The sequence below is a fragment of the Bacillus rossius genome, chromosome 1 (genome assembly GCF_032445375.1).
Source record: "Bacillus rossius redtenbacheri isolate Brsri chromosome 1, Brsri_v3, whole genome shotgun sequence".
Taxonomy (NCBI): Eukaryota; Metazoa; Arthropoda; class Insecta; order Phasmatodea; family Bacillidae; genus Bacillus; species Bacillus rossius.
Window position 1 is genome coordinate 69,781,326 of NC_086330.1, and position 261,973 is coordinate 70,043,298.

At 40.3% G+C, this 261,973-nt stretch overlaps 4 protein-coding genes across 8 annotated transcripts; 1 reads left to right on the forward strand and 3 right to left on the reverse strand.

Annotated features, from left to right (window-relative positions):
• The first annotated feature begins 13,849 nt into the window (after positions 1–13,849).
• LOC134529128 (mucin-2-like) lies at positions 13,850–25,503 on the forward strand. 2 transcript variants are annotated; one of them, XM_063362902.1, is made up of 4 exons: positions 13,872–13,941; positions 18,511–18,626; positions 23,339–23,775; positions 23,881–25,503. In XM_063362902.1, exons 1-4 carry the CDS (start codon positions 13,885–13,887, stop codon positions 25,383–25,385), a joined length of 2,115 nt encoding a protein of 704 aa, XP_063218972.1. In that variant the 5' UTR covers positions 13,872–13,884; the 3' UTR covers positions 25,386–25,503. The 2 variants fall into 2 exon arrangements, with proteins under 2 accessions (XP_063218964.1, XP_063218972.1); XM_063362894.1 differs by having other exon boundaries at positions 13,850–13,941; positions 23,339–25,503.
• Positions 25,504–27,333: 1,830 nt separating this feature from the next.
• LOC134529138 (eclosion hormone) lies at positions 27,334–27,570 on the reverse strand. The gene has a single exon (XM_063362913.1). The coding sequence runs from the start codon at positions 27,568–27,570 to the stop codon at positions 27,334–27,336; it is 237 nt and encodes a 78-aa protein (XP_063218983.1).
• Positions 27,571–50,240: 22,670 nt separating this feature from the next.
• Positions 50,241–176,979, reverse strand: LOC134529148 (uncharacterized). The gene is made up of 8 exons (XM_063362923.1): positions 176,903–176,979; positions 158,831–158,925; positions 83,584–83,646; positions 78,934–79,107; positions 75,988–76,141; positions 71,301–71,385; positions 55,932–56,046; positions 50,241–52,510 (listed from the first exon to the last, which is right to left on the reverse strand). The coding sequence occupies exons 2-8, from the start codon at positions 158,918–158,920 to the stop codon at positions 52,400–52,402; spliced, it is 792 nt and encodes a 263-aa protein (XP_063218993.1). The 5' UTR covers positions 158,921–158,925; positions 176,903–176,979; the 3' UTR covers positions 50,241–52,399.
• A 25,761-nt stretch (positions 176,980–202,740) lies between these two features.
• Positions 202,741–216,608, reverse strand: LOC134537428 (ell-associated factor Eaf). Of its 4 annotated transcripts, none has more exons than XM_063377856.1 (3): positions 216,559–216,608; positions 215,855–215,986; positions 202,741–203,775 (listed from the first exon to the last, which is right to left on the reverse strand). In XM_063377856.1, exon 3 carries the CDS (start codon positions 203,738–203,740, stop codon positions 202,838–202,840), a length of 903 nt encoding a protein of 300 aa, XP_063233926.1. In that variant the 5' UTR covers positions 203,741–203,775; positions 215,855–215,986; positions 216,559–216,608; the 3' UTR covers positions 202,741–202,837. The 4 variants fall into 4 exon arrangements, with proteins under 4 accessions (XP_063233926.1, XP_063233934.1, XP_063233916.1 ...); XM_063377864.1 differs by having other exon boundaries at positions 216,290–216,583; XM_063377846.1 differs by having other exon boundaries at positions 216,163–216,575.
• Positions 216,609–261,973: the final 45,365 nt, after the last annotated feature.

Consider the following 261,973-nt stretch of genomic DNA (forward strand, 5'->3'; position numbering starts at 1 on the left):
GCGCATTCCTCGCTGCGCTGCTGCATACCTGTGCCCTTCCCGGGACGGCTTCCCCCTTCCCCCCACAACCCATCGCTCGCCGGGAGCGCTACCTGCGCATCGCAGCTAACTGCTGCACCCGTGCACTGAGTACGCGCAGTGCGGCCGAAGGCCAAATTATGCGGCCAAAAGTCGAAAAGTTAAGGGAACGATCTGAAATGTTGTATTAGGGGGATTTTCGTGTCACTGATAACGAATCCGTAATCAGAATTAAAAAATTTAAATGGCAGAATATAATATGGCGATACAAAAAAATATATATTAAAATTAAACACAGTAATATACATATTAAGAGTTTTCAATATGCATAAATACCTAGACTACATAAGATACACTGAAATTCTACGTTTACATAATATATTTACCATGTAAAAAAATAAGGCTGTGAAAAAAAATTTAATTACAAGAAAAAGTTTTTATTGTCATCGTAAGAGTCGTAAGCCTCTACATCAGTACCTGACTCATCGGCCGAGCTACTTTCCACAATTTTTTGTTCTAAATCTTTGCTTTTTTTCTTTAGTTCAACAGATTTCTGTAGCCAATCTTTTTTTTTCTGGAAATATCCTCTGTTCTGCTACTTGCTTTCCATCTTGTTTTCATCTTGAACACCAAATCTGATATCGTCCCTTTCTCGTCATCTGATAAAAGTTATTCTGAATCTTGTTCTTCAAACAAAAAATTTTCAGTTCTAGCATAAATATTTTTCATGTCATCTTTTAAAATATTTTTTATTACATTAAAAAAGTGCAGTCTCGTAAAGCCACATTGAGTCGAAGTACTAAAACCTAAAAAACAAATAGTGTTATAGAATAGTCATGGAAGATATGTGAATAACTTACCTCAGATGAAATTTGTAACTTAAAAATGTTATACAACAAATCATAATTCAATATTTGAAGTTAATTGATATTTAGTTACATTCACTTTGTAGAGGCGATTATTTTGCTGTGTCAGTAAACTCCTGTTCACTGCATATTTCCCCTCCCCCTCTTTCTTTCTCTCTGTCTACCTATTCTTTTTGCTTTCTATATTATATTATCTATACTAATACATAAAGCTATAGACATGTTTACCTTTGTTAGGTTATAACTTATTAACAATACAACTATACTTGAATTATAAGCTAATTTTAAGTTTAATTTGCCATTTTAATATCGAGATATATGTAAAATAATAATTAGTAAATAAAATATAATTAATAAGAGTATAAAAATCAACAACTCTCAATTGTATGCTTGATTAGTTGTTTTTTACCTTAAAGATTTGTTCGTTTTTTTTTCCTTCTAAAATTTAACCCAAAAAAATGTTGTTTGTCAAAAGTGTAACTTGATTGGTATAAAAATTTTATTGAAAATATGCCGATAAAGTAAAAAAAAAAATCCATAGCGAAGCCGTGGGCTCTAAGCTAGTACATGTATATTTCTGTCTTTCTTTTTTCTCTAAATGTTTTTATTTGTATGCTTTATTTCTTTCATTTATTATTATAACACTTGAACCGAATGTCCTACTTCATTTATGAAAAAATGCATACAAATTCAATAGGCAGGTAAAGGCAGCTGAATTTTGTTTTATTCGGTAGATAATACTATTATGTATAACCTCAAAAACAATTAAAACAGCATTTTACGGCAATCTATTACTTTTTTATCTAACAATTCAAATTTTCTTAACAAAGAAAAAAAATAAACCTGTGATTATATTTCTATTTCTAATAATTTTCTATTTAACAGTTGAATACTAGAAATTTTTCCACATATTTGACTAACCTTCAGATGTTGACTCCACTTTGTTCCGCTTGATTTTCTTTATCTCAAAAACTTTCACACACGCATAACGAAAGCGTCACTGTCCCCTCTGTATCCACCACAATGTAGCGCTCGGACGAAGGCCACATTCTGACTGACATTGTGGAGGGGATTTTGGGAAAAGGTCGTTGCTGGGAACGGTTTTCGTTTCTTAGGGGATCCTTTTAGCCAACACAATGATGAAAAAAAAACCTAACTAGAAACTTTTTTTTCTACTTTTGGCCGCAAATTGGGCCTTCGGCCGCACTGTGAGGCGGGATAGGACTACTAAACATGTCGTAAGGTTTTGAAATGCCAACTCCAAAAATTAAGTATTAAATATAAATAAAAAATAGAAATTTCTTAAACATAATATTAATAAAAAAAGTAATTTTACAGAATTATTAGTTCAGAATTTATGGAATGTGTTATTCTTTTAACAAAGATTGCAAACTATTATACTTAGGAAAATTTTTCGACAATGTTATATTATATTGGTAGCAATGAAATAAGAATGGCTGCCAAGTTCCCATGTGCAAGCGTGCGCTCGTGTGTATTTTATTTATTTTTTTTTTTGCAAATGAAAATTAATTTATGATTTTCAACACTTAACTTTGAAGCTATGCAGTTTTTAAGGTTGTTTCCGTATTGGAAAATAGATAATATGAAACATTTGTGGGGAATATTCCCAGCAATGAACAATCAAAATAATCAGATAGCCAACATTTTCTTTCAAAAAGTTAGCGACTTTTACGTTGTTAGGTTGTCTTTAAATACCCCGCAATTCACGGATTTACAAAGAAAATAAGAGAGTTAGTTATAGCATTTAGTTTCAACTATTTATCTTCCTTGCTGTGTGGGCCAACATCAACACATTGTGCCTCAAACATCGAACTTTATACTTCCCAATAGGATATTTTCGAAGACAGTAACCCGTGGTCCTATTTTGTTTTTGGATGGAATTCGTAATTTCGTTTCTCGTGTTTTGCAACTATCGGAACTCATAAAACAATAAAACAAATTCACTTTACTGGTGTAAACCTGTACAATAGAAACTAGTGTGTTATTTAATTATTTTCAACCTATGTGTAACGTGGTGATCGAAAATTAATATTAAAATAGGTTTCTGATAGCCTTCAAACTTTCTGAAATATTTTTTTCCCCTAAACTTTCACGAAAAAAAAATATGTGGCGAAATTACTCCCCTCGTAAGTTAAGCTACATATTGAGTATTTGAGTGACGTCTTTATTGAAATAGCACGAGATTTTGAGTCCAAAAATTACTGAGCGTATACAATACTTTTTTTTCCAACCCACATCAAAGTTTTGTTATAATTTTGAACCAAATAATAATAATAATTGCGTCCGAATTGAAATGTATGAATTCACAAATTACCAAATTACGAATTAACCAATTTTCAAACGGGAAAACTCTTTCTTTATTAAGGATGTGACCGTAATTATTTATTTATCCGAGTTACAATACAGTTAGTGTGTAATATTTAGTGACATGCATAGGGGCAGGCATTTTTCGCGAAAAAAAAATATTTAACGCCTTTTAGACTGCAACAAGGTATACTCTCACCAGCGGTTATTCCCTTGTGAGAGAAGTTGCTACCCCATTTGACCGAGTCACTCAGGACGCGTTCTCTTCCGCACTGAATTACTGTGATTGGTGTTGTAACAATTGACATCAGAAACTCACCCAATCAAGAAACACGGACAATACTAAAGTGTTTTAACTTTCACCTACTCTCGGAATCTTTTCTCGAAATATGCATGTCACTGCTAGGCATTAAAATATTTACCGCGTCAAAATGCCAACTCACAAATTAATAAATTTAATAATTTTAACAAAATGCAACGATGTGTAACTAAAAAAAAACACGGCCTTGTTTTCATCAGTAGATTTTGAGTTGACAACTTGGTTGATAACTGATAATTCACCAAAATCGGTCTATATCATCATTAGTCAATAGGTAGGAACATTTAGTTTCCGAGAAAATATTTTGAAAATAACTTAGTGTTAAAGCATTATAGTATTGTCTGTGATTCGAGATTGGTTCGGTTTATTTCAGGTTCATGTTACCTGTCGACACACCAATCACATCTAGTTAGGGCGGAAGCAAACGTGTCATGAATGGCTTGTCCAAATAAGGCATTGGTTTCTCGTGCAGATGACCGCCAATCAATCGTAAGGAAGAAACCATTAGCGCGGGCATTCCTTATTGCAGTCTAGTGATCGTTATTATTTTTTCAAAAATATTATTTCTAGTTATTTGGCTCAGAGAACAGCCAATAACGCTTTAGGCATTACAAACGTCTTCTTTGGTGTTCCAAACGAAGTTTTTTGGGTTTCATTATTTGCGTCTTTCTGCCTTTCTCTACATCTCATCACGGTTCACGCATCCCACGCTATTTATTATTTGGTTCCAGTAGCGCAATCGTGGATTAATCACATAAATTTCAGAAATTTATTTTTTGATGGATTTTATTTTACAATTTTTTAGATATTAGATGTAGACAGTAATTTTAGTCTTTTAAAAATTAAAATTTGTGCTATAAGAGATGGAAAAAAAAGGTGTAGTGATTTTTTTAAAACTCATGTGGTTAGTGATTCACCGTGTTTTTCTAAATCGGTTTTACGTAGTAACTATGGTCATGTGTGCGAAATTTTATCAAGAGCTACAAATATTGTTGGAAAAGGGTGATCTCGCAAGCACAGTTATTTTCCTCTTCACCAAAAGGTACAAAAATTCCTTTTTAAGGGGTGGGAAAGGGAAATGGGGTGGTTTCTGTAAAATTGATTCTGACAATGACATTCCGTCAGGTGTGAAAAATTTCATTAGGCTCGAAATAAAATATAGATTAAAAAAGAGAAACAAGAATGCATGCAAAATTATAAACTCTTTCTTTAACGCATGTTTATACATATTCCTACATATTACCAGTAAAAAACTTCAATTATGTTTAGAATACTTATTTTTATTATAAGAAAAAATGAATTTTTATGCCTTCCTAATATAAAATTACCAAACCAGTGAACTGAGCTTTGTAATCAGTAACAACTAGTTAAACAAATAACTAGCTATAATTTTTTTTTTAACTGTGTTCTGATGTAATAATAACTTTAGTTAGAAAAGGTAAAAAAAATAGTATCCCCCAGTGACGGGAAACGAAAATGGAGTATTTATGTCCGAAACCACGCATTTAACCAGCGAGCTAAAAAGAAATACTTTTTATAGTGGAATATCTTTTATATCCGTAGGATTATTATTCCATATCCAAAATCCTTAAAATCCAGTACTTATAACATATTTTTAAATTTTTGAGATGATTTTTTTTTGTGAAAATAAGTTTATAAAAAGAATTCCAGAATAGTTTGGCTATCACAAAGATTTATTTGACACACCGATATGCTTGATACATCCCCCGTGGGTATAACAGAAACGCGCATGTGCTTAAAATTGTATCATGTTAACTGTCGTCCATATTGTGGACGCACTTAATTGAATTTATTGTTTTTTAGTAAAATCTCATCCTCAACCCGCCTAAAGAAGTCTCGGAACTTTACCGGACCCTCGCCTCAACTGCAATCTTCTTTCCTCGTAGCAAATCCTACCCCCCACCCCTCACAAGCGTAGACAGGCTTTTTGAAGAAAATGGTTCAGCATAACCATTAAAACATTTTTTATGAATAGGTTTTTTTTAAATTGATAAAAATTGTCACACTAAAATCTCAGGGAACAGTAGACTTTTAGACGTCCAATGCTTACACATAGAAATTTAAGTAATGATTTTGCCTGAGAAAAGAAAACTGAACATTTTATATTCGTTTTTTTATTTAATTGTTATTAATACTTTTTTTCTTAAATCAATTGTTTGATATGTTCGTTAAAACAAGTCATCAGCACATGTGTATTAATGTTATTCAATACATGAAACACAACATGTCAATTTTGTATGAAAGACACTCTTACAACTATCACGTGTGCAAACCGGCAATAAATATAGACTTCTTGCAAAAAAAATCCTGCCGCTTCCTTATATTGTAGCCCACTGTAAGGGTTACAAATGAAGCTCTATGTGACTCCATGTAGGCAAGTTGCTGTAATTTACTTATTCCGTCTTCACAATTTTTTTTTCATTATTTGAATCCTTGAAGAAAGGGCCCGGCCCCGCGGACCTCCCCCCCCCCCCCCCCCCCTCGACAAGGACTGAACTGTGTGGTTGGGGAGCGGGGGAAGGATGGGAGCGAGCATCGTCAGCGGCGACCACCTCGGCTGTGCGCGCGGCTTATCTGCGGGCCGACACCCGACACAGGCCCCGCCACAGCCTGCGTCCCACGCCCAGCGGGCCGAGTGCGGCCACTAACATGTCTGTGCCGTTGAGAAACACAATCAACAAAAATTAAGTTTCAAATATAATGAAAACATAGAAATTTATTTTTAAAAAATGACTTAAATAAAACAATTAACCTCTGACAAGGAAAAAAAAATGTGTGCGTGGAGTCCACGCGCGACAGGAGCGAAACTTATTGCTTATTATATGATTAGGCATAGATAACATAATTCTCTTTTACTGAATTCACAGATCTAAAATAAAATAAAAATATGTATATGCTAGTATCAGAGCGCTAAATTACACTATTGCGCAAGTATGAAAGTGTGAAAGTATGGAAGTATGCAAGTTTAAAGTGAGAAAGTGTAAAGTGTGCAAGTGTGCAAGCATACAAGTGTGCAAGTAGGTACGTATATTGCGTCATTTCTACCTTTCTCCTACGATCTCCTAACTCCAGGTTCCCCCACCACTCATCTAACTATTCCCCTCGTGTAATCGGAATTTTAGTAACGCTAGAAAATTCTAGTTCCCTCATCAAAGAAATTTCACTTCGAAAGTAATTTTACAAATATTCTTGGTTTAGAATTTATGGAATGGTGTATTAACAGTGTGGCGTATTAAGTATAATGGCAATATATTTTACTTTGACATACTATTTGAGTGTCGAATCATCTTGGTAGCAATGAAAAAATAATCATGACTGTCGTGCAGATAATCATACGTAAGCACGTGCGTATATTTTTTTTTTCATTGCAATTGAAACTGAGGATACGGTTTTCAACACTCATACTTTTCGGCTATGCAATTTTTTAGTTTTTGAAACAAAAGTTAAAGAATTTTAACATCTTTTTTGGTTGTTCTATGTATAAAAAAAAGATAATCATGACTATTTACGGTGAATATTCCAAGTAACGACCACAAAAAATTTAGGTTCCCAACATTTACTTTCGAAACATTAACTACTTTTGACGTCGTACCTGCTATGATAGTAAAGCCCGGTCTACACCCCGCCAGTACCATCCCCGCTAGCAGAGCGCACCCTTGCATCACGTCCGCACGAGTCAAGTTAGTGATTGTGTCCGCAACTAAGTAAGTGCTATGTGCCGTGTGTTAGGCACCTGTATGGGGACCAGTGTATTTAATTCCCGTAAGAATTTGTCTAAATTCATAATGTTCACAGAAGAAAGTTGCGTCGTTAAGTATGCGTGTAACCCCTTAAGAGTACCTGGTTTGACGAACGCCTTAATATGTTTTGCGGCCCCAACCCGATTTAATACGTAGTGCTCACCGAGTGTACCTACTTAATAATATATAAATAGTTTGGCTCCAGGTAACGGAGTAACATACAAGCGATGAACAGTCTCTGGTTTGACTGGTGTTTTTCAAGTAAAAAATTACCATATAGATAATACGCACATATTTAGACCTTCTGTCAGTCGTTTCCCAAGTTGGAAAATTAACTAAGTAAATTGTAAGTTGTTTGGATGTTAAGTTTTACGTAAAGCATTTATTAGTGCTTTATGAATGTGGCGCGCAGGGCAATGTCCCTCCCCTCTCCCGCCGCTCCTATCGGGCAGCGGTCTTCAGGAGCTCGCGGTACAAGGCGGACATGACCATCACGTGTGGAAGCTGCAACGCTTACCTCACCGAGTTCTCCGTGCCGGTAAATCTTATTAATCAACCGAAAACTTCGGTACTTAATTCACCAGGAATCCCTGGACCAGTTTGCGGTTCAGGGCGTGAGCCTCCCGCCGTAACTTCTCCTCCGCTGCGCGACCGCGCCTTGGAGTTTCCATAGCGGGTCGGCCACCAGAGGGCGTAGACGAGTAACGTGAAGTACATGTGTGAACAGTGTTTCCAGTGTAATTTGTAGCATACCGACTCAGGCTTAGTACCTGCCCCTCGGGTCATGTGAATAAAACCACGCCAGCAAAAATGTTTGTTTTATTCAGTAGTTCGCCACCCGACCTACTTAGGAATCAACTACCTATACGGAGAAGGGAGGGCTCAAGGATGGCGTCAGCTAGTAGAGTCTTCACCAACATGTGCAGCCACCGAGCTTAGCGAGACACAATGAAACTGGTGACCCGCAACCCACACCAACCTTGAGTTAGACGTCCGGGCTAACCTGGCGCCCTCCTGGACCAATCTCATAGTTAAATTATTGTAAATTACTTCTGCGTCACTAAGTTCAACCATGTTCTGTCACGGGACCGCCGGGCGGTGGCACTGTTAGGTTGTTAGGTTGTTTATAAATACCGCACAGTTAGCTGATTTCCAAACGAAACATGAGCGTTAGTTATAGCACTGAGTTGCGACTCTTCATCTTCCTTGCTTTGTGATCACACCAACTGTAACTTTCAGAGCGTCGAGTCATGTTTGTTTGCCAACACTCACAGCCACATCAAGTTGTGTGCGATCACTGTTAGAGCAACGATTACAGGACGATGGGTAGACCATAGATAATACTTTTGAGAACCTTCATATTTGGGATACGTTACGTGACACATAATATAGGTGGCGCTTTCACGGGATGCACGCTGTTAAGTTTACGGCGAATTACGAACAGCTCTTCAACAGTGTTGAACCTGGTGGGAGATCGCTACAAACACAGGATAAAATTAGTGTTTACTTGGAAAAATTGAGATGAGAGCATTAATTATGGTCACGTAACCCTCTTAACGAGATTATAGATCCACCATTGATATGTATGGTCAGTATCGCAACTACAGCTTGGCAGCACCACTGCAAAATAATTAACTAAACTCAAACTGCAGAATCGCAATGATAATATTCATTACTGTTTTCTCAGGTGTCACAACAGTGACTGGTTGAAAAATGTGAAATGTTCTCACATACTATACACACCAGTAACAGACCTGTCTCAAGGTCAAAAACAAATCATTCATCGCAATCAATTTGGATGTTGGCCAATGAAAGTTGAAAACTTAGTTAGCTATACGAGATCACAGGGTTGCTCCAACTAGTCTTCAAAAATAAAAATAAAATAAAAAAAATTTATTGTGAGAGGAGTGCTCATAATATAACAAATGATTGGTGAAGTTGATACATGATCAAAAAATAAAATATTTTCACTGGTGTAGCACTAAATTCTACATAAGTCATGTAATAGGTATATATCTACTTGGAAGGAATCGTGAAACATAAAATGTCTATTGCACTTTGATTTAAGACACTGGAAATAGTTTCCTTGATTTTTTATAAGACACCGACCCAAAAATATCTTCTCTGGCTAAGGAGCCTTTTAATAATGTATTAAATGAATTTAAAAGAATTATTTGTTTCACAGAATATGAAAATGGGATGTGGAGTTTGTGCAGAACCAGAAAAAGTTACACATTTTAAATATAAGTGGTAGCCCTTAATCCATGTAGGGGAGGCTGCTTACGTTATTTACTACAAAAGCAAGGAAGCACCGAGAGAATCAAAGCAGCATACACCTTGAGTTCCGTATTCCTCTACATGTGAGATATTGAATTGGTGTGCTTTCCATAGAGTTGCATACAACAAAAACTTCACGTGGTGACTATCATTTCATGACACACACACACAATGATGAAATGGTGCTTCTTTGGTAATTAAGATATTCATTGAAAAGCAATTTACATTACAAACAATTTTTAAAGCAAATGGTTCAACTACTTAAGTAGTAAAAAATTATGCTTCAAGATTTTATGGAATTTTACATGGTGGGGTCATGGTGGTGGAGCAATCAGATTACTTGCTGTTCAAAGCGAAGTAGGAACCAGGCTGGACATTATCATGTCTCCTCCATCTATTCTTTAAATCAGTCATCTCCTCTCGTCACACGTTTTTACCTCTAACAAAGACCTAGTAGTTAAAACTTTTTAATGATGTAAAATTTCCTTCCTGAAGAATAGAGTTATGTTGTCATTTATTCTGTGGAAGGTAAAGGTAAGCCATTGCAGTATTAATCTTCCATCAGGACATCGTGTGGTCTGTGGCTTTCTCAACACGTCACTAAAAGTTGTCACCATGCATGAAATTGAGCTGTAAGGGCTGATCGTCAATGTGACAACATGTTTGCTCAGTAGAAGTCTGTCATAATAATTAAAATATTTTCTATTAAAATTGGATTTTATATTTAAGACTCGCCCAATCTCTTTCCAAAATTGTAAACGATAAAGATCTACTGGATGCATCATTAGACAAAAAGAAAGTAAATTTTTTCTAAGCAAATCAATTCTTTATTGAGCTTACTGAGCTTAAGAAATTATTTATTAATTACTTATATTTTCTGTTAACTTGTCTCATCATTGCTGTGATTACATAGTCTTTTCTTTCAAAAATTATGTTCTTAATTTGGAAGTGGCAATGCTACAACTGAGACAGAGCCCAGCTGTGCTCATCAAGATGAAACAAATGATTGTAATACATTTGTCTACATTTTAGCTTATACTTATTATGTTATTAAGTAAGTTTCGATGTACCAATTCATCTACTGAAGCACGTAACAGATAAAAGTATGAGCTTACTTGATTTTTGAAGAGTGAAAATAAAAACTTTAAAGGTAAATGTGGGTTCTGAACCACCAAGTCACCAACTGAGTTTCCAGAATTTGAGTTATGTTGGTTTTTTTTTATCAAACATGTTATTGCCCAATTAATGTGATGCATTAGTGGGCACTGCAACTAAGGATCCCTTTTGGAGCATATAAATCTATAAATAAACATAGGTACATCGAGTCGTGAATCCATAATTTTGGTTTAGGAGTGGCTTGACCCAGCTGAGACCCTATTTATAGAAATTTTAAATTTGAAAATATACTTTAACTAATTAAAATGGATTAAGTAATTATAAGTTATGAAAATTGTACTGCTATAGTGTAGTACTAAGAAAGTAGGATAATATTAAATGTAATTTGAGATTTGTCAGGGGAGGACCCAGATGCTTTGCCCCCCCCCCCCCCCCTCTTTTTTTTGTGCTCATTGCCCCGTGGCCTCACCCCCACCCTCTGGATTCACTACTGGGTACATCACCATCCTTAAAAATGTACGAGGGATCTTTCAGTGTGATTGCTGTCTACATACTTTTGCATTAAGTCATCATTTAGCTTGTTGCAAATTTTTGTTTAGAGAGTCATTTTGGAAGCAGGGCTCTATTTATTATTAGCGACAAACTAAGATGCTAAACATATTTAGCAGAAATTGGTTTCTAAAAGTGTCGTATTATTTAACCCACTAAAGTTTGCTTATTACTTGACTGTTATCTGAAATGAAATACCTGAGATGTGTAAATAAGAGTTTTTTATCCACTTCATACCAACATATCAATGCAGGCATCTTTAATATTTTTAATTTTTTTCTATCTTTAGAATATTGCAATTAGTGAAACAAATTATTGTGGGTTAATACACGTTTATAGCCTAAAATGTGCAGCATGATTGTAAATATGCTAGGATAATGCTTAAAATTATACAAGTAAACATAACATACATAATACAGCTAGCTATATAAAAAGCTATGTTCGTAAAGTAATACGTTGCAAACATCAATAATAATAATAATAACAATAATAATGATTGGTTAGGCATATAAAATTCAAATCTTAACTAACGGTAAACTAATTAAAACTACTTAAAAATAAAACCTAAGTATATCTAAAATCTTTATCTTTAATAGAAATGTATGTGCCATGTTCGGTTCATACGTATTGGCAGTTTGAAACGATATGCGAAAAATGTACATGTAAAGTATGTGAGCCTACTGTGGAACTACATGCAAACATTTCAACTCCTCAGTTTAGGTTGGGAACTCGTATGTGTACAACCACACAGATATTCAGCAACCGATTGCGATGACGTCTGGAGATGTATTTAAACTCAAGACTGTGCTCGGTGCATTACAGGTAAATTATAATGGGTTCCACTTTGCAAAACCTGCATTTCGTGGAATGTTGAAAAACATATATTATCTAAATACATTTAATGACTCTAAAGACATTTGTACTTGTCTTGAAGAAATATATTAGAACGAAATCAATCATCTTACTGATGGAGTAGCAACGCACGGATATTTAAAATATAACTTTTGGTGGAACTGCTTCATTGGTAAACCTTATCCGTTTGAGGACCAAGTAAAGAAGTGCGCTTTAAAGGCTATAAATACTCCCTACAATACAATTCCGACGTTGTGAAGTAGCCTGTTAAACACAGTATCGAGAATCTCTGTCGGAAGGAGGAAACTATGTCAGTAAGTGATCAGGTTGGACCTTGTCTTCAATTAACAGAGTGGAGCTGCGAATTAGTCAGTAGCCAATGCCGAATTAAATGCTTGATAGATTGATAACTTTCGCAAGTTTTTTTATAGTAGAATAGAATTTATACAATAAATATTATTTGTAAAAAATGTGTTGTTTAATTTCTTGCTTTTATAATAATTACCTTTTTTGCGTCGTTCAAGAATTGCACATAGGAAGGGAATCGATCGAATCAATAATTATTTTAATATGTGCTAATTATGATGATATATTTTTCATTTTTTCCTAATTTCTATTTTAATAAATACCTAATATGAAGATGGCGATAATATGGCCCGTAAAATGGTGGATGCCATGACGGTCTGGTAATAAATACTACTGTACTCAAGCGGTTAAACAATTACTAATATGGAGGCAGCGCACTTTAGCCGACAAAAACAAGATGGCAGATCCAAGATGGCAGCCATGATGCCATACTGGTTGACTTAATTCCTGCATTGTCATTAGTTATCTGAGGTCAGTTGCCTGATACTCTGTGGAAGAAGAAGCTATCGCCATGCTTTGTGCCTTCACCAGGTTTGAAGCGAAGACCCCATGAAGTAAGTGCGTTTTTTTAATTATATCTAATTTTATCAAAATGGTTATTTAATACTTTTTATCATTTTTATTTTTTTGTAATCATACACATTAATAATTGCGAATTATCAGGATGACGGACTTCACGTCATAATTAAAAATGGCAGCCATGACATTACCCTAATAGTCAATGTCATATCAACAGTTTAGGGCGGCTTCTCGATAAAAATTTAAACTGCTATTATAAATTTTCAAGTCACAATGATTTTTGAGGACTAAAACCTTAAATTTTCTCTCGAAGAGGAAGTTTTTCCTTTGAAATAGGGAAATTTTTATTTTTCCAATATTTTGGATATTTATTGCGGATTTTTTGTTTCTTAAATACTTTAAATTTTATGTTTATTTTTAATATCGGGTAATTTTGAATAATTTTGAATAATCTTTTGCAAATTTGGACGGTCAGGTCAATAGTCAAGTTCAAAGTCATATAAGATGGCCGCCGTGACGTCCCAATATAAGAAGGCGGTCGGCTCCACTGAACCCTGGACAAATGCCTACCAATATATAGGCCTACTACTGTCCGGTAACAAAGACAAAGAGGTCACTAGACACGGACAGACACGGAGCAGTAGGAGAAGGCACCAGCAATGGCCTACTGCAAGGAACCACCTGGAGACCACGGAAGCCAGGAATCAGGGCGGCCGGACCAGGCCCTAGTGCGAGTCCCGGGTTTGAGCGCGTCGTCACGGCAAGTCGGCGAGTGTTGACATTGTGATGCGAGGTGGTAGTCGTCGGAGCCGGGAGAAAGTTCCTCCCTCGGCCGCGGGAGGGCGTATAAAAGAGCGCGCGGTAGGGCGTATAAGAGCGCGCGGGGCCGCCGCGCGCACGAGACACGCTGACCAAGATGGCGCCGGCCTGGGTCCTCACGTGCGCGCTGTTGGCCGCGGCGACCTGCAGCCAGGTACATCGCTCCGAGGGGCTGTTCACACACACACACACACACACACACATACACACACACAAATTCATATATATATATATATATACATACATGAATGTGTGTGTGTGACTTGAAAATTTCTAATAGCAGTTTAAATTTTTATCGAGAAGCCGCCCTAAACTGCTGATATGACATTGACCATTAGGGTAATGTCATGGCCGCCATTTTTTATTATGACGTGAAGTCTGACATTCTGATAATTCGCAATTATTAATGTGCATAATTCCAAAAAAAAATTATAAAAAGTGTTAAATAACCATTTTGATAAAATTAGATATTATTAAACAAACGCACTTACTACTGGCTCGCTGTAGGAAAGGTTTTGATGGAGATTAAAAACTGACGAAAACTAGCTTCTACTGCACAGCTTAGGTTCCCCCCTTCCGTCTTTGCGACAGAGAATTTCCGTCACTCCCCTCTCTGTCGCAAAGACGGAAGGGGGAACCTAAGCTGTGCAGTAGAAGATAGTTTTCGTCAGTTTTTAATCTCCATCGAAACCTTTCCTACAGCGAGCTAGTAGTACGTCATGGGGACTTCGCCTCAAACCTGGTGAAGGCACAAAACATGTATATACATGAATGTTTGTTTCTTTGTTTGTTCCGTATGCCTTCCTATATCATTTATCCAATTGCAATGAAACTTTGGTAAGTCGTTGTACGCACGCCTGTGAAGGGTTCCGAATTTGTATAACAATTTTACAATAGGTGCCACGCGAATCGTTTGAACAAGTATGTACTTCGTATAGTTTAGCGGCAAATCGTGTGTTTTCGGTTAATGAGTGCGCACGCATGACAGAATTTAATTAAATATAGAAGTGAGGTAGAGTGCGATAGAGATATAGACAGAGTGATAGAGAGATAAAGGGGGAATAGAGATATAAAGATAGTTAAGAGAGTTAGCGGTGCAGAGTGAGAGTCGAACAAGTAATATAAATTATCAGTTTTCCAGATTGTCACTGATATGCCATTACATGTAACAATAGCTCCCTGATCAGCACCAGAATCTGTAGAGAACTTCAATACGCCATTATTTAGATATGGAAATCCAGCATCTTGGCCGCAAATTGAAGAATAAGCATTGAGAACTTGTATTAAACATGAATGATTTAATACTTCAGTATTAACTTGTTACTCTTGAACACGTAAGTATTCTACATTAGCCTCGGCCAAATCCGAAGCCCTTCTAGATTTTATACTTTATGAATTCAAACGATCACCTAAAATTAAAATTGAATCTATTATATCTAAAGACCTTGTATCCGTTTGTTTATTTGTGTAACTGCTAAAGCTACAGCGGCGTTGCAGTACACTGCTTACCTCAAGAAAAATCACAAAAGTACTATGACTTTGATGGAATGAGCCTCTCAGTATTCATCGATTAGTACCCATATTTTGGAAACAATTGATAGTGTATTTTGTATTATCCTGTAGTATTATGTCGCTTTGTAGAACATGGCAAATTTCGATATCATTGTGGTTATCATTAGCAAAGTTTATTGTAACATTTCTGTACAAGGACTATTAACAATAAGCTAATATAATTCAGCTCTCAGCTTTTGAATATTTACAGAACAACGGCGTAATCATTGGACTGACTCCAATTGTTCACAAACAATCACCAGAGCAGCAATACTCATTTGTAGTGGAAGTTGCTCAGCTATTTCTTCAACATCCTGGCCAAAATGTACAGCCAGCTTTACCATGAAATCATGTATCCAAAGCGATCACTGAGTTCAACCAATTTTACATATGGAATTATCCTATTTAATAAACGTAATTCCACATCGGATAGTGTCTTTATTTTGTGGGGGAATTTCATCTAATGACATGCCATTCCTTGTTTACATGATTTTTACTTAAACTTTATGTAACTAATTTTATGTAATTGGCCTAACTTAATGAAACCATACTACTTTATTTTTGACCCTGATGTGCGTAAAATTCTACCCTTCCAAAAAGTAAAGAATGAATTTTTCAAGAATATTTTATTTAAAGAACAGACCCTAGCCTACCAATCTTTTACTTTTATAAATACAAAAAAGAAGATAAAAATGCACAAACGCGGATTATTCAAGTGCCTGACTCGGCTGTTTATCAGCGGTCAGTGGAGAGAAGGGTGTCCTGACCTCTCCAGCTCTCAGTCACTCAGTGTAGGGATGCTTTTTAACTGAGCGGCTTTAAGTCTCAGGGACTAAAAATGTAGGAATTTTTTAACAATGGTTATATTTTCATAATGTATAAAAAAATTGACTCTTTCGTCATCTCTTCGACGTATCATAAGATGTGTGAATAAATTTACTTGAAAAAAATCACTGTAATTTGGACCAGAAATTTAGACGAATTGTTAATTTTTTTAGAGTACTTATTCGCTCTTCCGCAAAAAAATAATTCGAAAATTTTATTTTTGAATACTAATTCTTCCTGAATTGCGCAGTTAAATAATTTTAACGTGGGCAACATTAACTAAATTAGACTGTGGGCGAGGGATATCTAAAAGAAAATCATCTCCCCTCCCCCCCTCGACATTTGCGGCTGCCATGTAAATGGCAAATATTAAATTTAACGCTAATTTAATATGTGTAACTAACTGTAAAGAGGTGTTACTTTAAAATATTCAATTAATAAATTTAACGATAAACTAAAAAAATAATAAAAATGGAGGTTAAAAACTGTAACGAAAATAGCGACAAAAAACGCTGCGTTGCCGGCTGTGAAGAGGATGTCTTTGAACATATGCAATAATTCACCTGAAGGACAAAATTTATCAATAAAGCACCCAATGAACGTTCACAACTGTCACAAACATGACATTGAAAAACCTTCGGAGTTTGCATTCGACGCAGGCACACCATCTACTGTATCCGTAGTTCACTTCCCCTCGCCACATTTCCGACGAATTTGTTTCAAACCATTGAGCCACCAAGCAATACCTGTTACACTCACTTCCGTTGCCTTGAAATGACGCCGTCGCTCAATGTAGCAGTGGCGTATTCAGAGGGGGGGGGGGGGGGGGGGGGGGCGGGCACTGGGGCAAACGACTTGCGAAGTAATAGATGTTGGTCCGGACTACCGATGGCTCACCCAGACGTCAGTCCTGGGTCCGCCCCTGTGAAGAAGTTTCGCTCGAGAAGACCGCTGACGCAGCTCGCCGCACGGGCGTGTCCCGCGCTGCGCTCCGCGATTGGGCGCGCGTGTCGCCCGCCCGACACGGCAGATGCGAGGCCGCCGTCACAACACGTCCGTCACGTGTTCTCTCGGGAGGCCCTGCCCCTCACGCGCATTCGCAAACCCATCCTTATAATCCGGCGACACGCGGTACCCACACGTGCCTCGAACATTGCGAGACTGCTTTCGTGAGAAGCGGCCTTTCACAAAGGTCTTCCTTTTGATGAGAACAGCTCTTAAAAACACTATCGCTGCTGAAAGACCACCGAAAGAAGAAAACCCATTTGTAGTATATAATAGCCGAGTCTGGGACAGGAGTGGAGGGTGGGGCGCAGGGCGCGGGTTAATGACCGGTTGCCATCTTGGATTTTGGCTTCAAGATTTACCAGTTTTCTTTGAAATAGACTGAAAAAACCCTCAAAAATTAAACAAGAATATTCTATTTCAAGAGAAAAATTCCCATTTTGGGCTAAAAATTACCTTTTTCCCCCCTCAAAAAACTCAAAGGGGCTAATTATCCTCAGACAGATGCAATTTTCTGTAAAGCGATATAATACTACCCGAAAAATTTTTTTTAATAATTCTGATGGAGTCTTTCACCCATTACGACTGAAGTACGATACCTCGAAAGAAAATTTGATACCTCGATAACGGTTGCTAAGCTAAAAACTAAAAAAATATACCGTGTTAAAATAGAAAAATTTAAATATGAATTATTTCGTATGTCATACAATAAGAGGTCCCCGGTTCGATGCCCGATAAAAGCACTCGTTAAAATTTTGTCACAATTTCCACCCCCTACAACATTAAACAAGCGACTGAACTCCCATGACTAACACCATGACATGTAGGTATTATCCCCACCATTATGATGTCATGGCAGCCATAGCAGCCGCCGCGATAAGACACTGGACTCGTTTAGTGGACCCGGGTTCATACACCTGGTCCGGCCGTCCTATGTCGGTTTAACCATAGTACAACCCAGGTTCATGCTAGGACAGTTCCTTACTGTTGGCAGAGGCCGATTTCTTTCCCAGTTATACTATGTGTTAGCGTCTCCAATTAACTCTCTGTAGAGGAGACAAAAAAAAACTTTTAAATAATTATATTATTTTAAGTATGCTGGGACAGTTCCTTACTTTTGGGAGAGGCCGATTTCTTTCCCAGTTATCCTGTGTGTTAGCGTCTCCAATTAACTCTCTGTAGAGGAGACAAAGAAAAAATTTAAAATAATTATATTATTTTAAGTATTTCATGGTGTTTTATTTTTTTTTTCCCCAACTTGATTTGAGTCGTTGTTAACAGTTCTCGTGGTCTGGATAGTCTATGTGTAAACAGTTGGCCCCCCTGCCGCGGCATGTTGCAGGCGGAGCGGACCGGCCACGGGAGACTGTCATGGCGACCGCTGCTGCAGGACGCGTGCCTTTGGCTCTGCGGCGAGGGACGCGAGTTGTGTCTTTGGTGCGCCGCGCTGCCTGCCAGGTAGAGACCTCCCCGACCCCACCCCCGGTGTTAGCGCCTTTCATCGCACCATGACAGTGGCGTCTAGTGACCAACCGCGATATATTATATATTGTGTTTAATAAAACTATTTCAAAAGGGCTTTAAATTCAGAGTCATTCAATATATTTCCATTGGTCATTTTCCAGCCCACTTAGTATTCGATGACACGGACACTGTCACTAATCCGCCGAGTGAAGTTAAGGACTATAAAATAGTTGACTGGTGAGGTTTCCAGACGTACCTTACCGATAACCTGCATGCACCCATGCTAAAAACTTAAAAAAGATAGCATAGAATCTGCAGTTACAGAAATTGAAGTAAAAACTTAAACACAATAAATTAACCTTGTAATCCCAGAAAAAGAGGTTAGGTTTAATAATGCTTATAAGTATTAGATCATATATCCTCATTAGTCTAAGTGATGCTTTTGTAGCTACCACTGCGATCTACGCGATCATCGGCACCGCTGCAAACTATATCTCTAATAAAGATAGTACACCTTCCCTCGGGATCTCTGCGGTCGTCGGTGATGCCGTCATCTATGTATCAGCTGAAAGTGGTACATCTTCCATCGAGCTCGACTTTAAAAACGCACAAACACAAACCACATCCCAGGGTACTTAGCGAAGACAACTGATCCGCACTCTTCCATAGCGACAGATGAACTGGATTCGCGCCGCCTGTTCCCCACTTATATATTCGGAATGACTTTTAAAATATGTGATTACAAACAACCATCTATTTCATTATTTTGTATTAAACTTTTTACTAGTACTTTTTATATTAAGTAAATAAGATAGACGAATTATTTTCGAACAATGAGTCCTAAAGTGATGATACGCCATATTATTTTCGTTTACTAAGGAACCAAGACAGTCTGATCTGTGAAAACTTTAGTCCTGACTTCACTCTTACACACAGAATGATTCCGATTGCTTTGTTGGATCGTGTATAATAATTCTTGTGACATAGTAATAGCATGGTTTACAAAGAAACAGCCCCAGTGTAGTGAGAGGAAGAAGAAACTAATTGCAACAAAAGTAATATCCTTGTCTCACGAACAAATATTCTGGTAAGAAACGTTTTCTGACTCTAGAGAAATAAAGGCTATGTGTGTGGCTGGTATGGGGAATATTTACCAGGTTTGAAGAGATTTAAACACCAAAAATTTGCGAAGTTAAAAGTAAAATTTTCCCTCACAAGGGGATTATGTTCATATGAAAATGGGAAATTTTGAGGAAATTTGTGGTTGGTACCTAGCTTTCCTATGATTATTATTTGTGTCCAATAGCTTATCTTATTATTGATTAGATTCTGATATATTTTTATTTATCTTAAAACCATATTTAGGCCTACCCCTGAAAATTACGGTTGGTTGTTTTTGTATGTATTTTATTGGTACTCAATATATTTTCTTATACTTTACCAGCTACCGATGCATAATTATTTATCTTTTAACTATTTTTACACCATTTTTCCCTCTTAGGGTTTGAGTATAGGTACCAAAATGGTAAAATTGTGGTTGGTTGCTTTGGTATGTTTATTTTTAGTAAACAGTATTTTTTTCCTAAAGCTTTGTTAGCTTTGGAGATATAAATAGTTATATTAAAACCATATTTACCCCTCTTTCACTAAACTTTGCAAAATGGTAAATATGTTAAATTTTTTTTGTTTAGTTGATTATTGGTACCCATTATCTTTTAAATGGTCTATTAACTTCATGTACATAAATAATTATCATAAAACCATATTTAATCCTTTTTCACCCCCTTAGAGATAGAATCCTTAAATAGTATATTGCCTGGTTTTTAATATAGCGAAAAACCTTACTAATAAAAAAGGTTTCATAAAAATTCGTCCAGTAGTTTATGTTGATGTCGGAACAGACAGGCAAATAAGCAAACAACTAAACAAACAGACAAAAAATTTAACTTTTTTTTTAGTTTCAAATAATGTTAGTAGATAGTACAAATAGATTTTTTTGTTTAAATTTCATACAATGTACAAAAGTTTTACCTCGAACAGTTTATTATTAGTATAGATTATTTCATTCATTTTCTGGTTTATGTCTCAGTGGCCGTGGTGTCAAAGACGTAAGCTTTCCATACCAGAGGTCTGAACTGTCATTGTTCGAATAACTTTGCTTCCAATGCATTTTGTATAAAATATTTATATGTCCATAAGGAGCATAACAATACTGGTAGGTAATGAAACATCAACCTTATATTCATGAGGTATAACGACACTAATGCACTCTAGAAACAAACAGCTCACTGGCAAGCAAGATAGCCAGCGTTGTTTACACACTTACATGTCACTTTCATTTCCAGTTTAGTTACGCCCGGCCAGCAGGACGGGCGTGTGTCGACCGCTCCGACAGAAATGGAAGGTGGGGGAGACTAGCTTTTCGAAGCCCACTGGTGACATCTTAAGATGGCAGACAGCTGTGATGTCACTTCCCTCTCCTCAACAGTCCTTTCGATACTACACTTACCTCCACCCTATATGACTACAGCATAAGAGGAATGAAAGGGTAGGGTAAGCTTATAATCCAAGATGGCGGTAATGACCGTAACGGAAAGTGCAACGATCAGGAGTGGGGTGCTTGAACGTGTTGGCTGCGAGAGGTCAAGGTAGTCTACGATGATTGCCGATGTTAAAGTCATCCAAGAGGGCGGCCGCGGATCGCTCGATCCACAGCCTGCAACCGGTGTCCACATGTGAACTATATAAATGTAGTGGCAGAAAAACTGCGCAGTTTCGCAGTCCTGTGAAAAGGTGGGACACGGAGACGAAAGACTGATAAGAACTGCTGAAACCTAAGATTACTGCACGTACAAGTCGAAACGTTGCACAGATTAAGTTGGTGCGAGTGAACAATTGCTCCATTATCTATTTCGTTTTAACTAAAGTTTTTGTTCAAAGGTGACGCAGATAAACACAATTATTAAATATTTAAATTTAGTGAAGATATCTGATCTACGTCAGTGTTCTAAGGGTTCTTGGTTAGTTTACTGAACTTTGTAAAGATATCTTTGTTTGAAAGTTAAAAGTATATAGTACAGTGATAGTGATAAGAAAGGACAGGCGTACGAAGTATTGGCAAAGAAATACAAGGAGGTACCTATATCGCGTGGCAAACACCTTTAAGTAATCCTTGTGCAGAACCTTGTAGTCAGCTGCACAAGTCACAAGTTTTATTGTACTCGGAGATTGTTTAGACATATTTGCCGTAAATTCCAAGTCCTTGTAGCTCCTGCCATTTTGGAAGAAACCTTAACGTTGCAATCGGCCTCTTATAGGCAGAAATTTACTCTCTCATAACGGGATTTCCATTCGATGTGTGGAGTCACTAATTTTAGTAAATGAATATTAGTATCGACGTGCATACATAAGTATTCGCTCAAATATTCAGACTCGCCCTGCAATTCAAGAAATAACCTCACATGCAAAATTGGTTTCTCTTCAGCATCCAATGTCTGCACCCCCTTAAATGTCGTTTTCTGACATTTCTCGACCATTTAGTTTTAATGAAACAGATTTCAAGCATTACTAAAATAACAATTCATCCATGACTTTCTCGTATTAATTGCTGAATAAAGTGTGTGTGTATGGATGCTCGGAACTAGTACATTTTTGTCTGCAAAGTTTTAACTACGCAGGTAGATCGTTATTAAAAACGTTACATGGGGACATAACTTTATGTAAAATTGACAGATGTGACATCATCTAAGATGAAGAAGACTTGTTCCTTGGTCCTTACTTTGATTCCATTTTTAGGAGGAACCAAAATATGCTACTTTGAATGCATAACACTTTTGACCATTTCATTATTTTATATCAATGTCATTTATAAAAACCAATAAACTCATTTTCATGTATAATTAAATTAATTGTATTACTATACGGGGGATATTGTGAGGTTGATACTAAATACGAGGCAACGAGCCGGCCAGCGAGGGATCCACCTCACGAACATAGTTGCCGCCCAGCCCTCTGCGGTAATCCGATTAAGAGCTGCGCCTCTCTCCGTGTCTCTCGAGTGTTCGGCAAGTTCCCAGAGCCCCGTATGCATAACGTGGCGTAAATAGGACGCCCTTGTTCTCGTAGCTTCGAGTGATAGTTCGGGGATTGTGATGACATGACACTTCGAAGGTATCTTTCAATGTCGGGACTAGGCAGGTATTTTAAGACGGATTCCAGCCTGCGGCGAGTAGTGTGATAGTGACCGAGACTGGTGGTGACACCGGCGAATCCTCGGAGCGACCTGTGGGAGCAGTGAAGTGAAGAGGGCGAGTGATCCCTTGCGAGAGATAACCGGCCGTCGAGTGGGCTTCCAGCGCGATGGTTAGTGCATCGGGACCGTGTCGCGGCGCAACGAGTGAGTAGTGCGAAGCAGTGTGTTGCGACCGAGGTGCGTGGTAAGAGATGAGCAGTAGAGAGAGCCACTGTCGAACAGAGCTTCCGTGGGGAGAGTGAACAGCGGGTTATTAGAGTGTGATTACATTGTAGACATGCAGTTAAAAAATTGTAATTTTATTAAAACAGTATATATAAGCTAAAAATAAAATCAAGTTTTTTAAATTGTTTTAGGCCTATAAGAACATTTAGGCTTGAATCGTTCTGTGCCACTCCTATAACCGAACCAGTTAGAAAAAGGTCTATGAAACATCGCTTTATTTTGTCCACAGTGGCGCGAACCACACACCAAGACATCCTCACCGGCCAAGCGAGGACGCCTCGTCCAACGCGTCATCTAATTCCTCGCCTTCGCAGTCAACTGTATGTGTGAAGACCACCACAACTCGCCCAGGTTCCACCCAACTTTGGGACACCACCGCACCAGCATTTACTTCCTCATTGGGCGCAGCACCGATCACTTCCACCACTACTCCTCGTAGCACCTCAACCCTCCCAGGTGCCACCCAGCCTCAGGGAACCACCGCTCCAGCATTTATTTCCTCTTTGGACACAGCAAAGACTACTTCCACCACTACTCCTCCTAGCACCTCGACCCTCCCAGGTGCCACCCAGCCTCAGGGAACCACCGCTACAGCATTTACTTTCTCTTTGGGCACAGCATCGACTACTTCCACCACTACTCCTCCTAGCACCTCGACGCTCCCAGGTGCCACCCAGCCTCAGGGCACCACCGCTCCAGCATTTATTTCCTCTTTGGGCACAGCATCCACTACTTCCACCACTACTCCTCCTAGCACCTCGAAGCTCCCAGGTGCCACCCAGCCTCAGGGAACCACCGCTCCAGCGTTTATTTCCTCTTTGGGCACAGCATCGACTACTTCCACCACTACTCCTCCTAGCACCTCGACGCTCCCAGGTGCCACCCAGCCTCAGGGAACCACCGCTCCAGCGTTTATTTTCTCTTTGGGCACAGCATCGACTACTTCCACCACTACTCCTCCTAGCACCTCGACGCTCCCAGGTGCCACCCAGCCTCAGGGCACCACCGCTCCAGCATTTATTTCCTCTTTGGGCACAGCATCGACTACTTCCGCCACTACTTCTCCTAGCACCTCGACGCTCCCAGGTGCCACCCAGCCTCAGGGCACCACCGCTCCAGCATTTACTTCCTCTTTGGGCACAGCATCCACTACTTCCGCCACTACTCCTCCTAGCACCTCGACCCTCCCAGGTGCCACCCAGCCTCAGGGCACCACCGCTCCAGCATTTACTTCCTCTTTGGGCACAGCATTGACTACTTCCACCACTACTCCTCCTAGCACCTCGACCCTCCCAGGTGCCACCCAGCCTCAGGGCACCACCGCTCCAGCATTTACTTCCTCTTTGGGCACAGCATCCACTACTTCCACCACTACTCCTCCTAGCACCTCGACCCTCCCAGGTGCCACCCAGCCTCAGGGCACCACCGCTCCAGCATTTACTTCCTCTTTGGGCACAGCATCCACTACTTCCGCCACTACTCCTCCTAGCACCTCGACTCTCCCTGGTGCCACCCAGCCTCAGGGCACCACCGCTCCAGCATTTACTTCCTCTTTGGGCACAGCATCCACTACTTCCGCTACTACTCCTCCTAGCACCTCGACCCTCCCAGGTGCCACCCAGCCTCAGGGCACCACCGCTCCAGCATTTACTTCCTCTTTGGGCACAGCATCCACTACTTCCACCACTACTCCTCCTAGCACCTCGACCCTCCCAGGTGCCACCCATCCTCAGGGCACCACCGCTCAAGCATTTATTTCCTCTTTGGGCACAGCATCCACTACTTCCACCACTACTCCTACTAGCACCTCGACCCTCCCAGGTGCCACCCAGCCTCAGGGAACCACCGCTCCAGCATTTACTTCCTCTTTGGGCACAGCATCCACTACTTCCGCTACTACTCCTCCTAGCACCTCGACCCTCCCAGGTGCCACCCAGCCTCAGGGCACCACCGCTCCAGCATTTACTTCCTCTTTGGGCACAGCATCCACTACTTCCGCCACTACTCCTCCTAGCACCTCGACTCTCCCTGGTGCCACCCAGCCTCAGGGCACCACCGCTCCAGCATTTACTTCCTCTTTGGGCACAGCATCCACTACTACCGCCACTACTCCTCCTAGCACCTCGACCCTCCCAGGTGCCACCCAGCCTCAGGGCACCACCGCTCCCGCATTTACTTCCTCTTTGGGCACAGCATCTACTACTTCTACCACTACTCCTTCTACCACCTCGACTATGACCACCACCGTCCAGTTTCCCACCATGCCTGGACCCTGAATGGTATACTCGGAGACATTAGTTAACTTAGTTTCAGTGTGTTGATAACCTTCTTTGAAATATGTACAATGGCAGCTCATCATGTAACAGTCACAAATAAAACATTAATATAATTTCATGGGCTCGATAAACTTTTAGTATCTCATGAATGTATCTTTCCAAATGTACACATTACTTCAATCAACTTCGCACAGTTAAAACTGATTCAGCCATACTTACACACAGTTAAGCCTGATTCAGACATGCGGAAACTACAAAAAGTATCACAGTATAACAACATGGTGTAGTTCTGTATACATTTATCTTATGATATACTCTAGAGCTACAGAGAAGGGAAGCGGTAAGATTTGTATTTTTAGTATATATTTTTATCTTACAATATTAAGAATTTAAAAGAATATGTATCTATAATTTTACTTACTTGAAGATGAAATTTTTGAATTTCTGGCGCATAATTGTCATATAGTGTTAAAATATATTTATTACAGTTTATATAACATAATTTTTATCAATAATTAATTTCTCCTGTCATCAAAATGCTGGCGAATGAATGGTTAGCCAGCACCTGAAGCTAAGTTGAAGAAAGAAAAAAAATAATACTGATTTTTCAATTATTTTTATATTGTTAACCCTTTTTTTACTTGGTATGGAACGAGTTGGCGCACTTGTAAAGCAGTGAACTCGTCTTTGAGAAAACCTGATTTGTAATTCTGACCCGGCATTCCTGATTTCTCCAGGCCAATTCTAAGATGAACCTTACAATATACCGCTGCCGATCTCTTGTCACTCTTGTACCAATGATTATTTTGTAATAATTCATGATTGTAAGCATTAACGTTTACAAGAACATAAGCTACTTTTGTTGGTGTTTAGTATGATCCATTTAAATAATAAGACATTTCTCGTTAACCCTTCTATTTAATTTAATTGGTTTTGTAGCACGGGAGATGGTTACGTATGATCAGTTATGGTTAAAAGACATAACACTATAAGATCAGGACTTCATTTGTAAACGCACATTTCAAAATTCAAGACCATCTTGCTACAGTTCGTTCAAAAATTAAGGATGTCAGGTTAAAAACCGAATCCTTATATTTCCTTCCTTTGTATCATATTTAAAGAATGATGCTAGTGTTAGTGAGAACTTAAGAAGAATAAAAGCAAAAAAGACAACTGACGGGTTTTCTCATTTTCTTCAAATTGGAACCATGTGTATTATTATTTTGGTATAAATTGGTGGCAGTTCTCAACAAAAAAAAAATGGAGTAGGTTTTTATCTTTTCAAATACTTTAAAAGCACTTGTAAAAATATGCTGCATTCATTGATTTTTTTTTTGCAACTGTCTTGAATGACAAGATTTTGACCGTCAAAGTACTGAAATATGAATTTTTAATAAAATGTTAAGAAATACGAAACACTTCCATTGTATTTTAAAAAACTACATGGACTGAAATGAAAAAAAATACACATTCTCTTAAATTTGCATTATTTATCTTTATTGACTTATATACACGTACAACACGCAGACCAGGTCTGCAAAAAAATATCACAGACGTACTATCGTAGGAACATAATGTAAGTATTCGTTGTTATCAAACATCATCAGTCAATTTTTTGCATAATAATATGGGCTACAATATTTTATTTTATTACTTTCAAGCATTTATAAATAAAATTTATTTGACACCTACTACAAAAAAATTAATCTTACACGGTGCAGTTTTCCGAAATCATTTTCTTTACTCTAAGAAATTACGTTTTTAAAGAGCGTTTTAACTGACGGTATAGTGACAGAACTGAATAATTGTAAGCCAGTTAGGAACAGAAGCGCGCAGTAAGGTAAGTGCTATGTTTGCACGCGGCTGAGTGCTGGAGCGACGGCAGCGAGCTCCAAGTGTAGCAGTCGCAAGGCACGCAGACGGTCGCGCGAGCAGCAGGAGCGGCCGGCTACTCGACGCGGTTCAGGAAGGGCGCAATGGAGCCGATGTCCTCGCAGTCGGGGATCACCTTGCCCTTGTACTTGATGCACGTGTCGGCGCACAGCTCGCCCTCGAAGTACTCGCCGAACATGCGCTTGCACTGCGCGCAGTTGCGCACGCACAGCGCCACGTTGCTGGCGCGCGCCGCGGGCAGCGCCGCGCACAGCAGCAGGGCGACCAACATGGCGGCGGCGCGGGCGTCCATCTCTGCGGAAACAAGATGGCGCCACGCCGTGATCAACTACTGCCCTCCGCTCCGATCTGAAAACGTGTTTTGTCTGGAATAATCAGTTCCTCTATTTTCATAAACCATTCGGCGAGTTTTAAACCGCGGTATGTGATGAGTTTGTCACTGCAGTGCGAATACATTAAAAGTAATATTATATCTTCACATATAATTTTAATGGCATGAATAAAGCTTAGAGTATAAATAAGAGTTTAAAAGTACCTCAATGTTAAAAAAATTTCGATATAGAGTCTATGGTAAAATAAAAACCTTTAACTGCCTTGACACCACGTTTCTACCTTGCATAAGCGTCTCTAAACATTTTTGATGAACTCATAACTTAATATTTGGCAAAAGTAGCATTTTTTAGTATTGTTAGTAAAAAAACAAATTAAAGTTTTAGGCAGCTCTGTAAAAATGTTTGGCAAATTGTTAATATTTTCCTATTTGTCTCTGTGGTTTATTCGTAGATTCATATACTGTACTTTTATGAAACTGAGTGGCAAATACATTATTTATTTTTTACTTACATTTATTTGCATTGTTTGGTATGTGATACTTTCAGTTACTTTTCATAAATGTTGGCTAAACCTAATGTTTACTTAAGCATTTACAGAAATATTACATTGCAGAGATCAGTTTGTACTAATCTAGCGAGAGAGTGAAATTAAAGTGCATTCGGATACAAGACGTGTCACTTAAATAACCCTCTCGTTTACCATACCACCCCTCCTCGTCAATGGAGCCGTTTACACCGGCCATCGCTCTTCGCGAAGCCACGGATCTGACTTCATATAGGCTTTGCTTCCACGAGACAAGTCTACGTAAAACCTGCATGAGTTTAGGAGAAGGGTTAGTCCGGATGCCATTAGAACGACTCTTAGGAGACAGTTAAAATAGTTAATTTTTAATATATAAAAAGTGCTAGTTGTACAAATTTACTGCCATCGTCATTAACTATGATAATAGAATTTGTTTATTTTGAACTTATACCTACGCGAATCGTCATTATATCAACAAAATATCTCAAAACGCTGGCCAAGTCCACAGCAGAAACTCTCTTCTTTCTTAACCGTGCATTTTTGTTCTTCGAACACCGGAGCACATGGCTCGTAAGTAAGAATACGGCATTGTTTCTGTGAAGATCCAGTTATTTCAAAGTACGTAAAACTCTCAGCTTATTTGACGCGTGTTCTACGTTGAATAGTTCTCCCGTAAATTTGCAGTAAATTCTAACAGTGTTGCTATGTGCTGCGTCAGAATTCATTTGGGGAATACCAGAATGTGTGTACTAGATTTTTCTTAGTATGCAAATATATCTACCACGTCAATAAATTTTAAAAACAAAACATACTATGGGTTGTTTCTCTTTACAGATAATTAATTTCACTCTGATGAACGCTTGAAAACATGTCCACTCATGTTAACTTAAAAAGCTTTTCCCTCGTGAAGCGATAACTCTTTCAAGTATTTTTTAAGATAAATTATTGAGGTTGGTGGTAAAATACACCGATAATAATGTGTATTTTTTTACCAGAAAAATGTTTTGTGTTTGTGAAACGTACGTACATAGTTTCGTCTTATGTAATGAACAGTGCTCAGTATAATATATGAGACAATATCCGTTCGAGTAAGTTGCTGGAATCACTGCTATCAATTTCTTTAAATGCCCAATGTTTCTCAATCTTGTAATTGTCTTATTCTGAAATAACAGTATACATGTTGAATTTGTATATTACTAATAAACTTCAGATGCAGGTTCGTTCGTCAAGAAAAAATTGAGTTGAGTCATGCACATAACATTTGGTCTAAAGTTATTCTCAAGGCTGGTATACGCATTTAAATGTATTGTTGTGCGATTATTTTATCGCAAATAAAAAATAAAGTATTTAATATGAAACATTATTTTTCTGGATAAAGTAAAATTGAACAAAGTTCCACAACCGCCATAAAACTTGTTGGGCCTGTCATTACATGATTTTATTGAAATAATTACGGAAAGCAGAGGGGGGTTTTAACACCATTATTTCCCATCAATATTTCTGAACACTTAAGCATCACCCTCCTCTCTTTATCGCCCACAAAATCCCCCCCTTAAAGAAAACTCAGGTTACTAGATAGTTGACTGAAGTCCATAGCCCTGTGACTTTAATTCTATTGGTGCCTACTCTGGTATTTCCCTTCCCCCTTGATTATTCGGCCCCCCAGATAATTCATTATCTGGTTCAGGTTTATCCAACCTCTCCTAGCTGTCTAAGCTAGTGCCGGAGCTGTATCGCCGGTCTTTGTGTTTGCTCTTTCCTAGGATAGGGATCTCTCCAAGTGTACTCCAAGCGACGGGAGCACCACTGCCAATTGCGTGTTCCAAGTAAATCTCATTCTGTGTTAACAAAGAAAACCTCAGCGGGGATCCATTCACTTCTAGGATCAGCCCGCACTATTGTCTACTTTCCATGGCACTTGGCCGGATTCAGACTGTTCGGTACAGCTTGTATTGCCGCCGGTAACTTCCGGCACAGCTAGTCACCTCGGTGAACCTCGTATCTAACCCGACACTTAGCGCGCGAATGTTTTGGGGGTTACATCCATTTAGGCCTGGGTTGTACGCCTGTATCACCGGTGGCATTACCAATCTTCTCCTTTGCTCTTTAGCTATTGGCTCTTCACAGAGAGACAAATAATTGAGACCTGACGGCTCAATGTCTCAAATATTTAACCCTGCTTCCCCAAGGAATGGTTTTAGTTGTATATGTTGTTGCCTACAAATTCAGCGCATCCACTACTTTCGATACTTTTCAGACAAATGTGGATGCCTGAGGCAGGGATAAACTCGCAGAGCCCTCTTTGATAATCACTACTGGTTCCCACAGGGAGGCAGAATGTTAACGTGGGTATCGATAGGTTATATTTTAGCATCATACATCCTTTCAGTGGACCTGTTTTCTGTCTCGGATATTATGGTTGGCTAAATCTCCAACATCTCAAGCGACAGGCATCTTCTCCTGCAAGAGTAACGCCCATTCCCAGGCTGGAAACATAACCAGTATTCAGTAACAACGTCATTAAGTTCCCACATACCTGGTACTAATGAGAGTTCACTGTGGGTGGCATACCACGAGGCATTGAAACAGGTATGGCTAACCCAACAACAGGGGTAACAGGCTAAAACTACAGTTGGACTTTACCGAGGCCCTGTCAGTCACTCTTATGAACCTCATCCCTCTACAAGCAGTACCTTTATCACTTTGTCAATAGTGCCATTGGAGAATTTTACCCAGCATGGTGATTCCTTTTGGTGAGGGTACCGTTCCCTGGTACTTCTTCAAACTTGTGGGGTCATTACTGCAAACCACGAAACCAACCACTATTCCGATAAAGGTTAACCAAAAACACTTCAGCTGTAATCCCAGCATCTTTACAGAACGGCCCGTGATACTCCTGACTTTTAATGGCAATAAGTATACTCTCCCAGGCCTAATGGGTAAAGCTGCCACCATTTTTACACCCGATCGTGCCACAGGGGTGCCTTTGACTTTACAGGATCTCAGTATCCTAACAAACTTTATGCACGAATGCAAATTGTTGAAATATAATTATACCCCAATTTGGACACCAATTTTTCAACACTCAAAACTACTATTCAAAAGGACTCTTTGATATCTCTCAGCATCCTTCCCTATCCCAGAACAATTCCTAGGATCTTAAGCTTTCCAAGTCTTGGGCGTTGTAAGGGCACCAATCCCACATCACCCCCATGTCAGCCTCAATGTATAGTCATGCTCAGTACTTTATAGTTATTGGCCCGGCTGGATTTGCAAGTAAAGTGCACACCACCTATAGTCCGAAATTCGCAAAATCATAAGTGGTTTGAGAAGCCATTGGGTTGCCATTTGTTGAGAGAGGTTATGAGGTGCGAACAGCGCCACTTAATCACTCTTTCCGGGAGGACATTGCGGATTGCAGCGGGCGCGGCCCAAAGTAAACATCTAGTAGGCAGGAAATCCCTCTCAGTGCCAACATTAGTACAGAATCATACAACACTCCCTCTCTTAGGAACCTTATCTAGGCACCTTGCAACTTAATTTTACCATCCTTCATATTTTTAAGGGATTACTAAATCCCACCAAATAAATGCTAAGAAGCTTCCCTAATATATAGGTCAGGCCTAATCCTTCACCAATATCTACGATCAATATATTAATATTTATGATCGGCCTAAATGTGGGTCCTTCTTCAATGCCACGTCTTTGCTCTGTGCAACACTTGGAGTTGTACGCCCTGGAGAAGTCCCGTGCCGACCACGAGCAGCCAGGCAGGTCCACACACTCACCTTGCAGCTAGGGAGAGTGCTGTAGTGCCTAGGATGTACCTCGGGGTGGACTGTGCTGGCCCAAGGCGCAAACAGCTTGCTTATAAGGGCGAGTCTCGCTCGTGCTTTAACTCAGTTACCATCGACCTGCGAGCGTTACTTGGCCCTCCAGACCTCTCCGCGGGAGGGCGTCGCTCGGCGCCTCTAGGAGAGTGGCTCTAGCTTCCGGCGAGGCACCTTCCGTCGCTTTCCGCCTCGTTTGACGAGGCGGGACTAATTTATTTCCCAGCTCGCATCCGAGTGCACTCCCCACTTTATTTACCCGAAATGTGGCGCCCAGTGTGGGGGCAACTTTACAAATTTTCGCAGACGATAGTTACCTTTACGGATCATTGTTCTACTAAATTACTGTTCCAGAGGGAACGTTTTTATACATTAATATTAATAATTGGGGGAGGGGAATTTATGTTGTATAAAATTGAAAAAGCTATATTAAAGAGAAATTTAATTATTTTGAAATTAATAATTAATATATTAATTTTTTTCGTTTGATTCGGAACCATGAAAATTTTACTGGACAGATTTTAATGAAACGTTTTTTGTTTGTAAAGTCTTTTAAAGTTTAAATTTATAAAACTCCGCGTCAAAGTGGGTGAAATATGGAAGTATTATTAGACGATCAAAAATCATGTCTCAGAAGTTAATTATGCCTAATTTTATATATTGAGTAGATATGAAAAAATTACCTTTTTCCGAAATTCTACCCAACATGGGTGTAAAAGGGGCAAGTTTGCTATTATGAATAAAATCCTATATTCTAAAAAAAAACTAGAATGAAAGATAAAACAGTCTTCCTACACTGGTACCAACCTTGTAAATCTACACTACAACACGTACATTAAGAGATAAGTTTTCTTGTTTTTCCATAATATAAAAACACTAAACTATTAAGGCTGAAAAGGGGTGAGTTAAATTTGATAATAGAAAATATTATCTTCCAAGCTTATCAAGCAGTTGGTAACTTATTGGCAGCTACTTACTATGTTGCGCAATTTTAGGCCATTTTTCACCTTTAATGATGAAAGAGAGGTCCAAATTATTTAGTAAAAATTGTCTTCCCAAAATCTAGGTAAGTGGATTTGAAATTTTTTTATCCTTACTAATATTATAAATGCGAAAGAAACTCTGTCTGTCTGACTGTCAGTCGCGCTTTCATGCCAAAAATACTAAACCGATTTAAATGAATTTTGGTACACAGATAGTCTATAGCCTGAGAAAGTACATATGCTAATTTTTAATGCTGAAAAAGGGTTGTACGGGGTTGAAGGGGGGGGGGGATGAAAAGTTGTATGGACGTATCGTCATTTTTAGAGCTAGAAGCTTGAAAGTTATTTTTTAGGCTGTTGATTCGATATAAATAAATATGACATTCAAAGTTTGTAAAAGTTTTACCCTCAAGGGTGTTAAATAACAGTAGGGAATAGGGGATGAAAGTTTGTATGGAAATATGAAAGGTTTATGTGAATGTTTTAAGTTTGCGACAAGAGACAAAATATTATAGCTATTCTGATGTAACATTTACGTAGTCATTACAAAATGTGAAACTGAAGTTAACGCGAGTAAGAAACTTGCCAAGCACCGCGCCGTACACAATGAGCGCTGTGCAGCTGTATTTGGGGGGGGGGGGAGGGGGGCGGAGCACGGCGTGGTACGGCGCGGTGTAGGTGGGGAAATGCGTAAGTGTGCTTACCCGAACGGTCAGACACGTGAGGGCACACGACTGTGCCACACGCATGCGAATACTGTTTTTCTGCTGCAAATTCATTATTATTCACTGCAAATTTATTATACAATTCGATTTGCTTACACGATTTTTTGTTTATTTAATTAATGTGCTTCGTGAAATACAAATAACTTTAAGTTTTTGGGTATAAATGCAATTATAACTTAATTTGGAAGTATTTATTTATATATATTTAGAGCATTATTTGTGATATTCTCATATTTTAAATTTAAATTTTTGTTAAATTTATATTTTGGTTTATGTTATTGGACTATGATGGGCTATGTGTCTTATTTGTAAAATAATTAGCCTAAATAATTAAAAATGCTACCCAAATACCCTATTCCACGCGGACGAAGTCGCGGGCACAGCTAGTACTACAATAAATATACATAAACTATACCAAATCTAGATGATGCTGTCCTCAAATTATAATGTAAGGATGTTTTTTCAGTATTTTTTCCGAAGGAATTAAATTCAATGTTCTGATAATATGTATGAATAATAATCATACATAAATACTTCCAACACCTAGTTTAAAAGATTTTTTTATATGTCGAGACTAATGGGAAAAAGGAACGAAAACTTTGCTTGTATATTAAAAAAAGTATATATATATATATATTAATTAAAATAGAAATTATAATTAAAAGGTAAAAAAACTATAAATTAAACAAATATTATTATTATTACTATTTATGTATACTGCTTTTCTTCTGTTTACTAGCTCATTTCTCTAAATGTTCTTACTTTAATGAAATGTAAGAAAAATACTTGATTAACACTCAGAACGGTTGTGAGGTTTTTGTTTTCCAAGTTAAGACGTTCAATCACTAATGAGGTGATAAAAGAGTAAATTTTGTTTTAAAACCAATATATTATATGTTTGTAGTTTTTTTATATTATTTTCTTAACTCCCTGGCTGGAGTGTAAAAATATGGTAAACAATTTGAAAAGAAAAATTATTTAATCGATGAAATTTGTGTAGAAAAGAAGAAAACTGGGCATAAATCTATAGTTTAACCACTTTTAAAATGTCACTACGAAAGAGGGTAAAACTGTTTTAAAGATAGTTTTGTAGAGAAAATTTTTAAGTTTTTCAGATTAATTGATAGGAAGGAAACACGTAAAAAAAATGGGTGCGAGTACTTATTTACGCGCGCTAGAAGTTATACTTACTTGGCATAATAGAAAACTAACTTCAATTTTGCATGTAAATAATTAATACATATCTATACTAATATTATAAAGCTGACGAGTTTGTTTGTACGCGCTAATCTCAGGAACCACTGGTCCGATTTGAAAAATTATTTCAGTGTTGGATAGTACATTTATCGAGGAAGGCTATAGGCTATATTATATTATCAATAACATTAGGGATCTTTACTAAAAGTCCAATTTAGAATCAAATGCGTTGGAGGGGGTTAGATACAACATGCAGTACACGTACGAAGTGTGTGTTGACAATGCCGCAGGCGCTAGAAGTTTATTTCCTATTGCCTATTAACATTGTTGCCACGCAATAGATGCCTTATCATTCTTAATTTTCCCATACAAGTAAAAAACACCCGTGTGATATTAACAACGAAGCAATCAGTACCCTCATAAGAGTTCAATTAGTATTTAAATACTTTTTATCACTTTAAATCGCAAACCTAAACTATTGTTTTTTTCCTCTCTCTGTGTTTAATTTGTTTTTTTATTGCCCTTTTTCCAAGTATATATATTTTACAGATATGAAACTTCACAGTAATGTTCCTTATGTTACGCAGGATGACATTTTCCGAAAATTAGATCCCATGGGTGGTTAAAACCAGGCAACAGTGGGTACTTTGTCTGCATGAGAACAGGATTTTGCATTGTTCATGCCTTCTGCGTCTCCATGGCAACGGGTATCGCGCGGCAGTGGCGTACCCACAAGGAGGGGCATGTACTATAATGAGCGGCGCAAGAGTGATCTGCCTGTAGACTGCCGTAGCGAAGTACGGGTATATCAGTTGTACGTTGCGTGCACGAGTCGGGAAACCATCGGTGCTATTCATTTTCTCTCCGGTACATTATACAGCATTGTAATAAATTTTCACTGAATTTTTTTTTTTATTTACCATTACTGTAAATGGGAGATATGGCTTAATTTTTTTTTCCATTAGTATAGCCGTGCGAAGCCGGGTCGGGCAGCTATATTATAATAAAATTACTGGTCTAATATAATTAAAAGTTTCGTAAAATATAAATTCAATCAAATATTTTTTTAAATACTCAGTATTCAATATTAATATAAATATATTTGAAAATAATGATTTAATTTAGTAAAATTTCAAGACAAATATCTATATATATTGAAAACCTATAAATATGATCATTTTTGATATTTATTTAGTAATTTTTAATTTTTAATTATATAAATATGTAGTATATTTTAAAGCAAATATATTATACATAAGATAACATAACCTCAATTATATAAATAAACTTGAAAATACATTTGCTGTTTGTTTGTTTGTCCCGTATGCGTTACTATACTGTTCATCCGATTACGATGAAACTTTTGTGAGTTTTTATGCGCATGCCCGCGAAGGTTTCTGTATTAGTACAACTATATTACAATAAGTGGCGCGCGATTCGTTTCAACAAATGTGTGAATTTCATATAGTTAAGCAGCAGCTGGTGTGTTTTCGTTGCTGAGTGCGCACGCATGGCAGAATTGAATAGAATTAAAATAAATTAGGGATAGACATATATAGAGTGATAGAAAAATGTATAAATAGAAAGGTATAAGAATAGATAGAGAAAAAGCGAGATATAAAGGGAGATAGAGAGAGTTATAGAGAATAATATAGGGACATAGACATATATAGAGATAGATACAGCGAAATATAGAAATATATATGTGTATAGACGATATATATAGTGAGATATTAGGAGGCATAGATGGAAAAATAGATAAGTATATTTAGACATAATGAGATAAAGATAGAAATAAAAATAGAGAGGTAGAGATATTTATAGATAGCCTATATAGATGTAGTAAGAGATTCAGAGAGAGATATAGATATGTATAGAGATTTTGAGTGATATATAAAGAGATATATCGAGAAATAAAGAATATAGCGAGTAGTGAGATGGACTAGTAGTATGTTTTTGTCTATCCGGCGCCAGGGTTAGCCTGAAGCCGGAGGAGCCGACCGCCATCTTGGATTATAATGTCACAGCGGCCCTCTTGGTAACTAATTTCCTGAAAATTCCTCAAAAATGACAATAAAATTCTCTAAATTCCTATAAATTTCCTTATTTCGAGGGGAACATTCCCGTTTTAAGGGAAAATGTCCAATTTTTTCCCCTAAAAAAATCCAGTAAGGCCGAATTGCCTTCAAATGGGGCAATTTTCCTCAAAAGCCCCAGCAGAGGCCGTAACCTTGACCTTGACCTTGACTTTGACCGGTACTCTTTAAATTTTTTAATTTCTAACCATAAATTATCAAAATATATATAAAAAAATTGCTTACTTTACATTTTTAGTTATTAATCCATTTCAGTCCATGTTTTGATCCTGGCGAGAGAAAGCAGGTAATTTATTAATAAAAAATTTAAAGAAATTGTTAATTATATTTAAATAAAATTTATAATAAATCTTGCTTGTATCACACACACCATCTTGGATTCTAGAAACGTTGAAATTTTCATTATGGCCGCCATCTTTAAAATCCGTAATTATTATCACCATACAGTCAACTGTCACAATATCCGCCATCTTGTCAGTCGTCTTGACTGCCATCTTGGAAATTCGCAATAATTAAACTAGAAATTCGGAAAAATTTCTAAAAATCATCAAAAAATCATATATTAATGTGATAAATTGATTCGATTCATCTTAATACTTAGTTAGATTCTTGCTCGATGCAAAAAAAAAGAACAAGTTAATTTAATTAAAATTACCATAAAACTTACAGGTTTAAGAAAAAACAAAATTACATACAAAAATTTATTAAGTAAATTATTATCTACTATTAATACACAGATAAGAGAAATTAATAAATGTTATTCCCTCAGTGAGCAGAGTCTGCCTGTTCTTAGCTACAATCGATAAACGTGGCGAAGTGTCCGTCCGCTTCCTTTTAATTTGTATGCTTCTTCACGACAGATTTTTTCAATTATATAATTTACAGATTCTCTAACTATCGCATTGGTATGTCGAAGTTTAAGTATTGTTACTTGGGTGATAGAAATGATATAAATAAAACGGAGAATATGCGGCTCTTAGCCATATTTCTGAGGAAAGTTAATTTGGTGATAGTATATTTCCTGCAGAAGTTCGACTTAGAATAATTTTGAAAGAATCCACTTTCGTGATAGAATATTTTCTAGTTTGTGAGACTGAGTATTTTCGCAAGGCCAGAGAACTTCCTAATTTTCGGCGGCATTTAGGACTTAGTTTTTGAAGAGATCACCCAAGGATTTATGAGTTTCAATTTTTTACTGACTTCTACATGGGCACAACACTGTTGAGCTGGCTGGGGCGGCCATCTTGTGCTTTGTTAACTACCACTCGGTCGACGTTTTAACATAATATGTATGATCAGATACCAACGTAACATACGTATGAGTTTACGCTACGTAAACGTAAGGATAAGTGCTGTGCGTCAATGTGATCAGTTGGCTATGCTACATAACATTCTTACGTTTTAGCGCGATTGGTGAACTGTTACTTTTCTATTCACAATGCATTACGTAATCTCAGTATCGGACTTGGAGAAGTTTGCGGACAGTACGAGCAATTCTTGTGGATTTTGTGCGTGTTTGTTGGGAGAGAAGTCTTAGTGTAACCCACTTTGGTCCTGGTCGTTGAAGTTAAGAAGACTTCTTTAGAGTTGTTTCTAAGATGTGTACGAGCGGGAACGAGGCGAAAAGTTGTCAGTCAGCCTCGAGAGGCAACCAACATACGAAGAGCCTTATCAGCCCTGGCGATCAGCTGGTCGCATTCTTCTATGCGGCCTCCGAGGACTCAGTCGCCGAGCATTTTGAGGACTCGTATGGTGACTGTTACCTTATTCATAGAGCACCGAATTGCGGATACGGAAACTTTCGTATCGTCAATTATATCTCTGTCCATGGTGTCTGGACAGTATGTTATGGACCGGGACAGTTTGTCCACACAGTAGAGGATTTTGTAATTAATTTGTTTTTATTTACTGTGTTTAACTTGAAAGCTTTCCACCTTGTAACTTAAAATCGAGTTATTGTTTCATAATGACTGTTTCATTTACATTTAGTTTTAATTAGTTACTATCATTGGTGCTAATATATCGTAATTCAAGTATTTTAATATTTCTCACTTGGATTCTTCATGTGTATTAATGTACATGGTATTTAAATGCAACTATTTTTAATGCAGTGGTTTTTTAAAGATATTGTTTTCTGGTCATAAATTTGGTCTGAAATGTGTTTTGATAGGAAAAGTCATCGGTGTTAATGAATGATTGTATTCTGTTCCAGTGAGTATCAATTTTCCTGCACACAGTGTGGAAGCAGAGAAATTGATGCACCTCGGTGGGTTTTTTTTATTGTTTATTAATCTGGTGCAATAAACGTAATGTTAGCATGACTCACCTCGCTTTATGATTGTAACCCAGTAAATATGCTTCCGAACAAACACGCACCACTCTGCTTTTAGGGCGAGTGTGCGCCATGCTTTAAGCGCAATTGGTTCCCTGTCCTTCAGGACAAGATTTAGGTTAACTGTTAAGAGTTTGAAATTGTATGTAAGCTTCATTGCCTGGGTGCTCTTGTGTTGGATTATGACGCTTTCAGGTAGCAGTTAGGTGCAGGAGCTTCCCAAGTCAGCATTGTTACAATGTCTAGTAGACCTTGAAGAGGGGAATATCGACCTCGACGACGTCACCCTGGAGGTGTTGAGACGCCTGGCTCGTGAGTCAATCGAACTTCCTAATAGTGACAGTGTGTTCTCGGCGAATGAGACTTTAAAATTGCTTGATGAAGATCGTTTGAATAAACATCTAATAAAGCCCTTGATAGATGCCTTGCCCCAGTTGCAAGATAGTCATACTGAAAATTTGGTAATATTTTGGGGGGAAGTTGAGCAAACTATGGGGTTAGACCTTTTTTGCCTCGAAAAAGGATTTATAGTGTTCTTGTGATGCAAGTCCCTGATGGTCTATGGCCAGTTTTTGTTAAAGCTAAAATGCTGAATCAAACACGAGATGAAGTACAGGATAAGTTATTAAATTTGAAAGGTAAAGGCAGGCAGTTGCATTTATTAACTCATTGTTGTAGAAAAATATATTAAAATTTATAAGTTTGTCGTTTCTTCCTGTTTTTCCTACAGTTGACATTACCAGAGCGGGCCGAACTCGTGTTGGCGTCGCAGACAACACCGAGGCCCTCGTAGCAGTTCCTCCGTCACGCGGTGGTGTGGACGACCACCGGGTTCAGCCGAGGTAATGAGGTGTTTAACAGTTTTGTCTCGCGCGGTAACGGGAAGGCGAACTGTAAGCGATGCCCGACGGCAAAACCGGTCGTTCCTCTCTCGCCCCTGGATAATGCATGCGATTGATGAAGCGAGGCGGCCGCCTGTGTCCTGCTGGAGACCGCGCATGGACGGCGAAGGACCAGCTGACGCAGGCTTGTGCTGCGGTCGGTTCGCCGCTGATGCTGCGTGGTCGACATTCAGGCAGTCGACAGTCGACCGTCTGCTGTCAGAGATTAATAAATTGACTCAGCACGAACATTGAAAAAGAGCATTCCGCATTCAGGTAGTCGGCAACCGGAAATAAATAAATGTCTCTATTCGTGTATTAACTTTTCAAAGCAAAGCCCGAACCAACGCCCAACCTACATACCAGCCGAGTGTGAATCCTGCCGCAAGACCAGCTCGACTTTCTTTACCCCTGTACACCCCTGGAAACAGGAGACGGGCATCGAGCCCAAGAGGGCTCGGTGCAAGAAGAATTTTTGGCGCCCAACGTGGGGCCCGTTGATTGTTCTACAATACCCGTGAAGACCCATTGCAAGCCCTACCAGACGGACTAGCCAACAACCACTGGAATGGACCCCTGCCACCACTTGCAGCTCATAGAAGACTTAACCAACAACAGCAGACACACCATTGCAGTTGTTAGTGTTAGTGGGAGATAAATGACTCTATTCACGTATAAACAATCACACGCATGTGTGCACTTGTTATTAAATTTTGATTTGATGAAAAGTATTTTTTTATTATTGCACCTAGAGCTTGATGGTTAAATGTTACATTGAAGTGAGTTTTAATAAGTATTTTTAATCTAAAATTATATTTTTTACATCAGTCTAAATTCGAACCAAGGAGAGGAATAGATTGATTCATTCAAGAAATTTGTAGATAATTTTTTTATTATTTTGGATTTTTCTGAATTTCTACTTTAGTGATTACAGATTTTCAAGACGGCACCCAAGATAACCAGCAATATGGCTGACGTGACAGTATTTAACTATCTGGGAACTAAGATTACTGCACTCTAGCGGGTAAACACATAAACTAATATGGTGGCAGTGAACTCTAAAAAATCGAAAACAAAATGGTGGATCCAATATGATCACCATGACGGCATACTGTTTGGCGTAATGTCTGCCTTCATGGTGGCATCCGTGAAGAAAGGACCCATCGCCAATTTATTTGGCCCTCACTGGATTGTAATCGAGGATATCAAGCTCCAAGACGTACGTGCTCTTTATATTAAAATTTTATTAAAAATGTAAATAAATACCTTTTTTATAATTTAAATTTTGCTTCGAATTTTTTTCTGGTGGAAAAATATGGAATTTCAATATGGCGGATGGGACGTAATAATTCAAAATGACGTATTTTAAAGTGGCGGAGAGTTCTAAAATTTAAAATGGTGGACGTGACGTTAAAATCAAATATGGCGGGGAAAGTTCTATAAATTATGATTACGGATACTAAATGACCACCAGGTTCAAGGTCAAAGTTGATGGTCCTTTAGATGAAAATTGCACCTCTTTGAGGAATAATTGCCCTTCTCCGAGGAACTTTGGCCTCTCCAGATTTTTTGAGGAGGAAAAATTGGAAATTTTCTCTAAAAACTGAAATTTTTCCTTGAAATAGGAACAATTTTAAGAATTTTTAGGTTTTTTTTTTTTTTGAGAAATTTTCAGGAAATTTTGACACCAATTGGCCACTGAAGTAACATACCAAGATGGATTACCGGCACCACAGCAATACAACTGTGAACCAGGGCCAGCTCCGCTTTTTGTATACTACTTGCATACTCTATACATAAATACATTTATATATCGTGGGCTTAGTGGAAAAAGTCGCCTAGTCCAATTTCTGGAAAAAGACTGTTAGTTCACTTACCAAGTTTTGCTTGCCTAGAATAGCGTTATAATGGACTTGCCGAAATAAAACTAGAAGAAAACGACCAAAATCATTTATTATTTGGACTTCCAAACGTTTTCTTGGCGAAGATATTGCCCTTACAACTTCATCTGTGAAGTTAACTCATTTTCACAAAAAAGTGGACTTACCAACTTTTTCCACTAAGCCCACGATATATCGTCTTCATGTAACATTCACTGAGTTGAATTTTGTGAGACTTTCATTGGCTTCCTCCGTGTGCTCCTGTTTATTCCTGGTAACACTTCTTATAGTGTTCTCCATGTGCTGCTCCTCGTTATTCCTTGAAAAACATTCGCTGCATGCATTTTTTTGAGATGAGACTTGGAATTATATTCAGCGTTTTGTTTGATTAGTGAATTCCTGTTAGCAAATTAAAACTAATATTATTTAAATCTGGTGGTATTAAAAAACACACACACACACATATATATTACTTAGTCGAATACTTTGCCGTAAAACAACTGAGAAACACTATCATGCAAGTCCCTTCCCCTTGAGGTGTTGCGAAGCCCTCCCTCTCTCGCAACCGTCAGAGAGCATCCCGCGTCCCACATAAAAGATAAATAATATTTACCTCGACACAACATGTGTGACATGTGTTGGCAAGAATAGTAACTACTTGCAGTAAGTTTCGTGTATGAGATAAATTAACTCTCCCTGACCAAATATTTAAATGTACAAATATTAGAACAATAATATTTGCGAAAATGTATCGAAATTTAGAGTGTTGAACCTGGTTGGATAATATTCTGTTTGAATAATAGAAAAATATGTTGAAGAGATATCAAGAGCAGTCAGTGTGGTGCCAAAAGTAGTAGTATCATCCCCACCATTTTAAATTATGTGAAACTTATGCTGTAACACAAATATTACTTTCTTACTCCATTTTGATGTTTAAATCAAAATTAAAATTTAATATAATTAAAAAATAAGGCTTTAAACCTTCATGGTTTTGAACTGAGGTTGTTTTGGTCAAAACAAATTCGTCAGAATAAACAAAAATGAATGTAATATTTTTATTGATTAATTATTTATACAAGGAAAACAGTTGAAAACCAGAAAGTAAACTATGTAAACGTAAAATAAAATGTTTAACAACACTATAGTATAGCATTCACAAAAATAAAAAATAAATATTTATATTTAGAACAATGTCTATATTTTAAGGTAGAATATTCCATTTAAGTGTTTTTATTCTTTCTTATAACTTTACCTAACTTTTAAATAATATGTTACTAATGTTCACTTGTTGGTTTCGAACCGAAGATCCTGACCACGATGACATAAAGGCTTTTTTTAATAATTTTATAAAATTTTTAATATAATTAATATTTTTGTATTAGTAGTAGTATAGCAATGTAGTCTGGCGCCAGGGTGCAGGGTGAGGTGCCGAAGCTGCCTACCGCCATCTTGGATTCTAACGTCATGGCTGCCATCTTGGTGTCAATTTTCATCAAAATTCCTCAAAATTCGTAAAAAATTTCCAAATTTCGAAGGAAATATTTCCGTTTTACAGAAATTTTTTGGAGAGGCAAAAATTTCTCGGAGAGAGGCAATTGTCCTTAGAGAGGGGCAATATTCCTTAGAGAGGGGTAATTGTCCTCAGAAACTCCATCAGAGGTCATGACGTTGACGTTGACGTTGACCATAAACTAGAAAGTCTTTAAGTTTTTTCCCAAAAATTCTGAAAAATTCCAAACCTTATCCAAAAAAAATTACTTCCAATATTTAATTTGGTTTTACTGCAAGGGTAAACATGCAATTTATGTATAAAAATTAAAAAAAAAATTACATTACTACAATTTTTATAAAATTTTAATAAAAAAGGTGCTTACGTCACATTCGTCATCTTAGATTCTAGAATCTTCTGTCTTGTTTTTAATTATGACATCACGTCCGCCATCTTTAAATTCCGTAAATATTAAGCTATAAAAACGGGAAAAGAACTTTCAAATTGATAAAAAAAAATCGTTAATTTTTTTAATTAAAAACTCATTTATGTAATGGAGTCTTCGGTTGGAACAAGGTGGAGGCAAAAATAAAAAATGGTGATGGATCCTTTCTCTGTGGTGATAGCTGGCATACTGACTCCCCACCACTAATTTCAAGGCAGATATTACACCAAACAGTATGACGTAACGACGGTCATTTTGAATCTGCCATCTCGTTTTCGTCTGCTAGAGTGCACTACTGACATATTAGTTTTGATTTTACTCGCTAGAGTGCAGTATCAGTATAGTCATATGTCGTGTCACCCGCCATCTTGTCGGTCTACTTGACGCCATATTGTAAATTCGTAATAATTAACTTAGAAATTCAGGAAAAATTCTAAAAATCATCAAAAAATCATCTATCAATGTAATGATTCATTCGATTTATTTCACTAACTTGGTTCGATCCTTGTTCGATTTAAAATGATAATATCAGAAAAAAATATGTATTTAATTAGATTACAATTCAAGTTAAAGGTTGAAGTTCTATGTCATGCGATATTTGGAGATCAGTATTCATAATCTTAAATGCTCTTTTGGGTCTTGAAATGGCTAAAGTTTACCATAAGTACATTCCAGCCACAAGTTATACTTCACAGAATGATTTACAATACTTCTTCAAGTTGATTAACAATATCCTTCTTGGCATCAGTTATACAGGTACAAACATCTCTTGGCGCAAAAGAGTCGTTCAGGTAATAAAAATCTTTCAACATTCCACGGAAAGAATATTTCGCCAGGTAGAATCAATTTTTATTCCGCACCGCACCGCACCGCACCGCACCGCACCGAGAACATTCGTAGGTTGTGTTGAATGATGGGTTGATATCGAATCTTCTTGTTGCAGATCCGTTTTACTGCCAGAGACATTGCGCGTACGAGTCTCAGTCTTAACTTGGGATGAACGCAACACTAGCTGGTCCGCAAGAGGCGAATGGACTCCACCTTTGCAGTTTTTCGCGTGTTGTCTAAAATTGTCAATACGAGTTCACCTGCATGACACTCATCACAGCAAAACACCAAGCGTAATGGGTTTTTAGTACATTCTCTTTTCTCATGTCTTCGTGCACCTCGAGTGAAAGCAAATGTATTTTCACAGAAGTTACAGGGATATATATTGTCTGTATTCCTCGATGCATCCTTACTCGCACAACGATGTTCACTTTCAATATTGTGGAACTAACATTTTATAAATTAAGGAAATGTAGGCCTACACTATTAAAACCTTCAAAAAATTTGTTGCACTCTCTATTTCCACGCGTAAATTGTAAATTATTTATTTTTCATTAGCTGATTTTGGTTTTATTTACGTGTTTTTATTGTAAACCTTGAAATTATATTGGCATGTGCCATAAGCAAATATCCGAAAAAGTAGTATGTGATTTTATAAAATATTGTATTAAAATTTTTCTCTCCAATATTTACCATTAATGTTTCGTCATTGGCTGCCTTAATTTGAACATTTATAAATGTGCTTTTAAACGGAATGATAAAACAGATAGGTATTATCAGAAGCCTCAAATAGTAAAAAATTTTAACAGGACTAATATTTGATCTTTTTTTTTACCTCTGCATTGAATTTGTATCTCGTTCAACCAGTTTGTTTTTGCCATATTGCCAAACCTTGAACAGAAAATGGTCAGTAACTAATTTAAACATGTTGCTGACCTTGTTTTTGTACCAAATGTAATGTGGCTGAAAAAAGTTGGTGTCCTTTATAAAGTATGTGTTACATATTTTTAACTATGTAAGGTAATTTACATACTTGCGAGTTAAAAGAAGTAAATGTGTTTACTTGTGAATGTCATATCTTTATAAAATATTTTCCCACAATCAGAAACTGCACTGTCGTGTACTGCCAAAAATAAAATACCCTGCTGGGACACAGCTAAACGGAGAAAAAAAGTGGAACCTGTTTCGGAGATTTCAGAGCCCCGGATGAGAATATTTAACCAAACTGCCTAGCATTCATCTTGCATGTTAATGGGAATATGAACTGGTTTTAAAGTACTGTCCTAGAAGCTGTGAAAAATCATTTTTTGTGATAAAATAGTAGACAATTTATGAAATAATCGTTAACTGTTGTGGTATTACCAACTATACCGCTCGCTGTGACACGACGCTAGCTAGATCTCAGTAATTTTCTCACGTTCTAAAGTCTGGTGAAGAAATCAACCGACAGCAACACAACAATAAGATAGCCACTGGGATTGGTGAGGAACAAGAAACAAAAGAACAATTTATATATATAATATTATTTGTTGACAGATCGAGTATTGCTTTTTTTTTTTTGTTTGTTTTAGCTGTAGAAAGTAGAAACTGTCGAAGGCCATTTACAATTAAACAATGTAAATCCTTCTAGTACTACTACTATAGTAAGGAATTTATAATTAAACAGAGGCACCTATGGTAGTTTTATTCAACTGCATAAGAGACGTTAGCGTTTTGATGTATGTGATCTGTTACAAAATCAAAATAATTTTCAATAATGTTTCCATTCTCTAAATAGTGTTAAAAGCTTTCTCTAGAAAATATAAATTTTAAATTGTTAACTAAAACACAAATTTATGTTTAGTTTCTTACTGTTATTTAAATCCTAATCCAAGAGATTTGTGTTTCTTGAATATTTTTTTTATTTACATTATTTTTTCTTACACTAATATCAGTGTTAAACTCCAATAATAATGGTAAAATGCACGATATACTTACTTATATCCGTAAATAAACCAAACATATTTGAAAAGATATATATATTTATATATATATTTAAGAAATATAGCTAATTTGATTCACAAAACCACTTCGAAAACATTAGTTCAGTGTAACTGGTGTTTATAGAAGCCGAACGAACAAATATTTATATCCACAAATGCGAACATATGGAACACGCTCGTGCCTGGCACCACGTGTTGCCTGCCACGAGGCATGGGTGCAGGAGACGGCCCACCAACCACGAGTCTGATCCCAAGACACACACAACAGTTGGACCGCGCCAAGGCACTCTGATGCCCCGGTGCCCCTACCGGCCTCAGACCCTCGCTCGCACAGTACCTGGTCTGGATGCAGAGCTATCCACACCCCTGCTCCTGCGGGTAGAAGCATCGAGGCTAGTATCCCCTCCTTCATCGGGACGGTAACCTCCCTCGAGGCCTCTCCTCCCCCCGGGGTGTGACCAGTGCTACCACGAGTCCCACTCCAATCTGATCAAGGATCGGCCTAGAGGAAACCTCAGCGGTTACCCATAACTGCACTGGATCAGCCTATCACGAACAGTCAGCTGGAGAATTTATAGCCGACAACGCTTATTTTGGAATTCACCCTCTATAAATTTACAACACACGCAACCGAATTAAAGTAAGGCAATGTTTAATTTTTTTTTAACACTTTGAGGATCAAATTTAAACTGTTTTTGTAGTAATCAATCAATATCGATGAAGATTTCATGTTATATTCCTTTTCCTAACGTGGTCCCATTTCTTCACATGTCGGGTTGGTACTAATGCGTCTGAATCTAGTGATCAATTGTACAAAGTTCATTACACACTCAGCCATTAAATATAAATGTGTTTACTTAACAACACTGTTAAGCACGTCCCGATCAGGTAGGAGTGAAATATTTTCTTCTACATCGAAACTCAATCCTTGTTATTTAAAACGGTCACAGTCGATTGGTGGGATCGGTTTCAGAACGAGCTATTGATATTTATTTAAGTTACAGTAAATAAATAAAGTTATTTTTTGTCATTTAATCTTATTGAAAACTGATTTTACCTTCACCTCCTAAATTATGTTCTTATTTTCTTATTTTATATTGGAGAGGGTTGGTGCACTCACATTGCTGGGGAACCGGGTTTGAACCCGCACCCGGCCATGCTCGTTTTGGTCTCATTAACTCCCAGGTGAAAGCTGGGAGGATGCCTCGCAGCAGGCGTGGTCGATCCTGTCCCCAGTATCCTCGTCTGTGTAGTTGTGCCACGTCCTGGTGACCTGGCTGTCGACCACACGTTAAGCCAAAATTAAAAGAAAAAAGCTGAAACTTTCATTCTTCCTCCTTTTTGGGCTGTCCTCGTGGGCCTATCTGTTAGCTTCCGCGTGTGCTTCCTAGTTCCCAGACCCATCTTGTTGCTTGAACCTTGCAATGGTTTTATCGATATTCGTATAACACTGATACATGCCCGGAGGGAAACAGGGAGGACCGGAAATGTCCGTGTAAATATCTGCAGTATTTTAAACTTCTAATCTAAATCACCGTTCGCTCCAGTTGTACTTGGCACTATTTAAGATAATTGCGTTTATAATAAATTCATATCACATGTCTGGTATAATACACAGCGCCGGTTATGCAGGATTGTGTTATCTGCACCAGCATTCCTTTTGAGGCTGAGTAACGATTTTTTGTTTTGGTTTTATTTCCACCTGATTAAAATATTGTAAGTAACTAACCAAACAAAACTCTGAATAAAATTGCTTGTTTTATTAAATAAAAAAATTTCCATGCAAGGATTGTATTCTCAGGAATAACCAGAAGCACTCGGAGGATATCAGCAGAAGTTTGGCTAGGAATAACCGAAACCATACGGAGAAAACCAACAAATTATTGACATGAATAATCAGGAGCACTCGGAGGAAACCAACAAAACAAACTTGGAGAAAACGAAAAAAAAAATATTGATGAAAATAATCAGGAGCACACGGAAAAAAAACCAACTTATATTTTGATAAATCAAGCTCAGTGAACAAGAAAAAATATATTTTAAACAAATTACAAATAAATTCTAGCGTGTCCTAGAACTCTATTCTTCCTGAACAAAGGAGAAGGTCACAAGCTTACAGAAGTTAATTTTCTTCACTGTTAGCGAGTCGGTCGGGTAACGGGAAGCCACGTCCTGCGTGCCTCGAGCGAGCAGCCAGCTGGGCTCCTGGCGTGTCTGCACCGGCAGGCAGGTCCTCGCTGCTCTTCGTCCAGCCTCTGCCTCAAGCCTTAAAAATAGTTTAAAAACTGTATGGTCAATGTGCTTGAACGTAGGTACTTTGACCATTCGTGTGTGAATACTTATAACTTCACGTGTATTGGAAGTTATTTTCTACGCAAGGCCAAAATAAAATTTTAAAAAAACATGGCCCTTACCACATGAATGACTAGCACTTTGGTGTGCGCTATCTCCTTTCTCCTTTTTTTTTCCTGTTTCATGTGATATCGATTTTTTGTTTTGTTTTAATATCCCGGACCTTAGCCTGTTTAATACATAATAATCACTTTAGTCAACTCTGTACTGACTGGTATCAAAGCGGACAGGAATCAATCGAATCAATCAGTACATTAAATGCTGATTTTTTTAAATGAATGAATAGGTTAATAATTACGTTTTTCCAAGATGACGACCATTATGTCATAAGCGTCTTACTGGAGGCTAGCAGATTAGAAATTTAAGCTGCTTCTATTATTTTTCGCTATTTTTATTGAATAAGTATTTTTTACATACAGTAAACTTTTTTTAATCGAGGAAGGATTGAACCGAGGACAGGAATCGATTGAATCACTCTGTCGATTTATGAGTGATTTTTTGATGATTTTTGGAATTTGGCCGAATTTTTAGCTAAAATATTACATATTTTCAATATGGCGGCCCAGGCGGCCGACTAAATAGCAGGCGCCAAGGTAAATATGTAGATGCTACTGCACTCTAGCAGGTAAAAAATTAAATTATAATGATGGCAGCGCCCTCTAGCAGACGAAAGGAAAGTGGCAAATTCAAGATGTGTTGACGTCAAGTTACATTCGAAAATAATTTCACTTGATATCTTTGTTTATAGGTCTTACACGGACAGTACATATAAACTTTATTTCACGTTAACTCTGATGCCAAATTAAGAGCTGATTACCGAGATCAAATCCATTAAAAAATGAACATTGTTATGAATTAATTTAGGAGTAGCAAAAATGACTCCCTTTTCTTGACTTATATTCTATTTTATTAAGTCCTCATATATTAAGGACTAGTAGGGGAAAGTTTATACCATGCCTTTAATTTCACATTTTTAACATGTAATAAAATAAAACAGAAGATTAACAATAACATTGTAATGGGTTAAATAAATACAACCAGTATATTTTTTGTAACTTTAATGAAAACAGTTAAAGTAGTCTCACAATTGGTGACATGATAAACAACACTTAATATACACAATTCAAGAGGAACGTACTAAAATCTCATTCACTTCTTCTTCTTCTTTTTTTTTTTTTGTCGTTTGATGTTAGAACATTCTATATGTATCCCAAAATAACTGAAACGTAGAAAAGCATTTGAGTGACGGCCGTCCATGGTTTACTCACTGCAGTCCCGGTCAACGCCGTGAGGCTCTCACTGTAAGCTATTGTCAGTTCCCTGGCCTACACTTGTGACGTGTCGCTTCGCACTGCGACTCGGATGGCCTCGCTGTCAACGATACGTGGATCTCAATCCTAAATATGTTTCTCGGTAACCGCAGCTAGAAAATTTCAAATGAGAATAAGTGTATGAAGGGAAATGTTTATTAATATGATCGGTTCTGTACAAATATTTACATTTATTGAGAACTGAATGCTAGACCCTGAAGAGCAAATGTATTGCGTTTCAGGTTATATGTTCCAGGTGTTTTCTTTAAGTAAAGGAGACGGTGAAAAAAAGACGTCTTAATTTTTTTTGTAAGATATGAGAGGTGTAAGACAGGATGTACATACATAGGCTGAACTTCCTGCAGTTGGAAAAAATGGTTCTCAGAAGTCGATCCCGACAGTAAATCAACGACTGCGATAAGTGAAGTTATATACTAAGATCTGTAGGTTTTCTGACTGGTAAATGAGTGTAATTCACTGGTTTTCTAGACTGATAATCTGGACTGCGGAATTATTGGAAAAATCATCCCATTCTGTGGATTGTAGACAAGGGCTTTTCAAGTTAGCCAGTTAGCAAGGGCGGTTGAGGAGGGGGAGATAACTACCCCTCCATCCAGAATGGAAATAAAGAGCAAGGAGATCTAGTTAGAATTTTTTTAACTAATCTTCACCAAAAATTTAATGTTTTAAAATGTTTTAAAATAATTAAATTATATTCTTCCCGTTTTTGTTTATTATTGTATGGCAACATGAAACCTCCTTCCCCATGACAGAGGCTAAATCCAAAATATCCCCTCCTCCCTTCGGTTTGCAAATGGTTATACCCTTGCTTGAGGAAGTGGACTAGATTATAGAAATTAACATTTTTGACTGGAACATATTTTACCAATTTTTCAACTTATTTTCACTTATTTAAAGCGTTTGCACATTGTCAAAAGTTACAGTCAATGTGATGGGTGTACTCAGGGGCCTGATTGGTGAAGGATCCCCGGAAAGCTAAGAAATCATAAAAAAAAATATCTCATTCTCACCAACAAAAATAAATAATATCGAAAGCAAGTAGCAGGCACAAAGCTTTTATTCTCCCCTCCCCAAAATGAAATTCTTTTTTACGCTCTTGGTCAATTAACGTTCTTTCCAGCGAAGAGTACATCTCGTAAAAGCCAAGATTTTTTCATACCTCAATTTACTACACTATCGTATAAATTACAATGTGTAGTGACTTCAAAAGACAAGTGTTTTTAGAGTATACTAAAGAATGTTTTGTATAAAGTAAGTAAACTTGTCAGGCGACCGTCTAGAGTTAAGCGACTAGCAGGGCCTCACGATGGGCCTTTACACTTTCACTTTCCTTGTGTCTAGTTTTCTGTGAAAAATACAGTCATTAATGAGAAAAAACTGAGTATTTAATAGTTAACAGCACAGAATTCAAAGTGCTGACCAAAACCTTTACGATTTCAATTGAGATTTCATGATTTCTTACTATAAAAATTTTTAACAATTTTACTGTCGCACGTAATGGCGCGAATCCACCGGAATTCGATTATTAGCATTTAAAAAAATAACTCTAGCATAATTTAATAAGAAAGAATATCAGAATTTCTAAAGAAAAATTACCAAAACTTTAGCCAAAATTTAAGTTCAAGGTCCGATTATAAACGTTGTTTAAAATTGTTTATTCTTCCTATTTTCCGAAGGATGGATATCCTATACCTCCCAGGCCTCCCGATAAGGCCTCTCCCCAAATTATTTTAGGGCCCCGCGAAAATAAATCGCTCGGGTCCCGCCAAGTACCCACTGCCTTTTAATTTACGCAGATCTCCGTGAATTAGCAAACATCATGGATGGTTTGTAACCAGCGTTGTTTGTAAATTTCAGATGACAATACTAAACGGTGCTGCAATACGCCTGGCGCGCGGTGCGGTGGCAGGCCTGACTAGCACGTCCCCTCGGGCAGGTTGGCAGCCTTGTCGGGGCAGCAGGACTGCAGCTCCTCCTGCAGGCAGGGCGCCGCCGTGTCCTCGCCGGCCAGACTCGAGTCCTTCGCCTGCAACCAAGGACGCAACACAGGGACTCGTTACTGGTTACAAAAGATTTAATGCAATTACAGTGTTAAATCGTTTACTTTTTGGAAACCGGTCCATGTTAAGACAGAAATCACACAGTAAGTGATTTACAAAAACAATATTGAAGTATCTACTGACAGTTTTATTACACTTGTAAACATTCCCAATATTAATTCAATACCAAACACCAATGACATTTCAGAGAAAACCATTTTCAGGCAGTCACTACTAACTTCAGGCATTTCATTAAATTATACTATGCTATGCTTAAACGAAATCAAGTTTCGTATTTCAAACGAAAGAAAATTGTAAGAGTCAAATATTTTTTGACACCTATGTGGTGTTTTAGGTTTTATTTCTGTTCCTCTTAAGACTTGATACACTACATGCCATGTTGGTAAATTAGTTTTCTGGTCATTATTACAAGTTAAGGGCGCTTACTGTAAATTCACCATTAAAGCTTGTAAGGCTCCGCTTCTACATCGTCGCAAGTCGAGCAGATAAATAGACTAAATAAAGAAAACATTATGTTGTGTGTTGCACCACGGGAACGTAGATAACGCATGGCTGTTACAGGAGTTTTTGGAATAGGTGAATTATAAATGTGATGGTTCTGTCCGCAAACGTCTTTAGTAATTTAATTTCAACTTGGGGTCTCAAATGATTGTCTCTTATTGGCCGTTCTGTGTAGTTCTGCGGCGTGCACGGTAGAGAGCAGTCTGCTCCGTGGCCAGCCACTGCCTGGACGCATGTGAACGGCTAAGCCCACGCTGACACAAATCCTGAGAAGATGTCATGATCGAACATCTTCACGAGGTGACGCCTCGGACCTGCCGTTGCGGCTCCTTGGCGGACGAACACATCAGGCTGATTCCACAAATCACTCGCTCGGCTGACAAGTGACCGGCATCCAGCTGGCCGCAGCACGTCCACAAGAAAATACAAAAATAATTAAATACAAGGCGAGACTGCAGTTGACAGTCGACACGTGACGGATAGATGTGCTCTCTTCCAATACCTCACAGCCCCTTTGTGCCTTCGCCAGCTTGTTTCCGCAGCCACGTCGGCTTCCCTCACTAACAGCACGACGGTCGGGTGACGTCTACCCGACCATAACATTCACCGGGCAAGTACGTTCGTCTTCACCACAACTGAGTTTACCGCGTCGCTGAACCGGCTGCTGGGTAGGCCAAGTGCCTTCCTGTAGCCCGCGCCGGACCGGAGACCTGGTTCTCCAAGGGCTCGCCCCTCTCCCTGTCTGCTGGCCGATCACCATTCTCCTTATCTGTTGGCTAGTCACCACTCTCCCTGTCTACTGGGATATTACCACTCTCCGCTAATTGTCTCTTCCCCTGGAACCAGTAGAGCGTATGTGTTATTTATATTTCACATAAATTTGACATACCTTTAATAAATACGTTTTAAATTGATTATTTCACAAAATTTAATAATTGAATAGGCTCAGATAAAATTTATATTCATTAAAATACTATCCTCATTCTTAAAATATTAACGTTTAATAACATATAGAGTTAATAGGCACTTAATGTATACCCTCGCATTGTCAACGTCGCGATAGAAGGTCGTGACGTTTACATAACCAGCCGCTGTATGAAATATTATTACGGGTACAATTTTTTAACTTTTTCATTTTTCTGCAACATTATTATGCTACAACTGTTCGTACGTTATAATTATAGTCAATTAATTATTAACTCGCTTCAGAATTTACTACCAAATGATTTATTAACCCATTTTTGGTTGAAAAAATTAACATTTTTATTACTACTTATTGTAGATTAATGTAAATTTTGCAGTCTCTTTCCTAACATCTTTATTAATAAACGGCAGTTGTTAGTAACAATTTCATATTTAATGAAAACAAATTTAATTATCCTTATATGTTCTCTTAAGACCCTTAAACAAATAATAAAATCTAATTAGAAATCTACTGCACTAACAGCAACTAAAAAACATGTTCTTTAGAAAATAGTAAAATATTATTTGATGTTGCTGCATTTACGGAGGACAGTAGGTCGCCCAATATGCTTCGCTTGCCAAGAGCTGGGGAATATTCACTGAGCTTGCCCAGAAGAGCAGCAGGGAAACGAGCTCCTCGGGAAGTGGTAGTTCCCAGGGTGCTTCCTTGATCCTTAGAGACGACAGTCTGTTAGCTAATGGATGGGCCAACAGTAGCCAGTGTCCTCTTACTGTCGACACTGGAGCATCAGCATATATAGTTCGCACAGACTACGCAAGAAGGGAACAGCTGAGAATAACGAAACTCTCATGCAGTTTGAAGACAGCTACTGGAGACACATCGCCTGTGTATGGATGTATTTGGAGGTATGGATCGGAAATAGGACATTTTTATAGAGATTTCTGGAACCGATATTACCGATGAAGTGATATTTGGGAATGTAAATCATGAACAAAGTTGAATTTTTTGTTGATCTGGAAGGGCATGCATTGTTTATCAGTAGGAAAAGGTAGTACTATTTAATCCCAACCAGTTAAAAGTGCCTAAAATTACGGTTGTAATTAATGAAACTGTATCTGGTATTGAAACAGTGTGGGTACCTTAGAGGCAGCATGAGTTATAGCCAGATGTGACTATAGGTCTAAAAAAAACTTCAAATTTCTTGAATCATTTCTAAGGTTGGTGAGGTTGTGCCAGTAAGAGTGACGAACCTCTATTCGGAAACAAAGGTTTTAAATCAGGGAGAACCAACAGCCAACAGCAAGCCAGTTCTTTGTGTATCCCAGTGTGAAACTAATTCACCCAATGGGAATACTGGCCAGTCACTAAACTCTGAATTAGAGCAATATTTTAATGTATCTCAAGGGAACCTGTTGCCTGAAGTAGTAAAAGAAGTTATTGTTTTTATGTGGTGTCACGAGGATGTATTCTTCTTGAAGTATACTGACCTTGGCAGAACAAATCTCGTCCTATCACTGCATCAACACAGGAAATGCAGATCCAATCAGGCATGAAAAAAAGCCATATATTTAGCCAAGCAAGAGGAGGACAAATTATTATGGATATAGGTAAGAGTAATGTAATAGAGCCATTGGCAAGTTCTTGGGCGTCCCCTGTTATGGTAACTAAAATAAATGGCAAACACTGACAACTGCATGGAATACCTTACAAATAAGTGTTTCGAGAACACCATTGACAGGAGGATGTGCACACCATTGTTACTAATTTTTAGGATTGTCAAATTTGACACAAGTTTCTTGACACAGATTTTAACCTCCTCTCTATCGACGAGTAGACATAAAACCAAAGTAAATAAATAATGTATAAAGAAACAAATATATAAGTGTTTGTAATAAAACCTCCGCAAACTGCTGGGTCCCCACTGCTCTCAGTGCTCACAGCATAGAAGTGCTTCAAATTACCCGTTCGAAGCCGTCAGCCCTGGACCCTCTCTTGTGGAAGTCTTCGTCGTACTCGTAGTCGAGGCACGCCACGTCATCCGCGACGCCTGCGCAGTGGAGGCAGGGCTGCGTGTCGCTGCAACAGTCCAGTGTGCGACCCTGTGGTAGCGGTGTCTCACAAGTTAAATATTCTGCTTTTATTTCTTGTGTGTTTCATCTTCATTTGAACTAAACTAATTATATAACCATGTTTGATGGTCTATAATTACGTAATAATAAAATAAGATTTTTTTATTTATATGTTTTCAGACAATTAAAGGCCAGTTTGTGTTTCAGTACTAGCATGAACTGAGAGGACGCAAACAAATTATTTACAGTTTTGAATTCACCTTTAGTAGATGGTATTTGTTGTTTAACTGTTCTGTTTTTAAATATATTTTATAGCTCTTAAAATATAAAAAAAAATTCCTAACATTATTGAAACAATTTTTCAAAGATTTGGGGAAAACCAAAATTTTTGAAATTTAGTTATGAAAAACTGAAATTAAATGAATTGACGTCAAATGCTAAAAATGAACTGTTAATTAAAAACTATAAATAAATGTATGCCATATTCTCAGCTCATGCTAGGATTGTATTCAAATTTACCTTTACCATTCTTGACAACATTAAATTAATACTTATTGAATATACAAAACAAGTTAATTAAACAAAGATAAATCATGAAATCACTAAAATTATGCCAAGAACATGAAATTATACAATAAAGTTAAATTAACCTTGAAGTCTCCAAACCCATTACATTATGAATTTTTTTTAAATATCCCGTTCCACAGTAGGAGAAAAGCCCAAAAACCTGGCCAAAACCTCAAATGACCTTTGACGGGAATGAAAATTGGCTTACAGGGGTTTTCAAGGTCGCTGATTACGAATCTGAAAGCCAAATTATCGTAAACAAAATGGCCGATCCAATATGGCTGACATGAATGTTAAAAAGTTGCCAGATGTCGACAAAAATTGGTATTTACGGATTTTCAAGGTCGCTGATTACGAATCCGCAAGCCAAATTATCGTAAAAAAAATGGCCGATCCAATATGGCCGACATGAACGTTAAAAAGTTACCAGATGTTGACAAAAATTGGTATATACGGGTTTTCAAGGTCGCTGATTACCAATCCGATATCTATTGTTTATAACTTGCAACAAAGAGCTTACAGCAAATTGTTATAAACAAAATGGCCGAGTATCCTGCTAAATAGATACATTAATATATTGAAAAAAATCATCATAATAAAATAAACGTGAACAGTGTATTCTACGCAATTATTATTTTTATTTCCAAAATACATACGGAACGTTTCAAAAATAGAATATTTTATTCTTAATCAAAATCGTAATCGGAGTCGGAGTCGGAGTCAGAATCATTATCCGAGTTTGTATCTATTACAACTCCCGGCACGGCTTCAATCTCTGCGCAAAATGCGTCTGCTGCAGCAGTCACTTTAGGAGCGATCAACATCGCTACAGCTTCCGGCGACAAACTCTTCAGCTTCTTCTGTGGTAGTCTTCTGACACTTGAAATGTACGGATCAGAAGTAACTAAGAGCCGATGAAAAACATCTTCCATAGTTTTAACCCTGGAACTTTTTCGCGCAAAATCTTCTCGATATCGTTTGATGTCTTTGTTTCGAGCTTCCTGAGCATCTTCGGATAATTGGCCGATTGGTAAAAGAGCATGAGTTATTATCACTGGACCATGAATTAATAGTTTGTGCACCGAAGTAGGCATGGAGTACCAAGGGTATAATGCAACGGTCTTTCTTGCCGTTTCAATAGCATACTGTTCAAATCTTTCACAGTTTATCTCGTGGCCACACGATATAACTTGTAGGATTACGTACAAGCGTTTAATAACTTCTTCGTTGACCCCCGTTATCGCAGCGGAAACCGTCGAATTTTCAAAGAATCGCCGAGCTGTGTTGCCATCATTGCTGCTGCCGTATCCAGGCTTTGGGCGATCGATATTTAGACCCAATTGCTTCTTGAATCCTTCTTGAATGGCCCTCTTGCGTTCCAGGGTAATTTTATTTTCTTCGGCACTTCGAGCTTGCCATTTTTTAATGCCGAGTTTGTAAGACACGTGTAAGCAATACTCGAAGCACCGTATCCACGCGTGCAGCGTCGACAATCCGAACTTCAAATTTGTTTCATTGATTTCCCTTTGCAATACAGTGTCGATGGCATTAAAATCTTTGCTGGTTGCTCCACACAAATAGCACCGTTGAGCAGATTTCGTCAATGATACAGCGTTGCAAACTTTACCATCTATCATGGTGAACAACAACTTGTACATTACGGAGATTTCTTTTCCATCTATTACACTTTCGAATGGACGAAGTGACTGTATTTGTTCTTCAACAATTTGGACTTCATTAAGTGTTGACTCTGTGTCTTCGCGTAGAAACAGTAGTCTAAGCGGTCTACAAAATCGTGGAGACGAGGGTCTGGGGTTCTTCCAAACAACTATTTCTTCCTTCGATTGTTGATCATAACACACGAGTTGTAATGGCACGACTGAAGTAAAGAATACATGCGCATCAGATTTGCTGTCATCACTGAACGTCTGCTTATATTCACTTTGCCCAGAACTTCCATCGCAACCCCACTTGCAAATCAAGTCCATTTTACGAACATTATCTGGAGTCAATCTTTGAATGAGTACATTTTGGACGAGTAAAATACGTTCAACTGTATGATCTAATAGTGCCTGTAGTTGGACTTCTGCACTACTCTCTGTAATCCTGATTGCATCACGTGGTGGATAACAACGCTTTTTTGCTTTCATCACTTTTTCGTAAGACGGATATAGCTTACAGTTATTTTCCTTCCCTAATCTTCTCATTCCCTGGTAAGTACTCTTGGAGAATTTATATTCAATCATAGCGGAAAGTGCAGCCTCTTCGGATAAAGTAGTTTCATCCGTTGCTGAGTAAGCTTTACGATACTTGGAAGCTCTTAAAGGACTCGTCATTGTTACGTCCTTAATAACTTTTGCGGCGTCGGATTGTCCTGAAGAGCGAAGGCTCATCTGAGTAGCGTATGCTAACTCGACCGAGTTGAACGATGTACGAATATCTTGGGTCTTCCTTCGTTTAGATCTTTCACTGGACATTGTAAACTCAAGGGACGGGCGGCCGCCCGTATTACCCGGGCTTGTTACTACAGTGTCTGTAGGTGCGGCAAAACATACCTGCTTGCTAAGCCATTCACCGTTATTCTTGAAAAATACACAGGATTTTCTGTGAGCTTGTTGCCACCTCGTTCTCATTTGATTGAAGAGTATCGAAAAAGTCTGTTTCGAGTCCTCAGGCACTACAACTGTACGTCCGGTGTCCTTGGAAATTTTTTCTACCATAAATTCTATCAAGGAAGCGAATTTATCGGATAAATGCTCGCTGATTATCAGAAATACTTCTTTCCTTGTCAGCACCAATTCTTTGTAACCGGATCCTGTAATAAAGACATAAAATTGTAGAAAATTGGTGTTAAAGGAAAAGATAAAATTTTCAATTAATACAAAAACTTGAACAATGTACATTATTTTACCAAATAAATAACCGCAATAATTGAAATAATTTTAAAAAAATTAGACAGAAAATATTGACATGGATTTGGTTAAAAGAAAGCTTTGCTTACTATATAATATATGTATATTCAAATATTTTATTTGAATGTTATAACATTTCATTCATATTTAAGACATTTTTATGTGGTTGATTTTAATATGTATATATATATATGCATACGTATATATCACAATTAAATCACAGAAAATTTATATATATATATACACATACATATATATTAAAATAATTTATTTCAAGCGTATAACAGCCGTCTTGTCCGTTATGATGCTACTTCACCCATTCTCAGGTAGAGGCGCAGAGGCTGCTCAATAGTGCCGCGTGCACGCTCGGCTACCGCACGATGCGAAAAAAATCATAACGGACAAGACGCACGTTTTCCGCAGGTAACTCTTGTAAATTTCGAAAGCTTATACATTAAACTAAAGGCCGAGGCTAGGAGCTTTGCAAAATGTGACAAAATATATAACTTTTCGGACCGTTGAAAATATAAGTTTTCAAAATTATTCAATTTTATTTATGCCGAAGGCTATACTACATTTCAATCATTTATACATAAACTTTAGATTCAACCGATGTAAAAACATGTTCTACATACCTCCAGAAGTCATATCCATGTTGCAGAATTGAAATTAAACCCGTCACTTTAAAGTTATGGGTTTTTGAAGTCAGCGTTATTTTCGTCTGTTCAGCGCGTGACACGTACACTCTTCACGAACACTAGCTGCCAACTGACGCTGCGGCGCAGGTATACACTTAAAGGGCTTCCCCTTCCACAATAGAATTCAGTTACTAGTCCTCTACCTGAATGACTACTCAACTGACCCTATTTCGAAAATTTATTTTTTGGGGTTTTGGCCAGGTTTTTGGGCTTTTCTCCTACTGTGCGTTCGTGTGTAAGACGCAACGCCTGACAGTGCTGTGATACCGCCCGCAACGCCTGGAGCGCGGGACTTCTCTCTTTCCCGCGGCGAGACCCTCGGCACCCGTCGGTGAGCTTCGGTCGACTTCGGGTGGGCGGGGTTGTGGCCGAAAGTCCGCCATGTTGTAAGGGGTACTGGTGACGTCTGGATAATTCTCTATTGATACATAAACCCGCTTGAAGGAGTACAAACACCCCCTCGCTGCGAGGCACCAGAGGGGGAAGGCGACGACTCCCCGCCGCTGCTGCCACCACGCCACACCGTGAAGCCGCCCGCTGCCACCGCCGTGTCCGTCACCTCGAGAAGTTGGAGTTGGAATTCGGCAAGCACGTTCTTCGTATTCTTAAACGCTGAAGCAGTAGAAGTAACTTGCCGTCAGGCTGGAAGACGACTCTTAAGAATTTCAGTGGAGGACTATTAGTAGACTTTGGGTGGTAATTTAGACTCACAGAGCGAGTAAATGTTTTTTGGTCGTATAAGACAATAAAAACTGGGGGGGAAACACGTGCGGTGGCGGCAAGAAGGGTAAGATGGCAACATCGTCAATGAATTTGGACTTCGACTTTTAAAACAGTTAGTTACCAGTAGAGCACCAGCTTGTGTCTGCTCTTCCACGTGGCGTGCGTACGACGTTAAAAGTTACGTTAAGTAACTGGGAGAATAAAACCTGGTTAATTCTGCGTTCGGCTAACTAAGTTGTTGTTCGCGAGACAGTAATCTGGCGAATCATAGAGCACCGATAGTCCTAGAGTGAAATCGCTAGTTAACGAGGCACGAACTTCCAGTTACAGCTCTCGGTGGTCGAAGTGTGACGCCTGATACGAGTTACAGTAGTAACTGCCGATCTGTCACCAGGGTTCCAGCGACTAAACCATATGGCGAGTACGTACAACTAATGGGCCCCTCAGCCTCTCAGCCTCTCAGCCTCTCAGCCCCACAGCCCCTCAGCTCTCAGCCCCTCAACCCCTTTGCCTCTCAGCCTCAGCCCCTCAACCCCTCAGCCTCAGCCCCTCAGCTTCCCAGCCCCTCAGCTCTCAGCTCCTCAGCCCTTTATACACTTAGCCTCTCAGCTTCCCAGCCCCTCAGCTCTCAGCCCCTCAGCTCTCAGCCCCCCAAACCCCTTTGCTACTCATCCGCTCAGCCACCAACCCCTCAGCCCCTCAGCTTCCCAGCCCCTAAGCTCTCAGCCCCTCAGCCCCTCATCCTCTCAGCTTTTCTGCTTCTATTGGGACTTTGCTTTGATTGAGAAAAGCTGGAAAGTCTTAAAGTGTCATGTGTTTCAGCTGTTAAATTAGTAGTAACCAGTGTGAGACCTACAAAACCTTTCAATGTGTTGAAGATGAAAGGCCTTTATTTTTTGCTTAGACGAAGATGCATCACGCACCATCAAAACTAACTAACAAATTTCGAACATACTGTGGTTATGATTAGATGGTGACCATCCTGGTGTTGTGAACTTCAAGAGAAGTTACAATGAACTTGAGAACTTTTCAACCCGCAATGTGTTAAACAAAGATGTTACTATTAATAATGTGGTAGGTGCTTAGATGAAACTGTTAACTGATCCACATGAGCTTACTTCTGCTAAAAATAAATATTAACTTTCTATGGTTGATCTCACTGATAAAAAAAAAAAGAAATTCTGCTTTGATCTTTGCAGTATTTGAATATTTTTCTACCTTTTCTCTGGAAAATATGACTTCAAATATTAATTACATGTTTTTATTAAGGGTAAACGGTTGTCATTATGTAGCTTGCTTTTTTTCTCTCTGTAGTGTTTTATTTTATTTGTTGTATGTTCATAACGCATGACGGATTACACCTTTTTGAATTTTATATGATATTCATGCTTTATTTAAAATGAATTTAAACTAAACATATTAAAAATATTTTTATGCTAATTTTTTTTTCTAATAAAAATAATGAAACATACTCTTGTTTGCAGGAAAAAATAAAATATGTTACTGTATGCATTATATTGTCATTTGATGTTTACCTCCTTTACACTTATGCGAGTGGAGAGGTAGAAAATAGTTTGCTTGCAGTACGAAAGTATCATGAAGATTTTCCCTCATCTGTTAAGGGATGCATCGTGAGGGTCCTTGCGAGGGTGTGACACTGTGCCTAAGGTTTCCGCAGCGCAAGGTTATGAGTGTTTTGTCGCTTGCGGAACCAGGGGCAAGTAACTTAATGTAACCCCTCAGCATAGGATAAAAGCGTCTCGTTTGGCTGTGTCTGAGGTCAAGCACTAGTCCGGGACATCTAATGCACCCACCTTCTCAAGGTCGCGCACAAGGTGTGCAGTTTCGGGCACATGATTGCTGAATGTTTGCAGTCCCAGATAAATTTAATGCAATGTCTGTGCTTCCACTGAAAACATGCTGTGCACTATAGGGACTCTTGTCCGGGAAATGACCAATGAGTACACAGACTGGTAGCCAAAACAGTCGGAAGTTTCTCAGACCAGCTACTCGAAATTTTTACAATTTTTATTTTCATTTTTTTTTGTATGAAAATATTTTCTCCGCCTTGGTGGGATACTGACGCTATGCGCTTGCTCTTCAATAATCGCATTAAGGCTACCAGACGTACCGCCAACCCAAACAAAATTTCCCTGGCAAAGATCATGTGATATATTTAGGCTTCATCATTTCTCAAGGCAAGCTTCTGATAGATCACGATAAGGATGCACCAATTATAACCTTTTCACCCCATAAGCATCTTAAGGGTGTTCAATGCTTTCTTTGTTTTCTAGGGTGCTATGCACAGTTCCGACCTAACTACGCGTCGATTTTTGCCCCTTTGAGTCATATTCAGAAAAATAATGCTGACTTTATTTGCAGTGATGATCAGGAAAATGCCTTAGTCATTCTGAAAGGGCTAGTGTCTGTAATGCATGTTTTAATGCTTCTGGATTTCGAGAAGTGATTTGCCCTCTAAGTGGATGCGTCTTCTATGGCATTAGGGGCGGTTCTTAGTCACCTTGAAGATAGTGTTCTCGGGTCCGTCGCTTTCGCGAGTTGTACCCTGACTGACGCTGAGCAACTCTCAGGTTCAAACGAAAAGGAGGCCTTTTCATGTTTATTTGACCGAAAATTTGAGTCGATCCTGACTGCAACGACTTTAACCAAGCATTAAGCTATCTTTATAACCACCTCCACCAGCTTTGTAAGTTCGGCAGATAGATTTCGGGGTTGCCCTGCTTTCGTTTCAAGATCCACCACATTTACAGTAGTGAGAACATAGTTGTGGACTCCATATCCCGGATGTTCAACCCCGACGAATTTGTGGTTAACGAGGTGCTGTCATACTCCGCTCAGGTTGCAGTAGTGAAAATTTTCCCAGCATCTTATTTTAATCTACGTGAGTGGTAGCTGGATGACTCATTGTGTATGGATGTAAGAAAGGATCTGAAGGATGGTAAAAATATTCCTATGTGGTAGAGTAAGGGTTCGTGTACTTTACAGGGGAAAATGTTAGCCACGGAAGGCGGTCTTTTTAGCCGTTTATGTCCAATGGTTCTTTGATATTTTTACTCTTCCTTTATAGACAGTCATTTAAGGGTTGAAAAAACCTTCCATAGAATTGCTTCCCACTTTATGTGTGCGTCCTTGAGGGAGTACATATGCAAAATGGTGCATACCTGTCCTGGCTGTCAGTTGGCGAAAGCTCCACAGTGTACCAAAAGGCAAATGCAGTGCCGATTCGCATGCGTTGCACATCGAAATATCCAAGACTCTGGCTCATTTGAAAAGGGTAAACGAATGCATTTTGGTGTTGCTAGACATCTGCGCCGAATTTGCTATTTTACTTAATCTTTGTCATATAAGAGCTCTCACTATCATGTGTGCTTTAAGAGATTGGGTCTATCAAATAATTGGTTCTCCGGCGATGATCGTATCAGACAGCGTCAAGTATTTCAGTCTGTTTTGTATCGCAACAAGTGTTTTGAATGTGCAATAAAACTTATTTTCAATAGTGCATATTTCCCTTAGAGTAACCAGCCAGAGCATGTTAATAAAGTACTCAAGAATATCCTGAATTATTTCTACATTACTGACCAAACCCTCTGGGATAGTGAACTTGAATAAAATAATTTTGGGTTAAACTACACACTTTACTCTGCTACCAGCTTTCCTCCCTCAATACCCTTCCTGATGCATGAGCTTATTCACCCTTCCTGGACATGTGCGGTGTGCTCCCCTTAGTCTCAGCCCTGGATGATGACTCTTTCGAATCTGTATTACAGCAACTGAATTGTAACCTTTAAAAGGCCCGGAAGATCATAACCGTACACTACGATTCCTCCAAGAGAAGCCAACCTTATTGTTGGCAACATGGTCTTAAGTCGTAAATTTTGTTACCATATTTAGTGGACAATGTAAATAAACTGATAGCGCCTTTCTGTGGCACATATAAAATTAGTAAATTTTTGGGAAGCAACGCTGTGTTGCTAATTAATGTAAAATCACCACACAAGTTTATAAAATGCATGTGTTTCAGTTAAAGTTGTCGAACGAGTGAGCCGGTTTGTATTATGGCTTAGGACTTGTTTGCTGCTTGTTTTGTGTTGTGTCCTTGCAGCAGTTTGTATTTTCGTTTCCTTTCTCTCCCTCCTTCGATCTGGTGCGCCAGAGGAAAGAAGAGATCTCGCCATCATTGAGCTTAGCTGTTGCTTGAAAAAAGACGCGCCTGACAGATGATCGGCCCTTTCATCTCGTGGGCCATGGAAATTCTATCATATTGCTGCTTGCAGTTCCCCTGTAGGACGAGCGATGCCCGTCCGCCACAGGGGTAGCTTGGTTTCGTAAAGAAGGGGCTGATTGCTGCCAGCATCTGTTTGATGTAAGTTCCTTCCTTAGCCCGAGCCAGTCTCGTCTTCGCGTGTTTGGCTGTTCTGCCAGGCCAGCTTGAGCCAACTGCTTGTCGCCATCTCGCTATTCCCGAGATGCTATCGAGCCTTTACCTGCCATTAGCTACCAGGAAGGGAGCTACATGACAGACACCAATATAGTGTATCCTACTCACCATGCCTCCTGGGGTGATCAGCGTGTAGCCATGCCTGTCAGATATGTGACTCGCAAAGATACCATATCTGGCTTAATGTTCTGTGACTTGGATGCCACAATGTCCCTGTGTGCGAGCTCTCCGCTTCACTCTTCTACACCGCCCCACTTTAACTTGGGCATGATTCGCCTTCTCACCAAATCGATATGAGAGACTGGCCATTGTTAGGGGAGAGTCTTACAGTACCGACCGTCTTACAATACCGACCATTCCTAGTTCTCACTTCTGACACTAGATAGCAGCACTTTGCAGGCGTTCGTGAATAACTTTTATCTTCATTGATTATATTCTTTGGCGACTACCGTCTTTGTTCATAGTTTTGGGAACCGTGAGCCAGAGAAGGTGTTCGTTTACATTTCGTGCGCGATAAGTTGATTTGACGAAGGCGTATCTCCTTTCTGGGGTAAGTTATTGTTTCTTTTTTAGCATCCACTTAATCTCTTGAGTATAAGGTCAAATTACATGGTATTAAATTCGTGATATTTCACGAGATAAATGTGCAGCTTGCATTATTGTTACCATCTTGCTGTCGTACAGTACCGACCACCCAACTGTCGTCCAGTACCGACCAAGAAATATATCAACAAAATAAAATCATTTAAGTTTTTTTTTCTTTTTCAGAGAAAATTGGCTGCAAATGAAAGAAGAAAGAAAGGAAAATGGAAAGAAGACGATATAAGATCGGCAATACTAGGAGTTGTTTCGCACAATATGACACGTCAAGCAGCTGAGATGTTTTCTGTTCCCAAAACCACATAAGGAGATAGACTGAGAGTTATTTAAACTGGCAAAACCGTAAATTTAACCCCTCAGATGGGCATATTTCAAATAACTTTTGATGGAGAAATGGAAAAACAACTTGTTTTTTATATGCAAGATGACAGATTCATGCCTTTCAGCAGGAGAGAATTTATGAAATTAGCATTCGATTTGGCTGAGTATCTAAAGTTGCCTCACCAGTTTAATAATGAACACAAAATATCTGGGAAGAAGTTTTATTATGACTTTATGGCTCGTCATTCCGAGCTTTCTTTGAGAACTCCAGAGTTCACAAGCCTTCAGAGAGCTTTAGGATTTACCAAACATCAAGTAAATCGCTTCTTTAATAAGTATTCCGAGCTACTTTCTAAACACAATTTCCCAGCCAATAGAATTCACAACTGTGATGAAACTGGGGTCTCAATTGTTCATGACAATGATGTCAAGGTGATCTCACAAAAAGGGAAAAGGCAAGTAAGCAAGATTACATCAGGAGAAAGAGGGAAAAATGTTACAGTTTTACTGTGCATAAATGCTGCTGGGGACATTTTTGTTCCCCCCACCCCTTCTTTGTTTTCCTTAATAAACAACGAGTAGATGCTGTTCTGAAAAAAAGATGCTCCTTCAGGAAGTATTTTTGCAGCTGAGGAAAGTGGCTGGATCACTGCTAAAGCATTCTTGAAATGGTTGGAATTATTTGTTGAGAGGACTCATCCCACTAAGGAAGAACCAGTACTCCTCATTCTTGATGGGCACAGCAGCCATAAAGATCTCGATGTTATCATGTTTGCTAAGAAAAATAATGTTTACATGATAAGCCTACCTCCACACACCACACATCAGTTGCAACCATTGGATCGGGCGGTTATGCGGCCTTTCAAAGGAGCATTCAATCAAGCTTGTAGTGCCTGGATGAGGAATATCGACCTTTCAAAATTGCTCAGAAAGATGTTGCTGGTCTGGTTAACACTGTCTACACTGCAATCTGTAGAACGAATTTGGCACAGTCAGCTTTTGCATGTACAGGACTTTGGCCTTTGAACCCAGGTGTGTTCTCAGATTTAGATTTCATTCCTTCTGAGCACTTTCGAGGGTCAAAGATTACTGATGATGAAGATACTCCAGGAACTTCGGAGGATCAATGCCAGTCTGCAACATCGATGCCAACTACAAATTTGAATGTTTTCAACTGCATAGTTTCCAAATCGGGACCTGCATTACCTCTTCCTCCAGCTGATCTTACTGAACTGCAGCCAGGTCCTTCTTTGCTCTCTCCAAACAATTGATCAGACCAGGGAATTTTATAGGCTCTCACACCGACCATTCGAACTGAACCACAACCAAAATATTCTACAGTTCTCACTCCAACTAATCTCATTTAACACCAACCAGAGACTTCATCATCAGCTCCCGATTCAATCTCAAATATAAATAGTTTACTACCTTGTTCTTCGTCTTCTTCAGCAACTGTTGATTTCAACAAAATAATTGAAAAAATATCTCCTTCCAACAAACTTTCAGAGGCAAAAGTGAATAAAAGAGTCCAACGAACACAACAATCAGAGACCTCAACACCTTATAAAGATCTACTTGTGGAGAAAAGAAAAATTACTGAAGAGAAAAGAATAAAAGCAGAGAAGAGAAGGGCTGAAAGAAATGAAAAGAGAGATGAAAAAATCAAGACTATAAAGTTCGGCGCCACTGGAGAAATGGAAAGGAAGAAATGCGAGAAGATCACTAGAAAATATATGAAGAAACTAGACTTTTGTGAAAATTATGATTGGAAAAAGCACACAGAAGACAAAATAGAGTGTATCATTTGTCGTGAATCATTTGAAGAAGACTGGGTGCAGTGTGTCCAATGTAAAGGTTGGACACATGTTGAATGTACAGCTCAAGAAGGCATATTATATTTTAAATGTGACCTTTGCAGAAAGTGAACTCATCCTTAAGCAAGTGTAGTGAATTTTTTTCATTTATTTGTTGGATTAAAATATTATTATTATTAAAATATTAGTATATAAGACCTTAAACTTTTAAAATAATTGTTGGTCGGTACTGGACGACAATTTTTTGCACTCTACAAAAATAAGCTTTTTTTATATTTGGAAATAAAAAGATTTTTAATATAAGTCAAGAAACATTATAAACGTGTTTTTATAAAGTACTAGTTAAGGTAACAGAATAATGTTTTTAAATGCAATATTTAATTACACAACCTAAATTAGCGTTAAAAAAACTTAAGGTGGTCGGTACTGTAAGACTCTCCCCTATAGCAATTTGCTAAACTGCATTTTGAAGATATTTCCATTGTCACTGTAAGGGTTCAAGAGAATATGAACCATTTGGCGTAATGCTGTGCTAAATATTCGACGCTGAAAGTATAGTTTTGGTGTTTTGAACCATCGTAGTTTTCTTCGTCAGCCACGTATTACTGCACTGGCTATTCGAAAAAGTTTGAATGTCTGGTTGAAGACACCACAAAGAGTTGGGGGTTGCACCGGGTCATCACAGAAGATCGCAAGACTTTTCTTCGTCACATTTGTGTCCTACATGTATTTTCCATTCTAACCCCCCCCCCCTCCTCGGTCATTTCCTTGCCTTCTGCCTCCCCTCTCTTGTTTTTTTTTTTAGTAGTTTGCGCCTGCATGCTTATTATGCCGTAAGGGCATTAATAATCTGGGGTCACTGGCCTCTGCCTCATTATAGTCTCATTGGTGGTATAAAAATATTTCGGTGCGCCGATAAGCATGAGTTGAGATGAGTCAAGGTAAGTTTCTTTTTAATTTTTTGGGTTCAAAGCATTATGCAGTGGTCATAACCAGTAATGTAAACGTAATTGGTTTGACTTGACTATCGTCAAAATGTGCATTTCGGCCACCACCCACTAATTTATGTTTTGTTTAATTTTTATATTGTTTGTTTATTTGTTCAGTGTAATGATTTATTATTTTACATGATAATCCTCTGCGCTGTGCTTAGAGGCACAAATTTCCAATTTAGGAATTAATTTCCATGGAGAAACTCTATAATTGGTTCATGTCTCTGGTCTCTTTGAGACATATTACAGTCGAGGGTTCCTGTTGTGATATCACTCTCAGTAGCATTTAAATTGTGTACGAACAAGTTAACTAATTTCTGGGTAGCTAACTGTTGTAAATATTTTTTTGTGTCAGCTCATTTGAGTATATTAATCCTGTAATCTGATTCATACGAAATTTAGTTTTCACGCCCTTTGCTTTGTGTATGTCTTCAATACAGGGCTTAATAGATATCGTCGAATTAAGTGTGAAATTTGAAAATTATGCTATTGCTATTTTTTTTCGTAATGCTTGTACATTAAGGCAAAAACTTTGTTTCGGTGTATTTGAATGTAGCAACGAAAATAAAGTTAAATGTTAAATGTTAAAATTGTTCTTTTTGCTGTTTAGTATGCGCATAACTTAAAATTAATTTCTTTTACCTGATTTTTCCAGAGAATTATATAACATTTAGTGTTCATTGTATTCATGGATATTATTACAGCTCTGGTGATTAAAACTCTTGTGTGATATGAGACAGGAACGGAAAATTAAAATAACATTCCTGAATGAGGACATGTTTATTAGTGACAACACCAGTTTAGTTCCTTGTTTTCCTATTACATAATAGGGCATCTTAATTAGTTTTTTTCTTGGCCTCTGTTTAACCTTGTAACGTAATGTGATCGGGGTTCGAACTCAGTACGGTGCAGGGTATGAATATTCCCTTGAACCACCCTGTGGGGAAGGGTATTAAAATGTGTTTTTTTTACATTTATTTTTTTACAAATACAAACTTAAGATAGTGCTGAGATTCGAAGCACTGTATTGAGTATAATCGAGAACAGCTTGGAGCGCAAAGAATATACGAAATAACCATGGATATGGTAATGGCCTATCTATTACCAGCCTATTATTTCGCGTCACACTTGACTGGTGAATCAGAAAGTTAAATAATCCTGTATTTCTTTCTTGTGTGTGAAACACCATTGATAGTTTAAGACACCTTACTGACCTGCCAGATTCCACGTGGCCGATGTAAACTGGAGTGTGTCTTACAATGAGAAAGTCACGATGGACAGATGTTAAGTAATTATTCGAAAGTGTATGGAATGATGGTAACTAGACTTCTGGTAAATCCCGGCTGTTTCAGAAAACCTCCTTAAAGGACCATTTAGTCTATAGGATTCTTCATAAATGAATCTTAAATATATTAGCCATTATATTTGACCTTATGAATAGCTGCAAGTATCCTTATAGAGAATCTCCGATGCAACATTTCATGAAAGGACGAGTTGAGGGGTTTACATTGCTAATTTTAATTTAAAAAATGGAATTATAGTCTATTTCTTAGCCAGCCAACTGATAACCACGTCCTGTTATGGCTGAAATTAGTGTGTGAAGATTTGTTAACACAAAAAATTTAACTGCAAAAAAGTATATATTTTTGTTCATACACCCGGTGGTGTTAAGTGTTCAAGGAAATCGTTTATGCTTTCACAGCTATTTTCTCACTGCATGCAGCCTTGAAAATTAAGGATCCTTTTGTTAAAGCACCATCGTTAAGAATACATACTTTCTATTCGGGAACAACATATATCTCAAAACAGTAAGCTCTCAACCCCTAGAGAAGCAATGTTTTCGTGTATTCACTTGGTAGCATATAAGGCTTAACGTAAAGGGCTTCTTTATTTCATGTTTGGTCCACAGTTCACTTGACGCGTCTTGAGAAATTCTGAGCGAGTAATAAACCAGGAGAATAAGTGCTAACCCAAACATGACGGGAAGTCTCCGACCTAGGTACCGGCCAAAGAGAACACTTGAGTGGCTTTCTTGTGTGTAGAATTGTGAAGATAAGTCACGAGTGAAAAGGAATCCCTGCGATGGTCGTCGCTCTAGGCATTGCCAGGCAATTGAGTGGAGTCACCCCCAGTGCAGGTCACACTCTTGTCTGTCTATATGTAGTGGGTACGCACAAGTACCCAACCTCCGCGGGTTGGCCTTCGTCTGCCTCGAGCGTCGCTGAAATGGACTGCAGTAGCTGCAGTTGTCTCATCAAGCCTGCAACAAGAACAACCACCACAGTGCATTTTGCTGCAATCCCTTGTCATACAACTTTGTAAGAACTGACAATATTTCATGAAGTCCCTTTCTGAAATGTGAAAAAATAGGAACCGAAAAAAAATTCATCGTGGTTTCAACAATTTTCAAAGATCACAACAATTTTCTTACTCTCTATTTATTTTTAAATTTCGGTTCCTTGTAGCATATATCATAATTTAGTGGATTGACTGAAGTTAATAATTAGTCCTTGTTCAGAAGAATCCTTGTTCTTTAGGCACGTAATGAAAAAATGATGACAGTGAATTTTTACTTTGCGTGCGCACCATGCAACAACATTTTCTAAGGATGAACAAAAGGCAACAGACAAAAGAAGGCTAAATACAAATAAAAATTATATATCTGCTTTTAAATCACATACTTTAGTGATTGACTGGTTCATATAATTAAAAAAAAATATTGTTTTTATAAACTTTTTTAAGTACATTTTCAAATACATGTACATAAAATTAGGTTAATTCCCGTATGTATATTTTATTTGCATATTAAATTATAAACTATTACATATTTATTTAATAAATAATTAAAATTAATTATTTAGATTAAACATTCAGCATATTAATTAATTTTCATTATTTATTAAAATTTTGCTCTATTTCTTTACTAAATTAAGTAATTAATTTTATACGAGTGTTTATATTAATATTAAATACTGAGTATTCATTTATTTTTAATTTGATTGAATTTATACTTTACATGACATCCCTTTTATTATTTATTACTACTAATTATTTTCATGCAAAATTTAAGTTAGTTTTTTTATCACGCGAAGTAAGTATAACTTCTAACGCGCGTACATAAATACACACAACCATTTTTTATTTAATTCAAGTTATGGTATAAGTAACACATTTTCAATTTTTTTTTTCCCTTCAGATAATCGCTTACACCGTGTTGGTTGGACCCCCGAAACACTGGCTGAAGTGGAAACCGTTTTAAATGAATTTTTTATGGAATAAATTGTGTTTAGCGACGAAAATTCTAATTCATACTTGCTAATCACTGTGATGTCATGATCCAAAATGGCGGAATACAAAAAGGCAGTCGGGGTTAAGATCAAGGTCATCCAAGATGGCGGACACACAATCCTTATCTTCGAACCGGCACCAGGGTTCGGTGCCCCCAACATGTCGTTGCTTAATAAACAACACCGCCTAAGTGAATTTTTCATTTGTTTTGTTTTTCTCCATTGAAACGTATGCATTTAGCGTTTTCTAGCGACGCGTTACAGCCGTGTTTCTAAAACAGCCAGCATAATGCGCTGCTGTCATTTTTCTAGCAATGGTTCTCTCTTCAATGAAAAGAACACCTATATCCCTCAGTTTCAGCATGGCGCTAATGGAGTGACGTCAACTTGTTCTGGCTGAGTTGAAAACATACTGTAGTTTGATTGATTAAAGTTTTTTGTAGTAACTGAGTTTTTATACTTTAAAATAGTCATAGCCTCAGTTTTATGTTAAAAACAAATCTTATATGTATGGTACATTTAGCTGTTTAAAATGTACACTGGATATAGGTGGAGTTGTATCTTCATTTATGGACTCTCCTAATTGCATAGGTGGTGTTTCTATATTTTGTTAGAACTGATGTAAGTAGGTCTTTTTTTTTCGTTTTTTACATTCTAGAAGGATGTTGCTGATTGTGTTAGTTATTTGCATTGCTGTTGTTGTGTGAAGGTTGTAAAAATGTTCTAGATTATCTACAAAACTAAAAGCAGTGCTTTGTTGCAAGTTTAATGATGTCTGAACTATCCAGCATTGATGAAGAATGTAACTCAGACCCTGGGTTACTTTCTAATTAAGAAATCCTTAAGCAAATGGAGTTCAAAGATAGTTTGATAAATAAACATAAAGGGAATAAAATACCAAGTAAGATTATTAATTTAAGTTATTAATACTTTAAATCCCATGAAGCAACATAATATTTAATTTAAATTTTATTACTAACTTAATATCTCATGTAAAACAATATAGATTAAGAACCTGTTATTTGATAAAAATATATATATAGTTTATAACATTGTAAATAATGGAGTGATATTATGAGTTTTTTTAAGTAATACAATAAGGTAAACTACATCAAATATAATTTTTAATTATTTTATAAATGTTCAAGCAAGCACACAAATATATGCACACACGTACACACACCAAAATACACAAGCTGAAACACAACACCCTCAACAATAACATATTAAACAGTAATAGAGTTTGTTTGTTTTATGGATTCAACCCTTACAAAATCCATTATTGACTCTGTTTCTACTAAAATTAGTACTATAGCGGTATTTGACTATGGTATTGATGTATTTAATAGTACACTTTTGGATTGCACCAGTGATGCCCTTCGATCAAATGATATTTCACTTTTGATTGATCAAAATGTCTTTGGAAATAGTTTATAAAATATGGGTAACGAAGTTACCACAGCAGCGTGTTACGAGTGGCCATATCTATTCAGTTAACAAAAATCCACCATTAGAAATTTTTCTCCTGAGAACATTGATAACAATTTAAAATCATCAAGTTCGTTGAAAAAGTATAAGCGAAAGCTGTTGGACTCTAGTTAAAGAAATGATACCTACCCTTATGATCCCTGATGAGTAAATACACAATATAAGTGACCAACATTCAGATAATGAGGTACAAAACATTGAACCTGTTAATCGAACAGTTAGAGGTAGTGAAAAATGTGGGATACCGTTAACTGAGCCAACAGGAAACAGTGTAAATCAAGAGAATGATTTAATCCATCAAGTCTTTCAGAAAGAAAACCTAGGAATATTTCAACCGAAGAAAGATAAATGCAATCTTTATCATTGTCATGAAGTAGGCAGTAAAACAATAACAGAGGTTGAGTACAATGAGCACATCTTGGAAAATAATAGAACTTAAGAGGAGAATAAAAAGGATACAAAAATATCTTAAAGTAACCTTGACGTAACGTGTTTTCACAAGACACGCAAGCCGTAAAACTCGCCCCATGTTTTAATGCATCAGCTATATATTACAAAACTAAGTTATTTGTACATAACTTCTCTATGTACAATCATAAAACCCATGATGCTATGACATACTGGTGGGATGAGACCGAGAATGACCTAAACGCATAATCATTTGCATCTTGTGTTGTGGAAAACCTTCGACGAACTCTTGATGAGGATTTCAAACACATAATTTTAAAGTCGGAATACTGCGGCTACCAAAACAGAAGTACAATTATGTAAAATACTCTTTCTCATCCAGCAAGGAAAATATGTATTATTGAGGAAAAAATGTTTGTCCAAGGACATACAATTATTTAATTTGATAGAGTGCATCAATGCATCACGAGTGCCATACCTATTCAGCTAGTCACAATATAAAATCCAAAAAGCACATAAAATAAAACAAAAAATAGAAGTGAAATGTATTTACCCAGTCAATTTGCTGAACTGAATAAAAAGCTAGAAAAAAACTCTTTCCTTATCGATCAATCTACCTGGGTCGCACTTCTTTTTCAGACTTTTGGCAGAAAGACACCATTGCTTATGAGTCAATTAAGCCAGGTAAAAAGACAGGAGATTCAATGGTTCACGATTTAAGGGCATTAAGATGGACTGGAACATCAAATTTGATTATATGAGATACACCACTCCCAAGAAGACGTAAGCAAGTGTCAGCAAATTTTCCGCCATTGAATAAGTCATGGTTGAAGATTAAGAAATATATTAGTAAAACCTGCATCATTAAAAGCCCATATTAATACTATGACAATATAACCTACGAAGCCGAATAAAAATGTTACTACATAGGATATGCAAGTAGTTATTTTGGGTTCGAGTCGTGTCAATTAGTTGTCCTTTTTTCAAACTTCAAGTATTTTCGAGCGAGTATTTTATTAAGTTTTTTTGGAGAAAAATCTGGTCTCTTGAAAAACCACTTTCGACAATATTTCATAGTCCAGGTGCAGCTTATGGCTAATATTATGAGTAGCAATAAATATTTTCTGTCTGTATAGACTGATTTGTAAAAGCAATAACTGTAAAAAAAATGACTTGTGAAAGTAAACAAGTAGCTGACTTTTTATTTTATTTTACTAGTTACCTATTATTGTGAGTTGAATAAATTTCAGTTTTAAGTAATAGTAATTTTATTTAAACACACTCCTATATCCTTTTGGTACAATCATAACACTTTGTTAATTATAAGTGAAAGATAACACCAAATATGTCCAATAGAAATAAAGACAACCCCGCCTATCTGCTAATAATTTAAAATACCGAAACTTTAAGCATTTTCACTGATTACGTGTGCAAATATAACTCAAAACCTACATATAGTTTGTTATTATTGCAATTGCCAAGGTATTTTAGCTCTATAGAATTTTTTTTTTGTCACATTGGCGGTGTTTCTTGAGCGACGATATGCTACATACTTCCCGTGCATGTTATTTCGAAGGGTCGACACGCCGACTCGGATACGAGACGGTGAACTCGAGTCACGCGTGTTTGTGAGTGAGGAATGGTCGCTCCGCCACGCGCGGGAGGGATGCGCGCGGTACCTTGCTGCTCCGTGAGGAGGGAGCGCGCGAGCTGGAAGCCGGCCGACACGCAGCGCCGGCGCTCCCACGCAGCCTCCGCGCGGTCCAGCTCCGCGCAGCGCCGCAGCCGCGCAGCCTCGTCGCAGCTGCCGCGCAGCTCGCGCTCCAGCTGCAGCTGCACACCAGGCTCCCGTCCAGCAAACCATTCCATCCTTCTCTGAAGTGAAGCTGCTTTGCCGAAGCTTCTTTCCCGTCTTGCTACAGTCTACTAGACGTTCAGAGTTTTTCCCGGAAAATGCTGGCCCCTACGTATAGACTTAAAAGGTTAACTTTATAAGTGTAGTTAGTTTTTGGTATGTCAACAGGACCATACACTTTTGAGATTAACTTTATAAGTGTAATTCATGTTCGATTGGAGTGTTTTTTTTTTATTCAGCTGGAGAACGTGATTTAACATCGTGCCTAAATATAACAAAAAGGCAGAAGCTGATAAGGGGTATTTTTAAAGATAACGTGAGAATAAACCGCCAGAAGAGGTGCCAAAAATTGCTTGTGAACGGATGCGAGAGTACAGAAAGCGGAAAGGATTCAAAAGAAAAATAAGTTTTCCAGCACTTCGCCTTTCAAATACGGCAATAATGAAACGATTTTTTTTCCTAACCTAAGTTTAAAACTAAGATTGTTTGGGAGAGGTCCGGGTTAGGTAGGGAAGACACCAAGTGCGTCTCAGGCCGAAGCCTATACGCTTGATTTATGACAAACTACAGAAAATCACCGCCAGAAGTGCTATCTGTAGCCTTTTTAAGTTAACCTAAGAAACAGCTAGGAGGTTAACAGTGCTACGTAGCGGAGTACTACTTCGATAGCAAAGCAGTTGTACTCATTCCTTGGAGTGTGTTAATAAATATGGCAGAATTCCGTCTGGTTCTGGAATTTTTTCGTTGTGGTACTTTTCCGTCTTTTTCGAAGAGGCCAGGCGGAATTCTGTCATTATGGTAGTTTTCCATTATGGCAGTCTTCCGTCGCCCCTGTTTTCTAGTGCTTCAGGGTGAGTCAAATGACTCGAGATTCAATGACAAGGTTCACTCGAGTATTCAGACACTTTCATTCTGGATTTTCGCCAAACATAATAGTATGAATTTTTTGACGTGACAACGTCTAATAAATCTATGAACGCCTGCTGCACGCACGAAAAAGTGTCCCGTAACGCACATTGACCCACATGTGTCCTGTTATGCTCATTGTACGCATGCGTGGCATCTCTCTTCCACTCGATTGGAACAACCATTGATTTGAATTTTCAATCATTTTTCGTCGTTTGAATTATTAATATTATGTAATTTAACGATCGTCCACCGATTTTCAGCACAATCGGTACGGTTATTTAAAAGTAATGTTGAATTTTCAAAAAAATTTCTTTGTACGAACAATGGTGTTTTACAGTTACACATAATAATTCAAATTACACCCGGGATCTTTTGCACAATGTTTTAAAAAATATTGTAATGCATTATAAATAAGTTTAGTGTATTTGGGATGCGTATTTGTTATAAAATCGTGTTATAAAAAAGAAATAATATTATTCCCCTACCGTGCTGTAATCTACGGTGACGGACGCGAACCGAATGAATCGCGATATCTATCCGCTATCGCGGGAACCAGGCACTCCTTAATACACATTTTCCTTTGTTTATCGCGATGGGCGTTATTATTAATGAATTATAAATAAAATTTCGTGGCCGGGGCCACAATTGCATATCATTTTGAGCACTGAAAGACATAAAAACAAAAATATTCTCGACGGATTTTAATCTCTGGTTTTCATTGCTTATTACAACAACAATTTCGGCAATAAAGGTAAATTACTTTTATATTGCTCTTTGCTAACCTGAACCTCCTAGCATTGCGACCGAGTCCGTGGCGTAATTCTGTTTTCATGCATTTCAATGTAACATTTTCATTGCTCTTTGCTAACCCGTTCCTCCTAGCATTGCTGCAGAGTCCATGGCGCAAATATATTATTTTTGACTGCATCTTGGTGTTGGGTAAGCCATTTTCCTTCACATCATCCTTGAAAAACTCCCATTCGTTTCCTACTTTTCCTATCATCGTCCTATCCTTAACAGAATAACACAGATTGGAAGAAGTTAAATAGTAAACATGTATAAAAATTATAGTTAAAATAATCTCTTCGTTAAAGTAATAAACATATTTGAATTAATGAGTGCAAATAAAAGTAAATTTATCAATTAAATTGTAGATTTCATTTCACTCCTTCTTTATATCCATACAAAATAGTGATAATTCAATAAAACTGATAAAATTTTATTCATAAAAGTATGCATTTGTTATGACGTCACTTTAAACTATCGTCCGTAAACCGACTTTACAGACAACCTATTTTTTTAATTTTGCCAGTAACTTGTAAATATCAGCTTTGATAGTTTACAAATTGTTTCATAAACTCAATAAGTGTTAATTAATAGTTTGGAAAACCTTAAAGGCCAAGTTTTCAATTTAATACTAGTATAAATGTAGAGCCTAAAAGCATTTTTTGTGCAATTTTGAATCCACAGTTGTATGTTGTCTTTGTCGTGTTACATTTTTTTAAGGATTTAATTAATACATAAAAAATTCTTATTTATCAAAACCCAACAAATCATAGGTTTCTAAGCTTTTTGGAAAACCAAACTTTTCCTAGTTTACGAATGATACCTTTGAAAAAAGAGTTTTACGAAAAATGCAATACACAAACATGTCATTAGAAATTATATACCCTACAGCTCCACACTTTTACATAGTACATACCTATTCATTGTTTATGTTAGAATAAAATAAAAAATTGTCCTTTAGGTAAACAACACTTACAAAAATTGAAGAAGCCTATTTTTTAATAATAACCCACAGTTATAGACGCATTATGATTTGGGATACTACCCTCATAAAAGTAGAAAGCCTGCTCCTGACCTTGGTCGCCGCCAGCTGCGCGTTTTCCAGCTTCAAGGCCGCCACGGCAGCGCTGAGCTCGTGGATGCGTGCTGCCATCTGTCGGTGGTCGTCCTGAAGCTCCAGCAGCAGTTTGTCGCGCCTCTGCAGCTCCTGAGACATCCTGCGGCAGGCGTCCGTCGTCCTCTCCTCGCCCTGCACACCAATCATTGCACTTTCCTTGGCATCGGCCGCGACGTGCATACTGTGTTCCGTTGTAAATTGTTTAGCCAGATATAACGCAATATGTTATTTTCTATCTGTAGAAAATCGGGCACATAACATGTAACCAAAACATTTTGTTGAAAAATTGTGTTATATTAATGTATTAGAAGTCAATTATTTTGAGTGTTTCCAAGACTGGGTAATGAATATAAATTATTTGTTTATTCCCAGGTTAAGGATTTGTTTCATAATTAAAAACTTAAACTCAGCAAAAATAACAAAATAATAGTTCGAGATGGGTGATAGGAAAAGAGAGTATCGCCAACTTGACACTAACTGACTTTTTGTGACAAACTCCTGGGCGAGGGTGCTGGTGCGCCAGTTTACTTGTGTGCGCAGCTGGATCAAAATACATTTCAATCTGTACATATTCTTACACGTGATCTGTGGGTCAACTGGCTTCTTCAGGACTGTTGTCCTCCGTTATATACATTCACGTCACATTCCAAATCGGCTGCTGGTCCTGCAACGTTAGCCGAAATTCGTATAACATTTACCGGAAATATGTTTTCAGGTTCGGTTGATTCATGTACACGACCTGCTTCGAAAAGCTTGGCATAGAACCCCAGCATGGAACCTAAGGCGTCCTTGGCTGTGAAATTTACATTAACACTACTCGCCAACATACATTGTAATGTGTTGGAATTACCTTGTAGTATGAAGGTAATATCTGCTGGCAGTTCCGTTTGATATAGGCTTCTAGGTTCGAGACTTAGTATGTTCATGTGTCTGTTTCTCGTTTTTATTGCTATAACGAAATTTTTCATTGCTGGCATCGACATTCGGTATTGCGTGATAGGTTTGGAAATCAACTAAAGCCATGGACCATGTTCGATCGGTTAGTTCGAGAGGAGGAAAGTTAACGGATTGCAACTCGGAGCTACGTCCAGTCATTATTAGGGTGCTTGACATACTTTATACACAAAATAGCTTTCACAATATTGCAACGTACTTCTAGAATGTGCGATTGCCCCTTATAGTTGTAAGATATTCTATAACCTCTTAAATACGGTCTAAATTCTGTTAGGGCTCCTAGGTCTCCAAAACTATTATAATACTGAGTTGTTCGACCCAACTTGGCGTATGCTACCCAGTGCATTACAGGACCATTATATGTGTCTCAACTAATATTACCACTCTCATTACGATATGTTTTTCTAAGTAAATCGACCTTCATGAACAAATTTATAAAATTTGGTACTTGTAATACTTTTACAGCTTTGATTATATCCATGGTTGTAAGGGCGTGATTAGGTAGGTTTTTCATGTTTCCTGTTGCTTCTTCCACTCTTCTTTAGTCTTCGGCTGCCTCCCCCTACCCCTGTGGGCGGTATGGTCGAAAGAAGAGCCCCTACCGATATTTTTTTTTATCTCTTGTGCTAGTCGCTCCATTTCGGCATTTGGCGACTGTTCTCAACCAAGATTTTGGCTTGTGCTTATCTGTGTTTACAGATTTAGACACACCTGCTGCTTCACCTAATCAATATATGAAGGAAAGCAAGGAAAAATAGGCGTAGAACACCGCCTTTCTTTTCCCTCTCGGTGGTTTTCTTCTTCGTGGCTCTGTTCTGTACGCCGGCACCGACCTTATGCTTTACTCTAATTATTTTATTTGCACTACATTTTGCGACCTTTCCCCCGAATTTCGTTCCTGGATCCTTTGCTGTTTGTGCAGCTTTGTGCGCTAATATACCATCGGATACGTTCCCGTCACTTGTTTTATTGCTTTGAGAACAGCTAATGTGCTGCTTGCGCGCTCTGTCAAGAGAATTCATGCCCTCGTCGCCACGTGCTAGTCTTTTGTCCAGTTTCGTTCCCGGACCTCAGTATTGATATCCTGGATGTTGCAACTCTAGCGGCAGCTTGTAATAACAGAACTAATTATTTCTCTGCTTTTTTGTATCTTCCTTCTCGCTCGAGACATAACAACGAACTGGCTGATTCCTTTATAAGTACGCGTGTTTTTATGTAAGTGTCATGGAGCTCGTGCCGTACAATGACTCGCTGCCTTACTGCGTTACGTCCGATGACGAAGCTAGTGCACACGATCGCAGCATGCAGTTTTGTTACCATCTACCGTACGATGCATCATTGCTGGTCCCAGTCCTGACTACAGACATGACTCCACACTATCAACAAAAATGTATATTATTTAAAATCACATTTGACAAAAAAGGATACACATTCACACAAAAACACACACATCTAACCAAAGAAAAGGAAGCCCATTCGACGAACATGACACATAAGTAATAGGATGCACATTTACGAAAACGGACGCACTTTCAAAAAAAGGATTCACATTTGGACACACGTTTGAGAAAAATAAAAGACGCATATTTGAATGCACATTCGAAAAAATGATGCACTGTCAATGAAAAAGATGCACATACAATGTGGTGCCAAATTACACTCAAGGTATCGTTTTTCAGTCGTCATGAGGGCCCTAGATTAGCTGTTTTTATAATTATTTTTTAAGGAGTCTTATGTAGCTTTTAAGACATGTTAGGCCACCGGCCTTTTTGTGTAATAAAACAGGAAATGTTTCTTAAAAGTGGGAATTTTTCCTTCAAAATAGTGAAATTTTTAGTTAGTTTAAGTATTTTTGAGTCTTTTTTGGAGGAATTTTGAATGATATCCCCCTAAAAATCCAAATGGCGACAGGTTTTTTACCCGCTCCTCGACCTTATTCCTGTCTCTGTCTCGGCCTAACCATTCTACTCGTGAAAAACAATTTGCGTTGCACTTCCTATCAACGCCGTGGGCAGATGTTTTGTTTCGTGCATTTAAAAACATGCCATTCTGACAGTAAGTATATAGTTTTGATATAAACTTTAATAACATCCTTAGAACCACGCAACTATGAAATACATAATAATTTTTTGGATGGCATTAAGCATCACAGAAAATAAATATTTCCATTTTGAATACAGTACGAATCATTTATTTATAATCACCAATGAAGAACAGAATGATCTAGTCGAGTGTAAATGCAGTAAGGCATCTAGCTGAAAATATATATCATGCAACAAACAAGTAGTACTTAAATAACGAATAGGAATGAACCTGGTGATATTTAATAATCTCTAATCGATTAATAATTGTGGTGCTATTCACAAGAGAATATTAAAGTTTGCAATCATGGGCCATAAATAGTAACTTCTTTCAGCATCAATGTGAACTTGAGCTTTAATGAAGGAAAATTTGTTAGAGGCGCAGCAATAGATGCAAAAAAGTTTCCAAAGTAACTTCTGTGTTAGTTCTTCATATGTTTCGCAACTGGTCTGCGAGAGTGTTCAATAAGGACTGCAGCTGGAAAATGCAACCTCACAACCTTACTGTTTTCATTCTTGCAGTTCTCGTTGATTGTTAAAATAGAGGGATGCAGATTTTCTCTACCCATCGTCATTTTGCATCGATACCATTTTTTTCTCTCTCGGTCTGCAGCAGGGTTGCGTTGGTTCTTGAACTTCAGAACATGTAGAAGCAAAGTAATTTGAAAATTATCACGGCTCAAATTGTGTACCCTAGCTCTACAAAAGAGCAGATAGTTTTATCATGATATGGGAGTACCTCGGAGAAATTGCTATCGTCTGAATTGCCTCACGAGCACTACAAGTTATATGAGGAACTAATATGTCACATTCTCCATACCAGTTATTTTCCTTTATGAGCTTACTGCACATTATTCCATTAGGAATGTCCTAATATTTGTTAGGCTCACAGACACCCAGGTTTTTGTTAAGAAGACTAATAGGGGGAATAAATGATTAGCTTTCATTCAAAAAGTCACACATGTACAGATCTTTCACAGGGTTCCAACCCAATACACTTCGCTCTGAATTATGTTTGTTTTTCAACCAACTGCATTCAAGTAGGATGAGGATGACTGATTCGCAAATAGCATATCCACGCAAAATTCCAATAACGTATAAAAGTTTTTAGTTCCATTTTTCTCGTAACTAAAGTGTTGCGTGTCCAAGTTATTAAACAATCAATAATTGTGAATATTTTTGTGTGATTTACAATTAAGTTTTAGCTTTTTTAATTTTTATATTATAATCCACCGTGTTGTTTACAGTTAACAAAGTTAAAAACAATATAATGATCATTTATTTATTTTTCAAAAAGAACATCAGAGACGTTAGTATATCAATTAAAATACTAACTCTCCCACGAATTTCGTAAAATTAACATTAATGAGTCATACATTACAGATTCAATTTTAATTGACGTTAACCTTTTTAAGGTTCCGTTTTTTTCACCAAACTACATATAAGAACAATGAAAATAAATCACAATATTGGCCTGGCAGCAAATTAAAAATCCACGTGTCAAATATTTAAATTGTTACTGCCTGAAGGTAATCAGATAAATTTAATATAATGACATTGTTTTTTGATTTACCTTACTTGACAGTTTTTCCTTCTCTTTCATTTGGTTCTCTAGGTCTTCGCACATCTTCATCATCTGAAACAAAAAGAAACATAGAAAATATCTATATCCAATTAAACGTTCTCAAACTTCTTAAACATGTTGTCAATTCTTGATTACTAATCAGCAGTTGAACAAGCCTTTTTCAGATCAAAACACATGACTAAATGAAAAAAAAATATTCAAAATTTATTTCCGTGTTTAAATAAATGCTATTTTGAGAATAGTTGTGTTACTAATAAGAGATTATACCATTAAAATATTTTAATAAATTGATACCTTTTTATTTTAACTACTTACTACTTAATATTTAAAATATTATTTTGTTATTTCTTTTTAGCTTATACACTAGAGAGATCAAATTAACTTATTAAACTATATTTTGATACAGATTGATAAACCTCCTGTTAAAAATCATAAGTACTATTCGTTCAAGGTATCTCAATATAATAATTAATAAAGTGTTCCGGTTCCGAAAACCTTGCGTGTATGTAACAGAGGATGCAAGACCGACCTTTCCTAACGATTTCTTGCTAACACTTATCAGTATCATTTAATTTTTCACATTTGCCCGAGTGGCCCGCCACTCTTTCATCATAGATGGCAAAATGGTAGCCTACCCGTTAGGATTAGCTCCGTCTCTCTATAAATTACAAATTTTTGAGGGGAAGGGGGGGGGGGGGGAAATCCAGCTGCATGGGATATTTCTGCTGACTTATAGGTTTTAAAGATTGCATATTTTAAAAATGATTTCCATAACATCCCATCACGTATAGGTTTTTGCAACAATACAATTTATTAGAAACACTTATTTATTACATTTAACTAAACATATTATATTTTCTTACAACTATTCAAAAAATATTGTGATATTTATACACAATTTTAGGTTTACTCTTTTTTTCTTGTGAAAACTTTTCTTCTTCACTTTGATGCTTTTTTCTAACTCATTCCGATATCCTTCTCTGGTTTCTCGATTGAGCATCCAATAGGAGTCAGCTAACATATTGACATCCCATCTTCCTTAGTAACATCTCTAGATATCACGTACATCCTGGTGAAATATTATACCATGTTTTTCACTGTAGGCACACAAATTTTCAGGAAAATAGTTAATATAGGAGTGTAATAAATGAACTTTTAAGTTCATCATGCCTGCTAGAGTTTCGTACGCTGCTAACATGCGTTATACAATGGATTTGAATTCAGGTTCCTTAGCATTCCCCAAAAACGTGTGCATTACATTCTTGAAAGAGTTCCACGCTTTCTCCACCACCCCTTTTCCCATTGTTTTCCAAATAGGGGATTACATGAAAGTTATATTATGTCAGGGTCACTGAAACTCCCTCTTTTAAATTGGCTTCAGACAGTTTCGGGAACACATGTATCTTAAACAATCTTCATCTGTTGGCAGTAATTTGGCAATCTGATTTTAAAGCCCCAATTTAATTTTTGGTGGCAATAAAACTTTTTCTGGAGGAAATAAGGTCGTATTTATGTCGTTTTTCTTGCCGGAGATTAATAAAATGTCTCGTGTCGGCCAGTCACTATTCGTCCAGTGCAGCTGTCTGGCTCTTCTGTTCCATAAACAAAGAAAGCAAAGATATTTTGTATGATCTCCTTGCTGACCCAACAGCATGGTTAGTATTTTTAAATCTCTACAAACCATCCATTGGTTCACTTAATATTTTATTTTCACAAGAACATTGACATTGACACAAGACATTACAGTTTTCTTCCGTATGAACCGAGCGTCCCATGGGAAGAAATAAAAATGCACTTCCATTGTGCAGCAAGTCTACTTTGAGGCTAGTTTTCAAAAAATCAATGAATATACGCCATTCGGCTGAATTATTTTCTATTTCAAATCATTTCATGAACCCATGAACATCATTACAATAAACCAGATTTCCCTCTTTGGAGAAAAACTGAGTAAATTCTCTCTCTCTCGATGCCTGTACCACGAACATGAGGTCCCAGATATAGCAGGTTTTTTTTAGCCTTGATCCTAGCAATTTGGCTGCATCTTTTGGAAGACCCACTCTGAGAAAAACGTTAAGGTCCCTCGCCAACAGGAAAATTTGGACTAGATTCGTCCTGGGAAGCTAGTGTGTCTGAGTCCTCTGACTCACTCCGGATGTCCTCTATATTAGAAGATGGCTGTGGAACTGGTATTCCAGAGCCATGGGACCCTCGACGAATAGCTGAGTCAAGGTTAGGGTAAGATATTTCCGTTTTCTTTTGTGTATAATATCTTTCCACACCTACCGGACAGAAGTAGCAGTAGGTTGATGATTTTTCTGTTCACGCCATATCATGGGATTGCCAAAAAATAAATTAGTTTTTCTTACCCTTAAACCACAAACAAAGATCTTCCTCGCATCTTCTGCTCACCTTAAGTGGAGCCCACGCTTTGTCTTGAACCCCATGCTTCAATTTGAAATACGCAAAATAAACTTTCTTCACAAACTCACGTAAGTTTCTTTGATGAGTTTTCACTGTGCATCCACTACAAAAATAACAGAAGCTGTCGGGAAAAATTACACAACCTCTGCGAGCCATATTCCAGAAATAACACAACCACAGTAGCATTCAAATGATAAATATAAAATGAGTGTGGCATTATATGGTCAGCGAGATACTGGACTTATTTAGTTTGTTGAAACATGATCTAATCCAACAGCATGTTTTTTATGTTTGTTCCTAGTAACCCAGATAACATGTCGAAACATGCTCACCCTCACCAGTAATACTACTCACTTTAATCTAATTTAACCTGTTTCAACACGATCATGCTACCTTCCTTCTAACGCAAAAACTACTTCACAAACCTCCCCCTACCTCTACTCTCTTCAACCATTAACAGTTTTTTTTATTCCAATTCCTGCTATAATTGATAGAATTAATGTGATAAGTCTGATGTTTAAAGCCATTTTAAATAACAATAATATTAATTTGAAGTTAGTTAGGAATTTTATCATAAATACAAAAAAAACTTTGTGTAAGAAAGAAAATTGACGAGATGGAATTTTTTGGTATTTTTTTCATTTTGAACAGGTTTAAATCTAGAAAAAAATTATACAAATCTTATGCATTTTTTTATTTGCCGACTTGTGTTTTGACCGATGAGTGTTATATTTAAAATCATTTTCTTTTAAAATTCCTGTTATTTGTATGAAGACTACAAATAAATGTTCAAGTCCAGCATTTAAAAAATTGTTATTGCCCATGAATAGGCGCAAAGTGATTTAACATATTATATGGCCTTTGATGGAAAACAGTTTAAACATCCTGAACAACAAACACTTCTAGTGACGAAGTGTCTCTTATTCGATCCCAGCCAATGAAAAATAAATATTTTTCCATTCCCGATACATCTTATCAATAACAAAAAGGGACGTTTTTTTTATTTCACAGTTAGTTTAAGCGTTTAATATTATTGTATTTCCAGCATATAACAATTACAAGATCAAATTATTTCTGTCGTTAAAGCTTTGAATATTTATGCTCACTTCAGCCTCATAGCTTTTTTTAATACGGGACATGTGATAAACTTAACCTCCAAAGTGTATTTCGCCGTTGGCAGAAAATGATAGTCAATTGCGCTCGTTTCAATTGCCAGATATAATTTTCAAAACTTACTGGAGAATAAATATTAAATTTCCATCAACAATTTTTGTGTCCTGTTATTCTGTATACTAAGCAACAAATACACTGTGTAGCATGTAATGTAGATTATAAAAATTGTTCTCTTAAAAATATGTTAAAAATTTATATAATAAAACTAAAAAGACTTTCCATGAACAATATATATATTACAAAAATTTAAAAAAAAAATAGTTTAGATATTTTTGTGAGAATAAGAGAGTATGCTGACAACTCATTCTACATATGGGAACCAAGACGGTTAGTGAAATGATTCTTTAAGCGTGCCATAACGTTAGCTAGCCGATCTATCACTGCCAAGATAAACTTTAAAATAAGTGCTTTTATAAGGTATTAATCAGTAAACTAACGAAAATCATCTAAGTAGTTTGAACATAGATGTTAAACCACACTGAGAAAAACTTTCTATGAAATATGGAGCAATACTATAAGATTTTATCTCTATTACGAATCAGCAAATATGGTGAAATATGAGAAATTACACAACCTCATCATCATCAACCATCGGCTAATGATTACATGGACTGATAATTATCTTCTATTCACGCGCCCAATTTTGGCAGACGATCTTATAACACAACCATAGGATTTATCCCTTAGGGTCCCGCCTACCTGGGCACAAATACGGTGTCCAGAGCTTCAGGAAAAACCACGCCATTTGAAAACTACTGAAGATATCCTTGTGGTATCTGTTTACGAAAACTATTCAAGAACTCGCTAAGGGCCGATAAATAGTTTGGTTTCCGGATAAAGTTATATAGCCTAACTGTATTTTTAAAAGAGTTAAAATGGCTAAAACGAGTGTTTTCAGAGTAATTTTTAGGCATAAAACAATCGGTAAAAATTATTGAAAGCACTTAAGGGACTTGCATTACAACTTTTACATAACATCTTTTATGAAGAAAAATATTACGGTCACCGCTCAAATTTCACAGTTATCCTAAGGACGACGAGATAACTGCGCAAGCTCACAGTCTTGTGCTTTAGAGGCGACACAGCACTAGAAACAACAGCGAGCGTCGTGTTTATCATCCCGCTTCACTAACATAGACACGCCCTGACTTGGCACTCGGTATATCTTTAGTCCAACCAAATTGCCTTTTTTTATAGTTGATGTATGTAAATATTGTTACTTGATGCAGTACGTGTTTTAATGAAACGTCACGAAATCGTTTTATATTCAGACCACGGTCATATAGATAGGTATGCCAACTTCCTATCGTTTGCCTTGGCGTGTCTCGTCCGCTTAGTAAAGCTTCCGGTGGTCTGCGAACTAACGGCGCTTGTAGTAGTTGAGGCCATTATTAACATTGTGTTAAATGGGTGTTTCGAATATAATGTAATTTAATTGTTAGTTCCATATTAATTTTTGAACATTGTTTTCCAGCTTAGCATTTTTTATTCGTATGAGTGCTTGGATGTCCCTAATTTATACCGATACCTTAAAATTTCTCCTCATTTGTCAGTTCAGTTTTAGTGGTGAGAGATTATGCCTCGCTCTTGTATTGCGCTGGTTGTAACGAAGGTTACAGCTCAAAAACGTCATTCTCTGCTAAACCTTTAGTTATTTTATTGATAAATATGTAACGGATCTGACAAAACTCCGTCTGTAAAGTAATTCACCACGTGTTAGCTTTCCTTACAAGTATTAAATAGGTAAACATTTTGCAGCAACCGTGAAAATGAAAAATATTTTATGTTTTAAAATTGGTTTTTAAAATCCAACATTACCAATATTAATGTCTCAAAATGAATTTTAATTTGAAAATCACATGCAGGGCACAAAAAGCAACTTGAAAATGATATAATATAATAAAACTTAAAAATATTTTACAATACCCTTGAACTTTGCTTACTACACCATCCATACCATAATGCATCAAATCAAGGAGACCATGTTCTTGCAATATCATTGAAGTAACAGGATACCAAATTTCGAATAGATCAGACCTGTGAAAGTTGCTCACATCCCTTCATAAACTATAAAAGATCTGATTAATTTCATTCGGCTAAACAATTTTCTTGAATCATAACTAAGAACATTCTCGATCAAGTCACCTTTCAAACCAAAGAAACTAAATCAAAATCGGTTCGTTCATTAGGGAGCTACGATGTCACAGACATATTCACAAATACACAGATACAAACGTTAAACTTGTAACATTTCTGTGTTTGAGTCGTAGTTTAAAAATAGTATCCATTCAAAGAAAGATAATAAGTAGTATGTGAATGGGGTTCCGGGCACAGGGTCCAGGGTGTTGCGCCTGTGGTGCCGACCACCATTTTGGATTATGACGTCACGGCGGCCATCTTGGATGACCGTGACCTTGACCTTTGACTTTGACCTTGACCTTTGCTTTTGACCCCGTCGGCCATTTTGGATCCGCCATCTTTAAATCGAGTGCCCCACTCACTCATGATGAAATTTTCGTCATGGTCACCATATATTTTTTTTTTCTGTTCTGCTGGAGGCCGCCATCTTGGATGCCGTCGACTTTGTTTCTGTTGTTGCATAACAATTATAATTATATATAAACAAAGCTTTTGAATTATAAAATTAATCGGATTATCCGTTGGCATTTTGGTTATAACTAAACAAAACGAACATCTTCTAACTTACATTAAAAATAATTACTGGAACTCAACTATCACATTTGAAACAAATATTTTTCTTGAAGATTAAAATGTACAGCAAACGAATATTCTTGTTTTAAATTCTCAATTAAAATTTAAAACATGCTTTCTTATAGACGATACCAGTTTGTTTGGTCTTCGCATTCTCAACACTCCAACTTTAAACTGACGATTGCGGCAAACGTACAAGTTATTTCTATGCATTTAACCCCTACAAAGCTTCCAAATAAATTAAAAACCTTGATCTGTAACTGATGTTTCAAACGAAACAGAATTTTAAAAATATGCTCACTTTTATAGGAACTTACGTTTAACACACTTTTAATAATGGACTTAACTACTAGCGCCGTTAGTTTGCAGGCCACCGCGAGCTTCACTAAGCGGAAGGAGAATGAAGGTAAGTTTCCAGACCTATGTATACGACCGAGATTCAGATACACAGAGTGATTTTATAATTGATAGCCTCAACACCACATGTAACAATGTAAACAGAAGTACAAGTGTAAAATGAGCAATCGTTATCCGAAGACAGAACGATGCGTTGTCTATGTAATCGTTACTCTATAGTCTGTGTTGGCGAATCTCCTACCTCGATGGCGTGCAGTTCCTCTTTGGCGCGGCAGGCTTGTTCGAAGGCGCGCGTCTCAGCCCGCTGAATCGCCAGCTCACGCCGCAGATGCTGCAGGAACACGACCAGCAGTTGCAGCGCCTGCCCGCTGCCCTCCAGCTGCACATGCCGACACAGCTGCTGCAGCCTGCGCATAGAGTGGTGACCATGTAGACCGACTCTTGTCTTCTGCGCACAGAGAACAGCGAGGTATTTACTTATAAAGAACAATGTGTCTCATGCCGTTATTGTTTGTATTTTAAATTTTCCTTAACAATATGGAAACGACAGTTCGACGTCGTATGATTATTATTTAACGGAAATAGTGGTTATTAATCGGGCTGCCAGTTTGAAAATTGGAATGTAGTGAAAATATATATATATATTTTTAAATGTTATAAAATATACAGTAGCCCGGGGCAAAACGGACCCCTTAAGGACTCTTATGCTGCTAAAATTACATAATTGGAAATATTATTCTCAATAATATTTATTATAATTACTACACATGTAAGTAATGATGCAGGGTGGTTATTTAACACATAAAATGAATAGGATGTAGCATTTTAAAGTTTTAAGGTAATAATGTGTAATGGCCATTTTACCCCATAGGTGGGGCAAAACGGCCACCTTTTAATTAAAACTAAAAACACATGTTTTATCACTTTAACTGCACACTCATCACAAATGAAATCATATTTAGCCTTGCCATAAACTCCAGCACAAATTTCGTGGAACCAAATGTCACAACCACTGCACTGAATCCGTGGTTCACCTTCTTCATCATCGTAAAAGTCTCCTTCACATTTGCCACATCTATTATGTTCCTGCAGTGTCTTTTTTGGTTGAATTATTCTATTATTTCCACTTGTAGAAGGTCCAAGGCATATGGCCCAATGCTGGGGCTTTTTTTACCTTCACTTGCTTTGGCAGCATAACTTTGAGAGAGCATTTTTCTTTTTTTGCATAGCACATAATTTTACCAGTTTCAATTGTTTCTTCCTCTGTGCTGGCCTTTCAGCTTGCTTAACTATTTTAATGTTTTCTGGGCTAGTTAGGCGACGCGCAACTGTGGTTTTTGGTTTCCGTTTTGGAGTCAAGTTTACCTTTCTTGGTAATGGTATCAAATCATGAAAAATTTTCAATGATTTACAGTCGTTTGTTTTTCGTTTACAGATTTCTTTGTCCAATGAATCATCTGTGTTTATAACTTGTTCATGGGATTGTTCAACAGATACCACTCAACAAAGTTCCATGTTTTCTTCAGATTGTTCACAGTTAATTTCAGTGGCCACAGTATCTCGTATCTCATTATAATCGCCACTTGTATCCTTTTCTTCATACTCTGGAGGCACCAGAGTATTTTTTGGGTGATCTGGATATTCTTGGTCTTCCATGTCTTCACATTGGTGTCACCAGACTTATCCAAGTGTGCATTTGCTGTAGGCCCACTAGTCACCTCACATGGAGCAAAGCTTTCTTCTTGGAACACATTATCATCAAATGGACAGATGCCTGTGATTCTGAATCCTGTGATGGCAGTGTGCATTGTGGCTGCTTGCAGATATGCATGAGTGAACATTGCTGAGAAATCATCTCTGGTAAGAGCTCTACCAGGATGATTTCTCATAAACCTCCTGCAGTTTCCTCTGTAAAAACTCTTGAGTGGGTTGAAGAATGTTCGGTCTAATGGCTGTGTCCAATGGGTAGTATGTGGAGGAAGGCACACCATTTCAATTTTGTCTTTGACTGCATACTCAAGAGTTTTGATAGACTTGCAGTGGGATCCATGATCATCTAGCACTAGAAGTGCAGGCTCTTCATTGCTTGGGCGATGTTTCTGGAAATGTTTCATCCACATAAGGAATGTAACCTTATCCATGTATCCACTTTTTGTAATAGTTACAAAAGTACCATGAGGAAACCCGGTCTTGAGTTTTTCAGGAAGTCTCTTCCCCTTGAAAATTATAAAAGGTGGGATATAATGTCCACTAGCAGAGAAACATGGCACAACAGGTGTTAAGACTCCCCTTTCTGAACTTTGTATTTGGTATAAAACACGTCTCCCAGTTTTTCCGATGATTAGTTTTGCACCGGGCACCATAGACAAACCAGACTCGTCACAATTGTAAACTCGAGACACATCTCTGTCATCCCCTGTGATATTTAGTGCACTTTTAAGACGTTTAAAATAACTTTTAATTGCTCTTCTGTTCATGGAGCTAGCTCTTGCCAAAGAAAGTCCAGTTGGTTTCCTTTATGTTATATCTGGGTGTCTATTACGAAATTCAGAGAACCAATCTTCACCAGCTAATTTATTCTCACTATCGAAATTGTCTGGCATCCCATTTTCTTTACAAAAATCAAAAACTATCTCCCTCACTTCTCTTGGAGTCATTCGAAACCCCATTTTCTCTAAATTGTGCAGATGCTCGACTAAAGCAGCTTCGTGCTTTCCTAGAACTGTATTCCTTCCTAAAAACATGAATCCTGGTCATTTAATAATGGTTTTTCTGAGGATTTTCCAGCATTCCTTAAAAAAGCATACCATTACTGCTCCATCTACATCTCACTCCACCCCCACTAACACTAAAGACATCAGTTGTTACTCATCATCAAAATTTTTCACAATCACAATACCAATGTGTAATTTATGTGTTTATTGAGTAAACTGGTACTGTTTTATAAATTTATACTGAATACCGATATGAAGTGAGGCCAAAATACAATTGTCAGTAATATTTTAATGGCCATAAAGAGTCAGAATTAAATTGCAGACTGAAATTTTCATTCCGGGGTAAAATGGCCACTCCGGGGTAACATGGCCACTTATGTACACTGATTCAAAATCACTTAGTTAAAAAATACTAGGATACATTACGGACACAATATTGTTTTTTACTCTTAAACTAGACATGACAAACAACACGTAACAATGATTAGACAAACTTCATGTTCTGCCAAAAATATACTAGAGATTTTTAAATACACTCCTCTCTGTTAGCTCTTCATTAAAATAAATACGTAAAAAAGTAGTGTTGTGCCACACACGTGCGCACCATCTAACGAAACATTAGAGCCTGGCTGCTCGCTTAAGATAAAGTTTCGCCTAACCTTGCGCAACGCGCTGAAGGTCAGACAGGCACTCGGGGTTGCGGTGCCAACTTTACAAAATAAAAAACAGTTCAGGAGGCCGTTTTCCCCCAGTGGCCACATTACCCCGGTCTACTGTATACCAGGCTTAGGTAGTATGTACGAGTTGTGCAATTACATATGTAGGAAAAGGGTTTATGCATGCGCCATGTTAAAAAGTCTTCTGATATTTGCAGGATTATCGAACGTTAGATTCCGGGTGACTCATCTACTTTAAGAGCAAACACACACATTAACCAATTTTAATCAAATAATTATTATTTTTTTGCATAAAATAAAAAATTTAAAAATGAAACGATATTATTGTGAGAAAAAATACGAAGATTAGTGCGAAAAAAATACAATGTAGAGTCTTTTGACGTATTTATACACTCGGAATTGCCAGAAACGACAATAAGAAGAAAGAACAGCTTGTGACCATGCCTACAAGTTGCCCCTCACCGGTGCGGAACGGACCAGACTTTGCAGGGAGAGGAAGACAAACTAAGATGGCGGACGTCGCCTATCTAGTACGAGTGCAGGCATTACCGATAGTGTACATATCATGTGTGATGTATGTGGTTAAAACCCTGTTGAAGAGCAACAACATTGCAGCACGTACGATTAGGTCAGGAAATTACACTTTTGCTAACACTACCCAAAAGGGGATGTATAATGGTTGTGAGGAATGATGATGGACGGCAACCATCGACATCTGCAGCGCCTAATATTATAGAAACTTCAGGGGCCAAAACGTTTAATGTAAGGTATGAGTGCAACTATGTTAGAATGGCACCATTCGATGAAGGCAAAATGCCTAAAGTTAAATTGTACAATGTTGATGGTGTTTCCGAGGCTGTAAGGACATAGAACTTAAGACATAAAAATCTCAAAATATGTCTTTCAACAGTCGGCGTAACTTGTCACCATCAGTATGGTTTCAATTTACATGTGACGAGTAGTTAGATTCGCATCTGCCCTCCAACATTTTTTGTATACTAACATTACCATATTCAAGAAAATATCTATAGTGAAAATTACTCTGTTAATTTAGCGTCCCCCCCCCCCCCAAATGCGGCGTCCGAGGCACTAGCCCCGTCTGCCCCCCCCCCCCCTTTTCTGGTTTCGTCCGTGCGCTGTCATAAGTCTCACTGTGTGATAAAGTGAGTGAAGTGTCTACTGTCAGGCGCTACTAAAACACATTCCCTAGTGTGAGGCAACGTATCATTGAGTCATGAAACTGCTTTTTATACAAATAATTACATTTTCATTCCATTCTACTCCCAATTTTGCTTTTTATTTCTGCTAACACATCCCATACGTGAAAAGTGACGTGTTATAAAATCACAGACAAAATATACTACTGAGAGGTCCCAGGAAAAATGGTTTTATGCAGCATTCCATTATTTTTCTGTTTTGTGCTACTGTGCGAGGCACTATATTAAATGGGCCTATCACCCTAGCAGATGTGCCTGCTACGACCTGTCAGTGGAGTGAGGAGTGAGCCGAACCTGTTGAGACAGGATGTGTATGGCAGTAGAAGAGGAGAAAAGGGCCGACAGAGAGGTAGGCTTAACCTGTTGTCACCTGTTAATTGTTATTCCCTACTTGAAAGTAAATATCGTACATGCCCAAAAAAATGTTATGTGCCACTTACACTAATATTAGGAACAGAGAGTTTGAGTTTGTTTATGAAACATAACTAGAAACATACTGAACCAATTACAAAAATTATTTACGTGTAATAAAACTACATTATTCCAGCTGGAAAAATGCTGTGTCTTCTAAACAAAATACTTTTCTATAACGTAGAGCAATATGTGTAATTAAAACCGAAGAAAAACATACAAATTGAATGCAATCTTAGTTTAAGCTGATTAAATCATTACAGACATAAGCATATCACTTTGGCACTGCAGTGAAAGCTGGTGTGTTAATGTACACGTGCGTTTTAAATAAACATTCATACATATATACATATAGCAAGTGAACATAATGTTTGGCTCTTAGCTGGGGGCACAGCTAGAATAATATATCCCAGGTGCTCGGGAAAGGTCCGACAGTCCTGATCAAAGGCTTTTTTTCACGTCTACTGATACTGCGCAGAGTAAAATAAACCAAAGCGTGCCTAGAAGACACTTACTTTGAAACGACGAGTGATTAATATTCTTTCATGTCGAGCGCGTGTCCACGGACACAATATACTTGATCGTGTGGTTTGGTTCGGCAGCACTCAATACGTGATACTTTTCAAATAACTACCAATTAGGGGAATACCATTGGTAAAATGTTAAAACTGCTAGCAACTGATTCAAAAGGGAAAATATTTAACAATATTTCAGTTGAGTGTAACTGATTTACTGTAGTTTTCATGTTTGTGTAAGTAAAGAGTGGTATACTTAGGAATTCCTAGGCTGGCGTCAGAAATAACCAGTTCCTTTTCAACAGACATTCGTTTCGTTAAACTCGTATAATATTCTGTGATTATGTAAGCTTTATTGTATGATAAAATAATTTGGTCTCACGTCTACCTCTGAATTACTATTGACTATATTAGGAGCGTATGAAGGTCACAATTATTCAGCTCGTTAAAGGGAAAACTTGAAGATTGTACTTTTAATAAAGGTACATCAGTTATTCAAATCGTAACTTCAACGTCGTAATCAAGGTGTCCGATATGGTGATTTCAATCAATAAAGTGATTTTCTTTGAAAATCCAGTGAATAATCTGCCACTGAATGGCGATAGTGGAATGCAATAGGAACCAGGAACTGGTGAACTGAATTCTTACATACCTACACTGTAACAGTGAACTTTTTTATCTAGGCCCTTATCATCATCTATATCAAGCAAGTAATTTTAATATAGATGGTATCAGTGGGATGTTGTTATGTTTACGGTTTTATTGTCACCTTTATAATCATGTTTGCTATCATTTTCAACTTGATTTCTGACTTTTTTGATTTCTGTCATCTTTGAATGGTTGCCTGACATTTTTAACTGGTTTTACATCATATTTTTCCAGTAGCTGGTATGACTGTAGTTGTCAAGCTGACATGTTTAAGGCACAGCCTCTTCAGCCTGTTGTATTTTCATCTTCTGCTAATTACAGTTTTTTGTAAATAAAATGTTAGTAATGTAGTCAAACAAAAGGGTATTAATTAAAATATATTTCTTGCATTTTAGGAATAGAAAACATCTTAAATCATATGTTGGAAAAATATTTTTACTAAAACATAGAATTCAATGCTAATTGCTCCAAAAACGTTTTAACTCAATATGGAGCATAAAAAAGCCGAGCCTTAAATGGTTGATAGTAATATTCTGTCAATACGAAGAAAATTTAACTGTACAAACTTATGAGAGTATGTTCATGCACATTTGCCGAAGAACGCAGACACAAGAAAAATCAGGAATTACTACTTCACCAGCGAGCTTGTGTCTTCCGAGCAGTCTAGCAGTGATTCAATTCTTACACCCAGAGCCCCACCCTTAAAAATCTGAGCTGTGAAACCGTCGTAACAGTTTTTTTGTCTAAACAATTTTGGTATCAACCTTCGAAGAAAAATCACTGCTTGAAAATGCAAATGTAATAGGTTTTGCAGCCAGGTTTGGAGCCCGTCAGATTGGCAGCAAATCAAGAAACGTAGTTCTATGACTTAACGTCGTCTTGAAACGGCTGTGGAAAAAAATGGCTGTTAAAATAGTAGGTGTGTTTCTTTACATTTTCAAATATAGTAAGATTTCGTTCATAACGAACTCATTTATATTTGTGACCATAAGACACTTCTATGAGTTCAATGCATTCATGCATACATGTCGCTGGGCCCTTGGCTATGCTGAAAGCAGTGGAATGTAGCTTCTAAGTGGGGCTTCCAAAAATGTTCGATCTAATGTGAACTAGTTATGCGATAATATATTAATTTGGACTTAAATCCTCGTTGGTAAGTGTTCATCAGTGATTATGAAACGCAGAGACATAAGCCGAGGATCTCGGAAAGTGATCTGCCGTGGCCTGTACGGCATGGCCGGACAGGGACTAAACTCGTGTCCTCGGTGAAGCTAGTCCAGTGCTTTTTTTTATTTGCTTACAAATATTTTGGCTCGGTTATAGTTTATCAATTATGTTATTGAACCTACTTTGGCTTGTTTCTGAACAAATTTAAAAGATTCAAATGTACACTCTTGCCTTGATCGGGATTCGAACCCAGAATCTCTCTCATCGAAGGCCAGCGTGCATCTGACTGCGCTACGGAATAGGGAGGTAGGTTTGCGCTGTCTCGGGCCACCTCGGTACGGGGCTCGAAGGGAGGTACTCGCCCAGGCAGGGCGCCGAGCCCCTCCAGTTGGTCGACGACCTCAGCCAACTGTTGGCAGCCCTGCGCCGCGCCGTCCCGCGGGTCGTCGAGGACGCCGTCTGAAGAGTACACCCTGTCCTCCGCCAGCCCCGGCGAGGCGCTGGCGTCGGCCCCCGCGTGCAGGGACAGGAACTCGCCTGCACACCACACACACCTTAATGCTCCTTGCTCCTCGCCTCATTACGAGCATCACAGCTGCTATTATCATCGGCATTTATTTTCTAAACACGAGGGACATTACTAGTCAAATTAATAACACTTTCAGAGATAAGTACAGTGGTGTATTATCAGACCGCATTGCTTAGAGTTCACCATCTCACAAAAGACGTTCAAAAGTATGTCCTTCTACTTTCATGCACTTGGTGGCACCTGTTGTTCTACGTGACTGAACACGACTGTGTTTGATAACTGTAGCGCGCGCATGTTTGTACAGTCTTTTGGTGAACGAAATCCTTCGTCCTGAGCTCACTCGGCTCCCGCAGGTCTCGCCTCTGCACCATTTCCCTCTACCTCTCTTCACACCTATAGTCCGCTCCCTTCCTGCCCTGCCCCTTCCCTCCTCTACCCCTCCCCGGAAACTTCACATCCTTAAGAAGAAGCCCCTTTAAAGGTAACTTTGTATTTTTCCCAAGAGCCAGTTGTGTTTGCTACACCTGTAGGGAAATAGAATTACCTCCTGTACGAGCTGAATTAAAAACTGTAGTGAATAGCGAACGAGGGCACCTTGGTGACAGAAATATTTGCAGTGTTTTTGTCCAGGGTATTTCGGCAAGTTTCCGCGTTCGCTAACCACAAGTCAACACCTTGGCTGCGCCCAGGAGCGCAACAACTAAATTTCCAAAGGGGGGCAGTATACCTTTTTATAAAGAATCATCGATCCCCCCTATTGAAGCGGGCCCCGGGAATATTTGTATTTCAAGGTGGAAAGTGGTGCTATTTAAGCAGTTTTATTATCTAAAAATTGATTACACAGCACTTTCTTTGCCCCCATTTGCCCCCACTGCAAGGTTTCAGAGGGGGGGCCAAATACACTTGCCCCCCCCCCCCTGTTGTTGCGCCCCTGGCTGCGCCCCTTCATCAGTGGCGTGGGTCGAGCGGGCGACGGGCTGTACTCGCTTCCTGCGAAGTGCCGCAGAGCGAGTGTGTCCCTGGTTCGCCACGGCGACTCGGCGAGCTAACGTGACTACCAGCCGAGTCCCGGAGTGACGCGCTTCCACTAGCAGTGTTACAGGCGAGGGCGAACCGCTACAGTAACCGCATAGTGCGGCGGTGCATAAGTTTTAGAACTCATAGAACATATTTTTGAAGTATGCCTTTGAGACGTAAATTAATAATCGTAATTAAAGCGATTTTTATTACTTAGCGCTTTGGTGCCAGTTTGATATTTTTGGTAACTTTTATTAGTATTTTTTTTTCAATCTAATAAATATATTATTGTTGTTTTGCCTCATAAATGGTTAACTCTATTTTCCAGGGAGACTTGATTGTTGCGAATCACCGATATAAATGAACCGACTTATATTTTCGCTTTAGAGTATGTACATTTTTAATCCTGACATTTTTTTAAATAATATTTTATTATTAAGCCAAACGTAACATAAGGAGTAAGTTTTTTATAGTTTTGCTTGTGACATAAATTTGGAATTAAGTCTTGTGCCACAAAATTGCGATTGTTTTCTGCACTATCTCATGTTATTATTTATTCCTATTTTGACAAGTGGTCAGGGATTCACATTAATTTTTTTTTAATCCAAGAGGGTCCTTATTATTTAAGCTTAAGGCAGTCGGTCCGCCCGTGGCTAGTGCTACTGCGCTAGCGACGGGAAGTGCATACCATCCCACGCTGTGTTAGCAGAGGGTGAGATTTTTCCCGACGGGCCGCACATACCGCCCCTAGTCACCAGTGCCCCGAGCGAAGCCAGCCTACGCCAGCAGCACGCTAAGACTTTCCCCCTCCTCTCCCCCCTTTTCCATCTTGCTGTGTTTCTGAGAACTCCAGGCTGAGCAAAAGCCGACCCCTCTCCACCAGTTTCTCCCACCGTAGGCATCAACCCCGCCCCCACGCTGGCTCCTGACGCGCTGCCCGCATGCGCGATCTCTCGGCCACCAATAAAACTATGTTCAAGTCCTTATTAACTCAGACCTAACACCACCACCACCCCCAGGTAAGGGCGGGGTTAGTGCCACATCCCAGGCGCGCTTCTTTCAGCCTTGTGTCTTACCACGGCGACTCTGCGCGCTACCTGCCGGCTCTGTCGGCGCTGCTACAAGTAACTAAATTGGCCACAGAGTACTATTTTCCAGACCCTGACCACCTCTTCCCCTACATTCTAGCGGCTCCTTTAACGGCGACGGGATTATACCACAGCGGCGGGTACCTTCTGGTACGCTGACCTGTCGGATATCTCTCTCTCTCTCTCTCACGCAACCGCGTCTGCATCCTTCCTCGTCGAGAGCGATTGAAAGCTATCATTTCGGGATGTAATGACATAATGGAGGAATGTTATTCCTTTCTTCCTTTACTTTTTTTTTACTTAGTATCTTTCTACTTAGTCATGTTTTACCTGTTTTGGTTTCGGGCGTGCCTTCCCCGCCGCCCCGTAATTACATAGATTCAGAGCTACCCACCGCAAATAGTAACATAGATCTTTTTTTACGGTCTTTCCTTTTCTTCTTTGGCCTTTTGAGCTTTAAATTTTCATTTTGACTCACTACGCATTGATTAATTTTTTAATATGTTTTTTGCGTAGGTTGGGTCCAACTTCACCCCTGGTTCATCCTTTTTGTGTGGCCTGGCAAACAAAATTCTACGTCCTGACTCTGACACCGGTGGACCCGTGGTCACCTGGCCCTGTCCTTTTGGGCTCTTTCTCCAACTTTCGCCACTACACGACGCCAATGGTATCTCTGGAGCTGGCATGGAAATAAGTCCCTACAAACGTGTAAATTTGAAGTAAACATTAAAAAAAAACTTTTGATTGTCTCTCACTCGCGCTCTAAAGTGAGCGGACATAGTGCGTCGTTTAGGCCTAGTGTTTAGATATATTTATTGGTTACTAATCCTGCTATGCAGTTTGTTAAGCGGAATCTTTTAAAATAAAAATGTTATTGTGTAAGGCTGGCCGTATTTTTTTAACTCTATTCTTTTGGGATTGTAATTTTGAAACGTTATTTTGTAACAATTTATTTTAAACGTTCTTGTTATGTCCTTTTGTAACACGTATTCATAACTTTTGTTTCTAAATTAATATAGTTCTGTATTGTAACGCTTAAGACACGTAAAAACTGTCTAGTGAATGTTTTCCATTACTTCAACAACCTTTACTTACATTAAACCACAGGCAAAACTGAAAAAAACAGTTTTAATTATTCTCTGTTGGATAACTATCCTATAAAGCCTATCTAAAAGGTATAAACTGATTTTATGATAATCGTAATGAATATTTATTAAGTGACCTAGAGGCGGTCCACAATGACTCGGCAACACTACTTGCAGAGTTTACACTAAACTTCTAATTGACACGACCTTGGCTAGTTCAAATATATAAATCCTCTATTTATGTTACTTAGTGAGGCCAGCTCACCCTTCCAAATATATTTATGTAGTTGTATAAATATATAAACTAAGATGAGTCAAGGCGCATATGTCAGCCTATCAATTGCTAATTCGTAACTCTTGTAAGGATTGGCTTTATCAATTGGATGTCTCGAATAGTTATTTCTGAAAGATAATATGTTTTGACATGGTGAAATTATTTTTTACGACATGGTTTGTTGCTTCGTGTAAAGGTAATGATTTGGCAGCCAGCAGGTTTGTAACTGTAGAGTCAATTCCCGCAGTTGAATAAGGTTATTGCATAAAATCGTGTTAAGGCTTGTCTAATCTAGTTTAATCGTAAGTTTACAGAATTGGCCTGAGAGGCGAAAAGTCCCTGTAGTGAAGCCGTTCATTTTGCGGAAGTCTGTTGTAATTGAGGGAAATGTATTTTGGTATAGTAATAAACTTGTGTGCCCTAGTACCTTTGTGTTCACTGGTGCTTGTATATTAAATCACCTTGTATCCCACTCCTATCTATTTTTGTAAGAATTTTACACTACATAAGCATTAGTTTGCGTGCGCTAGCATCGCTGGTTTTTTAGTTAGAAGAAAAAGACGTGCCGTGTCACGATGCCGGGAGTGTACCTATCGATATAAATTACCGATAGTAAAAAGTCACAAACTGCTAAAAAAAAAAAATTAAATTCGATAAAATTAGAGAAGAGTTGTATATCAAAATGACCAAGGCGAGGAAGGTAGTTGAATTATAATGCTGTATATTATGGGGCGCCATCTTGGAAGGTTTTAGGAGGGTTGTGGAGGGGGCGCGATGTGTTAAGTAGGGTATCAAACGAACTAGGGTGAATGGAGGTGGTAAAATGGTATAGCAGTCTGCTAGCAGCAGCCATCTTGTACCAAATCATGGATAAATGATGCTGCGGGAGGGGGTGTAGAGGCGAAAAGTGGCATCCAGGATACCAAAATAAGAGGTCTGACGAGATGGGTAGAATAGAAAAGTCATCGTATGCGAGGAACTGCCATTTTGTATGCCGTCAGTGTTAGGGGGTGGAGCTCTGTCAGTGATCATGTCTCAACAAGCACCGAGTCAAAGCCCAGATGGTCGCAGATGTCGTCGTCCCTGTCTTACCGAAGTTGGCGTCTGGCGTCGCCGAAGATGACCAGTCGGATACCTGTGCTTCTGAGTCCAAGACCTTCCAATCGGTTGGAACCGGAATCGAAGAGGCTGTACCTAGAATCGACGAGGAAGTCCATGCAGGATTAAAGACTTTGCTTACGAAAATGCTTAATGCCTTAACGTAATATGTATTAGTGTATTTTATTAAATAAATTTGTGAAACTTTAACTTTGTGTGTTTTTATTCCTAGAGTTTAAGGGTACCTGCATTAACCTAGTCACAAAAAAATATATTATTGTTTTGACACACGTATTGTACTAGCAACCACGAGTCCTCTGACCGCGGTGCAATGTTGAACGGCTCTCGTCAATAAGTTTCGTAAGACGCTGCCAGCCGCAATATCCCAACGTCATCGTTGCCGCCAACTGCAGAGGTCCCGGTGGCATCTGTACCTGCTGTCTCACCACTGCCAGAGACATGTGTGCTACCAACTGCAGTGGAAAAATCAGCAATTGCTGTTCCATCAGTTGGAGATTCGCCAGCAACCTCGAAGACTTCAATGAACGATAGACTTTCATCGCGTCAGTTCAAAAACTGTGGTACAGCATTCACCAAACCATCAAACGATCGCAGACCTGAAAGAAGCGGATGTCCAAATAATGTACTTCAAAGTAAATTATTTCAGTGCAATAAATGTAATAAACAATTTAGCCATCAAGATAACCTAAATCTACATTATGAAATCTGCACTGGGTCAGTTAAGCATAAGGAAGGACCTGTTTGCAAATACTGTGGCAGAACCTTTATGCTAGCACGGCATGCTAGACGTCACGAAGACGTCACGAAGACTTAAATAGTTCGTCACAATGCAAATGGTGTGGCATATACAGATGTCGTGACTCTTTGGCCCTACTTTTCAAATAGTATAAATACACTAAATGAAATTTAACTGGTTATAAACTGTCAAACGACTGTTGTGTATAAATATATAACTATCTTGCTAGGGTGAGACTTTCAGTTCGTCTTTGTTTGTGGAAGAGTGATGACAATTACTCAACAGTGATAAACCTTACTCGAACTTGAAAACTGAAACGAAAAACACCTCGATGGCATATTTACCATCTTAAGCGCAGAGCTCGATGACATCTGTACCATCAATTGATCAATTGGTGGTTCTTCAGCCCAGTCTGACCTATCACCTACAACAGCAATGTCAACTCCTTCAACATGGGGGACCCTGACTGCAGCAAAGACGATGGTGACGCAGATCCCGAACACAACATCACTTACAGCACTAAAGGAGACTTTAACGTGTGCAGTGTCTACAGCAGCATTTAAATCGATATTCAAGGAAGCACTTACGGGGTTCCATTACCCGACTGAACGTTCTGTGGCATCAAAACCTTGAAAATTCGCGAGTATGTAATGCACTATTGTTATAATAACTCTGAACGCATCAAAAATTCAGTGCAATAGGTGTTGTAGATAATTTATACACTACGGAAGGTTAAAAAGACACACCAGGACTTGTGATGGACTGGTTGCGCATTCAACGGGGCCAAAATATATATTCTACGACAAGAAATTCGTATGCATACAAAATGCAAGGCATCAATAAATATATCATTGTCCTTTCAATGAAACTAAGAACTCTATAATGTTTGAAAAATGTAGTAATCGACTGTCATGTAGAGATGCCCTGAAATTACATGCCAAGACATGTAAAGGACACCGTAAAGCCTTAAATAATGCTAGAGATTTGTTTGTTTTTGTTCTTGTAGAAATTATGTAATAAACTTTTAGTTAGTAATTTGGTGGTTTTTTTTTCTTGTACCTGTCACTTTTATGGTATTTTTAATTAAATTGCATTTTTGAATTGTTCAGGGATCGAACCAAACACTGTTATCGATCGAGTCAATCAGTAAATTAAAAGTGGAATTGTTTGATGATTTTTGGAAGTTTTCCCGAATTTCTATACGAAAAGATTACAGATTTTCAATATGGTGGCCGAGATGGTTCCCAAGAAGGCAGGCGGCCTGGCTACAAATAATTACTGCGGGTAAAAATTAAACTAACGTGATGGCAGCACCTTCTAGCAGCTGAAAAGAAAATGGTGGATCCAACATGGCTGACATGACATCACACTGGCTGATGTAATATATTCCTTAGCATTAGTGGTAGGAGGTCAGTCTGCCGGTGGCTTGTGTGGAGGAAGTATCCATCGCCATTTTTTTTCCTCAATGGGTTCAAACCGAGGACTCTAAGTTGAAAGTGCGTTTTTTTATTAACATGTTATCAAAATTGTATTTGAGATTTTTTTTATAAATGCGCAAACACTCACCGAAGCCGGAGAGGAACTGCTGTATGGTGAGGAACCTGTTGCCCTCCGCGTCCAGCGAGTCGAACACGGCTTCCAGCTGGTCCGGACTCATGGGCACCTCGCTCCGCATGTGCTGCGCATGCGCACACACGCACACTCGCGTCAGAATCCTCGGGCTGGGCGTGCTTTCCAGCAGTCCCACAACCTGCGTGCGCTGCCGTTCAAATATTTAGGAAAATTCGTGTTGGGTATTGGCGTGATGAAACGCGACCACGGGCAGACAGACACAAGTCGCCGCGCCAACGTATGCTCCGAAACCCAACCGGCGTAGCACTGGAAGGCGCTTTCCAGAAAACTATGTAAATGCGCGCAGATCGCAGCGACCCTCTCAGTTTGTGCTGCGGATCTGCAACGAGACGAATGCCCGCGGAAGTCAAGTGAAGGCCGACAGACGGGCTTGCGGGCGGCAATGTAAAACTAGCTCAGAGATTGTACGGAAAACGTTTCCTGTCCAGGCGTAGGCGGAGCCCGTGTGTCTGCTGGCAGCCACAGTTCTGTTCAGGTTTCGAGGTGCAGAAATTTTTGTAGTCAGAAGTAATTTAATAAAATATTTTCCTCCTATTTTTTCCCTGTTTTTTTCATTACTTTCCGTCATTTCATAACACAGTGTGTACAGCCCTCTAGCGCTTCACTGGTTGATTTACGAGCATAAGTATATGCTTGCTAGTTGTGTTCTATCACCTAATAACTTATGTTTCTCGAATTTGGAAATATTCTGTATTTCATCGTATGTGCGGAACGAAGAACTCAAAAAATATAAATGCACTACAAAGATATTTGTTCAACCACACACACAAATGTTATAAAACTATTGAAACTACGTGTTCACGCAACAATAATAAAAATAGTCGAATAAATTGTGCCTGTGAACACATAAAAAAAAGAAAGAATGCAAATATTGTAAGTGAAGTCTCTTTTACCTAGCAGCGCAGAGTAAAGGTCCAGCAAGTAATTTCAGCCTTAAATTTTAGCCATGGATTCCCACACCTTGACCATCAAAAACCATGTATCGAGTCGATTTTGAAATAAAACCTGAAATGATAACTTTTAAAATTTTTAGTTTTAATAAACTTGCGTTTAATATTTTAAATTTAATCGTTCACCACGTTTATTTAATCATATATTTTCTAACCAACAAAATAAAACACAAAAATTATGAATTTTTTTACAAAATGTTGACAAACATTTAAAACTATTTTTAATAACGGAATTCAGATATTATTTAATACTCGAATAAAATGCATCACCCACGTTATTTTTTAATTTATGGTTTAAGGACTGTCATACCCAGCCACCTTGGATTTCTAAAATGTTGGCTATTACTTGCAGTACAGATACATTGTATGCTTTAATGGCTAGACAAACTACAGGCTCTAGTTTTGAACCCTTGCTGAAGACAACATTCGTGGTCAATAAAGCTTCTGACATAAAATAATCAAATGTTTTGTGCCAGCTGTTGCTGGTTGCTAGCCGAAGACTGTTCATTTATACCAGAATATACCAGAAGATACCAGCGAAGGAAAGTTTGCAAATATATTTTTTGTGTTTGTTATTAAGATATTTATTTAAAAATAGGATTGAGAAAACAAAATCGTTTCCAAATCAAGGATGGTAAGGTACATCAACCCGTTGTGTTTAAATTTTTTATCACTTTATTTTTGCTGTAATTTCAACTATAAATTATTATTTGGAAAACGACGGAACGACGGAACATAAAAATTATTTATTAAAAACATTATACTATTGTACAAGCTGACACGTATCCGTCTGTGAATTTTAGAGGGAAAAAATATTATTTAATGTGGGCAGTTTCAACTATCAAAATAATAGCAAAAAGCAAATAATATCAAAATTTAGCAAAAAGTACTCTAAGCAAGTATATCAAGCTACTATTTTTAAATCTAGGTTTTGTTACAAATCGTTGCCTATTTAAAGGGGTGAGAGAGATATAGGAACACAAGAGGCCTTATTAGTTTCAACAGTTTTTATGCCAAAACTTTTTTTAACTTGTTATAGTGAAAATTTGAATTCGTTAAGGAAAAGAATTAATTAAGAGCTTTCAAAAGATCATAACTGTTTATTTACAGTACTGCTACAGTTGTATATATTCCCAAAAATTTAATCCAATTGTAAACACAGTGGGTTCCACAAGGGAAACTATATGTAGCAGCCACTCACTTTAAACGTGGTCATTCCATAAAATTATATATCATTTAATTAAGACCAATTCTGAAAGTTTAAATGACAGAAAACTATTTTGACCTAAATTAAAATCAAGACGGCATCTTTTGGTTACTGTATTTCCCCTTTAAAACGGCAAGCTCCGAGGTTACAGTGGGTTCTGGAAACACTGGGTAACATGTGCCCATGCGTTCACATTATGTCAGATTTTTTGATCGAACCTGTGCCCCTAGCTCCATGAACATGACTAGTCAGCAATAACGGCATCCAAGGACCCTGGGAAGGAGAAGCAGAACAGCTTGTGATTGGCCGGCTTTATGTTCTTATCGTGATGTTCAATGACATATTTCGCTCTGAATGGTGACATGTAATGTGAAATAGCATTTGCTGTCTGATTCCTTATTGATAACTCAAGGTGTATTTTATATTATTTTTATTCAGAATGTAGTTAAACTTTGGTTTGGTTTTTATATATTGTGCATGTTTGCTTATTTTATCTACATTTGTTTACTGGCATGGCTGCCCCGTTCCATTGCACCAGACCCTGCCATTGGCGGGGAACTAGGTCCATGTCGCATGTTCGTAATGAGAAACCTACTAACCACCGACCACAAACTAGACGCACGAATAATCCAAGTATGTGCATCTTCGGAATTTTATTTTCTGTTGTAAAAATGGGTTATTTTTTAGTTACATTATTAAAACTCCTCCCGAACATCCGTTATTTTTGTTTCGGGAGGGTAAGTTTTCGATCACTGAGGTGATCGTAACTTAAAATTGAAGGTTTGTCAGGTTGGGTCAGCTACATTTCTACTACTTTAAAAAACTACTCTTTGAAATGAATACATCTCGGAAATGTTTTTTTTTTTTAATTCCGACAGAGACAGTTGGTTATGCACGCGCGATCAGTGAACCTGCTTATCGCGCGGGCGGGCGTTGCTCGAGGCTCGCCGACAGCGCTGGTAATCTCGCCACTCCGCGGGGAGATTAGCGGCTTGTCCTTGCGCGGCGCGCCACCTGACCCGCCGATAGCGCGCCACTCGGGCGTGTTGTTGCCAGCTCGGCGAGCATCGATCACAACAGGGCGAGCGAGTGCTTCGAGCCCCACTCCACGGGCGTCATTTCGTTCTGCATTGTAATTGCTATTGTAAATCACTATCATTCTCTTGTATTTTGTGATCAGTATCGAACTTATTCATCAGATATGTACGTTACTAAATGTTATTCAAACAAGGAGATAACGTGACGACTCACCATTCAACAGTCAAATAAAAACATTAAATAAATGATCATGTGATAGTATTTGAGACCAAATAAAATATGCAACACAGCTATTGCTTGATTATTGGTAATGACACGAAAACGAATCAACCGACTAGGCGTGTGCGCCCGAGACGTAACTGGCATGTCAACAACAGGTCTTCATAGTCGACGACGGGTGCTGTGATGAAGGTGCAACAATGACAGGACTAACGAGTGGGACGAATGGGAACACGCCGAGAAAAACCAGCGGCCACGTTCACCACGTGTCTTTTTTTTTTTTAAGTTACACTTCTTTAGGCGCGTAATGAAGAAAATTATGAGAGTGAATTTTTACGATGCGCGCACCATACAACGAAATTTTCTCAGGTGGAAAAAAAAAAGAGCTACAAAGTATATACGTGCTTTCAAATCCTATACTTAGTTATTGATATTAAATACTGGTACATATCGTTAAAATCATTTATTTATTGTAAATATTAGTGATATAAATTGTGTTTATACATTTTTGAAGTGTATTTATGCAAGTGAGGTTATGTTCCTGTATGTATAACGATGTCGGGTGTGTTGTAAGCTTCCATTGTAGCTGGCAGGGAGTGTCTATGAAATATTAAGTAGTCTCAAGGCCGTATTCATGGGTGTGTTGGTGAGGTTAAGTTCCCGTATATATGATTTATTTGCATTTTAATTATTAAACTATATCTAATGTATATATTTAACATTAAAAAAAATAGAATGAACGTTCAGCATATTTATTTAATTTTTACTATTAAATAAAATATATTTCCATTATTTTCCTAAATTAAATAATAATTTTATACATGTTTTAATATTAAAATTGAATAATGAGTATTTATTTAAATTTTTTAATTTTATTGATTTTATATTTCTCCAACTGTTCTACTTATAATGTCACTCCAGTCCTTTTATTATTTTATTTCTAATAAATATTTGCAAGCAAATTTTAAGTTATTTTTTTATCACACCAAGATAACTTTAACTTCTAACGCGCGTACATAAGTACACGCGCTCTTTTTTTTTTTAGGTCTAACGTCTCGTCGACTCCAAGGTCACAACATGTGTTAACACAACACACAGGATTTGGATAATAAGAAAGGTTTGGGCCACAACGTTACCTTGAGTGAATTAGGGTAATCCGTGGAAAACCCGAAATCAGGATGTACGGGCCAGTATTAGAACCTGGGTCCTTTGGTATGTGAGTGCGTTGTCTCTTGAAACTGCGCCACCTCGCTCCATAATTCCCGCTTCCGAGCTGGATTCACCTTCCCCCCCCCCCTCCCTCAACAAAAAACAAACCCGGAGTGCGAGGCGACAGACCTGACTACTCTTCAGCGGGACCCTCGGGGGATAGAGCTTTGTTCACTCACTCGCTATACCTCTTCTGTCCGGGAACAGCATGTGTGTTCTTCAGTCACTTTGCTGTCTAGATGGTTTGCTGGCTTAAAATATTTATTTTTTTCTTTAAATGAAATGAAACATTACCAATATTAATAATTTTAAAAAAAAACTTCGCACTACAACTGTTCATCATGACTTCAACAACCGACTGAAACACCGTGATGCCATGCTAAAAGTGATAAATGCATACCATGCTTCAACACTCACTGCACTGGAGCAAAGCAAGTGTTGAGTTGGCGTGTATGTGTGATTACACTTGAGCTAGTTGGTTAGCAACGAGTGAGTTTCCCGACGAGTTGCTGGTAAACTCGCCTAATGTGATTAGACGCTAAAGCACGTGAATTGGTGCCACTTGCCGTATACTGCGCGCGCTAGGTAAACACTACCCTGCGTACAGCGTTGCCAAACTTCCCGCTGGTTCAGTGTAAACTATGGTAGAGCTAGACCCCGCGGGCCAGCTGCGCAGTTAGAGACAAACGCACATTAAAACTGCCTGAAGAATCGGCAACACGCACTACAAGTGATACGCTATGGCAGCGGTGCGCCAAGGGGCTTCGTCACATAACAATGACGCAAGGATGACTGCCTTCATGGCGTTAGAAACACAAAATGGTATCTGCATTAGTGCCTCTCTTCCCCAAGGTTAGTTTACAAAATTTTTTACAAATTTTCTCGCCTCTTTTTACGCATTGAGACATTTATAGTGTTCACGTCAAGAACGAAAAATGCACGTACCACCCACATTTCAGCGATGGAATTTCGTATATATATATATATATATATATATATATATATATATATATATATATATATATATATATATATATATAGATTGATGTGTAAGATAACCCAAAACACATCTGAATAACGTAAAGAGTTTCATCAAACTCCGTTTAATAGTTTTCAAATGATGTATGAAAAAATTAGCAAACAAAATATTTAAAAAAAACTATATATTTGAGTTATAAAAAAATGTAATAAGTAATTTCTTTCTTTTATGATAGTATGATTAATTATATCAACGACTCCAAACAAATTATAGAGTATCAATGTAAAAAAAAATCATAAAACTAAAACTACAACTCAGATAATTTAAAGTAACTAATATATACTATTTGGAGGTTAAGCATGTATCCCGTATCCCAGTCGGTTTTTACTGGACTTTTAATCTGCGCCAGTGGCGTATCAGAAAGGAGGGTGGGGTGTCTGACTGGGTTATACGCTCACAACACCCCCCACCCCCCAGCCCCCTTTTTTTCCTTTCCAAGGGTTTCCTAAGATAACATCTTTTAGGCTAGCAATAACTTTGAAATTTTAATAAATATATTTTGATTTATCATCAACACAGTTTATTATTGAATGAGTGTTTACTCGCTAAATTCCTTAGTTATTTACAACATTTTTTTAAGCATATCAGTTTTCAAGCCCTTAATATTGTCCACCAGTGCTAAGCATATTTACACGCGCCGGAATATGTTTGTGTCAATATCATTACCGTATATGTCCCCTTTTACTTGCATGTCAAATAATAATTCTTGCTGCACCACTCGAAAGAATTCCATACATCCCTGCTCTGCGCCATTCAGTAAATTACTTAAAAACTTAAGTGAAAATATCTTTAATGAGGTAAAATAAACCTTTACATAAAACTTAATTCGAATGTTGAAGAATGTACATCTTTTTATGATATTAACATAACCTCTTTTTAAAATATAACAATAGTTTGACCTTTCAACACTGGTTACTCTTGCCTATGCTTTTATTGTATATTAGACCTATTTCTTATTAGTGACTAGTGTACATTACGTAAGCACGCAGCAGTGTCGCTGTCGTGTGGTGATTCATACAACTGTGTTCCGGTAGGCAGGGTAGAGTTCAACAACATATGGGTATATTTATCATATTCCCGGCATGGTCATATGAGTATTTGCTCGTACGATTCACTTCCGAGTATTAATTAAGTGCGTTTTTATTAATTAAAATTTTATAATATTGTATTAAATATATTTTTTATTAAATTTAAAATTTTCTGCAAAAATTTTAATTACGGATTTTTAAGATGGTGGCCGTAACGATAATATCAACGGTGACACCACAATTTAAAACGGTGGCCCCAGCAGACGACAAGGTGGCGGACATGACGTGGGAATTGAAAAACGTTTCTGTGACATCAGATCTAAGATGGCGGACGTGACATCTGAATTAAATATGGCGTACGTGATGTCATAATTCAATATGGTGGACATGACATCCTAATGGTTGAAGTCAAATGTGCTCAAATGTTTATTGGAGGCTTGTAGACGAGGAATTAAGCATCTTTGAGGACATTTCCAACTTCTGACATTTTTTGAGGACTTAAAAGGAAAATTTATCCCAAAGCGGAAATGTTTCCTCGAAATTGGGAAATTTTTTTCACGATTTTTAAAATTTTTGGCGGATTTTTTCCTAAAAACTGAAAATTTTGGGAAATTTTAAAGTCAAGGCCGAAGTTCAAGGTCAAGGTCATCCAAGATGGCCACCGGAACGTAACAATACAAGATTGTGGACACCGGCTCCAGCTCCTCGCACCGGAACCAGCCACCCAACTACATTTATATACCTACTATTATTTTCCAAAAATGTTTTTAGAATTTCATTCGATGTACAGACTTTAATCTAGTATAGTTTTATTATTGGTATGGATATCCAAGCATTCTCATGAATTTATTCACAGAACATGGTTTTGCAAGACTTCCTTTGGTTTTCTCCGAGTCCTACTAGTTTTTTCTGGAAATATTTAGTGGATTTTCTCCATGTGCTGGTTAGTCCTGGCAAGACTTGTGTTGGTGTTCTCCGGGTTCTCCTAGTTATTCCTGAGCAAAAATTTACTTCGTATAATTTTTTTTCGATATGAGACTTGAATTTGTATTCATAGTTTCATTTAGTTAAATTCATGTTGCAAAATAAAAACTATAAATATTTTGATCAGGTGGCAATCACGTATCGAAATTGGTTTACTTTACGAGCCAGATGGATCAATTGGCTACATTTTAGCCACGCTACATTTTTAGCCAGATGGAGTAATTTGTTACATTTGTAGCCAGTTGAAGCATGTTGTTGCTTTTGTAGGCAGGTCACACTTGTAGACAGATTGAGCCACTGGATATATTTGTAGCCAGGCTACAAAGCTACATTTTTAGAATATTTGCCATAATTTTAGGTTAATAGTTAGGTACAGATTTGCAATATCGCAGACAATATGACATCGGCAGGGGACTGGAATCGATATAATCAATCAATTTATGTAAATAGGTGATTTCTTCCATGAGTTTGGGATTTTTTCAAACATTTAGAGTATAAGGATTACATATTTTTAATTCAACGTACAATATTACATCGGTGGCTTACTCAATTTGATAGATTCATTCAGTATATTAATTGGTGTTTATTCATGATTTTTCCATTTTTTTATATTTAGGTTAATAAATACAGATTTTCAATATACGGACAATATGACATCAGAAATTTACTAGAATCGTTAGAACCAATAAATTTATATAGGTGGTTTATAGGTGGTTTATTCCATGATTTTTGGAATGTTTTCCAAATGTTTAATATAATAATTACATATTTTCAATATGATGGACAATATGACATCGGCGGCTTACTGGAATTGATAGGATCATTCAGTATATTAATTTGTAATTTTTTTCATTATTTTTAAATGTTTTGGAATATTCAAGTTAAAGCTTATAGATTTTTAATACGGTGGCCAAAATGACTGACATGATGACGGATACTATGACGGTATAGTGACTGACACTACTGCACTCTAGCGAGTAAACATCAAACTAAGATGGCTGCAGTGAACTCTAGCAGAAGAAAACACGATGGCTGAGTTCAATATTACGGCCGGGGTCAACGTCAAAGTCAATAATCAGGTTCAGAGGCTTGAATTTATTTTTTAAGGATTATTACTCTACTTTGACTTTTAGTTCTTTTAAAGGCAAAAGAAATCAGAGAAGTTTATCATTTACAATTGTTTTAAATTTTGATGGAAAATGTTTCCTCTTAAATGGAAATTTTCGAATTTCCAGATTTATTAAATTTTTGATAATTGTTTTTCTAAAAACGGGAAAATTAAGTCATTTTGGAAAATTTTGTATCAATTTTAGCTAATGTAATCCAATAACGGCCAATATTGGCAAATTATTAATTCCGAGGTCAAAACCACCTAATATGGCCGCTATGACATGACAATCATAAGTGGCGGGCACCGGTACCAGCAATTCGGGCCGTCACCAACCGCAACACCGACATTTATATATCACTAGTACTCTACATTTGAGGTGCATTATGCACTGAAGGTCCGTTAATTTACTGTAATAATTCTAACACTGTAATTACCTTGCTGCCGACGGGTTATAACACCAGAAAAAAAGGGAAACCAGTTTCGCGCACAGACGTCGCGTAGCCTGCAGGCTGATTAATACCTTGAACACGCAGGTGTAATTTACGACACGGCGACGGAGTCACTGCGCAACAAAAAAAGAACGTAATAGCAGGCCACTTACCGACCTCAAAATCGGCATATCCACGAACAAAGAAAAGAAAAAGTTACAGAATAACGCATGCAGTCCACTCCTTTCCCGACCGACACATTGATGATTGTATTCAACTTCCTTGGGTTGAATATCACCGACGGATACCAACGCGATGCACGTTGTACTGACTTGTTATGAATTTTTCCTGTTTTAATAAAAAAATAATTTAGAATAATATAATCGTCTGAGCGATGTGAGGTGTCTAAAAAAAGTTTAGCAAATCGGTGAATGAGCTACGTATGTATGTGTATGACTTCGTCAGACGATAAATTTCGAACCTTTGATTGGAACTTTATAAAGTTTGATAGGTAGGCATGGAGGGACAATATAATTTTCAGGTTGGTATATGAGATAAATCGGTAGAGGAGTTGTTGATATACAGGGGTCAAAGTAAAGGGGGATAAAAATTTAAAATTTAGTTAATCAAATTAAGTGGGTATCCTATAAATGGTTTTGTTCATTTCAATACTTTTATTTCTTTACCTAAAGCTTTATTTTTATCGTCATAATAACCTAAAATAAAGTAACTATTTTATTTAGCTCACTGACGTATTCATATCTTGTTGACGTGACGTGCTATTACTCCCAGAGGAACATAACAGAACACGTCTTCAGGCGGATTACAGGCATGCTATTCGCTGTCTCCGTTCCACGGTTCATCGGCGTCTCGGCGTCTTCGTCCTCTCAAGAATTAGTTGTTCAATGGAAAAATAAAATAAAATCTATTTTTACTAATGTACGTGTTTTGTATGTACCCAAACATTATCCATCTATATGTGGCTTCATCACAAGTTTATAATATACTTCTCAACTAAAACCATTCCCAAACAAATTTTTCAAAGATGGTGCGTTATTGTTTAAGTGATCCATTGAGTAAAAAAATGTGTTTACTATTTATTAATTTTCTTCTGTATTTTTGTGACAATATACACACATGCGTGCACCTATATACACACCCACACACACACACAGACAGACAGAGATAGAGAGAAAAAGGGATAAGTCATGATGAGGTCCGTTAATTTTGTAAGGTTATGCCTCAAAAGACGAAATAACAAAACTATAGAACACCGTTTTGATTAATTTTTAGGGTGAAAATTATTTAAACAAGAGGCCCACACACACCATCGTGCCCATGGACACACACACACACCAACACACATACACACACACACGATGTGTTCAACACTGACCAAATTAGGAACATTATTCTTTACAAAATATTGTGATACATTTTAAAATTCACATTTTTCCAGTCTTTTTTAATTAATCTCTTTCTTCAGTCCAAGTAGGTAGTTAACAAATATAAAACAATTAAAACCTTGATCGCTACGTTTTTCTAATATACTTCCCCGCGTTTACACAGCAGCTGCATGTATCGCCAATCTTAATATTTACTAATTAGCAATTAATTTGTTTCACATTTTCTTCCATCTGGTCTACGCGTTTCTTACTTACGAAGAAATGGCTTGATTTTATGTTAAACATGTTGTCTTGCTGTGCTTTAGCAGCCTTGAAAGCTAGTATTTTTTTATATCACAAATATATTATTCGATTAATTTCGTATAGTGAGTAATGTTACAGTGAACGATTCTCATAGGCATTTATGCCATCCCGTGTAGCATTTGAGGCTTAGTAATGGGTTGCATTATTCAAGAATCTGCGGTTACAACGTAAAAATAAACTTTTCAGTAAGTGGCAGCTGTTCATATACATATTAAATATGTTCACGTGCGTTAATTGTAAAGAATGTGTTTTGATTATCAGCGATATTCATGTTTGAGGACTGAAGTATAATTTACTTCTTAACTGCTGGAGGGAATAAATGCCGAAACAAATTACCAAAATATTTGAGGTAGATATATTTTTAACTTCTCATAAATTATCGAACGTAAATTACAAAAATGTACACTAATACATAAATCACTATGAAGAGCTCCCAGTTTTTCCTATACGACCTATACGCCTGACATTATACTTGACCTGTTTGAAAGGGATGTCAAGAGTGAAAAAAGCTCTTCATGGTAGGTATAGTGATATAAAATAACATATTTATTTTTTCTTCGACAGCTGTTTTTTGGAAAGTCATTTTTTATAGTGAGCATGATTAATACCCACAATGAAATATAATGGGAATTAAAGAATTTAAGTAATGATTTCAAGCTTTAATTTATCACTCTTAGCACTGACCAAGAATAGAACCAAGAACTGAAATAGATCGAATCAGTCATTGCATTTTAGGTGATTGTTTTCCTGAACTTCTAGGTTAACAATTACATATATTCAAGAAGGTAGCCAGTACGGCATCAGCGTCTTACTGGAGGCTGTTACATTAGGAATTTATTCCTCTTTTAGGATTTTTCATCAGATTTAATTAAATAAGTATTTCAAACCCAAAATAAACTTTTTTGCATCAACTAAGAATCAAATTCAGGACTGAAACTGTTCGAATTAGTCATTACATTAATCTATGTAATATTATAAAGCTGAAGAGTTTGTTTGTTTGTTTGTTTGTTTGTTTGTTTGAACGCGCTAATCTCAGGAACCACTGGTCCGATTTGAAAAATTCTTTCAGTGTTGGATAATACATTTATCGAGGAAGGCTATATATTATATTATCAATAACATTAGGGATCCTTACTAAAAGTCCAATTTAGAATCAAATGCGTTGGAGGGGGTTAGAAACAACATGCAGTACACGTACGAAGTGTGTGTTGACAATGCCGCAGGCGCTAGAAGTTTATTTCCTATTGCCTATTAACATTGTTGCCACGCACTAGATGCCTTATCATTCTTAATTTTCCCATAAAAGTAAAAAACACCCGTGTGATATTAACAACGAAGCAATCAGTACCCTCATAAGAGTTCAATTAGTATTTAAATACTTTTTATCACTTTAAATCGCAAACCTAAACTATTGTTTTTTTTTCCTTCTCTATGTGTTTGATTTGTTTTTTTTACTAGAATTATTTTTATTATTTTTAATTAATTTTCATTTTTCGGAGCATCAATAATTTTCCTCTCCCGTTACAATTCTGAGAAGTATATATATATATATATATATATATATATATATATATAAAGCGAAATACCACTCACTGACTCACTCATCACGAGATCTCTAAAATTATACACCCGATTGACTTGAAATTTAGCACAGTTACTCATTTTGTGATGTAGACGCTCACTAAGAACGGATTCTGCGGAAATCCGATCCCAAGCGGAGTTTCGGGGGCGTAATATATCAAAATTTCCGGTTTTTAGTAGGAAATCACCATGGCAACGGCTGTTGCTTTGTTGATGCTTCATTCGTCTCTATGGTAACGACTATTTCATTGTTAGTGCAGTCCTCATCACCGGTGAAATTTTGGTGGGTACTTTAAATATCAAAAATTGCCCTTTTTTTCAAGTATATATATTTTACAGACTTGAAACTTCACAGTAATGTTCCTTATGTTGCGCAGGATGACATTTTCCGAAAATTAGATCCCATGGGTGGTTAAAACCAGGCAACAGTGGGTACTTTGTCTGCATGAGAACAGGATTTTGCATTGTTCATGCCTTCTGCGTCTCCATGGCAACGGGCATCGCGCGGCAGTGGCGTACCCACAAGGAGGGGCATGTATAATGAGAGGCGCAAGAGTGATCTGCCTGTAGACTGCCGTAGCGAAGTACGGGTACATCAGTTGTACGTTGCGTGCACGAGTCGGGAAACCATCAGTGCTATTCATTTTCTCTCCGGTACATTATACAGCATTGTAATAAAATTTCACTGAATTTTTTTTTTATTTACCGTTACTGTAAATGGGAGATGTGGCTTAATTATTTTCCATTAGTATAGCCGTGTGAAGCCGGGACGGGCAGCTAGTTCCTAATAAGAAGTTAAACAAAGGCCAAAGTCACAATTTTTAAATTTTGTTAACGTTTGTCTGTTAAATTGCAACACATTACGAAAATACTATCAAAATTTTAACAATAAAATTCAGCACGATATTAATGTATCTCGTAAAGCAACATGTAGAAAAATTTTGATCCTTATTAATTACATTGTTCCCGCAGTAAGCACGACTGTTTTGCACGCAAACGAAGTCGCGAGTACGGCTATTTAAAACAAAATGTTATTACAAGTAGTAAGGAATTGAACTCTTACGCCATGCAACAGAAGTAAAACGCTCTAAAAGCTCAAAAATAATTTTAGTAAATATCTGGTGAAAAATATGGTGACCTAACAGTAGTGTATATTAATATGTCATGCGCCAAGGTTCAGTGAGTAGTTTGTGGTGGTGGTATCCACCATATTGGATTGTGAAGTCACAACCACCATCTTGGATGAACTTGACCTTTGACCTTGGTATTAAAAATTTGACACAAATTTGTCAAAATTGACTCAAAATTCACTAAATTGACCAAAATTATCCAGTTTTAAGGGGGGAAACAAAGATTCTCAAAAAAATGGACAATAGAAAATTTTCTTTTTGAAAGAAATCTCCCCGTTTCGAGGGAAAGTTTCCCGTTTTATTCCCCAATAAATGCCAGAGGCTTGAAAAATCCTAAAAGAGGCTAAAATTACTCTAGCCTTTTTAGGTAACGACTTTTACCATTTATATAATACCATGACCGCCATATTTAATTATGACGTCACATCCAATAGTTCGTTTTCCAGAAAATTCAGCCATCTTTGTTTTCTAGAAAGTTTCACCACATTGTATTCCGCCATATTGTATTATGTTCATTCGCCATTATGAAATTTCGTAATTATTAACGAAAAAAATTTAAATTTATTTAAAAATTATTTTAATAATATTTTTATAAAATTTTACTTAAAAACGCACTTACGTCGTGTAGCTCGGGTGTTCCGTTCGAACCTGGTGAGGGCAAAAAAAATAGCTACGAGTCCTTCCACCATGGAGGCTACCAGCAGACTGACCTTCCACCACTATTACCAATGTAAATATTACAAAAGCTTGTATGACGTCATGGTGGCGATCTTGGATCCGCCATTTTGTTTTCGTATGCTAGGTATCACCCCCATCAAACTAGTTTATTGTTTACCCGCTAGAATGCAGTCGTATTTATTGCCAGAACATCGTAGCATCCGCCATCTTGTCAGCTATATTGGCCATATATTTAAATTCTGTAATTATTAACCTAAAAATTCGGGAATAATTTCAATAATTGTCTAAAATATAATCTGTTAATGTAATGATTATTAATATTAAAAATCCTGCTCATTGAATACATTTATGCGCATGCTTAGCATATTCATTTGTGTTTTATGCATATTTGTATTGTTATATATGCTATGCATATTATCAAATGAATTATACTTATGTATACCATATCAAATGAATTATACATATGTATACCATGTATAGTAAAATAGCTCCCAGTAGCTATCTACCCTGTAAAGGACAATATCCAACTCTCAATTTTTCTCGAGAAATAGCCTATCGATAAACGAGGCAAACGTTATATAATTGTAACGTTGCAACCAAAATCGTTAGGGCAATGGGGCTGTAGTAATTGTTAGAGTTTCTGACTACCACGCTGGCGACTCGGATTCGATCTCACTTTTTCTTCTTTTTTTTAGCATTTTTCATCGATAACGTGAAAATTTGTTTTATTTTATCTCTATAGTAGTATTTGAAAACAAATATTTTCCCTTATGTTTAATTACATAAATACATAATATTCTGGCTTGTACTAGAACTCTATCTTTGTTACACAATGAGAAGTTCACAAGCTAGCAGAATCTATTTATGTATTTATGTAAATTTTTTCATTTTAATTTTTTAATTTTTTTTTATTAAATATTTTTTTCCCTGTAATTTTATGATATCAAAGAAAACGTGTGGTGGTTTTCTCCGAGTGCATCTGATTATCCATGTCAATATTATGATGGCTTTCTCCGTGTGCTCCTGATTATTCCTAGCTTGCAAATTAAATTTTTTCAATTTAAATGTTTTTATTAATTTATTTTTATATTAAATATTTTTTCTGTATTTATATGATATCAAATAAACGTGAGATGGTTTTCTCCGTGTGCTCCCTATTATTTTTGACAATATTATGATGGATTTCTCCGTGTACTCCCGATTATTCCTGTGGTTTCTTCAAGTGCTTCTGTCTATTATGAGAAACCGCTCTCTGCATGACGGATTTTTTACCTAATGAGCCATGACGTATTATTTAAAGTTACATTTAATTTAAGAATATCTGTTACTAAATCAGCACTTGCAAAATTTTTTTACCAGGTGGAAATAAAAATTAAGCATCCATTACTCAGTCAAATAATATGTCATGAGACATCCGTGGAGCACTAACATGTAAGACGAACTTCCTTCTCCTTGATGTCTAGCGAAGCCATCCTTATTTTGCGATCGTTAGTGAGCTTCCCGCATACCACATAAAACAACTAAATAAATTATGACTCAACACAACACGTGGCGACATCTCATGCTAATAATCGAGACCACATGTAACAATTTCTTTTGTATGAGGTAACTTAATTCTTGCTGATGAAATATTAAAAATTATATTTAAGTAATGTATCTAATTTAATTAATTCAGTTTGCATCTGACAATAGTCTCAGTAACTAATATGAATCCTGATTCGGTGTCTGTTGCTGTATCGAAAGGACACAGGTGTAAGTTTTGCAGCAAAGAATTTATCTTGAGAAAGAATGGAAGACAACACGAGAAGAATGACTGTGGTAAAAATCCACTACGTAATATGATAAGTTGTGTTCGATGTAGCAAGTCGTTTACGCGGAGAGAGAGCTTAAAAATACATGACAGAACTTGTAACGCCAAGCCTGCGTACAAGATAGAGGACAACGATGGCTCTACTAGACTAAGGAAGAGTGATCTGCATTACGACAATAATTTTCCTTGTCTTGGGAGAGATTATGTTCGCGGCTCTTCCGATCTCGACAAAGAACTTAAATTGAAGGACGATTATGATTTATGGAAGAACGAAGACAATGGAAGAATCTTTAACGTGGAAAGTGAGAATACATTCCAGCCGAATTCAAGTAGATCTTTCCTACTTTGTAAAAATGATAAACTCCTAAAAAGGAAGCATGAAGACGATGAAAACGCTTCGACATCATCGACATCGAATTCTTACGGTAATCTGAGTGAAGATGATTCCTTCTACTGTGATTGCTACAGCGACTCTGAGGCTGTTGACAAAGGTATAGACTGTAATGAAGCAACTAAAGCAGGCAAAATCGAAGACTGTGGTGGTGTCCTGAGACCGAAACGATGGAAACATCGTGATATATTAAATAAATCGGATCAAGCTTGTGATGATCATTGTCTCGATAATGAAAGTTACCCTGAGGATGGTGTTATAACAGAAGACACCAGAGAAAATAATATTTATAATAAACAAACAAGTAAGATGGTGGTAGAAGAGACTGATTACACATCATGGAAAGATCCAAACATATTGGTTGACCGGCTAAGACTTCTACATGACTCGCTTTGTGCAGGAAACTATTCGTGCATCAAATAAATATCATTCATACTCAAAGAACTGAGGAAAGCAGGCTACATACAATAATGGCTTGTTTTACTTGCATTTGTATAATGTAAAGAAATAAATAATTGCAATTATAAAAATTAAATGGTTTTTTTTTTTTTGTATTCAGTTTTCTAACTAAGACTAAGTTCTCGTAACTTGTGCTTCCAAATGTGCTTCCTTTTCGTTGATGGTGCGGCCCTTTCGTTGATGGTGCTGCCTTTTCGTTGTCGGTGCTTCCAAATGTGCTGCCTTTTCGTTGGCGGTGCTTCCAAATGTGCTGTCTTTTTGTTGTCGGTGCTTCCAAATGTGCTGCCTTTTTGTTGGCGGTGCTTCCAAAATGTGCTGCCTTTTCGTTGACGGTGCTTCCAAATGTGCAGCCTTTTCGTTGACGGTGCTTCCAAATGAGCTGTCTTTTCGTTGGCGGTGCTTCCAAATGAGCTGCCGTTTCTTTGGTGGTGCTTCCAAATGTGCTGTCTTTTCGTTGACGGTGCTGCCTTTTCGTTGTTGGAGCTTCCAAATGTGCTGCCTTTTCGTTGGCGGTGCTTCCAAATGTGCTGCCTTTTCGTTGTCGGTGCTTCCAAATGTGCTGCCTTTTCTTTGGCGGTGCTGCCTTTTCGTTGTCGGTGCTACCAAATGTGCTGCCTTTTCATTGATGGTGCTGCCTTTTCGTTGTCGGTGCTTCCAAATGTGCTGCCTTTACGATGACGGTGCTGCTTTTTCGTTGTCGGTGCTTCCAAATGTGCTGCCTTTACGTGGACTGTGCTTCCTTTTTGTTGACGGTGCTTCCAAATGTGCTGCCTTTTCGTTGTGGGTGCTTCCAATGCGCTGCCTTTTCGTTGTCGGTGCTTCCTTGTGTGCTGCCTTTTCGATGTCGGTGCTTCCAAATGTGTTGCCTTTTCGTTGACTGTGCTTCCTTTTTGTTGGCGGTGTTTCCAAATGTGCTGCCTTTTCGTTGGTGGTGCTGCCTTTTCGTTGACGGTGCTTCCAAATGTGCTGCCTTTTCGCTGTCGGTGCTGTCTTTTAGTTGTCGGTGCTTCCAGATGTACTGCCTTTTCGCTGTCGGTGCTGCCTTTTCGTTGATGGTGCTTCCAAATGTGCTGCCTTTTCGTTGGCGGTGCTTCCAAATGTTCTGCCTTTTCGTTGACGGTGCTTCCAAACGTGCTTCCTTTTCGTTGGCGGTGCTTCCAAATGTGCTTCCTTTTCGTTGGCGGTGCTGCCTTTTCGTTGTCGGTGCTTCCAAATGTGCTGCCTTTTCGTTGACGGTGCTTCCAAATGTGCTGCCTTTTCGTTGTCGGTGCTTCCAAATGTGCTTCCTTTTCGTTGGCGGTGCTTCCTTTTCGTTGTCGGTGCTTCCTAATGTGCTGCCTTTTCGTTGACGGTGCTTCCAAATGTGCTTCCTTTTCTTTGGCGGTGCTGCCTTATCGTTGTCGGTGTTTCCAAATGTGCTGCCTTTTCGTTGACGGTGCTTCCAAATTAACTGCCTTTTCATTGGCGGTGCTTCCAAATGAGCTGCCTTTTCGTTGATGGTGCTTCCTTTTCGTTGATGGTGCTGCCTTTTCTTTGTCGGTGCTTCCTTTTTGTTGATTGCGCGTAGTAAAAAATGTAGTGATTGAATATTTACTAGTTTTTAACCTCTTGGTGTTACTAAAATATCAAGGTTACTTGGTCCTTTAGAATGTATAAAAATGTCACGATGGATTAATTGAATATAATTAGCTAACGACGAAGATCATGCGGTCCTGAAATGACTAGCCTATACGTCTGATGACATGACTCGGTCTCATGGACTGAAGGCAATTGATCTATATGTGTGGCTTTGTACATGAACGGCTTATAGGTTATTCAGATTATTGAAAAATTAGACTTTCATAATAGGCTAATCGGCACTGTATTAATTTGTTGGTCAGGTATATTGACTTGAGTTGTTTTTCGTAGAGTGAATGATTAATAAACACCACGATAGATAATGGAAAACAGAATATAAAATTTATTTAATAATTAGTTAAAACTGTCAGTGGTCAGGAATCTAACCGTGGACAGGAATCCATTGATTCAATTTGTAAATTAATAATTGATTTTTTCGGAGACTTTTGGAATTTTCCCCGCATTTCTAGCTAAATAATTACAAGTTTTCAAGATGGCGACCAATTTTCAAGATGGCGGGCACCTCAGTAATAATAAATGATTATTGCACTGTAGCAGGTTATAATAAAACTAGCATGATGGAAAGACAAGTACACACAAGATGTTGTCCTCCAGCAGACGAAAACAAGATGGTGGCAATGACCGCTAGCATGTGGTAGCTCCTGGTAGCATGTACTGAACACACAATGACGGATCCATGATGACTTCAAGGTCAAAGTCAAAGATCAAGGTCAAAGTCAAAGATCAAGGTCAAAGTCAAAGATCAAGGTCAAATTTCAAGGCCATGGTCAAAGTTCAAGTTCAAGGTTATATTTCAAGGTCAACGTCAAATTTCAAGGTCAAGGTCAAAGTTCAAGGTCAAAGTTCAAGGTCAAGGTCAAAGTTTAACGCCAACAGTAGAGGTTAAAGGTATGGAGAACAGAACATTATACTAACATGTCGCCAGCACACTCTAGCAGACGAAAACAAGATGGTGGCCTCCAGCGGACAAAGACAAGATGGCTGACATGATGTCATACCAGCTGATGGTAAATACCTTGTTATTGGTGGTGGTAGGTCAGTCTGTAGGTGGCTTCTGTGGAGGAAGGATCTTATGTTTGTTTTTTTTTATTTTTTGCCTTCGCCGGTTTTGAACCAAGGACGGGAATCTATATAATAAATCAGAATTCTATTAAGTTAATTTTTTGATGAATTTAGGAATTTTTCCCGATTTTCTAACATAAAAATTACGGATTTCCAAGATGGCGTCTAAATTTCAAGATGGCAACCATAACGGTAATTGCAACATTAATAGGTTCCAATATGGTGGTCGTAACATAAAGTGTAAGAATGACATGGTACTCAACCAAGATGGCGTGTGTAACGAAATATGCAACATTTATATAATCCAAGATGGCGACCGTAACGATAACTGCAACAGTGGTTTTTAAGATTTTTATTTAATTCGATTATTTAATTTTTTTAATGATTTTTAAAAATTTTCCCGATTTTCTAACATAAAAATTGCGGATTTTCAAGATGGCGGGCGTAACGGAAATTGCAACGGTGACGTCATAATCCTAAAACTGGCTTAAAGCGACTAGCTCTTAGGAGTTTTAAGCCATTTTTAGGAGTTTTGTGGTTTTTAAGGCAAAACGACTTTTGTGGTTTTTCGAAATCCTAATTTTCCCTCGAAACGGGAAGTTTTTCCTCGAAAACGGGAATTTTTCCCTCGAAAACGGGAAATTTTGAGTCATTTTTGAGGAATTTTGAGGAATTTTGAGTCAAAAATGGCCGCCGTGACGTCACAATCCAAGATGGCGGACGCCGACACCACAACCACAGCCTGAAGCCTGTTTCAGTATGCCCATTTACATACTACTAACGAGGTAATTCGAAACAGATAAACTCTACGCAAGACAGGGAAACTGGGTAAGGTGTCGGTCCTGGACTGAGGCATCCATGTCACCCCGGCATGGCAAGGGGCTACCTCTAGGAAACAAACCAGAACTGGTGAGGCAGTATTCGAACACGATACCACCCGTATGCGATTCCAACCTCGCGCAAATCTCTCTAGGTGCCGAAGTCTTGGCGCACTCTGAATGAATTCCTTGAAAAATCTGGTGTTTAAATTTAGCAGGCTGTGTATATAGAGTGTCACAAAATTCTACGTCAAGCTGAGAACAGTTGTTTGGCTTATTAATAACGACGGTTCATATGTTTCAGGTTTTTTTTAATTTTTATTTTAAAAAGTTTTAAAATTTCTACTCTACACTAAATATTATATGACTTTTAACAAGTAGCAGATAACTTCTACTGGGCACAAAAAGTATGTAATTGAAAAAGTAATTTCCAATGCTTGTGTATTAAAATATCTGTAGGCATAGCAATGGAACAGTAATGACATGAAAATGCTAAATTCCAACATGACAAGTACCATGAAAGCTACATACAGAAAACCAATAGCATGGTTTTTGTCATTGAGTGCAGTTTCTTATAATTGCAGAAGCATTTAATGGGTGCCGTTCTGGACTACAGGTGCCGTTCTGGACTAAAGGGGTCCCTCTGGACTAATTAAGTGTCCGTCTGGACTATGGCGCTCTGGACTAGGGGACCCTAGTGATACAGTGCCCTGACTTGACGCATCTGACGGGCAATGGCAATCCACGGTAGCATCAGTCTGCACTCTTATCACACACGTGATGGTTGCGAGTGACAATGCCTGCAGCAGAGCGACTTCGGCCAAGGTCGGCCAGCCCCCTCCCCTCCCGCCTACACCCTGCTCACGTCTAGGGGCCAGCCCGCAGGGTGACGCCCTCAGCCTTCACTCCTCGCTGCACCTGTCGACACGAGCCCAGATGGCTGAGGAACCAACATGCGTTCCCCCAGAGTCATGGCGTGCATGGCTCTACCGATTATATGCATTTGCTGTTGTAAAAGGAAACGTTCGGTAAGGTAAGGTCGACTACTACACAAATTAAAGTTTGTTTTTTGTTCTGGAAGGGTAGGTTTTCTTACGTGATGTAAATAAAATGAAGGTTTTGTACGGTTAGGTCAGCGACATTTAATAAATTGTAGTATCATGCTGATGTATCAACTCTCGCAAAATGGTATGCTATTGTATTCCGACCGCGAAGTTTCTCGAACGAGCGGCGAATTTCGACATATGTTCGGGACTGACCGGGTGGCCGCCAATGTGACGATGGTTACACGCTGAAGCCCGTTCATTTACACCAGAGTCGCTTTTCATTTTATCAATCACGGGGCGGGACCCTGAAGTCGCTATCGCGTCGAGTGTGTGATGATTGCTTTTCTCGACAGCTTCTTGAGACTGCAGGTTGAGCAGTTCTTCTGACGACTGCCTACAGTCAAGTACTTCGAGTACTTCGAGTAGTTTTTTTTTCTTCTAATCTAGGAGGGTTCCGTGTAAGCGAGTACGTCAATGGACAATGTCTATACGCCTATTCATGCTGAGGATATTTCATGCAGAGAGAAGGTAGTGTGCATCTTGTGATTGTTCGGAGATTTACACGCCATTGCAGCAATTTAAGTCTTGAATAGCTCCCCTATCTTATATCTATACTGATATGTTAATTTGGTCTCAGGTAAAACCTGCATAAATACGTGGAAAACTCTGGGCTCAGACATGCTAGTTACAATGAGTATGCGTTAATATTGCATGAAAATATAGGATAACAAGGATTGTATAGATGAAGTTCATTCGGTGTAGAATATATTCTACAATGCAGGGGTTTAGGGCACTAGAAGTTAATTACTCTCTCATTAAATTTTTTTATCTGAAGCTGCAATTTTTGTAGCCAAAACCGTTACTCACCCCCAACCCTGCCTCGATTAGCATCGTATAAACTAATGAAGGAAGAAAAGATTAAATATTCTATATTATGCAATGCTTGGACTCTCGGGATGAGATTGTATACACACCCACTGTCCACCCTGACGTCAGATACCAGCTAAGATACTGCGCAATCCGTGTGCTGAATTACCTTGGTGAAATTACAACCGGGTGTCTCGCAATTTATCATCAATTCAGTGTGCATTTCAAGAGTACGTTTTGTTAATAACTTGCAATCGATGCATCGATATAAACATTTGTTTTCGCTTCTAGAGCCAAGGGGGCTGCCAAGGGGGGGGAGGAGAGATAAAGAATCTAGTGTACATTGTCTCTCACACTCGGTTTCTCCTTCTCGCTTCCAAGTCGGGACAGCGCGACAGCTCGCTCCATGAGTTCGACAGCGGGCGAGAGTGAACGAGATAGCGTTCTCTCCGTGGTTTTTGGGACACGGTTTACGTCACCACATCCGACGCGATGGTTCAGGTCGGCATTGAAGGGTCGAGACACCGTCCAGTTCTAAACCCAGGGAGTTTTCCTCAAGTAAAACTACCTCAGGCCATCCGAGTTCGACCTGAGACCTTTCGCCCAGCTGAGAATTCAAGTAACCACTAGACTAACTGGTCAGACTTCACTGTGAGAACATTGTTTATGTGCACGAATACAAATATAAGTTATTTTACATTTTCGTCTTTAAGCTTTTAAAAATAAGTACGTTGGTTTATAACTTAAGAATAATGTTTTTTTAGAAAACCACATTAGGTCTTGGTTAAATTACACCTTAAATAACAATAACTAATGTGTTCATTTACACCTTTCGTTTTGTATGGAAAAATACACAAACAAATCGTATTACATTAATAAATTTTCTGTTTTTATTAATATACAAGTTTTTAATCACACATTATTGTAAAAATGCACAAAATTTATCAGAGTTAATTTACAACGATCAATTATCTGCAAAAATATATGTGCATATCAACAAACTTTCATTATATTTTCATATGCTTCGATTCATAAGGCACCAGTATTAAATACTGTAATGCTAGCACTATGGTTAAGACGTCAAGACATGAACCCTACTATTAAAAAGTAATGGTTTCGAAACTCTACCAATTCACTCCGATAGATATTTTTAGAAATAGTCTAATTTTACACATTCATAGTTTGTGTAAGCTTAATAAATATTGCCTAATAATATTAACTGGCATAAGTAATAGATTTTCACATACATTGTATATTAAAATATACATACCACAGAGTGAAAATAGGCCAATAGCTATGAAAAATTTATGTAATCATAGAAATTGTACTTTTACATTTTTATAGTATTTTTTACTTAAACAAAATTTAAAAAAAATACAAATCCCTATAGGTGTAAAAATATATATAACTTCGTTGGAAAAACAGCTGCCACATATATTCGGTGTAAAATTGTACAAATTTGTTTAAACAGTTTTCTCTTAACTGCATAATTAACGCTTATTTATAAGGTTTTATTGGCCTTGGATGTTTAAAAACAGAAACGCCGTCAGTTTTCTTAATTAAAACTATTGTATTAAATGTGGTAGAGATGTTTCTTATAATGGTATATAGGCTGCAAGTCTTACTAGGAAATGGCTGAGGTAGATCTGCTCATAAAACTAAGTCATACAGAGGAACTGTGGTAAGCGCTAAGACATCAGTTTCATGTGGCCAGGTATGCTCGTTGGATCGATCCGACCCCCAGATGGCTCAGTAATTTATGAGCATTGTGTCTGTAACCAAGTGGGTCAGATTCCACTAATATTTTCGTTACCGGGCAGAACCGCGTGCACAGATTTAGCAGAAAACGCTTTATTGAAAAACTGCTAAAAATTTATGTGCGGCATATTGTATAGAAAACCGTTTCAGGAACGCTTTTTCTCTGCACAGTTAATATTTTACCAATTTTATTTTAACAAATCGTTACTAGCCTGATTAATTGTTTATAAGGCATTGTAACAACAATGTATTGTAACCTATCTAACACTTCTTGCATTTATAAAAGTAAAACCCCATTTTAAAAATAAATGCTATAATATGTCCACTAACTGAAACTCCTAAGTATCAGATTTCACCTCAATAGGTTCACTGAGATTCAGCCACACACACACTAAATTCCCAAATTCACAGCAACAAATAAAAAGAGTGAAAAGTGATTGCTGATGCGTGTGTTTGTGGAAAAAAAAAATAGGCTGAAATAGGTCAAACTAAATTTCGGAGTAAAATTTATAAACTCAAAAGTAGGTATTATTAAATAGTTATGCAGTTAAGAGAAAACTGTTTAAACAAATTTGTATAATTTTACACCGAATATATGTGGCAGCTGTGTTTCCAACGAAGTTATATATATTTTTACACCTATAGGGATTTGTATTTTTTTTAAATTTTGTTTAAGTAAAAAAATAATATAAAAATGTAAAAGTACAATTTCTATGATTACATAAATTTTCCATAGCTAGTGACCTTTTTTCACTCTGTGGTATATATATTTTAATATACAATGTATGTGAAAATCTATTACTTATGCCAGTTAATGTAATTACAATATTTATTAAGCTTACACAAACTATGAATGTGTAAAATTAGACTATTTCTAAAAATATCTATCGGAGTGAATTGGTAGAGTTTCGAAACCATTACTTTTTAATAGTAGGGTTCATGTCTTGACGTCTTAACCATAGTGCTAGCATTACAGTATTTAATACTGGTGCCTTATGAATAGAAGCATATGAAAATTTAATTAAAGTTTGTTTATATGCACATATATTTTTGCAGATAATTGATCGTTCTAATTAACTCTGATAAATGATGTGCTTTTTTACAATAATGAGTGTTTAAAAACTTGTATATTAATAAAAAAAAGAAAATTTATAAATGTAATACGATTTGTTTGTGTATTTTTCCATACAAAACGAAAGGTGTAAATGAACACATTAGTTATTGTTATTTAAGGTTAGCTTATAATTAACCTGGATGCAGTCATACCAAGTAAATTTGAAAGGTGTCATTTTTTTAGGCATGGGTCTTAGGTACTGTAAACCCAAATTCCGAAAACACACTAAATCGCCTTGACACGTCAAAACCCGCCCAGGCAAGCTGTGAAGAGTGTAAGGTTGGTAAGGTTCGTGTGGCAGTCAACTGTTAAGTATATGATCTTTTTTCCATCGACGAGGCCACCTTTCCGCGCCAGCGGTTATGTAAGCCAAAAGGTGTATTTGGAGCGGCGTGAGCGAGCATCCTGTGGTCGGAGCGACCTCGCGACACCACGCCGCAAGGACGATGTCCTTAGCTCTCTCTCTCTCTCTCTGGTCTCAGTGCGACACGCTCTACTCTCAACATGCGTTATACCTGATTGTGTAGGTGAGTGTGCCTCCGTTAACCTGATACGACCTGGAGATATACGAGCGAACAGAGTCTGTGACGTGAAACATGTCTCCAAATTGACAGTTCTAAAAAAACCGGGGTGGGTAGTATTGATACACTATCATGTTTTTTTTTTTGCGTCTCTCGTGGACAATCAGGTATAATTTAATAGGAGAGAAATGAAACTCACCCTTTTTATGAATGTATTTATTTATATTTTCCCACGGTTAATCTTAAAATGATAACTTACATTTATCAAGTGTAAAGAAATATTTACTTTACTTTATATGTAAAATATTTTAAACGGGGTTTCGTCTGTTTTATCTTCGTCCATCTGTATTGGGTCCTCATAGATCGAGTTGATTTCAGCCACACTAGCCTCTGCACTGGTCGACGCACTCGGTGGTCCTGCAACAGCGCCCAGCGCTTCATGTCTTCGGCGCTAACGAAGGCGCCTCACTCGCTCTGTTGGTGAGTTCTGGCGCTCCTTTGACTCGTAACGAACCGGCCTGAGTGCTCTAGCCCTTTCCCGCTGCCTCTGGCACTGAATGTTTCTGGACTTACGTGGCATTGACCAAAACGTGCAATTTTATAACGTTTTGTAAACTGTCACCCAGCACAACTTTCATTCGACAACTTTTTTTTCTGCTTAGCTAACCTTTAAGTGCACCTCAATATAATATACTCATAACTAAGCACAAATAACTCGTTTGACCTTTCCGTTGAGAAGTTATGACTAATTCTTTGGTCGCGCAGAGTGAATTTCGAGGCTCTTTTTCAACACCCCCCCCCCCCCCCTTTTTTTTCCTTCGCCGCTCAATGACGTAAGTGCACTACTATAAAACTTAAAGTGGTCTATTTTCATGATATATACAACACTTGGTGATACAACCCTTGATTCAAGAGATACAATACAATTTTTGGTGACAGCAAAAGCGTTTCATCGCTAACTCTGGCGAAACCTTAGTATGGATGTCCTTTTAAAAAATTGTTTGCGTTAATAGTACCATTCTTCCACTGTTGTTTTGTTAACAACTTCATGTGGTTGCCAGTGTTCGTAAGAACATCGTGTGATGCTTCTGTCGATTTAGCAATTCTTACGCTGGTACTACTCTTTAGAACTGTCGCATTCGAGACAAGTGACGTGACACAGTGTATATTACAATGGTGGCAGTCCAAACACGCGTGACAAAATCAGAAAAAAAATCTGAGCGAGTCTTTCAGGACTCCCCAGAGATTCGTTGACATCTAACCTCAGTAACAAGCAAATGCATGTGTTCTCATGTTGCAAATACAATTATAATACGTAACTCGGACACGAAATTTTACGTAGAATTCTTTAAAATAATACCAAGCGTTAAAAATAAACGCAAATTGTGTTCTCAACTAAATTCCTGGACGCGAATCACACGTAGTTTCCGCTTCCGCCGCTGTAATTCGCTGCCGGAACAGGTACGTCAACTATCGAATCATTTAATATGCCGACCGAAATTTCAAACCGTATAATGAAACAGCTCCGATACACACAAATATAAATTGAAAAATGCTTCTTAACCCCGGCTTTGGAGCTGATTTTCGACACGGAATTTTATTAAAATGCCGTCCATCTAGTTAAAATTCATTAAAAACTTAAAACAATAAAGTTTTACTTTTGGCTTTGTGAACTTTGGTTCTCGCCATCCACCACAGATGGCAGCATCGTGTTTACACTTTTTTTTTTTTTTCAATTCCACACGACTTCCGTTCCATTCACGAAATTACTCCTACCAAATGCCGTGTACCGAGAGCTAGGATGTTAACACGTCAAAAGTGTGGTTAGAAATCGTTATGCTATTGCTCAACAAAGGATCTTATTATTCCAATACCTTCTGTTTTTACGGTATTTCTTTCGCAGTAGCAACAACACAAACAATGCGCTGGCTTCCTCCAGATACACTTCTCCACCAGCAGTTGGTAATGTGGCGGATGGCGGCTCGCAGTGGCTCGCGACAACTCTTGCTCGTCTTCCTGCCCGCCTCTCACCAGCACCTTTGAATATATATACTGTATAGAAGTCGCGAGTGGATAGGATTTACTCTACGTTTTTCAGAAGCTTATGATGAGCAGCTTGGGAACTTCACCGCTGCAGTGCGCTGCCGTAACGCCCTATATCGTCTTAGTTGTTATTTACACGTTAGAGTGCAGCACAGTCACCTGCTGTCATACCCCGCACCCCTCATCCATCATTCACTGCAGCTCAACGTCTTTCAACGGGAGGGGGAAGGGGTGTTTGAAGAGTTCGACACTTGTCCGCCAGGGACCACCACGAGTCGATGCCCTGGAGATGGTGGCGATTGCGGTGGTGAATTAACCAACTACCTCAAAACCGTATTAGAAATTTTAACCTGGGCTGGCGACTTCTATACAGTGTATATATTCAAAGCCAGCACTGTTCGTGCCGAGTGGTTCTCTGTGAGCAGCCTGCATGAGTCACACATGGGCCTGGCATACTTTCAAATGTATGGTCCCTGTTATTTAGTAGTTTCAAATAACTTTTAATGAAAGCCATGTTTAATACATGAATTAAAGTACTAAATTTAATATAGATACACCGTAAATAAAATATAAAATAAAATTTGTGGCCGGGAGTGGCTATCCCCCCCCCCCCCCCCCCCCTGGAGCCGCGCTTGGGGACAGTTACAACTGCAGCGAAGGCACTCTATATGCAATGACTGTTTCGAACAGCAGGGTTGCGTCCTTCACTCATGCAGCCTTTAACCGAAGGATCCTTTAGTATAGTAGTGCATTTAGTGAAAACTCGTGATTAAAAGCTGTCAGAATTCTTCCGAGGAAAATGCAACTTGGTGTAACATAAATTAATACATTTTCTATGGTCATTTATTTGTGTTTTAATATTCTCCGTTATGTATTTCCAAGAATTATTCATTTTGTGAACGTAAAATTTAATGAATTTACAATAAAAAAAAGGTATAAGGCAGTTGCTTGTTCAACTACCGACTAAAGTTACGTTTCTAAACTTCTACTAAAGGTAGCGCCAAAAGCCCCTGAAACGCCAGAAAGGATGCAAGCTACTCGTCCTTTCACGAAAGGCTGCGTCGGCAAATCTGTAAGGATTCTTGAACCTAATCAGAAGCTCATATAGGCTAAATGCTTATTTAAGACGGTATTCGGAAACAGCAAAATGTAATCCAAGAATAAGGATAACATACCATGAAAATACGCATACACAGAAACTACTCGGAGGCACATAGACACGGCCCTCGTGTGCGACACTGAGTGTCTGTAAATATTTAAGGAAAAGTACAAATTTAGTTCCAAAATGAGAGTAGCGGTACTTATTTTTCCACTGAGGGAGGTAATGCATTTTCATCGCTACAAGCATTTGAAACTTTATGCTTACGCTAGGTAATTGTACACTGAAGTTGCAACTGTTGTAGCCATTTTTGTCATTTTCAGCTACTAAAGAAAATAATTAAAAAAAAAAAAAAAAAAACATTTTTCTGGTGGTCGCTACACCACTGCCATATAAAGTATGAGTAACACAGAAATGTATGGCCTTTTTAAAGCAAAAATGTACATGTATATAGTGGCAAAATCTATCACTCTATCACAAGCCTTTGAATTAGGAAGTCAGCGTGTGTTCTACACGGTCTGTCATTATCATCACGGGTAAATGCTACCACTGTTTTTCCCGGTTTAAACCCTCAGCCACAAATTATTTAAACGTAGGTACCCTTATAAAAAAAACAATGTAGATGTTCGCATCACACGGTTAAGCACAGAGGTTAAATGTGACGGGGACCTCCAATATAATAACCACTTGTATACATTTGAACTCGTGACCTCATCGCCTGAGAATGACTAAGCGATCACAGCCAACAGAGTCTCCTTCTGCAATAAGAATAATTGTTCACTCAGAAGTATAGAAAGTAAGGAAGAGACGTGGTAAGGATCGATGTGCTGGTACTTTCATCTCGCGAAGTCGTTTATATAGCTACTAGACTATTCATTCGCTGTGGGCGGCCTTGGCTCGGGAGGTATTGCCAATCAGGATGAGTCAGCTTAGCAGATGCTCAGTTGCGTCCAGTTGTCTAGCAACAACTATCTTTCTTCTCCCCGTACAAAGACTTGAACAGATAGTAGGCTTTTGAGACCACATTATCCACTACTTCTTGGCTTTCGGGTTGATACCACGTCCATGGAAATGATGGTTTGCTGTGACTGGCCCTACATAAATTCTGTGCCAGGACACAAGGCTTTCAGCTGCTATTTGTCATTGAGGATGGCTGAAACAACACACGCCGGAACGTTGGGTATACCAACAATTCCACGAACGTTGTTTCAATCAAAAAAGCCAAGAGTAGTTAATGCACTGGCCACAAAAACATACTATCTTATTTAACAATAAATAGTTGTTAGTTATTTTAGATCGTACTATGGAAAGATCAGGAAGCCATTTTTCCCGAAGGCTGAAGGCCTCGTGTGGTGTGCACGAACAGACGTGTGTTCTCCGTGCTGGCCTCGTGACCGACATACGCCGGGTACCTTCACGCGCGCGAAACACTACAAGTGCGGGGAATGTTCCTCCCGCGAGGTTTCCGCCCTGCGAATATTGGATCACTGGCTCACGCACGCGCCTCCGCAGCTCAGTCGCTGCGTGTTCCCCAGTGTGGCCAACCCTGCCCTTCGTAAACTATAGACAACCATTTGCTGTCTTGGCATTCGTTGTATCATTGTGAAAGTAGAACATCCATAAATTTTATAAATAAATTTTGAATGTAATATTTAAAAAAAAACATTATATTAATATTATATACGTTTATGACAAGAGATTCCAACATGGCGACCAATATCACTCCCGTGAAGTCACACTTGTTAGAGTAATATATGCTTTAGTATAGGTGGTGGGCATTGAACGATATCGAATAGTAATAATCATATTAATATTGCGGAGGAGATATTAGGAATTTTTTTATGATTCCGGAATAAAATGAGAACTCCAAAGTCCATGAAAAAAGTGTGTTTTTTTATTTTAATTTTAATTTTATTTGTATTATAATTGGTTATTGAATTGCACTCGCTAGGGGACTCTGAACCGATGGCGTATGAAATATATTTCGTTTATTTAATAATATTAATATTTTGGCTAAAAATTTTTTATATTTTTTCGGTTAAAGTGTAATGGGAGGTGCAAATTCCACTCCGAGTACAAATTTCAGTCGAGGTATGTAAGTTCAGGGTTCGGAGTTCAAGGTTCATGGTCATAGGTCAAGGTTAATGTCACCGGAATCCAAGATGTCTACCCCGGGCTCCAGGTATTAACCTGCTCCTCACTTAACACCCGTGTATTCTAATAGCTTATTATATCGAGATAAGTTAATTTATTTACTTGCGGTAGCATTTACCCGTGATGATAAGGACAGACCGTGTAGAACACACACCGACTTCCTAATTCAACGGCTTGTGATAGAGTGATAGAGTTTGCCACTATATGCACGAAAGGAATTTTTAAGTATATTTAAAAAAAACGCTGATCTGAAATCGTGAAAAGTTTTGAATTCTTGCGAAATGGTGTTTGGTTTTCTATTCCGGGCGCGAGGTTCCACGAGCAAACGGCGAACTCGGGATACACTCGGAACTGATCTGACTGAGTGCGGTCGGGGCTCGCGACCAAAGCCAATTGCGCTCGTGAGCTGCTCCGAGGCGTCACCTGCGCGCTGCGCCTGGCTGTTGGAACAGCTGGCGGAGTGAGTCGTGCGGCGCAGCTCGGGACCGACTCTCGTCTTCTGCGCTCGAGGCTTGCCGTGCCCCAGCACTACTGTCCAACACTACTCACGCGAACAAAGCCACGTGGCTTCATTCGCCGGTGGTGTGTCATGTTGACGTCGTTAACTGTAGAGTAACTATCCTGGGAACAGCGTATTTAAAAGGCACTTGTAAACGAAACGTCAAATAACTACTGCACTGACACTCGGACATAAACAGTTGTGATGCGAGATCTCATAACCTCAACGACGCACCAAATGTCATCCGCCATGAAAAATTTTTTTGATGGTTATATTCGCAAGTAGATGTTGTTACTGCGCAGCTTACGCGCGGTCTAGACACGTGTAGAGTCTATTCTGTAGCTCGTCGGGGAGCTACGGTCTAGACATGTGTGGAGTCTATTCTGTAGCTCGACGGGGAGCTACTCGACGATGGTCCTGACTAGAAGCCAGAAGTGCCGGCGGTACTGCTGTGTTCCGTATTTGTGCACATTATGGCTGCTTAGACATTATCATTTACCAACATTTGAAACCGCTGCTGCATTGCAATAAAGAGAGAATATTAATTTAAAAATAACTAAATTCAGTAAGCGAATACGAAGCTTATATTGGCGTGCATGCATGAATAAATTATCATTACACAATACTTGAATGTAAAACTCAAGGTTAACAATGTTAAATTATCATTAATTATCGACCGGATTCACAGATCCAAGCAAACCCAGGTGTGTTATAAACGTCAGCATGCGTTCATCTGTGGAAGTGACGTCAGCTTACCGACAAGACCGTCTGCTTTCCCAACACATGAGCAAGAGTTATGTATGTCCTAGTCAATGTTGCACCATGTCCGGAAGAGGAGGGGCGACGCAGAAGTTAAAATAATATAGCTTGAGGTACTGTATATTCGTAACATTCAGTAACTGTATATGTGCTGGTTTATATTTGTTCTATTAACACGGTGAAATAATTGACAGTTTAAAGCATTACTGTAAAAACGCACCGGGCAGGCGTCTTCGTAGAAACGGCACCGGACACTCTCCTGACGACCCCAACCGATGGATTTATGGGCCCGGTGACTTATTTTAATTCCCAGTCATCGCCACGATATCATGAAGCTGCGGTGGGAATATATTGCCTTCCGCAATGTGGAGGCGACGGGACAACACAACACCCAGTTCTAAATACAGGAAGTAATTTTTCACAAATAAAACTTCTCTGCTCCGGCCAGGAATTAAAGTCGGAGACCTTGCTTTACTAGCCAGAAGCTGTAGACACTGATCCAGCAGGTCCAGCCGTTGACTCGAAACATTAGGAGCTCAAACCTGAGTGTGAAACTATTCATTACGTATGTAATCTACTGAATATGCTATTTATTAAAAAAATATAAATGCATATAAAGCATACTTAAATTTGTTATACTTCTATAAAACAGCAATCTGCTATTTGGTCATGAGAGACATGAGTAATCTCCTACCAGAATATATTTCTATGTTTCCCAGGAACAATATTATTACAAGCAAATGGTAGTTTCGCGTTAAAAAAAAATCCAGTAGTCGATTTTATTATGATTCCTTATGTTTTTTGGGGTGGTTAATCTGAATATTGAGTTATACCAAAAAAGAAATTTTGAATCGTTTTGATATACTCGCAAAAAACGGCCAGTGGGTCACAACTTCGTCACTCTCTGTTTAGTGTTACGCGAAAATTCAAAACATACTGAAAACCCAAACTAAAACCAGCCTCAAATAACACTACTTCCTAGAACGACGAAATCAAATACAAAAAAAGTTATTATTATTATTATCAAAACCAAAATAACAGAGTAAAATCATAAAATAAAAAGCTACGTAGATACTGGAAAAGTTGGATACTGTAAATTTTACCAACAAATACGGAATCGCTCCAATTCTCCTACGCGATGATCCACAAACTGAAATCTCGCATTTAACTTATGTTTTACACCAGTGCATTGATCCAACTTGTTATTATAAAACTTGTTATTGTCAAACTCCTTGCCTGCTCATGTACCACATCTTCCACAATGGACACACAACTTGCTTGTACCGAGACCACCTTCTCAATCCTCAATGTGACATCTATCATTTGTAGGTAAACTTAGTCCTTGGTCTGTTCTTTATTTTGCTGAACGACCTCACTCATTTCTTGGCGTGACTGTTTACACCCGCTTATTTCTTGACGTAATTTTTGTTTCTGTGAGAGAGTACTCTATTCGTGTCGTTCAATCGACTCTTCAAATATACTGACATGTTCTTGTATTTTAGCCAGTATATCTTTCTGTTTGCTTAATTAGTGCTCTTTATGTGCTGTTATTGCATCCTTTGTTTCCTCCATTTAGTTACTGATCCGTGTTCTCTGTGTCTTGTATTTCTCCATTTGGTAACTTATTCATGTTATCTGTGTCTTATTTTCCTCCATTTGGTTACTTATCCATGTTATCGGTGTCTCATTTTCCTACATTTGTTTACTTATATTTAGCAATGCAGTTTGCATGGAAGCTTGAAAATTCATTAACATGCTTGGTAGATCTTCAGTAGTTTTAGGAAGTGCTATAATACTGGTATGTTCTATGGTGTCTGTATGTGGAGATATTATTAAATTTACCTGCCGCTTCATGTTTCGAATTACTGAACCGATTTCTGTACTACTCTTTTTGGCTGCATTGATACTTACCGTCAGAGTCTCACTATCCGAATTATAATGTAAGCTACACTCTGACATAGAATTTATTCTACCAGTTTGGTCTCTCAAAATATACGGTGACCTGACTCGCCCCATAGTGCATATTTTATAATTTGTTGTGTGGCTGGGTAAATTAATGACTATTGCATTTTCACACTTAACGCACCTCATGTTGGGCACCAGTTCTATTATGGTACATCCTCACAAACCATTAATATCAACAACAAAAATTTGCTGTAGTTTATTCTTTCAAGTTTATAGAATGATTTTACTATTTGAAGTTGAAAATAATTTCAAAACTGGTATCGTCATTATGTACAACCAGTCGTGCGGTTTCACACGAAGTTTTGCTATGCAGAACACTGGGCTAGTGCGAAAAGGCAATTAAACATGATTCGCAAACCAGGTTAAATGCCTATTATTCCATTGAATTTAATAATATATTTTTTTAATCCCAATATTCCTCCTATAATGAAAGCACAAAATACTTACATTTATTGTGAACACAACTGTAGAAAAAATATATATCACATAATTTAATATTCTCAGCATATCTTTACCTCATTTTCATCAACATTGATATATTATATGGCTAATTCATTCAGTCTATGAGAATCCTCCATAATTTCACGAGACTATCACTTTACATAAAAATAAATAACTTAACATTTTGTTATATACTTACAACCTCCAACCTTCAACCTTTTTTGCTATCAAAAACAGTTATCTTCTAATTCATAACAGAAACATATATGGTATTGTACAACATAAAATTTTTGTACCAGATAAATTTGGACTGCGCTTTTAAAATACAATATGAACATAAACGAACATTATACGATTATCTGTATATTAAAAACACGAGAAGAGTAAATGAGGAAGAATTTTTTCTCGCGTAATTTTCGCTGCGATAAGTGTCATATTTGGTTTACTCGTATTGATAATTTGAGACTACATCCGAAAAACTGAATACAAGTTCGTTTGCCTACTGTGGAACTACCTGCAGACATTTAAACTCCTCAGTTTAAGTTGGACACTCGCATGCTTACAAGCTCAGGCAGCGAACGGTCGCATTGTCGCTTGGTCATTAATCGAAGCCAAGGACAGTGCTAGGTGCATTTCAAGGAAATTATATTGAGTTATACTTGGCGGAACCTGTATTTGGTGGAATTTTGGAACCCTACCTTTAGTGAGACAAAAGACATTTGCACTTTTTTTTGGTGATATCTAACAGAATAACCATAATAACACTGATCTTTAAAATATAATTTATGGTTATACTGTATCCGTATATAAGGTAAACAGAAGCCACTCGAGAACCAAGTGAAAAACCGCGCTTTCAAGATGACTAACACTACAATCAAAAATCCCAACGAAGTAGAGCAGTCTGTTAAACACAGTATCGAGAAACTCTGCTCAGAAGAAGAATAGTACATGGGAAAAGTATCTGGCTGAACGCTGACTTCAGGAAATAAACTGGAGCTGAGAATTGGTTATTCTAAGCCAATGCCGAATTAAAAGTATCGCTAACTTTTGCAAGAGTTCTTTAATTATAATGTATTTTTAATCAATAAATATTGTTTTTTAAAAGTGGTTTGTTGATTCATTTCTTGTAATTATACCTAGGATTGAGCCCAACATTTCAGGTCTGTAAGAATCAATCCACATAAAGTGAGGTCATATTTAAATTAATTATTTATTGATTAGTATTTCTGAGACTATACTATTTTTTGTACTAACGAAGGATTGAACCAAATATGGTAAACGATAGATTTATAATTGTTTCTTAATTTTATCGGAATTTTTGTATAACCTTTAAAAATGTTTAATGTGGTTGCCAAGATGACGGTGACGGCTTACAGATGTCTGATAGGGGTACGTTTAAGCTGCTTTGGGGACATTCATTTAAAATAAATTTTAAAAAAATATCCTTTTTCTTTTCATTGACCAAGGCTTCAGCCATGGACAGGAGTCAATCCAATAATTCAATTTATTAATAGGTATTATTTAATTATATTTAGAATTTTTCTGTTTTTTTATGTTTTTTAAAATGGTGGCCAATATATCCAACAAGATGGCGGGCGCAACGTTAGCTGATGATTTAGTGATTGGCACTATTGCGGGTAGAAAATATACTAATACATACGGTGGTGGTGCACTCTAGCAGATAAGAGAATCTAAAATGGCGGCATCGAATATGGTTACTGTGACGTCACACTGGTTGGAGTAATAGGCTGTACCTATATTCCTTGGTAGTAAGTTATTAGTAGGGTCAGTCTGCTTGTGAACACCATGGGGAAATAATTATTTAAAACTTCCCCCACCGGTTTCGAACCAAGGGCTCCGGACTCGATTACATAACTGCTTTTTTATAAACATTATGTTTAATTTTTAATTTATTTTTCAATTTTTTTACAAGAAATTTCGAATTCTTTGGCTGATAATAACGGATTTTCAAGACGACTGCCATTATGCCATTTAAGATGGCGGAATGTTCTTATGTCCATTATGGCGGAACTTTCTAGAATCTAATATGACGCCTAGGGTCAAGGTCATCAAAGATGGCAACCAGGGTTAAGATGAACGTCATCGGAGGCTTGAATTTTTCAAGTTAGAGAATTTTAAGCCATTTTGTAATATAGTAAGACTCGTTAGGGAATTTTGAATTTTCAAATGTTTTTAAAAATTTTGGGGAGAAATTTTTTCTTTTAAAAATAAGCTTTTTCCTTTGAAAATAAGACATTTTGAGTTATTTCTGGAAATTTTGGGGCTATTTTAGTCAATTTTGAAGGTCAAGGTTCAAATATCAAGTCATCCAATATGGTGGCCGTGACGTCGTAGTTCAATATGGCGGACTACGACACAATTACCACCCACCGGCACCAGTGCTTATTGTATACCACAGGGTACAAACTGAATGCTCCCACCAGCAAGTCGAGATGGCAACGAAACAAGTACTACTGTTGGGTCAACACTTGTTTGACCGTGGACTGCTGTAACTTTGCAGTGTATCTCAACAAATAAATGGTATCAGTTAAATTAATGCGATGATTTATACTGGTATTTGCTTCTTAAGTTTGGAGAGATAACTGCTAACAGTGTTCATAAAAACAGAGGCGTGCACACAAGGGCGCGCACACTTCAAGAGAGACAGCAAACAGATAAGCCGAGACAAACAGTTTATCAATAACAAACTAAAACTTTGGACAACAGTGACTCATATTTTGTTCCTACACATACGTACCAGGAAAGGAAAGCTTCTCTTACACTCAATGAACCCGTGCAATTCCAAGTTGTTAGTTTTTCTTTCGTAACTACACTGATACTTATTGGTTCTATTTTCACAATTGAATTTTAGGGAAATCGAGAGCTTAAATAACACATGTTTTCGAATTATATTTTATACCAAGGTACAAAAATTATTCTGAAAAGTTCCAATTGGTACTTACTTTGAACATAGTAGGTAAATTATGTCATTTATTAAAACTAAATAAATTTAAATAGGTAATGCAAACAATACATTGAAATGGAGTCGTGTCTGTACATGGGAAATATTGGCAAAATAGTATTCGAATTTCTAATAAGAAGTTAAACAAAGGCCAAAGTCACAATTTTTAAATTTTGTTAACGTTTGTCTGTTAAATTGCAACAGATTACGAAAATACTACCAAAATTATAACAATAAAATTCAGCACGATATAAATGTATCTCGTAAAGCAACACGTAGAAAAATTTTCATCCTAATTAATTACATTGCTCCCGTAGTAAGCACGACTGTTTTTGCACGCATCGTTCTTCAACTATTCGATGCAAATGAAGTCGCGAGTACGGCTATTTAAAACAAAATGTTATTACAAGTAGTAAGAAATTGAACTCTTACGCCATGCAACAGAAGTAAAACGCTCTAAAAGCTCAAAAATAATGTTTAGTAAATATCTGGTGAAAAAAAAATTGTGACCTAACAGTAGTATATATTAGTATGTCCTGCGCCAAGGTTCAGTGAGTAGTTTGTGGTGGTGGTGTCAACCGTATTGGATTGTGAAGTCACAGCCACCATCTTGGATGACCTTGACCTTTGACCTTGGCATTAAAAATTTGACACAAATTGGTCAAAATTGACTCAAAATTCGCTAAATTGACCAAAAAATATCCAGTTTTAAGGGGGGGAAACAAAAAATTCTCAAAAAATATGGAGAATAGAAAATTTTCTTTTTGAAAGAAATCCCCCAGTTTTGAGGGAAAGTTTCCCGTTTTATTCCCCAAAAAACGCCAGAGGCTTGAAAATTCCTAAAAGAGGCTTAAATTACTTTAGCTTTTTTAGGTAACGACCTTTACCATTTATATAATGCCATGACCGCCATATTGAATTATGATGTCACATCCAATAGTTCGTTTTCCAGAAAATTCCGCCATCTTTGTTTTCTAGAAAGTTCCACCACATTGGATTCCACCATATTGTATTTTGTTCATTTGCCATTTTGAAATTTCATAATTATTAACGGAAAAAAAATTACTTTAAAAATTATTTTAAAAATATTTTTATAAAATTTTATTTAAAAACGCACTTACGTCTTGTATCTCGGGTGTTCCGTTCGAACCTGGTGAAGGCAAAAAAAATAGCGACGAGTCCTTCCTCCACGGAGGCTACCAGCAGACTGACCTTCCACCACTATTACCAATATTAATATTACAAAAGCCTGTGAGGCCGGGCCCCATCACAGTCCCAACTCCCACTGCAAGCATCAACTCTTGTTACCTTCCACAAGGTAAACACTTGCCCAGATGGGGCCTAACCTGCATATTAAATTCAAACCAAATAAAACCTATGCTGAAAATGTAAGGTGGCAGAAACATTGACAAAACACATAAAATTAGTTCCAACGTTTATTGTTTGTCTTTAACACATCTCATAAATAACTTCCTGTACAAAAATAGTTATATCTGTGATGACTAGTTAGTCCAAAACAAATATTATAATTTACACACTATAAATACTATATCCAACTTTATAGTTTTGTTTGGTTGTTATGAAAAGGTATAAGCTCTAGGCTAGAAAAGCCAGCATTTTAAAGCTACATTTGAATGTTTAATATCTTTACCAATATTAAAAACAAATTATTAACCAACTCATAAGGTATGGTCTTTGGAGCGCTAAATCAAGTTATTGAAAACAATTAGGCCGCCAAACAAGAAAAATGCACTGAAGGTGCAGAAAATGGAAAGAGTGCCAAATTTACATTATGAGCACCTAAACAAAAAACTGCTAACACTTTAATCTTAAACAGGTGCATCATAGTCACCACAAAAAAAAACACAAGTCCAACAGATACTACACACACTATCAAAGTTATTATCATCATCAAAATTTCAAACTCTACTGGCCATTTCATAACAGATAATTACAACCCTTCCAATACTTAGCTCTCCAAAACACCTTTCCTGGTGTCGATCTCTCTCTCTCTCTCTCATGCCTCATGATGTTGGTGGTAATGGTCCTGCTGCCCCATGCCTAACTGGTCAAAACCCCGAGCTTATATACTCATATTCTCTCCTCCCCTTTTTCCCTCCTATTGCCCCTTCAATTCTCTGGTTTAATTCTGAGTTTAACAGAGATGATTCTAGAATGTTCTATAAGGATCTTAACACCAGTTCACATAATCGATATATTAACCGATTTCCGGGATTTATTCTTCTTCTTCTTGCTAAATCCGGAGTTGGTAACACTGAATTCGATGTGTTGGAAAGAAGTCTCCACTTTGTCTATGGTTTTTGTGTGAAAGTTCGCTGTCTTTGCCGCACATAGCCGTAGCCTATCTATGAGTCGTGATGTCACAAGATGTCAGTTTATATCCTACCCGCTAACATGAAAGGTAAGCTTCTTCATGTCCTTAAATGTTTGTGTGTAGAATCTTAAATTAACGTCTCGTGACCATACACTGTCTCACCTGTATGACACCATGGTGGCGATCTTGGATCCGCCATTTTGTTTTCGTCTGCTAGGTATCACCCCCATCAAACTAGTTTATTGTGTACCCACTAGAATGCAGTCGTATTTATTGCCAGAACATCGTAGCATCCGCCATCTTGTCAGCCATGTTGGCCATTTATTTAAATTCTGTAATTATTAACCTAAAAATTCGGGAAAAATTTAAATAATTGTCTAAAATATCACCTGTTAATGTAATGATTATTAATATTAAAAATCCTGCTTATTGAATACATTTATGCGCATGCTTAGCATATCCATATGTGTTTTATGCATATTTGTATTGGTATATATGTTATGCATATTATCAAATGAATTATACTTATGTATACCATATCAAATGAGTTATACATATGTATACCATGTATAATAATATAGTTCCCAGTAGCTATCTACCCTGTAAAGGACAATATCCAACTCTAGTAGTATGTAAATGTATGTCCGGAAACAGGATGCAGGATGTGGAGCCGAGAGCCGGCTCCGCCATCTTGGATTTGTGGCGTCACGGCGGCACAAATTCCTCAAAATTCCTCAAAAATTACTCAAAATGACGCAAAATTTCCCGTTTTAAGAAAAAATTTCCCGTTTTCGAGGGAAAAATTCCCGTTTCGAGGGAAAATTTCCCGTTTTAGTACTTAAAAATCCCAGCGGCTAGAAATGTCCTGATAGAGGCTTAAGCATCCTTAACTCAAGCCTCAGTTAAGCCTCTATCAGGATGTGACCTTGACCCCAACGGCCATCTTGGATCCACCATCTTGGATGACGTCATTACGTTTTCTCGAACATTCCGGCATTGTGTTATCCGCCATTTTGAATTATGACGTCACCGTTGCAATTTCCGTTACAGCCGCCATCTTTAAATTTATTATCCGATTTTAATGAAAAAAATTTAAAAATTATAAAAAAAAATTAAATAATAAAATTTTTAATAAAATATTTAAAAAACAAACATTTACGACACGGAGCTCGGAGTCCTCGGTTCAAACCCGACGAGTGCAAAAAAAAATGGCGACCGATCCTTCCCCCGCGGTGGCTGCAGGCATACTGACTCCCTCCACTTTTTTTTCAAAGCATATATATATCGTCAGGTAGTATGACGTCATGTCGGCCATCTTGTCCTCGTCTGCTGGAAGCCATCATCAGTGTATCGTCGGCGAGAGTGCGCTGACGCCATGTTAGTTTAATTCTTATCCGCTAGAGTGCAGTAATCATTTATTATTGCTGTGACAACACCAGACATCTTGTCATTTGACCGCCATCTTGAAAATCCATGATTATTTAGCTAGAAATTCGGGAAAAATTCCAAAATTCATTAAATACATTTGTAATCTATATACTGATCGATTAGGTCGACTAAGGTCCTTGGTACGATCTAGGACGATGCAAAAAAATTAAATATAACATCAATTTAACATAATAGTAACAGGTTCGAGGAATTAAACACCACAAGTTCTTTTACAAACATAATATTTATTACATAATTTCTATTCTACTACAGGATCATTTGCGAAAGCCAGCAATCTTATAATCATTTAGTTCCGCAGCGGTGTGAAATGACTAATTCTTAGCTCCAATCGGTTTATACTAGACAGAGTCCAGCCAGAACCTTTACAGACATAGTCCACCTCTTCTTAACAGAGTTTCTGGATACCGTTTTTAACAGTTTGCTTCACATCGTTAGAACTGTAAATTACTGCAGCCGATGTCTTGAATGCACACTTCTTCACTTTGTCATCGAACGGATATGGCTTTCCATATATACAGTCCAACCACAAGTTATATTACAAAGGTCCGTTTGTTGCTACATCATCAGTAAGCTGATTGATTATGTCCTCTCTGATATCATCAAGAAAATTACAAATGTCTTTCGACTCACCTAACGTATTTAAATAATAGTAGTCCTTCAATGTTCCACGAAATGCAGACTGCGCCAAGTAGAAGCCATTATCGTTCACTTGTAATACGCCGAACACAGTCTTAGGTTTATTTTCCTGTTCAGACGTCATACCAATCGGTTGCTGCACATCGGTTTTCTTGCTTGTACGCTCACGAGCCTTCAACCTAAACCGAGGAGTCGAAATTTCTGCAGGTAGTTCAGTAGTAGGCATACGGACTTCACCTTTACAGTTTTTCGCATGTCGTCGCAAATTATCAATTCTAGTAAACCATTCATGACACTCATCACATCGAAACTTCATGCGAGATGGATTCTTCGTGCATTTGCTCCGCTCATGTCTTCGTGCATCATGAGCAAATGCGAACGACGTATCACAGTAGCTGCAAGGATACCGTGGTGATGAAGACGAACCTTTCAGACCCGATCCAGATACTGACGTTGCCGCAGTTGCACCATCTCCAGGCATACTCTTATGAACATCAATGCATCGTTGTTGCGCCGAAACCTTTACTTTCTGCCGAACAGCAGGACCTTTGCATGCCTTCATGTGCGTTTTCATATTATCTTTTCTGGCAAACTGCTTATGACATTTCTCACAAACAAACATTTTACGATATAGGTTCTTGGCACATTCTCTATTCTCATGTCGTCGAGCATTGCTGTTGTTTGAGAAAATCTTGTCGCAGTAACAGCACCGATGTTCGTTAGTTGTTGTCGATTCGGCATCCATTGAAGTCTCCATTGATGGCGAACCAGCGTTCGCCGAGTTTCCCTGTGCAGCCAGCACTAGCGGCATTAAAGTCTCTTCTGCTGGCGGTACCACATCTGTTGAAGATTCCTCCAGTGTTGACATCGACGTTGCCAACGGGATCTGCTCCACCATCGTCGACGCTGACGTCAAGGTTCCCGCAGTCGATGGTACAACCTCCATCGAGTTCGTCGTTAAAGTCAGTAAAGATGCCATCGAGTTCGCAAGAACAGGTAATTATGTGATTAATGCACCAGAAGAAACAAACTAGGTGATCCTTAGACCGACGACGTCAGCAACAAACTGAGCGACCTGCTGTCTAGGACTCACTTATATACATGCATCGTATGGAATAATACGCTAGTGAAATCAAGAACCATTTACATTAATACTAGAGTCAAAACAACATTAAAAATAGAAGGACCATCAACGAAAAGGCAGCACATTTGGAAGCACCGACAACGAAAAGGCAGCACATTTGGAAGCACTGACAACGAAAAGGCAGCACATTTGGAAGCACCGACAACGAAAAGGCAGCACATTTGGAAGCACCGAAAACAAAAAGGCAGCACATTTTGGATGCACCATCGAATAAGGAAGCACCGACAACGAAAAGGCAGCATATTTGGAAGCACCGACAACGTAAAGGCAGCACATTTGGAAGCACCGACAACGTAAAGGCAGCACATTTGGAAGCACCGACAACGTAAAGGCAGCACATTTGGAAGCACCGACAACGAAAAGGCAGCACATTTGGAAGCACCGACAACGAAAAGGCAGCACATTTGGAAGCACCGACAACGAAAAGGCAGCACATTAGGAAGCACCGACAACGAAAAGGCAGCACATTTGGAAGCACCGACAACGAAAAGGCAGCACATTTGGAAGCACCGAAAAAACGATAAGGCAGCACATTTGGAAGCACCGACAACGAAAAGGCAGCACATTTGGAAGCACCGTCAACGTAAAGGCAACACATTTGGAAGCACCGACAGCGAAAAGGCAGCACATTTGGAAGCACCGACAACGAAAAGGCAGCACATTTGGAAGCACCGCCAACGAAAAGGCAGCACAGTTTGGATGCATCAACGAATAAGGAAGCACATTTAGAAGCTCCATCAACTAAAAAAGGCAAAAAGGAAGCACAAGTTACGAGATCTAAGTCTTAGTAAGAAATCATAATACAAGAAATAAAAACATTAAATTCTTATAATTTAAATTATTTATTTTATTGCTTTACATTATACAAATGCAAGTAAAACAAGTCATTATTGTATGTAGCCAGCATTCCTCAGTTCCTTGAGTATGAAGGATATTTCTTTGATGCACGAATAGTTTCCTGCACAAAGCGAACCATGTACGAGTCTTAGCCGGTCAACCAATATGTTTGGATCTTTCCATGATGTGTAATCATTCTCTTCTACCACCATCTTCCTTGCACCTTTATAATAAATATTATGATCTCTGGTGTCTTCCGTTTTACCACCAACCTAAGGGTAACTTTCATGTTTGAGACGGTGATCATCACAAGCTTGATCAGATTTATTTAATATATCACGTCGTTTCCATCGTTTCGGTCTCAGGACACCGCCACATTCTTCGATCTTTGCAGCTTTAGGTGCTTCATCATAGTCTATGTCTTTGTCAACAGCCTCAGAGTCACTGTAACAATCACCGTAGAAGGAATCGTCTTCACCCAATTTACCGTAATAATTCGATGTTGATGATGTTAAAGTGTCTTCATCGTCTTCATGCTTCCTTTTTAGGAGTCCATCATTTTTACAAAGTAGGAAAGATCTACTTGAATTCGGCTGGAATATATTCTCACTAATCACGTTAAGGATTCTTCCATTGTCTTCATTCTTCCGTAAATCATCAACCTTCTTCAATTTAAGTTCTTTGTCGAGAACAGAAGATCCAAGAAAATTATTGTTGTAATGTAGATCACTCTTCCTTAGGCTAGTAGATTTATCGTTGTCCTCTAGCTTGTACGCAGGCTTGGCGCTACAAGTTCTGCCATGTCTTTTTAGGCTCTCTCTCCGCGTAAACGACTTGCTACATCGAACACAACTTATCATATTGCGCAGTGGATTTTTAACACAGTCATTCTTCTCGTGTTGTCTTTTATTCTTTCTCAAGATAAACTCTTTACTGCAAAACTTACACCTATGTTATTTCGATACAGCGTCAGATCCCAAATCGGAATTCATATTAGTTACTGAGAATAATGCCAGATATCAATTGAGTGTTTTAAATTAGATTCAATACTTAAATAGAAATTTTTTCATATTTCATCAGCGAGAATTAATATATCTCATGCAAGAGTACTTTATGCATGTAGTTCTGCTTTTCAACAACAGATGTCGCCACATGTTGCTTGCAGGTAAATAATATTTAGTTCTTTTATGCGGGATGCGGGATGCTCACTAACGATCGCAAAAGAAGGATGGCTTCGCTAGACTCCAAGGAAAAGGAAGTTCGTCTTGCATGTTGGTGCTCCACAGATGTCTCATGGCGTAATATTAATTTGACTGAGTAATGATATTTGTTAATTCCACCTGATAAAATTATTGCAAGTTTTGATTTAGTAGCAGAAATTATCGAATTAAATGTAACTCCAAATAAAATGACATGTCTCATTAGACCAAAAAAAATCCATGCAGTGAGTGGTTTCTCAGAATAGTCAGAAACACTTGAAGAAACCACAGGAATGATTGCAAGAACACGGGAAAAACCATCAAAATATTGTCAAGAATAATCAGGAGCACACTGAGAAAACCACCATAATATTAACAATTATAATCGGAAGCACACGGAGAAAACCATCATAATATTGACCAGATTAATCGAAAGCACACAGAGAAAACCACCACATGTTTTCTTTGATATCATAAAATTACAAGAAAAAATATTTAAATATAAAAATAAATTAATAAAAAAATAAAATAAATAAAAAAATGCATAAACAGTTTCTGCTAGCTTGTAAACTTATCATTGTTGAGCAAAGATTGAGTTCTTGTACAAGCCAGAAATTTATGCATTTTTTTATTTTTTTTATTTTTTTATTAATTTATTTTTATATTTAAATATTTTTTCTTGTAATTTTATGATATCAAAGAAAACATGTGGTGGTTTTCTCTGTGTGCTTCCGATTAATCTGGTCAATATTATGATGGTTTTCTTCGTGTGCTTTCGATTATAATTGTTAATATTATGGTGGTTATCTCTGTGTGCTCCTGATTATTCTTGACAATATTTTGATGGTTTTTCCCGTGTTCTTGCAATCATTCCTGTGGTTTCTTCAAGTGTTTCTGACTATTCTGAGAAACCGCTCTCTGCATGGATTTTTTTTTGGTCTAATGAGACATGTCATTTTATTTGGAGTTACATTTAATTCGATAATTTCTGCTACTAAATCAAAACTTGCAATATTTTTATCAGGTGGAATTAACAAATATCATTACTCAGTCAAATTAATATTACGCCATGAGACATCTGTGGAGCACCAACATGCAAGACGAACTTCCTTTTCCTTGGAGTCTAGCGAAGCCATCCTTCTTTTGCGATCGTTAGTGAGCATCCCGCATCCCGCATAAAAGAACTAAATATTATTTACCAGCAAGCAACATGTGACGACATCTGTTGTTGAATTCAGAACTACATGCATAAAGTACTTTTGCATGAGATATATTAATTCTCGCTGATGAAATATGAAAAAATTTCTATTTAAGTATTGAATCTAATTTAAAACACTCAATTGGTATCTGGCATTAGTCTCAGTAACTAATATGAATTCCGATTTGGGATCTGACGCTGTATCGAAATAACATAGGTGTAAGTTTTGCAGTAAAGAGTTTATCTTGAGAAAGAATAAAAGACAACACGAGAAGAATGACTGTGTTAAAAATCCACTGCGCAATATGATAAGTTGTGTTCGATGTAGCAAGTCGTTTACGCGGAGAGAGAGCCTAAAAAGACATGGCAGAACGTGTAGCGCCAAGCCTGCGTACAAGCTAGAGGACAACGATAAATCTACTAGCCTAAGGAAGAGTGATCTGCATTACAACAATAATTTTCTTGGATCTTCTGATCTCGACAAAGAACTTAAATTGAAGAAGGTTGATGATTTACGGAAGAATGAAGACAATGGAAGAATCCTTAACGTGAAAAGTGAGAATATATTCCAGCCGAATTCAAGTAGATCTTTCCTACTTTGTAAAAATGATGGACTCCTAAAAAGGAAGCATGAAGACGATGAAGACACTTTAACATCATCAACATCGAATTATTACGGTAAATTGGGTGAAGACGATTCCTTCTACGGTGATTGTTACAGTGACTCTGAGGCTGTTGACAAAGACATAGACTATGATGAAGCACCTAAAGCTGCCAAGATCGAAGAATGTGGCGGTGTCCTGAGACCGAAACAATGGAAACGACGTGATATATTAAATAAATCTGATCAAGCTTGTGATGATCACCGTCTCAAACATGAAAGTTACCCTGAGGTTGGTGGTAAAACGGAAGACACCAGAGATCATAATATTTATTATAAAGGTGCAAGGAAGATGGTGGTAGAAGAGAATGATTACACATCATGGAAAGATCCAAACATATTGGTTGACCGGCTAAGACTTCTACATGGTTTGCTTTGTGCAGGAAACTATTCGTGCATCAAAGAAATATCCTTCATACTCAAGGAACTGAGGAATGCTGGCTACATACAATAATGACTTGTTTTACTTGCATTTGTATAATGTAAAGCAATAAAATAAATAATTTGAATTATAAGAATTTAATGTTTTTATTTCTTGTATTATGATTTCTTACTAAGACTTAGATCTCGTAACTTGTGCTTCCTTTTTGCCTTTTTTAGTTGATGGAGCTTCCAAATGTGCTTCCTTATTCGATGATGCATCCAAACTGTGCTGCCTTTTCGTTGGCGGTGCTTCCAAATGTGCTGCCTTTTCGTTGTCGGTGCTTCCAAATGTGTTGCCTTTACGTTGACGGTGCTTCCAAATGTGCTGCCTTTTCGTTGTCGGTGCTTCCAAATGTGCTGCCTTTTCGTTGTCGGTGCTTCCAAATGTGCTGCCTTTTCGTTGTCGGTGCTTCCAAATGTGCTGTCTTTACATTGTCGGTGCTTCCAAATGTGCTGCCTTTACGTTGTCGGTGCTTTCAAATGTGCTGCCTTTACGTTGTCGGTGCTTCCAAATGTGCTGCCTTTACGTTGTCGGTGCTTCCAAATGTGCTGCCTTTTCGTTGTCGGTGCTTCCTTATTCGATGGTGCATCCAAAATGTGCTGCCTTTTCGTTGTCGGTGCTTCCAAATATGCTGCCTTTTCGTTGTCGGTGCTTCCTAATGTGCTGCCTTTTCGTTGTCGGTGCTTCCAAATGTGCTGCCTTTTCGTTGTCGGTGCTTCCAAATGTGCTGACTTTTCGTTGTCGGTGCTTCCAAATGTGCTGCCTTTTCGTTGTCGGTGCTTCCAAATGTGCTGCCTTTACGTTGTCTGTGCTTCCAAATGTGCTGCCTTTACGTTGTCGGTGCTTCCAAATGTGCTGCCTTTACGTTGTCGGTGCTTCCAAATATGCTGCCTTTCCGTTGTCGGTGCTTCCTTATTCGATGGTGCATCCAAAATGTGCTGCCTTTTCGTTGTCGGTGCTTCCAAATGTGCTGCCTTTTCGTTGTCGGTGCTTCCAAATGTGCTGCCTTTTCGTTGTAGGTGCTTCCAAATGTGCTGCCTTTTCGTTGTCGGTGCTTCCAAATGTGCTGCCTTTTCGTTGTCGGTGCTTCCAAATGTGCTGACTTTTCGTTGATGGTCCTTCTATTTTTAATGTTGTTTTGACTCTAGTATTATTGTAAATGGTTCTTGATTTGACTAGCGTATTATTCCATACGGTGCATGTATATAAGTGAGTCCTAGACAGCAGGTCGCTCAGTTTGTTACTGATGTCGTCGGTGTAAGGATCACCTAGTTTGTTTCTTCTGGTGCATTAATCACGTAATTACCTGTTCTTGCGAACTCGATGGCATCTTTACCGACTTTAACGACGAACTCGATGGAGATTGTACCATCGACTGCGGGAACTATGACGTCAGCGTCGACGATGGTGGAGCAGATCCCGTTGGCAACGTCGATGTCAACACTGGAGGAGACTTCAACAGACGTGGTATCGCCAGCAGAAGAGACTTTAATGCCACTAGTGCTGGCTGCACAGGGAAACTCGGCGAACGCTGGTTCGCCATCAATGGAGACTTCAATGGATGCCGAATCGACAACAACTAACGAACATCGGTGCTGTTACTGCGACAAGATTTTCTCAAACAACAGCAATGCTCGACGACATGAGAATAGAGAATGTGCCAAGAACCTATATCGTAAAATGTTTGTTTGTGAGAAATGTCATAAGCAGTTTGCCAGAAAAGATAATATGAAAACGCACATGAAGGCATGCAAAGGTCCTGCTGTTCGGCAGAAAGTAAAGGTTTCGGCGCAACAACGATGCATTGATGTTCATAAGAGTATGCCTGGAGATGGTGCAACTGCGGCAACGTCAGTATCTGGATCGGGTCTGAAAGGTTCGTCTTCATCACCACGGTATCCTTGCAGCTACTGTGATACGTCGTTCGCATTTGCTCATGATGCACGAAGACATGAGCGGAGCAAATGCACGAAGAATCCATCTCGCATGAAGTTTCGATGTGATGAGTGTCATGAATGGTTTACTAGAATTGATAATTTGCGACGACATGCGAAAAACTGTAAAGGTGAAGTCCGTGTGCCTACTACTGAACTACCTGCAGAAATTTCGACTCCTCGGTTTAGGTTGAAGGCTCGTGAGCGTACAAGCAAGAAAACCGATGTGCAGCAACCGATTGGTATGACGTCTGAACAGGAAAATAAACCTAAGACTGTGTTCGGCGTATTACAAGTGAACGATAATGGCTTCTACTTGGCGCAGTCTGCATTTCGTGGGACATTGAAGGACTACTATTATTTAAATACGTTAGGTGAGTCGAAAGACATTTGTAATTTTCTTGATGATATCAGAGAGGACATAATCACTCAGCTTACTGATGATGTAGCAACAAACGGCCATTGTAATATAACTTGTGGTTGGACTGTTTATATGGAAAGCCATATCCGTTCGATGACAAAGTGAAGAAGTGTGCATTCAAGACATCGGCTGCAGTAATTTACAGTTCTAACGATGTGAAGCAAACTGTTAAAAACGGTATCCAGAAACTCTGTTAAGAAGAGGTGGACTATGTCTGTAAAGGTTCTGGCTGGACTCTGTCTAGTATAAACCGATTGGAGCTAAGAATTAGTCATTTCACACCGCTGCGGAACTAAATGATTATAAGATTGCTGGCTTTCGCAAATGATCCTGTAGTAGAATAGAAATTATGTAATAAATATTATGTTTGTAAAAGAACTTGTGGTGTTTAATTCCTTGAACCTGTTACTGTTATGTTAAATTGATGTTATATTTAATTTTTTTGCATCGTCCTAGATCGTACCAAGGACCTTAGTCGACCTAATCGATCAGTATATAGATTACAAATTTATTTAATGAATTTTGGAATTTTTCCCGAATTTCTAGCTAAATAATTATGGATTTTCAAGATGGCGGTCAAATGACAAGATGTCTTGTGTCACAGCAATAATAAATGATTACTGCACTCTAGCGGATAAGAACTAAACTAACATGGCGTCAGCGCACTCTCGCCGACGATACACTGATGATGGCTTCCAGCAGACGAGGACAAGATGGCGGACATGACGTCATACTACCTGACGATATATATATGCTTTGAAAAAAAAGTGGAGGGAGTCAGTATGCCTGCAGCCACCGCGGGGGAAGGATCGGTCGCCATTTTTTTTTTGCACTCGTCGGGTTTGAACCGAGGACTCCGAGCTCCGTGTCGTAAATGTTTGTTTTTTAAATATTTTATTAAAAATTTTATTATTTAATTTTTTTATAATTTTTAAATTTTTTTCATTAAAATCGGATAATAAATTTAAAGATGGCGGCTGTAACGGAAATTGCAACGGTGACGTCATAATTCAAAATGGCGGATAACACAATGCCGGAATGTTCGAGAAAACGTAATGACGTCATCCAAGATGGTGGATCCAAGATGGCCGTCGGGGTCAAGGTCAATGGTCAAGGTCACATCCTGATAGAGGCTTCACTGAGGCTTGAGTTAAGGATGCTTAAGCCTCTATCAGGACATTTCTAGCCGCTGGGATATTTAAGGACTAAAACGGGAAATTTTCCCTCGAAACGGGAATTTTTCCTTCGAAAACGGGAAATTTTTTCTTAAAACGGGAAATTTTGCGTCATTTTGAGTCATTTTTGAGGAATTTTGAGGAATTTTTGCTGCAGTGACGCCACAAATCCAAGATGGCGGAGCCGGCTCTCGGCTCCACATCCTGCATCCTGTTTCCGGACATACATTTACATACTACTAACTCTCAATTTTTCTCGAGAAATAGCCTATCGATAAACGAGGCAAACGTTATATAACTGTAACGTTGCAACCAAAATCGTTAGGGCAACGTGACTGTAGGAGCTGTCTTAGCGACCCCGGATGCAACGTCCTGGATATTTATAATTTGTGCCTCTTTTTTTCTATAGGTTATTCCTCAAAAACAAATGAGAGATTTACAGGGGGACATTGCTATTGGAGAGTACTTTACTCTCGCAAGAAGACGTCAAAATCGGCGACCCGAAGTTCACGCCCTCTCCTTGTAAGTCGTAATCATCAAGACACTATAATTCACTTCTACTCCTTTGTTTGTAAAATCCATTGTATTTTTTACGGCTCATTAATTACACGCGAGTCACGGACGTGCCACGGCGCAGAGTCCTCCTCCCATTGGACGAGCCGCGCTTGGTCACCGCCTCTCTCGCCGACCGTGACAATGAAACAAGACATGCACGTTTGGGAATATGAAGATACAAGTTCCAAGTTTAACAAATCAGTCAAATGTCTCCACGTTATACGAATATCTCTAGCCACGACTAGAGACCTGTAGCATTTGCTATTTGGCGACAGTCTAAATTGCAGATGTGTTAGGGGCACAGTTTATGTCATACACCTTGAAGAACTAGAAGCCATTTACAAAAACTTGAGTATCGTTTTACCGAATCATGCGCCGTCAGAACAGAAAGTAAAATGAGCGCCTGAGATGGACTCGTTCACGCAAACGTTTGGTGAGTCGAGTCTAGCTTGTCACCAGAGAATAGCATGAGTTTTGCAGGTCTCTAGCCATGACTGGAGGTTGGAAGAATCGTGGAGTGGCCCCGCCGCAGGATGGACTCCGCGTAACTCTGTATAGCACTGTCTCTACTCGGGCCGAAGCCATCTAAGCTCGTGAGAGTCAAGGTGGCGGAGGGAATTGCAGGGGGGGAAGGAGAGGCGTTGTGATTCAGCACTTCTTTGGTGCCAGGTTTGCTATTGGCGCAGAGGTCTGCATGAACGGCGAGCCAATCAAACATGCATCAAGCGGATAGCGGTCTACAGCTTTATCCTGTCTAATAAATGAATCCCGGATTTGTTCGGGTCTCCAGCCATGGCGCTTTTCTGGAAAGGCGAAGCAAAGATTCGCAGACCCCGAGTCAGACGCCCGAGCAATCCGAGTTTTTGCATCTTTGATTTTATTTATTTAATCGCTTTTGTTGAAGTAAAAACTATTTTAGGTTTGGTTCAGATAGGTATGTTATTTAATAAAATTCTCATAAAAGTATATTCTTTATTTTTTTTTGGAGGATTTGTTTTCGCACGTCTAGGTGATCGTAACAAAAATGAAAGTGTGGTTAGGTTGGACCAGTTAAATTAATAATACATAAAGCTTAAATATCTGTATCACACGCCGAGTCGATTATTTCATTTATTCTCATAACTAATGTTGGGGTTTTGTTCCTGTTAATATATTCCTGTGCCTCCCATGCAGTTGTTATTGGATCACAGATTTTCTCACCAGATATTTACGAAAAGTTATTTTCGAATGTTACAGGGCTTTTTCCGCCATCAGATAGTATTGATTAAACATCTGCTGAAAAATATTTAGACGAAGCATAAAATGCAAAATAGGTTCCGGAATAGATCCACACGAAAATCCCTGAAAATTAGAAATGAGAAAAAAATTTAAATAATCTATTTTGCATGTGATATCGAGCATTAAAGCCTAGGCTACAATCGCGATAGCATGCAAACAGCATTTAAATAGCACATTTTCCAACGCACGGCACAGAAGTCGGAGCTACATTCGAACACAGAATTGCAGTTTGAAACATTCCAACTATTTTCTTCCCTCATTTATTTTTGTGGAAATTTTTCAGCATTTTATTTCTCAGTTTTGTTTTGTTACGACATGGAATGATTAACTACAGAACATTACCTAGAAAATAAAATCCATATTCGAATTAATTTCGCTTTATATCTTTGAAATTCACATATCAAAACAGTCGCTGACAAAGTACGGTTGTCTGCTGATTGGTCACGAACAGAAATCGGTGCACAGAACAGAGAAAAGTTAGCAGTTCGACAACTCTCTGTGCGCGTACTGTTTTCGTATGCATGTGCTATTTGTCAATGTGACAGCTATTATCTGCTTCTGTACATTCAATCTTCGTGCACAGTGCGTGTGCTGTCGCTTATGTAGCCCTGCCGTAAGTTGCACGAGCGGAGTGAAAGCAAGGCCTCCTTACTCTTGGAGGAGGGGGGAGGGTCGAGCTGGAACCATCACTATTCCACTCTCCTCGGGATACGAGCGCTGTGCGAAAACGTGAACGGACACAGCGCAGTCTCAGCTGCCACAGCGGATGCCTCGTCCTACCTGCATGTCCCTCTTGACGATGAAGCCCTTGCGCTCCTTGTCCGCGAGCAGGAACAGCTGCTGCGCTCTCTCGGCCAGAAGGCTGTCCATGGCGCCTGCAACACGACGACAGCGCTGCTCAGCGAGCCCGAGCGAGCACACGGGACACTGGTGGAACCAGGGCCCTGCTTGCGTCATCTGCACCTGAGCGACTGCCCGGGATTGTCCGGGCTTCTGTACCTCTCGTGGATGAGTCTCGAGTTTGCTTCGAGCGACCCTGGAGCTATGTTACGGATAAACATTGTCCAGGTGGTGTTACAGTTACTTATAAGCGAGTGTAAGCCTACGAAAACACCCGAGGCGACAGAACCTCCAGGCCTAGCCACAATCCCGGCTAACTCTAGCCCGGGTGCTCGGTCAGTGGGTGTATTGTGTGCTGTAGGGTGTCCACGTGCTGTCTTTCTCTTTACTTGATACCAGGGACGACCAGTCAGGCTCCATGAACGAGATCCCGCAGGAATGTATAGACGCTCCACTGCCAGAAGACAAAATTGTTGATGTGGGAGAATGGCAGCAGCCGGGAAAACGTAAGGAAAAGGGAAAGAGCGAGACAGGCCGCTTCGTCCGCTGAATAGCCCAGCGATCTTCCGACGATAGGCCACGCAGACGTCTAGCCAACAGGCTGCGCCCATGAGCGCAGGAGGAAGCTACACAATATCCCCTCCTCCTCCGACAACCATCCCGCGCAGAACGGCAACAATTCCGGGAAAACAAAGCGCAAAACACAGTTCAAACCTCTGTATGTTTTTTGAGAATGAAAACCATACATATTCAGTGAACAAGGCCACCCTGAGGAGAAGTGTTCGTGCATGAGCAGAGGCCGTGATAAGCTACTATAGTCACGACAGTGCAGTGCGTGTACTCCACCAGGGCGGGGTGCAACACTCCGTGTTATTACAGCGGAACCAGATCCCAAAGAAATTTGTGTTCCGTCAGGTGCTTGGCAGCACCAAAAAAGGAATTCTTGTAAACCGATTTTGGTATAATAGGTTTGCCTGTGCCAGGCTTTTGGTTCCTGACCAACTGGCAGACCCGACGACCAATCAACAAGCTCGTTGTGGAGTTACCCCAACACGTAAACTCAAAACGGATTTACGCAATGATCAACTTTGCCGGCCCTTAGCATAAGAGTCAAGAATTACAGACACTCCAAGGGCCCCACACAGCGTGATTGCTAGAGGTTTGGCCATGTGGGCAAGGGCTGTAGGGCTTCCCCAGTGTGCCGATGGTGTAGCAAACAATACGCATCAAAAGCCCACTCCCACAGAGGAAAGCACGACCAGGCAAGGTGCGCGAGGTGCGAGGCCCACCCTGTGCCAATCACTGTGGCTGCAGGGCACACAAGCAGGAGTCTTGGGCCGCAACAACTGCCCGGTTCCCGCCCTCCCACCAGCAAGCTGGCCCCCCAGGCCACCAGCCCCACGAACAAGTCTGACATCCCCCGAGGTGCGCAACTCCCCAACAATGGTGGCAGCCGAAATCTAAGTCCCCAAACCAGTATGCGGCTCTAGATTGGTACGAGCTGAAGTACCCAGTCATGGCACCGCAGTGATGTGATGCGTCATTTTACGTGTACGACCACTTCCAGTCTAGTCCATTACCAAACACAACTCGCACTTCGAAGGTCCCTGCTTATTGACTCTTCGGCTTACCTGATAATGCACTTGAGTTATATAAGAACACAGTTTAGAAAAACTATACAAAACAAGCGTTTTTATGAAGCAATTTGGGCACTTGAGCTTCGTTAAAGCCGCAATAAGAGTCTGTTATTAGCAATCAACTATATGTATGAATAAATGTTGCACTTTACCTTGTGGAGTGAAGCGCTTTTAAGAAGATGTTAAAATTAATGATCTCCATATTTCCACACATTTTTGACACTGTTAAGGGATAAACTGTAATTCTCTTTCGAAATATAAAACAAAATATTTTTAATGGCGTAGTAGATTTAAGCACTTTGTAGAAGATCACAGAAATTTCCAACAGATGTAGCCATAATATGTATACCAGGCGCTTTGTACTTCCCCATTTCTTATTAATTATTATTTCAATTACCGCACGTCTTTTGATTTGATAGAACATTTAAATGAACACCACTTTCTTTATTTATGTAGTTTTTTTTTGGGGCACGCATAATTTTTTGTACGTCCCCAAAACACTGAATAAGAATACAGTAAGCATAGATGTCATTGAACAGAGCTTGTAATACTCACTGCCGAGCCATCTCTCGCCAGACGGAGGCGCACTGTACGACTGTAATTCATGCGTGGAAGGTGACACATTTCTTCATGAGAAGTATTGTTTTCTTTCATTTTAAGAGTACTATATTATTTGATACATGAGTTTAAAATAATAATTTTTAAACTTAGATGAATAATATATTTTTAATTTGTTTACCACTAGCGTGACTATGTTTCTTTCAATAATGTCTCATCGGTGAACATGCAAATGGGGGACGCTGTTTTAAGGTTACAGTTTTCGTTATGGTTAGCTGCGTACTTTACCGAAATCGCATTCCACATAACATGAATCCAGTATATCTCATTGTATACGGTGATGGCTATAGCGATAAGCAAAAGCATTTCTGGATCTACATGTTCATTGACATTTCTGCCTCCTCTACATGTACTGTGATATGTGTACGTTTTGACGTGTATTTTAGACACATTCTGTATAGAGTAACTTCCAACTTGGCAGGTGAGGCCAATAAGCCTTATGTTATGTCTGATGCGTGCACGGTGCCATGGCATAATGTCCCACAGAGTAGCAGTGTTGACATTAATGGCTGAAGGAATATCGTGTGACTCGATAAAACACAAAACAAAGGCGACATGCGAGTCGTTTCCCGCAATGCGAGAACCTGGTTCTAGCTTAGCTGGGAATCGAAACCAGATCACTTTTATAGCAGGCGAGTAGTCTAATCTCTGCATCTCCGAGGCCCTTGCAGACACATATATCCATATTTTGCGTCAAACGTTGTACCTGCCAAAAGTACTTACTTACATGCGACCCGAATCCCGCTATTTACAATTTACAATATAGCTATTTTTTTAGGAACTTACACCGAGTGAAGTGTTTTTTTTTTGCCTCAACAATACATTTGTGTATATTTGATGAAAAAACTTCTTTGAGTTAATTCAAGCAAAATATTTTGTTGACCCGACAAAAATAATTTATCAACTAAACTGTATTTTTCCTAATGTGTACAAAGTAAATTTCGTTACACCTGGCCTTTTGTTGGGCCAAGGAAAGATTTCATTGCAGCAACGCAAGTAAATATAGTGAAATATTAAATCCAAAATCCTATTTGTTGGCACATTCTGTAATCTGGCACCAATCGAGCCGCTCGCGTCCTGAGTTAGTCAGGTGTGTTCCGGCTGTTGACCTGGGTGGCCAGGTCACGTGACTGCGCTCCCAGAGTTTATAGCTTACTCGGGGTTCATCCTTACTGTCGGCTTTCATTCCAGTGCAGTGTTTCCTGTTCGCTAGCGGGTTACATTTCACGGATACATTTTTGTAGTGATTTTTGAAGAAGGCCAGCCGCCATCTGTAATATTTGAAGTGAAAACTTCTTTAGCCGCGCTGAGCGATTTTTGGTAGGGGCAAAACTTATGGGTTCTCGTGACGTGTTGCGCCAGACTGGCGACGCGCAGCGGCGTGTGTACATGGGTAAAATCTTGTGAGTTCGCGTCACCGACATGCTGTAGTAGCAGTACGTGAAGTTAAATTGACCGCGTTCAGCGATTTTCTTTTGTTTATTTATTTACGCAGTGAATGCTGATTATTTGTGGATTTAAGTTCATAGTTTTTTTTTTCAAGGTTAAAACTTAATTTATTCTATTTTCAAGGTTATAAGTTTTTCATTTTATTTTATTTTCCAAGGAAATTTTAACGTTATTGTGTGGTGTATATTGCGAGTATTGGCTATTTTTTAGTATGTAGTGAGGTTATGTTTTTTTCTTTTGTTTATTTATTTAAGTACTTCGTGAATTTCTTCAAATGTCAGGTTATTGATTTATGATAGGTAATATTGATTATTTGTGGATTTAAGTTATTTTGAAGTGAAAACTTATTTACACGCGTTGAGCGATTTTTGGTAGGTGCAAAACTTATGGGTTCGCGTCACCGATATTCTAGTGACGTGTTGCGCCAGACTGGCGAATCGCAGCGGCCTGTATATATATATATATATATATATATATATATATATATACGCATATATATATACGCATATATACACTAATACATTGTATATACTCGACTGTATCATGTGCGTGTTGGACTCTTTTTTGGATTGGTAAAATCTTGTGAGTTCGCATCACCGACATGCTGTAAAAGCAGTAGGCCTTAGTGAAGTTAATTTGACCACGTGAATACATGACCTAGGTCTGACATCACTGGTAATGAATTTTTACGTAATTTTTACATACCACTGACATCTGTTGTGACTAAAAAATGATGTAAGGATAAATGATATATATCATGCTGACGTCGTACTGATATAATAATACCAAAATCATTTTCTTACGTACCTACATTTGACGTATAAATGATGTCATATTACACATTTAAAAACAAGTTTTAAGTTTTCACTTCTGTTGACTGTCCTCGTGACTGGCTATTTTTTTTTTTTTCTATAAAGGAGCTTATCACAACCATATTAAAATAACATTGAACTCTTTAATAATTTTTCATTTTTTCCCCGTTAAAATATATTTATTTTCAACGAGCTAATGCCCGGCATGCGTTGATAGATAATATTATACAATTCTGCTCGAATAAACAGTACTAAAGCATTGTGACATTCTAAAGAATGAAATAAAATCCAATATGCACTGCATACAGGCGGGTTGAAGATAGTAAGATAGTGCGTATCCAATCACTTAATATTAATTCCTTGATGGAAAGAAAATTCCCTGAATACATATACCCTGATTTCATTATAACTTTAAAATTCCCCTGACATTTCAGTTTTCCCAAATGCTAGTCACCCTGGGACAGCTCAAACTCTACTGTCCTACAGTAAATGCATAGTGTAGCTACTACCTCACCTGTTAAACGAGACTTCAGGTGCACATCGGTAACAGTTCTGTACTTGGACGGTGACTGTTGGTTCTCTATTTCAAGCTGCAAGACCAATTCTAGGGATGAGAAGAGTAACTGGAAGACCCATTGATTGATATGCGTTGATATGCCTCTCATTTTTTTTTTTATTTGTTTGAAAAAGCATCAAAGTATCTCTTTTTCTCTCTATATCTCTATCTCTCTACCTCTCTCTATCTCTATCTCTATATATGTCCCTCAATAAACCTCACTTTATTTCACAATATGTATTTATAAAATATCTCTATATCTCGCTGTCTATATACTATATACCCATATCACTATATATATCGTGTATCTATGTTTCAGTATATATCTCAATCCATCTCCCTATATCTATATCTATATCCCTTGCTCTGTCTTTGTATATCTCTATATATGGATATCTTCGTCGCTCTAGCTCTATACCTTTCTATGTCTATATCTTCCTATCTATATATTTAACTTTACAAGACAAAAAACAAATACACGAACATCATTTATAAATATTTGTTTACCTATCTATATTTTATCTACCATTTTATAAAAACACACGCGTATTCGAATGCAACGTTGTGTCAAAATTTCTAAGCAATCGGTAAAGAACTTTCGTGGATTTAAAATTTCGAACGAACTAACATGTACATTTTTTCTTCATATACAGTACTAGCTGCCCGACCCGGCTTCGCACGGCTATACTAATGGAAAAAAATTAAGCCACATCTCCCATTTACAGTAATGGCAAATAAAAAAAATTCAGTGAAAATTTATTACAATGCTGTATAATGTACCGGGGAGAAAATGAATAGCACCGATGGTTTCCCGATTCGTGCACGCAACGTACAACTGATGTACCCGTACTTCGCTACGGCAGTCTACAGGCAGATCACTCTTGCGCTGCTCATTATACATGCCCCTCCTTGTGGGTACGCCACTGCCGCACGATGCCCGTTGCCATGGAGACGCAGAAGGCATGAACAATGCAAAATCATGTTCTCATGCAGACAAAGTACCCACTTTTGCCTGGCTTTAACCACCCATGGGATCTAATTTTCGGAAAATGTCATCCTGCGTAACATAAGGAACATTTCTGTGAAGTTTCAAATCTGTAAAATATATATATTTGGAAAAAAAGGCCAATAAAAAACAAATTAAACACAGAGAGAGGGAAAAAACAATAGTTTAGGTTTGTGATTTATAATTGATAAAAAGTATTTAAATACTAATTGAACTCTTATCAGGGTACTGATTGCTTCGTTGTTAATATCACACGGGTGTTTTTTACTTGTATGGGAAAATTAAGAATGATAAGGCATCTAGTGCGTGGCAACAATGTTAATAGGCAATAGGAAATAAACTTCTAGTGCCTGCGGCATTGTCAACACACACTTCGTACGTGTACTGCATGTTGTATCTAACCCCCTCCAACGCATTTGATTCTAAATTTGACTTTTAGTAAGGATCTCTAATGTTATTAATAATATAATATAGCCTATAGCCTTCCTCGATAAATGTACTATCCAACACTGAAAAGAATTTTTCAAATCGGACCAGTGGTTCCTGAGATTAGCGCGTTCAAACAAACAAACCAACTCCTAGCTTTATAATATTAGTATAGATATGGTTGGACCGGCAGGACCGTGGTCCCCAACGAGCCGTGCTGAACCCTCGCCGCAGTGCACAGGCACGTGCCCGCGACATCGGGGCGATCACTGGTGTGTCCGGGGCAGAGATGGAGGCTTGTCCCCGCCGGGACAGCTGCCGTCGCCTCGCACTAGCAGTGTTTCCAAGGGCGTGGTGGCGCGCGCTTCTCAGAGGTCCGGAACACTTGTGGCGCTGTCGCCGTGGCGACTCGCGGTTAGCGGGTTGGCGTGAACCAGAGCGGCCCTCTGATTAGCGGCTTGCCTGTAACTGGCTCTGACAGCAGAGAGTCTGGAGCACGGCTCTGAGAGAAACACGTGGCACCTCCTAAACAGCGCGTCGTGAAGGATGCCAGCCATTTTCGTTGACCTACCGAATAGCTGCAACGATCCCGTACAGAATCGCCGGTGCAGCCTTTCGTGAAAGCACGATTCACGTGCTTCCTTGTGGCCTTTAAGGGACTTGTGGCGCTACCTTTAGTGAGAATGTAATGATAGTCTGTTGCATAGCCATCAGACTGCTAGGTCCTCAAATTTATTAACTATTGCTCTACTATCTAATGAACGCAAAAACGAAAAAACGTTTATAGAAGGATTAAATAAACACTTTAATCCTTATGTATTGTATCGAAAACATGTGTTCCCCGTAGAACGTAGAAGTTTAGTGTGTGAAAATGTATTTATTTTTTCATACTACAGGTTGTGTAAGTGCCATAACCATTCTGATATATTTTCACGGCTAAATTGCTCACTGAATGCCTCCTTGAATTTGAAGAATACTTTGGTTTATCCGGCATCGGTAAAGGGCGCAGACTCACGATTTAGAAACAGCATACGTATGTTTGAAAGATTTTTTCACGATCTTAAATAGCCACCAGCATAATGCTTCTGTACAAACACAGTGTCCAAACACGCGTAACTTATATACAAAAATTATTATTGAAAAATATTTAATTAGATAATGCTAGAATACTTAAACGCACACGACGAATTCGAAACATAACTTACTACTATAAGAGATTAAACAGTGTAGCAATGACTATTCGACGCTAGTTTATTTTTTTATGAAAATATATTTGTGTACAATTGTATCCAAGTACCTATTTGAATAACATTCCGTTTTACACGGAAATGAAAATAGACTTGTTTTCTTTCATGACTAGGAAATTTTTTTCTATTTTTTTTTAGTAATAATTATAATTTATTTAAACTAAAAAACCTACTAGAGTTAAGCAATTACTATAAGGAATGTAAGTAATTGATTTCTTTATAAAATAAGGTTATTATGAACTCGCCTTCCAGGCGTCCAACAATCTTACTAGTTGTAAATGTTAAAAATTCTTTGAATAAGATTTTCAATGTTGAATTTTGGTAGTGTGCCAATAAAAAAAATTAAAAAAATTAAAAAAGTGTCTGCACAAATCTGTAAAAAAAAATAAAAATCTCTGATATTTCCCTTTACTTCCCTAATCGAAATTTCAAATTTTCTTTTTAATTTTAATTTGACTCTGTTGAAATTTTTTTGAAAAATAAATATCAAATCCAGTCTCCACCATCCCCATGACAGGCCTAGTTCTCTTCCCAATTTCTCCATTTCTATCAGAAACTTGCATACGCAATTTTATAGTGTGTATGCACTGAACCAAAGTCTAAAATAAAAATTAATTTCACAGTATGGGTGATGGCAGACTAAAGCATGATATTTCCTCTCTAATTATTACCACTAGGTAATTACCATAATATTTCCAGGCTTTCAAGTAAAATCCCTCATTGTAGGTTCCTGACAATACTGCGTGAGACGAGTGGTGACAACTCCAGCAACTCCAGCTGTGTCAGGAGCGAAGACAGCAATCCTACTCAACCATGTGTGTTTCGAAGACTGGGCGTCCCAGCACGTCACGAGGGAGGGTGACAGTGTAATGCTGAGACCATATCTCCAGTCTGCTGCTCTAGCAGTTGCGTCTGTTGCTGATGATGATGGTGACACGTCCGGCTGCCCAAACTCTCTAAGCCCCTAATGTACACTGTGTGCTGGGTTACACACTTAACACCCTTAAATCGACTATAATAACACCTTAACGGCTGCAGTCGCTAGCCAATAACGTCTCACAGTCGCCTTATACTTGCCGATATTTCCTGTACGCATGTACAGTATCTTAACGTTGCAATTTATTTTTAGTGCTTTCTATCACACAATATTTGATAAGGAATTTTCTCAAGAATTAAAGGTATTTCTTTAACATTTGTTGAAGAAAACGTTAAAAAGCACAGTAGGACCTCTGATAAAGGAAAGTCCACTGGGCACTTAGCGAATTTATTTGGGCAAACCGCATGTTACTTATTGTTAGCGACAAGTCATACGTAATCTTAATACACGCACCATTTTGCTTGGTCATCTGCAGTAAGTAAAGCTTTGACGACTCAAGAGTTCAAGGACAGTGAACATTCTCGAGGACCGCGGTGGCCGAGTCGTCAGACCACTCTCACCACGGGGTCCCGGCTCGATTCCCGGCAAGGGGAAACCCTGGCTCTTCGCGACTCGAAAACGAGATGGGCATATCTGTAAGCTGGTGAGTTTTCTCGGTGTGCTGCTATTCTCCACCCCAATGCATTTCTTCGATTAGCTATCTCATCTTTCCATCCCTTGTAACCATCTACCGAATTGCCTCGATGTCACTCGTGGCCCAATCCCTCGCCTCTATTATAAAATAATAATCAAGGGAGCAAAGAAGTAAATTCAGTAACATAAAGATATATAAACATATCAGCTGAAACTTAAATTATGTACTTAACTGGTTGAACAACATTTATTTTATCGCGAGGCTTCAATATAAGTGACGGGGAAGGGGAAGTAAAGGGAACTGAACGTTTTTTGAGGTTATATTTATTATTACTTTGATACGTAAATTCGTGGTTAAAGTTTTATTTTACCGAAAGTGTTATAACACTATTAAGGGTCAGTATTTGATCAAATTAATGTGCAAACATACTAAGGCCAATCTCTGATTTATGCCTAATTATAGCTATATTTTCCACTGTATCCTTTTATTTGTATAGGACAGCCCCTCCCTAAAAGTCTTCGTGGAGCTGCCCCTTCCACTGCCAGGGCATTTGTACCTAATTGTTACCTCAATCGGAGTAAATGTAAGTGTAGGACCGTAACAGAGCATGCGGTATTTGTAACGTATCCTCTGTGAGACTATCTTGGACCAAAAACCTGGTTTCTCGAAATAACACATCTCGGTATCTCAGCGTAGAAAAGCTTTCTTATCGAGATTAGGGAGGTACCTATGTTCTTCTCAGGCCTAGGCCTATGTACATAATCATGCTTGTTCCAATCATTCAGGAATGGTCGCATGCAACTGTGTGCTTTTTTAGATGGGCCAGGCATAGAATTTATTGTCACCATTAATAACTCCCACTAGCTCTGTTACTCCAAGGCATCTCGCCCCCGTGACAATTCACTACCTTTCCACCCCATGTCGATTGTTAGGGTCACCAATAAAGGTAGATTTCACCCCACTAATTGGACTTTTCTAATATTTAGTGACGGTTTGCAGTAAGGTTCGATTACTGCAGTTTTGTGTTTTGATAATGAATAGGGTCTAACTTTGCACATCAAATGACTTATATCAGTGTTCGTAGACTAATGTGCCTATTGTGTCACAGACAAGACGATCGGGCTGTCACAGACTAGCTGAAGATTGTCAGTGACTGTGAGTGACTGTCAGTATGTAACAGCGTGGAAAGAAGCTCAGCAAGATTTGATGTTTCCCTTGCCATGCAAAAAAAAAGATGTTTGGATAAAAACTAAAAAATTAAAAGTGCAGCAAAATAATTAAAGACTCCAAGATCTCACAATCAGTTTAACATTTCTGTCGAACGCTGCTCAATTCGCAGAGATCGTGGGCTACGCTGTTCTCGTCGCCTCCAGCCGAACTCTCAGTCCCCACTCGGCGGGACCCGAACCTGCCTTCCTGAGCGAGGGTTCTCACTGGGCGCTCCCCGGCGAGGCCTGTCGCGCGCGGCCGCTGCCGACGGGGCATCCACTCCAATAACTTTCACAACGCAAGTGGCTGATTTAAGAATGAGCTCAACCAGAGCTCTTGCTAACCTTATTACCACGAGGCTTCTTGTCCAATCAATACTGATGAATACCACACCAGCGTGTGAATTTAAATGATGCTGAAATGGTATTATGTGTTTTCACACAACGAAGGTTTATCCAAGATGCATGTATATCATATTGAGTAACATTAAAAAAAGACTAAGCTACTACAGTGTGCCATGTACAGAATAAGTGGTTTGTCTTATTTGTGCCGTACAAAAATATAAGTTAATGACTAGGTTCAATGTCTCGTCGGCATCGAAGTCATTGCAGATGGATTAGTGATTAAATTATGGAATTGATCAGAAACTTATTATTTTGAGGAGGAAGATAAAGTATCAAGGAAGAACATATCTGGCTCACAATAGCATCCGCTACGTTTCCTACAGTAAAAAAATTAAAATCCAGTTTCGACACCACTGGGAATTGAATTCAAAAACCACGTAACGCAGAGAAATTGTTTTTTCCGGAACTATTTTGAAATAATTCTTGTAAAAAAACATGAACTACCCACAAAAGTAAATATCGCTCTGCAAGGCTTTTTTTTTAATCATCTGATACAGATTATGTCTGCTACAGGAGGTAGACTATCCTCATCAGGAACGTACGCAGAATTTCATTTCGAAATCCCTCAACCCATGCATACGTTCCTGATGCTCATAGTCCAATCAATCACGAATTTAATCTACTTCACCGATTGAATTTCTATGTAGCAGTAAAGAGGTTTTAGTTTATTAAACTATATTTATATTTGGTGTGATATTTACTCAGTATTTTCTGTAAATGGACCCGAACTTGATACAAATTGTATTTTCCGCATAAGAAATGTGTGTACGGAAAGGAAGTTATCAGGCGTAAGGTAGCCCGCGCCCTTGAGCTCTGCGTCTGGCGACGTGCTGTGCCATCGTGGCCGCGGACCAGTGCAGACCCAGCACCCAGCATCCCGGCTTCGACCCGCGTGACCGATTGTACTAGCGCCGAGTCGAACCAGTGTGACGGAGCCCGGTGTAGCCTTGCGCCTCCCGCGACCTGAGACACTGCAAGAAGGTAGCGTTACAAATGAAAAAATCAAGGTTCTTTCAAAAATACGTGTTTTTTTTTTGTTTTGTTTTTTTTTAAACTTTGGCCCTAGTTTTTTTTTTCACTTTTCAGGTTGTTTTTTTTTTCATTTTAAAAATAAGTTCCTTTTTATCCTTTCTAATAGTCAACGAGACATTAATTAAATATTTAAACATAAGTTTATGTGTGATATAAAGTTTAGACTAAGTAGGCACATGTTTGTTTTATTAAAAATATAACAATAAAAAATAAAAGTGTAATTCTCGAGAATCACACTAATGCATTGATTGGTATAGTTTCACTGTTTCACAGCACATAAAACAAAGCAAATAGAATAAGAGTAAGTTCAAACACTATAATTAAATGTTGCACAATGGCAAAAAAAAATCTATCCGCCAATAATCTTCATAGCCAAAGGTCAGAAAACATACACAAAATTATTTTTCCAAAACTACAAATAAAAAAAACCACAGTCCACAACACAAGACAATAAGACATACAAGTCCACTCCGTCTCCGCAACACACATTTAAAAGACCATCTCTTCTGATTCAGACGCATCCTCCCGAGTATCAGATTCACTGTCAATCGGAACCGACCAAACCGAATAATCATCCGATTCATCTTCATCCATGTTGGCTACATTCTGGACGGATAGCGCTTGAGGTTGAGGACTTTCACTAAATGAGGGGCTCGGGGTGGCCAACTTTGAAACTTCTCTGCTGTAGCAAAATCATTTCCACCAAGCTATTGGCGTTATTTTGGAAACTGATTCCCAAAGGAAAGTTTTGCATGGTTATTTGCAAGGTCTATTAGCACTGCACTTTCATAAATCCCAGGCATTTTTTTGGCAGCCTCAAATATAACTTCTGTAGCTTCAGTCTGAAAAGAAAATAAAGTAATTGATCTATGCAGACTTTAGTTTTTTGCGAAAATATAAATCAAGTTAATTCATAGTTGAGATAAGTATGAAGAGTTTAGTTAGAAAGATTAAAGTAGACTAAATTTTGTAGAATTTTTGTAGCACGAGCGGTATATTAATATTTAGTTTTATTTATTATGATGTGTCACGTCTCAGGTGACGATTGATTGTAACATTTTAAAAATTGTTTTACGCCTTTTTTTAAAACTAATTACGGTACTTTATGGGGGTATATTATTCTTTCGTAGCAAATTAATTGATGAGAATTAGAAAATTAGGTCATTTTTTTTTACTATTAAGTGCTCAAGTCATACCTGGCAAAGAACCAAATTTTTCGTGTGGGTAAAACAAATTTCTAGTTTTCAAAAAGTAAACTTATCAAATTGTTAAGCAATAGCTAAGTTAGCTCAAAAATAACAATGTAAATGTTACATAATTTTTTAAAAATTTTATGTATAAATTAAATAGAAATTCACCTGCTCATCTGGTGTTAAATCAACACCTGCTGCTAGTGGATCCAGGAGATTGGCTGCCCTATGAACTTCACGAACACCAAAATCTTTTCTTTTTGCAAGTATTTTTTTGACTTCATCTTCTTCTGCTTTGGATAGTGGGCTCTGTGGAAGTGTTTCTTCAAAGTGCAGCTCCAATTTCCTAAAAACACTTACAACTTGTGAAATTTTAGGTTTGTCACTCTCAACACTGGTCATGGCAGTTGCAATGGGTTTTAGTAATTGGAGGAACCCTTTCACTTTATCCCAGAATGTTTCATCCAGAGCAACCTTCTTTAGAATTGGATGTTTCTTCAAAATTTCTTGAGCCTCCTCTTCTAAAGCAAGTAATTTAATTGCTTGTTTATTCTGTTCTAAACTGTCCAAACAATGCACTGTGGATCCCCATCTTGTTTGCACGGGAAGTTTTAAAGTTACAGGGTTATGATTATGACGCTGCTGACCTTGCTTTTCTTTGAAGATTTCTGTGAGTCTATGAGAGTGTTTTATTGCTTTTACAGCAGAAACAGCTTCAGCTAAAAATGTCTGTAGTGTTTTGAGATTTTTCAGGTCAGTGAACAGTAAATTTAGTGTGTGTGCAACACATCCATACGTGCATAGGCGTGCCTACAGGGGGGGCCAGGTGGGCCATGGCCCCCCCTAATGTAATCACTCAGATCGTCATTTTCTCTAATGCGTTCGTTAATATTCGTATATTCCTGGCACTATGACACTCAAACTGTGTTTCAGTGTTGCAGCGTGCTAATTAACTATATTTTTAAACATTTTTTCGTTCTGGAAATACAGCCGCCTTAGTTTATTTAAAACATGAGGTCCCTTAAAATGGCCTATATCTTATACTTGAATTCGATCAGACAGTTTACACGCGGGAATGTTTATTGCTCTCCTGCATCTGTGACACAACAACAAAAGTTACCAACATGTATAAATAGCCTCCAATATCGCTGTCATAAATACGTGCAGACTGCAGCCTATGAAAAGTTAGAATGCGATTTCAGCTAGTAAACACAAGATAATCTTTCTTCTCTCTCTTTCTTTAATCTTTTTTCTTCCTGGATTTGAAAACTATCAGCGGGATTTCTACCCGATATCCGTGAGAAAACTCATTCAACCTGTCACGATTGTTGTTTCGTTTAAAACAGTGACTTCGACTTCGCCAGATCAGGTCAAGCACAGTAGAAAAAGCTCGTGTGGTGTGCCTTTAAAATGTTAATATGAATGAGTGCTTCTTTTGCAGTGGTCCGTTATTTTAGCGATGGATAGGTATGTATGTTCGAATTTTTTTAGTTTAGATTAAACAAATATGTATTTCTTAGTTTTCAACTACTTAACAAAAATATGCACCCAAGAAAATCAATTATAAAAAAGTGCAATTAGTTTCATTCTTGTGTCGTGTGAGGATCATTTTAAAAAGGACGAAATAATGCTAGAAAAGTATGTAATTTTCTACCAACCAGGTACATATCATAAACATTTTTTGTAAGTGGTAAGAGAATAAGATGCTCCGAGTTCGATTTCCGGCGGAATCACTCCCAGTTTTTCGCACGTGATAGGAATCGCGCTTGTGTGATGCCACAATTAAGCGTGTTTTCTCGGGGTTCTCCTATCCCTCTCAAAAATTATTTATTTTAGTAGCAAAAACTGAATAGTTGTCAAAACTTAAAACTAAGATGAATCAGACTTCGTTGAAAATGGAAACAGTTTGATTTTTGTGCGTCGTTTTGTTATTACATAGTACATACATAACAATAGGTACAAAATGACTTAAATTCCCCCCCTAATTATTTTGTAATCACGTAAGGGACATTCCTAATAATATATTTCTGTAAATCAGTGTTCGCCTGTAGCCTATACCTGTTTATCTGTAATCCGCCCCCATAGTGTAATCGTTTAGGCGCTGGTCTGCGGTGTGAGGGGTCCGGGCTTCAAATCCTAGCTTGGACATAGTGTTCTTCACTTAATATCACACTTATCGGCTCTTAAGATGTTGTTGTTAAAGGGCCGTAAAACACTGACAACTAATAACTAAACCCTCGATACAAAATACACATTTAATTTAAAGGAGAACTATACATCCTGGAATTTGTAATTCTTTATTTTGGCTTTCGTTACGTATAATAAAACCCCACAGTCACATAATTATCTGATTTTCTATTTCCAAGATATTAGGCTAAGGGAAGGCTAGCCACAACTTTTCCTTATGGCTGGGAGAAAACTTGAGGCGCGGTATGTATTTTATAAGATTATAAGATTATAATATCATACAAACGTTCGATATGACTGTACATAATTTTGATATATTAATGCAGTCTATAGTTACGTGCTGACTGTGTGTCCAATGACTGCGTGTGTGCTATTTTTGTGCTAATTCAATTGTAGGTCTGCGCCAGCCTGATCTACAAAGCAGGTTAAAGATTATTATATGTGCACATTTTCATGGCCATGAGAGGCGAAGTCAAGCTGGCTACTAGCTGTGTCCGAATTATATGCAATGAGCCCTTGTTCAAAAAACGGAAATTAATGATTAAGCCACTTTGCATGTAACATTAATGCATAACTTGTACGGTAGTATTTTACATAAGGGCACCGTCTGCCTCGCGCGCAAACGGTGTTGCAGAGTGTTTGTCGTACTTGTTTGTTACAAAATTTAATTCACGTGCGTCCACGTCGTACGAAAAGAAATAACACATCAGGCTATGTCGGACTATGGTGCTTTCAAGCTCCCGCGTTTTTTGTAAACACTCTTCCAAAGGCCTTCAAAATGGCCAACAATGGCTTTCTTCAGACTACTATATCTTGAAATATTATATGTAAAAACCAGTGAAACCACCAGAGCGACATGCGCACCACTTAAAGTCCCATGGCAAAAGCGAAAACGAAGTTCGGTGCCTTGTGTGTAGAGGCGCCGCCGGGGCACTTGAAGCGTGTGTGTTGACCCGACTTAGGTGGCTCAAACGAGCATAATCCTCCAGCCAGACGGCGCCCTTAACATTAAAATACGTATAGATTAGAACATATATTGAGAATAAACATTTAGTAGGGCCTATTTACTTACACAATATGGTAAAATTCATTTGATCTCTTGAACGAATCTCCAATTAATATTAAACTCCCAACTTTCAGTAATATTAATTTAAAGATATCAGAAATTTATTCTTGAGTTGAGTGTCGTCTGTGTCATCTAGAATTTTGATTTAATTTTTTTTACGATTATGTATGTATTTCAGAGGGAAAAAAATGTTAAGAGGTTTGTTAAAGTTCTGTTGTCTGAATTTCTGTGTTTGCATTCACTAAAAAGAAGTTAATTTCAAGTTATATCTGGACCAAGCTATTGGAAAATTCGAGGGGGGAAAATGTGTAAGTACCATTTAAACATTGTCTATGGAAAAAAAAACATATTTTCAAGATTGTTAAAATTGTACGTAATAAATATTAACTAGTAAACATATCTCATTGATACTGCACAAAAATATACACAAGTCAATGAGTGAATGTATTTAGGCTATTTAGGCTATTTAACATTCTAAATTCAGCTTCTGATTTAAAATTTTAGCAGGGCCCCCCCTAATGGAAATGTCTGGGCACGCCTATGCATACGTGTAAAGATTAGTGGAAACATTTTCATTTTTTAAAATGTCCCATGCTGCTTTCATATTCCCAGCATTATCTGTCATGATTCATAACACTTTTTGCGCTCCAATTTCTTGAATTACATAACCTATTTCTTGCGCAATGTACTGTGCTGTATGCGAGTCTTTTCCAGTTGGCAAAATCTTATACAGTTTAAAAAAATATATATTATTAAATTATTATAAACTATGGTATGTTCAACAAACATTAGTTTTTATGGTTATTTCTTACTTTAACTGTAGCTCATACCATGGGCGTCGCAACCGGGGGGACGGGGGGGATGACACGTCCCCCCCCCCCCAATAATATATTTAGTTTCGTAGTTATATTAAAAATATTATTTCTGTGATATAACCCATATGTTGCGCATGGTGCATTTAGTCCAATCGTGGTAATGTGAGCACTGTGTTTTTACAAATTTGTTCTCTGAAAATAGTTTAAAAAAAAAAAAAATTATATATTGCAACCAACTATAATTAGAATATCTAGGAAAGAAAATTGCCTAAAAACCACCTTTTTGCACCTTCAAACCCCAAATTTTCCCGGGGGAGGACCCCCGGACCCCCCGCTTTTTTTTCCAGGGGATGGATATTCCTCAACTAAATCAATTGCAGTCCCCCCCCCCCCCCCCAAAAAATATAACCTTGCGACGCCCATGCTCATACTTCACAATTAATCTTTATTGTTTCTGTGGAAAAAAAAAAAACTTTTTTTTGTGAAATAAAACAGGTTTTTTTTTTTTTTTTTTAGAAAAAAACATGCTTTGAAAAAAACGTTTTTTTACAACACTACAAGAAGGGAAACTGTATAGTCTGTCTCATAGCCATGTACCTAGCTTGACTCTGTTTTGAAAGTCATCTAAATTATTACCGATGGTCCACGTTTCCTTCCACCACAAGTTGATCAGTCATAACAGTGTTTGTAAACAACTTAATGTGGTTGTCAGTGACGATCTGCATGCGACAGTTGGGGAGATGTATGCCGCGAAGCACTACTTTTAGGGAGCGTTTGATTCGCGACAAGTTACGTGACACACTAACTGTGGTGCTGTGGCCTCCTCGGCTGCTCGGGCGGCACCTACCTGCTGTCTGCCGCTGGCCAACCTCACCGCCGCCGCGGGCCCTGGCGAACACTGCCCCGTGCGGCCGCCAGGTAGCTCTGCCCGCGCCGCTGATAATTATTATCGCTCGTCGTTTTCTTGCCCGAGTACGCGCGCCGAATGTTTGCAAGAGGGGAAGGGGGTCAGAGTTGCCTTGGAGGGGCGGCCGTAGTTCCCCCACAGGAGGGGAGGGGGAGACAGGGCGCCCAGGGACGTCGCGTGGGGCCCGGACCCCTACCTACCAGCATTTTTAAAAAAAAAAAGGGGGGGGGGGAACTCCAGTGCTAAGACAAATTATTACATTAAAGCAACTTAGCTACATAAGTTGACAAAGAGATGAATTTAGACGGATCATTGTAATTCTTAGTGAGCTACTATAATGTGTTTCCATTATAGCCTGGCATGTTTCATACGCAGAAGTCACAGGAATTGTGTTTCCAAGTAGGTCATGTTTAATGCCAATTTGCACGTTTCACTGTAGGCGTGTTTTTGATACAAACTTTGTATTGGGTTCTGTATATTTTGAAATATTGTGTGTATTTATTTATAACTTGTTTTAACAAGATCATCAAACAATTGACTTCAGAGCATAATATTAAAAACAAATAAAAAAATCATAAAAATGTTCAGTTTCAGTTTTACAAGCACAATCATTACTTAAACTTATATGTGTAAACTTTTTAGTTATAAAAATGTACTATACACAGAGTGTGTTTCGTATTATAATCAATTTTATTTTAAAATTAAATCATAAATAATAGCCTATTACTTATATACACATATACCTCACTTAGCACGACTAATTCGTTCCTAAAAATGTTCATGTTATTCGAAATCGCGTATTCTGAACCATAAGTTTCCATAAATAGCAAGGCTAATTTATTTAATGTGTTCCAAAATTGTGTAGGAAAATATACTTTAAGTAATATAAATACGTTGAATAACACTCAAATATAAATATGACAAACCAATTATCTTTATAAGCCTACCATCTAATACTTTGTATGACAATTTACGACACCGCGTAATGGTTATGTACTTTATCGTCAGTCGGCTGGTTGACTTGCCCGCCCGGGCGTGACCTTTATCTCACGTCGCGTACCTTTCCAAACCATCCTTTACTGACAGTGAAACCGATATTACTGTCCGAATAATAACATTTTAATTTTTCAAAAATTAAAGTGCTTATTCGCGTAACACCACCTGGTTCACACAAATCCTGTCAGGCCAATGATTTATTTTTTTATTTCAACATTCTTTTAACAACTTTTCCATGTGAATCACCTGTTCTTTTCTGTTTCGGTATTTAATGTCACATGTATTCCCGCTAGCACAACCAACAGCATCCGACTTATATAAACTTTTGGTAAGAGTCCTTATTTCGTACGATTGTGCGCACAGTTGACTTGCTTTAAACAAAAGTGCGACCAACATAAGCGTAGCCTTCATACAATCTGCGCGCCGTAATACTTCTAGTTTTGTCTCAAATACTTGATCACGATGCATTTTGAGTGATCAAGCACGTATAGTTACCGGAAGTTGAATGGGCAGACGTTTCTTTTGTTTAAGTGAATTCCCTGTCACTGAGTTTACGGCCCGCATTGTGGCCAGGTGACAACGATACGGCCCGGCGGCATACGCGCGGACGTAAAAACATTTGGTCCTTTACACTCCATAGCCGCAACTGAACTTGCCATAGGTTATGTTTGTACAACAGCCGATAGCGTAGTCAGACCTGCGCGCGCATCTCTTTCCCTCTTGTTTGGCTAACTGTATCCCACGGCACATCTGTTGTTTACAGCAGTTGAAACAGACTTCGTGGCGTCGTGCTCGAATTTTTTTTTGCCTGCGGAAATTTCGTGCTAGCTGAAATTTGCAGACGTGCTATTCAAGACTGGGTCAGTAAAATTCACATCCCGCTAAATGAATCCGCGCAATCTGAAGACGTGCTAAGTGAGGGATAGGTGTAAATTATATAATTGTTGCACTGGACAACATCCTGGCTATGGCCCTGGACGAGCATAAAGGGGTTTATTTTAATTTACTTGGAAAGGAGTTCGTGATCGTAAAATGAAGAATAGGTATCGGATGACTTTAATGTTTGGTATTCTAAGTTAGTTATGGCGTCTCGACTCTGGATGGCCACCTATAGGGAGCCCAGCTGCCACTAGGAGGCAAGAACCTGAAAACACGATCTGCAACTCGCTTTCAAACTTGGCGGATTTGTCCAGTGGCCATGTCACTTTAATTTTCACTTTTTATCAAATAAATTTTTACATTATTTTAGTGATAATTACTTATATGTATCTCTATTTTTATTATTATGCCCAGATTTAATAAGATTTTTAGGATTGTTATTTAAATTTGTAAAAGGCAGCTTAAATTGTTTGTTCAAAATTATTTAATTAATGTCCATCAAATTAAAAATTTATAAGTATTAAAAAAAATTAAAATATAGGGAAGTAGAGGGGGGAAAGGGGCTACGGGCGTAATGTATTACTTATGGGACTATTATTTTGGTGATGGTGGCTTGCCAATCGTAAGGATTCGGCCATCTTGGACTCAAAATTCTTCAAAATTCCTCAAAAATGGCTCTAAATGACTCAAAATGACTAGAAATTTCCCTATTTCGAGGGGAAATATCCAGTTTTATTCATAAAAATAAAAAAAATAAAACAAAATTCGGAATCCCTCAAAAGACTTTTGGCCTTTGAAAAAAAAAAAATTCCTAAAAACGGCTTAATACTCATAAAACCAAGCTGCCCTAAGCCGCCAAGGTCAAGACCTTGACCTTGACCATAAACTTAGCATTATTTAATTTTTGGCCAAAAAAAAACTTCCAAAAAATATATTAAAATATTGCTCATGTCACATCCGTCATCTTTGATTATGAAAACGTTGTACTTTTCATTACGCCCGTCATCTAAAAAAATTCCAAAAATCAAAAAATAATTTTTGGAAATAATGATTGATTCGATCGATATTCGTCCTTGGTTCGATACTTCAAAGTCCTAAAAGCGGCTTAAGTTCCTCATCTACCAGCCTCCAGTCAGCCGATATAGCCGCCATCTTGGAAATTTATATTTAGTGACATAGAAATTCGGAAAAAATTCCAAAATTCATCAAAAAATCGCTTATTAAAACAATGATTGATTTATTAGATATCTGTCCTTGGTTTGATTTTCAACCAGTGATAAGAGTAACTAAAGCTTAAAATAAAATTAAATTCGGTTTTCTATTACACAATTCTATCTACAAAAAAAATAAGACTCTATACTAGATTCCAGTCCAACAAATTAAATTTGTTGTCGCGCTGCCTAAAACGAAATCCTATTTTTTTTTTTGATGCATGAAATACATTCCAACCAGTTCATGTGCAATGCTATACGTATAGGCCCGGTGTCTTCGGACCACGAGACCATGTCATGTACAATGTCAAAAACGTATATGCCAGACGTCTCCGAACAACAAAACCTTAATCGATAGCTAAAATAACATATTTCAAGCAGTCAAGACAAGGTCTTTGTACTGACAGATCTAAAGTAACGATAAAATCAATTACAAGCAATTAGACCAACATAACATGTTTTATGCTTACTAAAGGACCAAGAATCCCTGAAAAATGTTTTATCAAGACCAAGAGTTTTTGAACCAGTATACATTCAGAGCTAATACAGATTTGACTATACACATTTAACTAAACAACACACATTCAAAAAAAGAAAATAATACACAATACACACACTGGACACACAGTACACACAGAGTACATGCAATGGACACACAGTACACACAGAGTACATGCAATGGACACACTGGACACGCAATGAACACACAATGAGCATACATTACACACAGGACACACACATTGGACACAGTACACACACAGGACATGCAATGAATACACAATGCACACACTGGACACACAATACACACACAGGACACACATTGGACACACAGTACACTCAGTGGACATGCAATGAACACACAGTACACACAATGGTCTCACAGTACACACACTGGACACTTAATGAACACACACTGGACACTCAATGAACACACACAGGCCACACAGGCCACACAATGTGCACAAATACACTCACTGGACACACAGTATACGCATTGAAATCACAGGACACACACAGAACACACATGTCTAAAAGGAAGCACATTTGGACGAAAATTCAACTTGGTGTGATACAATCTCATCACCGGCATACGATCTCGTCGAAGGGATAGGATCTCATCAGTAGGATAAGATAATACAGGCTTGACTATGTACATTTAACGAAAAGAACGTACTTTTTCACAAACATTCAACTTAGTAGGATACGTTCGCCAATTTACGATAGGATACAATGCCTCGGACAGTCTTTGGCTCCAACAGTCTTTCACTCCAAAAGTCAATGAGTCCAAACGTATTTGGCTCCAGCAGTCTTTTGGCTCCAACAGTCTTTTGGCTCCAACAGTCTTTGGCTCCAGCTGTCTTTGGCTCCAGCTTTCTTAGGCCTAGCTGATATTTGGCTACGAAGCTACGAAGATACGAAAATACGAGACTACAAGACTACTAAGCTACAAGTCTACAAGGCTACAAGTCTACAAGGCTACGAGACTACATGGCTACAAGTCCACGAGGCCACAATTCCACGAGGCTACAATTCCAAAAGGCTACGAGGCTACATGGCTCTAACTATATTTTCCTCCATTCAGCTGCGGGAGTTAATTTATCTCATACAAAAAACTTGTTGCAAGTAGTCCCGATACTTGCCAACAGATTTCACTATGTATTGTGTCGAGTTTTTTATTTTTTTTTTGGTGGGGGGGGGGGGGGGATGATCACTCACATTCGCAAGAGAAGAGGGGCTTCGCTAGGCATCAAGGAGAAGGAAGTTGGTCTTGCATGGCAGTGTTTCTCAGCTCTCTCATGGCAAAGTAATAGACTGAGAAATAAATATTTTTTGTCTTAGATTCGTCTGATAAAAAATATTGTTAGTGATAATTTGGTAGCAGAAATTCACTAATTAAATGTAACTGAATAAAACTGTGTCTCATCAAGTAAAAAATTTTTCATGCAGAGATCTATTCCTCAGAAATAACCAGAATCACTCGGAGAACATCAGCAGAAGTCTCGCCAGGAATAATCAGGAGCACATGAAAAAAAAAAAAAACAAAAAAAAATTGCTTACCAATTATTAATCAAAATCACAATCATCGTTTGTTATTATTAAGCTTACTCACCAATAACTAACCACAGTAACAATCAGTATTTGTTATTATTTGTTACTATGTGTTCCTTGAGTTATAGCAAAATAGATATTGTAAAAATAATTGTAATATAGACTTCCAAAGATAGTTTAATTGTGTGTGATACAAAAATATTTGATATTTATGGACAGGTAAAACATCCAAAGATAGTTTAGTTGCATGTGATACAAATCCATTTTGCCTACAAATAAAAGAATACTAATACTAGTTATTCATAGTTACAGTACACGGCATTGCCCTGGCTGAATACAGGGTGATAGCACTGTATGACAGTGTGGTGGACATAGAGAAATGACATACAATTACTGTTTGTACATCTATGACCTTTGATTTTCTGTTTACCCATGGCGATCAGTTGAACGGTTTAGAAGTTGATGCTGTGCAAACTTTCATGGCGATCGGTCAAACAGTATCGGAGTTCATTACCATCATACATACATATATCTATAACAGCCACATAAGTGAAATTTTCACACCAATACCGTTTTTAATAATTTTGTGCATATTAATACAAAACTTGTTAATTTTCAGTTTTCAGCTACTCCAACTGGCATACAAAGCTAGAAAAATAAAATACGCTGTTAAATAAAATACACTTCTTCAGTAATGCATTTATTTCTCCAATTAGATGCAGCAACAAAAAGCAAATACATATTCTGGCATATGATATAAGTTAACTTTGCTCCCAAGATCCTTACCCCGAGTTCAGTTAATGTAAAAGAAATACTATGTACAAGCACATGGATTCCACCAGCTTGTAATTATGGTCGTTTATGATTTCACTGTCCTATTTGATTGGATTATTGTAAAAAAGGTACCTGCACACCATTTATAAATTTGACAGAAAAAATGTAAAAAAAAATTTTTAAAAATTACTTTATACTTTTGTTAAATTACTAACTCGACAAGACAACACAATGAACAAACACCACATTTTTCTTATAAATCAGTATTTCACAATTAATGGCACACACATACCTTTTTACAATCACCCAATCATGTAGTAGGAAACATCAAAACCAGCAATAATACCATATCTGTATTTACAAAATTACACTTTTGTTAATAAAGTACATTTTCTATTCTACAGACATACATCAGTACTAAAAAATTATAACATTTTACATTCAAATAAGACTGCAAAATTGGGAAAATTAGGTAGTACAAATAGGTGTTACAAAGCACCAACAATAAACTACGACTAAGGCTGCATACAAATTCATCAAACAAGGGTCCGTACTCCGTAGCTCTCATTGTACCCTTGAAAAGTGCATCGCTGTCGTGACATCACTATGTTTATGTCTGAATTCACATTAAGGGGATTACTGAATCCTAAACGTTTCTTTTTAAATGCCTATAATGGTTTTGATGTTCAAGTATTTACTTTTGATCATTTATGTTATGGTACCCTCAAATTTATACATTTTTGTAAAAATATTCAAAATGGCTGAACATTAAACATGTACAAAAATGCAACTAGATTTATTTTATAAAATAAAATAAAAAAGTCTGAGAAAATGTTTACATCAGTTTCTAGAGCATTACAAATTTTTAAGATAACTTTATAAAAACTCAAATTAATGTCAATAATTACAAATATTTTAAAATGGAAGCAATAAAATGTTTTATAACATATTTTGTTATCTTTACATGAACTACTACACTGTGAGATCACATATTCAAGTAGTTAAAACACTAAATATTAGGGTATAAGATCAATAGACGTACACTTGAAATGAAAGGTACAATGGGAAGTAACAAGAACTTATAACAACAAACTCAGACACATCATAATTAAATGTTTCAGGTAATGTAGTGAGACTGTACATTCATGAAAGTAGCAAAGGACTGCCAACTCATAGATGAGAATACTAGTTTAATTTACAAAATTGAATTATGTTGTCACATCCACAGATAAACATATAGTCACTGTTTATTTTCACACAATGTATACAAAATGGTTTAAAATGACGGGATACTCAAGACCCTAGTGAAGCTGTACACCATCATTAGTCCCACCGCCTGGCTGCCTGACAAACAACCACTAGGAACACAGGAAACAACCAAAATAAAAATCTTGTGTAGCAAACACAGGAGTTAAAATTATACACAAGTCTAAAAAACAATTATTGCAAAACATTCCTTAATCAAGGTACACAGAGAATCATACATAAAGCTATTCTGCTGGAAACACTAATTCAATACAACATAAAACCTGTACTTGATATACATTGCAATCAAAACACCTACGTACACTATGCAGACGTAGTGACATTTTTATTAGTCTTACACTATTCTCAACATTTTCAAACAGTAAATGTTGATACACTGATCCAAATAAATTTTTTAAAAAATCACAAACTCAGTACACTCGCCCCTAGAATTAACAATTAACGCTGTTCAATTTGCACTGTTTTGAAGTAACAATGCCAATAAATTACAGCATGATTTGAAGTAGCACAGTCGTAGATTTAAAGTATCGCTTTTTTTTTTTCTTACGTTTCGTTTTTACGCGCACAATGGCAATGGCACTTGTGTACCATTAAAAACAATGCAACGAATTAGTGACTAATCAAAAACCATTTTTTTGCTCTTTCCTTAATAGCTATTGGCTTCCTTCATTGCGTATTCTTTTCCAACGACGCCCGAGTGTTCAATTAACATTTATATTCTGCCATCCCGCATGTCAGGCGTTGCAGCAGCAGTTCTGGAGAGAAAAGCCAGAAGCTTTCTGGGCTAGTTTTTCTCGCAGATAGTAGGATGTGCTAGTAGCAAATCATGGCAGAAACGCATTTAGTAAACAACAGAGTCGGGAATTATGTTACCAGGTTAAATCATTTTTCAAAAATAGAAAAACTTTAATACATGGTATTTCAGAAATGTTGTTAACGTCCACTTAGGAATGTTATGCCCAAGCCCTTCTATACAAACAATGTGATATGTGAATTTTCAAATTAAATGTACTTCAAATGTATTAAACAAAGGACAAGATTTTCAGAAATTAAGGAAATAGGAATGAACTCAGGGGATATGTTGATGGTATGAACTATTGGTAGCTTATTGGATGACACATAAACACTGGAAAAATACTCGCAAAGACATTAGATAACACTACAGGATCTGAAGATATTTCACCATTAACTTTTAGAGTAGTTTTCATGATAACTATTTTCAGCTTGATGTAACGCCATAATTTTTTAGGATTGTTCTTGATGATGATGATGTTTGTTGACCGTAACCATTGAATTTTATCTCGCTTGATAAGTTTTCACTTGTTTCCGGAGATATGAGAAATAATAATAATAGAGCATTTTATTTTTGTTTCTAAATAATTCATGATTTTTTTTATATTTCAGGGCTTGGATTATGTTTTGTGAAAACCAGAGAGAATATTTTGGTCTCATGGATGTAGAAATTGGAATAAAAGTATTGAATTGTTCAGTAAATGTGCCAGTTAACTTGTCTGCGTTAGTGTCTTGATTTAAAATGGTAGTCCAGCAAGCACATTTAACCTAATTGGAAAAGGAATTATTTTGATTAATGGAAAAAAATGTAGTTGATTAGCGCTGTTTTGATTATACTCAGATATTCCTGGAACAAATTAGTGTATTACTTCAAGAAGCGGGTATATGTATTTAGACAACTACAAAACTTGAGCTATCTTGGGACATTCAGCCTACTTCACAATCATTTACACTTCAGCTCATATACACAAAAATAGTATTATTATTAAGAGAGTGTGAATTTGTTTGTTCATAAGAAATAATCTTAAAAATTAATGTATTGATTTAAAAAGTATTTTCACATTTATGAATATATATAATTACAGATGGAAACTAGCTCGTCAGGAAACTTGGGCCTTGGAAACGAAATTTAACGTAGAATTCTGTGCTACTTATTAGATGGTTCTTTGGCACAATAAAAAACATTTAAGTGAATCTGGGATATAGGCTTTTCAAGGTCTACAAGGGAAAAAAACTTTTGTTTATAACCTACTGATTTTTAGAGTGGAGCTGAACTTTTGTTCAGTTGTCAGTCCCTAGGCCCTGCCTTGCTTTCCAGTTTTCCATTACGAGCCACCCCCCCCCCCCCCCCCCCCCCCCCAGCCCAAGGCCTCTTTCACAAGCTGCCTAGGCAGCTTACTTCGGGGTTACCTGCACCTCTGGTCACGTAGATGGTAACCTCATGCACTACTGATGCTTTAAGCATGTCTCGTCCCTACGGCACTCGCATTCCTCATCACGGCTGCAGTACGGTCGCTGTGAGCCTTTATTCACGTCACCATCTCTCATTCCTGCTCCTCCGAGGATGCACGACCGATACGGTGTTGCGCTGCACACACCGTGCCCTGCAGTTTCTGCACCCCCATCTCCCCCTGGCCTAAGAACCTAGTGCTGTGCTAAGGCATAAAGCCCCCTCCTCTCTCTGGGCTCTTGTCGCCCAGGTAGCGACCGCTACCATAGTTTGGACTCTGTGCACTATCTGTTGGACACTTTATGAACTAAACTAAGGCCCCCTGAAGTTCTTGTCTTCGCCACCTTAAGCACCACCTCTCAGTGCATTCACCACACTATGACATCTCCTTTTGGCTAACTCACTGTCTCCCTTCTCCCGCCTTATGCCTACTTCTAAGCTCTGCTCGCCATCTACCGGCACTTTGCCCAACTAAATGTTAGAGCCTCCTCTAGTTTCTAATTTCACCATGCAGCGCCACTTTATGCACCCCCCCCCCCCCCCTCATTTTTTCAGGCCTACCTAGAGTACCTACAATTTCAGTCATAGTGTTTCCACCTTTTTTTACCGCCACAAAGCGGAATGGGAACTGTGCGCGACTGCGACCAGACCTCAGTCACTCTTTTTGTCTTGGTCTTTTCTCATCAAAAGTTTGGCCGGTGTACAACCTGTAGTCGCAAAATAGGGGAATGTAATCCTCCTTTCACTTCATATTTTTTCAACATTTGCGTTATTTTCTTAAAGTTGGTCTGTTTTGGTTTCGGGTGTTTTCTGCCACCCAATAATGCCTTAAATTTAGTGCTACTCACTGAAAAAGGTGATATTTCCTTTTATTTTTGAATTTTTGGAATCCCTTTCAGTTTCTAATTTTTCCAATTTTAGCCTTTTATTACCATTTACATACTACATACAGTAATTTTCTCTGCGTAGTGTGGGCTCTACTTTAACCCCAGTCAACCTCCTCAGATGGGCCTGCAGCCAAATTCTCCAGCTTCACGCAAATCCCTGTAGCCCACGATTTCAGGGCCCTTTTCTTTTTGGGCTCACTTTTCATCGTTCACCATTGCGTGATGATATTCTCCTCAGAGCTGGCAGGGAGATAAGTCTCTACAAAAATTTTGCATAAATTGTAAACACATAACTTTCTCTCGCTCGTAATCATCTAATATGAGTTGGACGTAGTGAATCCAAACTGATTATCAATAACATTTTCATAGTTAAGTTTTGTTTTTAAAATCTCTATTTATTTATTTATATGCAATTTGGTAATCTGGGTTAATTTAAAGAAAGAGTGTAACTATACCAAGGCTGGCTGGCCCTTTTTGTAACTTCCATATTTTTCAACTAGTAAGCCAATCTATTTAAATCAAAAATAATGTAAAAGTGCCTTATGTCATCATTTGTCTACCTTTAAAAGGCATCATCTGTAATAAACCACAGACAAAATGGAAATTCCTGTGTGCACTTATATGACCAAGCCACTCAACCAATGGTCCACACATTTAATGACATTAACTTAAGATGAGCTCAGGGTGTGTGTTAAAAGTACTAGCATAAAGGCTTATAAATTCTTTTCATTTAAAAAAATTTGCTGAATTATACTCTAGACTTGGCTGTCTAAACAGAAACGATACTTATTTCACTTAATGACTAACTCAGCTTCTAGCAACGTGCAGCAACACTGGACTCTCATTCAGAAGGAACTAGGCTCGAATCCTTCAATTCTTCCGGCGGTGCTGGAATGGTTCCTTGGAACAGGCCAAGGCTGACTTCGTCGCCAGTTTCCCTGCATTGTGTTCGTTGCAAGTCCGCCTACAGTGACCTCGCTGGCCACAAAATGCTAGGATCAAATAACACAATTTACATGAAAGTTGGTGACATTAAGTAAAGCACAATATTAAATGAAATATAATACAATACCAACCAAAACAATTTATATATGTACATATGTGTATCAATTACGAAAATTGAAGTTCACAGTTACCAAAAATGTAAAATATTGTGTAAGACTTACAGCACTCATATAGCATCACATACAAAATAGTATAACAGTAGAACTTTCCAAGTCAATATAATGCTAAACAGAAACATGCTAAATACTTTCCACATGCTGAATACTGTAACCCTCATTCCAAAATATTAAAAACATCCAAAAATTATCAGTTTGATTTAACTATTCACACTGGTAAGACCAGTAATACTACATCTAAGTTGTTTACTTAAATCCTAAAGACTGTAGATAATTGCAGCCATCAATCCAACATCTCCAGCTTTGACATGAGTTTAAAAAATACATAAAGTTATTAACATTCTAATTAACACTTGCTTCTAAGCACTAAAAAAAGTTAGTATAAAATGTATGCAGCATATTATCACAGATTGCTTATAAAATAAATAGTCCTTCACTGGGAAAACCCGTAGTTACTCATATCAGTATGAAATTCTTCAACGATCAAAACCCTTGTCAATCTTTAAACTTTCAATTAGTTACAGTGTATTTGTTGAAAGGAACAATGGATGGATGACTGATATCCCTGGGTTCAATCCCAGGTGTCAGCAAGGAGCAGATGACTGTCACTTATCAAGACAAGGTAACTAGCCTGAATCTGCCTAAGTATTATAGTATTATGTGAAGATATAAGCAAACTTCATAGGCATAGTCTCTCTACCTACTCGGAAACTTTATGTTAAGTATATTCACGTACACAACAAATATGCAATGCAGTTTTGCACAGATAACACTATCAAAACTATAGTTGGGTGATATTTGTTAAAAATATTTTAAAATTCCCAAAATACTTTTATTCTATGCTTTTTAACTTCCTCTTTTCATAAAACCCGGCGGAGAAAAGAAATTACAAATACTTTAGGAGATATAGCAGTTCTTCTTTTGCAATACAAGACCTGTGCAATCATTCGACCGCTGCTATTTTTTATTTTGCTGTGTGTTCGTGAATGCCTAATTAATTAAAATGGTCGATTATGTCAGGTCAGTTACATTATAAATACTTTCAAACTAAGTGGACAATAAATATAATATGAATTTATTTTTAATGGTTGTTTAGTTTTAAAGTATTTAAAATGTAACTGACCTGACCTAACAAACCGGGACAAAGAATGAACAGTAGGAACTGACGTAATTGTTTTTTTTTTTTACTTATTACTTGCGCAACAATATCCAAATAACAAATAAAACATTAAAATTTGAAACATTAAAAATTCACCTAAGTTAGAGGAACGCCGCAAGAAAAAAAAATTTCATACTCGTAAACAAGAAAAAATTGTGAATGCCGCATGAATGCACAGATATTGTGATGAAAATTAAAAAATTCGATATCTCCTGAAGTATTTGGAATTTCTTATCTCCGCCGGGTTTAATAAAAAAAAGAGGAAGTTAAAGAGCATAGAATAAAAGTATTTTCGGATAAAAAAAAAAAATTTTTTAACACATATCACCCAACTACATATTTACCTCAAACACAATACACAAATTAAAATTTGAATAATTTAAATTCTGTCAGCAGACAAATCTAACAACTCATAAGTCATAACCAAGGCATATAGGTGGGTCTCTAAATACCTGGGACCAAACACAGATTCTGCTCAGTTTCTTTGGGGACAAAATCGTGCCTCAAATCTTTCCCTGAAATGAAAAGTTACCTCACTCCGAGACATACCTTTAAAGTGTAGCTTGAGATAACACTGTCCTTGAAATTCGCAGTGACAATGAAATGACATTATTTCTCATTCAGAACTTGCACAGTCAAAACAGCATCCCTACTAAAACTACCACAGTTCTGATCCATGCAGACACTAGTACTACACGCCCAAGCCAACTGTGGTCCCGGGAAAAATGTGAACTACCCAAGGTCAGACGAACCCCTCCCTCCGCCGTCATCCCTTCTGCCACACTGTCCCCTCCCATTCCGTAGTCCGCCTCGCCTCAATGGTCGAAGCGCGTCATGTCGCGGGTGGGACGGCAAGTAGAGTTGTCACCATAAGTCACGACACAGTGCGCGGATACGTATCGCTGTTCAAGTATTTCACGGATCCTTTGAAAGCGGAGCAAGGAATATGGTCAACAAACAAAGAAAAACAAAGAAAAATGGACTAACAGAACGAAAAAAAACCACAAATGATGACAGCACAAAAATACCGAACCCACAAAATTCAGCGCAACAGTTGAAACGAGACAGAAACACAGCAAAACGAAAAGACGAAACAAACACAATAGTTTTCCAAAAAATAATAAACAAAAGATAAACAAAAAAAAATCCACAAATGATGACAACACAAAATATTGAACCCAAAACAATTCAGCACAACAGTCAAAATGAGACAAAAACACGACCAAACGAAAATATGAAACAAACACAACAGTTTTCTAAAACAGAAACTAGCGACGTTTCGGGAACTGCTATCTGCTCCCGTCCTCAGGCAGAGACGCATATGGTATGGAAGCACAGGTGCGTCTCTGCCTGAGGATGGGAGCAGATAGCAGTTCCCGAAACGTCGCTTGTTTCTGTTTTAGAAAACTGTTGTGTTTGTTTCGTCTTTTCGTTTTGCTGTGTTTCTGTCTCGTTTCAACTGTTGTGCTGAATTTTTTGGGTTCGGTATTTTTGTGCAGTCATCATTTGTGTTTTTTTTTTCCGTTCTGTTAGTCCATTTTTCTTTGTTTTTTCTTTGTTTGTTGACCATATTCCTGTTGTGGAGTATTGTGTGGCGTTAAATCCTGACAACAGCAATTTTTTTCTTAATTTGTGTTTTTTGTCATTTGTGTTTTTTTGTAGTTTTCTTCTACAGACATAAATGTGCTAAGCAATGGCGTATGTCCAAAAGCTTACATCAAGTCAATATAACGTGTATTGACAAATGGCATCGGGCAGTACAACAAAACAAAAACTATACATAGCCAGTAACATAGCCGGTTACTTTTCCAGATGGGTGCAAGACAAGCTTATTCCAAATCTGCCTGCTAATTCGTTGGTTGTAATGGATAATGCCCCTTATCATTCCGTCCAGTTAAATAAGCCACCAACAGCCGGTACAAGAAAACAAGATGATATCCAATGGTTACAGAACAACAACATTCCGCATGACAATGATATGACAAAATGTGAACTCCTCCAGCTCGTTCGTGGTCGACGTCCACCTCCCAGGTTTTGCATAGAGGAGATGTTAGAAGAACATGGGCATGAAGTAATAAGATTACCACCATACCACTGTGAGCTTAATGCTATTATGTATGGAACATTGTGAAATCACGTGTTGCTGAAAAAAATTTCGCTCAATCATCACGTACCATTGAAAACATCACAACAGAAGCAATCAATAGCGTCACCAAAGAAGAATGGCAAAATGCTATTTTACATGTAAAACATACAAAAGCAGAGTACTGGACAGGTGACTGTCTAATAGAGCACGAAATTGAGAAAATTGTCGTTAACTTTGGCGAGTCCAGCTCAGACAGTGAATGGGACTTTTCGGACAACAGCAGCACATATTCCAATGGTAACATATCAGGAATTGAAGAACTAAATGGCTGAGTGGGCGTTTGTTACGTGCACTATGCACGAAACTGTGTTGAAATGTTTCTTGCATTTTTTTCATTAATTAATCACACAAACAATATTTTCTTTGATTATAGGCATAGGCTATGTATACCGACATGTATGTTAAATATAGTGCTAAGTGAAATAATTATTATAACACAAACGGTACGATGTGATGCTGTGACACACTTTGGTACACACTGTGACATCTTCGTAGACACTGTGTTTCGCTGTTTCATACAACTGTACCTTCACCTTATCACAACATTTCTTACTGCACGACTGCGCTTCATGGCCATCGTTGCGTACACTTATGAACGCATGTGTATACTCCTTGCTTCAACAGCTAACGGTATTCCCCTACTGCCAACCTCTCCTCACTCCCCACCCCTCTCTCACTGCGACACTAGCGCTCCCGTCACTCCCCTCCTCGGGATCACAGTTGGCTTGGGCGTGTAGTACATATGACTACTTCACCAAATGTGGCTAAAGTCACCTGGCCTGTCCTCAACTGGCTGCTCTCAACCAGGGTTTCTTTGTAGGTAGTTGTGGTGAGTGGGAACGAGTGCATCTTGCAGTCACGACTCAACCATGTCTACTTGTGTTTCAGGGTAGCTTATACCATTTCACTGTGTACTGAATACACAACCAGCCTCATTTGTTGAGTGGAGGAAAGAGGAAATGCTTAATATGCTTGATAGTGGGCACATTGTATGCATAATAAGTATCCATATTTATTTATTAATTAGTTTATACCTCTGTATGCAAATATGATATTAAATTGGTCACTGTACATCATATAAATTGCCTGTAACAAAACGTGCTTTAAGATGTTCTTGATATAATTTAAAAATAAGTATGGACTTCCATTACTAGAATGTAACCTTAATAACACAAATTTTTTTTACACACAAAAATGATCATTAACATTACGTCGGCTTAGGATGAAAACCTCTGTCTCAAAAATAACAAAATTAAAAGCAGTAGAAAAAACTTTAATATACTTTGTAGAGTTTAATACATTTTAAATAAATAATATTATATTTATTTAATAAGATATTATTTAATTGCTTAACCAAAGTTGACATACTGGGATTTATACTAAATAATGCAATAAAAATGTATTTATAATTTGAGGTGAAAGGTTTTCATTCTAAGTCAATTATCCCAGTTTGCTTCTGTTGGTACTTTGCCATAAAGCTGCAACCAATGTGTTTTGGTAAGAACACAGATTTAATGGTGTTTGATTTTGACTGATTCCATCGTGAAAAATTTAAAATTATGTACATTAGTGTATATAATAAATGTTGTACATGTTATTAGTAACAAGCACAAATATATAAATTTACCTAAATTCAGGCATGTTATCAGGAAGGCACCACCCGCAAGCAGTCCCTGCACGTGGCCAGGCACTGCAAGCATGATAGCACTACACCAAGGTGCACGTCACCTGCAAGGAAGACAAAACCATGCAGGAAGGCACCACCCACAAGCAGTCACTGCACGTGGCCAGGCACTGCAAGCATGACAGGACAACACCAAGGTGCACGTCACCTGCAAGGAAGACAAAACCATGCAGGAAGGCACCACCTGCAAGCAGTCCCTGCACGTGGCCAGGCACTGCAAGCATGATAGCACTACACCAAGGTGCACGTCACCTGCAAGGAAGACAAAACCATGCAGGAAGGCACCACCCACAAGCAGTCACTGCACGTGGCCAGGCACTGCAAGCATGACAGGACAACACCAAGGTGCACGTCACCTGCAAGGAAGACAAAACCATGCAGGAAGGCACCACCTGCAAGCAGTCCCTGCACGTGGCCAGGCACTGCAAGCATGACAGCACTACACCAAGGTGCACGTCACCTGCAAGGAAGACAAAACCATGCAGGAAGGCACCACCCACAAGCAGTCAATGCACGTGGCCAGGCACTGCAAGCATGACAGGACAACACCAAGGTGCACGTCACCTGCAAGGAAGACAAAACCATGCAGGAAGGCACCACCCACAAGCAGTCAATGCACGTGGCCAGGCACTGCAAGCATGATAGCACTACACCAAGGTGCACGTCACCTGCAAGGAAGACAAAACCATGCAGGAAGGCACCACCCACAAGCAGTCAATGCATGTGGCCAGGCACTGCAAGCATGACAGCACTACACCAAGGTGCACGTCACCTGCAAGGAAGACAAAACCATGCAGGAAGGCACCACCCACAAGCAGTCAATGCACGTGGCCAGGCACTGCAAGCATGATAGCACTACACCAAGGTGCACGTCACCTGCAAGGAAGACAAAACCATGCAGGAAGGCACCACCCACAAGCAGTCAATGCATGTGGCCAGGCACTGCAAGCATGACAGCACTACACCAAGGTGCACGTCACCTGCAAGGAAGACAAAACCATGCAGGAAGGCACCACCCACAAGCAGTCAATGCACGTGGCCAGGCACTGCAAGCATGACAGCACTACACCAAGGTGCACGTCACCTGCAAGGAAGTAAAAACCATGCAGGAAGGCACCACCCACAAGCAGTCACTGCACGTGGCCAGGCACCGCAAGCATGACAGGACTACACCAAGGTGCACGTCACCTGCAAGGAAGACAAAACCATGCAGGAAGGCACCACCTGCAAGCAGTCAATGCACGTGGCCAGGCACTGCAAGCATGACAGCACTACACCAAGGTGCACGTCACCTGCAAGGAAGACAAAACCATGCAGGAAGGCACCACCCACAAGCAGTCAATGCACGTGGCCAGGCACTGCAAGCATGACAGCACTACACCAAGGTGCACGTCACCTGCAAGGAAGTTAAAACCATGCAGGAAGGCACCACCTGCAAGCAGTCAATGCACGTGGCCAGGCACTGCAAGCATGACAGCACTACACCAAGGTGCACGTCACCTGCAAGGAAGACAAAACCATGCAGGAAGGCACCAGCAACATGCAGGGACCACATAACAAAAACATAAAAACAGTACATAAATATAAACAAGACATAGATACAAGGACAAGTACATAACTTAGATACATTAAACTAGTTAACTGAGAATAGATAATATAACATTTTTTTTTTTACATGTATTTCATTATCTAAAAAAGGGAAATAATTTCTATGCTTTTTAGATTTTGTACTAGTGAAGAGATAGAACTATATTTTTTATGGTGATATTATTATTTGATAAGGGAATTAAGCTGTTATACTAGTAGAAGTTTTTGACAATACTATACAACTTATAATTTGTATTGTTTAATGTACAGAACAATAGTTGGTATGGACTGTTGAAAGAGGGTATTTTAATTCCAGTGTTTTTGAGACTATCTTTAAATTATAATTTATTTTCTTAATAGTTTTTTTTTCTTACAAATAGTACACCTAATTTATCTCTTCTTGATGACAAGGAGCCAAGAAGGTAGTGTAAAACATTACACCTATCCCTCACTTAGCACGTCTTCAGATTGCGTGGATTCATTTAGCGCAATGTGAATTTTACTGCCCTAGTATTAAATAGCACGTCTGTTAGTTTCAGTTAGCACGAAATCTCGGCAGGCAAAAAAAATGTCTAACACGACGCCACAAAGTCTGTTTCAACTTCTGTAAACAACAGATATGCTGTGTGATAGCCAAACAAGGGGGGAAGAATTGCACGCGCAGGTCTGTGTACGCTATCGGCTGTTGTACAAACAACAGCTATTGCAAGTTAAATTGTGGCTATGGAGTGTAAAGGACCTAATGTTTTTACATCCACGCGTATGCCACCGTGCCGTACCGTTGTCGCCTGGTCACAAACCGGACCGTGAACTCAGACAGTAATGTCAGTTTCACTGTCAATAAAGGATGGTTTGGAAAGGTACATGACGTGAGTTGAAGGTCACACCTGGGCAGGCAAGTCATACAGCCGACTGACGATATAGTACATAACCATGTATCTCCCGCTACGCAGTGTCGTATTTGTCATACAAAGTGCAATGGGTGCCATATAAAGATAAATGGTGTGACATATTTATAGTTGTGTGTTATTCAACACATTTATATTACGTAAAGTATATTTTCCTACACAATTTTGGAACACATTAAATAAATTAGCCTTGCTACTTATGGAAACTAATCTTTTTGAATGCACGATTTCGAATAACATGATCAATTTTAGGAACAAATTAGTCGTGCTAAGTGAGGGATAGTTGTATAAAAATTCTAATTTTGGCTTATAATTTTGATTAATTTGTTCTCGACTTTATCTAGTCCATCACTGTCTGATTTATTAATGGTATTGCAAATAATAAACCATATTCTAGTTTGGATGTTAGGTTGTGTAAAGAATGAGAAATAGAATCCAATTTAGATGCATTAAATGTAATATATTTATTAAGAGCAAGAGTTCTACCCACTCTTGTTATTAAAGATTGAATATGATTGTGTAAGAATAATTTATAATCGAGAGGGATACCTAAATCTCTAACATATAAGGATTTTATAATTGAATAATTTAAAAGTTTATAATCAAAATTAAGAGGATGATATTTTCTAGTGTAAGTTATGGTAGTGGTTTTATTGTTATTCAATTTAACCATATTTAAAATACACCAACACAATTGCAATGATTTCTCTCTACAGTAAATAACACTCGGGTACATAAGTAATAGTTCTGGAAATTTTAAGGTCATCCTCAAACAGAAAACCAGGAGTGTGTTTTAGCTCTTTAGTTATATCATCTTTGACTAAAATTCCTGTATCCACCACGATACATTTGGTTAATTATGTACTTGAAATACCACATAAAAGTCTACTACTGAACCTAAAAATTGCACTTCAGCTTGTAACCTGGTATTTGTATACAAACAACAATCTTAATATATTTTTACTAATTCATGTAATGTTAAGCCACCAAAAATTTTGTATATATAAGAAATATATTCCTGTATTGTAATACAATTTTAATACTCTCATAACAATAACCATAAATACCTCGGTATAATCATTTTCCGAAATCATAAAACATACATAATTTTCTCATCACAAATTTTTTTAATACTTCGTGCAATTTTTAACTAGGTACGTAACTTATAGTTTATTTACATGTTGCTAATAGTTCCGGACTTCCTACGCCTTTCGTGCTACCTCATAATCTGCTCTCCACAAGGAAACATTATTTCATCCCACAACAAATTCTTCTGTGCTCTGATAATTCTTAAGGTAAAATATAACTATCTCGGTTAGTTCTTAAGTCAATATATGATTCCCACATCATCAAAACTCCTAAACGACAATCATAAACATTTCACGACGATAGAGAATCCTATCTTATGAACGCAATTGAATAATATAAACTAAACAATAGTCATGTAGAGTATAAGTGTGTGTAAAACCAAGCAATGTGAAAACAAATTTGAAATGAACATCAAATTGTGTTTATGCACATACTATTAGCATTAATTTCAGTGAGTAGGTATGCAGGAACATCCCTTGGTTGGTTAAAGAACTAAAATGCAGCTAGCGAAAATAGTTATCCGTCCCTAAAGGTGTGGTTGCTGCAGAAACTTCTGTGCAACTACATGTCGTACCATAAAACAATATGTGCAAGAGAACTTAAGATTAGAGGATTTATTTAGCACTAAGTCTGTGAAGGCAGTCTGAGTGTGTGCAGTTGTAGATGCAGTACCCAGGTCAAAGTCCTCCCGCCACTGAGAACCACCGTCTTGCAATGCATTGCTCTCGCCACGCGCAAGCATCAAACTTACAGGTAGTTTTAGTGCCGTGGTGAATTCAGTAGAGTTCACAGCTCCACAGCCGGTTGTAATGGGCCGATGTAAGGCCAGTAATTAGAAGTGATGCTGAGATAAGAGACAAGCGGTAGTAGAGTCTAGCAGGTCACGAGCCTCACCTAGTCATGTGCCGGGTGACAGGTAGCAGTGACCAATGTCCTATGGTCGAGTCTTGGTAAGAGTAGGAGCACCCAACGACTCGTCCACGTACAGGTTAAGCAAATAAACATTACTTACATGACTAGTGCACAAATCATGAACTCGCAGCCTAATCAATTCCCGAATCCCTCCCCTATCAAAGCCCAACTACTACCCTATCGCTTTCCTTCCAATGAAAACAATGGTGGTGTCAGATAAAGAATGTCCCTCTTACATTTGATGTCATTACATAGGGAATAAAAAACATAACTTGTTCCCAAGAATTTTGCATTTAATCTGCAAATACGTAATTGCACTACAATCTAAAAAAAAATAGCTATGAAAACTAGGCATGAGACCATTTGTTCAAAAGAAATAATTCTAACATTTTCGTAGGTATTTTTTTAATGCTGAGTTACTGTGTTAGGATGACATAGAGAATAAAATGGTGCGAAATGATTCAAGAGATAGAAAAAGTGCTTCTCTGTTTAACCAGAATTTAAAACTATGTATTTTGCTTGTAATTTTCCATTTGGGAATTGCATTTTCAATAATTGTGGCTTAGCATGTAAATTCTTTTCCTTTTCTTTTTTTGGTTACTGTTCAATGAAAGAAGTTACTTTTTTATATATATTCATAAATAAATTTAGTGCAACTAAATTAATGTTATGAATGGTCCAAAAATAATGTGCATTTTTATGTTGCTGTCAATGAATGCTCGCTGCTGCAGTGCTCATGCAGGAAACGTCAACAGATCAAGAGCATTGTAGTAACGAAGGAAACTCTGTCCAACAGAGCAAAGTGTTTGTATGCTGACGACTCTTCGTACTAGAAACCTGAACTAAGGGCAAACATTTACCTGCAATCTTTAACATCCATTTTCATAGCTTCTATGTCTATTTTCTATTCTCTTTTCAACATTAACCTTTTTCTGTTAAATATAATCAAACACATAAATCATAAAATAATAAAATCTTTGTGATAACTTTTAAAAATCTATAAGAAAGTACACACACACATACACAAAATCTTGACCAAGTTACTGAATGATCATTACAGAATTGTTTTTTTGTTTACAGTGGAAATAACCCAATTTGAAATTGTTCCATCTAAGTACAAGCAATTATGAACGTCTATAATTTTGGTTGTTCTGTCGATTATCACCAACACTTATTATTTTGGAATGATCTACAATCCAAAACAAAGATATTCATTAAGTTATTGTATATTAAAATAAGACCTGTAGGCTACTTAAATATTTGATATATCATGTACGGTAGTTAATTTCATGTTTTGTATACAGTAAAAAAAATTTTTTACTGTCTTTGCAAAATTACTTGTATCATAATTTAAAAAAAAAAAAAACTCTTTTAAAAAGTTTTCTGCAGTATTTTTCTTTCTTTTATTTCATTTCAAACATTACAAAGTAATGCAAATTTGTTTTAATGCAAAAACTTGAGTTTTTCCATACCCTAGTACCAAGTCAGCCACATCTTAAGAGTTAGATCTTAAAGCTAGATTGGCTCTGTAAATATTATCAAGGAAGCACAGCCATGTAGCAGCACTAAACACTGTACAGCCATCCCAAAACATCTTAGCGCTATGCCTCAAAAGCACGTGTCTCCTGCCCCTGTCTTTCATAAATTTTCTTCACTGCTGTCTACTATGAAGGTATAATTTCAGCCTTCCTAGCAAAGAACACAAATAACATGTAATTTGGCCAAAGACATTTTAATATTCATCATATCTGTAGCATAAGTGCATTTATATCTGTTATGCTATTTTTTTTCCCCTTTTACATGGCAAATTTTTAAATGATATCTTTGCTTATAAATTCAATAATATTATAACTACCAATCAAAATTTATTTTAAGAAATAGTTTATCACAAGTTTGTGAATTTTAATGTTTATTACAAGTTTGGTGGACCAGCAGTTGATATGGACAGTATCTAAAAAAATGAAACAAGTATTCACATTATTTAAGTAATCTGAAATTTGTTGTATTAATTATCTTCAACCAAAAATATGTACTGTGGTTAATTTGTAAGCCAAACCGTAATTGGTCAATTTACTTTAATTGCAGCATATTGATTCACCCGGATTTCAATTTTATACTAAAAAAAAAATAAACATAAGAGGGTCTCTTTTAGCAAAAGACGATTCTGTTTTCGTTTGGAACTTTTGGCAGTTGAATTCAGAACACGATAAGGAATATATGTTTCAGCATTGTGCCGGATAGACAAACATAATTTTATATTATTAACTGTCGAAATACGGATAAACTCGACTCAAGATTAATAATCTATTAGAAATATTTCAAGAAAATTAGATTTCCGTGAAGATTGTAATAAGTAACCGTGGACTAATATTAAATCGCTTGTCAAAAATTTTATAGAAGACATTTTGTTTCGATGATTTCAAATACAGCATACGTCAGTGGAAGTATCGACCTAATACTGAAACTTCACAAAAAGTAACTAAGAGTGCCAAATTATAAAGGCAATATTTGGAGTATGTAAGATCAGAAGAGCAACCAAAATTAGAGATTTCGGAGGAGAATCACTGATGTGTAGGAAGTCAACAAGAAATGATCCAGTCAACTTCTGAGGGCGATGCCAGAACTGTATTCCAGTTCATGAAGAGGACCAGAAGATCCAGTCCGGAGTTCGGGAGTCCAGAAATCAACAATATGGGTTTGGGACTAAGAGAATTGAGATCAGACATTCTTCCCACGAGGCGTTCCTAGGATGAAGCATGAAAGTTGGCCAAACACTGACTAGTCTACCAGGATAAAAAGAAATCTAATAGATCTTTGCTCAGAGGTTGGTTGCCCTAAAGGGACTATTTGTACGCCAATCTCCATTTATCGAAGTATGAAGTAAACGTTCGTACTAATTTAAAACTTGGTGTATTTAAAGACCAATCACTACTTGCAGTTCACAAGTTCACCCATACCAACAGAAAACATTTAGTTTGTTTCAAATGATAATAAAACCATGAACTGTAACTACTATTTTAATTTGGAAACACTTGTGTGAATTTGGTAGTTTCCAATTTCAATTTAATAATTAACTACTGACTACGAGTTCCTTATATGTTCTGTCCTCACAGCAACTTTATGTACCAGAAGTCCTGCTTAACCCGCAGAGCTAGCAATAATTTAACTTAGGCACTCATGTTTGCAATGATTTAAACAAGAGAATATAACACCATTGAAGTAATAGTTCGTAAAACCCAATCCATGCAAGGAATCTAGTTTTGTAAAATACACCAGAGTTTTTTGTACTGATGCTTTGTGACAAAATTCAAATTGTTCAATACGATAACTATACAGTTGTTTTACGATGTTCGTAACTTTCGACTTTATGAAATACAATAATGAATTTGAATAGATCACATTAGGTTTTGTTATTAATGCAATCTTATCCACAGTGCCCAAACTTTAATCTTAATATTTTCTTTGTTTACAATGATATTTTATGTATGCCATTTAACACAGTTTATGTTTGCATGCGATATTCTAGAGTCTACACATACTTCGATTAGTTTGGTAATTTCTATCTCAAAAATACATTACAAGCTGATTTTAGATATTTTTCGGAAATTTACCAAAATACTTAACACTATTTAAGCCATGTATCAATTACATTCATAAATTCAACCTCTTCACAGTCTTTACTTGTCTAATCATATCATCAGCATGCTTGTAATTATTCTGTTTACTTGCAAGGATACCAAAACAACACAAACAAGTAGTCTCCAAAAATTACAAATTTTCCCAAGTCCCACCAAACTTTTATCAGGGAAAAATGGGGTAGATAAGGGGGGGGAGGTGGGAGGAATCACATAAACTTGTATTTTACCAATTAATGGCACATAGTCACAACTATTGTGCTGTAACTATGAAAACTGTAAATATAAATATGTTTTTTTTGTTAGTGAAGGGGGAAAAAGCATTCAATCTACAAAATATTAAATCCCACTATGTATATTTCTCACATATTGGTCATTTAACTTTCTCGGTAAGCACTAGGAATTTACAACAGAACTTTAAGAAATACTGAAACTGCTCAGACATTTATGCCTCTGTTCATACCATAAATATTTTTTTTAAATTTATGATAATTTTCTTTAAATTTTTTTAGATAATCTGTGTGATAAATTAGCACTCATATTTATTTACTTTCACTGACACCTAATACTGCTTTTTAGATAAAAAAAAAAAAGATTTTGTAATTAAGAGAGTTTTGGAACACTACAAAAACGCCCTGAAAACTACGTCCTGACAGCAGGAAAAAACGTACGTCTTAAAAACAATCCTGGTGGTAGTTTGGTTGCATCATGTTCTTGTCACGTAAGTCTGCACACTATCTGGCCATTCTTAATAACGTATGCTAATTCATACAAATAAAAAGTATAAAAAATCTGTTGCAATTGGCACCCTTGATGTAGTTCAAAATGTGATGAAGTTTGCCTGCAAACAGAAAGAAAATTGGCTAGTGACAGGCTTTCACACAAATGCCAAAGCCGAGTTCATGTGCTCAAATGAAGAAGAAACAGGCTGTACAGAACTTTCTTCAGCTAGTAATGCATACAAAATAAACATTGGCAGGCAATATACATAGCCAGTCAAATATGTTTCTGCATTATTCATTAAAAAAAATGAAGAAAACATTTCATGGACTTTCTAGCAGTGCAAAGCATTTTAGTAATGAACTTTAGATTATCTGATGTATAATCTTTAGTTTTTGAACACAGAATTAGCAAGTATATTGTAGATGCAAGAAATTATACACATCATACTTTCCAACAAGTCATCCCAAAAGCATTAATGAAACATTTATTAATTTTCTGACAAAACTAAAATGTATTCGAGGAATTTTAATTCATGTTCCAACCTTATAACTGACTTTACAGTAAATGCACAAATCAGTAATGTTTGTATATGACAACACGCAGACGCTCAGTCGCTCTCCGACCCGGACTCCGACAGCTGCAAGTCCTCCTTCAGTATCTGCTCCGGCCTCACGACGCTGGGGAGCGCCCCGTTGCGGTCGTGGAAGCTGTTGGCCTTGGCGTCCGGCTCGTGCTCGCTGTCCGACGAGGCGCAGCTGGTGGAGTCACTGGACGTGCCTGACAGGACTCCCACGTCCTCCTCCTCCCGGGGCTGCACGTACTCCGGCACGTCTCGCTGGAAGTCATCCGTCAGGCCGAGCGTGGGCAGGCTGGCTGCGACCGCGGGGTTGGGCGGGGACTTGTGTTGGGGGCGCACCGGGCTCTGCGAGGAGGGGTACAAGGGTGATAACCGTAGGGGGGAGTGCTTGGGGATGCAGCCCCCGACGGAGGCACTCAAAAGTGGGGCGTACGTCGACTTGAACGACTTCTTGGGCCTGGCGATGTCCGGCTGCTGAGAGGGCACCTTCCGGGAGGAGTGGTTGTTCGCCTGGGGCTCCGTCGAAGGGGAGAGGTGGTTGTTGGGGTGGTGTTGCCTCGGGCCGTGTTCCGGCCGGGTCTTCTTCACCTGGATGTTGGTACTCAGCTTCTCCAGGGTGATCTGTCCCGTCGCCTTGTCGATGATCAACACGCACTCCTTCTGGTACGGCCGTTCCGAGCCTTTGAACACGGTGTGAGGCAACCCGGCCCCGTCCAGGTGGGGCACCGTCACCGTCACCTGGTGGTTGGACTCCACCTTCACCGTCGCCATCTTGCTCGTGTCCACGCTCGCCGGCTTGAAGTCATACTTCACCGTGTGGAAGGCAGGTCCCCGACCGTTCGTGAAGCTGTTGCCCAGCTTCACCTCGTATGTGTCTGTGCCCAGACCCAGAGTTTCAGCCAGATTACCCTCTTCATGGTGGAACTTCTGCATGGGGCTGTCGCTGGTTCACTGACAGCTTTGATTGTCTGCAAATAAGCAAGCAGAATTGATCAACTGTTGCCCCTGCAGTACTTGGCAGACAACACTGCTGATGCAAACTAAGCACAACCCACAACAGAGCATGTGTTTGATAAAGTAGCGATTCCCAACTTAATACATCAAAAAAATATCACTTACATTTATCCACAGGAAACTGTAAAATTTCTTTCATATTTTCAAACATAAGAGAAATTTATAAATTAATACAGAATTTATGCATGAGAGAATACACATTCCTATCAGCAGAACGAACACACTGCATCAAACAACCTTCAGAACATGTACAATCTAATTAAATCATTATGCCAAAACAGTCCATGTTTAGAGCATTGATACACTGCTTACCCATCACAATTCACCCCTAATTGGTTCTTAAGATGAAAATAATAAGAAAATGTTTAAATGCATCTTGTGACAGCTAGCAGAGCACATAACTGGCAGCATAAGCTCAATGGACACAAATGGTTCTGCCAAACCCAGCTTTGAACTAGGTAGATTATTCAGTACAGTGTAAAAAATACAGCCAGAGATTAAAATAATATCCCTAATATTACATGCCAGTCATGAATATCTATGTGTATTCAGTGTTGTCATAACTGCGTATGAAAAAATACTTTAAAATTTAAGAATTTACTTTTTAATACACAAGACTCATGATAACAGTGTAAAAATCTAAATTTATTGGTTCGCTCATATATTAAATAATGCTAGGAGTTGAGATAAAAGTTATGACCCTTGCCCTACACGTAACAATTAATACTAATATATCTATTTCATTTATGTATTTGCATGTATCGATAAAGTCGTTACCAAAATCCTGATATATAATGAAACCGAAAGTACCACGACACTTAAAACTAATGCTGAATTGTGAATTGACCATAATGGTGAATGGTTGGAAATAGTGGCATGCCACATCTCCAAATGATTTTAATGCTGAAATAACATAGTGAGCACATATAAATTTTTCTGCAATGTTGCCACAATCATACTAAGAACAAACTGAAATAATTAAAACTGCAGTTTTTAATGCAAAATGGTTAGCATGTGTCTATCTGCCCTGCATTAAAATGCTGTAATTTGTAATTACTAACTTTTTTTTTAATTGCAGTTGACTGCAAAATATTACATTTTTCTAAGTCACTTAAACAAAAAAAAATAGCAAAATTTGCTACTGTTTAAGTTTTTGGCAAGATTTTCACTTCTTTATTTCACACTGAGGTAACCATCATGGTATACCGTTATGGTATTTTGAAGTTTACAGTTTCAACGTTTCCAACACAATGAATGTTGGCTTCAAATTCAACCAATTTCGATTCCTGGCAGATAGCCCACACTCACAATTACATGTAGTTGTTAGCTCTAGGCCTGTACAAATACTAGTTTTTTAATGCAAAGCAAATATCAAATAAAATGTTTAAAATATTTGCAAAGTAGAATTCAATAGCAAATATTGTTCTCGGCGAAGTTGTATTAGACATATTTTATAAAATGCAGGATTGAAGTAAAAAATAATTGTTAAACATTTCTAATGTTTGAAATGATTAAGAGACTGACCAGTTGGGCCCTACATATAACATCAATCAATAAAATAATAATGATAATATTAACATTGAGCAAGCAAACAGAGCACCTTCTTTTGATTTTTTAAGTAACCAACTTTATTCAAGCAAAACATTCACGACACAAAAAATTAAAAATATTTAATGAGGAAATCTTAGACTTCTAATGTTTTAAAGCTTTGCAACAAACATTAGAAGTGAAGCTTTACAATCACAACTGAAGCTTCAAATAAAATGAATAGAAAAATTTCCTGGCGTAGAGCCATTCCATTTCAATTCAGGCAGGAGCGTGTCAGGTCACCATCTCGGATTTACTTTAAAAAATTACAGCAGTTACAACCAGTGCAGACAAGAAGTATGCCAAAAGGATTTTGTCCCAAAAAATTTTTTCCCCATGTTATAGCCTTTTGAAGTTGGTTCAAAATCAAAAAAGGTGGAAAAAGGGGTGTTTTTTAAATGAGCGGCATTTCAAAACTATTTTACTGATTTTGTTGATTTTTTTTTATTTTGTACCTATTATAGTGAACTACAGAGTGGAATAGTTCCAATGAGCCCAACGACAATATCTTTAAGGGGGGGAAACTAAAAAATTTGGCAAAAAATTTAGATTTTTTTGGATTTTCAAAAAAAAATTTTTATGTGGAATAATCAATTTTCATAAAAAGTAATTCTGGTAATATGTAGACCTATTACAGTAGTTTTACAGGAAAAATTGTTTTTAATTCTATGATGCATGGAATTATTAAAATTTAACTTTAAAATTTTCAAAATTTGACAAAAGTGCCATTTTTGATTGAAAATTACTCAAAAATCCCATATTTTAAAAATCTGAAAATTTGTAACTTTGTAGTCCTCACCTTTAGTAATAGCATGCACTTTGTTGGATAGTGTGTTTTTGCCTGTAAACATTTCTAGAATTTTTTGAAAATGTAATTTTCTTACATTTTCTAAGGTCTGCACACTCAATTAACAAATGTTTTGTTAGTTCCCAAAAAGTGAGATGTAATTTGTAAATTGGGAAAACCTTGGGAATTACAAAAGGAGAGTCTGTGTATACATTATCACATTAACATAATATGCACAATACATATACACACATATAATACATATGCATACTCTTTAACTTGCATGAAAACCAAAATTTCAAAGTAAAATTGAAACCAACAATATGTACCTATAATTAATTATATGTAGACTGCTTACCCTTCCTCAACTATATGTAACATATATTGACAAACTTCCTAAAATATTATTTGGCTGATTAAAGACAGTACATCTGCTGGATCTTCATCAACTCAGCTTTGTCGAAAGTGTGGAGTCTTGCTGATTGTCCAAGTGGAGTAGGATTGCTTACTGCTAACAAAACATTTTGTAGTGGCACCGGACATTCATCCTTCTTCTTTCCAGATTCCTGTGGCCACTGAAACCCTTTAGCTGGACCATGGGGATGCATAAAAGACACTGTCATGTCGTTCAACTCTTTAGATATACCAGTGATCTGTCCCATCCACCAATTCTGATCGTATACACAAGCAACGAACTGGCCTACTTGGAAATCATTTATTGAATAATGTGTTTTAATCTGGTTAGATTGTACAACTATTTCTATTTTATCTTTAATTGTGCGTCCCATGTATGTCTCATTTTTAATCAGCCAGTAATGTTTAGATTGTATTCCAACAACTGGTTTTACAGTAGCCCATTCTTTTTCCTTAGATGACCTATACGTTTGAATTGTTTTACTTTCAAGAGCCAATAGAGTTATCTTTGGTACAAGGTTACCTACTTCAGCAACAAATGAAGCAGAATCTCTAATGGCATTAACACACTCTGCCCGAAGATTGAACTTAGTTGCAAATTGTTTACACAAACCACCTATTGCATCACATGCACTTTTGCCATGCCCTGTAGCAGAAAAAATCCATTTTTTTTCAACAGTTTGAGTATTTTTACATAGTTCATACAGCTGAAACCTATTTTTGAAATGTCCAGCTGCCCCATCTGTAATGTATACTATTGAACTCAAAAGTTCTAACTGACAAAATTTTGAAATTTCCAGTTTTATAACCTCTAAAGCACAGAGAACGTGAGCAGAGTCGTGAGCTATATCATCAGATACTATAACAAAACTTCTTATTTCCGCACCAAAGTATGCAACACAGGTAAACAGTGAAAGCTGATCAGTTTGCCAGTGGTAAGTTTGGATTTCATCAGACAATACAACTGACCAGTTCTCAGCAAAATCAAAATGTAAAACAAGAGCATTATTTTGTTGGACAGAACTTCTTGCTTCAGCTATTCCTTCCCTTTGTATTTTCCTAATGTAACTGTGAGGAATAGCTTTTTTAACCCAATGCCTTACATGTTCCAGAAAATTATTTACAGATACAGTTTTTTTTATGAGGTCACCATGTTCCCAAATCGCAAATGTAACTTCTTCCCCTTCATCCAAGCCAAAGTTTTCAACAGTTAATGTTTCTGTGCCAGGACAGTCACCACACTCCTCGAGCCAGCAATCTTCATTCCTTGTTTCGTCACACAAACACTTCAGTAGAAGATAGTCTTCATCAATTTGGTTATTTGTTACATTTCGAAGAGCTACACAGATAAGTTGCATGTTACTGCAGTAAATACAAGAACACACAGTCTGTTCTGGCTGAATTTTCACCCATCTTGGTCGTAAGGCATAAAATTTTGAAAGACTAATTTCTATAAGAGGATTATCTTTTTTGAATGCTTTGTATGCCTCTTTGATGGACCTTGTCATGAATCTTTTAACCTTTTTTACTTTCTCGCCATTACCATCCTTAATGCAAATAACATCTTTTTTGTTTGGACTTTCCCTTGAACAGTCTTTACTATCTTCTAGGTAATATGATAATGCTAGATCTTGTACCTGTGTAGGTAAAGGATGTCCACTATAGGGGTCAGGTTGAGCATAAATTCCCTTATTTTTTATAACTGTGCGACATTTATCAATGAGGTACTTTGACACTGAAGGTAATTTTTCCTTCAATACAGTTTTACTAAATGTTTGTGGTACCAATGTTAGTAGCTGTACTTTTCCATTGTAGTTACAAGTATGAAGAGCTGAGTCAATATTCGAAAACCATAGACTACAATAGACACACACAGGCATTTCATCATCAGACTCACTTGAAAGATGCACGTGATATATGTCTTGTAATTTGTTCACAGCAGAAGTTTTTAACTCATCAACTAATTTTATCTTCTTTTTCCTCGCATAACCTTCTCTCCTATCCAATCTCACCTCTGAAGGGGATTTCAATGGTGATACTTCTACATTTAATGTTTTAATGAGACTGCTATTTAAAACACTTACTAGTTCATCCTCCGGAATAAAATTCTCTGATGTGGATGTTTCTTCTGCATCTTCAGCAAGTTCCAGAAAATTCTTTTTATAAAAAGTAACACAGTTGCTACACAAAATATCATTTTTATTTACTGAAACAGATACACCCACAAACTTTTAAATATCATCTGCTAAATCATTCACCTTACACATCCTCACACATTTACTTTTATACATACTTTTTTTTGTGCCTTTTAATGTAGTCCACACATTTAATTCTCTCCGTACTATGAAAGTCAGACATGATTTAGTTCACTAGCTGAACATCACCCATGAACACACACAACACAACTGTAACAGCAAAAGTTTGGGAATTCCCTTGTAGTCTTGTAGTTGATTCCCCCTATGGTCACCAGGGATTTCCCTCAAGCTACCAGGGATTCCCCTTACAGCAAGCGCCTGGGAATATTCAGATAGGGACTCCCCCTTCATATTTCCCAAGGTTTCCCCTCATACAAAACCAGTTACAAATTATCACATACTATTTAGATACCAACAAAACATTTAATAATTGAGCATGCACAACATACAAAAGGTAATGACATTACATTTTCAAAAAATTCTAGAAATGTTTACAGGCAAAAACACACTATCCAACAAAGTGCATGCTATTAATAAAGGTGAGGACTACAAAGTTACAAATTTTCAGATTTTTAAAATATGGGGTTTTTCAGTAATTTTCAATCAAAAATGGCACTTTTGTCAAATTTTGAAAATTTTAAAGTTAAATTTTAATAATTCCATGCATCATAGAATTAAAAACAATTTTTCCTGTAAAACTACTGTAATAGGTCTACATATTACCAGAATTACTTTTTATGAAAATTGATTATTCCACATAAAAATTTTTTTTTGAAAATCCAAAAAAATCTAAATTTTTTGCCAAATTTTTTAGTTTCCCCCCCTTAAAGATATTGTCGTTGGGCTCATTGGAACTATTCCACTCTGTAGTTCACTATAATAGGTACAAAATAAAAAAAAATCAACAAAATCAGTAAAATAGTTTTGAAATGCCGCTCATTTAAAAAACACCCCTTTTTCCACCTTTTTTGATTTTGAACCAACTTCAAAAGGCTATAACATGGGGAAAAAATTTTTTGGGACAAAATCCTTTTGGCATACTTCTTGTCTGCACTGGTTGTAACTGCTATAATTTTTTAAAGCAAATCTGAGATGGTGACCTGACACATTATCTTGCTAACTGCCTGAATTGAGGTGGAATGGCTCCGTAGTCAAATTGAATATTTAAAAAAAAGCTTTGATTGATTTGTTTATTCGAAGCTTCGCACAGGCCTAGATAGCTCCAGTTTCAATAATATGGTACATTCCATTTTTTGTTGTGGTGTTTTAAAATGTGTACCTATATTAGCTGCCAGAGTAACATTTTTAATGCTTTTGTGCAGTACTGATAAGGAGAACTGAAAGGATTACAGGATAAGGAGAACTGAAAGGATTACAGAACTGAAACATTTCAGTGTTTGAACAAATTCTAATGGCTACTTCTTCATGAAATGGTTATAATTATCTACTTATTTTAGAATGTATTTCATATTTCCTATTGTGATAATTTTGAAAGCTAGGTGAAATAAAATAATTTGTTCTGAAAGAAACTAACATTTTGTCAAGGCATGGGCAGTACATTGTCTTTAAAACTAAAAAGTTTCAATTCTGTAATACATTTAATTCTTCTTATTGCTACTGCACAAAAATGATAAGGGGGCAGAGGAGGAAATATAATTTTGGCAGCTAATCATGCGAAAGTATATTATACAAATATATTTAATTTAAGGAAGTTAGGTAGCTCAAAAAGTTTACAAGTTCAAAAGTATTTTACATATATCTATAAAATAATTACACACACGGGACCAAATCCCCTTAGCATCTTTCAGCATGTAGTATATGGCACTTTCAACCCTTTCACTGTTGTACATTTGTGTCGCAATTTTTCATCATTGTGAAGTATTCTCAAAGCAAACAAGTGATAGTTTTGTCTAAACTAGACTGCAACAGAAAGGCCATGTTCTAATTCAAAAGATCACTCACTCTCACTCTACACACTTTGGTTCACTCTCTGCTAAGTTTGGATGTCTACCTATGGGTGTACCCTTGTCACATCATGCTTTGCGGAAGAAATAGAAAATTTCTCATTATGACATTATACATTCTGTCAGAATAAACAAAAATCGCAACAGCTAGTAGACAGGTTTTTAACCTAAAAATAATTTAAAACCAAGTTAGCTACCAAAAACTAGGCAAGAAGATGCAGCAAGTAAACATCATTAATTACCCTCCCTTTCGTGTTCTCTCCCTCAAGTTCGGACAGTGAGTCAGCTCATTCTCCAACATCGAGAGTGAGCAAGAGTACATGAGAGCACTAACTCTAAGAATTCGGACATGGCCTAACCATCCTGACCAAATGTACGGAGATAATTTTGATATAAAACATAAAAGTAAATGTTTAGTCCAACTTTGTAAAGTAGACAGAAGTACTGATGCTAAGTGGTCATTAGTGACTGTAGTCATTAGTTTACTCACTACTCCTTTAATCAATACATATTATAGTGTTTTGCTAGTAATAATATACCGGTAAAGTTATGTTATTCAATACACTATGAATATCTTTCATAAACTGTTAACTTTAATTAAAAAGATCATATAAAGATATATTTGCTGAATTTGAATTGTTTAAGGGTTTAAAGATACTTAAGCTTAGTTTTGAGTATATGGTTTTAGAATTAAGTACGTAGCTTGGAGCGACCCAGACTACTGCCCTCCCCACTTGTTATGCAGTTAAATTTACACTTTATTATGTTGTCTATTATATGTGTACTATGGTAAGGTTTTTTGGTATTATTTAAACAATAGCTAGTAATTCCTTTTAAGAAGTATTCATGTGTTTGTCATATGGTTCATGATCATAATTTACATTGTTCATGTTTTCTTTTTAAGTATTCTGATGATTCTCTTGCTTTATGGTGCGTAAGTTACTTAAAGTTATTCTTACCTGTTTGTGTATCTGTGTAGTTGACTTATGTGCTTTCATTGCTTTTTTTTTAATTTGTAAATGCTGGTTATAACAATTTTTTTGTATTGGTCCATTGTCTGAAAATGAACTGATGGAATAGTCTGCCAGTTACGTAATAATTAGAGACAAGAGTTCAAAGCGTGAGAGAAAAGACTCTAAATTTAGTCGAAGTTCTATTGCCATGCACCAGGATTAGTTGATATTTCTCTGTGTAATTGAGAAGAAGGGCGACCATGTAGGCAGTCAGCGTCTGTACGAGGTACTGAAAAGTGAATGCCGGGCGGTGACTCACAAATAACATAATAATGTGAGTCAAATAGCCAATTTTATGGCTGTGGTTAGGGCGCTACCATTAATTATTTACATTTTTTTTTCATCTTTGGAACTTTAAAATAGAATTTGTTGACCATAGTCATAAGTAGTAGCCCAAAGCAATAAGTGAGTCACTTCTACACTGTTCCGAGGACAGAGTCCTAGAGCTTTGTACCATGTGTTGCAAACAATTATGGGATTTTCTTACAAAGAATATGTAATATTCATTGTTTTGTACCTACGAACAGGACTTCTGTCAGTGACTTTTGTGCGACCAGTTGATATTTTTGACTTGTCTTGGTCAACAGTTACATTGGGCGTTTTGTTACATATTTTCTGTTTTTAATTAATATAATATTTATATTTATGAAAGTAGACAATTTAGTATCAGTACAATTTATATTGGTATTTTTATTTAAGTTTATATATTTAACAGAACACAATAATTGTACCAGGTGTAGCAATGTATTCTATTTTTGTGGTTTTGGGGACAATACTTTTTGTGGTTCAACATTAAAAAAGCAATAAAACTCTAATCTTAAATCTTTTTTAATGTGGATTAGCCAAACGTACCAAGAGAAATTATATTTTATCAGTACAGTTGAGTGTGTAATCTGGTAGTGAATCAGGTTTCTAGAGCTATGTAGTCAAAATGTGAATTGTATGTTAGCACTATCATGGCTAGAGTGGTTACAAATAAGTCTTAGCAGATTTTTTTTATGGAGCTACTGATTTTAAAGAAGTACAGAATGAATAACATAAGTACTTATGAATATTTTCTAAAAAATTAAATAGTAGAATAAGTTTTAAAAACTGTTTCAGAATGGAAATGTAACAATCATTAGTGTGATTATTACGAATTTTTTTACAAGTACACCTATCCCTCACTTAGCATGACTGATTTGTTCCTAAAAATGCTTGTGTTATTCGAAATCGCGTATTCTGAAGCATTAGTTTCCATTAATAGCAAGGATAATTTATTTAATGAGTTCCAAAATTGTGTAGGAAAATATACTTTACGTAATATAAATGCGTTGAATAGGCCTACATTCAACTATAAATAGGTCACACCATTTATCTTTATATGCCTCCCATTGCACTTTGTATGACAAATACGACACCGTGTAACAGGAAATACGTGGTTATGTATTTTATCATCAGTCGACTGGCTAACTTGCCCGCCTGGGCGTGACCTTCAACTCACGTTGCGTACCTTTCAAAAGCATCCTTTACTGACAGTGAAACCAATTTAGCTGTCCAGATAATTAATTTTAATTTTACAAAAATTAAAGTGCTTATTCACGTATCACCACCTGGTTCACACCAATCCTGTCAGGCCAATGATTATTTTTTTCATTGTAACATTCATTTAACAACCTTTTCCACGTGAATCATCTGTTCATTTCTGTTCCGGTATCTAATGTCAAATATATTCTCGCTAGTACGACAAACAGCATCAGACTTATGTATATAAACTTTTGGTAAGTCTCCTTATTTTGTACGATTGTGTGCACAGTTGACTTGCTTAAAACTATAGTGCAATCAACATAAGCGTGGCCTTCATGACAATCTGCGCTCCGTAATAGGTACTTCTAGTTTTGTCTCAAATACTTGAACACGATGCATTGAGTGATAAAGATCGTACAGTTACCGGCAACTGAATGGGCAGACGTTGCTTTTGTTTGAGTGAATTCCCTGCCACTGGCTAGACTGAGTTCACGGCCCGGTTTGTGGCCAGGCGACAACGGTACGGCACGGTGGCATACGCGTGGACGTAAAAACTTTTGGTCCTTTACACTCCATAGCCGCAATTTTACTTGCCATAGCTGATGTTTGTACAACAGCCGATAGCGTAGACAGACCTACGCACGCATCTCTTCCCCCCTTGTTTGGCTAACTGTATCCTACGGCACATCTGTTGTTTACAGAAGTTGAAACAGACTTCGTGGCATCGTGCTCGAAGTTTTTTTTTTTGCCTGCCAAGATTTTGTGTTAACTGAAATTTACAGACGTGCTATTCAAGACTGGGGCAGTAAAATTCACATTGCGCTAAATGAATCCGCGCAATCTGAAGACGTGCTATGTGAAGGATAGATGTAACATGACTAAGGTAAAACTATTTCTTGCCAAAACTTTCTTACTAAATCTTTTCCCATTAAAAATTAAAAGGTCTTTAGGAACTTTTCTATACCCTAATAATAATTTTTCAAGAATAAATCAATTTAATAACATGCCTAAGCATGATTATTTTCAGATTATAAAATACGAATTCTAATAAGGCGATAAATGTTTTGGAAAAAAAACTTTTAACTGCATTTTTAAGAGTGTTTCCTGATCAAAACTTTCCTTACTATTAGGTTTCTTGTATCATACGAGAAATTCAAAAGCACTCTCATGAGACATCTTAGACGGAACAAAATATTTAAGTGAAATTTTCTCACATTGAAACAAAAAGAAGACATTTTAAATTGTTGTACATGTTGAGAAATATATGCTTCTACGTCAAGAGTGATAAGCACAAACAATTATCGTACAAACAGCATGAGAAAAAGTTTTGCTTTAGCTACTTATGTCAGTTTCATGTGCTATGTAATAGTTTCTCACCAAAAAAAAAAAACCTGCTGTTAGCAGACACAAGGGTAGGGGCAGTCTCCAGAGGGGAATATATATTCCCCCCTATCCCACCACTATCTGGGAAAACATTTGCAAAATAAAATATCAAAGAAGGGAGTAGTTATTATGGGTGATGGAAGATGAGCTGTTACAACACCTATAATTTCAACTGTGTGAGAAATATGTCACCTAAGGCTTCTTCTGTACAACCATGTCAGTTTCTTTCAATGTTGATGTGTACCAGCTTAGCTCCCTGTAAACTAACTGCATTTGAAGGGTATGCAATTTTCTAAATGCAACACAATGTGTAACAGGAAGTTGCTGTCAACAGTGCTGCTATCTTTGATGGATGATACAAACCAAATTTCACAATGACAAATGTAAAAATTATTGTATTGACTACCTAATGAATTTTAACAAGATAGGCAGTATTTTAATAAAATTCCTTGTCGAAAATCAGGTCTAAAGCCGGAGTATAAACACAACCTTGCTGTTCTCTCGAAAATACTTCACAAATATCCAATCAATTTCTTAATATCTACTAATTACTTCTTGTGTACTTATTTATTCACTTTATAAAAATTTCACTTCCTTATTAATGCACTCCTACGTGTATCACAATTGCTTCAAAACTCAACATTATTATCTTTTTTTTTTCACTGCACCATTTTCTTTTGTCTGTTGCCAATTTTAAATACCATATTTTTCTTGTTCCACAATTCAATGTGTTATCATTGGCATTAGAACTTCCATGACATCATAGCTACATTTCCCCTTTTTTTTATTTCCAACCAATAGGAATCCAGTATAGTAAAATGAACTTGACCCAATATAAGTACATACATATACTACCCACTTTGTTGCCAAATATAGTTGAAAGTTTGATTATGATTTTCAATCAAGGAGTTGGCCCATTTTCTGTTATATGCCCCAGGTCACAATGAAACTTCTAGACAGGTTAGATTTAAAAAAACTTGAATGTCACTAGAATGAGACAACTGCCCTAATTTTATGGTAGCAAACCACCACATCAAGCGAACTTTGAAGGAGAAAGGGTTCCTTCCTTGCAACCATTGCTGTTAGGTACATTTGTCAGTTTAACTGCAATGTTATAATGCTTCCGTACATAAGGTTTTACAAGTGAAGTAAATCTTCCAAAATCCAACCTACATAAAACTTACCAAATAATTAGCTGATATTTAACATTGATTCACTATTGTTCAGTTGATTGTGTCGTCATTTTCTGGCAAGGCACCAATTAAATAAAGCAGGTTAAGATTCTTGACGGTTCAACTGCACACCCTTCAGACCACCTGCGAAAAGATTCATGTTGTAAATAATACATCGTCGCAGGCAAAATTTAATGAAACCTATCTGAAGAAATGCATTCAAATAATGATAAACCACAATTACTTACGATACCTATGAAATACATCGCTACAGAACATCTAATCAAAAAATATTCTATGTTTGGCGCTGCTGTATGTACCTTTCTCATTGTAACAGCACCGCTGTACGCTAATTGTAACAAATTTCATTGAATAAAAAATTTTGAAAACCAAACCAAAAAAATATCTCCTGATTAATAACACGCTCTCAAAACGAGAGAAACTTGCCCGCTGAAATGTCTGCAACTACAACATGTTGCACATTTAAGTACCAGATGGTCACCTGCCAAACAGCTGCTTACTTCCTCAGTGGCAAATTAACCTCTTACGTTTAACCACCAATGATTTGACTTCTTTTTCTGGTACTTTACATATAAGACAATCTGAGCCTTTAAAACTTTTAAATAGCAAACAAAACATATATTTTTTAACAATTAATTTAACAAAAAGGAAAATTGTTACATATTATATTAAATTAATAATGAATTCAGTCATACCAACAGGTTCAGTGTTGCCAGGTCTACCACTCACCAAAACAGGAGATTGAACCGTGAAAAAACAGTAGAAAGAAGTAGATATCCTAAACATATAGCTTTCCTTTACAATTAATTTAGTAAACCTATTTTTACACACATTTACTTTTAAATTAGTAACAAAAACTTGTTTCACACACATTACATATTAAGATACACAAACCACAAGAATTTTTTTTTTATTTTCACTGACCTTATAAAAAACTGATGAAAACAAAAAGTTGCTTGTAGCCTGCTCCTTCTTCAATTACCAAAACGTCAGTCATCATTATTATCATCATCATCATCATCATCACTGTCATACATTTTGTTTTGAACTCTCTTAATTATTGTACTAGTTACATCAAAAGAAAAGCATTCGGATTTAGAAACTAGTCTCTTGGTGTGTAACAAACCTCATACTGTCTTTGATGATAGCCTGTTCCTGGTTTTCGTTTTCATCAAATTCACTGCTGAAAACACTCGTTCCGCTGTAGCACTCGAATGGGGTAGACTCAAAAGACTCCAAATAAATTTGGCTAGTAAAGGAAATACCTGGTTGGAGTCTGCGTATGATTTTTTACGGACACTATCCCAGAAATCTTGTACTGTGTCTTTACTGCCACTACTACCACCAATTTCCGTATTACGTAGCAATCGCCATTCTGTATCGAGTTGTTGGATCTCATTTTCTTTTATTAATCTTGGAAACAGGGAAGCCAGTGGTGCAATAGATTGACAAGGTGATATTTTAGTAGGATCTAGCACTTCAAGCATAGTGAAAATAGGATCATTGAAAGGAAAACGATCTGTAATCTGTTTCACAGATTCAATGTAGAAATCTAGGCAACGCAATTTGAGAAGTTTCACATGCTGCTCAGAAAGTTTTTTTTTTGACAAAGAAATATTAAATTTTGCCCCAAAATAGACATTTTCCAACGGCAGAAAAACTCTAGGATCTTTATAATCAACTTTATCTACATCTATGGATCTTACAATTTCTGGTTTAACATAGCACTCGAGGAGAGTTTTTAATACAGAAACTACACTCGGCCTCAAATTTTGAATTTGTGGTTGCTCACTCTGCATTTGCTTGTTCAGGATATTGAACATAGGCAAAACAAACTGAAGAAACTCAAGATACAATTTGTTGAAGGGTGATTTTAATTTTTGAAGAATGGCATCTGATGCTAATAACTTATCTTCAAAGGCAGCCTGGGTGAAAAAAAGTATGAGGGCATCATACTGCTCCAAAACCCGAGATACAACCAACTCAAGGGATAACCATCTTGTCTGACTTGGATGCAACAGCTTATGTGGCTTTACATTCACAAAACTTTGAAATTCTTTGAAGGATTCAATACGTTTAGAACTTGAATGAAAATAATTAAAAATATCATGGACCAAATCTTCCGGTTCCCTTGGAAGCTTCGCACAAGCATATGATGAACACAAATGGAATGAGTGGCAAATACACCTCATTATAAAAAGGTCGGGCATGTCGTTTTTCAAAAGAATAGATAATGAATGTCTTTTACCCATCATTACACTAGCGTTATCAGCAGCGAAACCGATTAGGTTTTCTTTGTAAGGAATATTTTCCTTCTCAAATGACTGTACCAAGCTGTTATGCAAGTTAACAGCATTTGCTTCACTCACAGGAATGAGATCGTAAAATGCGTCAACTACAACCCCTTCTCCAGAAAGCACTCGTACGACTACACATAAATGTTTGGTAGAACTTGTGTCAGTTGATTCATCAACAATCACCGAGAATTTATTTTCCCTCAATATATTGCAAAGTAATTCCTTACTTTCCTGCCCTAAAACATGTTTAACAATGGCAGTTGCTTTGGTTCGGCCACACTTGATTTTTTTTGCAATTTCAGAATCAGGGCAAACTGATCTAATAAGGGGTGTCAAGTGACTAATTATATTAAATGAAATGTTGTGTTCTGCTACAAATGCAGAAAGACGAATTTCAGCTTCTTTGACGTTATTACTTAAATTGGTTGCTTGAGATGCAAATGAAGTTAATGTTTTTTGACCAATAAGTTCCTTTCCACATTGCACATGTTTATCAGACTCTACATGTCTAATTAATGTACCTTTACCTCCAGAAGCAATGCTAATATCACAGTTACATGACTTACAATATGCAAAACCGCATCCTTTCTTGCTAGACTGTAACCAACCCTTAAACAACTCTTCGTTTTCCCACTCACGTTTGTACTTCTGAGAATACTTCACCTTTTTTCTCATAGCAAATAATTAATAATAAATTCAGCGTTATCAAAATCCATTCGTAATAAACAACGGCACACTTTGTCCGTGACACCACATCGTCCGAAATTATTACAGGCGACCGCGAGACAATAACAGTAACATAAACTGTTTCACTTCAAAGCACACAAATCTGATGACTGATAAACAGATACCGACAGGCGACAGCGACACGACACGATGACGACACTCGACAGACGGACGAGACGAGTCACGAGTGACGACAGCTCTATCTCAACCTATAAGGGCGCCTGGGGTGGGGAACTCCCGGAAAAAGATACGCTCATGCCACAGCCACACACCACTAACGAGGGGAAAGTCCCTTAGGTAACTATCAGAGATTCGATTTAAATGTATCTCGCAGTAAATCGATATATCGCAGTGTGACACTAAAATTTGAACTGTTGCAGGCTAGAAAACTCAAGAACATAAAAATATACACTTTTTAGTTAAAATTCAAGCCGTTTTTGTTAATTTTAATAAAAAAAATTGTTGAGGCAGGAAAAAGCAGTAGATTTGCTTGACTTTTCGCTTTTTAGCAGTAGAACAGTAGATTTTTTAAAAAGAAGGAGATCTACTGCAAAAACAGTAGACCTGGCAACACTGAACAGGTTATATTTTCATCCCTTTTAAACTGTAAAATGTATGGACAGCCAATATTTCCACAGTGTTCTGGTAGTATGATCATTCTACTACTTTAGACGCAAAACTTTAACTTTTCGTTCTTGTCGTCAAAAACATTTTTTAATCTGTTGAAAAGGTAAGGACTGAATATTCTCAAAGATATTTATCAAAACTGTATTTCTTTGAAACACTGGTGCCTGATAATATGCCGGTAATTACTAAATGTCTTAGGAAAATTTAATTTTTTTAGAATTTAAAGTATTCGGTGTGCTTTATTAAAGTTAATATACCTATCTAATTTGTTATTAAAAATTAATGTTTTCTGTGGTCCTTTCAACTTTAGCTAGTTGCAGGTGACTAAACCATTGCAGGTTCCTCAGTGGTGCACGGCCACATGGCTTGCTCTCTCTTATCCCATGCTGTGTTAGCAGTTTTACACATTTTCCTCGTCTCGTGAACAAATGGTTTCAGTTGTCTAGTGACCGTGCCAAGCTCTCGGACACGCCACAGTATCTGGCTGCGGTGCATTTTGACACATTCTGTAGGACACCAGCTTTGCATTTAAATCCTGACGGCATCGCACAGTACAACACTTTCTTCTCTTACCCCCCACCCCCTTTGACCAAAACCCTCATGAACCCAAATCTCTGGCTGTCTCAACGAGAACCTCCTCCTTCCTTGGATAGCAACTGGTTGGTGAACTCTCCCATCGCCCTGCAGTGCCACGACACATGTTGGTCAATCTTGGTGCTAGGTTTACCCTTCCTCTCCTAAGGAATGTCCTAAAATCTAATGTATCTGTTCCAGACTGCACTCTTTTGCCCCCTTGCGACTTTTTGATTACTATAACTTGCCATCTTTTGCCACCATTATCGCGCCACTATTATCTCAGCCCGAGTAGAAACTATCTTGCAACCTACTTTTCTTTACCTTCTGACGCCAACCGCCGGTGCTCCCTCTGGATCGCACAGGCCGTTACGTCCCAACACCACTTACTCTTAAGTGCATCGAATACGCCCGAGCGTGATGTCTGCCGAGTGAGTGTAAGTGCGCCGCGACGAACACCAAGCTTTTACAGCGCCCGGCCGGGTGTGGCAATGCGCTAAATTAAATCATTAATACTTATTTTTAAAACAACCAAATTAATAACAATTAAAAGATTCGGTAATAATGTTAAAATGATTTACACTTGTTAAATAATCATGTAATGTCAAATATATCATTTAAGTCCAAAACTGGTCGTAGCTGTTTTGCCGCGCTTCACGTGTCTCGGCGCGAGGTCGCGCGGCGGGCTCGCGCCAGTCAGGGTGTCCACAGTTAGTACTTTCGTACTAGATCTAATACTTTTTTAGTGGTCAAGTACATTTACCCTCAGATCTAGTACATTTTTCTTTAATATAATCATATTATAGTAACTCCAATACGTTTTATTATTAACCATAATTATTTTTAAAAACTATGGAATATGTGTGTGTGTGTGTGTGTGTGTGTGGTGTGATATTTAAGTTCGAGCATTGCAATGTCATAATAACTTCCTAAATTGTTAAAAACCATAACAAATTATGATTTAGTACTTTTATTTTTTCAAATCTTGTACTTTTTCTCGCCTAAGTTGGTACAAAATATTTTTTCCTTGTGGACACCCTGGCGCCAGTTGCCATAGGGAGCTCACAGGGGTCGGTCGCTCCGTGAATGCAGAGCCTACAGATTTCGCGCCACGTCAAGGTCATCGCAATAGTTGTGCCGTCATCCGACCTCTGTGAAAGGCCCGGGAGGTACCTGACGGGCGCTAGGGGCGTCACGATGCTCTTGTTGTCCGGAGGGGTGCCAGGCTAGCGGGCTGCTAGGCCGTTGGTGTTGGGTCGTGGGTACTCTGCCCCCGCGTGCCCCGCCAGGTACACGGCTTGAATCTACCCTGAATGGCTCTCCCTTGACTGTGAAGGCCGCTCGGCCGTGTGGAGGACGGGAGACTATGGAAAATTAGTGTACACGAGTTGGTGAGAATTACCTTTAATTTAGTCCCGCTACAAAACACTCTCACCAACACTTGGCGACGTCTAGCCGTTACACAATTAACACAAAAAAAAACATAACACTACGCGACACTAATAGTTACCGCGGCAGTCTCGCGGGGCGTAATTCGATGCTCGCTGGAGACGGCCAGCGCCGAAAGTTAACGGGTGCAGGGGGGGCTCTATGAGCGGGCTCCTAAATTCGGCGAAACACTTACGTGTGTGCAGCCGGCAGGCATATGTACGGCGTCCTTAAGGCGATTGGTGCACGGTAAAAAACGGTCACAGGCCCGAAAGCAATGAATTTTGTATCATATGATCATTAAAGAGTCTAGATGCCTATGTGGGTGACTGTTACTATGTAGGGAGGTCAGGAGCTTAGTTCCAGCTCGTCAGTGGCGAGATGGCCTTCATACGGGAAGGGTGTTGCTGGTGGTCGCTCTGCGGCCTGCCATCTAGGAGGAATTAACAGAACCTCGAAGGTTTTATCTCCCTCTCCCTCTAACACACAGCCGATACGGTTCTATCGTGGCCGGAGGAGGGGAAGGGGTTAGCAGGTTTTCTCTTTCACTCATCCTACGCCATGGAGAGGCGGAATGGATTATTTATTTGTTCGCAACTGCGCACGTCATGTGGCTGAGAGCGCACATCTTCTCACTTAACTCACTCGTTCTCTCACACTATTTCAATAAATCTTTTCAAATCTTCAACATCAATACTTTAAACCATTGCGCTTCCTACGGATTAATTATATTTAATGCACGTGCCCGAATTCAGCTGCAAAAAAATAAAACGTGTAGTCAATTTTTTTCTTCAAAAACCTTCCGAAACACTGTGTGTTAAAAAACATTCTGAAAGCCCATTTTTCTAGATAAATGGAAATTCTAAATCACCTACGCAACAAGGAAACATTGTGCTTTAATATTATGTAAAGAAAACACCTCTTAGTTTTATAGTTATGTAAAGGTTGTGTGATATTTTTTAGATGTCGCACCATCTTATCATCCATGTAGAAGAGTTACCCGAAAAGCTAACAAGACTATTGCCATGGAAATTGAAATATGGTTAAGGAAATATTTTTCAAATGTTTGTAAACAGTAAACAACATATAAAAAATCTTATAACTGTAAAATTAAAATACAAACAACCCTATAGCAAATTTAATTTCAATATGAAAAAGTCTACAATAATGTTTACAAGAAACGAAATTGCAATAGCAATACAAAAATATCGCAATTTTGTTACATTGTTAACATATATATTATTTTTAATAAAGGCAATAAAAATGGCATACTCAATATTTGGAATACAATAAATACCTTAAGCCCTACATAATTGCTGCGATATTAACAATAAATGCTTTTCTTAAATATAGTAACTAAAAAACATCGTAAATAAATTATGAACATACATATTATGGTGAAGGAAAGTGGACACTATCACACTGAAAAATCTTAGAGGGTAGTTTTCCTCATCTTATTTCTTTCTTTGCGTTTTTGGTCTTGTTCGTTAAAATATTTCATGTTCAAATACTTGATACGCATATACGTTCTTGTCCTGACAAAACAGTATATAACTTATTCTGGATATTTATTTTCAGTAGTTCCGCAAATAATTTTAGTCAGTGATTCAAAAATCCGCTCTTTTTTGCACGAATTGTTGCCATGAACATTATCAAAACACATTTCAGCGATCTTTATTAATTCCAAAAATTCATTAGTGGGACATTTTAAGTTACCCTTTGATTGTACAAACATGTATCCAGCTATCGTCCTCCGAATTGAAATCCGTAGGGCCAAGGTCAGGATATTTATTTCTGAAACGATGAGCTATATAGCCAGAAACATATTTCAGCCCTTCAAGAGAAATTTCGTCACTTGAAAGGGACCTGGCCTCTAAATCTAAGACTATTTCTTCCATGTCAGCAAGATCTATTTCATTTAAAGGTGATTTCTCCTGAAATGTCTTTGTAAAATACATTTCCTTGCACAAAAGTAGTTCTGTAATTTCATTCTGATAAGCACTGTCCTGTTCCATTTCATTTGACGAAAAATCACTTACCAAACACATTTCGTCTGTCTTCTCATCCGTGTTTTTCCGTTCAGCAAAAACTGCTGCAGAATGTTTTCACAATATGTAGTTTATAATTCTGTATTTAAAGTAAATGGGTGACAGATGCGTATTTTATTACATGCTTTATATTAGCTTCACCTGTATGTTTGTTTGTCTGTCCGTCTGTAACTCTTTCGACTAAGAGTGAGTGGCTCATCAGTGTAAAAAAAATGTTTTTTTTTCTGGTAAATTCTAAGATTATATCCATACATCTAACTGTAAATGATTCGGAGAGACTTTACCATTTCTTTGTGACGTTGCAACTCCAAATAGTTATCTCAGATGGTAATAGGTAGTGTCGGTAACTCATTTCCCTATGATAATTATACATAAATATAGTTTAAAAAACTAAAAAAACATGCTTTTAAAGAATATCAAACTAAAAAGTTAAAAATAAATATAGTTTAAAAAACTAAAGAAACATGCTTTTAAAGATTATCAAACTAAAATGTTAAAAATCATTTTAAAATTTAATTTATGACAATAGTATATAAGCAATACTAGTATAAATAAGAAAAAAGCATGGGGCGCTTAATATACAAAAAATATGGCACAAAGCGCCTCAAGTTTTTTTTCTCATTTATACTAGTATTGCTTATATACTATTGTCATAAATTAAATTTTGAAATTATTTTTAACTTTTTAGTTTGATAATCTTTCAAAGCATGTTTCTTTAGTTTTTTAAACTATATTTATTGATGTTCCATACCTCTAATATATGGACAGAGAAAAAACCACTCTAACACATCTTATTCAGTTTAACTGTTAACAAATATTTAGGTTAACAGGTCCTATACATATTTCCGAATGTTTTACTGACTGAGTTATACTGGACATTAATTAAATTGATCGCTGATATTTATACTTTTAAACGAAATTTTGAATTTATCATTTTATGTAAACTCTAATGCGTTAAAAAGTGTAACGCAACACTACACACGGGTAGTGATGTCTAGTGCACTGCCCTATGCACATTAGTTAACAAAAAAATAAAATGAAATATTAATTACTGATAAATAATACCTTGATGTCGTGATACAAGTAACACATGCTTATCTGATATTTATTTCAATTAGAATACGAAATAGGAAGATAAAATAATTAACTGATTTTAAGACTGATTTATTACTTACACAGTACAGTGCATTTTGAAGACAAATGGGTCTTAAGAAGCGAAAATCGTACTCGATTAAAGGATGGTATGGTGTTCGGTATATTAAGGTTTCCCTCAAAGTAACGGTTTCAGAATGCTTTTAAGATATTAGTTACATCCCAACATAAGTTTAAAACATTTCTCTTAAGAGTGTGCTTCGTAGCATTAAAAAATGTGCCTTAATTATTTTGCAAATTTATCATTGTTATGGTGACGATGTCAGGGGTTTGCGTAATTTTTTTTTAGAAATATAGTACAGTATTAGCAACTACGTTAAGAACTGTTATTTTATTCACACAGAGAAAAGAAATACAAAATGCTAAAATTTGGCATTTTTCTTTTTATATACTATATAGGTTTGTTATTATATGTGTGTTGTAACATGTATAAAAATGTTAAATATATTCAACAATATTTGGTAATTATATATATTAAAAAACTTTTATGTACGCGACTTGAAACTACGTGAAAGGTTTTCAGTCTATAAGGGCCTATTCTATGATTTTTTTAAAATTATTAATTCTTATGCAAACAATTAATAAAATTGGAAGTTTCTTACATTGTCAGTATATGCATAGCATTACAGTTATTCCAAACAATTCTCTACCAGTGTTTACCTAAGGTTTGCATGTTACGTTTGTTCTTCTACTAATACACGTATATTACAAGAGGTTTGTAATAGATTAAATGAGGTAAGTAAGAATTCGTTTTTATAAACATTGTGTATGAAATTATAAATTTTGAGATGTATAATAACAAAAAGAAGTGCGTTCCGAAGACATATGTCGGTAGTGTTACCCACTGAAACATTATTCCCACTTCAACTCTCTGTAAAAATAAAAGTATAGGGTTGAATGCGCCAAAAGGGGTATATAAATAAAATTTGAGGCTTCTTCCTTATTTAATACACTACTGTCCCCCACTTACAATTGCAAACAAAAATTTTTCCTCGATGTTGTAATTTACTCTGCGTAATCACAAAAAATTTTGGCAGTAAATAAGTATTTAATTTTTAAAAATGAAAGCATTCATGTTTCGAAAAAAATATTAAAGCGATGTGGGGAAAAATGTTTATAGATACTCCAGTAAAATTTTCAGTTTGATTGTTTTGATAGTTTCGGAGCTGTTGCGAGTTTAGTTTGGAAGATTCTTCGGCCGCGCGAGGCGTGTTTGGGTCTTTTTCATTTTCTTTCAGCGTAGGAAGCCGATACCCGGCTTCACTTCGCATCCTCTGCTTGTCTTCCCTTGTCCTCTCCAGATGTATTACTGTATATTAGCTCCATGAGCGCGACCTTGACAGACCGTTTCTTTGGTCTCCTCTCTCGTCATCCCTCTACACCCCATTCTTCCCCCTCCCCACCCGCAGGCTGTGGCCCGCCGGCCGGAGCTCCGCCGGACTACCTGGTTCCGACAAGCGCCGCCCTCAGCGCCACGTCGCGGGGACATTCTTCCCGGCGGCGAGAGTTTTACACGCAGCACTAGAACTGTCACTCCAGAGGGCATGTTTTGAGTCGGATCTTATCAAAAACAAAAGGATATGAAAATATATACATAACTCAATAGTGTTCTGCCAATTATGTTTTCACTTTCATTTAAATTTATTCTTTAAATCGCTCCTGAAGTAGTCCAGCAGTGATCAATGGAAATTGTCAATATTAAACTGTAATTTTGACGATGAAAATTTTTTCTTCTTACTTTTATATGTGCAGAAACCTATTCGTACACTCGTTTCTTGAACTATACTTAAGTTTAACATAATTATGTGTTTTCTAAATAATTCTGGCTTGGAATAAAAATAAATGCATTTAAAATGACATAACTCAGTAAAAAAAAGTTTATTAAAAATATCCTAGGTATATTATGTGTTAAAAAGAAGCATCAAAAACAAATATTGACGCCTTCTGCCTTCTGCCAAGGTGATGTTGAGGGTGTGGAGTTGCTTCTGGGCGCCAACTAGCAATAATAGCTACGTGCTAGTGCGTAGCCGAGACTCTTGACTCAGGGCGTGACGTCGCCACGTGGCCGGCAGGCAGTAAGGGTCGTTCCGTCAGAGTTACCCCCGGCTGTTTTAGCCACCAGGGACGCTATACTAAGGGCGTTGTAACAAATACGCGGGGCTCAATTCAAAGTGATTTATTGTCAGGCACGCTATACATGCGCTGCGTCGTGCATGACCCGCTTACTGGGAGCCGCGCTCTACAGGACACGTTTCTGATGTGCTGAAAGACTCACGCAATTCCGAGAGAGATGGCAAGGGCGGAGGTCGAGAAGCTCCGCGGGCGACTCGCGACTAGTCTCCTTGGAGGGCGGTGATTAACTGGCGATGGCACGACTCCCCAGCCTCGCTCCCGCGGAAACGTGTCGTGTGCAAAAGTAATCCCGGGCCATGCACGCCGCCTGATCGCGCTAAAGTCCAGAATTACAATTAATATTTAAGCATAGTCATTACTTAATTAATATTGTTTTTTAGAGTGCTGAATGTTAATTTCAAAGTCCAGGTAATCAGGTCACCTAACAGTACCCCCTTGGTCGACTTTCGCGCGGGCGACAGTCGATTAGGCAGGGCAGCTTACGTTCGAGGCGTTGCACCACCCTGCACCCAGGTGCGTTCACGTCGCACACGCTCGGGGCGAGGCGGCGATGCGCCATAGCGGTCTGTGCGGATTCGAGGAGCACTAATGTTTTGCGTCAAATGCCCCCCTTTTCCTGAGGCCGCTATGGTCATCGACGCCCCGATCACACGCATTGCCTCGTTGCACTGAGGCCAACACTGTCTTGGGGGATTGGTCCCGGGGCTGCTGTGTTTTGGGCGAACGGGGGAAGCAGAGACATGACACTGAGGCGGGGTACGTCGGGGTGTGGTTTCCGGTCTACTGGTGGTCGTAGTGGGCGCCAAATGAACTCCCTAAGGTGCCCTGGATTTTGGCGGACCCGGGTGGACTGTCGTGGTCCCTCGGCACTAATTTTCCCCCCTCCCACTCCGGGAGCTGTCTGGTCACCACCCTCCCCCTTGCCGGGGGGAGCAATGGGTACCTCTTGGCTGCTGCCCTCGCAGCATCCTCTCGTCGGCGCCCTGCGCGCTCGGTGGGACTGCCTGACCTCAGGCCGGTCGGGGGGTTAAATACCTCGGGGCATGGCTGAGGGGTCATGGTAGTTGGCCCGCTGGGGCATTCGCCCCCTGGGTCCAACCGGTCAATTAGACGCCCAAGTCTCCTTAGCTCGCTCCTCGCACTTCGGCTAAGATGGCGGGAAGTCGTGACAGGTGACATGGTCGGTGATGTGGGGCGTGTGACTGGTGATGCGAACGGTGACATCGGTGATGGTGCGTCAGCTCTGATGGTGGGTCGGCACACGTCCTGCGTGTCGGCGGGTGAGGTGATGGGTGGTGGTGTGGCTGGTGGCATGGCTGGTGGCGTAGGATGGGGAGCTGGTGATGGGGGTGGTGATGTCGGTGATGTGGTGTCCATGGTGGTGGGTTGGTGGTAGGGTGATTGGCCGACTGGTGACGTGGCATGTGAGGCTGGTGCGCTTGGGGTGGGGGCTCTTGGGCACTCCCTACCCTTAGAGGGATCCTCGGCAGTGGAAACGAGGCGCAGGTCGTCCCTGTGGATTTTTGTGGCCCTACCATTTGGGAGTCTGATGAGGTATGTGGTGGGGCCTAGGCATCGCAAGACCTCCCGGGGGGCTGCCCACTTGGGGCTCAGCCCCGCGCAGTAGTTCTTTCTGCCGGACGACAGATGGTGACACCGGGCATAGACCATCTGCCCTGGCTCCAGTGGTGTTGGGAGAGTGGCTGACTGCGGGGTTCGGGTGGCCAGGAACTGGGCTTGGTGCCGTCGTGCCTCTTCCCTTAGGTCAATGGCTGGTGGGCGGGTGACTGCCCCTGCTGCCTCAGCGACCCGCAGCTCGCCCGGTAGGGCGAGATTCTGACCGTGGAGCAGTTCCGCGGGGGAATGGCCGGTAACGGCATTGACTCGTTGGCGCAGGCAGTAGAGCAACTTGGGCAGGTGTACATCCCATTTCGAGTGATCATCCCCCAGGCGGAGGCGCAACTTAACTTTGATGTCCTGGTTGCGTCGCTCCGTCGGGTTCGCCCTCGGGTGATACGTCGGGGTAGTGTGATGCTCAACTCCCCAGCGTCGGCAGTCTGCCGCCCAACGTCTCCCTGTGAACTGGGTACCGTTGTCTGTTAGTAGCGTCTTTGGGTACCCATAGCGAGGGAACACCTCGCTGTCCAGGAGGGCCACTATCGTCCCTGCGCGTGCGTTGGACACGGCGAACGCCTCTGACCATCGCGTGAACACGTCGGTGGTCACAACGAGGAAGCGCTTTCCCCGGGTTGTGCGGGGGTAGGGCCCCATGACGTCGAGGGCCACAGTATGGAAGGGCTCCTCTGGTCGTCGGGGGCGCTGCTGTTCTACCCCGTCCGCACGGCGCGCCTTGCGTTGCTGACACTGTTGGCAGCTGCGCACATGCACGCGGACATCCCGCGCTACCCCTGACCAGTGGAACAGCTTTCGGAGTGCATGTTGGGTCTGTTCAGCCCCTGGGTGGCCGGCCAGATCATGGTCGTGAAAAAATTGAAGGACCCCTTGCCTCGCCGCAGGGGGCACATGGATCTGCCAGCTGTCCATATCACCTGGGGCCCGATTTTGCAAAACCCCGTCCAGACTACGCTGATGGGGCTGAACCCCTTCCCCACACGCGGCCAGGTCGCGCTGCGTGTCGGGGTCGTTGACCTGGGCCTGCCTCACATGCTCCATTAGGGCGAGTAGGGTGGCTGGTGTGTCTGCCTGGGTGGTAGGGTTCGCCCGCTGGATGGCGTAGAGGGCCGCTGGTGCGGGTGCCGTGGTGCCGCTGGCTGGTGGGTGAGGTGGTGGCAGGAGTTCCTCCCAGCCCTGGGGGTCCTGGAAGACAGTAGTGGGGTCAGGGTGACGGGACAGCTCGTCTGCCAGCTGGTTCTCCCGCCCAGGGACGTGTTCGACGCGGAATGCGAAGCCCTGGAGCATGAGCGCCCAGCAGGTAAATTTGGACTTCCGCCCCTGGGCGGAGTCCAGCCACCGCAGACACTGGCTATCAGTGCGCAGGGTGAACGGCCTCCCCTCGAGGTGGTGCCGATAGCGCCCTAGGGCCCACACCACCGCAAGGCACTCCTGCTCGTTTGCATGATAGCGGCGTTCTGCAGGGCCGAACTTGGCGCTGGCATACTCGGCCACTCGCCGCTCCCCGTCCCCCCCTTCCTGGTAGAGCACCGCCACCATGCCCTCTTGGCTGGCGTCCGTCTGGACGAAGATGGGTTCGTCTGGGTCCAGGCGTGATAGGGTGTGGCACTCTCTGAATCGCTGCTTCACCGCGGTCAGGGCCTGCTCGGCAGCGGTCGTCCACCGGAACTTTGACTTGGGCGATAGGAGGTCGGTCATGGGTGCGGTGATAGTGGCGAAATGGGGTATGAACGACCGCAACCAGTTGAGCAGCCCCATCAGTTTCTGGAGCTGCTTCCTGGTGCGGGGTGCCTGTTTGCTGTCGATGAGGTCGAGCTGGGCGGGAATGGGCCGGCATCCCTCGGCGCTGACAATATGCCCCAAGAATTCCAGCTCCGCAGCAGCGATGTGACACTTGGGCGGCAAGCACGTGAGTCCGTGTGTGGCGAGCCGTTCGAGGACCAGCGAGAGATGGTGGGCATGGTCCTCCCACGTCCGTGACCAGATGATCACGTCGTCCAGGTACGCGGTGGCAAACCCACCAATGTACCCGTCCAGGACGCGGACCATCATGGTCTAGAACGTCGCAGGGGCGTCCATCAGCCCGAACGGCATCGCACAGAACTGGAAGCGCCGCCCATCGGGGGCCGTGAACGCTGTCTTGGGGCGGTCCTCGGGACGTACTGGGACTTGCCAGTACCCCGACTTGAGGTCGAGAGACGAAAATATGCGGGCGTCCCCCAGCCCGGTGAGTGCTTCAGCGATGTTAATGAGGGGTGGTGGTGCTGGGATGGTGATGTCGTTGACGGGCTTGAAGTTAATGCAAAAACGGAGAGATCCGTCCTTTTTGCTAGCCATGACGATCCGGCAGTTGTATGGGAATTCTGTTGGCTCGATGACGCCATCCTCTAACATCTCTGTGATTTTATCCCTGATAGCAAGCCGCTCACGAGGTCCAAACCCAAAGGGCTTCTCGAAAGGGGGCCGGTGTGGTATAGTTGGTATGCAATGTTCTGTGATAGTGGTGCGGCGCAGTAGGTCCGCAGCGGCAAACACCTGGGGCTGCTGCCCCAAGACCGCATCAAACATGGGCACATGTACGGGGGGTACACCATGGCGGAGGTCCACCAGGTGAAGGGGCTCGCCCCGCGGTGGTGGGGTCCTGTAGTTGAGTCCATATACCGTCCGTCGGCCCCTGGTCCCCACATGGACCCGCTTCCCCCGGACCTCGACTGTGGCGTCCTCCTGCTCCAACCAGGGCAGCCCCAGGATAAGGTCGTCGCGGAGGTCGTGCACCACTAGGGCACTGGTGCTACTAACAAAATCCCTTACGCCGACCCTTACCTGGGCACGCCCCGTCGTGAACGTGCTGGCCCCAGTGGTGGCCAGCTGGACGATGTCGACCTCCCGCACAAGGTCCGCCTCAGGGATGAGGTGGGCAGCGACGTAGGTATGCGTGGCCGCGGTGTCCACCAGCGCGGTGATGGGCTGGCCGTTCAGCTCCACCGGGATGCGGATCAGCGCAACAGCCTCGGGCCCCACTCGGCCCAGCCTGGGCCGAAAACCCTGGGTGGCCCCTGCAGCAGCGTGCAGGGGCGGCGCCGATGCCAGGTGATCGGTGTCACTCGCCGGCGACCTGGGGCAGGCCGCGAACGGGTGAGGCGGGCCGCCCCCACCCGCACCAGGTGGGTGAGACGGCAGCTGATTGGCCCCCGCAGCAGCGTGCAGGGGCGGCGCCGACGCCAGGTGATCGGCGTCGCTCGCCGGCGACCTGGGGCAGGCCGCGAACGGGTGGGGCGGGCCGCCCCCACCCGCGCCAGGTGGGTGAGACGGCAGCTGAGTTGCCCCCGCAGCTGCGTGTAGGGGCGGCGCCGACGCCAGGTGATCGGCGTCGCTCGCCGGCGACCTGGGGCAGGCCGCGAACGGGTGAGGCGGGCCGCCCTCACCCGGCCAGGTGGGTGAGACGGCAGCTGAGTGGCCCCCGCAGCTGCGTGCGGGGGCGGCGCCGACGCCAGGTGGACGGCGTCGCTCGCCGGCGACCTGGGGCAAGCCGCGAACATCGCGAACAGGTGAGGCGGGCCGCCCCCACCCGCGCCAGGTGGGTGAGACATTTGCTGAGTGGCCCCCGCAGCAGCATGCGGGGGCGGCGAAGACGCCAGGTGGACGGCATCGCTCGCCGGCGACCTGGGGCAGGCCGTGAACGGGTGAGGCGAGCCGCCCCCACCCGCGCCAGGTGGGTGAGACGGCAGCTGAGTGGTTCCCGCAGCTGCGTGCGGGGGCGGCGCCGACGTCAGGTGGACGGCGACGCTCGCCGGCGACCTGGGGCTGAACGCGAACATCGTGAACAGGTGAGGCGGGCCGCCCCCACCCGCTGCAGGTGGGTGATACGGCAGCTGAGTGGCTCCCGCAGCAGTGTGCGAGGGCGGCGCCGACGTCAGGTGGACAGCGTCGCTCACCGGCGACCTGGGGCGGGCCGCGAACTTCGCGAACAGGTGAGGCGGGCCCCCTCCAGCTGTGATAGGTGGGCGGGGTGGCGGCTGGGTGGTTCCGGGCGCCGGGGTGGGTCCCTTTGGTGGAGCTGGACTGTTAATTGGGGGGTGGTGGCCAGCTGTGTCACCGCCCCCTAGACGGAGTTTCCCGGGAGCTTCACCTCGCCCCCTCGCATTCGCCAGACTGCTTCGCGGGTCGGGCACAACGTGTGCCAGTGGTACTGCTCTGTCGCGCAGTAGCGGCAGCGGGGTGGCCGGCTGTCCTGGGCGCCCTGTGTTCCCCCGCGGTGGTCGTCGCGACGCGTCTGTACCGCACCACGGTGAGGAGGGCCCGGTAGGGGCATCCCCTCCCCCATCGGGGACGGGTCGGTGGGCCGGTAGTTGCCCTTCAGCGGAGGCGGGCCCGTGTACGGCACTACGGCACGTTCGTCCTCTGCGCGCGCCGCCCCCTTGGTGGACGGGGCTGACCGGGGCGTCGCGACGCCCTTGGCGCTGCGAGCTGATTGGAGGTCATGCTCTACGGCTCGTGCTCGTGCGAGAAAAACATCCAGCCCGCGAGTCACTGCTTCGCGCAAGAATGGGCGAAGTTCGGGGGACACTAGCTCCACTATGAAGGGCAGTATGTCGCTAGTTTGACCCCCCGGTGTTAGGCGGCGGTATAGTCTGAGCTTGTTATAAACAAACGTCTCCACCGCCTCCCCGTCCCCTTGGCAACGGCTGAACATCTCACTCCGACATGTGTTCAGGGCTCGGGTGTCATTGAAGCGCGCCTCCAGCTGGCGGGCGAAGTCCTCCCAGTCTGCGTTGTAGCTGCCCGCCTGGGCCCACCACTCACGCGCCTCCCCGCGCAGCTGCGCGCTCACGCTTTCTGCCCGCTCTTCCTGCGGTATCAGGTGCCGCACGAGCCTCGCCTCGCAGGCTCGCAAAAACACGCGCGGATCCTCGTGGTTGAGGCCCGCGAACTCCGGGAGGATAATAGGCCCGGTGAGGGGGCGGGACGTGGTGGCTAGCTGACCCCCTGGGTGCCCTCGTGCACGTCGCTCGCACCCCTTCACAGAAAAAGTCCATCCCGGAAATTTACGAATTCCAGCGCATCTGCGCATGCGCGGTGTTTAATTGTTCCGCACTGCTGGCATCTCGCTATCTCGCCTCGGTAGCCGGGACAGTGGACAGCAAGGCACTGGGAACCCGCTTGGGTTCTGGGTTGCCCCTCCATCTTGACGCGTACCGTTTCGCAGGTGCAGTACAGGTGGGGGTACTCACCGGTGCTGTGGCTGGTGGTGTGCGGCTTGCCGCACCCGGCGCAATAGCTCTCCATGGTGATGGCTATGTCCGGCCTCTTGTCCATGCGCGATCCGCGGCTGTCCGACCCGAGCGTCGGGATGAAACGTCGGTGGCGGGCGCGGGCAGATCCGGGGGTGCGCCCCCTTGCGCTTACGACCGAGCGGTCTTGCCCGCACGCACGCGCCTCGCGGTTGTTTACGCGGCCGCGGCTGGTGACGTACTCTGGCGTCTCGGTGATCTTCGGGCGCGCTCGTTTGTCCTCGGCGCGCGATCGGTCGAGGGAAGAGAAGGGGGGGGGGGAACCGTGGAATGCGGGGGGGAGTGAGCGAACGATCTTAGGCGGGGGGGGGGGGGTGGTGTGGCCTGATTCACCCGGCGCGTCCCGTTCCGCGGCGCCTGTACGTCTGCGCGCGCTTTCTCTCCCCTTTGTGCTGTCCCTACGCGTAACTCTGCCGGATTTTCTGCGATTCGGATGGCGTTTGCGGCGTTATGTTGCCACACTAGTTGGGCGCCATTTGACGCCTTCTGCCAAGGTGATGTTGAGGGTGTGGAGTTGCTTCTGGGCGCCAACTAGCAATAATAGCTATGTGCTAGTGCGTGGCCGAGACTCTTGACTAAGGGCGTGACGTCGCCACGTGGCCGGCAGGCAGTAAGGGTCGTTCCGTCAGAGTTACCCCCGGCTGTTTTAGCCACCAGGGACGCTATACTAAGGGCGTTGTAACAAATACGCGGGGCTCAATTCAAAGTGATTTATTGTCAGGCACGCTATACATGCGCTGTGTCGTGCATGACCCGCTTACTGGGAGCCGCGCTCTACAGGACACGTTTCTGATGTGCTGAAAGACTCACGCAATTCCGAGAGAGATGGCAAGGGCGGAGGTCGAGAAGCTCCGCGGGCGACTCGCGACTAGTCTCCTTGGAGGGCGGTGATTAACTGGCGATGGCACGACTCCCCAGCCTCGCTCCCGCGAAAACGTGTCGTGTGCAAAAGTAATCCCGGGCCATGCACGCCGCCTGATCGCGCTAAAGTCCAGAATTACAATTAATATTTAAGCATAGTCATTACTTAATTAATATTGTTTTTTAGAGTGCTGAATGTTAATTTCAAAGTCCAGGTAATCAGGTCACCTAACAGTACCCCCTTGGTCGACTTTCGCGCGGGCGACAGTCGATTAGGCAGGGCAGCTTACGTTCGAGGCGTTGCACCACCCTGCACCCAGGTGCGTTCACGTCGCACACGCTCGGGGCGAGGCGGCGATGCGCCATAGCGGTCTGTGCAGATTCGAGGAGCACTAATGTTTGGTGTCAATATGTACAGTTAAATTAGTTTTGTCGTAATATTTTCCATGCACCAATCGCCTTAAGTAAAAACACTTTCGCTGGAGTCGGCCAGTACTGTACGTTCTGTGATACGATACGTAGCGTGGTATCACACTGAAGACGGTCGGGATAGGCCCGGCTCCGCAAAATACGCGCCGAGTCGACGTGGGCAGCGGCGAATTAAAAAAAGGTTTTAAATTTAAAGATTTAGTACAGAATAAAAAATAATCAATGAAAGAAAACTTGGATGCTGCCCACGGATACACGTCTGTTCCCGGCGCGGAGTGGTTGGAGACTGCCGAACATGGCCGCCTCGCATGAAGAGAAACTTTCTCTTCTTTGTGAGTCAGCATCAAAAAACTTATATTAATTGAATTTTCTCTATTACCAGTTAAAACATGTTCCAGGTGCCCAATTAAAATGTAGCACCTGGTAATTGGATGCTTAAGGCTTAACAATGGTTTTAATGTATTTAATTATTTAAATTGTGACATCAAGTTGGCGACTGTAAATTTACTAACATATTGTCCCACTGCGAATTGTTTTAGAAGTATTTCTCCTATTCTGACTTGATCATAGTCACGGGCATTTTAATTAAGGCCAGTGGCAGCGGTGACTGTTAATGAGGTTTGTTGTCTGCTCCGTGCGTGGTGTACTCGCCCGGAGTGGCTACGAAGCACTTATTAATGTCGGGTAATTAGTAATTTCGTACTAATGGCTTTTCCCTTAATTGAATTATGGGTTAGAGCCTCCGGGGTTCCGTACCTTTAAATTTCATTATGTCTATTGGGGTCATGCCCGAGGCGCTCGCCTGACTCAATCCGGCTGGGCAAGGGGCGCGCTCCGAAAACGGGATATGGTACTGGCGGTGCAGAGCACGGGCTTAATGGCCATGGTCGGTACGACGTTAGTTGTAAGTTTTTCCAATCCTTTTCATTAGCTCTGCGCCCGACCCCACTCAGTCGTACGTCTTTTTGTGCGGCTCTTAACTTAATTCATTTAATTCCAACAGGGACATTTTACTTACTACGTAATTTTCACGTCCTGAGCATTTGGACAGTGGACTTGAGTCATACGCAGTTTCCAGGCGTCGAAGCCAGCGAATCATTATTCGTCAAGGGCTCCTAGCAAGCCTCGTGTGTCGTGTACTAACTCTTTAATCTACGTGTTTACGATTTAGCTCATTTAACTGTGTAATATTCATCTTGAAATCTAACCAAGTAATAACTCTGTTAACCTGTAATAAGTGACTGTGACTCTCATGTGTTCTCATCTAGCCGGGCTTACATACATTTAGAAGCATTCGCATCTTGTAGCAGGTAAGATTGCAAATACCTTTAAGAACATTTAATTATACAGAATGTATCAAAATTCATGTTACAATGCTTGAGGGTAGAAAGCTCTTATTATTTGCAACCATTTTTGCCAATAAATATGTTGCCGGAAACACGTAGTTAGGCCCCTGTAGCCCCAGAAAGAGTCAGCGTAGGCAACCCGTTTTAGAGTGTTATGTTATGGATGTGCGGGCGTTCGAGTAGAGAAATAACCTTTTTAATCGTGGCACAGATTTTAATTTCACTCTGAAATCAATCACAGCTTCAGCTTTGTTTCACAACATTGAAATTGTTGCATACGTTTTAACAACGTGACAGCCTAAAGCAACGGCTCAAAAACACGCCCACCTTGAGCGGCACAGAGGTGGCAACGGCGAATCATGTTTTCACGGATACGCTGGAGCATTTGTGGAGTCGACCTTATGATTTGGAACGCTTCAATGATTCGCTATGTAAGCTATTCTACCGTTTCTACTGGCGTAGCGTAGATAAGCTCTTTTACATAATCCCACAGAAAGAAATCTAATGGGGTTAGGTCTGGTGACCTTGGCTGCCATGCGACAGGGCCCGCTCGTCCAATCCATCGGTTTGGAAATGTTTGGTTTAAATACTCTCGCACTTGCAGGAAAAAATGAGGTGGTGCCCCGTCATGTTGGTACCATATCACACGTCGGACATGCAATGGAACCTCTTCAAGAAGACCTGGTAGTTCGTTCTGAAGGAAGTGGAGGTATCCGGCGCCGGTAAGTCGTGGCGAAAGAAAAAAAGGCCCGATGAGTACGCCGTCAACAATACCGGCCCACACATTAACTGAAAAACGTTCCTGGCGAGCTGTAACACACGTTGCATGCGGATTGACATCATTCCAAACATGACTGTTGTGCGAATTGAGAATAGCGTCTTGAGTGAAATTGGCTTCATTGCTGAATAAAACTGCTAACTTGGGGTTCCTCAATACTCTTCGAATGTACCAACGAGAAAAGATCATGCGAAGAGGATAGTCCGCCGGACCCATGTGCTGCACTTTTTGAAGTCGGTACGGGTACAAGAGTTGCTCATGAAGAACTCGCCAAACAGCCATTTTGTCAGCGTGCTTGTATCCGGACTCTCCTCAAATCTCTGAAGTACATCTTCTTCAAAACTGGGAGTACGAACCCTGCGTGAAGCACCAGCATTTGATCTTGTGACGGCACATGTACCAGTATCATGCATTCGCTGAGTAAGTCTTGCAAACATGGTGTGAGCTGGAATCCTACGACCCGGATATCGTTCTTCGTACAGACGACGGGCGGCTCGTCCATTTTGTCTAACTTCCCCGTAAACAAGCAGCATGTCCGTGTACTCACTAAACGTGTACTCCATTGAGCTCCACTAAAACGTCGCCCTTTTCAGAACCACAGCGAAAGAAATGACACCACGAGTTTGCTTGTACGACAGAACAGTCAACGACAGACCACCAGTGATATCAAAACACACTGCGACACTGCGATGTCACGCTGCGCAGTGCTATGGCACGGCACGAACGGAAGAAAAGAGGTGAGGGCGCCACCAACGGAAGTAAAAAGGGGCAGGGGTCAGCATTCGACATCGTACAGTCCTCTCGAGCGCTGCCCGGCGTCGTAAACACGTAATTCACCACAGCATCGTCTGTCTCGCACAAAGCCCAACGGTTGCCTACGCTGACTCTTTCTGGGGCTACAGGGGCTTAACTACGTGTTTCCGGCAACATGTTTATTGGCAAAAATGGTTGCAAATAATAAGAGCTTTCTACCCTCAAGCGTTGTAACATGAATTTTGATACATTCTGTATATACAAGAATTGCTCGTTTAAAGATATAAGATATATATAGACACACACACACATTATTCATAGAGTTTAATGCTGAAAAATATATTTTATTGAATTGTTGGATGGTAAATAATTTATTCACATAGATTTTCTGAATGTTTAGTGAACTGTCTTTAGAGTACTAATGTGAAGGGCTTTTTGAATATTTTAAAATTGTGTTGTTTGATTTGTGCTTTTGCTGTTGATGTAGGTAATCAAAATTCCATTTAATATTTTCCATTGTTAAGTTATTGTTTCTTACAAAAATTTCTGGTGTGCTGAATACAATTTTCTCTGTAATAAATACCTATATTGTATGTTTTTTGTGTTATTGTTATGTATAATTTTAAATAAATAAATTTATTGTTGATAAAATACTTAAAATAATTTTTTTTTTGGCATGAACTTCCGACAGGAAAATGAATTTCATTAATTTCGGGTTGAGTGTCACTTGGGTTGAGGATTCGACACCACTTAAAACTCTCAAACAATGAAAGCTAGAGTTGAAGTAAATATATCTTAGTACACCAGACTTTGCTCGTTAAGTTGCTCTTGAGTGAACACTGAGTGATGCTAGTTGAGTGGAATGATTATAAAGTTACTAACTTTGGTTTTGGAACCATTAATCACAAATTGCCCATGTGAAAACTTGCAACGTTGGCGAAAAGAAAGAAAACGAGCAAAATCACCCAGACAGAAACAATTGAAATTGCCAAGATAAATAGCCAGTGGGGCAAAACGAACCCCTGAACAAGGTGCCAAATTTGCACTCGAGCGAACCTCAGCTGTTTACCTCACGAGAAGCGATGGGAATTACCAACGACCTAGAGATATTACAGACAATTGTTTGGTAATGAACACAAGAGTCTAGCGACAGCAATGCTACCTTCCTGCAACTGGCCGCAAATGCCGATCCTTTCCGAAGTTAGCCGATCGGGAGCGCCTACCCCCTGGATGTTTTTTTTTATTTTTAAGCGCGCGTTTTTTCTCTCCAGTATAAAAATGCCACATAGACTGTTTAGTGGATGGTTGGTTATATTAGGTAAGTATAGCTACATGGAAATTACTGTAAAATCATTTTATGGTTGCTTAGCAAATAACTTTTTAATATGTAGCTATCCAGCGCTAGGAAACAGTTTACATGATTTCACAGTATCTTTAATGTAGCTATCCTAACCAAATCAACCATCCACAAAGTTTTAAAGTATTTATAATGTAGCTAACCTAACCTAATTGACCATTAGTTATCATGTCCTTACCTGAAAATTACAATTTAATTAATAAATATACTTTTATTTGCATTCATTATTCAAAAATATTTATTACTTTTGAAATGTTACGTGATCGTATTTATTTTTACAAGTACAAAAAAAAAAAGGTTTGTACCTGCCAGGATCCGAACCGTCAACCTTATGTTTAGATGATAGCGCCGCTGAGCGCTCAGCCACGAGGCCATATTTGATAATTGAAAGTTTCAGATGATATGATCGTGCCGCCGGCCCCGGAACGAGCCTGAGCGGTGCGGCAGCCGGCCCCGGAACGAGCGTAAGCGGTGCGGCAGTTGCAGGAAGGTAGCATTGCTGTCGCTAGACTCTTCTGTAATGAATAGAGGTGTAAAAGTAACGAAAAAATGTGTACCCGTATGTATTCGTTACTATAACAATTAGTACTCGTTACTTTCGTATCGTTACTCGTTACTTTCGTATCGTTACTCGTTACTTCTGATACCGCATGACATGGCACATGCTATGTTATGTAACAGCATCGAATCGAGTCGTATTTCGTACGCGTACAGTATGACGTCGCGTAAATAAAAATAAATAGAATATAAACAATTAAAAATATTTGATAATTAACAGCTTTTGTTAACCAAGAAACAATTAACTCTCATTAGAGCGGCTTTATTATAATATATCTTTTAAGATAAGAACATAAAACGTGAAAATACGCGATTATAAAAAACAAAAACATACATATTTATAATTTGTAAAAAATTCTTTCTTACGTTGTTTCTGTTCGAATCTAAAACTTTGTCTACACACACAATACCTTTAATAAACAGTAAAAAACTTGGACGACGAATTTCCAAATTATACTTTTATTAATAAACAAACATCGTTCTTTGTAACGAATACGCGCGCGCATGCGTGAAACATACGAAAGATGCGAGTAACGAAATGCATTCGTGTGTAACGTTTCGTTACTCGTTACTAGATGCCGCACCCGTTACTCAGTAACGAATACATAAGGTTTGCTACAGCTCTAGTAATGAACGAGGATATGTTCTCTGATGATTCTGATGTTGATTTGGAGTAGGGATGGGAAATATAGTTCTTTGGAAAGAACTAGTTCGTTCGGAACTAGTCACTTCAAAGACTAGTTCTTTAGGAACCGTTCTATTGAACTACATCGGTCGCGGACTGTATCGCGGTTTCCAATGTTTAAACAAAATATTCCATACATGACACCAACACAATCGTTACAGACTTTTTGTTTTATGGGCATTTCTTTTTCTATAAATAAAAGAGGCACACAGTAATCCGATGCTTGTAAACAATATCTCCCATTACAAATGAGCGACTATCATATTGTTTTTCTTTCACACACTTCTTACATTTTTGAATGTGTATTAATTTATTTTCTGCGAGTAAAGTGCCTATTTTCACATGTGTACAAAACAAAATAATGGTATAGTGTTTTCTCATCTGTGACAACCTAAGCTGATTTTTTTCGTATTAGGTAAGTTTTATTATGTTTCTTTAAATTTTAGTGTAGTTTTGTAATGTGTGGTCTATGTGTTATTAAAGTTTAATTTCAGATTGTATAGGCTATCTGAAATTTAACGTAATTACACTTATTTACGTGACACGTTTTTTAATGCCAATATGTAATGTAAATGTCTAAAGAATATTAAATAAAAATTTAGAGTTCACGATCGTCCAACGATACATCATTGCGCAAGAAAGAACAAAACGAAAATAATGACCGACAGCCTAACTTACTGTGTGAACTATCTATGTCTTTGAACTAGAGGTGGGTTGTGACAGCAATTTTCGGTATCTGTCCCAACCTATTACTGATACAGCATTGTACCATGTTACAAGTCTCTGATACTTCTGTATCAGACGGTCCCAGGAGGCAACAAAGCTCCGCGTACGCAGACCGTGCGACCGGAAGGAGAATCTGATACATTATTTATCACGCCTGGTAATTCTCTACCTCTGATACTCTCATGCCCGCCTGATACAACCAGTATCAATCAGTTCAACATTCACTGCAGTTCGTCTTGGCCGTGTATCACCATGTTGCGGGCTGTCATGCTTTGTTGTTAGTTATCTTTATAGTGAAATAAGGAATGGATAAGTGCACGAAAAAGACTTCATTTGTGTGGAATTTTTTCACGGAAAATAATGAGTTTGCTAATTGTAATTTGTGTAAACAAAAACTGAGTTATAAATCATCGACTAATCTGAAGAAACATTTGAAAAAACATTGATATAGTATGCTCACTAATGTACCTATCTGTTTTTTTTTATTTTTTATTTTTGATAAAATCGTGAATATTTAATGTATAAAAACACTAGTTACTAATTGTTTTCGAAAAAAGAAAGTCCATATTGACGCCGTCCCCGTTGCCTAATCTGAATTTACGTAAATTTAAGCTGGTATGTTAATTTTGAATCTCAAGGGGGGGGTTCCTGGCCTCGTGGCGGTAGGCAGGGATGCGGCGACAAAGGACTCCCCGGGCTGTTATGGCCTCCCAGGACGCCTTATTAATGAAACACACGAGTTCCTTTGGTGATTTATTGCGGAGTACACTCTACAGGTCACACGTTCACGTGACTGGCCGCTTCACCGTCGACCTAAGCTCCGCGCACCTGGACCTGCTGGGGTCACTGCGAGAGTATACGGACGTGGCGTGACGAGTGAGGACGAACGGTCCCACGACTTAATTAAGGGAACACATGACACTAAATTACTGTGGTTAGTCCGCACAAGAGAATGATTGACTTATTAAAACATGTTACACTAAGTTACTGCGATTAGTCCCGCACAGGAGAATAAGCCACTTATTAAAACACGTTACACTGAATTACTGCGATTGGTCCGCACAGGAGAATAAGTTACTTACTAAAACACGTTACACTGAATTACTGCGATTAGTCCCGCACAGGAGAATATGCATGAGCGGATAGTCCGCGGGGTGGCGATGGCCACGTTAAGCTGGGTACGGACACGGTGGAATCTGGAGCGATATCACACACGTGGCCGTGGCACGTCCCAGGTGAATACTCGTTCGAAAGTTTTGGTCGCGTTCGGCGCAGTGCCGCCCTGCGTGGGCAAAGAACTATGTCCCGTGGTGGGACGTGAAAGCGTGAGGCGCAGGTGCCACGACGGGTCACCTAATTGCATACGTAAAGTATAAAAATCCCTGATGGGATACACATGTTATTAAAAGACCGCGCGTGACTGCTAACGGCCGATTTGGGCCGACCGGGGAGCTGATATAAAACGTTTGGACTATATTTACCTATTGCAGTTATATGGCGTTGGTGCAAAAATTGAAGGCTCCCCGTGCGTGGGCTGCCGGCCCGGGCGAGTGCTGGATGGCGACTGACTAACCTCCCTGGCCGCCGGGGTCAGGGAGGGGGAAAATTCCGCGGGAAAACTGCGGAGCGCGGGAAGGTGACTTCGGCCAGTTTTGTGAATTATACCCTTTTAACATATGATCATTTAATTAACATTAATTATTGAATGGTTTAGATTTCTTAGTTTTTGTTTATATTATGAAATGCTTGAGAAACAATACCCTTGCGCAGTGCCACACCCGGCCGGGCGCTTTGCACACGTAGGAGGCCGTGACTGACATCACGCCGTTCGGGGCACTGCACTACGTTGCGCGCGCGGGCGCGTTCGGGGCGCGGCACTTATCAGGTGTTGAGGACACATAACGGCCTGTGCTCTCAGAGGGAGCACTGACGGCGGCGTCAAATGCCCCCCCCTCGACGAGGCTGCTATGTGCCTCAACACCTTACACACGGTGGGTCGTAGCACTCTGACGTTGCACTGGTTCGCACACGGGTCTGGCTAAGCTATGAGTATGGCACTGGGGCAAGGTGTGGTCCCTCCAGATGAATATGGGCCCCCCCTGGTGGAGGTTGGGTGTCCCTGGCTGTGTGCCCCCGGTGAGTGTTGACATGGTCCCCACGAAGTAGTCCCGGAGGTGTGTAGGGGCCTGGCGGGTGCGGCCTAGGCGGCCACGGGGGTCTGGGGGCCCAGTCTCGGGCCGGTGGGTGCGAGTGGGGGCCCCGGCCTCCCGGTTGCGATTTGCCCCCCTGCTGACCTGGTCGCCGGTGACGTAGTCACCTAGGTGCGGAGGGGCCCGTCGGTCCCTCTGGGGCCGGGCCGTCCCTGTATCGGCCTGTTCGCCTATGTCTCTCGTGTCCCTGTCTGCCCTAGCTTGCGGGCCAGCTGTCCCGCCTCTTTCTCCCCCTGCCGACGGTTCTCCTGTACAGCACGTGGGCTGCACCAGACGCCGCCTTCGGCGCGGATACCTCCTCTCCACTACTTCCTGGTCCCCTGTCTCGGCCTCCGGCTCCTCAATCACTACACGGAATGTCGACGTGCTCAGGTTTAGGTCCAGTGGCCACCACGGCTCGTCCTCCTTGTCCGCTTCCGGTACGTAGGCCTCGTCGTCCGGGTGACTCACGATGGGTGCGGTCTCGCCCATGTCGGCGGGGTCAGTAGCGGGGTGGTTACGGGAGTCAGGACACGTCGGGAGGTTGACGTCAGTGGGTACGGCGACTGGACTCGTCGGGATGTTGCCGTCAGTGGGTACGGCGACTGGACTCGTCGGGATGTTGACGTCAGTGGGTGCGGCGACTGGACTCGTCGGGATGTTGACGTCCGTGGGTGGGGTGACTGGACTCGTCGGGATGTTGACGTCCGTGGGTGGGGTGACTGGACTCGTCGGGATGTTGACGTCCGTGGGTGGGGTGGAATCGGGGCCCCCCGTGTGACGCCCCCTCGTCCCGTCGGTCGGTGTGTCGGGGAGGGTGGTTACCAGCCTTAAATCGTCCCGATGTACCTTGGCCGGACGTCCGCTAGGGGTACGCACGGCGTAGGTGGACGGCCCCGTCTTCCACAGCACCTGCCGCGGCGGGGACCACTTCGGGGCCAGCCCGGCGCAGAAGTTCTTTGCCCCCGCCGAAAGGTGGTGTTGGCGAACGTATACCCACTGTCCGGGCGTGAGGGGGGCAGGGGCGTGCGTGGTGGCGGGTGTCTTGCGGGCGAGGAACTGGGCCTGTCTCTCCCGCGCCTGCTCTCGCATGGCCTCGATCTGGGGCCGCAGCTCCTCTCCCCACCAGTCCTCGGTGGCTGTGTGGGCTACTCGGCACTCTCCCGGGAGTGCCAGGTTTTGCCTCTGTACGAGCTCCGCGGGAGAGTGGCCGGTAACGGCGTTGACGCGCCGCCTCAGGCAATACAGGATTTTAGGCAAGTGCACGTCCCACTTAGTGTGGTCATCCCCCAGGCGTAGCCGGAGCTGGGCCTTAATGTCCTGATTTCTCCTCTCCGTAGGGTTGGCGCGAGGATGGTACGTGGGGGTAGTATGGTGGGTGATGCCCCAACGGCGACAGTCCGCCCGCCATTGCTTGCCCATGAATTGGCTGCCGTTGTCCGTCAGGAGGACCTTCGGGAAACCGTACCGGGAGTAGACCTCCCCCTCCAACAGGTTGGTGATCGTCCGCGCCCGGACGTTCGACGCCGGAAACGCCTCCACCCATCGCGTGAATAGGTCGGTGACTACCACCAGGAAGCGCTTCCCCCTGGGTGTCCTCGGGTACGGGCCCATGACGTCCAACGCCAGCGTGTGGAAGGGTGCCTGGGGCCTGCGGGGCTGTTGTTGTTCTACCCCGTCGGCCCTCCGGGCCTTACGTTGTTGGCACGGCTGACAGCCCCGGACGTACTCCCGGACGTCTCGCGCTACCCCGGGCCAGTGGAAGGTGTGTCGCAGCGCCTCCTGGGTCTGTTCCGCCCCGGGATGCCCCGCCAGATTGTGATCGTGGTAGAAGTGCATTACCGCCGGACGGGCGGCGGCGGGCACGTATGTGCGCCAGCTCTCCATGTCACCGGGGGCGCGTGTCTGCAGTTCGCCGTCCAGACACCGCTGGAAGGAGCGGTACCCGGCCGCGCACGCGGCCACGTCGGCGAGCGCCGTCGCGTCAGTCAGCTGTGCGCGACGCACGACCTGGACGAGGCGGGCCAGGTTGTCGGGCTGGGGGAATTCCGGTGTAGCGGGGTGTTGGGTGGCGTACAGGGCGGCTGTCTCCCCCCCCTCGGGCTGTTCATGGGAAGTTCCAGGTGGCGGCAACAACTCCTCCCACGTCCCCTCGTCCTCGAACTCCGTGCACGGGTCGGGATGGCGGGACAACTCGTCGGCCAGTTGATTCTCCCGACCCAGCACATGTTCTACATGGAAGTCAAAGGTTTGTAAGGTGAGAGCCCACCGGGTGAACTTGGACTTCCGCCCCTGCACCGAATCCAGCCACTTTAGGCACTGGCTGTCGGTCTGCAAGGTGAAGGGTCGACCCTCGAGGTGGTGCCGGTAGCGTCCCACGGCCCACACGACCGCCAGACACTCCTGCTCGTTTACGTGGTAGCGGCGCGCCGCCGGCCCAAATTTGGAACTGGCGTACTCCACGACGCGCCGCTCCCCGTCGGGACCCAGCTGGTACAGGACCGCGCCCATGCCTTCCTGGCTGGCGTCGGTCTGCAGGTAGATGTGCTCTGCGGGTAGTAGGCGAGCAAGGGTGTGACATTCCAGGAACAGACGCTTGACGGCGTTCAGGGCGTGGTCGGCCTCCGGGGTCCACCGGAACCGGTACTTGGGTGACAGAAGGTCGGTCATGGGGGCGGTGACGATGGCAAAGTCGGGTATGAAGCTCCTGAGCCAGTTGAGCAGCCCCACCAGCTGTTGCAACTGCTTCCGGGTACGTGGGGGAGGCTTGGACTCGATCAGATCGAGCTGGGCTGGCAGAGGCCGGCACCCGTCCGCGCTCACCAGGTGCCCCAGGTAGGCAAGCTCCACCGCGCCGACATGGCACTTGCGGGGCGCGCAGGTCAGGCCGTGGCGGGCCAGCCGTTCGAGGACCATGGCGAGGTGGTGCGCATGGTCCTCCCACGTCCGCGACCAGATGATGACGTCATCCAGGTAGGCCGCGGCAAACTTGCCCACGAACCCATCCAGGACGCGCACCATCATGGTCTGAAAAGTCGCGGGGGCATCCATCAGCCCGAACGGCATGGCGCAGAACTGGAACCTGCGGCCGTCGGGCGCGGTAAAGGCGGTCTTCGGTCGGTCCTCGGGGCGAACGGGTACCTGCCAGTACCCTGACTTGAGGTCCAGTGAGGTGAATATGCCTGCCTCCCCCAGTCCCGCTAGTGCGTCAGTGATGTTGATGATCGGTGGAGGGGCGGGGATGGTGACTGCGTTAATGGGCTTGAAGTTTACGCAGAACCGGAGTGAGCCGTCCTTCTTCTTGGCCATTACCACCAAGCAATTGTACGGCGACTCACTCGGTTCGATTACCCCGTCCCGCAACATCTCCGCGATCTGGGTCTGGATCGCCTCTCGTTCTCTGGGTCCGAACCCGAAGGGCTTGACAAAGCGGGGCTCGTGTGGTCGTGTCGGGATGGCGTGTTGAGTGACCGTGGTCCGCCGCAGCATGTCCGCAGCGGCGAACACCTGCGCTTGTTGTGCCAGTACCCCATTGAACATGTCCCTGTACTCCGGGGGCACCTCGTTCTGCAGGTCCGCTAGGGTGACGACGGGGGCTGGCGGGGCTGTCCCCCTCTGGTTGACACTGTACAGCGTCCTCCTTCCCCGACGTCCAACATGAATCCTACCCTCACCTACGTCGATGGCGGCGTCCTCCTGCACGAGCCACGGTAGTCCCAGGATCAGGTCGTCTCTCAGCTCTGGCACCACCAGGGCTGTTGTCCGACTGCACATGTCCCTGATGTCGATTCTTACCTGGGCGCGCCCCGACGTGAGCGCGCTAGCTCCCCAGGTGGCCAGCTGGACACCTCCCTCCTGCTGCTCCAGGTCCGCCTCGGGCACCAGGTGGGCCGCGACGTAGGTGTGGCTCGCCGCGGTGTCCACCAGGGCGTGGACGGGCTGGCCATTCAGCAGGACGGGCACCCGCATCAGCTTGTCCGTGTTGTTTCCCGCTCGCCCCAGCCGCGGCGATGGTGCTCGGTCAGGTCCCGCAGGCGGCGCTGGGTGCGTCGGGGGCGCCAGTGACACGGCGCCGCTCGCCGACGACCCGGGACGGGACGTTGACGGGTGCTGGGGCACACCACCGCCTGGTCTGACGGGCGGCGATGGTGCCTGGTCAGGTCCCGCAGGCGGCGCTGGGTGCGTCGGGGGCGCCAGTGACACGGCGCCGCTCGCCGACGACCCGGGGCGGGACGTTGACGGGTGCTGGGGCACACCACCGCCTGGTCTGACGGGCGGCGATGGTGCCTGGTCAGGTCCCGCAGGTGGCGTCGGATGCGTCGGGGGCGCCCGTGACACAGCGCCGCTCGCCGACGACCCGGTGCGGGACGTTGACGGGTGCTGGGGCACACCACCGCCTGGTCTGACGGGCGGCGATGGTGCCTGGTCAGGTCCCGCAGGTGGCGTCGGGTGCGTCGGGGGCGCCCGTGACACGGCGCCGCTCGCCGACGACCCGGTGCGGGACGTTGATGGGTGTTGGGGCACACCACCGCCTGGTCTGACGGGCGGCGATGGTGCCTGGTCAGGTCCCGCAGGTGGCGTCGGGTGCGTCGGGGGCACCAGTGACACGGCGCCGCTCGCCGACGACCCGGGGCGGGACGTTGACGGGTGCTGGGGCACACCACCGCCTGGTCTGACGGGCGGCGATGTTATGCGGACTGGCCTCGTAGCTGGTGCGTTGGCCGTGATCCAGGAACAGTAGCCCGCCGGTATCCTGTTCCCTAGCGGGCGTTTCCCGACTGCGTTGCGCCGGGCCGGCGATCCTGCCATAGCGCGGCCCGTGTGGGGCACACCTCGTGCCAGTGGTAGGCCTCCTCCCTGCAGTAGCGGCATCGTGGGGGCCGGTCTCGCTGCCCCTCGGCCCGCGGGTTAGCGCGCGCGGCCCGCGGCGTGGTGGTGTTGGCCGCGGGCGCGGCGGGTTACGTCGAGGGCCCTCTCTCCCTCACCTCGCCCCCCCGACGGGTGGCGCCGGAAGGGGGAGGGGGGTTCACGTACGGTACTACCGCCCACTCGTCCTCCGGGGCCGTCGTGGGTGGCGGGGACGTCCCTCGGCGGCGAGCTGCTGTGTCTCGCGGGCGCGGCGACAGGCGTAGGTCCCGCTCTATTTCCTTCGCCAGCTGGACGAAGTCCTCGAGCTCCCGGTCCACGGCCCCCCGCAGGTGCGGGCGCAGCTCCCTCTTCATCAGCTCTACCGTCACATCAAGCGCCGCGTTAACTGGTCCGCCGGCGTCCAGACGTCGGTGTAGCCTCATCTTGGACCGGATGAAGGTTTCCACGTCCTCGTCCGCCCTTTGCGGTTCGCAGAACAGGGCGCGTTGGCACTGGGCGCGTGCGCTGGCGGCATTGAATCGGGCCTCCAGACGTGGCGCGAAGTCCTCCCACTCAACGCCGTATTCGCCCGTCATGGACCACCAGTCCGTCGCTGGCCCCCTAAGCTGTTCCGTGATGCGTTCCGTCCACTCCTCTTTGGGTACGCCGTACCTGGCCAGGCGGTCCTGGCATGCCCGTGTGAATCTCTCCGGGTCTTCATAGGGGTGCCCGGAGAATTCGGGCAGCTTGACCCGGATGTTATCCCGTCGGGTTTCACTTACTATGGTCACGGGTGTGGGCGGGTTGACTTTGTTCTCGCACGCCGCGCACATGAATAGGCCGTCGCGAAAGTTCAGGAATTCTCTAGCTTCCGTGCACGTGCGGTGCCTCGTGGTGCCGCACTGGTGGCAGTATGCTACTTCCTCGAGCTGTCCGTGGCACTCTCCGGCGTGGCAGCGTCGCGCCGACGCGACCCTGACTTCCCTCTTGATCTGGGCCATCGCTTCCCGCGCGCCGCCTTCCCGTGTCGTTCTTTCCGCCCCGCCTGTCAAGAAGTCCGTGTTCCACCACTCCCCCATGTCGATCGTGACGTCGGTCCGTATCGCGCCGCGGCTGGACGACCCGGGCGGCGGGTCGTGACGTCGCTGTCCCGACTCCATGGTGGTGCGGCCGCGTGACGTCACCCCTCACAGCTGGTCGGAGGTGGAGCGTGATGGGGAGGGGTGGTGAGCGGAGGGATGTGCGGGCTGAGGGGTGGTATCGTTCGGAGGAGGGGAGGGGTGATGAGCGGAGTGACGTGCGGGCTGAGGGGTGGTTTCGGGCGGAGGAGGGGAGGGGTGTTGCGCGACAGGAATGTGGGGGCGGGGGTTGTCCGGCTGGCGCGGCGCCGCTCCGTCGCGCGGTGTTGCCACGCTGCGCGCTGTTGCACTGTCCCTACTCGAGCCCTTTGTCTGCTAATTTTTCCGTTTCTTTTTCTTGGCCTGTTCGTCGAAAGAGTTTGGTGATGTTCTAGCCACACTAGTTGGGCGCCATTTTGACGCCGTCCCCGTTGCCTAATCTGAATTTACGTAAATTTAAGCTGGTATGTTAATTTTGAATCTCAAGGGGGGGGGTTCCTGGCCTCGTGGCGGTAGGCAGGGATGCGGCGACAAAGGACTCCCCGGGCTGTTATGGCCTCCCAGGACGCCTTATTAATGAAACACACGAGTTCCTTTGGTGATTTATTGCGGAGTACACTCTACAGGTCACACGTTCACGTGACTGGCCGCTTCACCGTCGACCTAAGCTCCGCGCACCTGGACCTGCTGGGGTCACTGCGAGAGTATACGGACGTGGCGTGACGAGTGAGGACGAACGGTCCCACGACTTAATTAAGGGAACACATGACACTAAATTACTGTGGTTAGTCCGCACAAGAGAATGATTGACTTATTAAAACACGTTACACTAAGTTACTGCGATTAGTCCCGCACAGGAGAATAAGCCACTTATTAAAACACGTTACACTGAATTACTGCGATTGGTCCGCACAGGAGAATAAGTTACTTACTAAAACACATTACACTGAATTACTGCGATTAGTCCCGCACAGGAGAATATGCATGAGCGGATAGTCCGCGGGGTGGCGATGGCCACGTTAAGCTGGGTACGGACACGGTGGAATCTGGAGCGATATCACACACGTGGCCGTGGCACGTCCCAGGTGAATACTCGTTCGAAAGTTTTGGTCGCGTTCGGCGCAGTGCCGCCCTGCGTGGGCAAAGAACTATGTCCCGTGGTGGGACGTGAAAGCGTGAGGCGCAGGTGCCACGACGGGTCACCTAATTGCATACGTAAAGTATAAAAATCCCTGATGGGATACACATGTTATTAAAAGACCGCGCGTGACTGCTAACGGCCGATTTGGGCCGACCGGGGAGCTGATATAAAACGTTTGGACTATATTTACCTATTGCAGTTATATGGCGTTGGTGCAAAAATTGAAGGCTCCCCGTGCGTGGGCTGCCGGCCCGGGCGAGTGCTGGATGGCGACTGACTAACCTCCCTGGCCGCCGGAGTCAGGGAGGGGGAAAATTCCGCGGGAAAACTGCGGAGCGCGGGAAGGTGACTTCGGCCAGTTTTGTGAATTATACCCTTTTAACATATGATCATTTAATTAACATTAATTATTGAATGGTTTAGATTTCTTAGTTTTTGTTTATATTATGAAATGCTTGAGAAACAATACCCTTGCGCAGTGCCACACCCGGCCGGGCGCTTTGCACACGTAGGAGGCCGTGACTGACATCACGCCGTTCGGGGCACTGCACTACGTTGCGCGCGCGGGCGCGTTCGGGGCGCGGCACTTATCAGGTGTTGAGGACACATAACGGCCTGTGCTCTCAGAGGGAGCACTGACGGCGGCGTCAAATGCCCCCCCCTCGACGAGGCTGCTATGTGCCTCAACACCTTACACACGGTGGGTCGTAGCACTCTGACGTTGCACTGGTTCGCACACGGGTCTGGCTAAGCTATGAGTATGGCACTGGGGCAAGGTGTGGTCCCTCCAGATGAATATGGGCCCCCCCTGGTGGAGGTTGGGTGTCCCTGGCTGTGTGCCCCCGGTGAGTGTTGACATGGTCCCCACGAAGTAGTCCCGGAGGTGTGTAGGGGCCTGGCGGGTGCGGCCTAGGCGGCCACGGGGGTCTGGGGGCCCAGTCTCGGGCCGGTGGGTGCGAGTGGGGGCCCCGGCCTCCCGGTTGCGATTTGCCCCCCTGCTGACCTGGTCGCCGGTGACGTAGTCACCTAGGTGCGGAGGGGCCCGTCGGTCCCTCTGGGGCCGGGCCGTCCCTGTATCGGCCTGTTCGCCTATGTCTCTCGTGTCCCTGTCTGCCCTAGCTTGCGGGCCAGCTGTCCCGCCTCTTTCTCCCCCTGCCGACGGTTCTCCTGTACAGCACGTGGGCTGCACCAGACGCCGCCTTCGGCGCGGATACCTCCTCTCCACTACTTCCTGGTCCCCTGTCTCGGCCTCCGGCTCCTCAATCACTACACGGAATGTCTACGTGCTCAGGTTTAGGTCCAGTGGCCACCACGGCTCGTCCTCCTTGTCCGCTTCCGGTACGTAGGCCTCGTCGTCCGGGTGACTCACGATGGGTGCGGTCTCGCCCATGTCGGCGGGGTCAGTAGCGGGGTGGTTACGGGAGTCAGGACACGTCGGGAGGTTGACGTCAGTGGGTACGGCGACTGGACTCGTCGGGATGTTGCCGTCAGTGGGTACGGTGACTGGACTCGTCGGGATGTTGACGTCAGTGGGTGCGGCGACTGGACTCGTCGGGATGTTGACGTCCGTGGGTGGGGTGACTGGACTCGTCGGGATGTTGACGTCCGTGGGTGGGGTGACTGGACTCGTCGGGATGTTGACGTCCGTGGGTGGGGTGGAATCGGGGCCCCCCGTGTGACGCCCCCTCGTCCCGTCGGTCGGTGTGTCGGGGAGGGTGGTTACCAGCCTTAAATCGTCCCGATGTACCTTGGCCGGACGTCCGCTAGGGGTACGCACGGCGTAGGTGGACGGCCCCGTCTTCCACAGCACCTGCCGCGGCGGGGACCACTTCGGGGCCAGCCCGGCGCAGAAGTTCTTTGCCCCCGCCGAAAGGTGGTGTTGGCGAACGTATACCCACTGTCCGGGCGTGAGGGGGGCAGGGGCGTGCGTGGTGGCGGGTGTCTTGCGGGCGAGGAACTGGGCCTGTCTCTCCCGCGCCTGCTCTCGCATGGCCTCGATCTGGGGCCGCAGCTCCTCTCCCCACCAGTCCTCGGTGGCTGTGTGGGCTACTCGGCACTCTCCCGGGAGTGCCAGGTTTTGCCTCTGTACGAGCTCCGCGGGAGAGTGGCCGGTAACGGCGTTGACGCGCCGCCTCAGGCAATACAGGATTTTAGGCAAGTGCACGTCCCACTTAGTGTGGTCATCCCCCAGGCGTAGCCGGAGCTGGGCCTTAATGTCCTGATTTCTCCTCTCCGTAGGGTTGGCGCGAGGATGGTACGTGGGGGTAGTATGGTGGGTGATGCCCCAACGGCGACAGTCCGCCCGCCATTGCTTGCCCATGAATTGGCTGCCGTTGTCCGTCAGGAGGACCTTCGGGAAACCGTACCGGGAGTAGACCTCCCCCTCCAACAGGTTGGTGATCGTCCGCGCCCGGACGTTCGACGCCGGAAACGCCTCCACCCATCGCGTGAATAGGTCGGTGACTACCACCAGGAAGCGCTTCCCCCTGGGTGTCCTCGGGTACGGGCCCATGACGTCCAACGCCAGCGTGTGGAAGGGTGCCTGGGGCCTGCGGGGCTGTTGTTGTTCTACCCCGTCGGCCCTCCGGGCCTTACGTTGTTGGCACGGCTGACAGCCCCGGACGTACTCCCGGACGTCTCGCGCTACCCCGGGCCAGTGGAAGGTGTGTCGCAGCGCCTCCTGGGTCTGTTCCGCCCCGGGATGCCCCGCCAGATTGTGATCGTGGTAGAAGTGCATTACCGCCGGACGGGCGGCGGCGGGCACGTATGTGCGCCAGCTCTCCATGTCACCGGGGGCGCGTGTCTGCAGTTCGCCGTCCAGACACCGCTGGAAGGAGCGGTACCCGGCCGCGCACGCGGCCACGTCGGCGAGCGCCGTCGCGTCAGTCAGCTGTGCGCGACGCACGACCTGGACGAGGCGGGCCAGGTTGTCGGGCTGGGGGAATTCCGGTGTAGCGGGGTGTTGGGTGGCGTACAGGGCGGCTGTCTCCCCCCCCTCGGGCTGTTCATGGGAAGTTCCAGGTGGCGGCAACAACTCCTCCCACGTCCCCTCGTCCTCGAACTCCGTGCACGGGTCGGGATGGCGGGACAACTCGTCGGCCAGTTGATTCTCCCGACCCAGCACATGTTCTACATGGAAGTCAAAGGTTTGTAAGGTGAGAGCCCACCGGGTGAACTTGGACTTCCGCCCCTGCACCGAATCCAGCCACTTTAGGCACTGGCTGTCGGTCTGCAAGGTGAAGGGTCGACCCTCGAGGTGGTGCCGGTAGCGTCCCACGGCCCACACGACCGCCAGACACTCCTGCTCGTTTACGTGGTAGCGGCGCGCCGCCGGCCCAAATTTGGAACTGGCGTACTCCACGACGCGCCGCTCCCCGTCGGGACCCAGCTGGTACAGGACCGCGCCCATGCCTTCCTGGCTGGCGTCGGTCTGCAGGTAGATGTGCTCTGCGGGTAGTAGGCGAGCAAGGGTGTGACATTCCAGGAACAGACGCTTGACGGCGTTCAGGGCGTGGTCGGCCTCCGGGGTCCACCGGAACCGGTACTTGGGTGACAGAAGGTCGGTCATGGGGGCGGTGACGATGGCAAAGTCGGGTATGAAGCTCCTGAGCCAGTTGAGCAGCCCCACCAGCTGTTGCAACTGCTTCCGGGTACGTGGGGGAGGCTTGGACTCGATCAGATCGAGCTGGGCTGGCAGAGGCCGGCACCCGTCCGCGCTCACCAGGTGCCCCAGGTAGGCAAGCTCCACCGCGCCGACATGGCACTTGCGGGGCGCGCAGGTCAGGCCGTGGCGGGCCAGCCGTTCGAGGACCATGGCGAGGTGGTGCGCATGGTCCTCCCACGTCCGCGACCAGATGATGACGTCATCCAGGTAGGCCGCGGCAAACTTGCCCACGAACCCATCCAGGACGCGCACCATCATGGTCTGAAAAGTCGCGGGGGCATCCATCAGCCCGAACGGCATGGCGCAGAACTGGAACCTGCGGCCGTCGGGCGCGGTAAAGGCGGTCTTCGGTCGGTCCTCGGGGCGAACGGGTACCTGCCAGTACCCTGACTTGAGGTCCAGTGAGGTGAATATGCCTGCCTCCCCCAGTCCCGCTAGTGCGTCAGTGATGTTGATGATCGGTGGAGGGGCGGGGATGGTGACTGCGTTAATGGGCTTGAAGTTTACGCAGAACCGGAGTGAGCCGTCCTTCTTCTTGGCCATTACCACCAAGCAATTGTACGGCGACTCACTCGGTTCGATTACCCCGTCCCGCAACATCTCCGCGATCTGGGTCTGGATCGCCTCTCGTTCTCTGGGTCCGAACCCGAAGGGCTTGACAAAGCGGGGCTCGTGTGGTCGTGTCGGGATGGCGTGTTGAGTGACCGTGGTCCGCCGCAGCATGTCCGCAGCGGCGAACACCTGCGCTTGTTGTGCCAGTACCCCATTGAACATGTCCCTGTACTCCGGGGGCACCTCGTTCTGCAGGTCCGCTAGGGTGACGACGGGGGCTGGCGGGGCTGTCCCCCTCTGGTTGACACTGTACAGCGTCCTCCTTCCCCGACGTCCAACATGAATCCTACCCTCACCTACGTCGATGGCGGCGTCCTCCTGCACGAGCCACGGTAGTCCCAGGATCAGGTCGTCTCTCAGCTCTGGCACCACCAGGGCTGTTGTCCGACTGCACATGTCCCTGATGTCGATTCTTACCTGGGCGCGCCCCGACGTGAGCGCGCTAGCTCCCCAGGTGGCCAGCTGGACACCTCCCTCCTGCTGCTCCAGGTCCGCCTCGGGCACCAGGTGGGCCGCGACGTAGGTGTGGCTCGCCGCGGTGTCCACCAGGGCGTGGACGGGCTGGCCATTCAGCAGGACGGGCACCCGCATCAGCTTGTCCGTGTTGTTTCCCGCTCGCCCCAGCCGCGGCGATGGTGCTCGGTCAGGTCCCGCAGGCGGCGCTGGGTGCGTCGGGGGCGCCAGTGACACGGCGCCGCTCGCCGACGACCCGGGACGGGACGTTGACGGGTGCTGGGGCACACCACCGCCTGGTCTGACGGGCGGCGATGGTGCCTGGTCAGGTCCCGCAGGCGGCGCTGGGTGCGTCGGGGGCGCCAGTGACACGGCGCCGCTCGCCGACGACCCGGGGCGGGACGTTGACGGGTGCTGGGGCACACCACCGCCTGGTCTGACGGGCGGCGATGGTGCCTGGTCAGGTCCCGCAGGTGGCGTCGGATGCGTCGGGGGCGCCCGTGACACAGCGCCGCTCGCCGACGACCCGGTGCGGGACGTTGACGGGTGCTGGGGCACACCACCGCCTGGTCTGACGGGCGGCGATGGTGCCTGGTCAGGTCCCGCAGGTGGCGTCGGGTGCGTCGGGGGCGCCCGTGACACGGCGCCGCTCGCCGACGACCCGGTGCGGGACGTTGATGGGTGTTGGGGCACACCACCGCCTGGTCTGACGGGCGGCGATGGTGCCTGGTCAGGTCCCGCAGGTGGCGTCGGGTGCGTCGGGGGCACCAGTGACACGGCGCCGCTCGCCGACGACCCGGGGCGGGACGTTGACGGGTGCTGGGGCACACCACCGCCTGGTCTGACGGGCGGCGATGTTATGCGGACTGGCCTCGTAGCTGGTGCGTTGGCCGTGATCCAGGAACAGTAGCCCGCCGGTATCCTGTTCCCTAGCGGGCGTTTCCCGACTGCGTTGCGCCGGGCCGGCGATCCTGCCATAGCGCGGCCCGTGTGGGGCACACCTCGTGCCAGTGGTAGGCCTCCTCCCTGCAGTAGCGGCATCGTGGGGGCCGGTCTCGCTGCCCCTCGGCCCGCGGGTTAGCGCGCGCGGCCCGCGGCGTGGTGGTGTTGGCCGCGGGCGCGGCGGGTTACGTCGAGGGCCCTCTCTCCCTCACCTCGCCCCCCCGACGGGTGGCGCCGGAAGGGGGAGGGGGGTTCACGTACGGTACTACCGCCCACTCGTCCTCCGGGGCCGTCGTGGGTGGCGGGGACGTCCCTCGGCGGCGAGCTGCTGTGTCTCGCGGGCGCGGCGACAGGCGTAGGTCCCGCTCTATTTCCTTCGCCAGCTGGACGAAGTCCTCGAGCTCCCGGTCCACGGCCCCCCGCAGGTGCGGGCGCAGCTCCCTCTTCATCAGCTCTACCGTCACATCAAGCGCCGCGTTAACTGGTCCGCCGGCGTCCAGACGTCGGTGTAGCCTCATCTTGGACCGGATGAAGGTTTCCACGTCCTCGTCCGCCCTTTGCGGTTCGCAGAACAGGGCGCGTTGGCACTGGGCGCGTGCGCTGGCGGCATTGAATCGGGCCTCCAGACGTGGCGCGAAGTCCTCCCACTCCACGCCGTATTCGCCCGTCATGGACCACCAGTCCGTCGCTGGCCCCCTAAGCTGTTCCGTGATGCGTTCCGTCCACTCCTCTTTGGGTACGCCGTACCTGGCCAGGCGGTCCTGGCATGCCCGTGTGAATCTCTCCGGGTCTTCATAGGGGTGCCCGGAGAATTCGGGCAGCTTGACCCGGATGTTATCCCGTCGGGTTTCACTTACTATGGTCACGGGTGTGGGCGGGTTGACTTTGTTCTCGCACGCCGCGCACATGAATAGGCCGTCGCGAAAGTTCAGGAATTCTCTAGCTTCCGTGCACGTGCGGTGCCTCGTGGTGCCGCACTGGTGGCAGTATGCTACTTCCTCGAGCTGTCCGTGGCACTCTCCGGCGTGGCAGCGTCGCGCCGACGCGACCCTGACTTCCCTCTTGATCTGGGCCATCGCTTCCCGCGCGCCGCCTTCCCGTGTCGTTCTTTCCGCCCCGCCTGTCAAGAAGTCCGTGTTCCACCACTCCCCCATGTCGATCGTGACGTCGGTCCGTATCGCGCCGCGGCTGGACGACCCGGGCGGCGGGTCGTGACGTCGCTGTCCCGACTCCATGGTGGTGCGGCCGCGTGACGTCACCCCTCACAGCTGGTCGGAGGTGGAGCGTGATGGGGAGGGGTGGTGAGCGGAGGGATGTGCGGGCTGAGGGGTGGTATCGTTCGGAGGAGGGGAGGGGTGATGAGCGGAGTGACGTGCGGGCTGAGGGGTGGTTTCGGGCGGAGGAGGGGAGGGGTGTTGCGCGACAGGAATGTGGGGGCGGGGGTTGTCCGGCTGGCGCGGCGCCGCTCCGTCGCGCGGTGTTGCCACGCTGCGCGCTGTTGCACTGTCCCTACTCGAGCCCTTTGTCTGCTAATTTTTCCGTTTCTTTTTCTTGGCCTGTTCGTCGAAAGAGTTTGGTGATGTTCTAGCCACACTAGTTGGGCGCCATTTTGACGCCGTCCCCGTTGCCTAATCTGAATTTACGTAAATTTAAGCTGGTATGTTAATTTTGAATCTCAAGGGGGGGGTTCCTGGCCTCGTGGCGGTAGGCAGGGATGCGGCGACAAAGGACTCCCCGGGCTGTTATGGCCTCCCAGGACGCCTTATTAATGAAACACACGAGTTCCTTTGGTGATTTATTGCGGAGTACACTCTACAGGTCACACGTTCACGTGACTGGCCGCTTCACCGTCGACCTAAGCTCCGCGCACCTGGACCTGCTGGGGTCACTGCGAGAGTATACGGACGTGGCGTGACGAGTGAGGACGAACGGTCCCACGACTTAATTAAGGGAACACATGACACTAAATTACTGTGGTTAGTCCGCACAAGAGAATGATTGACTTATTAAAACACGTTACACTAAGTTACTGCGATTAGTCCCGCACAGGAGAATAAGCCACTTATTAAAACACGTTACACTGAATTACTGCGATTGGTCCGCACAGGAGAATAAGTTACTTACTAAAACACATTACACTGAATTACTGCGATTAGTCCCGCACAGGAGAATATGCATGAGCGGATAGTCCGCGGGGTGGCGATGGCCACGTTAAGCTGGGTACGGACACGGTGGAATCTGGAGCGATATCACACACGTGGCCGTGGCACGTCCCAGGTGAATACTCGTTCGAAAGTTTTGGTCGCGTTCGGCGCAGTGCCGCCCTGCGTGGGCAAAGAACTATGTCCCGTGGTGGGACGTGAAAGCGTGAGGCGCAGGTGCCACGACGGGTCACCTAATTGCATACGTAAAGTATAAAAATCCCTGATGGGATACACATGTTATTAAAAGACCGCGCGTGACTGCTAACGGCCGATTTGGGCCGACCGGGGAGCTGATATAAAACGTTTGGACTATATTTACCTATTGCAGTTATATGGCGTTGGTGCAAAAATTGAAGGCTCCCCGTGCGTGGGCTGCCGGCCCGGGCGAGTGCTGGATGGCGACTGACTAACCTCCCTGGCCGCCGGAGTCAGGGAGGGGGAAAATTCCGCGGGAAAACTGCGGAGCGCGGGAAGGTGACTTCGGCCAGTTTTGTGAATTATACCCTTTTAACATATGATCATTTAATTAACATTAATTATTGAATGGTTTAGATTTCTTAGTTTTTGTTTATATTATGAAATGCTTGAGAAACAATACCCTTGCGCAGTGCCACACCCGGCCGGGCGCTTTGCACACGTAGGAGGCCGTGACTGACGTCACGCCGTTCGGGGCACTGCACTACGTTGCGCGCGCGGGCGCGTTCGGGGCGCGGCACTTATCAGGTGTTGAGAACACATAACGGCCTGTGCTCTCAGAGGGAGCACTGACGGCGGCGTCAAAATGTTGATTACATCTGTTATTAGTGTTATTAGCTGTTAGGTGCACAAATATAAATATTATACCTTGTATTAATGTACTTTTTAATATTAAAATTTCATTAGTTTTATTATTGAACGAGACGGTGCACGCACTGCGCACTGAGCGTACTTTGAAGTAGGACAATAAACAAAACGACTTGTAACCAGGGCTGCCACTCTGATATTCATGAAAAACCTAGATAACCTACAAAAAAAAACCCAGACACATGGGTAAAAAACCCAGATGCGTCTAAAATGCTATCGTTGAAAATGTTTGCTTACTAATTCAAAAATATAAACATAACTGGTTTTAATATAAAACAATTAATTACCTTACAAGACTGAAAACGGTTAAATACAACCAATACAAGAAAATTACACTGCAGCAAAATGGCTGTATAAGTAATTCTTGGACCAGCACATATCATAAAAAAAACATACAAATATATACATGACAAAACAAACACCATCACTGCATTCTTTAAACCGGTAATTGTTTTTATAAAACTGCATCATGTACGTTAGTCTTTATTCAGAGTCTGATTCTACAACATTGGTTTGAAGGTTAATTGTTGCATTGGTTTTGTGTTCTGCAAGCCTCTTTGAAGAATGTGTCTAATTTAATATTCGACTTAGCTTCTTGAAAACTAGTTTTGTGTTTATATGTATTTTTGTGTGTGAAACACATAGACTTGTTTGCATTTACAAACAGATATTGCAACAGATACAGTAGCTACTACCTTTATTATTGTTTTAGGTATAAAAATAATAAAAATTATAAAAAACCTAGAATTGTTGGAATTCATTATTTAAAAACCCAGAAACCCAAAACCATTGGAAAAACCCAGATCTGGGTGGAAAAACCCATGAGTGGCAGCCCTGCTTGTAACAATATCGCTTTGCGCCACTCCTTCAAGGCTTCAACGCCTTCCCCTGCGCTTCCTCCCCTACATTCTTTCCCTTCTTTATCCCTTATTCGTCGTTCCTGCTCCCTCCCCTTTCACAAGCTCCGCCCAAGTGACCGTCATCTGCGATCGGGTACTGCGCTCATTGGCCGTGGTGTTGTTCCAGGTGAATTCTGAACTGATACTAAAGTCTCTGATACTTTTCAAGTGTACTCGTTTGCCGTTCCTGATACAGGCGCGTATCAGTGACAAAGTATCAGGTTGATACTTTTCGTCCCACCTCTACTTTGAACTAGCTAGTTCAGTGTGTACAAAGATTATCCACCTACGGTGTGTATATGTACTCCCTTTCTCTTCGGTCTTCGTAGTTCAGATGAGTACTTGGAACGTCTCTGCTTGGAACTGACGAAGCGATGGGGAAATAACGGTAAAGGGGGAGATGAGACAAAATAAAGAACAAACGTAAGAGAGGGAAGAAAGCAAGAAAGAAAGACGTGGCATATATTGGGTGACAGTGGTTGCCCGGGGGGGGGGGGGGGGGGGTAATCTTTCGCGCATGCGCAGTAAGGACCTAACAGCATAGTAGAAGAGAAACACGCAAAGAACGAAAGAACGATTGTTTTTGGTAACAGCGAACTAGTCACCTAGTTCGCTCGTCAGAACAGTTCCAAATGAACTGGTAGTTCGCGAACTACCCATCCCTAATTTGGAGTCATTTAAGCCAGTGGTTGTGAACGGTGGGCCAAGTTTGTCGCGGCTAGATCAGATGAATACTCGACGGCGGATAAACACTTTGTTAGTGCGTTTGTTGAGAATAGATAAGGTGTAGTTTGTGCCCTTGGTCACGAATGACATTAAGAAGGTAATGAAATCCAGTCAAATAACATTACTGACGAGCATTTTTGGGCCAGACACTGACGTGGCAGACTTCCGAGCATGCCAGACTAGTATGGTTTCGATGAACGCTGGTAAATTACTAACTCTGTGTATAACAAATGGATTCAAGTATTCCGAGAGACCAAGCAATTTGCCTCCTCTTGGTCCAATAGTGTCTGGCAAAAGTAAATTATTATTTATTTATATCAATAATATAAAGTGTATATTTATTGTTAGATGCCGTTATGATTTATATAATGCCATTTTATTTATTTTCCTACCAGAACGTGTTTTTGGCATCACAATTTTACTGGCGTAGCCACCCGGCCATCAAGTAAGACGCTCATTGAATTCACGTCAAAAATAAAACATCAATTTTGTTAATTTGTTTTATTTATTTCAAACACAGCATTCCTGTTCAACATGATGGAAATTCAGGAAACAAACCCCTCGCAGCTGTAGTACAAAATACAGCCTGCCCAGAATTTTTAAAGTAAAACTTCTTTACAGCTGGTGGGGTAAGTTGAGATGTGTCAATAAAGTGTAACAAAAGTGCAATGCTCAGAGTGTAATGATCAGGAGTTGAGAACTGTATGGCCAAGAGGGGGAGGGTTTAAGAGTGGGGCACCGTATGGCAAAGAGGGGGAGAGTTTAGGAGTGGTGTGCTCAATGGCATATTAATATCATAGCACACTTGCATACATAAATATACCTCTATTAGTAAAGTTTTACCTCTAACATGCATTTTTTTTAAAAATTAGCATTTGTGTAAGCCAGAAAAAATAATTAAAAAAATTGGTTATCTGTAAAGTCGGTTTACGGACGATAGTTTGTGACAACGTCATAACAAAACATTGAAGAAATGATTGATCCAGAAGAAAAGTAAATATCATATTCGGCCTGAGACTGAGCCGTAATAGGTTTTTGCAACCAAACCATTTAGGCATTAAAAATATTATA

What these genes read in the sequence shown, in the direction of transcription:
- LOC134529128 (XM_063362894.1), top strand. Translation starts at nt 13,885, where the DNA reads ATGGCGCCGGCCTGGGTCCTCACGTGCGCGCTGTTGGCCGCGGCGACC. An exon ending in CCGCGGCGACCTGCAGCCAG is followed by an intron (nt 13,942 to 18,510) that starts GTACATCGCTCC and finishes GGCATGTTGCAG; the next exon opens with GCGGAGCGGACCGGCCACGG. An exon ending in TGCGCCGCGCTGCCTGCCAG is followed by an intron (nt 18,627 to 23,338) that starts GTAGAGACCTCC and finishes TTTTGTCCACAG; the next exon opens with TGGCGCGAACCACACACCAA.
- LOC134529138 (XM_063362913.1), bottom strand. Translation starts at nt 27,570, where the DNA reads ATGGACGCCCGCGCCGCCGCCATGTTGGTCGCCCTGCTGCTGTGCGCG.
- LOC134529148 (XM_063362923.1), bottom strand. Translation starts at nt 158,920, where the DNA reads ATGGACAGCCTTCTGGCCGAGAGAGCGCAGCAGCTGTTCCTGCTCGCG. An exon ending in CGCAGCTGGCGGCGACCAAG is followed by an intron (nt 76,142 to 78,933) that starts GTCAGGAGCAGG and finishes CCTGGTGTGCAG; the next exon opens with CTGCAGCTGGAGCGCGAGCT. An exon ending in CCTCCTCACGGAGCAGCAAG is followed by an intron (nt 71,386 to 75,987) that starts GTACCGCGCGCA and finishes TTCTTGTTGCAG; the next exon opens with GCTTGATGAGACAACTGCAG.
- LOC134537428 (XM_063377856.1), bottom strand. Translation starts at nt 203,740, where the DNA reads ATGCAGAAGTTCCACCATGAAGAGGGTAATCTGGCTGAAACTCTGGGT.